The 288,358-nt window shown below is 42.2% G+C and overlaps 1 protein-coding gene and 1 long non-coding RNA gene across 2 annotated transcripts; one reads left to right on the forward strand and one right to left on the reverse strand.

Moving 5' to 3' along the window:
- Nucleotides 1–85,048: 85,048 nt before the first annotated feature.
- Nucleotides 85,049–203,533, reverse strand: ATP10A (ATPase phospholipid transporting 10A (putative)). The gene is made up of 21 exons (XM_056328434.1): nucleotides 202,918–203,533; nucleotides 159,805–160,009; nucleotides 137,972–138,057; nucleotides 131,386–131,492; nucleotides 131,149–131,280; nucleotides 128,611–128,744; nucleotides 126,768–127,020; nucleotides 114,274–114,491; nucleotides 112,618–112,812; nucleotides 110,642–111,200; nucleotides 106,050–106,153; nucleotides 105,755–105,881; nucleotides 103,284–103,468; nucleotides 101,615–101,936; nucleotides 99,609–99,685; nucleotides 95,415–95,540; nucleotides 90,061–90,261; nucleotides 87,788–87,868; nucleotides 87,593–87,697; nucleotides 87,047–87,234; nucleotides 85,049–86,367 (listed from the first exon to the last, which is right to left on the reverse strand). The coding sequence occupies exons 1-21, from the start codon at nucleotides 203,355–203,357 to the stop codon at nucleotides 85,662–85,664; spliced, it is 4,551 nt and encodes a 1,516-aa protein (XP_056184409.1). The 5' UTR covers nucleotides 203,358–203,533; the 3' UTR covers nucleotides 85,049–85,661.
- On the forward strand, nucleotides 203,091–221,979 carry LOC130144554 (uncharacterized). The gene is made up of 3 exons (XR_008820160.1): nucleotides 203,091–203,227; nucleotides 212,357–212,466; nucleotides 219,332–221,979. It is a non-coding gene; the product is annotated as an uncharacterized LOC130144554 (long non-coding RNA).
- The last annotated feature ends 66,379 nt before the right edge of the window (nucleotides 221,980–288,358 follow it).

Raw genomic sequence — 288,358 nt, forward strand, 5'->3', positions numbered from 1 at the left:
AAATAGTAACAGATTAAAAAAATGTAATTACTGTTTTTAAAACATTTGGAAAAAAACCCACAGCCTCAGTTTCTTTTCTCTGAATTGCCAGTTTCTGACTTGGGGACTCTGTTTCCAGGGCAACAGTTGATAACATAACAAACACTGAAGGAAGTACACGAGAGAATTCCCTCTTCTATTTTAGGTGAGAGTTATGTCCCTCCGTTATGGCTGAGGAAATGAGGAGTATTTTGCACTGAAAAGCATTTATCGTGCGTCCTTGCAAGTACGAAGAGCCTGGGTAGCGTGTTTGTTACCTGATGTTTGCCAAGAGATGGAGCTGCAGAGTCAGACACCTATAGCGAGTGTGACCCTCGTACATCAGGATGATTGAATAAAACCCTTGGCAGCAAAAGCCTGTAGCCTCTCATACTGATGCATGCTACTCTTCCCCCAGTGACGACAGGCTTGTGTTGGGCACTTAGCCAACTCTGTCCAATCTATTTCAATTTATTTCATTAAGCCACGGTTCAGAAAAGCCAAGAAACAACCTATATTAATCTTGGTAGACCCTGGCCTCTGCTCAGTTAATGTTATAGAAAATGCTCAGCAGTCCCACAGCTGAGCAGTAGCAGGATGGCCTCTTGGACTTGCCTTAAAATCTCCGTTCCCTACATACATCTCTGTAAAATGCCACTTGTGCCGCACAGCTATTACTCGGTAATTTTCTGGGGCTACCTTCACAATTAAGGCGTTGCTCAAAACCTTGTCTCAGTTTCTAGGCACCTGCAGTGTGAGTCAGAAGACAGCAAAGAGATTCCCAAACTGCCAGGGACCTGAGTTTGTCAGTCCGTGAAGGGTCCTGCCCCACACGGATTTACGGGTTTAGCTCTGGAAGCTGTAAACCTGTGTCAGCACAGAGCAAAGCCAAGTATTTTTGGAGCAGACCTCGGGTTCAGCTCTGGGTTAATGCAGTGATCCAGCATCTCTGAGCCAGCTCCCATCCACACCATGCTCCTGTCCTTCCTGTCCCAGCACGTCGCGGGGCGGAACAGGTCCAGGTTTGTCTGTACCTGCCGGCAACATCCTGGGATTGCCCGGAGCTACTTTGAGATTAGGTACAAGCCTGGGGAGCCCGCTGAGCTAATTGGGCTCCCACTGCCATCCAAGCCCCAGGGGAATCTCAGAATTGACGCTCCTGCAAAGCAAGTCACTCCACCTCTGAGTCTTTCCACAACGTGTCTGTCTGTCACATCAGTTATTATGCAAAAAAACAAGCCAGGAAAGGGCAGAAATGGATTTGCCTAAGTACCCTCTTGCACCCGTGAGCAGTTGGGGCATTTCTCTGTTTTAAAATCTGTGTTCTGCTTCATTTGCTTTGTTCAAAATCCTCATGCTTACTGATTCTTTTGGTGAGAACCAGCGGATTTTCATGGGATACATTCTCCTTCAGTTGCGCTCCCAGGTGAGGGAGGAAGGGAGAGAGGGAGGTGAGCAAAGGGAGGTCAGGCTGCCTCTGCCTTTGGCTGCGGTACGAACCTTGGGTCTGTGCAAAGCAGTGTTGAACCTTGCTTCCAATAAAGATTTCATTCCTTGTGTTAAGATGTATGTCAATAAAAGAGACTCAAAACTAAATAGATTAGAAGAAAGGCCACTTGTCTATTTGCTAAACAGGATTGAGAAAAGTCCTTTTTCATCCCCGTTTTTTCATGGGAAAAGGCTGACCTGGGTTACATGCATAAATCCAGCAGAAATATCTTGGCTGGGAATACTGATCAGAGTGAGGGGTTCAAATACTTTTGGGATAAGGATCAGGCAGAGTGTGTCTAGTTGGTATTTCCTTTTGGGTGTCAGAGGCAACTCTTTGCTTGGTAATTTCTGAAACTGGTGTTCTTCTCCCTAACTGAGCTATGATTCACCTTGGTTGACAGATAACCTGAAAATTTGGCACAGCAACCCCAAGTGCTCTTAGAAGTTTTAGACTACACAGAGCTTGGTGAAATATTTTTTCATCTGACTTCCCAGTGAAAAGTCTGTTTGTCAGTCACTGTCATTTGGTGGTTGGGTAGGGAAGGAAATAAAAAAAATAGTACAGGAGTGAAACAGACTATTATCCTTTTAGATGGCAGGTGGCTGATCAAAATATATGTTCCTTTCGTCCATGTGTAGATCCAAAAGAGCATAACAGACATCATCCCTTGCTGTGGTGTCAAAAGAAAGAAGAATTTCAGTTAAGAGAAAAAAAAAATCTATCTGCTGGAAACCTGACTTCAGGTAATAACTTCTTGAAATACCTATGGTGGTTTTAGTGAAGTAAATAAATTATGATTTTTTTAAATCAAAATAACCCCCTTGGACTTAAGGTCTTCTGACACATGGACCTGCAGGTCCATACACTCCACTGGAGAAGTGACTCCCAGTTTTCATAGCCATGTCCCCAAGTCCAGCAAGTCACTGGAGCCTGCACTGGACCAGTGGGTCTGCTAGCTTGAGCATGGGGCTGTAGATCAGGTATAATATGCTTGGTCCTCACCTCTGAGTCCCACATCACTTGTTAGAAACTGTAGCTCTAGGTAAGCCCTGGTAGCTCACTGAGCCTCTGTGCCTCAGCCTCCCTGTGCTGGTAAATAGAAGGATCAGTGATCAATGAACATAACGTGTTTTGTCATAGCTTAAAGAAGTTCTGCTTCATACAGGTAAGCAATGCTTTCTTACTATCCCTGCTTTAGAGATGTGGTTACTGATAGGGGAGTGGGTAAGTGGCTCAGCATGGAGCTCACCAAAGACTTAGAGACTTCAGCTAGAACTGGAAAGATGCCAGTATATTTATGTACATATATCAGCTGATGAAAATACAGCTTGTTTGGCATTTTTGCTCTGTTTAAGACCTAGGGAAATTTGGTCCTATCTCCTGTACATGTTTGTCTGAGTTTTCAGGCAGCGGGTTTGTGCACTGGAGAGCAGACAAACCACATATGTGTGAGCTGAGCTGTATTTTAATTAAGCAATCACGAGTAATATTTTTGCATTGCACAGGTAGTCGGTATTCTAAATTATGTAATTACGTGCACATACTTTGTTTATTAAAGATAAAGTGGCTCTATTAACGTACTGTAATTAAGTAACCACCTTTTGTTGGAGCAACTCTATTTTCTACATTACAAAACTGCTTTCCCCCAGTAAAAAACTTGTCCCAGTGCTCAGTTGCCCCTGAGGCCATGTTCAAAATTGCAAATGCTCTGCTCCACCTTACCCAGGAGCTGGATGGGTCTGGTGGTCAAAACATGCCAACTTCCAACAGAAGCAGTAAGCTTTGGTGGTTACTTCTGGAGTTAATTCTTGAGACCAGACAAAACCTTTAATCACTGTTTAAATAACAGCTTTTCTCACACTCTGGCTGAAGTGCTATGTTAAACTGATGTTGAATACTTAAAGAGTGTATCAGGTCAAGCAGACATCTCATGGATATTCTAGTTTTGCTCCTCTGGTAAGCCATGGGGTAATGTGACTCAGACTTTAGGAATTTTTAAAGTCATGGGATGCCAGGACTATTTGAACCCCTGCTTCTTCCTGTCCTTACCTGTTTGTGGAACAATGATTCAGTGTCAGTTATAATGCGACAACAATGGGGTGAGTATCCACCACGTATTACTTGAAAAACAATTTCTATGTGTATTGTTAACTGATGTCATACATAAGATTGTTGAGTGGGAAAAGAAAACCAGCACAATTGGGTTTTTAACATAGAAGTACTAATGGAACAGCTTAGAGAGACTGGACAACAGATGACAATGGTCCATGTGCTTTCCTTCAGCTTGCCAGACATTTTCCAGAGAAGCATGCTTCTGATAAAAAACGGTTATTTGAACACAGACTATTTCATAGACACATCTCAGCATCAATGATCATTCAGTATCCACAAGCAGGGGTCTCCTAGCCATAACAAGGCTTGGAAGCAGGCCCCCTGCAAGGCTCTCCAGCTGTGGCTAAGGGGGAAAAAACCTCAATACTAGCTGGATTGATGGATACCCAGCAATGAGTAGTAGAGGTGAAATAACCAATGCTAGGAGAATGTTGTTTACAGGACACAACAGCTGCTGATGGCCCAGCTTATGACAGTTTTGCCATGGAGAAGGGTTATGGGAAATACCTAAATACCTGGGATTGATAGTAGTAGGGCACATGGCCAAAGATCCCTCCTACCTCACAGCTGTCAGATTATTTATATTAAATTTTTTTGTTGTTTTTCTTTAAAAACACTTTTTTACTTCTTTTTCATTCCAAAGTATGTGATTACAGTGGAGATTGTAGTCTACATTACAAAAAGTCACTTATCGTCAGCTCATATCTAAAGACATCAGAAAATCCTGCTGAGTAAAAGAGTGACTAAGACCTGTGTAGACATGGAGACCTAATTCCTGCCTTGGCTTTTTGGGCGTTCCTTCAGGACTATGTGAATAACATTTTCTAGGGTAATGTGTGTAAGAGCAGTTTGCTCTTTGAGAGGCTTGGGATGAACAAACAGCTTGTGGAAAATTCAGGTTCACTCTTTCCATGTGTTGGGGTAAGCAGCTTGAAAGACCTTCAGGGATTGCCTTTCTTCTCAAATCTTTTTCTCCGATGTTTGTTAACCTCGCTGCTGTTAGGTTTAAGACTTATCACAGTATATATAAGCTTCAGTTCAGGGGTCTTTTGATTCACCGGTGTGGGTGGATGGGGTAACACATGTCCCACTGCTGCTAATGCCAGGTACTGGAAAGAAGATGTAAACTCCTTCAGCTTCTGGAGCTGGCATTCATGGCACCTTTCACAAGCAGCACATGCAGCCTTTCTGCTGTGCTGGTGGTTCAAGCTGTTCCCACCGAGCCTCCTGCACTGTGTTGATATGGCAACAGGCTGCCAGATTGTACATCAAGAACAGTGCTGCAGCACTTCATTCTAACAATTTATGGTTGTTGATTCAAGTTATCTGGAGAACTTTCTTCACTGCTTCCCTTACCTCTCTGGACCTTCAAGGTCTATTTTTCTTCCTACAAAGCTGTCAGGTTATTTCCTTTCCTATTGCATTCCCCTCTGGAGCACTCCATCCATACACATACACCTGTATGGAGAAGTATAGGCAACGCCTGGGTATTTTAGATGTGTGTTTTAACAATGCCAAGTGCTTGTAACTTCTGGACCATTAAGCTGCTGGAAAGCCTAGCTCCAGTGGAAATCTGCCTAGTTTCCCATCAACTCATAAGCTCAAGCTTCTGGTCAGGGGTCCTGAGGCAGCCCTGCCTTTCTGGTAGCTTTTGAGTTTTATGTTCTTATAAAGTGAGACAACAGGTCTGAGGCTCCCTGGCACAGACTGGGCAAGGGGACACTGCAGGAGGTGCCCATTAGCTGGGCTTCTGAGCTCCATCTGTGCTCATAAGAGTCAGGACACAGGTCTGAGCACTGTCCTGTGGTTTCCTACACCACTTGGCTGGGCTAGCCCAGCTGCTGGTGGGTTTGGCCAGTACCAACTACCAGCTGCAGACACCGGGTGCTGTGAGGAGAGTGGCATATGACAAGGACCCTTCCTGCCAAGCAGTCTCGGTACAACCACGCTGTTTTGGGGAGGAGAAGAGTCTGCTGTGCAGGGGAGCTGGGCTCTGCTGTTTGTCCTCAGTGTCAGAGCACAGCCCTTGGCCTGTCCTATTTTACTGGTGCAGACAAAGTGGTAGGTGACTGCTAAGTGATTAAATGTGCCCTGGCTGCTCCAGGGCAGGGTGCTCTCACAGCAGGTCAGGCTGTGCAAAGCAGTCCTGTTCAGATGGCTCAAAGCTGGCTGCCTCTAGGGCAAGCTGGAGGCAGCCCCGTGGCACCGCTGGGCATCCTGTGCTGCCCTTTGGCTCTGTGACTGCTGCTGTTGCTGCTATTACTGTTATTGCTGTTGTGGTGATGATGATGGTGATGTGTGACTTTTTGACCTTCCAACCTCCAAAGCGATCTGAAGGCTCTGCTCTAACCTACCGCAGCAATGCTTTAATGTCAGGAAACCGAGGATGCAAGCTTCATGCCCCGGGCTGTGGCATCAAAGCCTGCAGGAGCGCATGAAGGTCAAGAACAGGCAGGGGTCATGCTGGAAGGTGGCAGTGGGTGGACTGATGCAAAGCTGGTGCCCCCACTTCCAAACTGCCCAGCAGGAGCTGCTCCTGGAGCCTGCTGTCACCCACAGCTGAGACCAAACAAACATCCAGTGTGGAAGATCATCAGAGGCCAGGGCTAAACCGGAGAACTGAGTTGTTTGAGAGCAGAAGTACCCTCAGGGTTTAAACTAGCAGTCATGAAACCCCAGCTCTGCAACCTCTTACGTCCTCGGGGCCTTCAGGGATTCGGCACTGGGCTGTCTGTCCCCAGGATTTCTTCCAGGTGGGCTGGATGCTTCCTTGAAGACTGGCAGCTGCCCTGCCCAGCCTTTCAAGTGGCTCCTCAGGATTCACAGTGCTGTGAATATCAGTAAACAGAGACAGCAGCAAGCAGGCATTTTGTCAGTTTCCTCCCTGAGACTGATGGGCACATCTGAGTATTGTCTTTTCTTGTGGGATGTCCAAAATGGCACAGCTGCACTCCAGCAGTGTTTGTGAGAGCTCTTGGTGGGCCTTTCCCACTTGGATGCAACCCTTTTAGCATTCCAGTCAGCTCAATTCCGTGTGCAAGAAATATGTGAGATTATTTCTTGTACTTTAAGAGATGAGGAAACAAAGTTTGGGAATCTAACAGAGTGAACCAAAACTTCAGGGATGTGGTTTTTCAGGATGACTAGTTTTACAGTCCTGGTGGAATTTCTCCTTTTAATTAAAAACCAACCAATTTTCAGAGCGTGTTATGTGTGTCTGGAATAAGAACTGTTCTAGGAGCTTGAAAAACTATATCTGAAATAGTTATCCTTAAGCTTAAGTAAGCGATCCACTGCTACAAGAAGTCAAGAGAGGGGGTAAAACCTTTCCGCTATGAATCGTAAGTGCAATATCCTTGTTCATCGTCGTTTAATTGGTGGCAAAGACAGTTTTTGTGTTGCACACATCACCACTTCCCAGTTGGTGCAACGCTGAATGGCTAGACCTTAAAGTGGAAAAAGGAATTCAGGTCTGAAAAAGCTGTACGGCTTCCTGAGGTATTGTTGTCACTCTGACATCATTATCATTTAGAATAACAAAGCATGAGTAGAACAGTTGCTGTTTCCTTCCCATTGTGATCCCATATATATTCTCTATTTATACCTGTGCTAACACATTATCTTATCATGGAAGGAGATAGCAATTTGTACAGTTATTAGTCATGCTCCTCAGCCTCATATTTTACTGGAGCTAAACCCATGAACCATTTCATGGTTAGCTTCAACCCCACATTTGAAGATCTGAAGCTCATGGGAGCATGAATCCAGAACCAATCATGAATGATAACATTGCTGAATTTCCTAGTACTAGTTGTTGCTTTAGTGGTACACTTTTTCTTCAGGGTTGTCTAAAAAAGGATAAAAATGTATTTCTAAAAACATGCTGAATATGTTAACTAAGAAGTTTTAGTATTTAGACCAGGCAAGGATAGCTGAACCTTGTGTCATTAGTTGGTTGACATGGAGTCTGGTGTTAAAAAAACATCTTCAAGGAAACACCAGACTCTAAGTATTGCAATGCTAAGATATTATTAAAAGACATTAAATGTTTTTTTTTAGATTTTTGAAGAGACATTATCTTCTTTTCTAATTCATAAAAGCAATATTTTTTGAAAGACACAGTAAAAGCATCCATTCAGTCCTTAAAAGAGACATACTAGTTGCACTAGTTGCAAAACCAGTAAGAAGTCGTGGAGCTTGCAGTCAGTTATATATCCAAATAGGAATAAACATATCAAGCTAACTCCTTTTACTGGACTCCAAGGTAAAAAAGGGGAAATAGAGATGACATATTTTGATTATATGCTACTCAAAGCCGATCTTTATTCCTGTCATAGGAAGTAAGATCTATAGGACTCTCTTTTTAGTCTATGATCAATAGATGGCATTACACAAGTGTGCCATCTCACACTCCCTTTGAACTTAATGAGATTTCCTGAGGAAAACTTACCCTAATTTGTACCAAGTTGTTCCACTTTTTAAAAACATTTTGTTCTGCGTTTATTTTATGGCATTGCACTGAGCAAATATAATTCAATTGCTTCTCAGTGTTTTGCTGATGTGACATCATTATTGAAATACAAACCATCTTTCTATTGTCAGTAAATGGTTAAACAGTTTTAAAAAAGACTTATCCTGGAAATAGCTATAGTCAAAGACTACAGGAATTGCTTTACTTAAGATTAAGTAGTTACCTTACCCACCAGAAGAATGATATAATTAAATATAATTAATAGACTGAATTTTTCATCTCTATGACATTGGCAGTGAACTCAAAATGTAATCTTTCTGCATTTTGATTTTTTTCTATTTCCTTGTAGAAGTGATCACGCTGTACTAATAAGAGGCAAACTCTTCCTGTGTATATTTCCAGTTATTGTGGGTTTATATTTCATTACTTGAGTGTGAAAGCACTTCTAAAAGATCTTATTTTCTAAGAATATCTGCCAGTTGTTTCTCATTCCTGTCCCAACTGTGTTAAGGACATGTATTAATCATATCTAAGTTTGATTTTGGAGATACCTCCAGAACTGGAAAGGCATGAGAACATCCAGAGATATCATATACGGCTGCACTTGGACACCTGAATGGGAGTGGAAGAAGAGAAAGGATAACACCCCCGTGTTGTTTCATTACATACAGATAGCCACAACTAACACTTATACATATGCTTTTGCCTGTAGCTTGGTAGTCTTTTTTTCCCCATGCAGCTCTGTGTCACTCTGCATCACATATTATGAAAGGTGTTGAAAAGCATATAGGCTGTTACAACAGGAATATTTCCCCACCTAGGTACCATCTGCTCATGAGTGCTGGAAGTTGAATCCACCAGTTGAACTGCTTGGAGGCAGCAGAAGCAAGATATGGAAACACGATCAGAGGGCACTGCTTGATGCTTCTGCTTCTTTCTGATCCTTTGGTGTAACCATTCTGGCCTAAGGAAAACCAGACCCTGCCTGCTCTTGGTTGTTTAAAATTAAAATAAAATAAAAAATATATATATATGCCTATCTTAGAAGTTTCTAGAATCAAAGAAAATGCTTGAGTATCTGTTATTTCATTTTAAGAAAGAGTCTACCCTGCCTGTTTACTGGGGAGAGTTTGAAGACATAAAATGGGTTTTGATAGTGGCAGAGAGATCAATGAGGCTTTCCTGTACCTGTCAAATTTGAACAGAATGACCCTTAATGGGGTTTTCTCTTCCCTTCCCTTCCCTTGCCTTTCCTCTCCTTTCCTTGCCTTGCCTTGCCCTGCCTTCCCTTCCCTTCAAGAAGGTTATTAGGTCTTAGTTGCTGATATCAATGCAGCTCCTTGTGCCTGCTGTTTCTTCTGAAGTTAGGTCAAGAAGAAAATGGAAAGTGTTTGCCACTCCTTTAGTATGTTCTGTGCGCATTTGCCCCATAGTTTAAAAGAAAAAAAGCAGCTTGGATGTCATCAACAAAAGAACTTCACTTTGAAGAAGAGAAGAAAGCTGGCCCAGCTGGGCCATTCCCTTGTGAAAGGAGGTTGCAGAAGAGAGGAGAGGGAGAAAATGAACTTTTTATTGTAAAAGCCAGGCTTGACTCCCCGACTCTGTGCCTTGCCATTAGTTGCCTCATTTCCCTTTATCCAGTCTTCCCAGACAAGGTTAACATTTCTAACAGCAGTTGTTGCAGTGGGAGTAAGTCACTGTAAGACTGCAGCTCATTATCAAACCTCTCCTTGTGAGAAGGATAAAATCCCTGCATTTCAGAAGGCCATAGTGCCGAATTGTAGTACACCGAGAGGCAATGCCTAGGTGCTCGTAGCTGTAAAGATCACAGAAGCACTATGCCTGTGCTGTGTCTGTGCTAGCTGGGCGTGCTGGGAAGCTTTTCTTTTGGTACTTTCAAGGCTTGTTTTGCATTATTTATCATGGTCATCTGGGAGAATGCAACCACTTGGGAGCGATGAAGGTGTCACGGGCAGGACTCACATCAAGCTGCTATTAGGGGCAATACTCAAGGGACAAGGTATTATTAGTATGGTGAACTATGGATAAGGAGACTCTGTGTGAGTACAGATAGTGCTCACAAATTTTTAAAAAAAAGCTTTGAGCTTTCACTTCAACCAGGCAGTCTCCTGAGTGCTTATCAGCAGTAGAGGAGCTCTGAAATTTAGAGTAGAGAGCAAGCCTGCATATATACTTCTGTTCCTTGTTTCTGGACTTCAAACGTACTGAGGCAGAACATCAAATAGAACATGACCAAGCTGTATTGAAAGTTAGACATAGTTGGGATTCTGCAGATAGCACAACGGCCTCGTAAAATCCTTAGAGGTTGCTCCTTTCACAGCATAGCCTGGAGAGGCTGGCCAGAGGCTATCCTTCAGGAGCTGATAACGATGACAGAGGAGTGGAGAAACATTTAGTCCCTATTTCACACCGTGTTTCAGAAGTGCAGCATTTTACCGTTCCACTTCACTTTCCTTATGAAGTTGCTTTGGGTTTTCTTCTTGTCCATTATCAAAGGAGGCTGTTTATTGCTTCTGTTTCTCTCTGGTCCTTTGGTGAAGTTACTCCTGCCCTTAGGAGGAGTAAAGCCTGCTACTTCTTACTCTCTGGCCACCAGCTTACAGTGCTCAGTCTTTATAAAGCTGCTAGAATCAAAGGAAACACCTGAATATCTCTTGTTTCAGTGTAAAAGAGTCGTCCCTGCCTAGTTGCTGGGAAAAGCTTGAAAACGCCAAGAAAGTATATATGGTAATGGCACAAAGAGCAGAAAGACTCCCCAGGCTGGTTTTTGAACCTAATTTTTTTGGTACTAACTTCAAGATGTTGACTGCTTCGCAGAAATGCTGTTGCCAATACGCTAGGTTTGAATGCACACCCATACACATGCATATATACACAGTTCTTTGGGGCTCAGTTGCTCAGCCTCCTCGATGCAGGGCTGTTTAGCAATCGTGTACTTCAAACTCCAGCTTCTGCCTAGCAGATGCATCGTGATTGCTTCATGGCGAGAGAAGTTAGTCCTGCCTGTGCAAAAACATGTATTTACTGGTCCTTTCTTAACTGCTTCAGTCAGTTGCCTTTTCCTTGTGGGTCCCCAACAGATTTTCCCCTGTACTGGTGCAGGAGTGCAAAAGGGCTTGCTGCCACCCCCTGTGGCCGCTCCATCTCTGCGGTCTGAAACAAGCAAGGCTGTGGCTCTGGCTGTCCCAGCTTTCCCTCTCAGTGCTGTGGGCTGGGTGTTTACTCTTCTGAGTAAACTGGTGATTCATATGAATGTGCTCAGCTATGTGGGAAGAGTCGCAGAAGAGTAATATGAAAATGAAGGATTTTTTGAAAGAATCTTTTGCGAGGTTTTACTTTGATTTCTTTGGAAATCGTTGATTTCTTTCTCCGAACCACAATCTGAAAGCCAGATAGGTTTATTTTTTTTTTTTTTTCCCCAGCTAAAAGGTATAGTTTTGTGTGTAATTTCAGGTGACACACCCCCCCACCCACCCCGGCCCTTGCCAAGTTAAGAAAATAAAAAGTGAGCTTTTAGACTGGCTCCTATTTCAGTATTTCTTTCCTTCACAGTCTCTTTCTTCTCCAGTGTCTCCAAGATCTTCCTCTCCCTTCCATCTTTCTGCTTCTCCCAAATTCCCTCACTTGCTTTCCATCTGCTGCTTCCCAGCTTTGAACATGTCACCCCACCTTGTGGTGCTTGCCTCATTGCAGACCTTTCTCTGTAGCTTCTCTGAGGTTGCTTCTCAGCTTTCTTGGGACATCTCTGGTTCTTTCTCTAGCTTGGGTTTTGATAAACAGAGCAAGAGAGTTGGTTGCCTTATGTGATCCTATCTTCAAGTCTCAAGGCTTGGGGACTACAGTGGGCAGAGTCATTCAGAACTACCTTCCCCAGAAACATTTTATTTAAAATTTATTCTTAGCCTGTGTGCTCCACAAGACCAGAGCTTCATAAGCAACATCCTACACAGTGAGTCCAATCAGCATGGGAAGGAGGTGGACAGCAGAACGGGAATAGAGCATCATTCTGGATATGTTACCTATATACATATCTGGATGAAGCATGTGCATGCTGGGAAAGGCTGTATTCCTCCAGGAAAGGCAGCGGCACTTCACTGGGGAGTCCATGGGGGATGGTCTGTTGCTTCCTACTTGGCATCAAGGAGCATCTCCCATTCGCTTCAGGCCTCTGGGGCCAGGAGATGCCATCCATCTTTGGCCAGGGGTGCCAAGCGTGAGCGTGCTCAGGTGGGGAAGGGAGCTGCAGGGTGGCAATAGCCCATGTGGCACATGTACAGGATCTGCCATTGCTTCCGTTTCTGCTCCCATGATCTCTGGCTCAGTGAACAGCTCCAGCTTCCTGCCCTGATTTTTGTAAGGCATTATGTGATTTTGCAGAGGGAAGTGTATAAATTACTTGCTGAGTTATGCACTTCATAAAGCCTTCTCTTGTTTTTAAACAGCGCATTTATTTTAGACCATGCTTCCTTGGGCAGCAGGCACATGCAGAAGAGGGAAAGAAACATGTTTCCTGGAAATATTTTAATGGAGTGATGTTAGCAGAGCTCTCAGGAAGGAGAAGCTGAGGCATGCGAGCTCCAGATTGGAAATCCCTGCTGGGGTTGTGATGGGAGTAGCTGAGCCTTGGGGTGGGAAAACAGGGAGTGTGGGGACCTCCAGAGAGGAAGGGCTGGACTATGGGCGCTCTGCAATGGGGGCAAGACAGCTTGAACTAAGGGCAAGTTTGGGCTTAGGTGCTGGTACTGTGTGTGTTCCTGCAGTCAAGCAAGTTCAGTGGACTGCATTTTCCTCTTCCTCCGGCTAGAAGGTGAGCACTTCTTGCACCACCGTATTTCTATGCCAGAAGGAGCAGCACAGTTTGGTGAGCAGCCCTGTTTTCCCACAGCAGGATGTGCTTACGCTCAAGCCATAAATTATTTTCTTTTTTTAAAATTGCGTAACGATCAGCATGAGCTGACACTCCTAAATTGCAGTAGCTCTTCTGCTACCAATAATATGGGAAAACCGTGTCAGAAGAGTTAAGTGATATGTACAAGGCAGATCTCTGGTTCCTAGTGCTGGGCTTGCACCCACATGCCTCTCTCCTCTGGCACTTTGGAAATATACAGGGGAAACTGGGAGACAGAGTTCTTGCAAAATCACCTAACCGCCGCCATACAGTCAGAGGGCTGCTGACCATAGTAAGGGTCCTATATGGTGTCTCCTGCATTTATGCATTTTAACTTCTTAATAGCATTTTGGAGAGGTGTATCGCTAACGCCTCAAAGAAGTCAAGAAAGCACACAACTTGCCACATTGCAGGCCCAGTGCTTCGCTCGAAGTAGCAGATTGTATTTTTCCTAAGATAAAGCTCTTTTATTTTTTGGAGGAAATTTTAAAGAGTGTGATATTGTGCTATTTATATGGGACAATAGACATGCGCTGCACACTGGCTGAAGAAGCACCCCGGTGCCTGGAGTAATGCAACCCTTGCCACCCGTTAATGCCAGCAATTCTGCTGGGGCATTTCACTTTCAAATAAGCCCTATTGTAAATATAATATAATAAACAGGGAGGCAGTGGGGAAATCAGAGGTGTGCTGGATGGGAGAGAGGTGAAGGACCAAAACGCTTAGTGAGACACATGGACAGAAGCTCTGATTGCTCAGCTGCTGCGTGCCACCATCCCATACGCCCCTATCCCACAACCTTTAACACTTAAAAAAGCAATAAAAACCCAGATACAAACCTAGTGATTTTTTTCAATTGCTCATTGATACAGTCAGACAGGTAATTATTATATAGGCTTAATTGTGGCCATCTGGAGTGAATGGCAGGCAGGTAAGGAGCCCTGTGGGTGGTGGGAGAGCCTTGTCTGCCCTGCTTGCAGGGGAGGGAGGCTGCAGGGCTGCTGGGCACCCCGGGAGCCCAGCTCTCCTCGTGGGGACTTTCCCAGCAGATGTCACTGTTCACCCATCAAATAAAACCACTCCCAGGCAGTAAAGGGCCCTTGGAAAAAGTCACCGCAGGCTATTACTTCAAAATGAAATACACTGCCTCAGAAGAATATTTCCACTTGGGAGTAAGAGTGAGAGCAGTTTATTTTTATAAAGGTGGCAGGGGACGGAAATTTGCTGTAAACTTGGAGGAGGAGAGTGTTACTGCAGGAGCTGTGCCTGCAGCATCCCCCCGGCCCTGCACTGCCGTGCCTGGCACACAGCTTTAGGGTGGGCGAGAGGTGCAGACGGGCACCTTCGAGGGTGGAGGAGGCAGGATTTAGCTGGTCTCAGTAATGTTCCTGCACTGCAAGGTTCAGTAGGATTTAACCATGACTAACAATTTAGTGATTTAATCATGACATCGTTTTGTGGGATTAAATCATGACTAGCCCTGCCCACGCTTTATTTATTCAGTATATAGGTCCTTATGATGTTATATAGGTACAAAATTCATATTAAATGCCAGAGGAGATGAAATTTTTTTGCCTTCAGTACATAAATCAGCTATGAGCAATTTGAAACTCGGTAATTTCTACTAGAAGCAAGTTACATTCTTGTTCTCTTTTAGAGATTTTCAGGGATATTCTTCAGATTGGAGAAAGGCTATAGGAGGGCTTTGTTTTCCATGCAGTATGCCAGAGCTGTGCCTGGCACACAACCGAAGTATCACTGCAGAGATATGCAGATACTACGATAAAGAAGCTCAGACACCAAAGTGACAGGTGAGCAGAAATGCTGCACTGCACACTGCAGACAATAGGTCGCTGGGGATCTTGCTGGCCTAATGATGGGGATGTAAACAGGATAATAGGCGCATTCAACATGGGACATCAGGAATGTCCCCAATTGTATAGTTGCAGATTTCATCCTTGGTGATTTTGCATTTTAAACCAGGTGAGAAAGTGTGCATGAAGAGAAAAGCAATCATCCTACTGCTGGGATATCATTAGCCTGCAACATGCTGACACTGGTAGGGGCACGCAGTGCAGACCGGGAAAGGGCAAAGCTGTGTGCTACCCTGCTTATCTCAGCCCCCCAGTGTGCAGAGCACTCCTGATGTTACAAAATACGTTGAAGATGGACTTCTCTGCCTGAAAATGTGTTCATTTTTTGCCATTCCAAAATCCTGGCTTTTCCTGCCAGCCTAACCTTGCTTGTCTACTCACCCCACTGGCACACTTGTGCTTTCATAACCACTGCAGGCTCCAGCTGAGAAGTTTAGACCGTTTCCCCCCTTGTCCTATGGGAAATTTGATGCTGAATTCCCCCTTTTGATCTGATTGAATTTCCAGACGGATTATTCATAGGCATTTAGCCTTGTGCCAGCATTGTCTTTTGGGGTGAGGAGCTCCTCTGCCCTCTGGCAGGCGTTTCCAGGAAAGCGATCACATCCTCCTCTGCCTCTCCTCCATGAGATAAACTACCCGCACTCTCTGGGTCTCTGCTTGTCAGACTGGCTCCCCATCACAGGCCCTCCTGGCAGCCCCACATGGGGTCTGGGTGTTTCACGTTCCTCCTTGTGAAGGGGGAGTGAGCAGAAGCAGGGTGCTATGCTGGATGAGGCTTACTGGCACCCTGTACATTAGTTTTACCAGGCATTTTTTGAATCCTCTAAGGAGCTCATAGTGGGAAATTCTGAGGTATAGCTGATGTCAGAAAACAAGTGTCTGTATTCAGACTGGAGACCATTGCTAAGATACTCCCCTGGATTGCCCCAGACCTGATTTCCTTATGGAGCCAGTTCAGTCGCCCCTCCAAACTGCGCTTCATCTACTCAGGATGTCCCGACAGCAAACTCAATTTCCGACATTACAGAACAAGGAGGGTGACACTGTGTGGAAGATAAGATGTGCAAAACATATCATGAGTGGGCCGAGCCCACTGCTATTTTTCCCATTGTTTATGAAGGCTCAGTATAAAATCAATGGGTTTAAGCAAAAGAGTCATCAGGTACCCAAACCCTGCAGACCCCGTGTTCACCCGCAGGGCTGGGTTCCCACCATGGGCACTGACCTTCCCTCTAATTCATGCGGCGTTTCCATTAACTTTGGCATGAGCAGGAAGAGTTTGTTAGAGAAAACGTTTGAGGAAGATCATTTTGGGGCCAGGGAGGAGATGCCTGTGAGATACTACCAAAGGAGAAGGAGCCAAAGGAGGAGGATGGGAGGCCAGGGTCCTTGCAACGTGGTAGAAGGAGGAGCAGGGTGATGTGCCGGGTGGGCTCAGGGACCAGGGTGACTCCCCTCCTGCACGTGCCTCTCTGGATAGTGGGACTGCTGCTGATGCCAGCTGCCTGTGGGAGTGAAAAGCCCAGGTCAGGGTACTTGTCAACAGCCCAGGTGAGCCACTTCAAAGGTCCTCTCAGAAAGTGGCCAGGTATTTTCCTAAGGCTCTGGAATGATAAGGCACTCTCTCATTGCCTGAGTTTTTCCCTGCCTGAAATCAGGTTGGCACACTTGCCAGCTCTCAACTCAGCCAAAAGCCGTTATAAATTGCCCCTCATCAAATGCAAAATGCTTGCCTGGCAGAGTTAGAGAAGACGTATTCTGTTCCTTGGGTTTTGCTGCAACTAAAATACAGTGCAGTTAATAGATCAGTCCCTGGAGAGCACCTTGTTTGGGAGAGGAATTTATCAGTGTCGGGGGTGTAAATTAGGTGTGGTGCAGACCTGGTGTAAGAGGAGAGGGGAAGCTCAGTGCCTGCACATCGCACTGGTGCAGTGTGTGTGCTCCTCTGGCAACACAGGGAAGAGCTTGGTTCTCCAGAGAGGCCAGACTGTGATCTGCTGTCAGGCCTCAGTGTCACCCAAAATGGAGCATCATGAATGTGGGCATTAGCAATATCATCAGATTGGGTCTAAACAGCATTGGACTAAAGGCATAGTATGGGCTTCAGCTCCAGAGTTTAGAGATTTGTAGTTCGATATGTACATGTGGAGAGCTGGCTGTGAACCAGGTGTCCAAGCCCTCTTGTGCTCAGTGGAGTTCAAGGGCTTCATTCAGGTCCCTCAGTACAGGTATCTGAGATACCTTCGCTGGCAGATACGGCATGAAACCAGTGGGAGACCTGGGTGGGTCCTTCTGGAGCACCAGCTGAAGGCACCTCAAGTGGCCCTGCCTGGCACCGGCACTAAGCCCACCCTAAATCACCTTTAGGCACCTGCATGGAGGAATCTCACCCATGATGTAAGCAAAATACTGTGAAATGAGGCTACCACTGCATCTTAAAAAAGCCCTTTCTGGATACCTACTCAATTAAAGCAAGTGGTGGTGGGTTGAACCATTCTGAAGTGTTGCAGGTGCTGTTAGTGTGTCAGGTTGGAAGCAGTCTGTCAGCACACACCCAGGACTCCTGTGCACAGAATCACAGAATCGTTCAGGTTGAAAGCATCTTCATGCCTTTCCCTCAAAATGACACAAGGGAAAGGTGTTGGGACTAGGAAATTGGTGTTAAAAAAAGTATCTGAGCTGTTATTGATGGAAAGCTTGTGCTTTGCTAAACTATACTATTTCATGGAAAATGTCACCTCCTTACAGCAAAATGCAGGTATTTGTTGTCAAAAGGCAGGTTCTAGAAAATGGCCACACAGTGCAAGGACTTCTTCACACGGGGTGCTGGGTTGTCTTGTGAGATGGATCCTTTTAGCTGGCTGCTCACACCGTAGCAGAAGCAGAAACAAGAGGCTCCTGGATCAATGCTGTTGTGAAACACAGCAACACTCACAGCCCAACTTTCAGAGAAAATCTCATGTTTTATCTGTAAGTCGAACATTTCCATGGAAATATCCATAAAACCTTTTCATTTCTTTACATTTCGATTGAGAAAAGAGGTTTTTTTCTGGCCAGACTCAGGGAGGACCATCCTGGGAGAAGCAAGGACTCCAGCTCAGGGGTTCAGCAAAGGGCAAGCGATGGTGTGTTTCAGATGGCAGCGGTCATTAGCACCTGGCCTGGAGTTACGTGGGGACAGGGGGGGAGCTTAAATGAACGAATGGAGGCAGAAATGGCCTTGGAGAATCTTGGAAAACTGAATAACAAGGTTCACAAAGCAAGTTTCTGTGAGAATATGCACAGTGTTTTTTTAAAGCTGTAGATGTGAGTCAGAAAATCAAGGCAAAGCTACCTTTAAAATGAAACAAGAAATGCCTGAACTCTTCCTGCCATTCCTCTGTGGAATCATTAATAGGATTTCTTTCCTTTTTACCACCTGTCTTGATGAAATGTCTATGAAGTACAGCTGAGACTACTAGTGCCTCAGTCCAGTGGAAATTGCCCAAGGTGTTGGGAAGAAAAAATGGAGGTACAGGCAGACGGTCTGATCACGTTAGGCTTGTTTCCTTCAGTGCACAGGCGAACAGCAAACCTGTAAGGTTCACATGCATAGATGAGCCCCGCTGAGCCTTCCGCTGGTCTACACTGTGCTTTGTGGATGCTAAGAAGTCAAACCAGGTCACAGTCTCTTGAGTTGACAGTTTAAAAGTCTTTTTTTCAAAGGGTGTGGCGAGTCAGAGAAAGGTTGTGCATTGTTCAGGGGCAGACTAAGGGAATGAATGTTCCTTGCTCTCCTTCTGTGTCACAGTACAAGAAGTATTTTGGTTGTGTGATACTCAGTTTTGCAAACATGCTAACCCATAAGTAGACCAAAATAATAAGAAATGGAAGCTTACCTATAATACTTAAAAGTGCACAGTGTTGCTATGAAAAGTAAATGTTCATAGTAGTGACACAAATATCTTGCCCAGCACTTAACAGCTGCAGATAGTAACAGCAGCATAATCTCAGTAATTATGCAAACATTCTAACGAAGCAAACTCAGTTTAACTTTCTCCCATCCTTTCCTCCAGCTAGAAATTCAGTGCTAATAAAAAAGCTTATCTGTGTTTATTTTAAAAAGGTGACATGTTGGCAACACCATTTAAACCAAATTAAGAAAATAGAACTGAAGATACATCTCCACTGACTTAATGGCCTTATATTCTTCCTTGACACTGTTAAAGGACTGTGCAGTAAAAATCTGGGCTGACTTACTAAAAATGTGGGTTTTGTCAGGTTTTTCCACCCAGTGAAATCCACACTCACACAGTTCTTTATCACTCCACATGAAGAGTTCGGTTTTGACCCACAAAAGCTGGTTAATTCAATGCATAGTGGTAGAAAAAGCAAGGATTTGACCCTTTCAAAACTGCAGTAATATGGAATATACCTGGAATCTACCTTTTTCCACAGACAAGAGCAAACTTTATTTTTCACTGTAGGGTCTGGAACATAATATATGTATCAGGATACACATTTGTCTCTGATAAGAAGTTTCCTGACAGGAAGCGTAGGCTTAGTCTAATGCTTATGGGACTATTGAATCAAAAAGCTAAGCTGTTCTAGGTAACTCATCTTCCAGAAAATGCTTTCTGATATTCCTGCTTAGTGAGGCACATCTTCCTTAACTTAGGAAGTACCAGACCTGAAAACAAACTTTAAGATAGAAAAGCTTAATATTTCAAATAAGTTTCTAAACTCCTTAAATAGCCCACATGGCAAAGGTGTTAATGAAATTACTTCTGTCCTTGGATACACTCCAGCAGAACTCAGTGAAGTTGAGGAAACTGGAAATTCAGTTGTGCATGGTCCAAACCAGAGAAAGCTGACCTTCATCTCTTTAAAGAGTAAAAATCACTGTCTTCCTTGGTAGGTTTTGGCTGAACATTGGCTGTAACCACACCTGCTGTGGCCACGTGTGCAGACTGAGCGATGGTAGGAGGATATTGTCCTGTGTCTTCCTCCCCCAGAAGTCCTGTGCCCTGGCAAGAACTGTGTCAGAGAGTGGCTGCCGAGCAGTGTCACTCCAGCATTTAACACTGGTAACAGAAAAGAAAGGAAGGTTCGAGATGGTTGCCTTGGACACCTTGACCTTCTGGTGTTGCATCCCAGTTTGCAACACATGCAAAAACCACACTGCCCATTCTGAGGGTTGTGCATGTTGAGTCAAATCTGCATTTTACTGGTAGGAGAGGAAATTCTAGATTAGATAATTCTCACCCTGCACATCCAAAAATAATATGGGCTCTACTCACCAATAGCGGCAAATTGCAGCAGCTTATTATTTGTGTTTACAGCTTGAGCTTGGTGCTTTCCAGCCAACACGTCCCTGGATTTATTTTCATTTGGTTTCTTTTCTTTTGTTCACATATGTGTAAGATTTCTCGTTTGCTTAGGACAGACTCTAAGCTCTCTGAATTGGTCAATATGATCCCATCACTCCAAACCACTTTGTGCATTGTCCTCCAGATTCTTTTACAATTGAACAGACTCAATGCTGATACATGCTGTGGGCCAGATTCTGTAATTTTTCTCAGTTGATAGTCATAATTCAAGTTTTGGTGAAAGGGTGGTGCCTTAGAAATGCAGGGTTGCAATATAGACTTCCAGTATTGTTATTTCCCATTTAGAGCTCTTTCAAGTAAAAAAAAAAATCACTCGTAGGCCTTTGTTTTCAAACACCTTCTAACTATATGTGATGGTATTTTCATTTACTTTTTATTTACTAGTTAAAAATGCCATCTTCTGTGATTTACGTCTTGCAGTGTTCACCAGCAGCCGTTAAATACATCATAACAAAGATTTATCAACATTTTCAACCATTCCTTATCGGAAGCAAGGTTTTGTGTGAAAAATTAGGAATTAGCAATCTCTGTCACATCAGGCAATAGCTTGTCACTAATAAATTTTACACCCAGACATATTTACCACTTCTTTAGTTTGTAAATGATTATCATGCTTCTTAATGGAGCAGTGTTAATAATAATAATAATACAAAGAAAAATAGACATAAATAGCTTTCCAGAATGTGACTAAATAGGACCAAACACTTTGTTCCAGTATCCAGGGCTTTGTCAGATATTACCAGGCAGTGAATGATCATTTATTCAGCTTTGAGAGGGCACAAAAGAAAAATCATTAAGAAGACTTTTAATGATTAGCTTCCAGTGTGCAAATGTTGTAGCAACATGGTGTGCCCTCAGTGCAGTGCTCTCAATTTGAGCTACTGCTTTTCCTCTGTCCATCCACATGCAGAGCCTAGTATTAGCCAAGTTCAAAGGAGAGCAGCTATAATTTAAGACTCTTATGCTTTCATTTGTTACTCATCAAGACAAAATTAAGCACAAGAAAAAAGTTGCTCAGAGGACTGGCTCCGACTCTGCACACCTTAAAATTAGGAACTAGAGTAGACAGACTCCATGGGCAGTGCTGCTGCCCATCTCCATCGTCGATGGAGAGTGACAGACAAACCCAAAAGGAAAATCAGCCTGAATGGCTTTCAGCAGTGCCTCTCTGGTGGCTACAGTGAGACCTGGGCATGCTGTGTTTTCAGCATGGCTGTGCTAATTGAGGTGAAACCATACCTTGCTCAACATGGTTTCCAGGCCTCTTCCCTGTTCAGGCTCTTTTTCTTGTTGTTGGGACTCCACCTGCCTTCAGTGAGGCTTTGCCCATCAGAAAATAGAGCCAGTCTTTGCTAAGTTTTTACCAAGACCAAAATCCTCTGAGCGTACTGCATGTGAAAGGAGATTTTTCCCCTGCCCCTTTCCAGGGAAAGGTGCTGGATTTTGTCCCATCTGTGGCTTCCCAGTGCAAAATCCCATCTAAGCACGCAGAGCAGAGGTAGTGTTTCCGAAGTCTTGTTTGGCAAGCTGGCTACAGCCAGTGCACAGCATCCGATCGCCTTTACAACTCATCCAGCTCTGTAGGTACTCGTGCTTCCAGAATGAGAAAGGAATCAGTGCAAATCTGTAGAGATTAAGCTTTTCCGTATAATTTCTCCAATTGAACAACCTTTTCAAAATGAAAGTATCGTCAGCTCGTAATTGTTGTTACATAAAGAGATGACAATGCACCTATATTTTTGAGTTTACTATGTGAGCCAGGAAGAACCATTATCCCACAGACTAATAAAAGATCTTTTCCAACTTCCATGTGTCCATGGCAGAGGATGTGTAAATCTCAGCTAGGGAGCTTATTCTTCTTTATTGCCTAAATTGCAAGTGAATTAATTGATGCTGGAAGAGTAGCCACCAATGACATTGGATTAGTTGTAAGATTACTCAGACAAGGATTTTTTTATTTGTTGGGTTTTTTTTTTTTTCTTTTCTTATGTAATATAGACAATTAGATTCTTTTAATTCTTACTGGGTCTGGCTGGGATGAAGTTAGTTTTCTTCACACCAGTATGTATGGTGCTGGGCTTTGCATTTCTGGCTAACACAGTACTGATAAGGCATCAATGTTATGGCTACTGGTGAACAGTGACTGCACAGCATCAAGGCCATCTCTCCAATCCTCTCATCCACAAAAGACCATTAGACTGGGAGCGAGCAAAAGCCTGGGAGAGACAGCTGACCAAGGGGGTATTTCATATCATATAATATTGTAATCAGCAATAAAGGCTGAGGGAAAGGGGGAGAATGAGGAGGCATCGTGGTTATGATGTTTGTCTTCCCAAGCAATTGCCACACATACCAAAGCCCTGCTTCCTAGGGAGTAGCTGGACACCTGCCTGCTGATGGGAAGTAGCAAATAAATTTCTCTTTTTGTTTTGCTTCCACACACAGCTTTTGCTTTTTTTTTAATTAAACTGTCTTTATCTCAACCCATAGCTTTTCCATCTTATTTTCTTCCCTTCTCCTGCTGAGGAGGGGGAGTGAGAGAGCAGCTGGGTGGGCGTCTGGCAGCCAGCCAACACGAACCCACCACATCTTATCAGCAGAGAATTTGCCAACAACTTCAAAAGCTTTCAGCCTTTGGGTGACTTTCTAATTGGGTGTTTGAGATTTTAACCACTGTATTGCTGGTGATACATTGAAAAGTTAAGTTTTACTGTAAACTATGCCAGGGCTCGGTAGGGGCCATGACAGTGAGAGTAGGATAGGCTTTAAAAAGAATAGGGAAGAGAAAGTAAAACCAAAGGCAAATTCTGCTTGTGATTAAAAGCAACAGGGAATCAATACAGAAGAACTTTTTCTCCTTTAAAATGATGTTAGTTACTCTGCATCTCTATCCGTGCCAGACCTCAGCTGAAGCTGCACAGCTCGAGGGCTGTTGGCTTGCCCAGCTGCCCATGCCACCATTTGGACAGCTGGTGGGTACCACTGTGTCAGCACTATCCTCGACCAAAATATATACTCCTTACACAGGAATCAGAAAGCAGAGGAAAGCCTTCAAGAGACAGCTGGGAGAACAGATACTTAAGCTGGGTTTTTTATTGACATGGTCTATGAATAACCTGAGAAACAAGATCATTAAACCTATTCTTGCAGGAATTTGCTGTTACATTTTTTTCCTTTCTTAGTTTTCACAGAACCTCGGTGAATCGCCTGGAAATTTTCCTCCTCCATCAGCACTCATGTTTGACATCAGAAAGCTGATCTTTTCCTTGTCCCTTTCCAGGACAAGGCCAGAGGTAACCTGAATTGGATGAGTGAACCTGTGCCCATCAGGTTTTCCTGTTGGTCATTTCAGGTGTTAGAACATGCAACACTCAATAATGCTTAATGTGCTAATAGACATCATTCTTTTATGTCACTTGTACAGACAGCAGGCCGTCCTCATTCATTGATCAGATTAATTAGATGATTTAGGCATTGAAAGATACCACCAGGTGCTTTTTGGGATTTATCGAAATTCTGGAACAGGGTGAGATCATAGGTGCCCTGCACCCAGACCACCGCTGCAAGGGGCTGTCCTGCAGGAGGGTCTTGCTCTGGGGGAGCCGGAGGTGCTGGCAACCCTTGCTGCTCAGCCAGGAGCAGTGCCTGGGCTGGAGGTGACTTTGTTCAGCACTGCAGGCAGAAGCCACACATCCAGGTGCCTGGCTGAGCTGAGGGCAGTGCTGGCCGGTGGCTGTGCTCTCACAGCCAGGACCTGTACTTCACTCTGTCCTTATCTGAGTGCTGTAAGGCGGGGGGTCCTGCCAGCCTCACCCTCCACCCCCCTATAAACCTGATCTGACTCCACAGCCTATGGCAAGGGATTCAGTGTAAGGCAAGGGACTTCTGCTCCCTTTATTTTAATTAATTTTATGCATTTTGAGCTTTTAAGCAATGACTGTATAAAAATTACATATAGTCTGGAGCAGGGATCTGTCTGTCTATCTATCTGGCTCTGGAACAGACTTAGGACTTTTATGCCCAAGATAAGCATCTAGCTGCTAGGGTGCAAAGTCAAACCCTCTCCTGTCATTTCTCTTCCTGATGTATCTTTGCTAGGCAAGGCAGAGGGTGTGCAGAGGAGACCCTTCCTCAGCACCATTGTGCTAGAGGGACCCTCCCAGGGGGATTAGGAGGTGAGAAGTGGGCTGGTTTCCCAAAGGAGGTAAAATAACCCATGACTCCATCCCTTAGGGAGCTACTAATGTGGTTACAATAAGTCAGTACTATTTGTACAACTTTTGAAGCTAAGTTTTGCATTCACTCAGTTAGCTACTAAAGGTACCTCAAGTGTAAAAACTGTGGAGATAAAAAAAGAAAGAAAATTGGAACAAATTCTCAGACTTATGAAGTATAATTTTAATTTTAATAAAATTCAACCAGTGAGAAAAAGTCATATAAAATTATAAAGCTACAGAAATTATAGGTCTGATTAGCTATTCATATACTCTCACCTTCATTAAGTTGACCTCAGATGTTATGTTCTAGCTGCTATCTCAGAAATACTAGCCTTGGGGGAGTATTTTTCCTTCATAAAAGTACCAGTTTTCAGTGGGTTTTATATTTTTCCTCTTCCATTCTACTGACAGAAGTTTGTGTTGTCAGCACATTCCTTTATCTTCTTTTGTGTGTTTTACTTCCTCAATATATTGCCCTGGTAATTGTCCTGATACTTCAATGCTTCATTAATTTAATATTCACAAGCTTCTGTGATTTTTCAGGCTTTTAAAACTAATAAAAAAAATCTGTGTTTTGTTCCTGGGGTTTATTAATGACATAGTCCTGTGATTTCTACACAACACTTCCTATCACGTAAGTAGGTGTGATTTACAGTAACTCAGTTACTCCCATAGTCATAATGTTGTACTATTAGACTTAGTGGTAAACCTGGTTTCTACAGCTTCTAAAGCCTAAATGCTCAGGTTCATATCTTGCTTACTTAAGCTGAGCAAAAAGAACTCCTACATTAACTGCAATTTCTTATTTTGACTGAGATTTTCATTATTTCCTTTGGACTCTGCAGTTTTACCCATGGTGGTATCTGATAAATCTGACTCTGCTAAACTGCAGAGGTTATAATCCTGTAAAACAGTGTGGCCTCAGCAAAAGCACAGTGGTGAAAGCTGGGAGAACTGGATGTTTCAGAAACAAAATGGAATTTTACTGTGTATGCTAAAAATAATGTAAGTGCATTGCCTGGGACAAGGACTCCCAGATAAGCTGAAGCAGCAAAGCAGAAATCTCCATTTGGCGATCAAAGATGTGGAAGTGTTCACAAGGAAAACTCTGGCGCAACTTCTCTGGCTCCAGAGCACCCTGATGCTTTTCTGAAGTTTCATGGCCTTTCACTGAGCTTCCCATAGGCAAAGCATCCCAGAGGATGGCCTTGAACCTTCATGTATAATTCCTCTCCTTGCATGGGCCTTCTGTCTGTTTCTCAGCACCCCCTTCTCATCACACACTCTTTTATTTTGTGTCCTTGGATCTCCCCAGGTATCAACTCAGAGACCTCAGCATCACTTTGCCAGTGGGGCAAAGCCAACTCAGTGCTGGTCCCCTCTAGCAGAGCAAGCTGCTTCTGTTCACATTATATACTGTTTGGATCCTTGAGCCACGTGGGGAACTCCTGTGGCTGTGCTTTGTGTGGGTGTTCCCCCCACCCATGACTTACAGTGTTTGGGGAAGCAGAGGCCATGCAGAAGCCCACGAGAGTGATGCTTTTACAGTGTGAAGCTGGTGCCTGTGCCACAGGCTCTGGGGAACAGCACAAGAGTTTGCAGGCACAAAGGCAGCTGTGGTAGTGCAAGAGAGCTGTGTGGGCTGGAGAGAGCCAAACTTTTGGCCAAGGACAAGATTTGCCTTGTCCTTTCTGTCTTTTTGCAGCAAAATTTGGGGTGCAGTAACTGTATAAAGTTACTGTGGCTTTGCTTCAGGAGAAAATAATCGATTGACTCCATAGGAAACCCCAGGAACAAAGTAATATTGGTGCTTTTGCCTCCTTCTCTGACGCTGGTAAAGCAAAGTTATTTATAATGATTTGATAGGCTGATAGTCACTGAATTTCGTGTAGCTGAACATCAGGAAACTGAATCTCTAACTCATGGACACCAAATTACCAGTATGGAAACATAGTTGTAAATGCATTAGGGTGAGAGTTACCATAACAGGTTAGACCTAGTGCCCTGTGCACACTTTTGCCAGGGGCCAGCAGCCGATGCCAAGGGCAGATATAGAGGATATATGTGGTATTAGCTGGGATGCTTTTTCAGCTCCACTCTCTGTGGTTGAGGGATTTTCTTCAGTAAGTAGTTGCAGAAAGATGTCGTGTTTAATAGCCTTTGGTAGCTTTTCATGAACTGATCTAATCCCCTTTTGAAACGACTGCTATTCCTGCACTTCACATTATCCTGTGTCACAGAGTTCAGTGATACAATTATGTGCTGGGTGAAAAAGTTCTTCCTATTCATTGTTTTAAGCCAGCTACCAGACCATGTCACTCTTCCCAGATAAATAGCAAGCAGGGAACAGACTTTCCCAATTTGTTTTAGCGACAGCATGTTGGTTGTGGAGCCCTACGTTATATACCCCTTCAATCATACCATTTCCGAAGTGCACTCCTAGTCTGCGTAGTCATTTCCTCATATGGAAGTCATATCATCCTGCTGTCCCACCAGCACTGCTCCCAATTGTATTATGTTCCTTTTAAGATGGCATGGCCAGAGTGGTACTCAATATTCAGTGAATATATGCTCTGGGGATTGACACCATGGCATAATAGTATTTTCTGGCTTTTTCCTCTATTCTTCTGCTAATAATTCCCCAAACATCTTTTTAACCACTATTGAACACTGAGATGCTTCCAGAGAAGTAACACATAGTTTCAAGATTTCTTTTCTGACTGACTATACCTTCTTTACACTCCATCAGATACAGTTTAAAGTTACGTTTTTTCCTCCCATGTGCATTACTTTGCAGTTACTGGCACTGAAATCTGCCTGCCATTGTCTCCATGTTGCGTAATCCCTCTGCAGTTCTGCACCATCAGCTTGACTTCAGCTTATCCTCAGTCAGGTCTGGCTGCCCTGAATCACTCTGCACCCCCTGTGAGTTTTATTGCTTCAGTTGCCCCCTTTCCCCTTTCCAGGCCATACACAAATATGCAATTTAATACAGGTCTTTCAAATCCTTGCTGGATCCTGCTGAGAAATTCACTTCACTGTGAACCTGGACCATACCTGTGTCCTTTGTGTCGTATTTTCCCACCAGTTACTAATTCAGAAGAGTGTATTCCCGCATATATCCTGACAACTCAGATGCTTAACAGTCTTTTGTGAGGAGCTTGTTCAACGCCTTTTGAAAATCCAAACATGTACACCTCCAAGATACTATCCCTTTGCTTGCATACTGATGTCTCATTTCTCTGGTTTGAACTGAATATTTCTCATCTTAACGCAGGGTCTAGAAGGATTCCTGCGTGCCTGTGTCACGTTTGAGGGCCATTACTTGTGTATAAATGCCAGAGAAAATCATTGGCAAAAAGTAGCTACAGCTATGTCTATTTACTGAACAAGTTTAAGTTAACCCACATCAGCTGACTTTGAATTTAGTTAATTACATCAGTGCAGTTTATTTGGCAAAGGGAGGAGAGATTCCACTTCCTCTTCATTGTCTGATGTGTATTTTTATCAGGGAGGTACCTTCTTAAAGAAGAGATCAAATCAAAGGATATTTCCGAGCCCTCAAGTTTTGTATTACCAAACAAATGACTTAGTGACAAAGGATGCACCCAAAGAAGCGGTACCTGGACCTTAAACTCTCTGCTTGTCAAAGCAGAGAAATAAGCACCTCCAGCCCATGCCAAAGATGCCATTACGAGCAGACAGGACACAGTCCTTTCACTTAATAAAAAGGCAAATTGCAGGCTTTGGCAACCCTTCTAACAAAAGACGATCACATAAATATTTCAGTTTCATCTTTGTCGTGCATGCATGAAGTAATTTAGAGTCCATATTAGGGACTACTATTTTTATGTGTCAGAATGATGTTTGCTTTGGAAATACCTCTGCGCCACACCTTTGGAACTCAAATGTCCCTCAGTTTGCTGAGATCCAGACAGGAAGGCAACTGAAGATGACTGCAATTACAAAGATTTCTCACTTGTTCATTGCTTCACTGTTTGTTCTATTATGCAAAAAAATCATTCACTAAGAAGTAAATTCTATAATTTCATTTAAGGATGACATGCACAAATTTTAGATGGGTGTGTGTTGAAGTGATGTAAAAGTTATGTAATACTTGTATAATACATTTAGCTGTGAATATAGGACGAAGACTGGATGTTAATACTTATCATAATATCATGCATCATATTTATCAATGTTTCCTCAGGATATTGTAACAGAAAAGCAACCTGAAGCCAGGAACATGATGTTTAAGTTTGGCTGTTGAAAAGTTTGTAGAACCACCTATGTAGAAGAAAAGGAAGGGAAAAAAGGGACTTCTGCATCTCCTTACTGGACATGGAGCACCAAGTGATGTCTAATGCCCAGGAGTGGACACCAAGAGGGAGGTTTTACAGGTGAGAAGCAAGCAAGCTTTGAACATCCCAGCTGGAGCTGGTGTGGAGGAACGGTCTGAGCACTGCTCTGTGCCGCTCTGTTCTCTGCCTCCCATGGAGAGGGCAGGTGGGAGGATTGAGGAAAAGATGCAAGAGGAGGCAGAAACAATCTCAAAAGAGAAAAGAACTCAGTTATTTGGGAGATAATAATGCTTAAAAAACGTAGACGCTAGCTGCTATGGAGGATCGTTGTTAAATATGCCCTTGTTAAGGCAGTTCATTTTATCTTTTTACAACGTTGTTCCATGGTTACATATCAATGTTTTAAAGTAAATATTTTATTCTTAAAGCCTGACTTGTGTTAAACCTGCCTCAGAGTGATTTGGCAGGCAGCAGGGTGCTCCTCTGGAGGGCTGGTGCAGGTAAACCCAGGGACTGGGAGCCCTGGCTCAGTGTCCAGGTCCCTACGGCTTTGCTCCAAAACAAGGGTTGTTCCTACTGCTATTGAAGCAGCATGGCTCTGGGTTAAAAGTTGGAATCACAGTGGGCTGGAAAAGAAGAAATGTGTTTTACAAGGGAAAATTAGGAAGTTTGTAGAGGGATGAAGGCAGTGGGTTGATTAGCATTGATAACATGCCGCTGTGGCCTTGCCTTAGAGGCAGTGGGTTGATTGACATGGATGATGTGCAGCTGTAGCTCGTTCCTGCTAAGGAGTTAAATAGCCCTGAGGATGGTGGGAGAGGAGGTTGGGTGGAGGAGGAGTAGTGTGGTGTGGCCTGGCCTCTGGAGGAAGGAGATACAGCACAGACAGTAGAATCTGACCAGTGGTAAAGTATTGTTGCAGCCTACTAGTTTGTGCTGCAACAGAAGCTCTTTGGTAAGGAGGAAGGTCCTTGAGCCCTGAAAGTCTGCAGGGAGTTAATGTACCAGCCAACTCTGGTGGCCTTCAAAAACTGCCTCAAGATTGTAATCTGGTCAAAAATCTTTCAGGGGCCTCTCTCCACTGATTCCTCAGGCTATTTAGAAACAGGATCTCCTGTGCCAGACCTCTGAGTCACAGGAACCAGAAACTGAAACCTTCCATGTCTGTAGTAAGCATGTCCGAAATAATGCAAGATACCAGGAAAGCCTCTCCTTCTCTCAAGAATTTTAGAAATAGGTGATGTGGAGAAACTTGCCCTTTGTATTAGTTCATTATTACATGTTGTTTGGGCTGCAGGAATTACTTATGTGAAGTCATTAATTGCCACTTGAGTCTTTACTTTTACTTATTTATATATATGTAATGTATTTATGTTGGTCTGGGACATATTCAGCTCATGGTGGGATTTTGAACTCATTGCCAGCTGCAAAATGCACTGCCCCTGTTAATATAGCCAAACTCTACCTGTACTCGCTCCTATGTTTTTTTTTACTGCTCTTCATGTTTAAAGATGATTTTTATCACTAGGATATGTTTATGTTTCAAAGCATTTGAAGGCATTGGTTTCACGGAGATTACCATTATTATTATTAGAATGAGACTTACTTTACTAATCTCTTTTATGCAACTGTTCATTCTTGATTATTAATAATCATTTCCTTTTGGTAGAAACCCTTCCACAGCAACCAATTATAGTGCTTTGTGCAAACACAGGATTATGAATTCCAGTGGGGAATAAACAACAAGAGCAGTGGAATTTTAAAAACAAAGAGCTTGTTTTCATGCAAATGCGTCAGTACTAAAAAGTGGGGAAAATTATATGCTGGAGAAGCAGAAGTTGCTTCCAATTAGAATGTTTTTCAACAATTTCCATAAAGTGCCTAAATTAAGAACTTAGCAGTTGCTGGAGCAGTACATCTGATCTAGTGCTCTCCCTCCAGCAGCAGCCAGTGTCAGAAACATGTAATCACAATTCCTACTCAGATCCAGTGTCCCTGAAAAGACTCATGGGCTGCCAGGTCTGGTCCAGCCTGCCTAAGTAGGTGGTACTCCCTTCATTTCCGTGCAGAGTTTTTTATTGAGCAAGTATAGTTGAAAGAGGATGCCCTGACTTTGCGGTTTGTTTCCTGTCTCTAACACTGCCTATCTTCAGCAGTGTAGTGGGACCAAATGGTGGCTCTGTTCTGCAAATACATATACAATTGACACTATACACTTGAATAGTGGTTTTGTGTCTAGTGATAAGCAGAGGACAAGGAATTTGCAGAACCTGCTCCATGGCTGCTCGTTGCTCTACAGAGGGTGGTCTATTTTCGAGAGGAGAACTTTGCAGTTTCTTTTAGACAGCTGATAAGACTTAGACTTAAACAGGAATTCCACATATATTAGACATGTCAAAGTCTTCAGATTAGAATAAGACATACTTCAAAAATATATTAAAACTGCTTATTCAATTTTTGTTTTATCAGTCTAGAAATTTCCTCTGACTCACATTTAGCATTTATAACTTAGTGGGATTTTTTTCCTGAACAAATCCAGCCTTGTAACCCTCATCTACAATATGATCGCTTCAAATAAAATTTACTTTCTGCCTGCAAAAACAATTCCAAGGGTAAATAACGATCTGCTAGCATATGCTGCAAGTAAGTTTTATTTCGTTGGTGTTTTGTTTATGCGATTATTGGGAAAAGACATTTTATTCCTTAAGAATCAGCTTGTGCTGTGAGGGACCTTGACCATCTGACAACAGCCGACGTAGCATTACCTCATGGCAGAAAAAAGAGAGTGTATCTGTCTCATGGGCCCATTTGAAAGACGCAGACCGCAAAATCAGAGAGCTCCCATCCTCCAAAGGTCAGCTGTGCTCCTGACGTCTATAGAGCAAACAGGCGCTCCTCTCCTGAGATGAATTTCCCTTAATTTCCAAAACCAATTCTGGGTGGTGAGACAAAGCAAGGATGGCACAGCATATAGATGATTTCATCTTTGGGCTGGTTCTGTGTATTGCTCGTGTGGTCTAAAGCAAATGGCTTTAAAAAAAGACCAAAGCCCCCGCTCTGGCAGGAGTTGTGTGTTATGAACTGTGTGGCCTGCAAGCACAAGGTCTCTGGAGGGACAAGCCATGAACGACTCAGCCAGCCCCACCAGGACTATGTTACAGGAGAAGGTGGCTGTGAAGCGTGACAGAGGCTGGCGAGGATGTGCCTGGGACCTGGCCAGCACTGCTGGAGTGCCAGCCCTTTGCCGGGGTACAGCACAGCTCAGCGTGCCCCTGGATGAGCCCAGAGAGACGACCCTGAAGGCAATGCCTGGGTGCTGCTGCACCTCAAAGCACAGGTTTTGGGCTGGAAGAAGCAGCAGGAGCGTGCTCAGCTGGGCAATGTACCAGGGCTGAGAAACCTTTGGCTTTTCAACACAATGCTGTTGCACAGATGTGAACTGAGAAAAAATCTTATGGGTCCCATTTATCCCAAGTGTAACATGGCTGAAGTCAGCATGCTTGACCTCTTGGTTTGATGCCCTACGAATAGCAGTGTCACAGCTGCCTCTTAGCTGCCTGGATTTTATTAACCTTGCCAGTTTTGCTCAGCTATCAAAAGAGATTCAGGGAGCTTAAAAACCAGAACAACCACCCTGGCTCTAAAATAACTGTGTCTTAACCTGCCAACCCTGTCCCTACAGGGGCAGGCTTGGGAGTTTCACAGCCACCTTAATCTCACCAAGGGACCCAGTAGCAATAATGGAAATACAGGGGTGCTTTCCCCCCCACATCCCCCTGAAGGATTCCTTCACAATTGCTGTATTTTATCCTATTTGATAGGCTCTGGTTTTCTCTGCCTTTCCCATGAGAGAGCACCTGATCCTACTCTAGTTGAAGTCAAGGGCATTTTTGGCACTCGTTGTGATGCGAGCAGATGCAGACTCACAGAGAGTTTTGTTTGGGGACCTCACGCTTCAGCGGGGCTTGCCTTGGGTGCCATGGTGCTTTCGCCTCAATGGAGCTGCTTTAGTGACGCAAATGTTCCCTTCTATTTCTTCTAGGGCAGCAGTGTCAGTAAGGTCAACTCTTGTCATTCTGAGATGTCAGGGGAGAAAACGCTTACTGAGGAGCAGGACTGGTCCCCAGGCGCAGATGCTTTAGTATGATTTGCAAGCCCAGCACACATCTGCAGATTGTGCCTTAGCAACAAGCACACAGTGTGGCTGAAGTATAAAGCCAAGTAAGTAGTTGGGGTTTTTTTTTTTCTTCCTTTCTTTTTCCCCCCCCTCTTCTTTGTACGAGTCTTTTAAAATAGGCTTTTGCTTTTAAGCAGGAATTGGTTTGGATCCCTTCACTGGGCATTGCACTGGGAACATTTGTAGCTGCTGAGCTGGCTCATGATTAAGTTTTTTCCATCTCTGCTTGCTGTTCTGCAGTGGCCCTAGCAGTCCTGCGTCAGGCATGAAACTCTTGCTTCTCCTCAAAGCAATTACAGATTTCAACTTCTGTCTTTTTTCACTCATTGGAAAAACTCTTGACTGCCCTAAAGCTCTGCCACCTCTTGGTATTTCTGGAAGTTTCTGGCAGCTTGGTTGTGGTGATGGCTTGAAGAATGTGCTTACCGGACTAAAAGCCACCACATTTTCTTCTACACACAAGGCTTCTGTGGGATCAAGGAAATCTCTTATGTGCCAAGCATGAACTGGGCTCTCAGAAAACTGAGGGGAAGAGGATACTATGAGCACGGTTTGGCCATCCCATCTTCACCTACACAGAGAGTCTAGTGGACGCTGTTGTCTAGTGATGAGTAAATTAGTCACTGTCAGCAATAATTACACTAGATCTGTGTCTTTACTCAGGGATGTGGGGTGAGGGAATCTTCTACCATGAAATGTTTTTTATTAGTAGCTGTTTGTGTTGGTATTCAATGCATTTTTATTATAATAATCATTCTGCACTTTGGACAGTGATCATTTGAACTTGAAGTTTCAGCAGCAGGAAAGAGATCACATACTGGAGCTGGTCAGGAAAGCTGAAACTACAAACAAAGAGCTTGTTATTTTCTCACTGTATTTTCTCACTGCTGTAGCCTTTTTTTTCCTTTTTTTTTTCTTACTGCATTATTATTTAGTTCCTGCCCTTCTGACTCTCAATGGGGATAAACCTACTGACCTCATCAGCAGATGTATTTTTAGATGTATTGTTTTAGCTAGAAGGTTGCTTTGGAGGGGGCTGTTAGCACGTGTTACTTTGAATTTGTGCTTTTTATGATTCAGAATACAGTTAACAGCAGCCTTCAGTGCCTTTGAAGGGGATGGCCTTGCTGCTTTTCTGTTGCTCTTTTACGGACTTCCTTGACAGGTCAAGGTTCTCTCTGTCAATTAAATAGTTTGGTCACTTTTGATCTGTAACATATTTGATACTGTTAATAACACTACTAAATAAACAAATTGTTTACCCTAGATTTGACTCCCTAAGAAACAGAAGGGAGGACTGTTTTAACATGGAAATACACATTTAATAGTCAGAATCGATTAGCCAGCATCACAGAGCTATTTGTTGTCAGAAGACGCACTGACGCTGCTCACCTGTCTCGTGGTTTATCTGTACACTTCATTACTTGAGTGATAATGTTACAAAATGCCTGGAAGACTGTGATGCCAGTTAGTTCCTGGACTTCATTCTTCAAATCAAAATTAATTTTGATATATGTATGTATAGGGAAAAAAAAGGTGGGAAAATTTGAGAGACTATTATAGAAGGCTTGTTTTTTTTAATACTCTTCTGCAAGACGGTGTGACAGACAAGCTGATAGCTATTCGTACACAGTACTCTCCCCTTTTCTGCTGGGATTGCCGACCCTAAAAGTTTGCCCTTAATTTCCCACACAAATGCCACCAGGTGGCTGTATCTGTCAGCTGTAGGTTAGGAAGTGTTTGGGGTGGAGGAGAGCTCTCGGCGGCCAAGGCTGCCACTCTGAAAGGAATGATGTCTGCACGCCAGGCTCCCCTCTGGTAATGTAGTCGTAGCTGCAAAGTTAATGGGAACTAGGAGTAATTTGTTTTAAACTGCCAGGAACAACAACAGGACAAAAATCGTGACAAAACCCGAAGAGAAGGACACAAAAATCAGTACCCATGATTTAGAAATTTAGGATGCTCTGGGATTTGGTCCTTCTTTGTAATTAACATTTTTCTGACCTCTGTCTCAGTGTTATTTACTTCTGATATTTTCAACAGTAAAATAAAGCATTTGTGTGGAGCAGGGGCCACTTCAAAATAATAAGGAACAGCCCCCAAATAATTAAATTCAATGACAAACTACAAAGTACACTGGCTGATGGCTATGCAGATACATGTGGCTAAACAACTCCCCCTCTTCCTCTTCAGGGCACAGTCACTGAGGTTTCAGGTGTGTAACGTAATGAAAACACAGGTGCTTTTTGGCTATTCTGTCAGACACCCCTCTCCTCCAGCTTTCCCAAGGTGTGCAAAGTTTAAAGGCAAGGTGATGGAGAATGTCTCAGTGGCTGCAGTTCCACCTCATGCTGGCCCAGAGCTCAGCTCTGGGAGTATCCCAATCCCATCCCCGATGCAAAAAGCTGCTCCTGGGGCACACTGGGGGGAAATTGGGTCTATCTCAAACAAGGAGGCATGCCCTACATGCCTGGCCCAAGTACAAGCCCCCAGCAGCCTTGAAAGGCAGGGAGGAATCTCCCTGGGCTACCTCTGTCACTTCTACTTTGTAGGAACTGACCTGTGCTCTGGCCAGGACACTTACTGGGCAGCTGGGAAAAGCAGCATCATTTTCCATTTCACTGCCTTCTCATTGACCCTGTCTGCTGCAAAGAGAAATTCCCTTCACTGCTTTGTATACGGTGCTATATCTAGCCCATATCCTTTTTGCCTGTACCTATATGGATACCTATTGTGTAGCAAAAATAAACATCAGAAGATGATTAATCCTGGAGCCCCAGTTCCCTCACAAAAAATCAATAAAGACTTTTCCTTGCTATGTTTCCAGGTAAAAGAAGAGAGGACAATCTTCATTACGACTGACAGGCCCCTTCCCCGGAGCAGAAAGGTTTTCCTTTACATCTGGTGGAGAAAACACCGCATTTTGCACCTGCCTGATGCTGTTGCTATGGCAATTCAACCTCATACTTGTATCAGAGGCAGCAAAGCCCTGAGAGTATGTGCAGAGCAAACAGAGCAGGGAGAGGGCTCTGCTGAGGGCTGCTGGGTGGCTCGGGACTTTGCCTCACTGTTCCCCTGTCTGAAAGATGTGTAATTTAGGTTTTTTAAACAATTTTGGAATGAACCCCAACTGAGCACATGATGCTGCCTGGGAATCTTCTTGCCAGTGGGTTGTGTTTGGGCTGCTTCCCATGCTTCTGTGTGTGCTGGGCTGCAGGATCTGAGCGTGCCTTTGGGGCCCCACCAGCCCAGGCTGCCCTGATGCCTTCTGCTGCAGCAGGGCTGCCCCTGTTTGCAGCCTGTCTCCTCTCATGGACAGATGTATGGGTCGTTGTTAGGCAGCTATAGGCAGCCCTAGGCTTTTTAAAGTGCTCACCATTTCCGCGAATTCCTTTTCTGGTGCCTAAATCTTCCTGAGGTAGCCTTGTAAGTGGTCTGAATTCACCCGAAAGTGCACGGGGGCCATGTGACCTTCAGTGAAGTAAGATGCAGACAATCTATCCCCACTACCTTGCTTCCCAAATGTCCCAAGCAAATGCACATTTTGGCTGAGAACTTCCATACCAGATTTAATTCCAGAATGACTTTTCATTGTTCAAACACAATTAACAAACTAGGGAGTGTGTGTGGTGTAATGAGCAGCCAGAGCTCTTTCTTGGCTCAGCTACTGCTTTGTTACCAGAACATCGCATACGAGGACATGAGAGATTGACCTTAATCGTTGATCGGTGCCCATCTTGCCAGACATTGCAAGAGGGAAAGACTTGCCCTGGAGAGAAATCCCTGTTTATCAGTGCATTTCTGGCAACAAGAGAGAAATAATGTGATGAGAGATGCAGCTAACAACTGCAGAGTACTGTGCACTCGCTGGAAGAAAGGAACTTTAGTTGTACAAAGTGTTATTCCCATTAAAAGATAATTTTCTATGGAAAATAAACCCCCAAAGCTCAGAGAAGTGTTATAGGTGAGACATTTCATTAGGAGAGCATGACTGACTGAAATTAAATACTAATCAAGCAAGCTCTGAAGCAGCATGCTACAATCTTTAGCCGCTAGGACCTTGAAGAACTGGTTTTCCTACCATTTCTACTTCAGGAAATAAAAAATAAACGATGGAAATAGTCTTCTGCTTTAAGCTACTTAACCCTAACTCTGCTAGCCTCTAATTACCTTGGATGCGAGTCACCCCATTTAATGTCAGTGCTACATCTCATTTAGCATGTTCATTTCATCTGCTTTTCCCAGGTTCCCTTCGTAGTTATTGAAGAGACACAATCATTCCTCTCATCCCCAGGCAGACATCTAACCTGGATCTGACAAATCTGACAGGTTTGTGTTCCCCTCCCTGTTTCCCAGATGAATCTGGTGCCACTAGTGGGGATGTGGATGGTCTGAACTGGGCAATTCTAAGCTTAGGTGTGACAAGTCTCGCTCTCCAGGCCAGCAGAGCAGCAGCGTGGCAGACAGGCAGTCAGGGCTGAAACCCAGCCATGACCACCGTGTTTCCCTGAAGGGAGGCTGGGCTTGAATGCTTGGGGTAACACAGCATGAGATAAAGCAGTAAGTGGGGGCAGAGGGTGCTGAGCTCTGGTTACCTGAGCAAGCTACTCCAGATCCCCCATAACAAAGGGGAAAATGTTCCTTTGGCTCTTTTCCTGCTGTATTGGTCCTGTCTAGTAGTACAGTCCTTTGTCGCACACCGTCTCTTTCTGTGGGTGTCCACAAAAAAAATTCTTCTAGTCTCTGATGGAGAATGTCACAGGCCAAATAATAAACTGGTGTGTCTGGGTAGTTATAACAAAATGAATCCCTCAAATGGCAGGAAGAAGGTAACACGCACCATGGGTGAAGGAAGAGTCTTCCCTACTCACCTTTAGCTTTTCACCTTTAGCTTTGTAGTTCAATCAAGCAGGCCACACAGAAAATTTGAATTAGCTCCCACAAAATGCCACGGGAGCAGGGCTGAACCAGAGGTTAGTTTTAATAAAGGATCAGTCAAAAGTCTGGCTCCTACGGGACCTCAGAGGGACTGCCACTTGTGAACCTTTGTTGCCCTGGCATCAGTGCACACAGCAGGTGAGAATGGACTTTATCACCAGAGCGTATTGAAGGGGGCAGCAGGCCAGTGTGGTATATGCAAGTGCATTGAAGGAGAGACATGAATTTTTTAAAAACCATTGAACCCCCACTCCTCCCCCCGAGGTAAGCGTGGCTTACGTTTCACCTTCGATCCGTACACTGGTTTCTCTTCAAAATGAACATATTGTACTCTGCAGAGGCGGACAATTTGCTGAATTTCATTTCACTCTTTCGATCTGCTTAGTGAATAACAATGAGTTTGAAGGTTTCACTGGATTCCAGCACTGAACTGAAATTTACATTAACAAGTTTTCAGACCTCACTTGATTTTGGTTTTGCCTGGATTGCCTGCCTCTTGCTTGTCCTTGCCTGGCTAACTTCTGTGCTGCCAAACTGAACCAGCCCCTTTGTTTTCTTCTGAAAGGCAGGAACAAATAGTCCAATAGAATATTTTCCAAAGAGATTTATAATGCTGAAAGTTACTGCATGGACAGATTTCACTCTTCTGGTAGTTAATATGACTCATTTCTGAATTGGATAATTGCTATATGATGGTGAATTCATCACTTCAAAACAAAAAGAGATGTGGGTGTGTTTATGTGTGTGTGCAGGGCATTAACGTGTACCAGCCATCTAAAAGATGTGTCTTCAGTCTACTATTGACTTTGACCATTTTCCAAATTGGAGACCCTCTGTTCTACGAATAGTTGAGGAGGCACTTAAAGCCCAGTTAAATGTTGGTGTTTTTTTGGAGCCTGTCCACCATGCATCCTGGGCAGCTGAGCTCTGTTAGTACTGGACAGGAAAAGGTAAAGGTCTCTGCAGAAAGGACCCCAATACAGCTAGGTGCATGGCTGGAGTGAAAACATGACATCTGCAATGGAAAAGCCCACACTCTGGCACGGCCAGTTGTCATCCAGGCTGAGTCTCCAGTGAAGACATATGATCATGATAAAGGTGGAAATGGAATCTAAAATAATCCTTCTGCACTTAAGTGATTCTTATGATATCTGGTTATCCTTTCATTTTAATATGCTTAGGTAAATAAAAATACAGGCATTCATAACCCTTTTTCATTTATAGATTCTAGCAAATAAGTGTTTAGAACTAAATTCTTGAGCAAGTCAGGTCCAGGATGCTTCAGACCTTTCCAATGGCACGGACTGGCTACAAGGCCAACTTAACCACTCATAAGGTGGAGATGGAAGGGAAGATTTCCGTCCAGGTATTTTCCATGGGGTGCAGGAAATGGGAATGTCTGAATACTATGGGGATGCTAGCCCACCTTCACTGAACACCCAGGCATCTCCCAAGAGTTAATATAAATCCTACAAATCACAAATGAATCTCACTGAACTTAAGCCCTTCAGAGATAAAATCCAATTTCTTGAGTTTTTCTCATATCCCAGAGACTGTAGAATTGGAAATTTTCAAAACTGATCTGGACAATGATAAAGACCTTGAACAATGTTTTGAAGTTAACCTTGTTTGGAGCAGCGGTTTGGACTAGATGACCTCTAGAAGTGTCCTTCAAGCTATATTTCCCAGTTAATCCATCTTTCTCCACTGGGGATTCTCTCCAAACAGTTTCCATCTTTCCTGAAAACAGTGTGCAAACTCAGACATTGAACTAGAGCTGGGCTTTGAACAAAAGTTATTTTGGATGCTTTATAATCCTGTTATATGCCTCAGTATTATCTTCGTATAACAGTTCTGCCTCACGTTCAGCCTATGATGGACACATCACAACCCCTACATCCTTTCCTGCACAACTCCTACTGAGTTTTTCCCCACTCAGTAGGTCTTTAGTTGATTATTTTTTGTATACCCAAACTAACTTGCGTTTATCTCACTGAGTTTTGTGCTATTTTTTCAGCCTAAATCTCCTGTTTGTTGAGATAATTTTGAATTCTAACCCTGTCTTTTGATGTACTTTTACATCAAAGTCCCCTCAAAGCTTGGTATTTACAGATTAAATAACCAGGAGGTTATTAAACACTTCCTGATCTCTCTCTCTGTTGCACCCACTTCTCGCAAATATGCCACAGAGGAAACATGAAAGACCAAAGGAAGACATTCTTGTGCTATTGGTTACTACATCCGAGCTACATTTTCACTGAGATAAACAAAATCCTGAGTTACGGCCACCCCTAAACAAAGGCAGTGTTGTGCTCCAGAGCACGAGGCAGTTGAAATTCCTACCAGGTTGAAGGGCCATATCCTGAACCAAGCCAGCTAACACACTTGAGATGCACGTTCCCCTGCTGAAGAGCATGGTGCGGCAGGTGTGGCATGCCCGCAGGGGGACCAGCCTGGCACTTGCAGCACGGTGCCAAGAGGCGCCCTTTATTTCTCCTGTCAAGCTGCCACCTTCCTTCAGAATGCCACACTGCCCTCCTCCTCACTCTGCAGGGTGTCTTGACCATCTCTGTGTCCCAGGCCTGTGCTTAGTGGCCTAATAGCTTTTATTTCATCTGCATAGCCGTTTCATTTCAACTAACGTGTGGTTCACAGTCATAGGGGCCATCTGTGCTAAAGCCCACTTTGACTGCTTTTCTGATCCACCTAAGCGTAGCCTTGCTCTCCCTGTTTTTCAAATATTATAGAGCCCTCAAGACATTTATTAAGTGAACAGAATTTGTGGCACGCTGATAGCACTCTCTGGGAAGGTAGCTCTGAAGGCAAATGTCACCAATCTGTTAAATTGGGGGTGGGAGGAAGCTTACATGATTATTTCTAATTAGCTGGAAATGTGAGAAGAATTTCTTCATAAAGAACTTGCAACATTTTAATCACCTTTCTTTGTTGGCTCCAGGTCTTCCCATCTGAATGGCTGGGCATAATGAGGCACAAAGTCCTGAAAGCAGATCTGTAACCTCAGCTTTGCCCAAGGGCTGGACCACCTCTGCGCAAAGCACTCCTGTGCAGAGCACACGTAAGTCTGCTGCAGACTTGCACGGTGTCAGTGACTACAGACAGTTTTCCGTCCATGCAGTCAGGTCATCACCATGGCTTGTGATGGGCCAGGAAGCAGCAGTTTACTTCCAGGATGATACTACTGGCCCTGAGCTGATTCCCTCAGTGCTGATTGGGGGTTTCTGCACCAAACCCCCAGTTTCAAGAAAATTCCTTATTGCAGGCCTATATAAGGTCATGGAAATACCTTTGCACAGGTGCAGCATAAAAATGAGTATGTGTTGCTGGACACAGGATGGACAGTTGAGGCGAGAGGAATGGGTATTTCTGCCCCATGGTGTTGCCTGTCTGTAAGCCAGATAAGCTAGCTACTGGTGGATAAGGGAAAGATAGTTGTATAAATAATGTTTTGTAAATAAACAATTAAATTAAATGGAAAATTTTGCTGACAGTGCATTGGTCCCACTGGCAGGGTGCCTATTCTCTTGCCATTTCTTCCTTCTTCCAGAGCTGGACTGGAGGAAAGGCTAGGGAAGCAGTTTTTCCCGACACGCTCTTATCTGCAGAGGTCTGAAAGGGCGGCTCACATCAGTGGAGGTCCTGGTGTAGACTCAGCTTTTCCTCTGGAGTGATGGACCTACTGCTTGCCCCCGTGTCCTGTCTTCCCTCTGATCCTCTGCCAGGGTGCAGCTCTTCCAGCTTCCACCAAGCTCATTCCACTAGAGAATAAGTCAGATCATTCCTGTTCTCACAGCTCTTCCAGCTTCCACCAAGCTCATTCCACTAGAGAATAAGTCAGATCATTCCTGTTCTCACAGCTCTTCCAGCTTCCACCAAGCTCATTCCACTAGAGAATAAGTCAGATCATTCCTGTTCTCACAGACTCTGTTGTATCAGTAGCAATAGGCTGAATTTCAAGTATCTGTGTAATAGAAAGACATGTAACTCCTACTTCTGCCTTAGCTCAGTTCGCCATAGAAATCAGTTTGTGTATGTAAGTACAGACTTAGATGTTCAAACAGCAGACCCCACAAAGCCTTTATGTGGAAACTGTGATCCATAAACCTACATGACTAATGCCAGGTGTATTTTTTACTGAGAAATCACATGTTTTCTCTCAGAGATAAGAGCTAGCTCTCTGAATAACTGATAGGGTAGATTTAAGGCTCAGTGTTTAAATGAGGAGGTGATGTGGACAAGTACAAATTCTGCTTTTCATGGCTGAGGCAGCTGCAAGGCTTTTCCTAGCTGGCTTTTCAGGGTAAAGCCTCCAGAAAGTATCTTCACTGCTGAACTGGTGTGTACCAAAGCCTGTGTCCATACTTGCACCCTTACTGAGAACTTTTCTGGGGAGATTCAGCTCATCTAACATTCATAATTGTAGGTGTATTCATCTGAACTAATCACTCTGGGCTCCCTTTCATAATTGATGGCATGAAATAGGCAATTTTAGGCTGTGACTCATCTGACATATCTTAACATCTACTTTAGGATGAAGTGAATCATACTCTAGAGCTTTTTCTTTTTTTTTCTTTTTTTTTTCTTTTTTCCTCTTTTTTCTTCTTTTTCTCTTGTTTTCTTTTCCTTTTCTTTTTCTTTTCTTTTCTTTTTTTTTTTTTTTTTTCTTTTGAGGCAGCTAGGAATACTAAATTGGACAGACATATCTACACAACTGTCTCTCCTTTTGCCCTAGAATACATGAAGATAACAAGAGTTCCTCTGAATACATAAGCTTTGCTTCAGCTTTGCCATGACTTACAATATGTTCACTGGTGAAGTCCTTCAGGACTGATCCCTCAATGCTCTCTCTTCCTGCATCTCCCCATCATTCTGCAGATGTTTCCTCCCTGTACTGCCAGAGAGCTGAGCAGGACATCATAATATCTCCTGTGCCTTGGCAATGTCTGCAGCTTGTGAGAACCATTTGTATCTGCCTAGGGCTTCCTTCTACTCCTACTTTGCTTCTGCTTCCATGTTTTCATGATGTCCATCTGACTTCTGGTTAGGTGGCAGTAAAGCACAGTCCCATCCTCAAGTCAAACAGGAAGAATACAGCAAACGCTGTAGTTTTGGGAGAAGGAGCCATATTTCAAAGTCCCATTCTGCGTGACACTGATGGCAAGTGAGACCTGCAAACTCAGGAGGAAAATTCTTGTGGAGAATTCATTTATTGACACCTGCAAGAGAGTGTGAGAGGCCTGTGTGTGCCATTAGTGTTCCCAGAACAAGCTAAGAATCCCATTTTCTTGAACCTTGCTAGAATTTCAAGTATATCTGCAGTGCTGATTACCCATAGATATATTACTCCATAATACCATTGCCAAATTGCCCTAACATGGCCTCAACTGGCAGCTTGCATCTCTACATCATTTACCCAGGTACCGGAGGCTAACTGGGTCCCAGATTGGAGTAATCACTTGTTTTTGCATTGATATGGCATTGGGGTGATAGCTGCCTGGGGCAAGCTCATGATACAGATCCACAGGAATTTGTTCTCTCCCACAGAAATTCTGGAACCAGACTGAGACCCCACCGTGGTGTGTGAATGTGTTTGCTCCTCAAGAGTTGCTTTGCAGGTGGGGTAAAAAGGCAATCACAGCATGCTCCATGCTGTGTAAGTATGTGATACCCTCTGCTTTTGGAAATCCCTGAGGATCCCTGCAAGTCCTAAAGTGTTTCTTTCCCTATCAGCCTCTCTACATGAAAGCTTCAGCTGCAGCTGGGAAGCTGGGTTGTTTCGCCCTGCTATGAGGTGCCTATCTGAGCTGTTGGGGCTCAGCAGAAGGCTGTTGAACCATCACTCCTTACATGAGGCAGTTATTTCCATCTTTCAGAGCTGCAGAAAGCAGAAGGCAGTATCCATTGTTGCTGTGCCATCTGCTGAGCAAAGAGATCATCCCTCATGCCTAGAAAGGCTCTGCTTTTATATCCACTGCACAAGTGTGCCTGTGGTAGCTGCCCAGACTGCACACTGGTCCCACAAACTGGAATGTGGAGGGGTCTATCCTGAGCAATAAATTGACTCAGTCTGGGTGGAAAAGGGACAATCACACAGGCTAAGCCAGAGGAATGCTGTGCTGACAGACACCTTCTTTTCCCCAAATGGAAACATTGGAAGATGCAGAAAAGCATGGAGTAGGATGGACCTTCCAAGAGGTGTCTGAGGGACTCAGGAACACAAGGTTCATTTACCTGACTGGGCTTTTCACTGTAATATCATGTAGGAGCTTTTGACATCTGACATCTTTTTCTAATCCTCCACTCACTTTCCAAATTTCTTACTACTCGTTTTGTTGTTTTTTAAAAAGATGGAAGTAGCTATGCTCTAAAACGCTTCTGGAGAAGAGGGAAGAAATAAAAGCAGGGAGATGGATTGCAATCTATTGCTAGTTTCAGAGAAAACCAGCAGTCCTGTCACTGAAAAGGAATCTGTAGTGCAATACTGAAAGATAAATTTCTTTGAGAAAGAAATTACTCTAAGAGGGATGAATATTCTATTGCATATGTGAGATTGGTGTTCATCCAGGAGAAAAAAGGACATTTTATAAGGTCATATGGAACATTTTCAGCAGTAGAAAATGTTACCCATTTACATTCCACGTTTTTTTTCTTCTTTTAAATATTTGCTAGTGCAGAGAATGGTTTCAGGCTAGGAGAACTCATTCACTAGAATTACTTTTCTCTTTGGTTTGCACACTGCGTATAGGCAAAGGTGTAGTTCTGCTGTCTGTTAAATCTGAGCAGTATTTAACAACAAAAGCAGTCCACTTGAAACAAATAGTCTCCTTTGTGGAGGAAGAGATAATTCAGTGAAAAAGTAGCTGAGCTTTAACAAAAGGGTCAGTCCTGAGAGATGTTTAGCAGTCTGACACTGATCCACCATGGCCCCTAGTCTGAAAACTGTGGACCTAACTGCGTACAGTCAAACATTTACTTAGACACAATGCAAGAGAAAAACACCCCAAATCCTGCAGGATACAGGCCCAAACAACAAGAAGAAATAACCTGAGCACACCTTCTGAGGGTGACAGAGGTTTGTGAAATGCTAAGGCAGCTGGTGAGGTAAAAAAGTTGACCTCAAGGAGCACCCATTTATGTGCAATTGGGGTGTGAGCCAGACAGTTTTTTAATAGATAATGACTGGTGTGGTAGCTCTGTTCCAACCAGCTGGTATCCTGTTCTTCATCTTTAGATATAGGCTGAAAGCAATTAAAGTTAATCCTATTATACATGCTACATGAAAGATTTGGGAGCCAAAAAGATTGCTTGGCACTTGCTGTAATTTTTTTTTTTCCTCAGAAGAGAGGTGGGTGGGGGTGGCGGTCAGGATATTCCTTATCTTCTTTTAAACATTTACACCAAGAAGTTTTCATATTCTTGCAGATTCTGAAATTTTTCTTTCTGACTTCAATGTATTAGACACTATGTCTTGAATTCCCTGCCAGATTTGAAAATTATGACAACAACAACAACAATATTTGAAATCCAATAATTTATTTTTTCAAGGATACTTCTCACTGTCTATTTCTGGAACTTTAAAATTCTCTGATTTTTTAAATTAATTCCTATCTTGTTAAAAGTGGAACGATAACCACAAAGAATTCTAAGACTACCCCATATCCACGGAAGTCTATCTGAACTTTTCAGTATCATTGGCCATTTAAGTAAGCTGCTTTCAGTGACCATTGACTACTTACTGCTTTATGAACATTAAAAAATGAATATTTTAGATCAGACCTTTGTGGACAACAATTATTCCCCAAGAGTGGCTAACCCTGGATGCCTTGGGAGGACAAGGACATATTGGACATTTTATCCGATCTCCCGTCACTCAGAGCTTAGGGGCTTCCCATGGAGATGTTTCCCGGCATGGTTTCTTGGCCATCAGCCCTCTGAGGAGGACATGGCTGAGGGCTGCCCTAAACCTCACAATCCTCCAAAACACTTGTACCAGAAGTTTTCTGGGACTCTTGCATCTAATTTATCTTTGAAAGATAGTATCTCTTCCAAAATGAAAGCTGGGAATACATTGCATAATGTGGATCAGAACAGATGCACATTTCTTGGTTGCTCTGGCGCAGTCACAATGGAGAAAAATGGACAGGATTAAACTGGGGTTTTGTTTCTTGCTGCACATCTGCCTGTCAGCCAAGGAGTTACGAGCTGGTCAAAAGCTGAGGAGATGTGGTAACTGGAGCTGCTTTTGAGACACCCTTTTCCCATGCTCAGGGTCTACAAAAGCAGCTAATGATTGTCTCTGTGCTGATCCATAATCACGCATATGGGTGTCCTGCACCCCTTTTCCCCCAGGAGCCAGGGCAATAGCTCCTAGACAGCTCCGTGGCTGGTGCTGCATGTGCAGGAGGATGTGTTGGCTGCTGAAGCATTGTTTTCCTCCTGCACATTGTCAGGCTTTTCAGGGGAAGGCAGGGGGCACATGGGAATATCCCATGGTCTGTGGGCTGCCAGCTGGACCACTGTGAATAGAGGCTGGCATTGCCCCATGGGCACAGACAGAAAGAGGCCATCCTTCCTTCTGTGGAAAACAGCAGAATGATAATTCTTTTGTTTCCTAATAAGGAGATTTTACAGAGTTTAGCCAATTTTTGTCACACATCGCTGTTTAATTGTTTTTGTCTCTTAATTGAGTTCATCTGCCAGGATTTACCCAGAGAACTGTATCTAAGAGCTCTTTTGCTGACTGCAAACACTTGTCTTTGAGAACACTTTTCCCTACATTTTTGGGTTTGCTCTGTTTGGATTTGTCAATCAGAGTTGTCAAGGGTTTAGGACAGGACTTCTGGTTCATTTAAGGAAGGCTTTGAAATATGTAACTGGCAAAGTTTAAGTCTGAATAATGATATTAGAAGTTCCCACACACCCCTCCCCCTCCAAAATCCAAAAAGCACACCACCACCACATCAGAGGTGGATATAGATTTGCTGAGCTTCACAATAGCTAGCTTACTGAACCTGAACCCGAATTCCATGATTTGAGATGATTCATCGTCTCGCAACAGTCATCCAAAACTTGGCTTTGTGTGGTTGCAAGGGAAGTTTCCACAGCTTTGACATCTCTCTGATTTTGTTGTGCTTACACGGTTAATTTTTAAATGGCAAAACAGATGCTACTTTGGGAAAATCTATGTAAAGAAATTAAAGGAAAAAAAGATGATTGCTGACTGAACTAGCACAAAAGGAACAGTATACAGAAACAATTTTTTGGACTTTTTATACACTGCAAGTATGTAGCAGCTAACATAGTGCTCATCAGAAGAAATATAGAAATAAGAATGATCCCTTACACCAGTAAATCTTTCTTTTTCTTTTCAGAAAAGTTTTGAGAAACCATGTCAGTAACTTTAATTTCAAGTGGTTGCTCTTTCTTACATTTCGGAAAAGAGAGTCTTCTGTGTAAATAGCACCCACTCTGCCCGCAACTTGGCCCCAGATTATATTTAGTGTTTAAATATATACTGTTGTAAGACACAGCATGTGCTCCTGCCCTTGTATTTCAGTATTTGTACTGATCACCTCTCATTTTCTTTTTCCTGGGTCATGAAGAGTTATCTGCAACTTTCTGGCTTCAGCAGAACTGCTGTCATTATTGATAAAATGTCTGCATCTTCCCTATATTTACCTCTATAAATTATAAGTAATGGAAACCCAAGATGATGGACAATAAGGCAATTGCTACAATGCAATTTCTCAGTCTGTGTCTATCAGGAGCAGACTGCTTCTGGAGCACTGGGTCTAAATTTCTGTTAAACACTTCCAACAAATAAGTAAATGGTTCCATACATTAGTAGTGATATATCTCTAATAGGGAACAGCTGGGAGGTAACTCCCCAGCAATCCTAAGTAAACCTTCCCCAAATCACAAGAAAGTCAGTTTCCCACCGTGGTCAGGTCTTGAAACAGCTAACCAGGAGACAGAAGCTCTCCAAGACTCACTGTGTCTGTAGAGCAAGAAGCAGCAGCACAGCCAGGGAGGTGGATTGCTGCATGAATTTTCCAGCCACGTTGTGCTGGAGAAGCCTTTTCACCTCCCTGTGTATCTGCTTAGCCTTATAAAACCTGTGGGAATTATGAACACAAGGACTGTCTATGTATTTGTATAGCGCTTGGTGAAATGGGTGGCCCTTTTGGATGTTAAATGTAGTGGGCAACAGCGTTAGGAGAGGATAAAGAAAAGAAGATGCCAGTAGGTGGTGGCTAAGGAGGAGTTCAATTCCCATCTGGACATTCGCGGCTAAGCCATATAAAGTGAAATGGCTTTTTTAACGTGTATGTGAATCGGTCAAGCAAGCAGTCTCACAAAGACAAAGAGCCAAGTGCAACCCTGCAGTAAGCAGGTGTGTTGAGAGCAAGAAAAAATAAGAAAAGGGAGATGTATCCATTTACATGGACTGAATTTGCTCTACAGAATAAAAGGGGTTGCTTTATTGTGCTCATACAGAATAAAAGGCAAATGATACTGTCCTTGTACCTTAAGCAACCACAGTCCCGGTAAGTCTCTGAAGAGAACTCCAGAAAATGAAAAAAATGAGAGTCAGACACGGTCTTTTAAGGAAATTATTTTTTCAATCGATCTCTTATGTAGGGAGAAACTGATTCTGTTCCATCTCAATCTTAAATTTTTTTTTCAAGATTTGCCATTTTTCTAGTCTTCAGTGAATAGAATAATAGTTTGCTTTTTGCTTCACCTTGGAACGAAATACTGAAACCTAGAATTATTGCCACCAAACAGATGGGGATATTTCTCATGAAGATGAAAAAGCAAAGACCTAATAAATGAAGAACATTTGAGCAGAGAAGGTTAAAGCAGGCTCTGCTGCACTGTGTTTGGCATTACTATTTTAGCAATGTAGATGGCTTTACAAATTATTTTTTTTAATGTTTCAACTGCTGCAAAGACTCTGAAGGGAAGGGAGATTGGTGTTCCTTGTTCACCACAAATGACCTACCCAACGTGGATGCAGTCTGGTCACAAACCTGGCCATACTCCAGCATTTCAGATCTCCTGCAGCTCTGTCTTGGCCAAAGGGTCGCCGAACTGCCAGGCTTTCTTTGTGGCTTCAGCATCCCCCTTCCCTGGGGGTCTGTTCCTGCTGGGACCGGCCGCTCCATCCCAGTAACAGTCCTGAGACTGGAAGGCAACCAGCTAAGGGGTCTGGTCTCTGGCTTGGCTTTCCCTCTTCTTTCTGTACACTGAGAGATGCTGGTGGATAACATCACCAGTGACCTTGTGTTTGTGGTCAAGGGCTGCAGCTGGTGCAAGTGTGTGAAAATCAGGATGAGCAGTAAAGAGGTGGGGTCAGCCGGTGTAGTATAGCTGCACCAGGGTACTCTGGACATATCCCAGGTGCCTGCTTAGCTGTTCCCGCCTAACTTCCTTGTTTCATGTATCTTCTGTCATGGAAATGAATAATCTGATTCTCTGTGGTGACACAGTCTCTGCTACAAAAATTACCCATTTTTTGTTCAGTGCCTTTTTGGCTGAGCAAAGAGTCTCAACAGAGAAAACTGAATTATTGTTCTGTGTGTGTGGTGGTAAGTTTTTTTGGTTTGTTTTTTTTTTAAGCTGAAAGTTTATTTTATTTCTTCAGTTCCTAGTCAGCTGAAAGTTTTCTTTCAAAATAAATATATGGACAATATTGTCCCCTAAGACCAAACATGAAGCATTTGAGACCCAGCAGAGAGTTTATCATAAAGTCAGCAGCCTGTGAAAGCCAATGCTCCTAATAGAAATTTATAGATTTTAAATCCAGAAAGGACATTGTGAATGTGTAATATGACCTCTTGTATAACATAATCCATAGACTTCTACTTAAAAATTCTCACCCACCTTTACTAAACCCAATCATTTTGAAAAGATAGCTGGTCTCACTTCAACAATTCAAGATTTAAATACATACTCTGATATTTGGGTTTTTTTTCCCAATGAGTAATTATTTTTACTGTTACAATATTTTGCCCCACTGCTATTGCGAGTTTGCCATAACTGCAATACACATCTGTCTGCTCTGGAAACAGTCTTCTTACATCCAAGTTCTTCTCGCAACTCATCAGCTCACACCCATAAACAAATAATTTCCTGCTCTTACGTTGCAGACTAACCAGAATGATCTCCCTCCTGTTTGATGGAAGAGCTAGATTTTACAGACCTTGAATGATTCTTGTTGCTGTGTAGTGGTTTATTTGGTTTTGTTTGTTTTTTTTTTTTTTTTTATTGTTTAGCTGGTGTGTCAGCATCTTGTTCACTTGCAGAGAAAATGTTCTTTCCTCTTTTGACTGCCATGGTCAAAAAGTATATAAAGCATATTTTGTGGGCCCATCTGTCCTTGAGAATAATGATGATGGCTAGCAGATCTGCTTCTTTTCAACAAGGCCTTTCCTGTTTTTGCCTGCACAGGAGTAAGTCCCTCAGTTAGTGAAAATTTGGGCAGGGTAAATAATAAAGAAAAGACAGGCAGGGCTACACGCAAGGGAGGGCCTTTCCTTTCTGGTCACTGGAGCTACCTTTAACCCATATGAGCTATTCGGGTTTGCATGGTGCGTTTTTGTTTTAGACATCTTCGTGTCCTGGTCTGACTAGCAGGTAAAAGTTGTCATGGATTTGGAGGGAACAATTCTTGATTGTTTCACTGTATTTTGGAGCTTGTATGCCAGATTTAGGTGGGAGGACTTGAAGAGACTCCACAGTATCTGCCTCTGTAATCAACTTGAAAGCAACAGAAGACACAGACTGGTTTCTTCATGGATGCACATTACTTTTGGTAAATGACTTGCCATGGAATGGATGGGCACAGATGAAAACACCATTCTCCAGCTAGGAAAAATCATATCACCTAGATGATCTGAAGTTTGCTATATAAAACTGTTTTGAACAAAACAACAGATTTAAGCAGCTTCAGATTTTTGGATATTTAGATCAAATTTGAAATTTGCAGTCGAGGCCTCTTGCTGATGACAAAAAAGGTTGCAGAAGTGTTCAATCCTCAACACAGGCTTACATGTTACAGTCATGAGAATAAACATGTTTCAGAAGATGCCTGCAGCAACGGTGCTGGGACTGGATTTCTGTGTAAACTGTAACTAACCCTTGCTAGAAAGGAAGCAGCGGCAGCGTTTGTTTGTGTCCATCTATTGAAACATATCCTGAAAAAAAAATTCAGCAAGATGCAAGCACTTGTCATTATGTGTTATACCCCATCCCACGTTTCCAGGTGGTTACACTAGAAAAGTGAATTAAGGAAGTCAGTCCACTGCCAGTCCAATGACCTTGGAGTGAAGAGGAGCAGAAAGCACAGTCCTGTCAGCACTTTGCGGAAACCAGCAGAAACTTTGAGCAGTCCATAGTTTTCCCTTTAGTGGTTGATCAAGAGGAATTCTTCACATTTTTGCTCTCTCTTCACATTTTCTGCTCTCTCACCCTTTCTCCATCTCCTTGCTAACCTTTGAAACTACTTACTGTGGTGTAGGCAAAGGATAGTGCCCCGTCACCGGCAGATTAATCTGCATTGTCTCTGAGTGTACTTCACCCATCTGAGGGAACAAGCTTGGTCCCACTTTCCTTTTTAGACTTTGGTGATAATTTTTCTTATGATTGTATGTATCATTTCATAATGTTAATAATGAGTGACAACCAAACACCACTTATCTTTACAGCAGCTTTAAAGAATGCCATGTTTTTATACTAGATTGTCATATCCTTATTGGGGATGAACAGACTATTACTTCACTAGAAATCTCAGTGACTTCATTTGGACTGCTGGTACAGTGACCCCACTGACAGCTCAGCCTCTTCCTTGCTCCCAGTAAGGCAGTTTTTAGAATTAATGAAGACCTTTGATCTCCAATATCTCACCCTTGGTAAAACAGCAATGTCACCAAACCTAGCAGGATGAGGTTTGAGCTTTTGTTGGAGTGTTAAGCAGGCCATTGTTTCACATTTCCTACTTGGTTCCTTTAAAAATTCCAATTGATCTTACTCTACTGCTAGTAATGCAGAAATAAAGCAATTCCTTGGGGCATGAATGCTATTCAGACAAAATAATACCAATATCTGTCTGCTTTCCCTCCCTGGTATCCAACATCTTTGCCAGCTCATTTTTCCTAAAAGAGGAAATAACCCATTTCTGGAATTCAGATTTTCCTGACTTCTTGGAAACAGAGAGTATCAAGTGTTTGGAGTAGTGTTTCCTTTTCAAACCTTCTTAAAATAGTCTTTAAAATATCTCTACTTTTGAAAAGTTTCAATTCTCTGGGGATGTAATTCTGCTGACATTGATGGCATCTGCCGGCAGAAACTCTGGTTCTGCAATTTCTTCTGTGAGCTGCATTGCCCTCTGCTTGATAAGGAAAACTGCATGAAGCAGGTCCAAACGCAGCCAAGAGTGTCTTTTGCTGTGCTTTTGCCAGACTGTGCCCAGCATTCAGGCAGACCTGATGCTCATCTGACAGGGGTTGGACTGCTCTGGTTAGTGGGGTCATCACTCAGAAAGGAGGGAGAGGGTAGTCCTGAAAAATATCTGGTATGGAAAAAGACAAGTATTTGATCGTTTTCCTACGGAACTGGTCCTCCCAAGAAAATGACTATAAATCAAAAAGCAAAGCTCTCTCACATTACCAGAAGAGAGGTAAAAGGCTCATAATTCTTACTGAACAAATCACATGCAAGTGAGTCATTCATAATTGCTTTATAAAAATAGTGAATAAACGCTGTCTTGTTCTGTACTTGATTAAGCACGTGTATAACTTTAGTCAAAAGAACCTGTCTTGTGAGGATAAAGTTGCGGGAATAAAGCTCCGTAGGAGCAGCACCTTGTGGAAAAGATGAATCCCACAGCCAAAAATGTCTTTGGGAGATGCAGTTCTCTCTTAAAGCACGTCTGCTGCAGGAAGATTTGCTTCTGTGCAGAGAAAGAGCTCGTGCTTGCCTATCTTTCTGTAAATGGAACTGGCTCTCAAGTAACCATGGCAGAGTCAGGGATTTAATCTATTTCAAATTAATTTCTTCATCCATTGATTGTTTATCTACCTGGATACTAGATACGAAAGATGGCTCAGTTGTGTCTTCTTTTTGACTAGTTACATCTTTGCTCATAATACTTTTTTCTCCCTGCAGTGAAGATACTAGCTAAACTCTGAATGGAAAATAAAAACAAGCTCAGCACTTGAATACAATACATTAGAAGGGGAAAACCTGTCCCATGCTGAAGTTTCATAATCTCTTTTTTTTTTAAGGTAAATGCTATCAATTTTCTGCGAGGGCAGTTCACTATCTCTAAAGCCAAATCCAGGGAAAAATTTTCCTTTACACACACACACACACATGTAAGTCAACACAAATGTGCCATTTTGGCTTGAAAAATAGTTTCTTTGACAGAAATTGCCTGAGAGCCCCAAGCAGTCTTCAGTCCACCCACCTACAGCTCTCCTAATGACAGGTGAGCAAATTCAGCACTCCCCCAATCAATATTTCAAGAGGTTGTACGTGAAAAGAAAGCCTCAGAAAACTTTTGCAAAATGAAGCACAAGGCCTTAACACGGAGGCTTAACAGGTCCGTAGAGGCAGTCCTGATGTGGGCTGCCTCTCAGCCCTGCGCTGGAAAGGCTGAGTAGCCCTGCATTGCCTATATCTCATTCACTTGATGGTTTCCCCGTTCCAGACCCTGGCAGATGGAGGCCTGCCTGATGTATTTAGGCACTCCAGCCCTGCTGGCTGTTGAGATCCCTATCAGGATCCAGACTTGGACATGTAAATTTATATGCCCACATGCAAGTGCCTTCTGCAAGGGTGGCAGCTCATCTTCTCTTGTTGGCAATAGAGATCTCGTCAAGGCAGTCTGAGGAGTGTTCAGCGCACCCTAAAAGAGATGTCTACACCAGGTCAGTCCAACTGCACTTCACACCTATATGAAAACACCTAAATTTAGGTGTGTTAGTCTGTGAGGCATGTCCTGGCTGTGGTGGTACTGGAAGAGGGCAGGCTGCTGCCACCACCCCTCTTGCTTCCAGCACAGGGACACCAGGACTGTCCTTTCCTACAACAGCTAGTGCAGGTCTGTGTCCTCCCAGAGGGAAGGAGATATTTGAGCAGTCTGTGCTCCTGTGCTGCTGGTGTCTTCCACCCCAAAATGCTTCTGAGTACTTTCCCAACATAATTTTGGGTAACAAGAGGATACTCAAAGCTGTTTCTTACAAGTGGGCAGGCAGAATAGTGCAGACACCTTGTTGGTGTTCTTGGGATGAGGAGCAAATGATAAGCGAATGCAATATTCAAAATGCTAAGGCTTCATACATTTAAGGGTACTAAACATATTTTTCTGTCCATCCTTTGCTCAAGCATTAGGCTAAGGACCAGGTCACCTAGCTCTTTGGGATATCCAAAATGAGTGAACGTACTAGGCCACATCTGGTAAAACAAATCACTTTTCCAGGTCTGTGAAGTGTATTTAGGACCATGAGAGTACTGGCATCAGGCAGAAATTCGAGTTCCCCTTGCCTGCCACCAACATTGTCACAGCATGGTCTCACTAGTCTTCTGCGTGTCCCTTGGCTGCTGTGCTGTGCCCTGAGGAGGTGTGGGCAATCCCCTTCTGCTCCGAGGCTCAAAGAAAGCTCCGGCTGCTCGGCAGCCCCTCTTGGGGTGGCAGACGCAGGGATTAATTGGAGGAGTAATTAATCGTGATTGCTTCCAAAGCAAGTGTTGTGCATGGCAGCCCCCCCAGAAAGGGGGGATATTGACCTTCTCCTGGTTTGCTTCTGTTGACAGGACCAAGCTGGGATCTGGGCCTTCTCCTGGCGCTGGGCACCATGGCAGCTCTGATTAATTCTGTTGTCACCTTCTGCATTGATTCTTTCAGTTCTCCTTGTTCCCGTCTTCTGCTTGGTGTATTTCAGGAGATGGCTGCTCAGCAAAGCCTCCATCTCTCTCACATGAAAAATGTGACCTACCCAGCTGTGTTCTGTTGCACAGAGTGACACGTTTTACACCTGATCTGCGGTGGGGTGGAGTCCCATTCAGTGTTTTGCCGTGTGTTTCACCCTAGGACTTGGCAGGGCTGTTTTATGGCTCTGCTGAGCCACCCCACCCCACATGGCTCATGGGTGGTTTACCCACCGTGGCACCATGGCTGGGTAATGCTCACCTCCAGAAATGCCGCTCATTACTTTCAAAAATTGGCTATTTCCTTACGTGTTGCAGACTGAACAGTAAAGCCAGCATGCCCTTTCTGCACAGGGCACAACAGGGATCCATGTTCCTGGTGCAGTGCCGCGCAACTCCGAGAACTTGCACAGAAGCAGGTGAAGGGTGTGAACAGGCTGAGAGTCTGTCATGTGTCACCATGTGTCCACCCTTTCAGCACCCAAAGCAGCAAAGGTCCAACTCTGCCTTTGGTTATGCACGTTATTAAATGGGGATGCAGTGGTAAATTGTTGGGAAACTGTGATAGGCATTTGCATATTGCTAAGTGTCTTTTCTATAAATGGTCCAAGACCGACTCTTGGCATTGCCTGCTGCGGTAGGAAAAGGACGAGCATGAGCTGAGCCAGGCTCAGCATGCTGCTCCATTCTTCCCTGCCTGGGCAGAAGATGTTTCCACATGTGATCTCCCCTCCATCCTGGGGCCTGTGGCATAGGCTGGTGGCAGGACTACACCAGCCCTGGACTCATCCAAACACACACTGGTGGCACATGGTAAACATGGCACATGTGTCCTAAGCTGTCTGGGTAACAACACCAAATGCACTAACGAGAGAACAAAGCCAGGTACTGACAGCGTGCAACGTCTGCGTACAAATTGCATCCCCACGAGTTTTACCAGTGGATGTGTACTGCCCTGTAAAATGGTTGTCTTTGTTGGTCCAGGAACAAAAGAAAGGCAAGTTCTTACAGTCACCCAGACATGCCCATTTGATTAAAAGTATAGCATGGTTTTAGTATAAGCTGTGGCCTTAAAGTAAAAGAGCAATTTTTCACCACTGGATGGCAGAATCTTCCTCTGGTCTAACAATATAATAGCAGAACAATTTGCTAAGATTAAAGTGAAATTGGAACTGTCATAATCAATCCGGTGTCTGATCAAAGTGGAAGGATCTACTGGAAATGTAATTGCAGAGGCAAAAGTTATGTTTTTTAGAAACTCCTTTCTGACTATGACATCTGACCTTTTAATACCTGTCCTGTTCTTTTGCACTTGTTCTTTTGCAGATTTGTCAGTGTCCCCCAACATTGCCCACCTTGTCAATGTGACGCTTATCCCTACACTGTTTTTCCTCTCAAATACCATATTGTGCCATGACTAAATGTCTGCATTACAGAAATCACCACACACTTGGGAGTTGTGTTTAGAAAGATGCTGTAGTTGGAAATATTATAACATCTTAAAAATAAAAACACAGTAGTAGATACAGGAACTAAAGCTCAAGTGATATAGTGATTTGGACCATCAATGGCAATATTTTAAAATAAAAAAATATATACTGAATTTCTGTTGAGAGGATGTGGTATCTTTAGGTAATTGTTAGAACTTTTCAGAAGTTATATTTAAATAGGGAGAAATAAATGTTTAAATTCACCATTTCTTCTTTTACTTACAGTATACACTAAGCAGCTTCACTGGACTGTGCCTGAGCAAAAGGAGAATAAAGAAATGAGCTAAGTCTTCACCATTGCCAAGTGGGAAGACAAACTTTGTCCTTAACCTCAGACTGTCTGGTATTACTTTCTGTGAAGCAAAGACTATTAATTTCTATCACCAGAGACCATTAAGTAATTCTGAGTATTGCTAAGAATCTAAAACTCCGATTCTTTTCTAAGACCTACTTCCATGGCATTGTATATCCATGTGAAGATTCTCACAGAGGCTTGAGTAACATTCCAGACAAAGCAAATCTCATAATATGTGCCATTTGTTATTTTAAAAGGACATCTTTTAAATGTTCAAATGAAAATTTTCCCCAAATGGTTAGCCTTTATATAGAAAAAAAAAGTTCAAGGATAGATGAGAAAGGACAAAACCCAAGGTATGACATAACCTAAGTTGTTTCAGTGCATGAAACATCCACTTCTTCATATCTTTGACTTACGCTGCATCCTGTCTGTGGCAATGAGTTCAGTGACTTCATTATATACTTTGTATAGATTATGTCTTTAGCAGTCTTCGTTCATGTTATTTTTGCCCCCTTCTTTCCGGGTCGTTTATGAATGTCTAAACTACACCTTTTTGTTGAAGGGATTTTAGCTTAAAAGAGTCAAAATAGCATTTAGACTGATAGAAACTGAAATGTGCTTTTGAGTCACTTGCTCAGTAGTAAAATATATAGGCTATTCCAGAAAACGTACAAGGGAAAGTAAGCAGGGCAGTATGAGTATGAACAAAAGAAAAGCCATGTCCACATCTCTGGAGGGCTGGGGAACGCCACTTGCATTGCAAAGAACCAGAGATCTTCCCACGTCTCGGCAGGTGTTGTGCTGGAGCAGCGTCTCAGCAGACAGTGGCAGCTCATGTGGGCTAACCACTAACCCCAGTAAGGGACCAGGAAGCTGCCTATTCTTCCCCCTCTGGTATTTACCTCTTGGCTCAGGATTACAGCTTGCCTTGATTAAAATGACCCTTGTGGATCACCTAGGATCTGGCCCCGCTGCCCCTCTGTGAGGAGCAGCTGTCCTGGTGAATTCTCCAGAGAGCTCCTTAACCCTGAAAACTGCAGAGCTGCGTTTCCTCTGCACAATGCTTGTCGAGGTGTGCCGGCGGGTGAGCAGGCCTGGAGAACATGTGGATTATAATTAAACAGGAATTTACAGTAACTAGACCTAAGTGGCTTGAACAACAAATTTACTGCTGATAAAGCCAGATGAGTTTACCAAGATAATCCTCTGTGTTTTCTTCTGTCTTGAATAAAATTGAGCTCTGTAATTTATACTGGGGGAGCACTGGGAAAGCTGCTTTTTCACTTGAGAGCTAACCGCAAGTCCAGTAAAGGACTTGGTCTGTGACATTAGCCAGCAGTGTTGCCATTCACCTGCGCACCAGGCTTGTTGGGGAGATGTAGGATTCTAGATGCTGATAAAGAAATGCAAAACCAGATTCAGGGCAAATAAACCATCAGTCATGAAGTTTTAAAATGTCTTATTAAAGATACAGTGAAAGTAAACACAGAGTTCGCAGCATGGCCTGTAGTTTATTTTTCTAATGGACTCCTCATTCAGCAGACGCATGTCAGGGCAAATTTCCAACTCACCTGGACTCAACACTTGCACACCACTGATATTCAGAATTTGCCAACAGGGTAGGACATTGATGTTATACCTGAATCAAACATACCTGGGACTGCTCTCTTGCATCAGACCAGCGGGTCTGGGACCATGCTCACCATATTTTTCAGTCTTTCTTCCCTTTGGGAACAGGAAGGCAGCCAGTCTGTGCACTCAGAGCAGCTGCTGCAAGTAGGTTTCCCTGATCATGACCTGACGGACACGTAAGGGTCTCTGCTGCTCTTCTAGTGAGACCCTGCAAAGGGCAGGCCATGCCTCTTTTGTTCCCTGTTTTCTCACAGAAACCACTGTCTGCTCAGTCCTTGGCCTTTTATTTTTCCTTCTTTGGGTACACGTCCCCCAGGGATGGTACAAAGCATCATCTACACAAGTGGGAACTCCTTGAGATCTCTCTCTTCCAACTCACATCTACAGTAGTCTTATTAATGCTGATGTCTTACACTTGCCACATTTCTGTTGTGCTGCAGTTAGATGTCATTTTTGATCAATGTCAGGCAACGTTTTTCCTCCTTTAATGCATGAGGCAGTGCTAATGGAGGGGGTCCCAATGCACCTGCTAACAGAATATGAAAATTCGGGTGGTCCATTTTGAGGGCAGGGCTTGTGTTGATGCCACACAGCCCTCAGCTGCCATGTCCTCATCCACTGCATGGTGGATTTGCTTTGGAAGGAGCCGATGGACTAATTTGGCATGTCAGAACTAATGTTGCAAAATCCTTGGGTATATCAACATTTCAAAGCACAGTCGTAAATGTCAGCAACTTCAGTGGTGGAATGAGTTACCGCAAAATTATGGCTTAACCTGTCAAGAAGAGTAGCCTCTGAAAAATTAGTAATCCTGCCTGTGTTTTGCAATGTATGTCTTTGGCTGAGGTCACATTGACAAGCCATTTTAACAAGCATGTTTAACAGAAAAAATGGTATACAACCTGGTGCTTACAAACTAATCCTTAATTTTCACTTTTGCTTTGAACATTCATTTATTTCTCCCATTTGCTGTCTTTCCTTCTGCAAGGTTATCCCTGCTGAATGAATGTCCCTATGACATGCTGCTGTCTTTCAGCGTTTATGTCACAGATAAGGGGCTTTGTCTCGCTGCGACTCTGTTCCTCTCTTTAAAATAATCCAGCTAACCTTGGAAGACCATGTGAAAAGCTCTTGGTCTCCCCTTTACTGCGTCACCTAATCCATTAATGACATACTATTTGAAAAATCTTCACTTATGGCCTAAACCTTCTCAGTAAGGTCAGGATTAAATGTAAGGGTTTCCCTAACCAAGCTCCTCAGGGCTAATTCCTCTCCTCTGGCAAAAGGATTTGTGAGATGGGATTCAGGCTTGATGTCTCAGATGTGGGGAAAAAGTCCCAGCACTTATCTCCAACAGCTTTTTCCTCCAACAGTTCAAGTCCTTCTCAAATCCCTTCTGAAGACTTAAAGGGGCCCTTTGTTCTTGTGCTGGCTCTGCATGGATGCTAACTATCACCTCAGGATGCTAAATTGTCTGGTTTGCCAAGGTGGATATCTGCTTCTGCTTCAGAAAATGGGGTGTGATCTGTGGGGGAATTCGGGAATGAATGGGACATGCCATCTTTGTGAATTACTCAGGCAAAAGGCAAGTAGAGTAAAGACTGTATAGCAGCAACAGGGTATGTTTTGCATAGCTGTTATCCAGGGACACAGGGCAAGAGCAAACATATTGAGCAACAAGTCATCTTTTTTGCTTCGTTGCTGGGTGTAAAAATCACTGCTGTAAGCTCAAGCAGGCAGGATTTGGCAGACAGCAAGACATCTGCTGGTGGTTTGGCCAGAAATGAGGAGATATATACATGGACCAATGTGGGTTTGTGCTGAGAGGAGCACCTGCAGTTCTTGTGGAAGAGAACTACAGGGAGGTCTTTGCAATTCCAGCTTTTTTTCTTGTAAGAAAATAGAAAACTCATGTGGCGATGAAGTGAAGCTTTCCAAGTCTCCCCAGAAATAGTGGCCCACGCTCTTCCAAAGGTTCTTATTCCCTGGACGGTCTTTGGAGGGTAATGAGGTGATCTGTGGAGGACTTCTTTAGCTATCAGTCTTCCCAGGACTGAGTGGTACTGCAGAGAATTAAAGCTCCCAGAAGACAACGGCCATTCCCACAGCCTCAATATATTTTATTGAAGTGGAAGAAAGGCTACAACACAATTACTCACCCTCCCCCCACCCCCCATAACTTCCTTCATCACTGCTTTATAAATTAAAGCTCACAAGGATTTTTCTTCTGAACAGCCTCTCAGGGCAAGTGCAAAAGTTATTAAATGAAAACAAATGTTCAACTGCTCACCTGTTAAAAATAATAATCATAAAACTGGAATACAAAAAGGTAGGAGTTTCCTGTTTTGCTAATGAAAGAGAAAGGGCAAGCTGAGCCCTGGTGCAATCAGTGGGACCATCCATCCTTTGATTGGGACTGACCAAGAAGGGAGAAGAAATCTCAGAAGTGCATTGGGTGGTGCTGAGCCCTAGGAATAACTGGTGGGCAATGGGGAATGAGGCATGTGTCTCCTCTTTGGAGCACAGCCCCAGGCCACCTCTGGGTGCAGGCCTGCATGCAGGCAGCATGTCCACCAGCAGTCTGAGGCTGAGTTCAGGTTGGCCACTTAATGACAGTAGATGCACTCAGGTTGGGTCCAGTTGTGGTGCAATGAAGAGAAATGCCACAGAGATATGTCACCTTCACGGAACATGGAGTGAGCTTGCCTCTGTGGCAATTAGATGGAGGTGTGAGCAGTGAAACTGCATCAGGGCTTTGGAGGGGGTCAAATGGCCAAATAGAGCTCTCCTCTTCAGCTCTGCCGCTCAAGTTGTGACAACACAATGCCATTGGAAAACACCGTAGAAAATGCAGTTTTCTAGAAACTTTAGGGGGACTTTACTGGGATCCATGGGTGCCTGAAACAGCAGTATTTCTGAACAGTAACTTGCCAGCAATGTGCTGAACAGGTTTGGTAGGAACACCAGAGTCCACACGGCAGTTTTCCTTTGCCCTGGTGTGAACTTACGTCTTCATAACTCTCTGTCAGTGAATTGTATTAGCTGCAGTTCAGAGTAATCAGTCTCTCTTGGGAAGTTACCATTTGACTTTCGCACTTGCCCTTACTAAGTAATGCTATAAATCTTTGAATCATCTGGCTGCCTTTGATCTAGTTGTAAGTGTTGAATACTTGGTGACTGGAGTGGAGGAATAAGGGAGAAAAGTACCTCTTTGCTGTGCTCTAAAGTCATTCAGAGTGTTGAAATGAGAGGGATGGATATGGCCTATCTTCCTAATGAAATGAGTTCATTACAATTTGAATTATCACACTTCAGAGCTGGGGAGAAATGATTATTTTCTTAAGTGTATGTTGGTTGGGAAAGGGAAAAGATATGTTTAGTTGTATTTTAAAATAACTCTTTAGAATAAGATCCTGTCACTAGCAGAACTCACAGGTTGTTTGTAAATGTCACTTTGATGCACTATAAAACCAAAATATTTGAACTAGAAAATCAGGAGGAATATACTGTTTGCAGGTGGACCACCCAGGGCAGAACGTGGGGAACTAGGTGCTAGAGAAGAGTGCGCTACACTTGCAGCACAAACCACCTTGAGTCATAAGCCCAAGTGATGGCAATCCAGAAAAATCTTTGGACTTCCCAGGGGTGGGATTTATCTCATTAAGTTCAGATCTTGCACAGTCATCTAGAGTCCCTTTAAAGGCTAATGAACATACTCCGCTCATTGCGTGTCTACCAAAATGTGAAGCTGACCTTGCTTTTTGTTCCTAGTTACCCAGGTGCTGCTGTTTGCATTGCCTCTTCACAGGCCAAGGGCGCTTTCCCATCCCCTCCACATTTGTTTCCTATGTTCTTGTGACATTGTGAAGTGGGAGGACAGACCCAAATCCTATACCAGGCTTTGCATGGGCTATAAACAGCATTTAGAACAGGTATCTTCTGGTGGGCAGCTCTTGTGGTGGATCAGGCTAAGGGGTATTAGGTGCAGAATAGCAAGACGTGCTGTGGGAGGTGCTTTACTGAGAGGCAGATTGATCTGTTGAAGCTATGTTGGCCTTATTACATCAAGGCAACATCACAGAGACCACTTTGCTCTGAAATCTGTTCAGAAAAATTAGAATAATAGCTGTGCCAAGCAATGCATAAAAAAAAAAAAAAGGAAGAGGGGATTGTACTCAACAAACATTTGCAAAGCTATCAGCCATCTCCATCAGCAATCATATCTATTAACATGATTACTATTGATAATGTACCCTTGAGTTCTGAGCTTCCTTAATTTCATGGCACTCAGGTACCAGCTGAAAGGCTTCTGATTTTTTTTCCCCTGAATATTACTAGACAAAATTATTGTCAATGATGAGAAATCTTTGAAAAATGCTTTCTCTGGGAATTTAATTTGGCATCCTTTTTTGTAGTATTTGATACTCCATGAATCTCTGCAACAAGAGCAGGAATGGGAGAAAAATGCGTCCTTGCACGTTTGGTGCTCAAATTCAGCTGCAGCACCAGATTTGAATGAGACAGCAAAGTAGGACAATCACCTTTTACTCCTGAATGCTCTTGAGGTCAAAAGGAAGAAAATGCACCATTCAGCTATAGAGGTTTCCAGCTTCTGAGGCAATCACTTATTTTTTGCTGTTATCAGCTACTTGTACTACTGTATGTTATAAGAAACGACTCCCCCACCCTTTATATCCTTGTATTGTGCTTGTTTATGCAATTCTGCTGAGGCACTTATGAAACAACCAGAGGAAGCCTGAAACTAAGCTTCCTATAATATTACACATAACCAACATTTGTGAGTGTATGTGGTTATGTGTGAATACATATATATTTCTCTGGTGGTTGGTATAGTTAGGTATCCCTGGATACATTTATATAAGTAGAAAAGTGTATCTTACTATAAAAATGGTAATCATATGAGTTTATATCTATCTATCTATCTATTTCCACCACACAGAAAAATAGAAATATACTTGTGTGAAAGGGACAAAAAGCCACTTTTTATTCCTGGATTTGAAATTAAATCGTGTACCAAGGTCTCTGCTTCACCCATGCAAAGCAATGGTGGGATCCTTACCTCACTTACACTCTTACATGGACTCAAGCCTTCTGCAACTTTGCGATGCTCACAGAGAAAATGTGTGCCCAGTCTGTCCCCCTTGTCACAGCACATCCACAAAGATGAGTTACACAGGGTAGCCTGATAGTTACCTGCACCTAAAATGTACGTTATACATAGGCCTATAAATACCCTAGAAAGAAGGCGGCATATATAGCTTGGGACTAGCTTTCCAGTCCTTATGGGGAACATTATTTCCAGCTTAAAATATATTAGGGTTTAGTGGCCTTGAATTTCTTTTGGGTAGATGAAAGCTTTTGATCTTCAGAAAGGAGGGCTGACTGGAAAACAAGTTTGGTTTGCACTTTTTGAGGAAAAAAAATGACATTTTTACTATGTGCCAGGAGAACACTAACCCCTTCTCATTTTTTTGTGAGCAGTAGGGAAAGCATATTTTGTGAAGCACACTTTAACAGTCTTTGTGCTTCGATGTGCATGAGACTCAGCACACTGAAAAAATGTGTTTGGTGAAAACAATGGTCAGCAAAGCCAAGTGTCAGACAGCAGAGTAGAGCAAAGAAAACATTATTCTCTCCTGTAACAAAGTCAGAGGTGTACTGCCTGCTTTCTTCCAGTATGTGGGACTCAGCTCTGTGGCTGTTCACCTGGATGCAAGATGGGATGTTCGGGGAGGGAAAATATTGCAACAGGGTTTACGAAAAACTGAAAGAAAGTCAAAGAGCAGACATTGGTCAGAGGTGCACTGCCTGCTTTCTTCCAATATGTGGGACTCAGCTCTGTGGCTGCTCACCTGGATGCAAGATGGGATGTTCGGGGAGGGAAAATATTGCAACAAGGGTTACGAAAAACTGAAAGAAAGTCAAAGAGCAGACATTGGTTGTGCACTTTCTATCTGCCTGCTTTGGCTAGCTCACTGCCATTAGGAAGCGGTCCCCGCTTCCCACATTTGCAGCAGAGCACTCCCCTGGTGTAAGACAAGCTGGGGATGCAACCTCCAGCCCAGCTAGCAGCATCAGCTCACCAGCCAGTGCCAGTGTATGAAGATAAAATGCCAGGAGGAGGCTGCACAAGAATACTAATCCCTGCTAATGGTTGAGAGCAGAGACATGAGCATAAGTTTGATTTGATGCATTTTCTTCAGTAGTAAAGCAGGTCATCTTGGATCTGCTCCAGGCAGCTTCTTCTTGGCTTGTAATAGAGTGAATAAATATCACTCCTTGCTTGTAAGGCCAGGTCCAAGTAGGTGACTTTCCCCTGGGGAAGCTCTGTCAACCCCTCTTCAGCTCTACTGTGTTCCTATGATTAGGCTGAGTGCATTATATAGTAATAACCCTCTTCAGTACTTTGAAAATCTGTATTACAGCCAGCAAACAGGGGCTATTGTGGCAGTACGGATGGATGGACAGCCTGGGTCTGGTGACAGCAGCAGCATCAACAACAGCGGCAGGGTATCATCTCTTGGCAAAGGCTGCAGCAGGCTGAAAACAAGAATGAGTTCAAGGAAGCTTAAAAAAACGTGTCCCTGGAGATTGCTGTTGCAGCTCAAGTCCTTACATCTGTAGCCGTGGGCCATGCAACTGAGCTGTGGGAATGATCACCCCCTAAGAGAGCTGCTGCTCACCTGCTCACCCGGGGTGGCTGCTCCTGTACACCTGCACTGGGGCTGCCTCTGCCTCCAAACATCCCTCCTGTGTAAATGAACACAGAGACCGTATTGATACCTGTGTAGTTCTCCGCTGAACTCTGCATGGGTAAAGCAGGAGAGCTCCTTCCATGGTGATGTAGTGATGCTAGTAGAAAACAGTCCTTGTGGTGGAGGTTATTTTTCATTGTTTGAAAGTCCCTAAGGTGCCGTTGGATAGAGGGATGTACAGCAGCAACACTGCTATATTTCTGCTCTGGCTTAAATGTGTTTGCCACAGGAACAGCAACCATTAGCTGCGCCGGTGAAGCTTTTTGTGTGCCAGGCACTGGGGAAAAACTGTGAAGGCCCCTAACTGCAGAGCTATCAGACCCCCTGCATGACCACCATGTGCTTCCATTGCCTGGGCTGGGGCCAACAAAAGCTGTGTGGAAAGAGGTGCCGCCACTGCTCATGGCTGTGTGAACTGCACCGCCTGCTACCTGTTGCCACAAGCAGGGCAGCTGCAGCCATCACATTCTCACTTTAATTAGAGCCTCTTGTGCACATACTCCTGGGAGAGTAGTTGCAAAGCTGATTACATGCTGAAATTAGCCCTGCGGAGGAGGGGGCACTTTCTCCTTTCATCATTTCTTCCCCGCTTCATGTTAACAGTTAACCAAAAAGAAAACGAAAAAAATAAGGTAGAAGCAATAAGCAAAGCCAAACGTAAAATCCATCCTTTGTTCTCAAAACAGTTCTGCACCACGAGTGCAAAAAAGCCACCAAAATGCCCAAGGCTGCAGGTGAAGGTCCTCGCTCTGAGGGTGCTGCAGCCAAGCGCATGCCCTGTGAGAAGGAGGAACTGCTTGTGTGGCTTGTGCGGTGACAGCGAGCGCAGCACTGCAGCACATTTGTGCAAGTGTCACCCTCTCGCTGTTGTGTTACATTAGCAATGAAGTGCTTCCCAAGAGGGTAAGCCGTGGGGTCAAAGCCCGCGTTGTGGCTTCTGGCAGAGAGCTGTGTTCTTGCTGGTATTAAGTACGATCAAGCAGGACCAGGGTAAGATACGGCAGCCATTACACTGGGGCACATATGGCTACCTCAAAAAAAAAGGCATTTCTGACTGCCTTTCTTCCAAGCCTATAGCAGGCATGTGATATACACAGGAGTTCAGATGCCTTAGGATAGACATGCTGACCTCTGCAATTCCCAAGCTCAGCCAAATTGCTCTGGGCTGTTGAGCCTCACACTAGCAACTTCTCAAATGAAGGGAAAAATCTTTAGAAAATAGTTTTCCTCAAAGACTCACTTTATCCTTCAACAAGCCCAGTGGAGATTTCCTCTGTAACGAAGGGAGAAGTGTATACTTCTTTTTAGCATCTACACTGCCTGACAACAGCCAAAGAGACCTCTGTTGGAAATAGTTGTGTGGAGCAATTTGCACATCCAAGAGCAGGTGGGAGCCAAATGGCTGCTGTGGTGGTCTCCAAAGGGTGCAGCATTTTCCTTGAGACTCCTTCAACGACTCTTGATAGCCCTGTGGAGAGAAGAGCCTGAAAGCACCTCCCAGCCAGCCCAAGGGATGTCCTCCAGCCTCAGAGCGAAGCCTGTGACCATCTCATTTCCCTAAGGAAACTCTCTCCAGGAAAACCTCTGATCTCACTGTAGGGAGTGGTACTCACCATGTAGGCCTTGCTGCAAAGGATGAAGAGCTCTGCATGTGGTGGGCATGGGTGCACTTGTAATAAGAAACCCTTGTCCTATTGAGTGAGTCCCTTGGGTCTGCTCATTTGCTCAGCCAGGAGGTCCAGCCAGCAAAGTGCTGGAGGATGGACATTTGCAGCCCTTTGGGAAACTCCCAGGGCTGAGAACCAATGTGTTGGCCACCCATGCTTGCCTCTTTACAGCCAGCTGTTTTTTCATGTCTCTTCTTGCCGGCTTTAAAGATTATGGCACAATGAAAGCTGCAGTGAATTAAAATCTAACAGAGCTTTGTTTTCAAAACAGGGCAGGCTAGGGAGGTCTGGCTGGTCCCCAGAGCATCACATGGTATTCAGGTCCCAATGTTAATTATTTTTCATCTGCAAGAGCAAGTGTCTCTAATTTGACTATGTAAAAAGCCTCTGAATTACGTATACAAACCAAATAGGTAGCAAAAGGAATTCCTGCTGGGCTCTTACATGAAAGCTTTCTGCTGCTCAGTGCTGAAGGCAATCATCTCTGCATCTTTGCAGGACTTGCAACCTCAAAGCCCAAACACCCCCCCCCAAAAAAAAAAAAAAAGGCACCTTATTTATATTTTTGTCCCTGAAAGAGTTCGTTACTGAAATCCAGCATCCTGATTTTTACATTTTACCAGCAAAAGTCTGTGATTTCAGACTGCATCTGGTAGCCCCTGTACTTCTCTGGTCTCAGGTCCTTTCTTTTTCTTTCTTTTGTGTATGTGTTTCTTCCAGCTTACCAGCTCCATCAAATAAATAGATGGCTGTTATGATTATGCTCCATGCTGAGTTAAATGTTACTAACAGTGTTGAAGGATTGCTATAGAACAAAATGCCCCCTGAGTGAAAATACAGTAGTTAAATGCGGAAAACATGGGTGTCTCCACGCAGTCAAAACACAATTTAAAGCAGCCGGGTTTCAAAAGTGCTTTAGTTGGGCAAACATAATGCATACTTTTGTTATCAAAATATATCTAGATCAATATTGCTCTTTGAAATCACACGGGGTCTCTGCTGGAAGACAGCTGTGATGAAAATTACTCTGTCTAGGATTTCACATTGGACTTTGTTTGCTCTTTAACTGAGGGAGAGGTTAGAGAAATGCTGATGCTGAGGGTACTGGGCTACCTCTGAAAGTCCTTCAGCTTTTCTTTGGTGTTTGCTGGCCCACAGGTATAAGGTAATGGAAGTCAGGCATAGCATTTTCTTCAGGTCCTGCTAAATCTCAAGACACAGGATTATAAACTCAAGCTGTTAATGAGCCCTAAAAGCAGATTGTTTTTTTAAAAAATTACACTTATTAATTACGATTTTCTTCTCTCCTTAGTATACTTGCACTTGGATCATGGTACCATGATATCAGCTTTTCGGTAAGGAAAACAACATGGAAGGAAGTGTTTAAGAGTGCTTTAACATTGTAAACTTTTAATGTCTTTTATTTTTTGGGAGGGAAAGGTTCTTCTGACAGATGTGCATGGTTTGCAAAATTCTGCTAGGAACATGTGGACACTGGAAAAAAAACTATGCCATTTCCAACTGTTAATGTCCCATCTGCTTCCCTAAGGCTCCAGGCCCTCTGCAGTTTCTTATCTCATCTCAGTCTTGATGTGGCTTTTTATATTATTGCCCCCGCATGGATGAAAACAAGCCCCACCAATAAATAACTGTATGTATCACAAAAGTGAAGCTTCTGGACCAACCTCCCCATCTGTACCTTGGGCCAAGGGCCAGGTGCTGGGAGATGGATCAGTTCCCTGAAGGACTCTGGTTTACTGGTTTTCTATACACCTGTGTGCAAGCAGTTGCAAAATTTCCTTGCCATGGTGATGCAAGTGCACTGGTTGTCAAATAATTTGAAGGATGGATAATAACTTCCTAACTGCGTTTTTAAGCAACAAGCTTAAAGCTGTAACAAGCTGTAGAGGAGTAGCATAGAAATCAGCATCCCCTTGCCCCCGCTGAGCCTAGGAAATGCTATTCCAAGCAGTTTGTTTTAATTTTAGTGGAGAGATTGCTTTAAAAGCTTATACTCTTGATAGTATTATGAAACATATGCCCTAAAAAGCATGTTATTTAATCTGTTTTCTTGTTTGTGTACAATTTAATGCAAAAAAAAAAAAAAAAAAAAAAGGAAAAAAGAAAAGGCAGAGGTTTTCTACTGCCCTCTCCTTAGCAGCTTTTTGAAAAGGGCTGAGATGTGAAAGCAAGGGGCACGGTATTGCCACTGCAATACAGATGGCAACAGGGGGATGCACTTTGGATGAGCAGGGATGAAACGTGAAGGTGAGGAGCCAAGCTCTGCCTGGCTTCACATGAGGAAGGGGAATTTGTGCTGCCAATTAACATAAAGAACAAAGTTTTTGTGCTTATTGGTGTTTCACAAGCACCCCAGCCATTTCAGGGTATGGCAACAACCTTACAGGGAAACTGCTGTCTGGTACCACTGACAGCAGCAGTACGGCTAGGGCTGGCTTCTCCTCACACCTGGGTGATGGGCTTGGTCCAAAATCTCAAACAGAAAGTTGCAAAACATGGAAAAATTCTGTTTCTTTAGCCCAAACTAAAGCACAGGATTGCTTCTATTCCTAACCTACTTGAAGAATAGATGGCTCAATAAGCCCTTTCTGTACCACTTGAAAAGAAACCCAGGGCAATTTCTGCTAGAAAGAGGCTCATTCTGCGGCGGTGAGGTGGTGGCCTACAGAAAGCACGGCTTTCCTTGGATCAGCTGCAGGCTTTCTGCCTGGCTTCTGGCCTGATCCCGCACTTCTCCCACAGGCTGAACTGAAATGGTCGCATTTGCAGAGGGCTCTGGGAAGCACCCTCAGCCCTGCACTCGGGCACAGCTGCTGAAACATTGCTGGGGTAATGTTTTGGGGTTTAAAAACCCTTGCTCTCAGGAACAGCAGGTCCTATTTCCCACCTTTCAACAGCAAAAAGACAGCAATTCCCAGAACGGTTCTGATGGGACCGGACCCCCAGTGATTCCTGGTGCCAAGGCAGCCATGCCTGGGGGCAGCGGGGTCCCCGCTCCTGCCAGAGCAAGCAGCTGGGTGGATGCTGCAGGGAAGTCAAATCCCTTGGACAGCTTCAGAAATACCATAAGCAACAGGCAGGGTTAATTTTCCTCTTTATCCTCACCATGCTTTCCACTAGATTTTTTCCAAAGGCGGAGTGCAAAACTTCTCACAGTCCATATTGATAACAAGGATGTATCTGATTGCTGTCTCTAGATGCATCTAATCCCTCCAGTAATCTCCATATCTAGGCAAAGATGAATTGAGTCTGGACGCAAAAAGAAAGTACATTAAAGAAAGGCTGAGGGAGTTGGTGTTGTTCAACCTGGAGAAGACTCTGGGGAGACCTTACTGCAGCCTTTCAATACTTAAAGGGGGCTTATAGGAAAGGTGGGGACAGATTTTTTAGTAAGGCCTGTACTGACAGGACAAGAGGAAATAGTTTTAAACTATTAAATGAGATATAAAGAAGAAATATTTTTACAATGAGGGTGGTGAAACACTGGATAGGTTGCCCAGACAGGTGGTAGATGACCCATCTCTGGAAACATTCAAGGTCAGGCTGGATGGGGCTCTGAGCAACCTGATATAATTGAAGATGTCCCTGCTTATTGCAGGGGGGTTGGAGTAGATGACCAGTTGGAGTAGACGACCATTTAACCTCCCTTCCAACCCAAAGCATTTTGTGATTCTATGACTCAGGAAAGAAAATACATGAAAGCCCTGTCTATGGAGGCATTTTCCCAGGGTGAGATTGAGAGGGTGTGGGGGTGAAGGAAGGTGAAGAGGGAAAGGATGTATGGAGTTTCTGGACAAGTATTATATGGAAAAATTTCCCATGCCATTGTCGGTCTCCTCAGCCAGCAGCTCTCTGCCAAGGTGCAACCCAAACCTTCAGGGCAGGAGCTACCTGAGTGATGCCCAGAGAGCCAGCAGGTTTCACGCAAGCCAAGTAGTTCTCCATCTTAAAAAAGCACAGAAAAGAGACCCTTAATTAATTCTGATCCCCAGGTCTTTGTGGCAAGTTTGTGGTGGTGCAAGCAGGCATGGGTCCAGGTCCTCGGACACTGCTGGTCGGTGCAGGGCTTTCCCTTATGCAGAGCAGACACACCCAGGTTTCCTAACGCAGGCTGTACTTTTGCACTGGGATGGCCAGGTGCATCCCCTGCCCTTCCAGGCTCCCCGAAGCCCTGTTGCATCTCAGGCTGCTACTCGCATGGAAAAAAAGCAGTACAAGGGGATACTCAACTGGTGTAGATGTTTTTTTGAGACCCTTCAGATTCAAAAGGATCAGGAAAGAACCAGGAAAGAGACTTCTCAGTCTGGATGTGGGAGTCGTGGCACTCCTCGCCCCACAGCTTCCCCGGAGCAGACACAGACCCTGTCCTTTCCCCAGGAAAGAGATTATTCTGGTGCGGTTTCTCCAAGGCTGTGCAGTCCCTGTCCTCTTATGGTCCAAGGTGGCTTTGCAGGGGGCAAAGACAAGGGGCTTTGCCTCCCTCCCACAGCCCTGGAGCCCCGTCCGGCTCCTCACAGGACAGGAGCATTTCTCAGCCCATCCCGGCACCTCACCTTCCCAGCAAGGGGAATTCCTGGCTGTATTGTGTCAACGGCATAATGCAAAAAGAGTCAAAACAGAAAAAAGCAAAAAAGCAGTGTTTCCAGCAGATTTTGCCAGCTGCGTGACGTAGTTGTGATCAAAATACCCGAGGCAGCATTTTCAGAGTTTTAAGTAAGCATGTAGGCTAATTAAAGGATTTTTCTTGGCACAAAGGACTCTCCTCTGGCGGTGGCTGAAGGAAATAGGGCAAACCCAGGCATGAGAGGCAGCAGCACTCCAGCTCGAGCCTCCCAAGTCCTTTACCACTTGTCACTTGGCTGATCCACCTGCCACAAGTGACCATACTCTGAAAAGCCCTTCCTGTCAAAATCACTGATAGCAAAATACCTCTTTAATCTACTTGGCATCAGGAGATGCTGGCCTTCGTCATGCTGCCAGGGCTGCCCCAAATAGTGATGGTGCTCAGGAGGATGAGGCACATAACAATAATGGCAGCTCTGGTGGAGGAACGCAAAAAACACCCAAATTTTAGTAAATGCTTATCTGGAGATACAGAGGGCTGCCCAGAGGGATGGGAATTTCCCCATGGAGCAAGGCTTGAACTACAGTTCACTGCTGTAACAGGAGAGAATAAAACAGGGCCCTAATTTTTTGAGAGCACAAGGAAGGACCCACTCCACAGACACAGGTTTTCTTTCAATAACTGAATATGAAAACAGACCCAAAACAAAATAAAAAAGGGAAAAAGAAGGGAGTGGCCAGGCTTAAAAGCAGTATTTGTGGTAGGATGCCTTGCAGTCATGCACAGCCATGTTCTGGGTTCCTGATCTACATCACGGGTGTTTTATGGCCAGTAAATCTAGAAGTACCTCAGCTAGAAACTAATAATAATAATTTAAAAATGCACAGAAATCAGCTAGCACCTTCCTAAATCAATACAGCTGACAGCAATCAAATTATGGGAAACAGAGGGTACTGGATTTTAATTGCTTTTAGATATTTTTTAGGGAAACAAAAACTTTAAAAACTTTATGGTCTTTTACTGAGTAGATGAATAGATATGTAGTGGGTTGACCCTGGTTGGATGCTGTTCTATCACTCCCCTCCTCAGCTGGACAGGGGAGAGAAAATATAATTAAAGGATCATGAATCGAGGTAAGGACAGGGAGAGATTATTCACCAATTGTCATCATGGGCAAAACAGATTTGACTTGGGAAAATTAATTTAATTTATTACCAATCAAATCAGAACAGGATAATGAGAAACAAACCAAATCTTAAAACACCTTCCCCCACCTCTCCTTTCTTCCCGAGATCAACTTCACTCCCAATTTTCTCTCCGCTGGGGCTGGGGGGTCCCTCCGGCGGCCCCTGCCGCTCCTGCCCCCCGGGGGAGGCTCCCCACACTCTGCCCTGCTCCAGCCCGGGGTCCCTCCCCCGGGAGCGGCTCCTCCGCGACCTTCCCCCGCGGGGGCCCTTCCCCCGGGCTGCAGCTCTTCACGCACCGCCCCGGCCGGGCCCCCCCGCGGTGCCGCCCTTCAGGCCCAGCCGGCTCCAGCCCGGGCCCCCCGCGGGGTCACAGGCCCCGAACCCGCCCCGGCCCGGGCTCCCCCCCGCGGGGCCACAGGCCCTGCCAGGAGCCGCTCCGGCCGGGCTGCCCGCGGGTCGCAGCCTCCCTCGGGCACCCCCTGCCCCGGCCTGGGGTCCCCCGCGGGCTGCGGGGGGGGATCTGCTCCCCCGTTCGCCGCCATGGGCCGGGGGCACGGCCTGCCCCAGCGGGGGCTTCGCCAGGGGCTGCCGGGGCATCTCTGCTGGGCGCCTGGAGCCCCCCCTGCCCCTCCTGCCCGGCCGGGGGGCTGCAGGGTGCTGCGCTCACACCTCCTCGCCCCTCTCTCCGGCTGGGGTTGGCTTTCCCACTTTTTAAACACGCTGTCCCAGAGGCGCTGCCACCATCACTGCTGGGCTCGGCCTTGGCCGGCGGCGGGTCCATCTCGGGCCGGCTGGCATCAGCTCTGTCTGACAAAGGGGAAGCTTCTGGCAGCTTCTCACAGAAGCCACCCCTGTAGCCCCCGCACTACCCAATCCTTGTCATGCAAACGCAATACAAAATAAAAAAGAAACATGGTTGTTCTTAGACAAACAGGCTGTGCTCCTGAATTAATCAGCAGACTTGAGGACAGGCAAATTAAAGTACTTGTAGTTTAATAACAGAAGTCATACAACTTTTCATGACTTGTGGAAGAAAATTGTGGAGTGCCCCCAGGTGAAGGCAGCCTGCAGAGTAACAGAAAAACAAAGGTTTGAGCTTTTCCCAGGCAGCTTCAGCTTTAGCCACATGGTTAAACATGTCCCCGGGCTGGTGGAATGAGATCGATGGCTGTGGAAACAGGGTGAGAACAGAGGTGTAAGAAGAGGGGGTGTGGTGTCTCCACAGATGCAGAGGCTGGTTACTGAGCATTAAAACTTTAATTTTAGGGTAGTGTCACTCTGTGTGTCTACTCTACCCTTTCTTTTTCTTATTTGTGCCAAATCGCAAGGTGACAGTTGGCAGGTGAGCCCAGGATCTGCTTTGATGCCAGCCTTGTCACCCTCTCCGAGCAAGCATATGTGAAAGCAGCAAGAAGGAGCCACTGGCGGGTGATTCCCAGAGGGGAACTTCTGGCTGCAGAGGTGGTTGGGGCTTTTTGGCAGCGGGGTGGGAGGCAGCAAGGGAGCCAGGAGAGCTGCTCTGTGCCCGCTGGGTTTCATTTCACAGTTTGGATGGGAGTTGTCAGTTGGTTTTCCTCCTGGGCCAGCAGCTGAAACAAGCTGGGAGCCTCCGTCCTGGTAGTCTGATAGATGATCAATTCAGTCTATAATTCTTAAATGGGCTTCGATGCAATTTGATCTGGCCTGTGAATACAAGACACAGCCACGCTTGGTGCCAAAATGAGATGTCAAGTTCCTCTACCTTTTTAAGTGACATGAGAAATACGCCTCGGGCATTATTGCGTTGTCATGGTTTAAACCCGGCCAGCAACCAAGCACCAGCAGCCACTCGCTCACTCCCCCTCACCCAGAGGGATGGGGAGGAGAATCGGAAAGGAGTGTAAAACTCGAGGGTTGAGATAAGAAAAATTTAATAGGTAAAGCAAAAGCCATGCACACAAGCAAAGTGAAACAAAGAATTTACTCACCACTTCCCATGGGCAGGCAGGTGTTCAGCCATCTCCAGGAAAGCTGAGCTCCAGCACATGTAACGGTTACTGAGGAAGTCAAACATCATAATGGCGGATGTCTCCCCCTTCCTTCTTCTTCCCCCAGCTTATATACTCAGCATGACATCCCATGGTATGGAACATCCCTTTGGCTGGTTCAGGGCAGCTGCCCTGACTGCGTCCCCTCCCAGTTTCCCGTGCCCCTCCAGCCCCCTCACTGGCAGGGCCTGAGAAACTGAGAAGTCCTTGACTTGGTATAAACATCACCCAGCAACAACTAAAAACATCAGTGTGCTATCAACATTGCTCTCACACCAAATCCAAAACACAGCACTGCACGAGCTACTAAGATGAAAACTAACTCTATCCCAGCTGAAACCAGGACATGCATTCATCTTGGAGGCCTGCCTGCAAACCCCCTGGGTGTTCCTAGTAGAGAGTAAACCTGATGTCTGTGCGCTGAGCAGGCTTTCAAATACAGGCACGTGTGCTGGGCTTTTATCTGTGCACCAGGAATTTGCATGGGGAAGCTGGCAGCTGCCTCTGCATGGGTGACCTTCTACCCCTGCAGGCTGGTGAGACCATGGCAGCATCTACAGCACAAACATATCTTGTGCCCTGCCAGGTCCTGCTGCATCTTGCGGCATCCTGTAGCATCCTGCTGCATCCCACTGCCCTGTCACTGAAGTAGAGCTCCTTTACTCTGGAAACCAGCTGTGCTGATGCAGAAGAAAGATTCTCCCTTCTCAACCAGTCCTCCCTGGCTCATATAGAGATGGCACCTAAATGTAAGCAGTGTGGTTTATGCAGTTTATACCCTTTGACTCAATATATGTCACTGAGGTAATTTAGGCCAGGGAGATGGCTCAGTCCCCAACCAGTGTATAAATGCATCTCCTCTTTGGTTGTAAAGAACTGGAGAGAGGCACACTGAATGCCAAGACTTACAGAGCCCTATGTGTTGTCAAGGAGAGGAAAAGAAAGAAAACATCTTACTGAAACTAAGCAGCATTGTGGCTTCTTTTTATTTTTTAATGTTAGAAACAAAATTAATCCCATCCACTATTACTCTTTCTCTGCTGGTGTGTGTGCTGTTACTTTATTGGGTCTAAAGCTTGGCTGCTTACTCTGCACTGCCTGGGAAAAGCTCTAGAAAAGACCAGCCCGGCATGGGAAACTGTTAAATCACAGGAGGGAGGGAGCAGACAAGCTTGCCTTTGTGCGATGGTTTGTTTTGGAGGTTTGTTACAGCCTGACACACGGCAGCACCCACCATGCCCAGGCATCACCCAGCCCCCAACGCACTCATGCACGCAGCCAGGACCCCAGGACCCTCAGTGCCCTTGGGCTGGGGACAGCTTTCCCAGAAACCCACCCCTTTGAAAACAGGGCGGGGGGGGGGGAAGTAGTAATTAGGTATAGGGTTAGCTAGCAGTGTGCATGCTTTTTTGAGAGGCATGAAAAACAATTTTCAATACAGTAGGGGCATTCTTCCAGATTAATGGTGGTTTAAAAATATCCTGACCTTTTAGAATGTCTTCATAAACCTGTCTTAAATGGGTTTCTTAAGGATAAACCTCACACAAATCTGAAGCAAATATAATTGAAAATATTCCAGATTTTAGTTCACACTTTCTTTTTTAGTTTTGTAAGGAGCAAAATGGGATTTTTCCTACTTGGGCACCCTTGAAGCAGAGCTTTCGCATCAGTGCACCATGTTACAGGTTTAAAATCTCCACATTGTTTTCAAATAAATGATACAGTTTTCACTTTTAAGTACTTTCTTTTCTCCCTTTGTGCAGAATCAGTTTTGGTTTGTAGGCAACAAGTGGCTGAAAACAAAAGCCAGTGCCAGCAATAGAGGGATACAAGGGCTTTTTTAGACTTCAAGCAGTTGATAAAAAAACACACAACTAACTCCATACTGTGATAATACAGCCACTTATATTTCTCTTTGGTTTTTTTCTCCTGCTCCCAACAAACAATGGAAAATGTAAATTACTCCTCTCTTTAGACATCACTAAATTACCTCTAAGAAGTGTTCAAGAGCCTATTATTGAAACCTGAAGAAGTCTGCATGCTTCCTTCTTCTCGCTTTCAAAAATAAAAATGTTATCCTCTTCAAAACCCAGCCTGTGGGCTCTGATGGCTCCCGAAAGCAGAGCTGCCCCTGGGCTTGCCTGGCTGGAGGTGCTGACCTCTGGGCTGCACTGGAGCTGCCATCTGCGGACTCGTCCTTGAGGATGGACAAGGATGACGAACTGAATAGCTGTCCCTGGCCCAGGGCTGCCAGGCAGGAGAAACCCCATACTCAGAGACCAGTGGTGAAGGAATGAAGGGGGTGGACTGAATTTTAATCTTTTTCTTTTTTGTCAAACAGCATTTCCCTCCATCCTGTTACAGGATGGAAAACAGTGGTGGTGCACCTATGCCTGTAAAATTATTTCTGTGGTAAACCACTTCATGGTGCACAAAGCCTTAGGAGGACTCATGCCCCAGAGCTGTGCCCTGACAGCTGTGCCCTTTGCTTACAAAAATATTATATTTTGTATTTTATTTTTATCATGGACGTCTGGGACAAAGAATGAACCCTGGCTGCAGAACATGAGATGGAATTGTGGTAGTGCGACAGAGAAGTACAATTGGCTGGAGCAAGGTCCCAGTGAATGGTTATATAAGACTGAGAGAACAGGGGACTGGGGACAGAGAAGGTTCCATGGGTGATGGGTGCTTGTTTGGAAATGTATGTGGAAATGCGTTTCCTCTGCTTGTGCTGCTGCCCCTGGAAGGGGACATGCAGGGGCTGGAGGTGCCCTGTGCAATGGGGAAGGTGCAGGCCTGCCAAAGGCTGGGAGAGGGTTAGGAGCCCCCACCCTGCCATCACCCCTTTTCTGTGGGGGCAGGTGGGGGCAGAGGTGTCCACTGAAACCTCTCGGTATTTGATGTGTCCCCAAAACCTCAAGACAGGAGACATCACTTCTGTCTTGGGTGAGCAGGAGCCATCTGGCAAGGGGGCGGTCACTGGTGGGCTACAACAGCAGCCAGCTGAATGCAGTAAAACACCCAGGGTATTGCTTAGAAAAGCTGGCACCTCTCTCTCTCTTTAGCACCAAATAACCAAAAAGGCTGGCTTTCTTGTGCCATGGGCCTTGGGCTGCCACTTAAACCAACACTCAATAGGCAGAAAATGCCGGGATTTGATGGTTGCACACAGCACCAGTGTGTTTGGATATAAATGAATGAACTCACTTTTAAGCTTCAAAATTCAGACAACTTCAGATGAACCACAACTCTTGGCACCTTTGTTGATCTTTATAATTTCCATAGGCACCCAGGGCAGAGGAGCCTTTGCCTGCAATGCCTCCCATGGTGTCATTGTTTGCCCTCAGTTTCTGGATGATGCTAAAACAAACTTTCTATTTCCATCATTTTACATGGAGCTGAAGATTGAATCCCTTTCAGCTATAATGGTTTTATTGAGTTTTGGGGGGTTTAGCAAAACAAACCAGCTATGAAGATAATTGTGTGTGCAAAATGACAGAGATCTTACAAACTGCAAACACCCAGCCCACTCGGGATAAAATTGGTTCATGCAGCTCTAACAGTACACATGGCTGATTGAAAGACTTTGTCGGAAACTTGGGTTTTTGTAAATATAACCCCGGCATTTTCATCGGGAATTTAATTTTTAAAAAAGGATGTTTGCATTTTCAGGTTTTTACAGTGAAAATCTCAAAATCCCCGTTCTTGTTCCCAAGTTTTGGAACATTTGCACATAAATAATAGTACAAGAGCAGTGTCAGCTGTTGCTGAACTCCCTTCAGGGGGCAGTTGTGGAGGGTATGAAGGACGTATCTGCCAAGATGCTAATTAAACCAGAGGCATCTCTGTTATTTTCATTAATAAAAGGGCCCTGGAGGCCACACTCACCTTTTGTTTCCAGGCATGGAAATGCTGAGCAATATCTCTGTCATGGTTTGGGTTTCTGAAGGTCCAAGGTGCTCTTTGTGGCCTCCACATTTTGGGGAGGAAAGTGGGGAAGGGTGGAAAGGTAGGAACTGTAGCCATGCAAGCCTTGCCGCAGGGACAGTTTGATGCCTTCATGCACGTAAAACAGGCCATCTGGGAAGAAACTGGAGACTTTAAAACCTACCATTTTGGAAAACACGATGGCCTAGCACAAGCAAGATACCACTGGGAATTTCAGGCCAGGAGCTACCTACCCTAGCTACAGCAGTGCAGTGTTGGGTTTTAGCACCCAAAGGGCTGTGGGGCTGGAGTGAAAAGCCCCTTTGCTCCAGCTCTGAGCCTACACCACCTCTGGAAACCCACACCCTGCCCCAGCTTGGGGCAACTGCCCAGATAATAAGGAGGAGTTGCAAGTCCAGGGACAGCTCCTTGCAGTGGGAACCAGGCACTCCACCCACTTTGAGCAGCTTTTATTTCTCTTGTGCTAGCTCTTTATTGACACCTTTTCCAGTCTGTCAAAAGGCTCTTTCAAGCATTTTGTGTTCACTGAGAGATTATTTCCATGCATGCCCTATGCATGCTGCAGCAATACCAATGACCATGCCGAATGCTGAAGTCTTTAATCTGCTTTTAACAAGGTTCCTGTTCAGTCATACCTCTCATGAGACTCCATCACAGGCAGGCGTTACACAAGACAAGCTGATGAAACAGACTTTTGACTCAGCTGAAGTCCTTCCAGGAGCAGAGGTGGCTGCAGGACCTGGCTGTCTTTGCCCACCTTGGCTAGGATATGCTAAACCTCCTCTTGGAAGGATTTATGTGGTGCTGCACTTCATCGATCAAGGGAGATGTTACTGCATGGAGCAAACAGCCATATTTAAAACCACATGGAAGCTGCTGCTCAAAATTGAGATCGTTCCTCATGCAGCTATATAGAAAAACCTTCCTTAGAAGTTAAGTCCTTTCTTTTAACTGTTGTTTTTCCATGTAAATAAAATACAGTCCTCATGGCACTGCTACTATTTTCAACAGTGGCTTCTAAGTCTAGATTTTTGGATTTGGGGGTGGCCAGCTCCCCAGGAAACCCCAGGAAATTTTGAAGCACATAAAGCACGAGAGATGCCTCTGAATGTGTGATGTACTGCAAGGTTTCACAGCTCAGGACAGCTGGGAAACATTCATCTTGATCTGGGTGTCCAGAACTAAAGACACTTGTAAATCTTTCCCTGTCATGACCCTCTTAAGTCAGGGCAAAAACATTTTGCTGTGTTTTTGTTGGTTTTTTGTTTTTGTTTTTTAACTAAGACACATGGACTGTGACCACATAGTGTCTCCTTTGCCGTGAAGGAGCCTCAGTGAGCAGCACACATGGTGACTGATGGAGCTATTGCTAGTGGCGACAGTGCCCATCAGCTGCTGCAGCGGCCCTGGGTGCTTCAATGGGCCACTTCTGGTGGCAGCAGCAGACTCCCCATAGCATCTTCAACTGCAGGAAGCACAGCCATCCCAGGGGCTTTCTGATGGCCAGGATTCATATTGGAAAGCATGGAAAAAAACCATGGAGGCATTTATGCAATGCTGCAGGAGATTCCTGATGGAGCAGGAAGAGTTTCCCCATCATATTATCTGTTACTTCTCTTTCACGTCACTAAGAGCCCAGAGTTGTCCTGGACACTGCAAACAAATGTGCGGTCTCAGTCTAGTGAGCAGTGGAGGGTTTGCATCCTGTGTGCACGGGAGGACAGTGGAATCCTCCCTGTTCTGGCTCCTGCCCTGTTTTTTGATACAGGGAGGCTCCCTGGGACTTGAACTGGGACTTGCCCTGGTCCCTGGCTAGGGAGCACTCCTCACCAGGGCACTGCCAGCACATTCCGGTTTGCAAAGCAAGTGCCAGCCTACCTCCATGTGAGTCAGTACAGCTGTATTGCTTGACATTAGCTGGGCCTCCAACCCCACTATCCATGCTCAGCTGCAGATAACAAGCGAAATTCACTTGTGGTGTAGCTCTAGTGAGGTTTAAGGTTGGTGCAAATAAGTCCACCAGCAGCAGAGGGAGAGTGCAGAACCTTTGCAAAAGAACTTTGCAAAAGACTATTGGAAAGCTCTGAAGGTCTTCTCATCTCTCCACCAACCTTGGGACTTCAGAATAGCATCTAGCAGTGCCTTTCCTTCCCAGCTTTGCTACATCTGCATGACCCTGTCTCTAGCGGCCTCCGCAGTGTCTTTGACATGTATCTGCTACCACTCCATCACAGCACATGGCCTGTTGTATCAGCATCATTCTTCTGAACTGCCATATACACTCAAAGCACATTACTGAATTTAATGCTGGACTGAATAATGCCCATGGTGATGATCAGTCTGAATCAAGAACTAGCTGCTGCAAAAATATGAGACTTTTTTTTAAGTTCAGTTTTTGATGCAGATTTTCAGATGGCCAATTCCGAGGGCAGGATTTGTCACTCCTAGATGATTCAACCACATACAGTTCTGATGGAGTTTATTTTAAGCTGAACATTTTCCATATACTGCAGCCAGTATTCGTGCAAAACCCTTTCGTGTAGCATCTTTAATGGATAAACCTCCTCAAATCCTCTGTATCTGCTGTATGTGGATCGGGTGATCAGCCTACAACGGTTGGGATATATCAGTGTGGAGTGGAGCCAAATGTGAGCATGACACTAGAAAGCACAACGAAGTGGCACTCATTGACTAAGTGAGTAGAGCCTGCAGGAGATGTACTGGGCTCAAGCACAGACTGAGGCCCTAGGCAGCATCGGGTGTGAATAAATGACAAGTCAAGGTTCAATGCAAGGTAGTTGAGGAAGTCGTATAATGGATGCAAGGGCTGTCCCTGGCTGAATAATCTGAAAGGGTCCGAGGAAATTCTCCTGGCTAAAGGATGAGCTGTCCCCATCAAGGAAGCACTTCCATCAATACAGGGTGCCACTGGATTTGGCCGCAGGGAGAAGTTAACACTGTCGTAAGCTTTCCAGTTTATGAAAAGCATAGCTCCTCATTTAATGGCCATCAGGTGGTAGGGCCACAGTTCTACAGCCAGCGCAGGAAGGTGGCAAACAGGTGCATGACTGTCTGGGCACACAGAGCAGTGATGTATAGCTGGAAAGTCTTGGAAGAAATACCGGAGTGTTGTTTTGGTCCTGTTTTGACATTTATATGCCCAGTTCCAGTGCAGTGGCATATGTGGGAGATATAATTTCTGAGATGAGAGTGCTAACCTGATAGAAGAGTTCTGGCTGTTTCTCAAAGACATTCACACATCCAAGAGATTTATAAAATGGATAAATCACCAAGAAGTTAGTTCATGTAAATAAGAGTAAGAAACATGGAACGCTGTGATGTTTAATTCACAACTCTCTTCTTCTCAGTCTTAATTTCAGGTGGACTTCTTCAGCCAGCAACATCAGGCAGATGTAGAAGTGCTTGCAGAGTTCAGTGCAAATATTTCAAAGAGTGTACAGGGGGCTGTTGTTGGTAATAGACCAAACCTAAGTATTGTTTTACTTGCCTCACGGAATCTTTTAATACACATTTGCATGCTTTTTTGGGATTTGTCTCATGAATTTAAAGCTTTGGTTTGCCTGAAATGACAACTGCTCAACTTCACTGACAGGAATAACTTTACAAGTTTATTTCTCTTTTATTAAAATCAGTGTATACAGCTTCAAAAAGCCATTAGTATTTGTTTAGTTAAAACGTTTCAAATATTAATAGCAGCCCCAAAATGTTGATGAGCCCTAAAGCCCAGCAAGTAACATGCTTTGATGTGTTTGTCTTCTGGCAGCTGAAGAGAGAACTGATTTGAAACAAAAAGAATTAGTTTGCTTAATATTTTCTTTCCAAATGTGAAATCTGTTTGTCTTTTTTTCTCCAAACTGTGCTTTAAATTACATTTTATTTATATTATTTTACAACGTATCTCCCAAAAGAAAATGGAGACCTCTTGCTTGCTGACATCCTACTGACCTGGTTCTGTGCCCCCAGGTATCTCGCTGTGTGGTTTGGCACGTAGAGGCCTCAGTGTGGCACATCTTCCTATCGATCTGTAAGCAGGCAAGCAGTCCTGCTGAGGTCACTGCTCCATCCAGCAGGATTATTTATTTGGTTTATTTAAGACTAAAGTCATACGTGTTTGCACGACTGCCACCATAATAAAGGTATTTTCTCTCTTAGTACAAAGGGAGCATTTACACTTTAGGCATATAAAAATATATCTTTAAGGATTTTTTTCTTTTTTCTTTATTTTTTTTTTCCCCAGAAAAATACAGCAGTTATTGAGGCCTGATTCCCAGCTGGGGTAAGTCAGCTTGCAGACATCGGAGGGGCTGTGATGGTTGTAGCAGCTGAGGATCTAGATCTACAGTTTCCCTAAATATATGACACAGATGTACTACTCTCACATTCACAGAGGCAACTTAACACAACTATCTGGCAGCACATGAGCACCTCTCAGTCCCAAAGGAACATTTTTATCCCTTACCTACACAGTCTTTGAAACACTGAAAGCCCAACAACTAAACTGTATCACAAAGGCACAGTTAGCAAGGAATTTAGGTTCTTTTTGATGAGAATATCATCAAATACAGCTCTGAGCCAAAGCCAGTGATGTCCCAGCCCTTTCTGCTCCCAGCACCAGGCAAGTCCTGTGAAGGCCTGCAGGACACCAAATACACTATGGAAAGATGTGGCAGAGTCAATAAGCTCAAAGGACCCTCACCTGCCTGCTGGGGCTGCTGCAGTAACTGAGAGAGGGCACACACATGTGACATCCCTGGCAAGCTCCTGCTATGACCCCGTGACACTCTCAAACTGACAAAATTTAACCTCTTGCAAACTTGTGAACTCTGCCTACCCGAGTTCTGACACTGTGTCCTTCTATGACATCCTGTTTTACAAGCAGAGGAGTGTTTCTAACCAGATGGCAGCATCTACACGTTTCAACACGTTACTCGATTTCCTCTCTAACATTAAGACACTGCAGTTCCACACAGGTGAGTTATTTACAATGGCAATCTCTGCACAGTTTGTGTTAAATACTGCCAGCTAACCTTGCAAAGAGTTACGTGCAAAATCATCCCAACAGAGTTACTATCAACACTGAGAAGGTTGGTAGAGCAAGCAGAGATGTCCAAACTTGGAGCTGTCTCACCCAACCAGAGACACTTGCAAAGGTTTCTCCACCTGAGCTGAGTCCCGCAGGCTCCCTTTCCAGCAAGTGGAGAGGAACAAGTGCTGTGAGGGCATGGGACCCTGCCCTGCTTTAGAGGTGTGTGTCAGAATGCCCACTCCAGTGGTGCCCAGCTTGTGTTGGCACTGATGGGGCAGATGCTGATCTACCTTCATGGAAACCGAGTGCCCACCCTTGCCACCTCACTTCTATGGCAATTAATATAAAGCACAGAAACGTCAAGACATTTTCAGCCAGTAACAAATGAGTCAATAGATGTGCTTTCCTCTGCTAAAATCTACACACATAAAGCCACGTTCCCCTTTAACCAGAGGCTTAAAGGGAGAAGTTGTGCTTCAGGTACATACATTTTTTTTTAATCAATTGCATGCCTAAAGCTGTTCACAGGAGACTGAAAGAGTGAGTCCCTTAGCACCTTTTCCCTCTCCCTAGTCAATTCTAATCCCCAAATGCAGTTTGGCTACACGTGGGTGTGTCACGTTCCATGAGGGTAACATATTTTACAGGCTGACACCTCTTACTTAGAATGCTTTCATCTCCTCCTTTCATTGGCATTTTACAGTTTCATATCATCAATTCTGTCTTTGGGAAAGAGGCCAGTGTATAAATCTTTGAAAAAAAAAGGATCCCGAATGTATTAGCAAGTGACACATGGTAGGCACTGTAGCTTAATGGGCTGAAGCGATCCATTACACAGAGCGTGGCACAGAGCGTGGCATGAGCAAGTCCTGGCCTTACACAATGTGTGGCAAGCAAGGCAAAGGCCATTCAAAAACCTGCGATACAGAAACAAAGAAGTGCAGCAGCTGGTTTGTACGAGGTCATGGTGACTAGGTATGAAAGAACCAAGCAGCCTTCCAAGGCTAAACCCTTCTGAGATGTGTCAGGCCAGCACAGTGCAGCCACACACGCATGGACAAGTGGCGTTTTGTGATTTACAACCACATAAAGTTGGATCAGGCATAACCTCAGAAAGCAGTGCAGCTCCCTCTTTCAGGACTGGGCTAGCCTGTCTTAGACCAAGCTCAAGTAAGTCTGCATGGCACTGCACCCTCACAGCTGGTCATGCCCCTTCCTAATCACCAAGGACTTGATTTATCCTGGCTGAAACAACAGTGAAGGTGCCTAACAAATCTCCACCCTGCCCGTCCTCCACTCCCCGCTAGTAAGCAGGGATGACTTCTTCAGCAAAACCAGCCTACTCATGGTAGTGCTCCAGCACAGAAGATCACAGACCCTCCCAGCTCAAACTCTACAGATGACACAAGGCACCAGCTCTTTGCCAACAAATCATTCCTCACAAAAACCCAGCAGCTCTTCTTCAGAAGCTGAACAGCCTGATATGAGGCCATGGCTGGCCAAATGCTAGCTACACCAGGTGAAGGGCTGAATTACTATTAATGCCAGACTGGGATGTCACTTTGCAATATGGCTGGTCATTTATTTATTGTTTTATCATGACACATAAAATGCTATGGCTGCAATATCAAAATACAGTGCCACTTATAAAATACCAGTATTATTAATGCGGTGGTAAGATAATGTTAACATTTACAGAGAGGTGTATAATAATTCGATAGTCTTGCCTAATGGTTTGCTCCAGTGACAAAACACCCTGACAAGCAGATGATGGATGGATAACAGTGCCTATTTATTATCACAGTTTTTGCTCCTTGATTACTGAATGGCCTATAATGATACCAATAATTGTTGCTGAATCTAATCCTTTTGAATATGGTAGAGAGGTCTTTTTCTTTTACAGTATGTGTCAGAATAAAAGAGAAGCATCTGAAAAATAAAAGAGACGGCATTTCCTTACAAAATGAGATGAAAAAATAAAACAATATAAATGGAACTTTCAAGTGTTTCTTTTTATATTTAAAGCTCTTATTTCAATATACTGTATTTAAACATTTTTAAATAATCATTCTGTACCTTTGATTTTCTGTTTCATCTTTGAAAACAAATAGAGTAATCTCACTATAAATGTGTGCAAATAGAAAATATATAAATATATTTAAGGCCCATGTCATAAAAAGGTGGTCTCGGAATTGTCATTTTTACAATGCTCAGCTGGGGTCCCTTTCATTTTGTCCTGCAAGTTATTTGAGCTCTGTTCTTTTAAGCCTTTGAAGTCCACATGCGAAGAAGAGCCAAGCACACACATACTGTCCTGTGTTTCATTTTGTAAACTGCTTGATGACACCTGTAAAACAGTCCCAATGCGACTGAACAATGGAGTTGATGTGATCCACCTGAACAAACTGAAGTTTGCTTGGTCAACTGCTGAGCTCCATGGGAATGCTGCTCCCACAGGCAACGACTCCATCTCTGAAGTGCCATGTCTAACTTCATGAAATCCCATGGACCTTTCCAGACTACTTGCAGATGAGGGGAGTTTGTTTTCCCCATACAACACAGCACCCTGGGGACAGGCAGCCACAGTCTGATCTGCAGTATGTTCTGCCTTTGTGTGCTCTTGGAAAAGTGACTCCCTTGTTTGAGGAGATGTTGGCAAAGGTGTGCTTTGGTTATAGGCCTTGTAGGAATCACTGGCATTTGAGCCAAGGCTTGGTGAGAATCTGTCTGCAAAGGGTTGTGTCTGACGTACTGTTTCCTTTACATTCAACTTGGTCAGAAGCTGGGTGCGGATCTCTGGGGGTAGTTTACTCAACTGGCATCCAAGCTGAAGCTGGGTTGGGAATAGTGTTCCCTGAAGGGTTCTGTACAGAAATCTGCAAGAGGAGAATGTGCACGTGAAAAGAACTGAAAGAAGGAAGTACCCAAGATATTAAGAGAAAATATCCAAGAAAAAAAGTACAACACAAAAAAAGAGAGTTTTATGTGCCTTTCTTATGTTCGAGACAAGCTTCCAGACAAAAAGCTCTGAATGCTGTGCTAGTATTTTGCTTAATAACAAGCAGTGTAATAAATCTGTGCCTTTAGCCAGTGATCCACCTTACATGATCTTTCATCTTTCCTGATGAGGAATCAAAGGCAATGGGGGTCATTCTGCAGAGCAGACTTCCTACATCCATAGGTAGTCAAGAAAGTTCACAACATACTATCAGAATTTCTGTACTGTGCGTGTTCACGGAGGATGGGTTGAATCTGGAAGCATCATGGAAAACCTCACAGTAGCAAATCCCTGCATGGCCAGGAGGTTTGACCAACAGTCTACAATTATCCCACTCCTGTGGTCTATGGTCAGGAGCTGTGGTCTGTTCCTGTGGTCAGGAGCACAGAAGAGGTTAAACAACCTGACTTCATATAATCAGCCACTGAAAAATAATGACTTGGCTGGTAAGGCAAAAAGAAAGAGGGAGACTGGAAAAAGAAATGTTCCTTGCCCTCCCAACCATAGGCATAAAGTGCTTTCACATATGATAAAAGATATGAGAGAAGATGCAATACCTGGGCAGCAATGCAACGACTGGTGATATAATGCAAGTGAAATAGAACATAGGGTCTCCCATCAGCCTTTCCATAGTCCAGTAGGGATTGGATGGAGGATGGCATACTGGGCAGGAAGCGTTGTAAACCAGAGCCACAAAGAAAAATAAAAGGATACTGAAGATGCAAGATGACCAGTGGAGAAAAGTCTAGAACAAAAAAACCCACAAAATAATAATGATTCTTTATATTCTGAGAAATTTGCTGTTATTCTGAGTTGAAGCTTCTTAATTTCTGGCACCAAATCCATGTACAGTGAAGAATTTAAAGCACAGTGAAGATTTCAGAAAATTAAGAGAATTTTCAAAAATTCTCATTATAGATACAGCACTACAAAGCTGTTCACAGTTCACAGTTTAAAACCTTTTTTACATTTGCTTAAAATGCTCACTAAAAATAGAACGTGCTGAGGGAATGGAACAACCATCTTCTGTTTTTGAAGAATGGCACTAAGAAAAGAATTACATATATGTCAGCGAGTTTCTATATAAGCCTTGGGTTCCTTACCCAAGTTTTGGTTTCAATAGCCAAATGTAGTATGATGGTGAACAGTGCTACTGTGGTGATGGGAGTTCCCCAGGAGAAGATATCCACCTCTGAATCATAGTAAGTCTGTAAAGAAGGAGACAGAATTCAGCCCATGCTGTGTTGCCAGTTCTCCTCAGAATGCTTGAAATCAAAAGTCTTAAACCAAACACTTACAAAATAGGGGATGAAGAAGCAAACCAGGCTTTGATACATAGCATCAATCATGTTCATCCAAAACATGTGTGGTTGGTACTCCTGTGGCATAAAATAAAAAAAAAAAAAAGAAAAAGACATGAGAGCCTAATGAAAATGCTGTTAGCTGGGATAAGTATTTTGAGGGGGATATTCCAATGGACACTTTTAAGGGCTTCTGCAAGTAGCTCCGTGACTTTGCCAATCAGTTAGACACCCTCAGGGATGAAGTATGAGGAGTCTACCTGAAAGTCACCCTGCTCTGGGAGGTGGGTCCTCTGCTGCTCCCCACCCCCCCCCTCCCTTTCCCCCCTAGCAGAAGGTATAATTTGAATCTGACACTCAGATCAGTAAACATTTATGAAGGTGTCCAACTCTATGCACTACACTTAGACCACTGATTTCAGGAGGATCTCTCTGAGGTGTAACCATGTGTGTAAATGGGTTTTAGACACAAGCACAGGGTATTTATTCACAAGACAAAAAACAGAAGATGTACACATACTTGAAAGAAGATCCACAACAATGGTCTTCAGCAGTTAATTCACGCAGGAATATATGCTATGTTAGGAATATGTATATAAAACATAGATATATATAACACATATATCTCTGTGTGTGTGTACAAAACTGCTCACCAAGAAACAATATTAAACTAACATATTGGCTTAAAGAAATAAACAATTGAAGAGGTAAGGATGGTCATATAAAAGACCTAGATATAAGAAAAAGTACTTTGTAAATGGCAAAATATTTATTTGATTTTGGGATATAGGCTACATCTCCAACCACTGGGTTCATAAAGGCTCCTCCCCTCTATGGAGAATATTACTACAGCCTAAAAATGGGAATTGAAAGACACTAAAGAATGATGGTGTTCTTTGGCTTACTGAAATAACATGTGGTTAAACACTAACAGGTGGCTCAGAGGGACTGTGTTATCTCAATTGTTGGAGACATTCAAAACTGGACTAGATAAAGACCTGAGCAACCTCATCTAGCTTTGAAACTGTTTTGACCAGGGGTCTGGATCAGATGGCCTCCAGAATTATTCTATAATTCTACAGGCTTTGAGTCAGTGATATCTTTTTGAAAGGGATACTACCTGAAGCAGGACTTTTGGCAAGTTTTAAAAATACCTTTTTAGGTAACTATTCACAGAATATGCTCACTAGATTTCAAACAAATTCAGAATAGTCCCTAGGCTTGCCTATGAGAGGTAATTGTACTGTGAACCTGGGAGACTTCTCTCCTTGGTTTGCCAGCTGAAGACAGGTAGACACAACTTCCCAGCAAGCTTAAGCCATTACAAGATTTCTATCACCTTAAAAATGTGCAAGAAAGGAAGGTATTAAAGTTACAGATTAAATTTTAAAGTACAATACACTGGAACAGAAGAAGTGTAGAAAATGGAAAACAGCTGGGTGAAAAAGAATTTAGACTAAAGTACTAAAAAATAAGTTACACTAAAATTTTCCTTTCATTTTTCCAGGACACTGTCTAGCAATAGCGCTGGATGTGAGGGGTACCGAATGCAGGTGTACAGTTAACGGCAAAACCCACTCACTGTCTCTTCTCAGAGGGCACAATGGCAGATACTTTCAAGAAAGGCTTTTGCCTTGGAAGCAGCGTCTCAATATAAATAGTTTTGCCAAGCAGAAAGATTTTCCCACAGTACACTGTGGCTGTAATTACCAGAAATGGTTTGGCTTGGATCCCTCCTGCAGTTCCTTCTGATTTCATTGTACAATTCATGCAGATGGGGACAAGGTGTTTTCAACAGACGTTTCAACTGCTGTCATCTGCTGGTGACTACCTCCCTCAGAGTCTGTCTGTTGACCTCCACGCTTACTCCTTAAGCCACCTTTCTCTTCTGATGTTTATAAAGGGCTGGGGCCTGAAGTTCTGAGTAAGTACTGTGAGGTTATAGTGTGAAAGTCCGCACTATGCAGTGTAATCTGCTTTACTTTTGTTGTTATTTGTGAGCCTGGACCATAAACGGGGTGTTCAGCTTAGGCTGACTTAAAGCATCCAGCCTTCTCTCCTGTTACATATTTCAAAATACAACTGGGTGGTATTTTTTGTTGTTTTAAATGTACTTTTGGCATTTAGATAGTTTGATTCAGATGAGAAATATAATGAAATAATAATGACTTTTCAGACTGTTTTTATCAGTCATCCATCCTTTGGGAGCAGGGTTGGTTTTCAGCTGAAACTAAAGACATTTAGGAAAAAAAAAATCAAGAAGTTTTTACCTCCATATTCTGGCCACTTTTATAAAGCTGAGGTACAGCAATTAACACTTCAGCCGGCACATCCTTATCCAGCACACCAGTGATCAGTTGTGGAAGGGAAGAGAAGAGTAAATTAAAGAAGATGAGATACCACTGATCAACCATTGATGAGCCAGAGAACCCGCAATAGAACTGGTACCAGAAGAGAAGGGCCACAAACATCTGAAACAGAACAAGCAATGCTGTAAATATGACAAGGTATGCAGGATCATCAACAGCACATCATTGAGTTCAGAAACCATCCTGATGCCAGTTCTGAAACTCACTGATGCCCTGGCTACTTAGCTAAGCTGCAAACATTTGGCACTCCTGCGAGTTTGTGCTGCTGGAACCTCAGATCTCAGGTGTCAGGGATGACTTCACACAAAATTAACTTTCAGTTCAAGTGAAACTCTGAGGTGCAATTTAACTAACCGTAAAAAGCCCTCCCAACCATCACTGATCTCTAGGTACAGGAGTACCGATCTCATAGCACTTGCATTACTATCATGAATAAGCATTTCCATAATAATATTCTCTACTGGCTTGAGATGTTTTGGGAAGCTCTGCTGATCTTCAGTAGGTAAATGCAGAGCTTTTTTGCAAGACCAACACGAGACTAGCAGCAGCAAGAGAAGTGAAACTGTAAGGTCTAGTAAAGCTGTCTTAACTGTCCTATCTTTGTGCTTTGAAACTCAGCAAATAAGCAGTGCTGTAACAATTCTTGTCTCTCTTATTCTTCAGCTGTACACACAGCCGCGCTAGGACTCTTCATGTGGTAATTACCCAAAAAGGGACAAACCACACAACTCATTTCTTCTACAGTCTCAGCATGGAGAATCCAGAGGTTTTTAAGGCTCTGGAGAGGTGCTGATTTCACCTGGTGAGGGGGGATTTGAGCCTAGAAAAAGGCGGGTGGCTGCTTAGGAAAGGAAATAAATTCCCAGGCTTAGTCGTCCTAAAATTGCCGTTTTTATTATTCTTTGTAAAGCGATTAACACTAAATGGAAGGCAATCAGAAAAACCTCGGCAACTGTTCCTCGAGGGTTTTCCCCATTTTAACCATGAAGAAGGGAAATGGCATCACCTCTCCTTTTACTTCCTCTTAACTTTGTATTATGTTCTCAAACGCTTTCAGCCAGCTGGAGTATGTTAACCCTTCATCATTTTTAGATATACAGAGGAGAGTCTAGATCTGTTCTATCTGTAAGCCAAAAATGTGGTTGAAATTTAAACATGGGGGGAAAAAATGCTATGGTCTGCTTAGTCAGTGACAACTGCTATAAGGAGATTAAGCCTGTCCTGTGAGGGGGAATTGCCACAGAATAAGAGTCAGTCCTGCTGCGTGTAAATGTACATATATGTGTTTGTATATATAGAGAGAGTATATATATGTTCAGGCAAGGTTTGCATACTACATTGAAGTAGCCTGTATATCAGCAGCAACATATATATCTCACTGTTTGTGAGCCCATACTATAAAATAACATATTAGAAATTAAACAGTAGCATTTTGGATGGTCTGGATGAGAGGACTGAGTGCACCCTCAGTAAGCTGGCAGGTGACACCAAGCTGGCTGGGAGTGTTGATCTGCTGGAGGGCAGGCAGGCTCTGCAGAGGGATCTGGACAGGCTGGATCGATGGGTCGAGGCCAACTGTGTGAGGTTCAACATGGCCAAGTGCCGGGTCCTGCCCTTGGGTCACAGCAGCCCCACGCAGCGCTACAGGCTTGGGGAAGGGGGGCTGGGAAGTGCCTGGTGGGAAAGGGCCTGGGGGTGCTGGTCAGCAGCCGGCTGGACATGAGCCAGCAGTGTGCCCAGGTGGCCAACAAGGCCAACAGCGTCCTGGCATCTATCTGAAACGGTGTGGCCAGCAGGGCTAGGGCTACCCCCCTGTACTGGGCACTGCTGAGGCCACGTCTCAAACACTGGGTTCAGGTTTGGGCCCCTCACTGCAAGGGGGACGTGGAGGTGCTGGAGCGTGTCCAGGGAAGGGCAACGGAGCTGGTGAAGGGTCTGGAGCACATGTCCTGCAAGGAGCAGCTGAGGGAACTGGGGTTGTTTAGCCTGGAGCAAAGGAGGCTCAGGGGGACCTTATCACTCCCTACAGCTGCCTGAGAGGAGGCTGCAGGCAGGTGGGGGTCGGTCTCTTCTCCCAGGTAACAAGTGACAGGACAAGAGGAAACAGCCTCAGGTTGCTCCAGGGGAGGCTTAGATCGGATATTAGGAAAATTTTCTTCACTGAAAGGGTGGTCAAGCATTGGAACAGGCTGCCCAGGAAGGTGGTTGGGTCACCATCCCTGGAGGGTTTTAAAATACACATAGATGTTGTGTTTAGGGACAGGTTTAGTGATGGACTTAAGAGTGGTGGGTTAATGTTGGACCTGATCATCTCAAAGGTCTTTTCCAACTTAAATGACTCTATGATTCTATGAATTATTTTCAGGGTCATCTGTAGAAATGTTTCTGTAAATACATTACAGGAGACATTATCTTCCACTGGCTAAACCAAAACTGAGTTACCAGAGCTAACCCTCTTCAGTACAGTTTGCTGGGAGATGGCAATTTCATTTCAAAATTGAACAGATTTTGAAAATGATTTCCTTGACACACCCAACACCCAACAAAATTTCCTGAGTCTTTTCTCAAAAAAGAATTGCAATAAATATATGGATTTAGATAGTTCTCTGTCATTGGAAATAAACAAAATCCAGCTAATCCTAGACCTAAGAAATTTTCATCTCTAGAGCCTTGCTAAAATTAACCTGTCTTGTAAACAGTATGTCTCTGACAAAAATGGGTAGTCTGATGAAAATACAGTGAGCTGAAAATTTTCCTACCACCTCTGGTACGGGTTTCAGCAGTGCTGTCAAAGAAAACTGTACGAAAAAATGACATTTCAGTAACTAAGCTCAAATCAGATTTTTTCTCCCTGAAATTTTATTTTTTATTAAACAAGCATTTAATGTATCTTCAAATATAATGCTCCTCCTTGCTTCTGTGCATTACCTCCTTGAAAACGTAAAATAAAATTTACATAAAAATAGAATTAGATTTTAAATAAAAAAGGTTTTCCTTTTTTTCTCCCAGATGAGACTGTTCTAGGAATGTGGCCCCAGACATAATTTCTCAGTGAATGTCCAGTGCTGTCTTGCAGAGATAAAGTATAAAGGGGAAGAAGCAGTGCATGCTTGTGCAGGTAAGATTTTGTTTATATGAAACACTTTTTCATCCAGCTCAGATATTTCTAGTCATGCTATGTTTTAGTTTATATTTCACTTGTATTTTTATTATCTCCACCAAGCTAAACATCTTCTTGGATAAGACATCTGAGTTTCCAAATAGCTTTTGCAGCAACTTGGAATTTAAACATTGAGTTAGATAGGTTCTAGTGGGGAATGGAAAATTTCATACTATGAGCAAATGGGAAAAAAAAACACTTGAGGAAACAGAAAACTTGCAGAATGTTTGCACTGTAGCTGTATTGACCCTCTTGTGAAGAACCATCCAGAATAGTCTCCTTGCAAAAGGATCAGGTGCTCACATCTTTCATTTCTGAATATTCTTTCCTTAGGGGCAAGCACTGTATCAGACATATTCATGTCTGCATGCTGGATACCCCACTACAGTTTTAGAGTCAGTAGCAACAAGTATTGCTCAGAAAGCTCCCAAGGCTGCCAAAGCAGAGTCAACACAAAGAGATTTCTTCAGTTATATTCTAGCCTTGAGGCAGCAGCTTCTGAAAATGTCTTACTAAAAATGGCACGAGAAATACTCAAGGGGAGCTGTACCAAAGGAAATGGAAGATTTTACAAGACCTGAACAAAATGTAGATGTATAAACAACATCTCTGGCTGCTGATTGCTTCCAGCAATCTTATTGTCTTATGTGTATTACCCTTGGGTGTTATTATTTATTTTAATGTAAGATAGCTCTGTATACACTTCTTAGAAGTTCAGATTTGATACTCTCAAGGCAAAGAGTATCTTGGAAACGTACAGCACTGGGTGGGGGGAATACAGACGTTCAGCATCATTCAGGATCAAGCCTTAAAACTCAGGCATATGAACACCAGCATATATTTCACAGGTGGCTCTCCACTCAGTGCAGCATTATTTAAATCTGCTTGCTATTTCAGACTCAGGCAGCAGTTCAGATCGTCCAAGACCCTTCTTTCTTTTTTGTCTGGAAGGATGCTTGCATGCAGTTTCTCATCAGACCACAGAAGTTATTTTAACACGCTTGTGTTAATACAAAGACACTTTGTTAATTCTTTAACTCCCTCAAGTATTCCTGTGATGTTTAAAATTTTGAGCAAGTTATGGTCTTCCCCCAGTAAAATACCAACCTTCAGACTGAAATCAGATGGGAATTAGTTAGGCCACCAATTAAAAACAAGCCCTGGATTAGATTAAATTTGGAAAGCAACTTTTAAAAAATTGAGAGCCATTTTTTTTCTGATATTGAGGACAAAATCCAGTCTCCTGCTCAGAATTCGTAGATTTCCCTCTGGAGCAAACAGGTCTGAGAGCTCTGACTCTCCGCCTTTTCCATCTTCTTCATATCCCTTGCTCCCGTGGTGATTTGTAGGTGTTGCAAGTGAGCAGATCTGTGTGTCTGCCAGTGAGTCCCACCCAGCTGATGGAATTCTTGGTTGTCTTCTTAGGCAGTTTTCAATCAATCATCTTTGTACTCCAAGATCAATGCAAAGGGCCTTTGTTAGGGCCAAGGAGTCGAGCTGCTACTGGCTCAGTGCCCAGTACTGGACTAGCTCCCGTTTTATACACCAGGGAGGAAACGCAGACCCATAGTCTGTTCTTTACCACTGTGTGCTTCCTTTCTAATGAACTCTTTCGGTTAGTTGGAAGTGAGATAAAGCAAGAAACTGCCCTCCCAATCTCTGCCACCTGAGACACAGAGAGGACTCAAATTATCTCAGGTCACTAGGGAATATGCACAGTGATTCATAAGCAATGACAAGATAGGGTCAGGAAGAGAAAACACACTAAACTGCTACTTTGGACCAATGCTGAATGGCTTTGGCATTAAAGACTCCTGTGTCTAGCCAGCTAAATTCTGCAAAACTGATCTATAAAGAAACTTTTCTTCAGCAGTGCTTGTTATTTCTGTTACCTAATTTGCACATTCAGCAGGACACTGTAGCTGTTATGGAGTGGGTCCTGTATTCCTGCAAATGGCAGCCAGCTGTCTCTCAACTCTGCAAATTTCTTTGTAGCTTATTTATAAACCATTTGAAGGCTGACCTAATGCTCACGTAGCACAAAATAAACCCTGGAAACATGTGGTAGCATAAAGCTGCCAAGTCAAACACTTACGGCATTTTTGTAGAAGAAATACAGCACCATGTTGGCGAGTCGGGAATAACACCAGTGGCCATGAACAAGCAAGAGCTTCTCCAAATGCCGGAACCTTGGGATTGCAAAGTCGCTTGCCATCACCGCCTTCAATGAAAGAAAAGTTGGAATCATTATTGGAAAGCGTTGCTTTCAACACCAGCAGTGAATCTAGCCATCTTCTCAACCCATACAGCCAATGGAAATTGTACTGATGAAGAATGAAATCCATTACAGTGCATCTGAAATGCAGATATTGTTGCATCGGTTTGGAATACCTATGAGCAAACCTGGCAGCTTGGCAGAACATGCAAGGCAACGTGGTCCTTGCCTAAAGGAGATTACAGTCTACATTCCAGATGGTGACAAGCAGCAGCAAAAAGCAAGAAGTGGGAGAATGGCTGGCAATTGCAGTTGCATGAGCATGAAGGCTCAGGGCCCGTGTGTGTGAACATCTTGGTGGCTGTAATTTCTCTCTCTGTAAAAACTATGGGGTACTTACAGGGTAAGTAAGAAATGAACTTCCAGAGAATACAATAAAAAAAGCACAATTAACTGGTTGCATCATAATTACTGGACTTTAAAAGACAAAACTATAAAAGCATTAGTTTTAATTACATTTGCAATCCTGGCTCATAACGTTTACTTGCCTGTCCTGAGATATCAGTATTTTGAGGGATTTTATAAATTGCATGTTTTCTGTAACTGTCTATGAAAAAATCACACTAGATGAGATGCCTCCAGGACTGTGCAGACTGCCAAATCACACTGACAAAATGAATCACCAGTTTCTCTCTACTTCTGACTAAAATTCAGGGTACTGTACATCTAGATGAGACTTTCTTGTAAATGATGGTGATACCACAATTGTTTCATGATCTTCCTTATCCTTAGGATTGCATTAAGATCTCATTTAATATTATTTTATATTTCATCTTCTATCTTGGTATCACCTTTCTCCTCACAGTTCAGCAAAAACATGAAGAAAAGTAAAAACTTCCAAAGGAGCGATGTCTTCATCACACTCTGCAGGGTGTATTTTTAACTGAGACAGCTTTAAATTTTTCCTAATTCGCTTTCTTGGTAAATCATCAAAAGGGCTGAGTTTTCCCAAGTAACTGTTTGTACAAGCTATTAAAACAAACTCTAAAACAGTATGCAAGAGAAGGTGTAATAATTTGTAATTTAAGTAGTAGATGTGCATAAGCACTGGGACATTTTTTAATATGTTGACACAACCTGGGATTTCTCAGGTACTGAGACACACTTCTTGTAACCTCCCTGCACAGAACAGTCTCATTTGTCTTGCAGACATACAGCTATCTTGCAGTTTGAGGAGAACAGAGCTGTGCTATGTCTGCTTCCTTGAACTCCACCCCATCTCAGCCTATTCCAATGTCAAAACAAAACTGTTAGCTTCTTTTCATTTGTGCTTCTAACACAGTACTTCGCAACACGTTGTGAGAAGTGACGGGTTTTTTTTCTTTTTTATTGCATTTTGATTACTGTGAGGAACAGTGAGGAAGATAGTGTTATCCAACTACATTTGCTTGTTTATTTTGTCTCAAAATATCCCCTTGATTTTCACATTTTTATTTTTTCTTCCAGCTTTTTCACAGGAAAAAGTGATTCATGCTCCACATGCTTCCATAGAATGTGGAAAGAAAACAAGTCAAAGAGTATTGCTGTTTTATACATCTAAATAAATGCTCAACGCCTTCTGAGTACCTGTATGTGTAAGATTCTGACAGTTGTTTACAGAAGAGAGGTCTGCATGGTTCCTTAGGACCTTGGAGTAAAGGAAGGGATCTATAAACATTTTCCACTCTGTTGAACTTTCATTTAGAAAAACCCCAGTGGTTTAATGGGTTAATGAGCAAATCGTTTTCAGATTTGAATACACCGCAAAAGCCAGGGGCATTGAAGACTGGTTATTCTAAGTGTATGAACTCAAACGAAAGTGGCATAATGGGGAGAGGAGTAGAAAAATGCTATGAGCACTGTATGTCTGCATTAAGAAAAAAAGTGATCTGAATTAATACGTAGATGTTAGGAGCTGGTAAGTTCACAAGAGATAGTAAGACCCAAGAAGTTTGGGTCAAATGTTTTTGAATTGATACGCTTGGAGGGGACCCCACAATGCCAGTCTCCTCTGGGGTCTCTGGAGCCTGGACTGCCTGCAGAGTGATACCGCAGAAATTATGCAAAGCTCTCTGATCCTGGTGAAGGCTGTGGAACAACAAATACATTTGGTATCAGCTTAATTCAAGACCTCCTTTTCTTCTGCCCTCTCCGGCCATCAAAGTCAGACTTACAGGGTCCATGGCTGGGAATGCCATATGCATAATGAGTACCTGAATATTTTTGTGATAGCTTCTTTCCAGTCTAATTTTCTCCTGCTAACATGTTTGGAGAAGCATTTTTAATGGACTGCAGGCCCGAAATCTGTCTGTCTGAAGAGCGCTGATGGCCATCCATTTGTCCTGGAGATTACTTTGAACCCACTGGATGATTACAAGAACAAGTGTAATAGCTATGCTGGGTCAGACTATCTTCCCTAGTAACCAACCTCCAGCAACAGCCAAGTGAGCATGCCTTTGGAAGAGTATATGAATAAATAAAAGAAGACATGTACTGACTTTTCTCCAGAGTACTGTCCTAGTTTCTGGTGATCTGCATGTCAGAAAATGCAAAAAGTTGGCATGCAAATTCATAGCTCAGTCAAATTTTTGTTTCAAAATATTTGTGTGTTGAACCAAATAAATTAAAGCATGGAATAAAATTCTATAGCCAACCTGCACATTGTGTGAAGGAGGCCTTTTTTCCCTTTCAAGCAAAACATCCAGCCAGTGTTGCAAAAAATGCAATGTGGGTCAGAGAACCACCCACTGGTAACTAAGTTAAGGAGCATGCTCATCTTCTCAGGTCCTCAGGATGGAAACATTTCCCACCTTCTCTGAAGCACTCTTTGACATATACTCAGCTACTCTGTTTTCTGAGGCGATCAGCCTGCACAGCAGCCCAAACACAAGGTAAGTTGTAGAAATAAGGTATTCTCCTCATCCTCTGTGTCTTACTGCCACATCTGGTGCTAAGACTGCAACTGAACTGCACTAGAAGTAGAGGAGGTAGAGGTAATAGGTAATACAGTATGTAGTACATCCTATACATATACATCCTCTCTTCTGGGGATGGGGGAAGTGCCTCTTATACAGTGGTAAATACAGTAATCACAGGCTGAATACATCCAAAAGACTACAGGGGCAAGGCCCCTTATCTTGCTTTTCCCTGTGGCAGGAAATGGGGAGAAAACCAAGACTTGGAATGCTATGTAGGATCAGTGGTTCTGCAAAGGGCTTCAGTTTTCTCTTTCTTCACTGTTCTGCTGTCTGAATAGGCTGAATGAGCAAGATGTGTGGGTGGCTGGGTTAAGGGTCACCATCACACCATGCAAAGAAGCTGCAGCATCTGGATGGGCTTGTGCAGCTACTTCACAGAAACACAGAAGCAGTACAGGAGAGATTAGAATAAAAGTCAGAATAAGTGAACCTTTGTAGAAGAATGAAGCTGGGTTAATTAGCATTGATAATATACAGCTGTGGGCTGACTTCAGGGGTGGCGGGGTGGTCGATGTAGACAAGGTGCAGCTGTGGCTGGTTCTGTTAAGTGGTTGAGAGCCAATGAAGAGAGAAGAGGAGGAAGCAAGAAAAGAGAGAGCGGGCCCTGGATGAGGTGAGACGAGGAGAAGGCAGCAGAGGGACTGGCATGAAGAGTATGCTGGTATGAGATGGTAAAAAAACTTGTTGTAGCTGGCTAGTTTGGAGAGTGCTGTGACAAACATTTATCTCCTAAATAATGCATAGCTGAACTTTTTTCCTTCTTTTAACCTCTATTTAATAAATGATTTAACAATTAAAACATATTTCTTAGAGGAATTTGATAAGTTGAATTTTCTGAGAAGGCAGCATGTTTAAACTCACTATGGACCTGAGAACACAAGCTCAAACTGAAGCTGAAAGCATTGTTACAATGTGCAACTGGGACCCCCCAGCATGACTTGCTACTTCTCCTTTATTTGTGCTGGCTATCCAAAGACAGCTTGGTCAAGCTGATATATGGGAAGTGCCTGTTCCACCCTTTCATGGGAGAGCTTTTTCAGTGAACAAGCAACATTACCTGCATGCCTTCTTGACCAGAGATCCCCACGCCAACATCTGCCACTTGGATCATGCTGACATCATTAGCACCATCACCTAAAGATGACAAGATCAAGATCTGTTGTCACTAGTAGGCCAGGAACACTTAGCAGCAGCAAAGCAAAGGAAAACCGCTTGTTATTGAGTTATTGGCTGAGTATAGTAAGGGAGATGTGTACTAAGGGTTTGGTGGGTATAGTAAGGCAGATGGTGGTTAGGAAAGGGTCCATCTTCGGAATATAAGGTTTGACATTTGGCAAAGCTGCCATTCTGATCTTTGTAGACTTTTTTTTTTTTATCATGGAAAAGTAAAAATAAACCAAGTTCCTTTCTTTTTAGTAAAACCTAAAATTCAAGTATCAGGCCTGAATGGCACAAATACTTAAAAATTGGAAGGCTAAGAAAGAGCTTCCTGGTACTTCTGCTTCTTAACTAATTGTCTGCCTGCAATCAGGTATGACTAAGAATGAAAAGTGCAAGGACACCTAAAGCCAATGACATTGTCTACACAGTAAAAATACAATAAAATTAAAAAGTAGATGAATTCTTGACTTGGATCAAACAGTCCAAGATCTTTAGTACACCCATCACAGGCAGATTTAACTGCAGTGGTTGTACAGCCACCATCTCTGGTTCTGCTTCCAATCATGATACCGCAAGTGATAGGTGACATAGAAAGGATACCAGAATGGGACATGGAGAGACTCCTTAACCTCTTAAATTTACAGGGAGTGTGCTAGTGGAAAATGAGACTCTGTTAGCTGATGACAAGACACACTTGGTTTTAAACTTCAGTGGCTGAGGTGCACATTCACATCGCACTCCCAATTTCCCTGCTGTTGGCACATACAAGAGTGGTATCTGCTCAACTGACAAAGCTGACGTCTTTGTGACTGTACAACACAACCCTAAGTTAGCTCATGTTGGTTAAAAGGGAGGATATAACTGCTAGGCTTTTAAGCCAGAGCAGGAGCTCATCAACTCACAGGCTCAAGATGCTCAGAAAGAATGAAAACACAAGCTTCCCAGTCTCTACTAGTGTTTTTAAGCATTCTGGATAATTCAAGTTAACAGCCAGACGTTTTTGACAACATATGCAAATGATTATGTCCACAGTCAGTCAGCCAAAGACATAAATTCAGTATGAGGGAGGCATATTTGGGCTAGATATAATATAGTGAGCATAAGGATTATTACAATCAGCACACATTTGGTGATGTGGATGTTACAGGAGCCTTGACAATTATTATATATATCTTTAGGGTTTCTTATGGGTAGGTCCAACCCACATGTGTTCCTGCTGCGATTAACTAAGACAGGTAGATGAAAGCTAGTGTGTTTGTGACAGTACTGCAATCGTATTTTCCACTGCAACATAAGCCTAACCTTCAGCTGGCTGACTTTTCTTATGTAAAAATCATGGAAACATGGAAGATGCTGCCAGTTTTACGACAGGTTGACTGACAAAATCTCCCCTTCACCAGCTGAGTGATTAGCTGGGAAGAAGTGCAAATGCTGGCACGATGCCAGTTGTAAATCCATTCTCCATACTGACAAGGCCAAGTCATATCCTGTGCTGTATGGCTGACTTGTGATGAAAAATGCAGAATCTTGAGTTTAAACGTGACTGGATGAAACAACACTGTGCACAGTTTTGTTCTGTGCAATACAGTGACTGCAAAATGGTTATCTGCACAGCAATCAGCTAACCCAATTCTTCACAGCTGTGTTTGGACATGCCAAAACCTCACAGCATACCTGGGTCCTGATTACTTAACATCTGTAGGAAGAAAACCCAAATACCACTCCAGAGTTCTATCTTGGTTTTGAATACATATGTTAGAGGTGTCTGACACATTTTCAGACAAAACTGGAAGGCTCTTTGAATTCTGAGGCAGCTGGAAAGTTCCTATTGCAAGTCAAAAAATCAAAATTCTCAAGGCACAGTATTCATGAAGGCAGACTAGTTTAAACTGAGATATTTACCTATTGCCAAGGTCATGGCTTTGAGTTTGTCTCTGACTAGTTTCACTACCATGCTCTTTTGGAGTGGGGTTGAGCGACAACACAGTACTGAACGGCATCGCTTGGCTAGTGCAAGAAATTTATCTTCTAGTGTAGGTTCCAGGGCGTAAGCTAGAGTCCTTCCATCAATCACTAGGCCCAAGCTGGAAAGCACAGAGGAAGAGGGTGGATAGAGAGGGGTGAACCCAACAGTCATGTTTCCAGTAGCTTCGTCTATTGTGTTGTTTGAAAATTTAGACTCTACGCATTGCAGACACTGTTCCAGCAAGACAGCACATGTCTCCTGAAAAAAAATTCAAAATAAATATGCTTGAGAGAAAAGAACATGTATTCAAATATTTGTGCTTGCTGTATATTTAGGCATAAGGAATATGGGGAAAATATTAAATTTGCTGCACTGTTAAAATTTTAATTTCTAATAATCTTCTATTCACTCTAAACACACTTAATTCTTTCAGATGTGACAGCAATGAGAACTCGAAAGGCTTAAAATCTAATTTCTCTTTAACATGCAGTATTGTATGCTAAACTAATTTCTTTTAGCTCCATCTCAGAATAACAGTGCTGGGAAATGATATAATCAGTATCAGTACCAAGTTAAGTATGGTGATGAGCACCATGTACACGCCTACAACTCAGATCAAAGAGTTATGCATTGTTAAAGGCCAATTAAAGGTTGTTTAAACTGAATTCTCTCTCCTAGCCATATTCAACTAAAAGATGTTATCGAGAATATATGAACATTTTAAATGAAATGCTATTGGTCTTACAGCAAAGTATGACAAAAAGGAAAGATCATGGAAAATCAATTTACCAGTTCAGTTGATACACTCAAGAATGGAAAATGCTGTTATCTTTTCTTCCTTTTCGAAAGAACCTGGAGCTGGATACTGCTGGCCTACCTCTCCTCTGCTGATCTGAAGTTCAATTTTATCACCCCATTAAAGGACTACAGCACTATCAGTCTGGTTCCTTGTATGTTAGACCATATCAGTAAACTCTCTGTGACTGGCTGCTTGCAACAACTTGAGCACAGGAAAGATCAGTAATTCAGAAGAATTAGAAAAGGTCTGTTAGCAAGCAAGGCATTACTGTAGATGTCGTTTTCTGACTCTCAGTGTTAGCATCGAAATTTAAGTATTGCTTCTCCAGAGAAAAAGCCACCTGAGAAAACATGAATGACTGCGTTATTTAAACACTACATTTCAGTGGTGTAAAATAAAGCACAGATTTTCAATAGGTTATCAATTGTTTTCTGCCTCAACACATGTTTAATAACAGGTTGCTTTTGGAGACCTGTTAGTGCCAATAAGCTAACCTAGGGATGTTTTGAGAATGCATACCAAAGAAAGGCATTCATTTATGCTGCTATGGCATCCTTTCATTCATGGTGGAGCCCACTACACACAGTTACATGTTTTCAGTTAAGTTTGTGATACATGACACTGACTTAGAAGCATGATTCACTGAAAAGTATTCAAAGACATGTCCTACCTGAAAATTACAGATGAAGCAGGAAAAGAAGAAAAAAAAAGAGGGAAAGGAAAAAAAGCCATCAAACTTTAGTTGTACAAGCTGAAAATAAGGCAAAGCTAGTTCACAAGTAAACTTGTGTATTGGATCTGCTTACTGGTGATTCAGCATTCAAAGTGATGATTTCTTCATCGTGATCTAGTAGCTTGCAGGCATATGCAATATTAACAGCTGTTTCTTGCTTGTCTCCAGTAAGAACCCAAATCTGCAACCCAGCTTTGCGCAAGTTTGCAATGGTTTCTGGAACACCATCCTGTAAACGGTCTTCAATGCCAGTTGCACCTAAGCACAGAGAAAAAGAAAAATACTCCACATCAAATGAACAGTTAACAGTTCACCTGAAATTGCAAGCTTGGATTTTTTGAAAAGCAACAACAACAAAAAAAACCAACCCAAAATCCCAAACCCAAACAGCAGTCACTTTTATTGAGAAATAGCTAAACTACCAATGGTTGCGAGATTAGGGCACCTTTTTGGGGGTATCAGGAAAGAGGTGTGAAAAGTAGCTGGGTTAAACATCTGCATCAACAGTCATCAATAAATCCAGAATTCAAAACTTCAAAAGTTTTTGAAACTTTTGAGAAAAACTGATGCCACTTCTAGTCTCAGAGGTTCACAAGGCTGATGTATCTTTCCTTATTGTCTCTATGCTCTGTATCTTTACCATCTTTACCATTCTTCCAAATGTTGCTAGAGAAGATACTGCTGCTCCTAGAAGATAATTTCGGTTCTTAAGGCTCTCAACTGCCTTTCCTCAACTAGAAGAGGCTGGGTGACTAGAGATTTCTCCTTTTTCAAGGGGAGTGACAGCGGGACTGCAGCTTGGTGACAGCACATTAGGCTGAGGACACAAACTTTTTCCTGCCTTGTTGCTGCTCTTTGCTCTTGCAGAAAGACACTGGTTGACAAATGAGATACAGCAGAAAACAAATCATAAATCTGTTGGCCATGATATGAAAGTAAAATGTGGCTTTCAATGTATCTTTCTATCTGTTTATAAGAGACTGGGTATATTTCCTACGCTTACATAAATGAATTGTCAGAGACAAGATTTTAAAATACTGTAGCAAAAGCCACTCAGGACCAAGTTCAGTGTCACCACTGATACATCAGTGCTACACTGAGTGTCAGAGAGAATTTCAGAGAGTTTCAATATGAGGAAATGTAAGCCCTCACTGCTAGAGAATGAGAAGGTGACAGACATGCAAGTTACCTGGAACAATAGGAAAAGCAAAGCAAACTTTGCTCAGCTATTTATTATTCCTATGGTTGTTCCTTCTAAAAAACATTTTAGGAAGAGAAGTCCACCTGAAGTCTGAGCACCAGTCATGCAGGTGGAAACACATTCTTAGGGCAATGTCAGGAAAGCTATTATTATCCAAACAAAGGAAAAGATTAATTCCTTTTCTAGACTCACTTTTTTATTCCAATGACCTAATCATGACTGGTCATTGCAAGATACAAACCTCAGTATGAGGTTCTTGGGGAATGACTGAATGGGTAGTTTACTTCTGGCTAGAGCTCATTTACTTGTCTGGCCGTTCAATTTCATTTCCCACCCCACTCCACTCCCCCCCCTCCCCTCCAAGTGCAGGCAGAGCCAACAGGCACAACCATGGTGGGATCTTCCTGGCTAAGGCGGTCTCAATTACTCACCTCATGCTCCCACTTAAGTCAAAGGAGAGAAGGAGACACTTCAAGGGTCTTCATCTAATCCCAAAGTGGGTATTAAGACAGACTAAATGAACTGCACTTTCTCTTTTTTTGTCTCTCCATTGGTTATACAGAGAGACTTAGAGATGTGTAGTAGATACATCAGAAGCTGGGTGAGAAGGATCTAGTCTCCCAGACACAGGCATGTGGGCAATTAGTGAAGGTTGTTATTTCCAACAGTGTTATGGCTGTCCCAGTTTCTTTGCCAGAGGAAGCAGTTGGATGCATGGAATAATAGTGAATATACATACATTTTAGAATCTCAGTGCTTTCAGCATCTCAACTCAGCAGAGGAAGAGTATGACTTAGTTCTTGGAAGCCATTTTACATACATTGATTTTATCTGCATCATCATGAAGTACTGCAATCCCCTTCCACAGAATGCCCTGGGTGCGTGTGGTGAACCAGATAAATATGAGAGTTGATGCCTCTCGCAAATGCAGTTTATGCGCTTTTGCTTTATGAGTGTCTCTGGTGCCCCTGGAGTCATGGAAATCTCTGACATGTTGAAGTGGCACTAAGCTAACAAAATTCTGTAGACAGTTTGGGCCAAGCCCTCCTCCTGTTTACAGCAGCAGTTCCCATTTATGATATTATGTCAAATTCATCCCTGGTATTACTCCACGCATTTCACTAGTGATAAAATGATGGCAGGAGCAGGGGAAACAGGGTAGGCCTGTTATGTTAATTATATCCCATTCCTTTGTGGTGCTGCACATGACAGCCATGACAAAGTCCAAGAGAAGCCAATTTCTGTACTGTCAGAAACCATTTAAGGGAAAGAACGAATTTCATAGCCAAGCTTTCAGAATTTTTAACACATTTTCATTTCATGTTCAGCTCTCTTTTCATTACCTAGCAGATGCAGATTCTTCTCTATCCGCAGTGCTGACTGAAACAGAAGTTCTTCACGATTTTCAATAGAGGATTCTGCTTCTAAATGACTTTTTAACCAACAGGCATACTCTTCCTTGCTGAGAACCTAAAAAGAATATGTGAGGGTACAGTCAATGTGATGCAGAGGCATTCATACTTTTCTGAATAAAATGAAAAAGGAGTTATGAATCAAGAACAATAAATTAATAAATGCCTTCAGTAATCTTTGTCAAGGCTCTCCTTAAAAGCAAACTAAAAGTCTGCATTTACTTACTCTTTTTGCAATACAGAGGGTTCGCAGCCCATCTACAGCATACAGATTAAGGTAATTCTGAGTTTTGCTTTGGATTTTTTTTTGATGTTTGCCCCGAGGGTCATCTAGATAAGAATAAAAAAATAAATTAGTGATTGAAAAATAGCAGCAGCTGAATGGCCTCAGAGAATAAAAACTTGTCTACAGTACTCACTGTACTGGCACTTTATAACTGATCCATTTAAAGAGCTGCTGATGTCTCCTGGGAAACTCAATGAAAACATTCCATACAGAAAAACAATCTCGTCTTTTTGTTCTATCTTTTCTGCCTTCTCTCTTCAGAAGTCGTTGTGAATGTATGTTAGAAAGACCTTTTTTTTACTCCTTAAGTATTTGTTTGGCCAGAATACTTTGAGAAATCATGATAATCTCAGCAAACAACAATGTCAGAAAAAGTATGATTTTAAATACGCTAGTAGAAAATGCTTCTTGCCACATCTCATTCTGTGCAGAAAAATTACACTTTAAAATAGCAATTAATTTTCTGCCAAGGTTAGTATCTCAAAAGAAACAGAAACAGTACTCTTTGTGTATCTCAGCGTATGTAGGTACTTTTACTGCTGTACTGATACTACCTATTGGCCTAGGTCAATGGCAGAAGTTCTGGGTATGATTTTGATTTCATGTACAAGAGAATTTACAACCGTGCAGACCTCCCAGCTATCTTCTACCTTGAACGCAGCAGCACAACTTGCACTTACTTTTCACATAAAGCCACCTGTAAGAACTCAAAACCAGGGCTAAGCATGTGTTCCTTGTCTCTGTTTAGCTGGGATTGGTTCAACGTGATCACACTGTGATCAAAAAAGAGTAATGAATATGATGGTAACACATTTTGTTCCATCTTGTTACCTGAAATGATGTCTTCAAAAGTTAAAAACAGGTGACATACATCTTTTTTACCATCTAGGATCAAGACAGGTTCATGTACAATGTACTGTAGTAGCAATCTTAAATAATATGAGTTGCAGGGTTAGTACTACAGTAAACATACAAGCTGGTAATTTTTCAGATTGGAACCATTGAGTGAGAATGACTTGCACATTATAGCAGGTTTTCCCATCCCTTGATATAATTTTTATTTTTGAAGTCTACATGTTTTTTTGGGGTATAGCATCATTTCAGGATTATAATTTTGTAATTGGAGCTGTTCCTTAATGCAATATTTGTGTTACTGGTAATTGCACAGTAACCATCCACAGAGTCAGGTGAACACCACTCACCACCAGAAGCCTGAGCACCTAAAGAAACCTACTACCTATGGTCTCCGTTCATCATTGGATGTGCTCACCTTTCTCAACTGACCATACTGAGGACCTAAAGGCACTAACTATATCTTTATATTAAGCACTTAGTACAAGTATTTAAATTAGATGGCATAAATATCTTCATGTTCAGTGCCCATTTTCCCAGTGGGCGTTCATACTCAATTTGACCTTACTATGTGTAATAAACTTACACAGCATTCTGTCTATAAACTTACACAGCATTCAGCATTTTCACATTTATCCAGCAGCACAGTGTCTAATGGGGTGTTCAGAGGCTCTGTCACAAACACATACAAGTATTAATGTTGTAGGAAGGAAGGAACTGGGAGCTTGAAATTCCAGCATTCTGGTTTTTGTTCCTGTTATCTCAACCATCTATCAGCATATAATCAGAAGTTAGAAGAGGGGAAGGAATCTCTTGCAAACAAAAGTCAGTTGTTGAGATTCTTTTTAGCTGGGATGCAGTCTCTACGCTAAGCACTGTGACCTCAGGCACCGTGTCAATGGAAACCAGCAAACAAGTCTTCTCCAAAAGCATGACAGAAAGCTAGGGGTGTGCTGCTTGCTTCATTTCCTCCCGTAATTGCTAGCTGCGGAAAGCCAGCCCAGTCATTGTTTTCTCAATGACTTACATTCACAGTTCCTGTGTGAGCTGGGTATTGACTCAAACAGTAACTTTCTTATTTATGAACATGGTGACTGTTGAGATAAAGTAAAAACAATACATGCTTGGGAATAATTTCAAGGCTTTTGAAAATAACTTTATGCTATCAGAAAACATCAGGTGTCACAGTTTCAACCAGATATACCCACAGAGCAAATAGAGTCAATTCAGAAAGTCTTTAAGTTTTGAAGCACATGGTGATTTCTGATTTTCTGTAAGACACAACTGAAGCTACAACATAGTATTTTTACTTCTGATTTTGGGCTGTTCCTGATTTCATATTTTAAAATACTATTCCCCCCAATCAGGGACGTTTGTGTCTGATGGGACCCAGTCATGACACATATGTTTGAGCAGGGAGATCACAGACACAGTGTTGCCTTGGTCCTTCAGTCTAAGGGCGCATGTACCACAAAGTCTCAAAGATGCACACTTGATGGGTGAACAATACACCTGTCCCTGAGGCACTAAGACAGAAAAGAGCAAACACTGGGATTAGCTGTCATGTCCATTCACTTACTAGTCAATTCCTTGAAATGATAAATGCCTGAATTCTCATACATCTCCTCTCACAGTCATGTTCCACCATCAGCAGAGAACAGACTGAAACCACCAATAGATCCCACAATATAGGTAATAGCCACAGCATAATCTTCTGAGGTTTTCTCTACCTGGGGAGCACCTCCCTGTAATGTGAAAAGGATGCTGTTCCCTCGGGAATTGACAACATATCCACTAACATTAGGATACTTCAAGCAGAGACGGTTAATGTGGTTCCAGGAGTGAAGCTGCTCAAGAAAAATGTCAAACATTTTTCAGACAGATCCACTGAAATGTATAGAATTTCTGAAGCCAGAAGTGGCTTAGAGCTTAGAGGGCTAGAAAACAAGGGAAACTGCTTATGATGTTCTAGTAGCTGCACTTGATATTGCTTGCAAAAGCGTAACATGCTAAAACTCATAGTTCAATTTGGGCTAAAAAACTAAAAAAAAAAAAACTAAAAAAACCCCTAAACCCCCACCATTTCAAAGCCACCTTCAGTCTGCTGGCCTGTAAAGATGGTGGAATCCTTGTATTTGCCGAGCTGCAGAATCTGCCCACTGCCAGCACCATCTTCGGGAACTCTGCTTCCCTTTATCTGACATAGACCACCTTTGGTAATGTCACTGTTGTTTAGTTTTCTAACTGTCCTTGCTGTTTTTACCTAGGTGGGTCCTAGATCTGCCTGAAATTTGCCTGAAAATTCCTTGATCCATTTAGTGTACTGTGAATGGACACAGCAGTTTCAAACATTGTTATATGGTGACAAAATATTTAAGACTTGGCATTAAAATAATCTTTTCCTTTCTTTTTAATGGTCAGTTCTCATTCTGAGAACTCACTTTCAAACATTATTTTCTGGGTATGTTATTAGAAATTCTCAATACTACAAATTCTCTATTAGTACTTTCAAGGAAACAAGTTTCTACAGATGCTCTATATATCTTCTGTGATATCAGATCTTTACTAGAAAATTATTGATGAATACTTTGTTGTTAGTTAAGGACAAATTGCTTTTAATTTTTTTGGCTCAGATTTGATTTATAAGGCTGTAAACAGAAAACTAATACCAAAATTTTTCTGTATTTCATTAAACTAAAATTACACAGTATAAGCCTTTCACAATTGTTCACTCCAACTGATGTCAAAGTAATTTCATTGCATTAGTGAAACATGGGAAGTACCTCAGCACTTTCTATTATAGACAGGGCTCTGTCTATTCATACTGGGGTAACCTTTAAACACTGGATTAAATTCAGTGTTGAAAATGCAGTAAATTAGATGCAAACTGATGCATGCAAACTGAAACCCATGCATCTCCTCTAACTTCTGAAAGCTTACAGGGTTTTTCTTGAATCCAACTGATTACAATTAGCAGCTAATTAAAGTTGTCCCTATATCTTGTGACATCGGGGGGCTGGAGAAGTCTCCATGCTTTAGGGAAGTTCCATGTTGACAACTACATGTTCTCAGCTACATGTCTATTCCCTGCTAGTCAATTATGTATTTGAAGCCAAGATTTTTCATCTGAACAGCATGTCTCCTTTTGCCACATCCATTCTGTTTTGATGGCTGATTGATTCCCAGTGCCCTTTAGCGTCATAGTCAAACCAGCATAAATACATTGATTTATGCAAACATATTGCAGCAAAAGGATGCAAAGATTCACAAATGAAAGAAAGAGGGAAGCTGCAATAGGAAGAGCTTGGGTTTCACATAAAATACTCAAATAGCTAAGTACCACCAGGCAGGTTTTCTGAAGAAATGTAAATTGCTTTGGCAGAATTTCCAGAAATTCCTTCAAAATAAAGTTTGCTAGTAGAAGATCTTGTACAGAAATTCATTTCACTCATTCTTGTAAGGTAAGGTACCAGTTATTTATTACAGAAAATTTGCTATAATAACGAAGTATTATAGAAGAATACTTTGATGGCTGCCATTCTACCACTCCCTCTATTCACAACAAAAGCAGGCAGGTCTACTTGCTAGAGAAAGCAATAACATACGATGAGTTTTTCAGCAGTTAAGCAGAACTGCCTCCCACCACTCCCCACTCCCGCAAAGGTAAGTAAGAGGTGTACCTGAAGAGGAGGGCAGAAGAAGATCCATAATAACTGAATCTGCTCCTTTAGTGTAAACATTTATTTCATCTGTGAGAGGATGTCTGACCACTACTGACATCCTCTTCCTGATGGAATCAAAGCCCAATGTATGTAATACTTCAAAGCTTAATGTTCCCAGGTGAGGTAGCTCCACTGATACCTGGTCAGATAGCCTTCCAACCAGAGAACAGTTATACGCCCTTGCTGCATAGACGAGAGCAGCTTCATCTGGACTCTCTGCTTCGTAACGGAGTTCCCCTTCCTCAGGTCCACTCCCCACAGCCGTCCTGCCCTGCTGGGAGCTGTAGCCATTGTTATTCATCTGCGCAGAGTATGCCAGCTTTTCTTCCAGTTTTAAAAAAGTGCTATCCGTAGATGTAGATGAAAGCACACTTAACCCAAATCTGTTCACGGATTTGCTTGTAGCTAGACTAGATGAACTGCTGCTGTTAGATCCAGTCAAGCGACTCGGAGTGAATCTTCGTATGAAGTCTTCTATGGTTTTTACTGGAGATTTTAGTTCAAAGCGATCTCTAACCTTGAGAATTAAAAAACAAACCAATGAACAAAACCCAAAGAAAAGCTGTAAAAGAATTCGGACATGGATATCCAGTCTAAGCAGCCCCAACTAAAGAGAATAATTTCTCTGAGAGCAAAAAGTAATGGAATTTGTATTTTGAGAAAGGAAAGTAAATGGACAAAACTGACTCAACAGCAAAACTTACTAGAACTACAGAACTGTACCTGTGTGTGAAACGACATAAATTTGTGTTAAGAACATCTTTTATTTTTTCACATCCTCAGATATGACTAATGGATAGACCATCAATATTGCACCACCACCAGCAAGGCACCCTAAAAGCTACCATTAGTAGGAAACATTGGCATTCTTTGTGCCCATTCAGTGAAGGTAGTAAAAAAAATGTTAATGCAAAAATTTTCTGTCGAGAAGTGTGGTATCAGAAAAGTTTTATGAGAATATGCCAATGTCAACAACATTCTCAATAGGAACATGTTGAAATAAATGATTTCCACTACCTTCTCTTTCAGCATCAAAGCATTCTGCTTCAGTTTTATCACTCATCTCAGTTTACATAAATCTTTTTCACAGATACAATGTTATTAATAGTAATAGCATATTCATAGTAATATGTATTAAATTATTGTATAACAGTGTAGCATTCCTGAAACAGCAGAACCGAGCATTCTCCAAATGTTTCCCTGGCACAAAATCATGCCATTTTGCAGACTATTTCACTTTTTATTCCAATCTGGACCAGAAACAAATCACAGAATTTTCTCCAGAATGGAAATTCCAGATGTTGGTTAGCTTTAATACTACATTCCCTTATATTTTTGTCTTACAGATCATCTTGAGATTAAGTATTTGAAATTCTCATTCATCAATGACACTGGTTTAGGCCAATTTAACCGGTAATGATAATTATTTCTCATAATGACCTTAAGACACATCTTTTACATAATTTGAAAGTTTTAAGTGATTTTTTTCAACTATATTATTTTTTAAAACTTTTAATAAATGTCTCACTCTTCTCTTAATTTAGTCCATACATATAAAATATTCACAGACAGCTTATATTCTTTTTTGGGAAATCCTGAACAATTATGAATTAGTTTCCACGCATGCTTACACACATACATATATTTATTAACTGAATAAGTTACAGTACAAGAAATCGGGGAACTTTCAGAAGTATCTTGAAATTGTTGATGAAAGCATCTTACCTTGAAGGTAAGTGAAATAGCCAACATACACCTTTTAACTAATGCTTAACTAAACCCATTCAATCACATAGTGGTTCTAAAAGTTGCCTCACAACTAGTTCTAGTTGTTTCTTACTGGAACAGGAGGTTTTCATTTCCCCAATTTACAAGATAAATTAGTATCAATACAAAAGAGGCTTAAACTCTCTTTTGCTGTTTCTTTAACTCACCTTCTGTCGGGGCTGATTTGGTGCAGTAACCATGACTGTATTACATATAGTCAAAGCGATGAAGAAGTCAAAAATATCACATAGTTCTGGACTCAGATGGGATAATGGCTGTTCGTGGCTCCTCATGACCTCCAGATGTTTTGCACATTCATTCACCTTTTCTAACAAGCTTGGGTCAGGTGTGATGTCCTTTTCCTAGTAATAAACAGCAGTGATTAACATCTGTGATTCTGCAGATTTCCAAAGCAGCAACAGGCAATCAAAGCATCCAAAGCAGTGTCAATATCAAGAGTTTTATTGTGGCCCTGCACCACAGAGTGGAGGTGAGGAGGACTGTAAGACACTCATTTTAGACAATAAAGTTAACAGTGAACCTACCTACAGAAAACGAAATGCGAGTGTGTTACGAACATTTTCACTACAGATAATTATAGCAGCAATATTAATCTACTTTGAGGGTAGTGGATAGGAGAAGAGTTACATACTAATATTCCTCCTCCTCCCTGTCTAATTCAAGACAATATTATCTATTACTAAGGAATGGTACACTACAGAGATCAAAAGAGTGGAAAAATTAGACAGCAATGACATTCAAAGCTCGGCCTCACATCAGCACAATAAAATGAAACCATGCTAGAGAACAAAACCCATCCTATATTTGAAGGTAATTCATGAAACACAGAACACCTTCCACTCTATTTCGTCAGTACTTTCCACTTATTTAATCTATTTCTTGTTAGAGCAAACTCCAGTATTATGATAGGAGGATGCAAAAATACAAAAGATTGAAAGCCAAACTGATCCAAGGCTCTTCCTTCAGTATCTGCTGATGCTCAGCAGCTTATGAATCTGAGCAACCACAGAACCCTGTGTGTAAAAACTGCAGATTGAAATTGGACCAAGACAGCTTACTCTTGACTGAAATCATGAAGTTCCATCAGTGTAAACACCATCTTTTTGTGTCTATATTTGTAATTTGTTTTAAGGGTAAATTTGTGTCAACAGTGCACAATACAAAATCCCTAAATGAGCAAAACTTGGCTTCTCTGCTCTCTTATTACCATTCAGCTCATGTAAAACTTCCACGAATTACAGTAGTACAAAATAAATTAAACAAAGAAAAGTTTTAAGGACATAAATTCACTAGTAGTTTGAAAGGTAAAGGTTTTTACTTTTAAAAATACAACATATGCAATACAACATATGCAATCCACTGATAACCCTGAAGTACGCTAAAAATTATACTACAGTGTAGTCAACAGTGTCTAAGAATTGGAATACACAGTGTCCAGCCCAGCACTTTGTTAGTTTTAAAATCCTCTGACAAAAGAGAAAAGGCATACACAGAGCAATTAGAGTCGTTAACCTCACACCTTATGCTACTCTCAGCTTCTGTAGATAAAGGGAAGGCATACATTTTCTTTTAAAAATCTAAAACAAAGGTTTTAGATTGTCTTTGCCTTTAACTTGTTCCCACAGAGAAGGTATTTAGATAAGATCTATGCCAACATTTGATTGTTTTTGTACAAACAGCTCTGACGACAGAAGAAAAAATGCCAAGATGAAGTCAAGTCTGTAAAAGTCTACCTTTCCCTTTCCAGGACACTGTTCTATTAAAAGACACAGGACACTATGCATTCAGGTCTCATGACTTACCATTGGGCTACTGAATGCAGTGTGCTTCGAGAGTATGCTTGCTCTTTTTGCTTCAGCTCTGCTACCCGTGCGCCGGTGGGTTTTGGTGCTCTGGCTTCTGTGTATTACTTTGATACTCTGATGGCTGCAGATACTATCGCGCTGGGATAGAGTTCCTCCTTTTGGAGCTGACTCGTCTTCCTCAGAATCAGGTTCTTGGTACATTGCTAAGCGTTTGGCTATCGGTAAAAATACAGAAGGAGAAATGCTGTGTATGTTCAACATGTCTTGAGAAAGAGGGAGAGGGGCACAAAGACTTTGTTCAAGGGATCTGGTTTTAATATTATACTGTGCTTTCATGGTATTAAAGATTGATTCCATTATCAGGAGATGACAAAGTCTGGTCCTAATTGAATGGTAGTATCTAATGGAGGATGCAGATAACATAATTAAAAATGTAATACAATACACTGCCTCCCTCATCATCACACTCTCTGAAAGGCAGTTAGACTCTGCAGTAACTCACTACATTCCTGGAGACTATTCGGCAGCTCATTCTCATGAAATCAACCAAATAATTTGGTCTTCACTTGCAGTCTGAGAAGGATATGCAATGCTTAGCAACATGGTTTAGTGATGGACTTGGCAGTCCTGGGTTAATGGTTGGACTTGATGACCTCAAGGGTCTTTTCCAACCTAAATGATTCTATGATTCTATGAAATGAACAATCCAGCAAATTTTCTTGTCCTTTCCAACAGAACATGGAAATTTCACAGAAAGTATTTTCCAGCAAAGTGTCGCATTTTTCCAGTACCAGTTAACTGACATCTGAAACATCCTCAGAAGAGCATGTCTATAGAGCACTACTGCCCTTATTTTATATAGAGAGATGAGGTACAGACAGCGTAAAAGCCTTGCTTAAGGTCAGGGCCATCTGCTGCAAAGTGGAGACATGAACACTGATTTGTGACACATAGCCGAGTGCTAAAACCACCCTGGAGTCCATCCCCTCCTCTCTGGACAGTATGATAGCCAGGACAACGCATCATGCAGTATCAGAGCCAGGGTACCCTCACCTGCTGCAACCCTTGTTCTATCACTATTTGTTGCAGTGAGCAGCACCTAGTTTACATGGAATGAAAGAGTTTTTCCAAATGAGATATTTTAGATGAATGTTTCCCCAGCCAAGAATCCACTACAATTAATGTTAGAAACCAGTCCTGGCAGTCTGATATACAGAAGGTAAAAAGGAAACAGAAAGAAGAGGTGTGAAACAGCCGTGCAATCCAGCCCCTCTATTGACAGGCTCTGTTTAGTTCTGATATATAACAAATTTTTCCATTCCAAAATACCACGGACATTTAATAATCTGGGTTATTCATTAGGCAGGCACATGCCACTCCAACAGGTATCTATTTATTCCTTCATTAGGTATTCATTGAAAGGCTTTTCATTATACTCTCAAAATAATCCATACTCTCCAGATATACAGTACAAGTTATGTATTTGTGGCTCGGCTTTGTTTCGGTTCTCTGGTGTAACAAATTAGATTTTCCTAATGTCAAATAATAAATCACTAGCATGTAAGTTAACTATTCAGGCATTTAACACAAAAAAAAAAAAAAAAAAAAAAAAAAAAAAGAGGATTTTTCTTCCAAAATACTTTCTGAGAAAAATCTTGCATTACACGTAGTGAGTTTGGCATGGGATCACTTTAACTTGGCTAGCTTTACAACCAAAAAAGCCACCATCCTCATCATCCACTGCAATTTTCAAACGTATTTCAGCTGTTAGAAAGCAGCTGGAGGACTTGAAATCAGACCACACACAAGAATACATGGTCATAGCTCTATCAGTACAGTATTGTACCTCTGAGGTTTTTTCCGCTCCATTTGGAAAATGTATTGGCTCTGTCTAAAATATGGGAAGCTCTCCCTACTTGTCACCCTAACTGCATGCTCAGGTATGCAACATCCTGCACTGTGCTCTGGCTCCTGCTGGAAGAAAATTCAGGCCATGCAGGTAGAAAGGGTCATAGTGCATTTGGAGACATGAAAAAGAGACTGCAGGGCATGCTGCAAACCACTTGGGTCTCATAGCTTGAATATAGCCCTGCAGCACAGGCCCTGAAGCTGATGTAGACTAATTGTGAATGAGGAGGATTTCCTTCATTAGCATTATTTGGTGTGATTCACGCTCCTCTGTGTTATGTGGTGGGAAAGAGGTTGAGCGATGGCATGTTCAGCGCTGTGAGGGCAGCTGCTCCTTGAGCCACACAGCTGCAAACAGAAGAGCACAGCACCGTCACCTTCTCCTTTCAGTGCCTACCTTGTCCTTTGATTCATACGACAGAATCTAGGAGACAGCTCAAAAAATGAGGGAGGTCACTGGTTTCCTGTGGCCCATCTGTTGCATGGTAATGACTTGCAACGAAATAAAGTTCAGTTCACCTGCACAGGCTTCTTCCTGCAACCTGTTGCATGTGCCTTGGGACAGCACAGTTCTAACCCATCCCATCACTTTCGTCCACTAATTCCCACTTCTGCTCTGTAAGGCTCTATGCATTTTTCCAGTGGAAATGCAGATCCTTATACTGTGAATTTAATTCAACTGATCATAGGTTTGCCTATATCAGAAAGAGTCTACACTGAGGGCCCAAAGTGATCTGCAGCATGTCACAAACACTGATCCAGGTCCTCAATCAAGTTGAAAGCCAGGCTGCTCACTGTTCCCTCCAGCATCCTAGTTTCCTTCCAAGGGAAACCCAGGCAAGCGAAGAAGGAGCCATGTGGACATGACAGTGTGTCATCTTAAGAGGATGCCTCAAGTACCAGAATGGAGCAGCACACTCAAGGACTTCTGTCCCCTTCACTGGGGAGGTGATGGAGTGTACATGCTGGAATGAGGCCAGTGGAAGGCAGTGCCCAGCCTGACAGCGCAAGCCCTGCAATTATCTTCTGCAGGCTCCTAGTTACATGCTGCAAATCCCAGGCTGAAAAACCATTGCTCAGGACGACACGCCAGCAAGGTTTTCTGCACTTTATTAACATTTAAGATTTAAATCATTCCTAAGAAGCATTTAATTTTTGTGCCTCATCTTCACTAAGGCTCTCAGCAGCAAACCCAGTCTAAAGGAGAGTTGGTGTGACATGTGGACACTCAGCCTCTCTCATGAAAAACATAAGAAAAGCTTGTATTTGCCACAGGGATAATCATCCTCACTGTGGATGCTGGGCATTTGAAAGGTAGACTGACAGAAGCTTCTTGTAACAGGTAATATTTCTCGACAGGGAAAGGACTGGCTACAATTGCTCTTTTCAGTTTTGCAAAATGTGCTACCCAGTTGGTCCAACTCTCTTCTGACCACAACTTTTAAAAAAGGACAAGTTTTCTTTAATAATCATACCTAATTTAAGCTTCTGCTCTGAAAATAAATCTTGAAATACATGACTCCAAAGACCCTGAACTGATTATAATTTTATTCCATGTATAAAAACTCTATGGTTAAGCAGAGAATGCACTTCAGGCACAATACAGCATTATGATTGCAAACCATATTTCTGTATTCCTCATTGCTCTTTTTTCTTTCTTATACTACATCTGAAAATATTTTGGTTGTTCAACACAGCAAAAGCTGTTTTCTAATGCAGCACTGAGCTGATTTATTAGCATTACACCAATAGCACGGTCCTTTCTAGTCTATGCAATGTTAACTATCTCTTGCTCTCTATATAGGTTTTCATTGCAGCACATTCATTTAATTGTTCCTGCCACTGAGAAAACAGGAAAAAAGGGGAAGTAGATACAAGACTAGAATCTCATTTAACCAAGTCAAATTATTTTGATACAAGTGGTGCTATTTCAGTTTATACCAAGGTAAGCTTGATAATAAAATAACAGGCCTTAGCACCTTTCAGCATTTTCTCAAGTGCAATCTTACACATTATGCAGCAAGAATTAAGTATGAAGAAATAATGAAACCTGGTTCAATCATTATGTTATGGCTAAGGTTCACAATGCTTCAGCTGTGCAAAGCGTGCTTCTTTAGGAACATGCTGTTCTCTCCACCCACTCAGCCCTCTCCGATTCAGAACCTTTTCCTGTGAACATTGTAACCTGAAAGACTTTGTTGTGGGATGCTTTTCAGTTTCAGCACTGAAAACTGATGGCCTTGATCTTTTGTCTGATAGTTTTTTATTAAGGGCAAAGACACAAACAACTTTTGAGAAACACAGCAATGCAATTCATGAAAGTCAAATTTCACTATCCTCTAGTTTGTTTTATATTTACGGCACAAAGAAGAAACAATAATTAATACTTCAGCCATGAACTCTCTTCCCTCTTTCAGAAGACAACAACACACAATAAATAAACCTCCTGTAGTAGCTGCTAAGTATTTGAAGAGACATTATTTCATTTTAAAAAGGCTTTTATTTCATTATTTTTTGGGTTTGCTTGTTTTTGTTTTATCTTCCATGCTATCTATGTTCTACAATGAGACATCCATTTTGCAGGGTGCCAGAGACACTTGCCACACTGCCAGATGTTCCACTCACTAGAAAAGTGGGACCAGGAAGCTCTAAAGGATTTCCCTTCAGGCAGAATAGAACTGCAGACCCGCTAAACCAGAATAATTCAGCTGTCACTGTGTGGGCCCTGATTTCACCATGGGATGTTCCACTTCACCCCAAACCATTGAGTAAGGCTGTTATTGAGCTATCATGAAATAAATCTACATGTGCAGTACTTACACCATCACACCAACTTTTTTCCTTCTTATGAGTGCAAGCTTATTTCACTTTGAAGTGCACTCTAGTGTCTACATAAATAGTCGAGCAGCTAGCATGCTATAAATTTGTACAAGTGTGCTAACATAATCTTCATTTACTTTGCAAGAATTTCCCTGTAAGGACAAGTATTGAGATTAGAAAACACCAAGATTTTCCTTCCTCTCCTGTCTTAGCATCCCCAAGGGCTTAAAATTAATAACCTTAAGTAGTTCATTAAGAAGTCTTTACTCCAGTTAAAAATGGGTATCATTCCTACCTTTCAGGAGATTTTCCAGAGCAACTGTAAGTGTAGGTATATGCTTAGAAAAAAGTATCACCTGTCTCTAAATATGAGTTATTCTGTCTTTACAATTTAAAATGGGGCATTCCCAATGTACTGAGTTCTATGTGTGCTAGCACCAGTTTTCTCCTCGGTTACCAATAAAATTTTTCAAAAGGCAAGAGAAACTATCAACAAGCTACACAGAGTGTTTGATCCATCCTGTTCTGCTAAAGGTTTTGACCTTTCTGGGGAAGGCCTAAATGGACTCTCCTGATTTCTGAAGATTGTCAAATTGTAAAGGTGGCAGATGAGAAGTCCCATTGGAAGCAACAGACATTTATTGAAACAGTTTTATTGATTTTTATGCCTTTTTTAAAAAAAAAATAACCCAATTCTCCAATGTGGTTGGAATGTGCAGTCTTACATTCTCTTGACTACATACAAGAAGAGTAAGGAAGTTCCACTACAAAACAGCCCCCCAAATTAAGAAAGATTTATTTAATATAATAATGTAATTTTCACATGAAAAGCAGTTGCTGGCCAATCTTCAGCCAGAAAATATAGAAAGCAGAAGAAATTCCTTCTTTCTCAGACTTAGGAATGAGGAAACTTTGCTAGGCAATAGAAAAATCACTGAGGTTTCTATCATCTGCCTGTACGCCCATAAACTTCTGTTATGTTGTCTAGATCTTTTTTCAGTGTCATTGGAAGAAAGGGAGAGGAATGCAAAGAATGAAAAATTAAGTTTTTTCAGATTTGAGTGGTTACATTCATGTAGATTCAACTCATGTTTTGTCAAAAGTTCCATACAATGGGTGGCTAAATCTAGAAAAACAGAGATCACACCCTATAGGCAAGAGAGCGATTAATTAAGCATTTGGAAAAACACCCGGACAAATGCCAGGCCACCAGCATCTGGTTGTAGCTAAATCATATAACGACTTTCAGAAGCACAGTCTGCTTTTGGGCACCTACTGTCTCTGGGATTAGCAGACAGACTTGGGGCATGGCCAGTTCTCAGAATTATTAGAAGCTGGCCACTGGCCTGAAGGGAACAGCTACGGTATGGCAACATAATTTTACATATAGGGAAATAATTCCTTTTTTTTTTTTTTTTTCTTTTTTTTTTTCCCCCTAACATTCTTTTGGGTTAGGAGAAGTAATGATTGGAAGAATAATTCTGGGATTTAACCAGAGTATAGCATCACTGGGTATTCCATAAATGCCTAGGACATTTATGAATGGGACAACCATTCTTCCACTTGGAGTGGTCCATGACATACCCTGCTCCTGAATTAACACTCTGTGAATCAAGAAGAACCTTTGAAGGAGACAACAGAACAGACAGAAGAATGCAGGTCACACAGACGTGAGGTGGGAATTCTCTTCACCTGCGTTTAGAATTCTAAGCCACAGAGAAACAGGCACGTATTACGCAACAACTGTAGATGTCTAAAACAGGTCTGATGAATTACATCCCACAAATGCTTAATTTTCTCCAGTAACTGTAAAGCTACTAGATGACTGTCTTACATACAAGTATCTAAAATCAGGTAACAAGAATCCCATTCCTATCAACATAGTCCCCACTGGGCCCAAATGGGCAGTGCAAATTCCCATAGTTTGACCCCAATCAGCACACAACCATCACCAAATATTATAGGTGACCTCACCAATAATGAATATTTGATAGAGTTTGTATCATGGAACTGTGGCTCACACTTTCCCTCACAGCCTTCACAAGTGTTCCTGGATTCCTCTTTGGTGCTAAGTTCTTGCACAGCAGTACCTATGAGTAACAACACTCTGTACTACCTCCAGCTAGCCAAGAGATTCTGTTCCACACTGGTGCAATTTATTGGCCTCTATTATGCATGTTTCTGTCACCTATTGTCTAGACTAAAACAATGCAGTACTCCTGGGCGTAGCGCCATCAGCCTCATAAGAAACTTACAGCTAATAGAGAATTCTGGAGGAAAATATTTTCTCCAGCAAATTTGTGAAGACTTCCCCTTGTTCCCTATACTACCTAAAATAAGAGTATTACGTCTTGTTCAGAGTTTCAGTTTCTATTTTAGAAGCATTTAATCACTTCAACCCTGCATAAGGTCCATATAAGCCTCTGAGATGAAAACTATGATTAACATGTCCATGTCTGATGCAAAACAGAACTCTCCCTTGTAATCATAAAGCTCACCTTTCACATGGTTTTATGGGACAAATTTCCAAAAAAAATAGGGGCACTCCCACCCCTCATGAAAACAAACCCAAATATGCCAAACCTAATACAGTGTAGCACATGCCTTTTCAGTGGCCCTCAAACCCAAACAAATTGTGCACTGCACACACAGAGAGAGGAAGAAGGGGAAAGACCAAGCTACACATAAGGGAAGTCACACACATTGCTTAGTGCACTAATAGAAGGAACTCATGTATGATGATGACAAATGCAGTGTTAACAATCCTTGTAGAACAGAAAAGAGTGTGATAACTTGTCATTAACTGTGAACAAATTTTAGGAAGAAAAGCTTACAACGCAGCATAGATAAAATTTAGGAAGACTATGCAAAATCTGTTGATTGAGTAATTAACAGAAACGCGGTGGTTCCAGATTATGCAGAAAAAAATGCCTCAACAGAAAATTAAAGTTCCAAAGTGTCGTGATTTATCCCCAGCTGGCAACTAAGCCCCATCCAGCCACTCACTCACTCCCCTCCAGTGGGATGCGGAGAGAAACGGAAAAGTAAAAGTGACAAAACTCGTGGGTTGGGACAAAGGCAGCTTAACAGATAAAGCAAAACCTATGCACGCGAGCAAAGTGAAACAAGGAACTCATTCACCACTTCCCACTGGCAGGCAAGTGTTCAGCCATCTCCAGGAAAGCCGGGCTTCATCATCTGTAACAGCGACTTGGGAAGACAAAATGCCATAACTCCAAAAACTCCAAACGTCCCCCCCTTCCTTCTTCCTTCCCCAGCTTTACATGCTGAGCATGACCCCATAGGGTACGGGATACCCCTTGGGTCAGTTGGGGCCAGCTGTCCCAGCTGTGTCCCCTCCCGACTTCTTGTGCCCCCCAGCCTGCTCGCTGGTGGGGTGGGGCGAGGAGCAGAAAAGGCACTGACCCCGTGTGAGTGCTGCTCAGCAGTAACTAAAACATCCCTGTGTTACCAACACTGTTTCCAGCACAAATCCAAAACGTGGCCCATACTAGCTACTATGAAGAAAATTAACCTAAGCAGCACACAAAGCTAGGAAATTTCAGACCTCAATCTGCACCTGTAGGCATAACTCTCCTGCTTTGCATGAGCGTGGCTGAGCCCCAACATACATGGCCTCTAGATGACTTCAGAGGAAAATCTGACAGAACTCCATTAGCATGGGGGAAAAAAGTGTGTTACATCTTAGCCTTATTCTTGGATATGGCTGAATGGAGCTGTTCTGACTGAATTTTTTCCCCAAGAATTCATGCCTGAGGCAAACATATGGCATGAAAAACTTGAAAAAAACAGTTTTGTAAACCCATTCAAAACTGAAAACAGCATCTTACCATGGGAAGGGTCAAGAAACTAGAGTAACAGGCACTGCTACCCAGCCACAGCAGAATAACAAACTTAGACCAAACTGCTCAGAACAAGGACACCTCCATTCTGAGCTATCTGCTTTTACAGTAGAAAACAGACCTTCACCAGGAAGTGTGCCTGGATGACCAAGTCACTCCTGGACAAACTCAGACACAAAAAAGAAGATAAAGAGGGTGGAAGCAAGGACAGGGAGCCTGGGAGGAATACAGAGAAACTGTCTGAGCAGCCAGGGATCAGGTTAGGAAAGCTAAAGCCCTGACAGAATTACATCGCGCCAGCAACAAGAAAAGCTTCTATAGGTATGTCAGTGATAAAATGCAGACTAGGGAAAATGCGGCTCCTCTCCTGAAGGAAACAGGAGAGCTGGTTACCTTGGACATGGAGAAGGCCAAGATACTCTGTGACTTCATTGTCTCAGTCTTCACCGGGAAGTGCTCCAGCCATACTGCCCAAATCACAGAACACAAAAGGCAGAGACTGGGGAGAATGAGGAACTGCCTGCTGTAGGAGAAGATCAGGTTTCAGACCATCTGAGGAACCTGAAGGTGCACAAGTCCATGGAACCTGATGAGATGCATCCATGGGTTCTGAGAGAACTGGCCGATGAAGTGGCTGAGCCACTATCCATCACATCTGAGAAGTCAGGGCAGGCCTGTGAAGATCCCACTGACAGGGAAAGGGGACCAGTGATGAGTGGCATTCCTCAGGGGCAGGTACTGGGACCAGTGCTGTTTAACATCTTTGTTGGTGATGTGGATGGTGGGATTGAGTGCACCTTCAGCAAGTTTGCCTACGACACTTCTGGGCAGTGAATGGATTGACAGCAGTCTTGAGAAGGACTTGCGGGTGCTGGTTGACAAGAACTGCAACATGACCTGGCGATGTGTGTATCCTGGACTGCATAAAAAGAAGTATGACCAGCAGGTCGAGGGAGGTGATTCTGCCCCTCTACTCCACTCTTGTGAGAACCCACCTGGAGCACTGCATCCAGCTGTGGGGTCCTCAGCACAAGACGGACATGGACCTGTGGGAACAAGTCCAGAGGAGGGCCAGGAAGGTGATCAGAGGGCTGGAGCACTTCTCTTATGAAGACAGGCTGAGAGAGTTGGGACAGTTTATCCTGGAGAAGAGAAGTCTCTGGGAAGACCTTATAGCAGCCTTCCAGTACCTAAAGGGAGGCTACAGGAAAGCTGGAGAGGGACTTTTTACAAGGGCATGTAAGGATAGAAGGGGTAATATCTTTAAACTGAAAGAGGGTAGATTCAGATTAGTTATAAGGAAGAAATTCTTCACTGTGAGAGTAGCAAGGCACGTTGCCCAGAGAAGCTGCAGATGCCCCATGCCTAGCTTCCAGGCCAGGCTTGTTCAAAGTCAGGCTGGATGGATGGGGCTTTGAGAAAGCTGGTCTAGTGGAAGGTGTTGCTGCCCATGGCAGCGGGACTGGAACCAGATGGTCTTTAAGGTCTCTTCCAACTCAAAATATTCTATGATTCTGTGATTGAGACCTGTTGTCTTCAGCTTTTGAATCTTAACCCATGTACAAAAATTCTGAATTCATTTCTTCATCTGAAGTGCTACTCAGAGTTTGATTCCAAAAACCAAACCAGTATGACTGAAAAATTGCTTAGATAAGGGAAGACACAGATCAGAAAAGGCAGATGCATTTTACTTGGTTTTCTTGCATATATGGCAGCATCAGATTGCTTGTCAAGTGAAAGATTTTAGAATGTTCTAATTCATTAAATCTTCAGAAAAACCTGAGGTGCAGAGCAGGATGGCATCAGTTATAACATATGTCCCAGAACCTCAGAGGGGAACTCGGATAGTCTGGTGTAAGACATAGAAAAGCAGCTGTCAAATCTTTTGCATGTAGAGCACACAGCAATGAAATGTTGATGCATTCCCTAAAACCAGAAAGAGCTGACAGACATTTTACCATAGCTAATCAAGAAAGTTTCAGCAGCAGAAAAGATAAGAGATGGTTAGAAAATCAGACTGGAGAAAAGAGCTAACAAAAGACTTGAGTGAAGAATAGTTTTTACTGTGTTATTAATCCTGATTTTAGGGAAAAAACCCCAATAAAAATTATCACCATTTATATACAGAATGACAGAGAAAGACCAAAATTCTGTAGAGGAGAAAAAAAAAAAAAAAAGAGTAAAATATTGTGTATAAATTCCATGTTAATTTAAAATTGTATTTGTCAGAAATTTCATACTGACTGGAGTTGCAAGAAAGCCCAAACATAGCCATATGTGAAAAGAATGACAGAAAAAAATCAGTTTAAGTACTTATTTGACATTTCCGTTTGTAGTGAAATTCACTCTGCTTTCATTAACATTTATATTGTAACCTGAAATCCTAAGAGGAAAGCATGCACAAACTTAGATTTCTGTTAAATACATTACATTTGAAGAAAAAAGATCTGAAACTCAATACTCAAATTCAGGAGTCTGAGTTCAGTCTACATATCAGCTGATGATACCAAGCTCATAAAAACACCCTTTCTGCACTGTTTTAGGTGGCAGTATCGTCATCATTCCTGCAAGGAAAAGTGTACACTCTGAAACTAGTATAAAAAAGCAAACGATCAATGGCAATGAGAAAACAAGAATGAAGAATCAGAGTGTCACAAGCAGAATTAGGTGTCCAGAAAGATGCTCCTAATTCTCTCTTCCTTACCTACAGTACAGAGGTAGGAAGTCATAACTTCTCTCTGTTTAAGTTCTTTCTGTAACACTGGGATCATAACACTACCCAAACAGCAAGTTTCTTGAAAAAGAGTGCCTTAAATGTAAGGTCTCAGTACTATTATAAAGTAGAAGAAAAACCCCTGATCCTTGCAAAATCCAAAACTTAGTATCTTTTTTCAGTTTGGAATCTTATGAACTCTCTAAAGCATGTTTTAGATTTTCCAGTCTATTTTGATTATTCTCTTATTCTGTATCTTATTTGTAAGCTGAACTTCTGTAATGGTCTTTGAGAAAACTTACTGATCTTTATATGTTATGTAGATTAAGAAAATAATTTATTTACAAATAGGAATGCATTATTGTAGCTATCAATATTTCCCTGCATACAGAGTATGATTTGAAGAGTTAAGATATGCTAGGCCAAAAATTATAACAATAAAATGTTACAGGAAAATAACACAAATTACAAAGAAGTCACAAAACAGGAATTCACTTACTAATTTTAAAACGGTGATGACACAGGGATGACAACCCTCACATTCCCTTTTTAGTGACTTTTTAGTGTTTCAAGAACATAGTACTTGGAGACATTATTTCAACTACAATGTTCATAGAACAGTGAGCATACCTTAACACAGACCTGTCACACAGGATCACTGAAAAGAATCTGACAAAGGTAACATAAAACAAGCTATTACACCATATTATGTTTCCTGTTAATATGAAACCCAGTAACTTTGTTTATATTTATTTCTCAGCAGAAAAGGATAATCTCATTCCAGGTATTAAATCAGATACTAATCTGGCTGTATGCTTAAAATTGGTATTCCACATAGCATACTTCAAACACCCTAAACAATAGTGATACCAGCAGCACTATTCAATTTGCTTACATCAGCCACATGCTCAAGTGTTTGTGTTATCAGGAGCTAAAGCCAGAAGCTTTAACTGCCTTAATATACTGTAGATGTTACAGAAGACTTGGGTAAAATTGGCATTGCTAGCTGAACACAGCCATCAAATTATACTAATCTGAAAACAGCTATTACAGACTTTGCTGAGTGGATACATGTAAATTTTTTTTAATTTTAATTTTAATTTTTTTTAAGATGACAGTAGTTTTTATATCTAGTTCAGAATGCTCAAAGTACAACTGTTAGATAGAAAACAAGATCATGAGCTCACCGTTATCATCATGGGAATACTCTATTCCAGAAACAGTGCATCTTCGGAAAACCATCTTGTTTTCAGTAAGTGTCCCAGTCTTGTCTGAAAAGATAAACTGCACCTGACCTAAGTCTTCTGTGATATTTAAAGCTCGGCACTGCAGCTGAGAGTCTGTTTCTTCATCATATAAATCTTTATCTTGATGAATAAAGTATACTTGGCAGATTTTAACTATTTCAATGGATACATACAAAGAAATAGGAATCATAACCTAGAATACACAAAAAGGAAGAGAATTAGGACAAAACAGAAGGAAGGATACAATGAATTAGTAAAATCTAGTTAGATTGGTACTAGACTAGAACATAAAGAGGCTATGTACTTTAAACATCTACTGTAAAGTTATTATGTTTGAAAGGTATTTACTGTGTTAGATGAGGAAAACCTACGGTGAATTGCCAAGCTGAAATGCATTACTCTGTCTAGAAGGGTCATTATCAAAACTTGGACAGAAGCAAATCTTTTTCAGGCTAATGAGGTGAGCTTGAAACTAGCTGGGAAAGGTAAAGAAAAAAAGCCCCGACCAAACCCAGACAGTACACTAGAATCCTGTAAATGTGAAAGAATGGGATAAATTTATTCTGCATAAACAATAGACTGTTCACAAATTCACCTTGCAGGACGGTGGGAAACAAAATAAGGAGTGTTAACCTCTTCACAGGAACAATCTTTTTGGCCTTAACTTTTGCACTGCAGATTATCTGAACGAAGAACACATTTTATAATTGCTGAAGAAAGAGATGTGAGAAGGAGTTTCTCCAGAAAAGATTTTCAACTGTTTCTTGAGGATTGTTGAAACTCCATGAAATACCTAATTTGTACCTGAGATTTTCTCTGCAGATGTTTTTCAGGACAGAAATTCCTGACAGCACACATTATTTAGCTTGCTGAATTAGATATGAAGGATAAATTATAGCATGTATATAAGTGGCAAATGTGGTTATTTAAACAAAAACTACAGTTAAAGGTTGGCGTTTGAAGAATTTGGTGGTGAAATTTTTTAATCAATATCATAATTTAATACTTTATGGAGTAAAAAGTTATTTAACATCCTTTTTCATTTCTTTTCATAAAGGAGTTGCTGCCTCCAGTAATGCAGCCTCCTCTAGTGTCCCACTGGGCGTACTTCCACATGTCCCAGTGACATGAGTCTGTTACTTCTCTTAGCTTACTGCCACCTTTGCCATTCAGTACATTTCTCCTCAGGACCAAAAGATTTTTAATGGAGTTTGTTATCTAGCTGAGATATGGAGTTGTTAAGAGCAGTATCTTTTGAAACAGGTGAAAAGAGTATACAACTTATGTTCATACCAGGACACTGTACCCAAAGTGGCACCTGCAGTCTTTGAGGTGTTGTTCCACAGTGGACGGATATGAAACATAAAACTTGTTTTCTCCCAGCAAGGCCCATTGCATCCTATCTTTTCCTACTTGTTTGAAGTAAAATAAACTAAACTAAAATACTTGAGTCTCTTGGGGAATGTTCTCAGATGATTACCTTCCCTAACACCAAGGGAGCTCTGACAGCTTACTGTGTGCATCGGTTTATTTTTCAGAGAAGCTACCACCTTTTTACCACTGGGTAGGCCACTTCTTTTATTTAATTTAGCTTCCTGTTTATATATTATCACATTTCTTATAGTTAAAATTTGATTTTAAAGTGACTGAATGTACTTCTTTTTAGTGCATTATTAGTTTCCTACATGCTTTATTGCTGGAAGGGGTACTACACATACTGTAAATTTATAGCTTTATTACAGCAAACTGTGAACAGAGGTGACAGTATGTACAACTTGATTACCTGGAAAACTATGATCACTGTCAGAAATAAATATACTGAAGCTAAAACAGGAGATAAATATTTGCCATCAGGTCCTGGAACATCAAAAACTGGTTTCTTCTTCTCACCATATTGCCATACCCATAGGCCATGACCTGCAGAAGAGTTGAAACAGAGAAAAAAGCAAATTAACTGCAAGGAAAAATGCTTATGGTATGGATTTGTTCTTAGAGTTGAATTATGTGGGAAAGTGGTATTTGTCTTCAACTGTTCTGCACGACTTTTGAAGAAGGCCCCAAACCCATGGGGGTTTTTTCTGCCTTGAGATTTGGGGCTTAAGAAAGGGATTTGTCTGGCCTTAAGGACAGTATGCAAGAGTAATTTCACATAATAATAAAGTGATCTGGCTAGTCTAGATTAGCAGTTTAGGGTCTTTCTGTAATCAGCAGAGAAAATGAGTCTTCAGAAAGTGATTTATTTCAGCGATATTCAATGTGTTATAATGAAGCAACTCCATTGACTGCACTAGGTATATCACTAGCCAGCTATCACTAAACTAATTTCAGCTGGATAAAGTCAGAAGAGACTAATCTTACTGTGTGAATCTTACCCACCATGTTTACAGAACTAAAGAAAAAACAGTATCAGCAGAGTCAATAGCACGTAAGCCAAGGAACTAAGTACAGAAGGAACTCTAAGCCGGCCTTGCTCAAAACGTTTTTTATTGAATTTGCTGGTAGCTAAATAAAGATAAAGTTAATATTATTATTATTTTGGGAAGATGACAGTCTTGTTAAAGAGACAGAAAGATGCCTTTTTAGTTACAGTGCTAGGATTTGCAGTCCTGAAAGACCTAAAATAGTATGCCTGATGCTTTTAAGGTTATAAACAAGTAAGGATTCCTGACTCGTAAGAACCGTTCAAACTGTCTTCACCATGTCAGGAATCAGAAAAAAAGGGCACAACTATACTTTAAAAGCAATCTTTTTCAGCCACATTTGACAAGGTCATTTACATCTTGATACAGAAACCCAACACTGAACTCTCAAAAAAGCCCCAACCAGTACGTAAGCCAAATAAGCAAATTATTTTGTCCCTGTACTACCAATATGAGCATATCACCATAAAGATGTCTTTATTGATGTCTATGTTTTTATTCTTGAGAGCAAAACCTGGAAGTCCCATACTGAGTGCAACCTACACCAAGATTTGTTTCATAAACACCCTAACTCAGATTTTCAAGAGAATTAGTTGTTGTATCTCCACTTACACTTTCTTGACAGAAAGTAAAAAACATTGCCTGACTCTTACAGAACACAGCTTTGCATGTCTTGAAGCATCAGGCACTTCTGGTTTACAAGGGCTCAAGCAAATTTCTTTCCAGCTGTTTTTGGTCATTACCACCTCCAGCAGTTTGCTCTGGCCCTCCGCTGGTGGTTTCTACCCTTGTAGCATGGTCACCTACTTTCTAGCTCTGTCACCTACTGTGTGCCACCTCCTCCCATTCACATTCATACATTTCAGGAGTTTCAGCTGAACTGAAGCCACCACAGTGGGCACCCTGCTGCTGCTGCTCTGGGGACACCACCTCAGATGCATGCAGTGACTATCTGCAATTAAGCCTGCCATGGCACTTCAGCCCTGAGGACTGGGCTCCCCAACACAGATGCTATGAAAGGGTGTCACGAACTCAGTGGAAACAAATATGCTGGCTGAATCACAGCTGGAAATACTCATCTTTAAGAAGCTTTTAACAATACCTGGAAAAAGGCACACAGAGATGTATTAAAATGGCATAAGACTGTTACTAAACTACACCATGGTTGTTAGGAAACATTCTGGTGTTTATGCTGATTGACTCACACAAACATTACAGAAAACACAAACGTTAAGGATATGGAATACATATGCCATATATAAAAAATCATTTTGGGTGCCAAACATAAAACTCTTCTTTCTCACAAATGAATAGAAATAAAGGCTTTAAGAGTATTAACCTGAACCTCAGCATTTCCTTAAACACTACGTGAAGTCTCAAGTGTCTTCTACCTGGATTTATGCAGATTTAGACTTTTATTTATTTCTTCTATGTTAAAGCTGCAGCCTTGCGGACAGTGTGTCAATGTTGTGGACTGTGCCCTTGATTTAATAAATAGTACTGGGGAACAGCACTGTGCTAATTATGTTTATTTGCTGCTCATAAATTACTCTGTTGACTGTTTAATGGCACGTTACACTCTACCACCTGTAATTTTGAGGGGACTACATACTACCAAGTGGCTTCTTTTGGCCTTGACATTTTTGTATGCTATCAAGGGTAATAGAACCTAAACCTTCAGATCTTGGTACTAATAGCATGTATTTGACACATACTAAGAAGCTACTTAGATGAGTGTAGATGATTTCAAAGAAGACAACACAACAAAAATTAGGAAGTAAGGAGGCAGCTTGATGGATTTCATATTTGGACAGATACATATGTTTTTGACATAGCTAAGCAAAGCACATGAAGCCCAAGAAAGTCTGATACTTCAGTTTGTACTTTTAAAGAGCACTTACCGATGGCAGAAAACAGACACATGATTAGAAGTATGAGGACACACCAAAGGACATCAGCATTCATCTGTCTTTCAAGCTTACTGCGCTTGTAACGGGGTCCATTATTATTTAACAAAGCTTTGGTCTCATGCCCTGCAGAAACAATTACATCAAATGATGTCATATGGATTTTTGTTATTATTTTAAGGAAACTATAAAAAGGCAGTATGCCTTGTCAGGCAGAAAAGCAGCTTTTACCTGCATAGATTACTATTCCTGCAACCTCTTCTGTATTTCTAATGGTACATCCACGTAACAAAAGATTTTCTTTGAACAGTCCATCCTTTTTTCCACTTTTATGTACACTGCAGAAAATTTAAAAACAGAACAAAGCACAGCATGTCAAAACATTAAGCTTGTTAAATCATACTACTCTGTAATATAACAAGCCCAGGAAACAGCTTCAAAGTTTAAGTTTTGTCAACCTGATGGTGAAATATTTCCTTAGATCTTCCTCCTGGGAAGATTCTCTGGCAGACTTTGAAAACTGAAATTACCTACCCAAGAATCCCAGACATGCAGCAGCCCAGCTGGAGCAGTACCAGTTGCTGTTGGATATATAAATGTACTGCACAAATGCTCACTAGAGATATGCAGGCCTAATCTACAGCATGTGTGCCGCCTATCTAATTCTTTGAAAATGCATTGGACTTTCTGTGTATGGGCAAATGGACTGTGCAATCACAATTAACCCAGTCCAGCTAAGAGCAGCTGTGTAGTGCATATGATACTAAGGAAGATGTGCCAGGAATAATATGTGTCAGTGCAGTGAAAAAGAAAGGAAAAAAATTGCATGTGTTTATCAGTGAGAACAAGAGAAATTCCTTTCAGAAGTGCCTCGGTGACTCTAAGAAAGGCAAAATGACCTGCACCCTAATGATTCTTGTTGACTAGCACCAAAAGACATGAGAAAAATGAGGCAAAGTAATGTCTGCACTACAACTTGTTGTCTGCTGTGCATGGACTGACTCAAATTTCATACTGACAGAGAAATACAGAAAACAGCCTCATGAGAATTAACAGTCACCAGGGCAATGTTAAACCATGATAACAACAATTAAAAAATAGCATTAGAATGTTTTATTAGTAAAACAGTCGAACCAAATAGTAATTTCAAACCTTTTCTAAATGAATAAAATTTAATCGACTGCAGTATCATGCCTCAGAGAAGACTAAAGCAAAGTCTGAGATGTTTAAATGGTCTATCTTCAGTTTCAGAGCATCAAGACAATCACAATTCCAAAGTCTAAAAACCAGACTGCAATAAAAAACTCGTAAAAGCTGGGAGTTGAAGAGAAATCCTGGAAAAGCATGTGCTATATTAAAATTAACATTGTGCTGTTGCAACATTGAATTTTATCGCTAGCTGGATTTCAGTATTTAAAATCCTGTGTCCCTTGAAATCTGCAATCTGGCTTAAAATTGTGCCTTTTATAAAAAGATGGAGTTCTTTTTATTTGCTTCCTATTTTCTAAGCTTTCACACCTGGGTTATATCTTCATGCTTCTTTCTAATTATTAAAATCTTTTCTTTTTCTGAATGAGGATCAAAATTCTAACTTCAGTGCATGCTCCTAGGATATCAGGCCTAAAGAAAATATCCTGAGATCTGCAAGAAGAAAAGGTTCACAGTGGTGAATCCTTTGTACTTTTCCCCAGCCTAGCAGAACTACATGCAGATTATATAGTTATGCTGCTTATGCTATGCAGCCTCTAGTCAGTGCTCTTAGTGAGTATACACACAAATAAGATCTAGATATACATTCATACATACGTATATATCTACAGACACATATACACAGTCCTTCTAAGTTCAGTGTAATATGTTATACTCACTTCCTGCTCAATTTTAAAATTAAAAGCATTGGTGTTTCAACAGGTATGCTTAGCTTTTCACTGTAGGGATAGAGAAGAAGTGACGGGTTTGACAGCTGAGGCAGCAGCAGTGATAATATCTGACTAGAGACCAGAAACAAATGGAGAAGACGTAGATAACATAATTTGTAATTCTGATACAAAACTGAAGATCTGTTTTTCATCAGGTGAGAATTTCTCCTACCCAGTCCACCCTCCCTGCTGGCCTCAGATACAAGAGCAGAGGTTTTACTTCTGTCCTCTTCTGCAAACCTCCTAAACCCACTGCCTCACCTTTTGCCAAAGGAGCTTCAAAAACGGGGGCTGCCCAACAGCCCTCTTGCAGTATGTTAATAGGTATAAGCACTGATTGCCAGCTAGAGAATTACCCACATTTGGCTGCGCTTAAACTATGGGAAATAACTGCTTAATGATTTCATGCTGTAGAAATTACCCTACTACCAGGATTCTGCCATTCCTCTGCTTTTTAAGGCTGAATTCTACATTAGCATTTCTTGTAAATCATGAGAATGTTTGAATTTCCAATAAAGTCTCCAAATGATAGTTACAATTCCTGTTAATAAATGGGACTTTTTAAAGATAAACCTACTTAAGATGTAATTGCTCTGGCTTATGATTTTATAGCCTTCATCATTTTTTTACACTTCACAGTAACAGTGGACTGTGACAGGTTTATTTCACATAGCAACCTTTACACCCAATTACTTGTGTATTTGTTCTATATAATTATATATCTGTTCATACTATCTTAGCTTATACAAGTGCCCCAAAGCAACAGAGCAACACCTGAAGTTAACCTGCAGGTGCCAAGACCCCAGTCTAGGGCTCTCACCCACAGTCTGAGCCTTCTCACCTACAACTCATCTTTACATTCATTTGCTACTGCTTTTTACTTTTTCACATCCAAATTAAGTCATTCAACTCACCTGTTGCTCACCAGACCTTTAGAAAACATGGATGAAATAAAAAACTGTGAGAAAGAAGCTGGCATGGGCTGGAGGAAACTCAGTTTCCTTCTTGCCTGCACTCATTCCCAGTGACTCGCTAACAGAACATACATGTAAGACAACTGGGCACTGATGACAAAAGGAAAAAAAAATTACAGACATAAAGGTCTAGATTAAAAAATAATGAAAACTAGAGTTAGATAAAACTGCTCACTTTGATAACAAACCTCCCAAGGCTATAACCTTATGTCTGGGTGGAGGGATGGCTTAGATCCCATTTCTAGCCCTGCAGAGATATAAACCTTAAGCTTGTTACAGAGGCTGAACAGTCTGCTTTCCCCTCTCTGGATTCAGGCCAGTGTAACTTTGGAGGCAAAGAAGGAAACTTTTCTCTTGTCGGTATTTAAAACAGCGGCCTGCTGAAGCTGCTCAGACACACGGAATGTGAAGGCTAGTCCACGAGGAAATGCCACGGCAAGTGCAGGTGCAATGCTCTTTTTCTCTGCAATTTTTCACACAGATGACACTACAAATATGCAGTATCTAAACATCTAAAATACACGTGCACCACGAATTAGGAGAAATGGGCAGACCATATGCAGTTAGCTACTACTTGGCTACAGCACTGTGAAAGTGATTGTGTAAAAATTAGTCTCCTGGTTTAAAATAGCAATGCAAAAATATGTCTGATGGTAGCTCACTTCAGCCTTCTATTTATATTTTTCCTTGTTACGTGTTTACCAGCACTAAAGGACAAGGTGACGTATCAAAATTGTATTCAAAAGAGAGTATTTTCACACTCTGGTTTCTCAAGTATCTTACAAAGCAAATGGTAGAGCTGGCATTACTTTCCAAGGCTTGACACTCCCAAAGAAAATATTCAGCATCTTAAACACAGTTTCAGTGCACATCATCAGTCAGAATCTTCCTAACTCTCAATTCTGATGAAACTTAATCTGTTTTTTTTTTTTTTCCCCAGGAGAGGTGGTGTCACTATAGTACATTAAGAAAACATCACTATATAGATTTATAGATTTTTTTCCCCTCAAAAAAATTGTAACCTGATTTTATTTTAATTTGCTTTTGTTATCTTATGACAAGCTTTGAACTAGAAACACACAGATGTATTCTTATTATTATAATTCATTGCTATAGTTATTTTGTATGATCAGATAAAGTTTTCTGTTCTTGTCTAATAATAAAATTCTTACTTTCAGAGAAAAGCTGAAAAGCCAGAATGCCTACTATTACTTCTCTTCTCTTTTGCCCATATACACACACAGAGCTAGAAACAAGATTTTAAAGCCTCTTTTGTTATTATTGGAACCTCGCATGGGATTTTTGAATGTTGTCCATGCATACTGCACATAATCTGGCTAGGCCCTGACAGGCAGGAGGCATGTTAGGTTTTATTCTATTCTTTTTACACAGAAGACTTCTTCTAGGGGAAATACAATGAAGAAGTATGCTTGGGATATCTGAGGGTGCAGAAACCGCAAAACTGAAATAAAGCAAGCACCCGAGTAGAACTGGTAGTGTGCCTGTCTGTCTGCACACCCAGAGTGTGTTCAATGGAGATTGTGCCAATATAACTGAGGAAGTCACATGTAGTAACGTGCATGCTATACTTTTACAGATATAGGATAGGACCAGGCTCATCTCAACACATTTTGCAATATTGTTGTGATTTTGTATTATCATGTCTCCTTTTACACTGTCCTGCCTGTGCTACATTGGTTTTCTGTAGTGATCTTTTTTTCAGAAGAACTGCAGGTAACAGAACTTTCACATGTTTACAACACAGAGACTCAGAAAGACACACAGACTCTCTCTTCCCCTGCCCGCTCCGCCCCCCCCCCCCCCCCCCCCCCCCAGCTCCTTGAAAGATTTGTCAGCACAGACATTAGAACTAAAGGAGCTCTTTATATTTAAAACACAAAAAAATAGTCTTAATCGAAACTGGAAACCTACTAACTGGTCAAAACTTCAAGCAAACCTTGACAGTAATGTCTCAGCACAGCTTTTACATATGGATCTCTTGCAAGTCTATTATTTCATAGCATCCCTGTTTAAGTAGCTCACTAACATTTCTTTTCAGTTGAGCTTTTACCAGCTGAGAGCTATCTGGATCTTTCTTTCGAGCAGTGACTACTGGTAAGATTTTGAACAGGAGTTAAGATCTGAGTTTGACACAGCAATGACATTTCAATTCAGATGTGCTAATTACTATTCATCTTGCAAATGTTTGATTTGAAATAGACCCATGATTTCATGATACTAATGAAGGAAATTTAAAAAGAGAGGGGGAAAAAAGCCTTATCCCATGATACATTAGGACACTGAGAGTTTACTTGTTGAGGGGTTGGTCCCTGCTCTTTACTTCAAGTGCCCCATGGTCCATTAGTTATAAATTTCTTGCAGCATAGCTGATGAGACCTGGACATCACCTGATGCTTTCTGCCAGATTCAAAACTGATGTCTTGTTTTTTTGCTGTGTCAAAATATATTACAGCATTTGTGAAACATTAAAATATGAAGAAGATTAAATAGAATCAATATTGAACAACAGTCTTCCAAAAGACACTAGCATGTTTTTTGCTACGTAATTCAAATGGTTCTGTAACTTACACACTGCAGAAATTTTCCACATGGAGTACAAAATTAAATATATAATGAAACACCAATTTATGCATATCTTCTACAGTGTTCAACCGCTGCTCAATATTTTGGGGACTAAGATTCACACACATGAAGTGTGTTGGAATAGCTGCCAAACTTTCCACTTCCATATCCGGAAATGTCCTTTCTGCAGTAGAGCAGGCTCTCTATTAAATGTAGACAGTTACAGACTCTTGTGCAGTAATGTCTAATACTAAAACTTTTACCTTTAAATGTACTGTAGGGCTTTGTGCTGCTAAATAAAGGAAAACATTTTCCCACACTACAACCTGATGTAGTTTCAAAAAAACCTGTCGTGATTTACACCAATTGACAGTACATCCTACACAACCTGTGACATCTGAGAGTAGTAACTGAAGTGGTAAATAGCATTACTATAAAAAATTCCCCAAGCTCTAGCAATTTATCTTGAGCCATTTAAGCAATTCAATACTGCTTATCACTATTAATCAATATGGGTAATAAATCATTGTATTCTAAACAGAATTAGTGTCTGTTTAACTCTCTTCATTAAAATTTAGACAAAAATTTAAATATCCTGGGCTCTCACTCTCCATGTGGTTACAGGTTGTAGAAAAATGTCATGCAAGAGTGCATCTCCTAAGTTACCATTATCAGCATGCCTACACACTACAGTCCTGGCTATGTTAGAAGCAAAGTGCTTTGCACATACTAAATCATCTTTTTCTGAGGACTTTCTCCAGGACTGATTGGCCAGAGATGAGAACCCTATTAATACAGTTCAGTTTGCTTAGAATTAAGACAAGTGGACGTAGGTGATTCTGCTTGGTGATGCACAAGCACACCCACTGTGTGAGCCAATTGTTTTATTTTATCTGAATGACAGGAAAGGAATACTGCCATACTTGCAAAAGTACCAGTTTTGCCTTCAAACAGACCCACCTTCATAAAAGTAGTATACAACAGACTGTGTTTGTTTGTTGGCTCTCTTGGACCTGTCTTCTATTTCCTCCCATTTCCAGATGGGCTTTTTTGATCCATGGAAAGAAGGCAGAAGAGTATCTATAACTGCACTACTTCATGCATTCATTGCTGGAGTGTAAACCGAACAAAGCTAACAACTAAATCCACCCTAAGGAATGGAAATGTGAGGCTTCCATCTCACTCTGAAATCTCAAATGAGGATCCTCTAAAAGATCTTTAAATATGCAGCCCGACTTAAATGTGAAGATGCAACTTACAGAACAATGCCCAAAAGAAACCTGCTTTTTTTTTTCCATATTAAAGGAGTGTATACTGAAGGATATTATATGAAATACTCACATGTAACCTCGAAACCTACTTAAGTCATTGTTTGGCTTCTCACATTCAATGACACTGGTGAACTTCAAGGGGTCAAATTCTGAGTCCTGGAATAATAAAAGTGTTAATTACTTAGGGCAAAGACTTGCAAATTACAGCCAAAATAATTTTATATTCTATTTTTCATAATATGTTAAAGTCCATTTTTTTCAAAGGCAATTAAATGAATGACACTGACCACTGGCACTGAAAATCAAAGGCACCTGGGCACCAAAATTCCTTCCAAAATCTCCCTTGCAAGGATGACTTTTTTTGTTCTACCAGTGGAATTAGAGAAAAGATGCTGAGCCCAGAAGTCAAATGAATTTGGTCTGGGAAGGCTCAAAATATTCAATAGTATTTGATGTTCAGCGAAGCTACTGAAAATCTAGGACATCATAAGTCAATATACTGCTAATTATGAAAAAGCTAATATGAGCTTTTGAAATATTAGCAAGACTTCTTGATTGCTTTATGTCAACACGATAAATTAATCTACTACAGTAAATACACACATATAGCAGAATAACTTTTTCCTAATTAACACTTAAAAACTTCTTTATTCTCTAGCTCATTAGTCTGAAGCTGGTATTTTTGCTGACTATCTAAGTTTACCTGTAGCTAGCACCTTGTTGTGTCTGAAGAAAAATATCGTATCACAGCATAATTACTTGATTTTGTTAAATAAAAATCAAGGTTCTCCCTTCTTTGCCAGACCAAACAAACTATGCAGTGAAATCAGAGATACCCGGTCCTGGTGCTGCTGAGAAGGCTGTTTGTCTCCATCAGTGAGGACTGCTTTTAAGTAAACTGCTTTTCACACCATTTAAATGAAAGAACAAATTGTGAATTATTATATTATTAAGCTTTCAACAGTAATAATACTGCAACTGTTATGTTTTGTAATGTTTTTTCTGAGCAGCTGTAGACCCCAACCACTACTTTTCAGAACACGGTACGGGAATAGCTGACTAAGAATCAGTAACTGAAGGACAGACACAATCTTATTGCCAGCCTCTCTGAAACACAGCTGCCTTTTTTTTTTTTTAAAAAAAATATATTGTCTCTACTCAGAAGAGGTGATTTTAAATAAAAGATAAAAGAAACTAGAGGATATGTCAGCATCACCATCAACGCCCTCCATTTTTCCACCAGCTACACATGCAAGAAAAAAAGACTTAGAGCATACAGGAGACAATTCAAACCACCCACACCTGACACTTCGGGAAACCTTTTCTGTATTTTCAAGAAACAAGAGATGATAGAACCATGAAGATGGGCTGTCACTTAGAGACAGCTACAGCCCACTGGAGGAAAGAATCACTTTTAGATGTAGAATTCAGCTTGTAAACAAGGGGGGTGGGGAGTGGGGAGTAAAAACAAAGGACAGCTCTGAGCAAGGAAGATTGCTATGCTAAGAATCAGACTCCCTGGATTACATTAAAGTTGGCAGACAAGCACCTGAGCCTTAGGAAGAAATCCAGATGATCTCAGCACCAAATACTGTTGGTTAAGATCATTAGATATTTCTCCTGGTCAGAAGAAAATGACAGGGTTACAGTGCTGTAGAATAAGGAAAGACCAACTGACATCATCTACCAGAATTGTGCAAAGCATTTGACACTGCCCCTCGTGACATCCTTGTCTCTAAACTGGAGAGACATGGATTTGATAGATGGACCACTCAGTGGATAAGGAATTGACTGGACAATTGCATTCAAAAGGCAGACTGGGATCAGGTTAGGAAAGCTAAAGCCCTGACAGAATTACATCAGGCCAGGGACATCAAGGGCAACAAGAAAAGCTTCTATAGGTACACTAGTGATAAAAGGAAGACTAGCGAAAATGTGTCCCCTCTCCCGAAGGAAATAGGAGAGCTGGTTACCTGGGACATGGAGAAGGCCGAGATACTTAATGACTTCATTGCCTCAGTCTTCACCGGCAAGTGCTCTAGCCCCACTGCCCAAATCACAGAACACAAAAGGCAGGGACTGGGAGAATGAAGAACTGCCCACTGTAGGAGAAGATCAGGTTTCAGACCATCTGAGGAACCTGAAGGTGCACAAATCCATAGGACCTGATGAGATGCATCCACGAGTCCTGAGGGAACTGGTGCCTGCAGGTCCTGAGAGAACTGGCCGATGAAGTGGCTGAGCCACTATCCATCACATCTGAGAAGTCAGGGCAGGCCTGTGAATTTCCCACTGACAGGGAAAGGGGACCAGTGATGAGTGGCATTCCTCAGGGGCAGGTACTGGGACTGGTGCTGTTTAACATCTTTGTTGGCAACACGGACACTGGGATTGAGTGCACCCTCAGCAAGTTTGCCTACGAACACCAAGCAGTGTGGTACAGTTGACACACTGGAGGGAAGGGACACCACCCAGAGGGACCTTGACAGGCTTGAGAGGTGGGCCCGTCTGAGCCTCATGGAGTTCAACAAGGCCAAGCGCAGGGTCCTGCATGTGGGCTGGGGCAATCCCAAGCACAAATGCAGGCTGGGTGGAGGACAGATTGACAGCAGTCTTGAGGAGAAGGACTTGGGGATGCTGGTTGACAAAAACTGGAACATGACCTGGCATGTGTGTTTGTAGCCCAGAAAGTGAACCGTATCCTGTGCTGCATCAAAAGTATGACCAGCAGGTCGAGGGAGGTGATTCTGCCTCTCTACTCCACTCTCATGAAAACCCACCTGGAGCACTGCATCCAGCTGTGGGGTCCTCAGCACAAGACAGACATGGACCTGTTGGAGCAAGTCCAGAAAAGGACCACAAAGATGGTCATTAGGCTGTAGCACTTCTATGAAGACAGGCTGAGAGACCCCAGAGAAGAGAAGTCTCCGGGGAGACCTTATAGCAGCCTTCCAGTACCTAAAGAGGGTCTACAGGAAAGCTGGAGAGGGACTTTTTACAAGGGCATACAGTAACAGGTCAAGAAGTAATGGCTTTAAACTGGAAGTGGGTAGATTCATCTTCACTGTGAGGGTGATGAGGCACTGGAACAGGTCGCCCAGAGAAGCTGTGGATTCCCTATCCCTAGAAGTGTTCATGGCCAAGTTGGATGGGGCTTTGAGCAACCTGGTCTAGTGGAAGGTGCCCCTGCCCACGGCACAGGGATTGGAACTAGACGGTCTTTAAGGTCCCTTCCAACCCAAACCATTCTACGATTCTGTGATTCTCTAGGTGACTGAAGTTTGATGCTGGACATGCTTGGAAGTATCTAGTTCTACAGAGGTGCCTAAGACATCCTTGGGCTGTAAAATAAGGCAGATATTGTAAAGCAACACATTCACTTCCTTTGATGCTCACTCCTCAGCTGCTCACTTCAGACAGGCAGAGACACCAGCAGTCACAAGGAAGGAATCTCTGGCTAGAACAGAAATCACGAAGGTTTTAGGCCTTGACATCTGAAATCTGTTACTACAGCTCCTAAAATGTATATACTCTGCCTGTATCCTTGCCTCCAGCAGCCAAAAGGTTCACATTACAGAGACATACAGTAGCAGCCAGAGCTACATGGCAGCTGGCTTTACTTGAGCTTCTTGGAGAAGGTGAAGTTCTCCCAAGTCACACCAAAGCTTGTTTTTCTGGGAAAGCCTGTGCTGTCTGCGTAACACCTGCTCTGCTGCTCCAGAACATGATCTTTTCCTTCCTTGCCCTGGTATGTTCCTTGGCAGGAAAAAAGAAGCCTCAAACAAACCTACAAGAAAAATAATCCATATACACTGCTCAAGGTATTTAATAATATACTGTCTGCCTATGGACTGTGTTAAAGAAGAGTCACCACTGTAACTTAAATTGCATTTATAAAATGAAGATACTGGAAAGGGAAACATTTCTTGTCTTTTTATTATAACATACTATATATAATACAGTTAATTTAGCACAAATTTTCATTCAGTGGTCTTAAAAAAGAAACAAAAGAAATCTTAACATCTTTGATGAATGCTCCTGCGGGAATCCTAAAGACACCTAAAAATAAAACCCAATGTAATAAAATGCAGCTTTTCTATCGCTGCTGAACTCAGCAGAGAGAGCATGGTCTCAGTGCTGTAAGGATACATTAGCTTCTAAAGCAACTGGAAGTTTGCAGACTGAATTCCCTTTCTGCTAAGAAAGCCTGTCAGCAAAGCCAGTGACTTTACAAATAAGAAAAAACCTACTAAAAATCTAGAGATAAAGTCTTCACAGAGAAGAAAGATCCTGTCAAGATCAGAAAGGACTAAACCTACTCAACTTCTTCATTGCTACCATGCAACTACCATGTAGTCTTTCTCCCTCCTTTGTTGGATTCTTTTCATTTATAACTCAGTTTTGGAATAGAAGTTCTTTATTTTTAAGTTTATCGTCTGTGTATTTGTGTTCTGTTACAATTAACTTGAAATATGTGATTATGGTCTTTAACCAGATAATATCTGGGAAGTGAGAAAATCCAATTAAAATAGTAGTTTATGTAAGGAAACAAAACTGCTGAATTCTGATTTATGGCAGAAACTCTTTCATTTATTAATAAATCAAATAGTTTCATCTCTTCTCTGTGAAATGGAAGGGTAGATATACATTGTATATAACAGCTGATGACACTGTTTTGATGTGAAAATGCCTTCCAGTAGATGAATGAACAAATATATTAAACAGTGCCTGCATGTGACTGCTTTCGGTGGTTATAAAGAAGCACAAAGTTAACATAAGATTTCAAAACGATCAATATTTTTTTCCTTTTTATGCTGATATCCACACTTCAGCAGCAAATAAAACAGAAACTGTGATGCTGGTCTAATATATTAACAGCTGAGAAGCTACAGCTAAACAAAGTTAAAGTCAAAAGTGTTGATTTCACACTGCACAAATCAAGATTTGTGCTGTTTTCTGGGTAGAAGTCCATGAAAAAATTAAATTCTCTGCCACTACCTTTAATTCTTCTCTTTCTGCATCACTGTTACAACACAGAATACAAAATCAAAATATGGTTGAGAATAGCTCTTCCCCAGACTTTTGTGCATCAGTTATCTGATGTGCCTGATTTTCAGTGTCATGCTTGCCACTTACAGAACTGCTGGGCATTAAAGCGGTCCCAGCTTCAAGAGGGATGAAAAGCTCCATGCCTAGGCAGACTGCAACCTGAGTTGAGGCTTTCCAGTTCCTGATTTCCCTGAAAACATGACTGATTTGGTGTTCTTATGGTCTCCCAGTGCACACCAACAAGGCCAGGTTACTCACAAAAAGCAGCTGGAGGCATTTTTTTTCTTTTCTGAAGGTACGTATCGTATTTATTATACAGTACTTCTGCATGTGTCCCAGACTTGTGCCTTGTGCACCGCTGATTTGAACAACTGACTTTCTGGTTGATATAAACCTGGGAGAGATTCACTGACTGCAAATAAGTTCCCCAGTGAACTTCACAAAACTGTTGGATGGCAAAGGCCAGGGCCAAATTCTGTTCATGTCATTCATGTATTTCTGTTAAAAAACTGTCCTAGTTTCAGCTGGGATAGAGTTAATTTTCTTTTTAGTAGCTGGTATAATGCAGTGTTTGGGATTTTGTATGAAAATAATGTTGATACCACACTGATGTCTTTAGTCGTTGCTAAGTGATGTTTATACTAAGTGCAGGACTTTTCAGTTTCTCTGGCTCTGCCAGCCAGAGGTCTGGAGAAGCACAAGAACCTGGGAGTGGACACTGCCACGACAGCTGACCCGAACGAGCCAAAGGGATTTTCCATACCATAGAACCTCATGCTGAGTATATAAACTGGGGGGAGTTGGCTGGGGCCTGCAGATCGCTGCTGGGGGACTGGCTGGGCATCAGTCAGTGGGTGGTGAGCAGCTCTGTTGTGCATCACTTGGTTTTTTTTCCTTTTGGATTTTATTCTTCTCTCCCTATCTCTTCATTACGATTGTTGTTGTTATTATTATATTTTATTTCGGTTATTAAATTGTTCTTACCTCAACACAAGGGTTTTATTTTTTTCCAAATTCTCTCTACCCTGTTGGGTGGTGGTGGTGGTGAGTGAGCAGCTGCATGGTACTTAGTTTTGGGCTGAAGTTAAGCCACAACAACAACAACCTGTTCTCCTTTTGCTACAACATACATTTTACTTGCCATGACTAATTCTAAGGATAAGTCCCTGTAAAATAAAGTAAGGCCAGGCTTTGCATAATTTCATAGTTCTTAAATATTATTATCATATATGCAATCTTATCCCATAATTTCCACAAATAATATAGAGGTGTTCTGTGTTGATAAAGAATAATCTTTCATGTCGAGCCAACCAAGTCTATAATATAGGGAGACAGCTTGCATTATGAAGAGGCAGCATGCATGTTTCATGTGTTACAAAGAAGCAACCGAATAGTGACTGTACACGTATGATGGGTAGCTGAAAAGGTTATTCAAACATTAGTGATTTTTGATGCTTACACTTAAGACAAGTATCTCACTGCTAGGTAGTGCTTAATTTATTTGAAGCACAGACTGGTCATTGTTAAGGCATTACAGAAAAACTGTGTTTGAAAGGATACTCAGAAATAAGAAATCTAAAAGAAGGGCCAGAAAGGATTATGCTAGTTTCAGTGAGTGTTGACTTTGAAAAAAGTCACTATGAGCACCATGTATGTTAAAGTCTATGCAAAGTCAAGCACATTCAGTTACGTTAAAAGAAAAAAAGAAACAGCAACCAGAACTCAAATGTTTTTACTCCTGCATTAACACTCTAAGGCTGCAGACAATCATATTGCCACTCATGCTTCTCTCCCTCCAGGCCAATCAATTTCTAATTCTCTTTGAAATGGTGGAAGAGCAATGGTCTATGAGATGGATGATATTTAGAAGTCAAGAAATGCAGATTTGACTTCCATGAAGTTGAAAGGAAACAGAATCCTTGGTTCCCTTTGTCTTGAGCAAATGGGACTAGTGTAAATCCCTCTGCCCATGCTATACACGCTATCTTAGCACTTACAGGCTCTAAAAAACTAATACTTTCATTCTTTTTCAAATGTTAGGTATTGCCTCTGCTTTTCTAACAGAGTTAGCATGGATATAAGCATCATCCATACAGGCACCAATCTGGTTTTCTGCTGGTGTTTCAGATGGATGCCGTTCCTCCTGTTGGATTTGAATTTCACATCACCATCATGGTATCACAACAACGTCACTCTACAACAGGGCTCTCGAGCTGTGCTGCCTGCACACCGGCAATAGGATGCAAGTCACTTCAAAAGAGTAAAACCACAAGATATATCTGGATGCCTTTGCTCTGGAGAATATAGGGAATGGTTGGATGGTTGGTAAACACTGCCTGAAATACAGAATGACCATAGGCCTGCACGTAGGGGATGAGAAGATAAAACTGGTGGCATGCCTTGTCCAGTGCTGTGTGGCCCAGCAAGACACCAGGCACCTGTTGCTGTGACCACTATGGCACAACATCATTCTTTTTCTGTGGGTAGGTCATAACATGTGAAACAGAGGTTTCAGTCATTTCTTCCCATATGGTCTGAGAGTTTCAGAAATACAGAAATAAAGAAATACACCATTTGGTCAACCATTAATGCATAGAAACATTCAGGTGTATCTCCCCATTGGAGTTGTTTGTACCCTGCATTCAGAAGCCTTCGGTGACTAAACGTTATCCACTTCACTCTAGCGGTAAGAATTCTTTCTTACCAATATAATTTTAAAAATGGGTCTTGAAGGTTTCTGCATGTATGAAGTGATGCACAAGATACATCAGAGGAGTGAACACCACTTCTTGCTCCACTCTCCTGCCATAGTAATATCAAGTCAAAACGAAAAAAAAAAGAACAAGAGGAAAAAAAAGAAGGGATTTAATTACATAATAATAAACAGAATTTCCTCAAATACCTGACTTCAGATTTTGATTTTGTCAAAATGCCCTTAGTTCAATGCCTTCCTCTGAAAAAAATGCTGACCCTTTAGAAACTCAGAGGTATTTCTGAGAGCTTAAAACTTGTCAAAAGGACACACAGTGATACTTACATTAGATATGTTATGTACTCAGGGATTCCACAGAATATATTTCAATTCTTCCAGAGTCTTCTTGCTAGGAAACTGTTTAACAGCCTATCCATAAATCCTACTTCTTCCAATTTCTTAACATTTAGGGAAATTAATTCTTACTCTAAATGAAGCAATGGGAAGGCTTATTTTCCTTATGTAAGCAAACTTAGTCATATTGCAAAATCCTGTTAAATATTGATTCCTTCAAAGCTGAATTTCAAATTAAAGTTAAATTGCAGATGTAAAGGGTTTTGTGACTAGGCTTTAACAATGCTTTACCTGTTAAACCTGATAAAGAGTTCCATTTAAAACAGTAACTTAGGTCTGCAAGAATTGGGCTGTCTCTCTGGGGAAGCACAACAAACACAGGAGAAGAAAACATAATGGAAAGGTGTTTTATTCAAAATTTTCCTTAAAATAAGCCACTCTCTGTTATCTCTCAGGTGAATATTGAAAAACTTATATCCTAAAAAGGTATACTGTTGAGGAAAGGAAAATGTTACAACACCTCTACAGAGTGGGAAACCCGCAGGTAGACAGACGAAGGAACTACAGAGATCTGTCACAAAAAAAGGAGACTGAATTTAGCTTTCTCCAACATGACTTTGGAGCTTTAGCTGCAAGATAATTCTGAATCTCTACAGTGAAATGCCAACCTTTCTGACTGCTGGCAACCTCACGAAACTGTCATAGCTCAAGAAGCAAAGCATGCTGCTCTGCCAGATGACTTAGTTTGACAATTACACAGTGTTCAAACAACATATTCCCCTTCATTAAATGCGTGTGGTATGGGTGATTTAATGGCCTGTTAGTGATATTAATAATGCATAGTTATTAAAATGTTTTCCTTTACTCATCTGCCCTACTTTACTGCTGCAGAAACCTGAGTCTGATGTTCAGTCCTTCCTTTTAACAGGACAGCATGAGTACCCCAGGATGCCCTTGGGTGACACTGACAGTTACCCACTTATCACGCTGTGTTTACTGGCTATGCTGGGGAACTTATCCAGACTTCTCCCTGCAGTACAATGGCTAAATGAGGGCTCTGGGACTTGTTTTGGCATGTATTTCTGGAGGAAACAAAAAAGGAGAAATGAAGTCATGGAGACAACTCAAAAGAAATATTTAATAGACAAAAATCTGCCTAGAAAAACACCTTTCCAGTTTGAAAGCTTTTAAGTGCAATAAGAACACATCCTCCTAATGCATTGGTCCATCCTATTGTTGCTTTATATAGCAGTACCCTGCATTTACCATATAAAATTAATCTGACCTTTTATTAATGTGCAACTGGAATTACATATTGATTTTACGTATCCAAAGCATGCAGACTGTTTATAGACTAAAAGACTGAAATGTTTTAATGTCTAAACTGCATTAGTCTCTGACAGAATTTATCTGTGCCACTAATTCACAAGAAAAGGAAGAAACAGTTTGATCTATGCTGTTTAGGAACTAAACAGATCCACCCGTACATCAGAATTTAATAGCTTTGTTTTCCACACTGACAACTACTACTATAATTGGATTTTTTTCAGTACTGTTTGTTTAAATGGAACTGAGATGTTCGCTATTCAGAGTCACTGGAAGAGCTGAGCAAGCCAAATACACATTAGGGGGGATGGTCTTCCTCTGGCTGACTTAAGTAAAAGTTTTCCCCTTTGTACAAAATAGTATGAGGGAACAGCACAATACCCGGCTTGCAGGAAAAGAAATGTGTTGCTTGCAAGGCCTAGGAAGACCTCAACAATTATATGAGAGCCAGCTGAAGAAACTGCTGTTAGTCAATCACAGGACAAAACTACCAAAAAAATGTCAACAATGCTGAAAATACACACATGCAAATTCAACATCCCTTGGGATTATGGCTATCCTTAGTAATGCACTGAAAATTACAGTGGTGTGAATGACTTCGTTCATGGACTATAGCAGCACTGGAGAGTGGTAAGAGAACAGAGTATGTCAAGGCTGAAATATGGACCCAGACTTGGACAGTTAAGAAAGTGGTATCTGACTGTTCCAAAAGCCAGTCACTGAAATAAATGAATGGCTTCATAGTCTGTCTGTAAGAGCCACCCTCAGCATTAGCTCAGCGCTTCAACTAAACCACAAATCCAGCCTCTCAAGGGCTCACAAAACTGTACAACCCACACTGCTCCTCCAGAAGCTTTTCACTTCATGCTCACAGACACTCAGCAAGATGTAACCCTCCCCACCCTTCAGTGCCTTCCCCTTTCTGGAGAGATTTTAGAAGTCTTTCTGATGCATTTTTTAACTGCTGGAGAAAACTTATTAGTGGCAGAAGCATTGCACGGTCATTTTAATTTAGCAGCACAACAGCTAGCTCAGCTTCTGAATATACCTTGGCCTGCTCCTGCTCTAGTCTGGGCTGCTGGCCAGTCTGACTTCTTGTGGGATGCAGTTCTGCCAGAAGAAATGGGAATGGGAAGGACCAAGACCCTTCAACCAGAAGAGGGAAATGCCAAACACCTCTCTTACATCAATCCACAAACAAAACCCAGAACATCAGAGTCCTGACAGAAGAGACAGTGGCTGGTAATGAAGGGTTTTCCTTATGAATGGTAAAACCTAGCAGTGGTAGCTGTAATGCGAGGACGCAGTTAAACACACGAAGGCTTGATGAGTCCATCTCAACCTGGAGACAGGGAATCTGGTTAAAAGTAGCTTCACCTTGCAAGGCATCATGTTTAAGAAACATTTCTAGGATGTGGGGGAAACCTGTAACATAGGGCAACTGCCCAAGGAACTGAGAGACTCCAACACCAGCCAGTTGCAGGAGAGCACAGAGGGAAAGAAGCAGTCCTAATGAAAAGACACTTTTTTCACCAAATACTACAGGGCAACACTCATATCAGCACTATCACAAGTTTGTCAGCCTTTCCATGAGCATCTCCATCATGAGAAGGCTATATAGCCAAGTAAAAACTCCCTGAGCTGGACACTGGCATCCCATCTTCACTTGGACTTGTGTCTTGTATCAACATGCACTATCACATACCTGCTTTATTAATGCTCCTAACACAAACATGGCATTCAGAGCACACCTTCTCTGCTTAAACCCTTGCTGTTTCTGTACTTCCCTTATAGCTCTGTGGAGAGGGTGGAGGGGCAGCTGTGAAGGTTAATAGTCAGTCTGAGGGCAGCAAGGCTGTGGCTGGCATGCACGGTACCTGGGGGAAGTTGGGATGGTTGCAGAATACTTTGGCTAAGAGCTCTGCTCTCTGGTCTGTCTAGTCTCATCTACTATCTATTTCACTGAACGAGTTCCTTCGTGGTCAACATGCTAAAGACTTCAGTAGCAAAGTGAAAAACACCTTTTCAAAAAATCAAGGAATTCAAGGGTGATTTTTTTCAGACAACAGCTGATTGCATAGATCTTATGAAAAGAAATTCATGATGGCCTTGCCAGTTCCAAAACCGGACAGCAGAACCGGGAAATGAGCTAAGGGGGACAAACATGTATCACTGGGGCCGAGACTGAGGTTTGCTACCCTGTTCAGCACTCTAGCCAGGCTCATGCTTCAGGCACGCACAGTGGTTACAAAGTTCCTGTGCAGCCTTCAGTAATCTGTATGCTTTGTTAAGTGTGGAATTAAAAGCATACATGAATATGACCTGTTGAATCAGAGCACAGCAGAACAGCAGAGTCTATTACTCTTGTACAGGCTTCCCTCGCCAGCTATCTTATCCTCTGGGTAGATGTCATCTACCTGGACTTCTGAAAGGCCTTTGATCCACAACATTCTTGCCACTAAATTGGAGAGATATGGGTTTGATGGATGGACTGTTAGATGGATAAGGAATTGCCTGGATGGCTGTGTCCAGAGAGTTACAGTCAATGGTTTTATGCCAAGTGGAAACCAGTAATGAGTGGTATCCTTCAAGGGTCTGTACTGGGACCAGCATTATTTATCAATGATGTAGACAGTGGGATTGAATGCACCCTCAGCAAGTTTGTGGATGACATAAAGCTGAGTGGTGCAGCTGATAAACTTGAGAGTAGGGATGCCATTCAGAGGGACCTTGACAGGCTTAAGGGATGGACCCTGAAGTTCAACACTTTCTGAAGTTCAACAAGGCCAAGTGTAAGGTCCTGCACCTGGATCGGGGCAATCCCCAATATCAATCGAGACTGGGGGATTAATGGATTGAAAGCAACCCTGTGGAACAGGACTTGGGGATCCTGGTGGATGAAAAATTGGATATGTGCCGACAACATGTGCTTGCAGCCCAGAAAGCCAGCTGTCTCCTGGGCTGCATATGAAGCACTGTGGCCAGCAGGTCGAGGGACGCGATTCTGCCCCTCTGCTCTGGTGAGACCCCACATGGAGTACTGCATCCAGCTCTGGGGTCCCCAACATAAAGGACATGGACCTGTTGGAGTGGGTCCAGAGAAGGGCAATGAAAATTATTTGAGGGCTGGAACATCTCTCCTGTGAGACAGTTGGGGTTTAGCCTAGAGAAGATGAGGCTGCAGAGAGACCTCATTGAGGCCTTTCAATATGTAAAGGGAGCTTATAAGAAAGATGGAGAGATACTTTTTACTAAGGCCTGCAGTGACAGGGCAAGGGGCAAGTTTTAAACTCAAAGAAAGTAGATTTACATTGGATATGAGGATTATTTTTTTACTATGAGGGTGGTAAGACACTGGAACAGGTTGCCCAGAGAAGTTGTGGATGCCCTGTCACTGAAGTGTTCAAAGTCAGGTTGATGGGGCTTTGAGGAACTGATCTAATGAAAGATGTCCCTGTCTGTGGCAGGGGTGTTGGATTAGATGGTCATTAAAGGTTCCTTTCCAACCCAAACTATTCTATGACTACATGATTCTTATGTAAACATTCATTATTATAAGCATTCAATAAATGTGAGATGTGGAAGTGCAAACAATGACATCGAATGTCAGGGATAAGACCAACAGGTAGAGCATCAATTAATAAAATAACTTGTGTAATTTTTCTTCCATGTCATTATCAGCTATCTGCCTTAACCAAAGATCATTGAAACAGCTTCCTGTGAAGCACCAGGAGATGCTCCATTGCTTTTTGTTTCTCAGTGGCTGATGTTCCTACCTCCATGTAGTTAATAGCAGGACAAAGTCATTTTTATCTCTTCCTGTTACACTGCAGCAGCTTGTAAGTCAGATCCCCGTCATCTCAGCCATTCAGTCCACATTGCTATACAGGTATATGAGTATACTTAGCCATCTGGGGCATGGTTTTGAATCTGCTATTCAATCAAGTCAGGCCAAAAATATAATAAGCAGACAAGCTTATAAAAGTTAAATAGAGGCTTATAACAACTTATAAGTGCTTTCTAACCATGTTGAATGTTAAACATCAAATTCTCTTTCTCTTAGAAGCCAAAGAGCTAAGTGTTCCCTGCTTTGGTGTAAACCAGTCCATTACTGTGTCATTAGTAAGAAAGCTGAATTAGTGTATTAGCACCGCTGTCGGTTAAACTCCATGCACTACTGATGTTTTTAATTCAAAACCAAATGGAAGTATAAGCACTATAGTTCTGTGTGAACAGTATCTTCTCCAGTCACGTACCTACAGCGCAATCATAGCTTGCTCTCTCACAAGAATATACACATATGTAAAGTGTTTGACCATCACAGAGTCATAGCAGACCTTGAAAGTATGAACCTGAGTATAACCAATGAATGGAAATTTTCATAAGTTTATTGAAACAACAGCTTTGAGACATACACCAGTCACTTCCCATGCAAGTAACATTTTAATGCAAATTTTTACTGGCCTCCATGGCTTTATCAGTACTAAAATGTGTAAAAGACTTGGAGGGTAGCAGGTGGAGAAAAGAGAAGTGGGATGAGGGTTCACATCCTGGATGTTGAGATAAATACAGGAGTTCCTCATTCTGCTGCTCTGCCTTTTCTGGCAGGAAAGCAGACCCCTTTTCCATCTCAGTGCTTCCAAAGGAAAGTGAGCCCATACCATCATGGCTGGGGTTACACATGGCTTAATAAGCCAGCTCTGGAAAAGAAGGTCTTTCCATCGTTACCTAATCACTGATACTGCCAACTGGGGCTGCAGTATCAGAGACAAATGTAGAGTGATGTGTTTCCAGCTCAAAAAACTTGCCCTAAAATCATGAGTTCTCAGCGTTATAGGACAGATATTCCAGATACTTTCTGTTCCCCGCTGACAGGCCAATGTATGGCTAAGGAATAAACAGCTCCAGAAATAAACTTTTGTTCAGTAAAACTGAATTAGGCTAAGAGACCAGAAAAGTCATGACCAAAAAAATAAAAAATAAATAAATTGGAAAATCTCTCTTTAACTTGCTTTAAATGTAAATGTTTACTTCTCTATAACAGAAAAGCAGTATAGCATTTTATTTTGTCTGCAAACCTCATGTTTTCTAATGCTTTTTCAGAGAAACAGCAGAACAGACAGATGCTGGACTATCGATACAGGGAATGAAATGTCCTGCCTCTCTAAAGGTCAGATGCAGTACAAGTACTGGCATAATATATTTCCTTACATGGATTTGCCACTGTTCTACCAGTGCTGGAAGGATTACCCTAGGGATGGGAGGTCCTTCACAGCCAAGACACAAACTTTGATTCATCAAGTTAGCCCCTTTAACCTATATTTAAGCACAAACCAAACAGCATTTTAGCCAATGCTAAAAGTGAAGTACTCGGCACTCTTCAGAACTGGACTCTTCCTCTGCTCCCCACAATGCTAAGATTAAGATGCTAAAACTTTTCACTTACAGTTATTCAAATTCTTTGACCCTCTAATGAACCTCTCTTGATTGTCAAATTTGTGGCCTGGACACCTGCACAATGGAAACTAGAAAGAGACAATAACCTTGCTCACAGCTCACCAAGGAGGAAGTGAACCATCATCCTTTTTTATTTCCCCATACCTCCAGTGTGAGACTGCTGACTAAATGCCATGGTAAGCCAGCAGAGTGAAAAATTGTTCTCAGCCTTCCTTTAGGACTTTTAGCTTGCACAAGAGTTAGCCACAGCACTGACTTGGTCCTGCTCTGCACCAGGCTGCTCTGCATGCAGCTGCTCTATGTTTGTTTCTCTATTAGAGAGACAGGAGTTGCTTCCTCTTCTAACTAGATGTGTCCATGGCTTCCACAGAAGTCATCTCTGAACACCGTACTACCCAAAAAAAGAGACAACAATATAGGTGTAGAGCTCTTCATAGCAATTCAACCCTCATCACAGAAATCTACTGAACATTCAAGGCATGACCTCGGACAAAGGTCTTAATGGGATGTAACATGCTTGCATTTTGCACTGATAAACACAAGTATTCATACAAGATTTATTTCTCTAATATCTTAAGCTAAACTGTAAAACTAAAAAAAAATAAATTTAATATTCTGGTAGTACATAGGGAAAAACATTGTTTTCTTTTGGTTATTTTTTTTTAACTCTCTTCTCCCTCAGGGAAATCTAATTTTGGCAACGTGTGGGACAGAGCACTAATCTGCTGTTTTAACATGTGCATATCTGGAATTTTTGAGCCACTTTTCCTAGCCTGGTGAACCTTCTCAAAATGTTCCAAAAACAGAAAGGCAAAGGGATAACCCCCAAAAGATGCAATATAGACATTCACTATTCTTGTGGCCTGATTCTACCCTGTTAAAGTACTTTCAGTATAAACAACATTGAGTATGCTGACCAGTTCACATCTACTTGATTATAACATTGTACCATTCCCACTAATTAAAAGTGGATGATAGCATGAGGGTATTAGTGGGATAAGGCCTGACAGGAAGAGTATAGCTATGCCCATTCTTGTGTTACTTTAGACTCAATCAGACCCTTCGAGATAAGAAGCTTGTATCAGCAGCCGAGTTGTAAACTGGGTCTGGGAGTTGTCCTAGCTTAACTTCAACTGTTCTCTCCAACTGGGCTAGTTTAACCAATGCAGATGGCTACACAAGAAATCTCAGTTTAGGCTAAACCTAAATTTGAAAACTGCTTTCTTTCCTTTTTTTTTTTTTTTAAATGGAGAAAAACAATGCAAAAGGAACATCTACACTGAGATACCAAAGCTGCCCTGTGAGTTGTATGCATGCAATTAGCATGGGTTGCCCTTCCCAAAGTGAAGCCTCCAGCCACCAACTGTCAGACTTATAGTTCAGCCCTTCTAGAAAGTGGTCTTCTCTTCTGGACCAGTTTCTGCCTAGGACTCACAGGGAAAGAAAGAGATGGTATAAATGGCTTAATGCTTGGAACATGGAGCTGTGGAACTGTTCCTTAAGTCCAGCTGTTCCCAGTATGCTTCCAGGACTATGCAAGAACAGGAATAAAAGCTGGGTCTGTCAATTCAGCCCAGCTTCCAGGCTGGAAACTGATGAGCAAAAGTGCCTGCAGTAAGCACAGGCTCTGAGTTTATAGATATTCCAGAAGGGTTCACATACTGACTTGTGAGGAAATTAGACTGATGTGGTGCTAGTCTGCATGCAAATGAACCCTTCCAAACAGGCAGACACCAAATTCAGATGTGCTTTTTAAACAAAGTAAATAAGCAGCCACATAGTAATTTGCAAGGCCTATCTAAACCTGTTTAATCACGCTAATACAAGCTTGTTTTGAACAAAGGTCTACTCTTAGGAGAAAAAGAGAAGGGGAAAAAATTGCATCCCCTAGCCCCACCAGCTCTGAGAGGGATACATGCACCTTCTCACAGGGGATGGAAGCTGCAAGATTTAGCTTAGCTTTCAGCTCAAGTTTTCCACATAAACACCCAGGACGTGGCCAGTGGTTAATAAACCATAAGCTGCTCCAGAATCCACAGTGAGTCTTTGTGGATTTTGTTAAAAGGCATACTGAGTAGAAACAGTGGAGCAAGGAAATGTAAATGTTTTTCATGAGTCTAGATTCATACTATCAAAATATCCTAAATCAAGTTTATGAATCCTGAAAGGGAGTTTTGAGCTCTTGCAGCCCAAGCTGTATCTGCTTATCCACTCTGAAGAGTGGCTGACACTACGTCTCAGATGGATGGAAAACATTCCATAAGCAACTGCGGAGGGTGTGGTGGCACAGCAGCCTGCAGAGTAGCACAGAAAACACATTGATTCCTCCTGCCTACTGTGTCTCTGATTAGATCCAGTGCACCAGAAATGGCTGCTGTGACTCGGCAGCAGCAAGGGTGGGTTAGAAATTAGAAGAAAACTGGTGGAATACCAAGAAACACTCGTTTTTTCCAAGAGATGCTTACTGGTCACTGTTAGATCACTCACAGTGGGATTTAGCACAGTGCCTTCTCCAAGCTGCACTCGCCAGCGTGTCATGCTGCACACATGGATCTGATCCGTGTTTCAGTGTGAAGACAGTCCACTATCCTTTTGGCTTTAAAAACACAGCATGCAGAAGTAAATTTCTGACCATTTCAAACACTTCTAACAAATCCTGTCACTGCAGCAGCTGGATAACAAGACTAGAGTATTTAAAGTCTCAGAGGAAAAAATGTCAAGGCCTTTGAAAAATCTGGTTTTTCTTGACTGACTATTTTGAGTATAGAACAACGAGGTATACATTCAAACTGGTATCTTCAGACATACAAGCCACAGAGGGACATATCAGTGACTCTTCTTACAGCTTGTGTATTGATAGAATGCAGAATCATGTACAGAAAGTACAGGTTTATGTCAGACAGATCACATTTGTTAACAAACACACGAAGCTAACAAGCAGTGTGTTCCCAGTCTACTATAAATTACTCAGACAAATCAAAGCAGCACTAAAATTAGCAATATTTCTGGTCACTTGCACTATAAAGGAAAACAGTTTCTTGGAATTCACAAGCAGAGAGGTCCAATCCAAGCCCACAAATGCTGATCTTGGATCTTCTGAGCATATACTTAGAGTAAAATAATGCCTGCAAAGCACTGGAGGCAAGGATATAGAACAGCTTCAATAATTGCTTATTGTTGCTTCAAGAGTCAGGCTAAAAAGAGATCAGAATGGTACTTTTATGAACAAAGGTTTGGAAGGGGGAAACTATAAGATCTTTTACTCTCTGAAACTATGGACCTTATATGCTGCTAATGCTGAAGAGAGACACACAAAGATCCTTCAGAGCATGCTGGCAGAATGGCTGCCCTTCCAGAGGACAGCTGTACTGAATATAACAACGCTGGTCTTGCTGGCCTCCGAAGAGAGCATTTGGAGAGAGTGCTGTGGTTGCAAGAGGACTGCCCAGCACACACCCCGCTTCAGTGACTCCAAATTGGCAACCAGGCTCTCCATGGAAAGCAGCTCAGCACAGACCTGTGGGACTGCAATTTGCATGGGTGGGCATAGGGCAGGGAGACAGAATAAGGAAAACATAGAAGTGGCTTAAAAAAACTGTTCCCACCCCCGCTCTTTTCCCATGCCTAGCAGAGTGATGGATATAGAAATAGCTATCCTTCATCGAGCTGCTTCACAGGCACGTGCTCAGAAGTTATCAGTTAGTTCATTTAAGAAACACAGAAAGGCCAAGCTTTGTAACACAGCTTCTTTTAAATGCTTGAGATACTGCTGGAGACATTATTCAAAGACAGCTATTGACAGCTGATACTTTAAGAAGAAGCTTCCAAAAAATTCTGTTTCTTGTCCCATGATAAGCCACATGACCAGGCATGTCATTCTGTAAGGGAGGTGGGGAAAGAATTTAGCAGTGTGGGAAAGACAGGGTCAGGACTACATAATCTATTTGTTTTACTGTTTGAACAACAGGGCTGCAAAATGACACAGAACCAAACGGCTATAAACAAAACAGAGTTTTTCTGCTGAGTACAATGGTAATATAAAAATGTAAAAGCATTCCTGTCCAATGCATGAACAGGCTGGGATGGACGTCCTATAAAACACTTGGAAATTAACTTCTCTGAGGTTGAGTAAAAGGATGGTCAGTATTTGGTGCAACAAAACTCCAGTCTTGCAATGTATTTTATGAGATCCATCAGTAATCTCTCTCCAGCTGTGGAAACTTAAGACATACCTAGATAGGAACTGTGCTTCACTTCAAAAAATGGGCATTACTTTGCTATTCCATGTAGCTGGCTGTGGGCCTACTATTGATCCAACATTTCCCAAGTAGTTTTCTATCCTGCTGCTGAGTGTCTCTCAACAGGGCAACACCTTCAAGAACCAGTAAAAGTCTACCCCTACTAGTATGGGGTGAGGAAACTAATGCTGCTGCATGAATTAACAGCATGCTCAGACAGGTTTTGGCTAGGACTTTAATGAGGATGGCAAGTATTCTGCTGGATAAATTATAGGATGATGTATAAGAGAGGCTCTGTGATGCTGCAGCTGCTGAGGACTCGGTACTTGCAAGTGTGCACTTTGCCTACAACCTAGTTGACGCAGGAACCTGGGCTTGGGTATTTCCTGCTTTCTTAGCTATTTTAAGAGAGGGGAGGTAGTCACATGTGGTTTTCTTACAAACCCTCTTTCAATACTTTACTTCTTGGGGCCCAGTCTTGTTTTCATTGGAATGAATGAGCTTTCTGTCATTGACCCCAGTTTAAACCCTAAAAATTTATTATGGACCTCACTGCTATCGTAGCTAGGCATCTTGTGACCTAAAATTTATTTTAAAAAATTATTTATCCACGTATTTTGGAGCACAATTCTGAGATAGAAAAGTTCCATAATCATAATACAAAAAATTAAGATACAGAAGGAGGATGGGCCTGAAATGCAAAGTGTGTTAGGTGTCTACAAAGCTGACTGTAAGCGATTTCCTCAGTAAAGCAGGGTATGCTGAGCAAGCCAAGCCACGTATACCCTGATGTACTGAACGGTCTGGCACATAAACTTAGCTTTGCCTTTCTAGGTGGGCACTGTCTCCTCAGCCTTCTTCCCTAATGTGACCCAATTCAGTCTTTGAGAACCTTTAACCCCTTTGAGGAGGAAATGGCACTGCCACTTCATTTCCATGCAACAGTCTAAACGTTACAGGTCTTGCCAAACCATACAAAACCCAGACTTGAAGTCTTTAGCTGCCTGGTTTTGATCAGCAATTTAAACCTCAGCGAGTATGCCAAACACGAGATTGCAGGGATACTCCCTCCCAGTTTTCCTGCTGTATTAATGCATGCATGTGTTCATTGGCTAAAGACAAAAGAGTGACTCCACAACTGATGGCTCAGGCACACATCTAGGCGTCACAGCTTCCAGGAGCAGGGGATTTTGTAGGGTCAGCAGGTCCCCTCTTAGCTCAACAGCTTCCAGCAATCACACTCCTAGTGCTGAATTGTGACTCTGACACCAGGAAGCCAGGGATACAGTATAAGGAACTCCTCTGGGCAGCAAGGCTCTTGAAAGTCAGTCTTGTGGTGATCTGTACTTGGACGCATCAATTCCTTTCACTGTGTTTACCAACACCTCTTGCTGTGTCAGATGGTCTTGGATCACAGAAATCCAACCATCTGCTGTGGATGAGTGGAGGAACTGGTACCTTCCCAGCTTCCTTTGAGACAGACCTGTGACATGCCCTTAGCTTATAACAAACATGAAAAAGCATCTCTGTTCAGTAGCCTATGCAATCTATAATTTCTGCCCTATATAACGTGCCTGAGGTCATGAAGGAAGTCTACGCTGGCAGACAACTGGGATACATCATCTGAGTACCTCCCTGGAGCTCTACCCACTGGGTGAAATTTCCTCTCAGTGGGAACAGGATGGGATGTTTGAAAGCAATTCCAAAAGCTTCTTTGAAACAAACGGAGTTTTTTAAACTTTTGGCCTGTAGCTGATTAAGCTTCTTGCCGTGGCAGGAGCTGCTGTGTCATGTCTAAACTCTATGTGGAAATCACTGATGGTTAAACAAGTTTTTATCTCATGTTTTTACATGCTACTCAAAGGCTCTATCTATCATAAAGAATTATCTGGAAGACACATTGATTTTTATCCTATAGGTTGGATTGCAACTTCAGTAATGCTGATCTACCTCAGTACAAATACAGGCTTTTATAGTTACTTTTGATGACAGTGGCAAGGACAGCAGCTCCCATTGTTTGCAAAATTTCTCAAATGAGGAGAGCTCATAGGAAAAAAAGATGTAGCTGTGCTCTAGAGAATGATGTTTTTTTCCTGACAAAATACAGGAAACCGGAGTTAGCTGGCAAGAGGGATGGGAGAGGAGGGCATAAAAACAAATACTGTTTCAGGAGGATTATTAAAGTGTGTAAAACTTCAGGTAATTTCCTCTAATGCTGCTGACAGTAACTGATCTGGATTTTGTTTATTTAAAAATAGTGCTGTTTGGGGGAGATAAACACAGTGAGAGAGCAATAAAACAGTTTTTCAGCACAGACACCTCCAGAATACATGCATGCTGTCCCTTTAAATCTTACAAGCTTTAATGCTCCAAGTGCTGGAGGGATATTCTGCAATAGAGTTTCAGGCAAAATTCCTAATTGAAACTGATCTGGTTTACAGGCAGGAAAAGCAGTTGTTTATATTTAAATATCTTCTCACTGGGCAGTTAAAATGTGTTTTCAAAACTCAAGCTACAATAGAAGCCATTAGAAATCCCCGTTTTCCAACCGCACACAATTGCCCCAAATAATTCCTATTCAAATTCAGGGGAAAATTATGGTCAAAATTCTGATACTATGATGAGGTCAGCTGTTGGCAAGTGCTAGTATTTTAATGACAACCATAACAGTAATTCATTAACACTACTAGAACAAGCAGATTTAGCTGGTGTAGAGTGGGTTGGTAAACAATTTACTTACCTGAAACAAATTCTTACCTTAAATGAGAGTTAGGAATGGTGACTTACCAGCTCTAAGAACCTCCTCACCACCTGTCTTTGTTTTAAGTTAGTTTCACCATCCAGGTTAGCTGTTTCTATATGGCACAGCCCATCGGGATCACTTGAGGAGAGCAGCAGTATGTCAGCAGGTATAATTTCATTACAGCGAAGCTGCACAAAGTCTCCAACTTTCACTTCTTTCCAGTATCTGCTTATATATTTCTTCTCATTCCTGAAAAAAAAAAAAAAAAAAAAGACATTTACAGGACATATATATAAAAAATTAATACATAGACTGGCATGCTTCTGTTAAGATCTGGTTTGATTTGTAACAGGAGTATAGCGCCTTTGGAAGGTCCTCAGGTACTCTCACGTTACGCTGGGAAAAGGCAATGCAGAGTGCCAGGAGGCCACTTCCCACTGACGCAGAACCACGTCCGAACTCCCAAGAAAGTCTTTTAAGGCCCAGAGGAAAATATGTTGTTAGACCTGGCTAAGCGGGGTAAGCGGGAGCTTCAGGCATTCTCCTTTCCCTCCCTCCATGCTTTGAGCCATCTGTCTGACCCCACGAACGGGAGGGGGCTGCTGTCTGTACTGGCTGAAAAGGAGTCACCTTCAGGGCAAGGGGGGAACTGAGAACAGTCTTGGGTGCAGGACACCTGCTTGGCACAGCTCCTGAATGTCCACCATCCAATGCTCCCTCAGATAGCTTCCCCTTGTTCCCTCTTTCTAACAGGGACAAACTTTGTGATATTGGGATGAAGAAGCCAAAAATCCCTAAGTACAAGGAATTTCCACTATTCATCACTAAACCTAGAATTACAAGGGCATGTCATGTGGAAAAATGCAGTTCCAATAACTCTACGGGGAAAGGACACTGTCATTTGTTTTAAATATTTCGGCAGTATTTCCATTCTAGCCACAGCACCATCTGTTACATAGCTAATTGCTGCTTAGTTACACTTAACCTTTTACTTTGGAGTGCAATTTCTTTGTCAGCTCGAAGACTTACCCGACTGAAACAGCAACGTGTATGTTGTTCATTTAGATACAACCATTAAACCTCATTTGATTTTTTTTAAACTTCTTGAGAGCAAGAGCAAAACGGAACAGGTGACTGCTTAATTAATTTTAGCTAAAATTCAAGGTTTTATTTTCATGAGACGCACAGACTCATGTGCTTTCTTGGCATTTGTGTAAATTGCTTTCTGTTGTGTTTCTGAAAGAAATTAATTTCAAAACAGTCACAAAATTAACTTAGTAAAATACTTACTGAAAATGGGAATCTGCTATTCTGACACTTTTCTAAGCTGTCAGAAGACCTTTTGCTGTGTGAGCACCTAGATGGCTGTCAGCGCTGGCACTGTCACCGTCACCAGAGACAGTCTCCTGTGACAGCACTTAAACTGGCAGAATGGGATTCTGATAGGGGTGGAGAGTGGTAGCAGCTATTTAATGTTCTTTAAAGTATATTATTTTAAAATACAGAAATTTCAGAAGTAACATGAATAGATTTGTAACCAAACAGAAACACGCAAGTCCTGTCAATGTTGCTACTTTGGAGTTACTGATAGTTACGCCATGCCTAGTTTATCCTTGTCATGCCTTCACTGCTGTCACAGGAACTGGTAACTTAATTGGCTTTTATGCATGTATTTAGCCCAAATCCTGAACAATAACGTGTCAGGTAGCACAACAAGGATGTATCAGATCAGGTTTTACCTCCCAAAATTTCCTCACATCCAGTTTATAAAGGGAGGAATGAAAATGATGGCTGTGATTTCTAATTTGATAAAGCCTGGAATGTATTAAGAGCCAAGTATAAAAACTTGGTAGTCGAACAAAGGCAGGTAATACACACACTAGGTGCTGAAATTACCCAGTTCCTTCACACTCAGGCCACAACCAACATTTAACTTTTCCTGCTAATGAGTATGAATTGCTTTGAAACCCAGTGTGCCATAACGTAGTACAGATCATCACACCGCTGATCTGAATGGTGTGTTAGCCATGCAATATGTAACTCCAAATCCCTTTAGGTGTGGCCATTGCTCTTAAGCCTTTTAAATTTAACTGTGAAACTGGGTGATGTTCAAATGCATGTACAATGAGTAGTAGTATAGAAGTATGATCAGGATAAAAATAGCAAGTAGGCCCATATTACGTTATAAGAACTACAATTTTTTATTTAACTTCTATTGTTTAAAAAGCCAAGGCTATTTTAGCATTTCCTTGTCTTTCACATGCTTAGCAACTGCCACAACTATACACACTGTGGCAGGAAGGGTGGATATCAAGCAACACAAGGCCAAATGGCTCTGCTGGGATAAATGTAGTCGTTCAGCCTGGAGAAAAGAAAGCTGCAGGGAGACCTTATTGCAGTCTTTCAATATATAAAGAGGGTTTGTAAGACAGACTTTTTACCAGGGCTTATAGTGACAGGACAAGGGGTAACGGTTTTAAACTGAAAGAAGGTACATTTAGATGAGATGTAAGGAAGATTTTTTTTATGATGAGAATGGTGGGACATTGGAACAAGCTGCCCAAGAGACACTGTGGAAGCCCCATTATTGGAAGTGTTCCAGGTCAGGATGGATGGGGTTTTGAGCAACCTGATGTAGTGAAGAATGTCCCTGCCTGTGGCAGGGGATTTGGACTAGGTGAGCTTTAAAGGTCACTTCCAACCCAAAGCATTCTGTGATTCAGTGAATCTATGAATGCAAGACCTCCTGCACACACACCAAAGCCCCAGAGAAAAGCCCCCTTCATCAGACACACAGGAACAATTTGGCCCAGCATTTCACTTGATCAGTTCTCTGCTAACAAGGGCCAGCAGTGGATGAAAATTACTGTCTGCATGGAAGATTAGTTCCTAATCCTCTTCAGCCAGGGTTGCTCTATGTCCTCTAGCACAGCTCTGAAGTCAGACTTGTCTCGCTGCAGCCAGTGACTGATCACTGCAAGTATTCTCAGTAGAGTGGCATGATACCACCTTTAGATGGAGCAGTTCAGATACTAGATGCACTATAAATATATCAGTCCTTTAGAAGCTTTCCATTAACATCCCTAGCCTACTCTTCTGAAGAAACAGGTCCGTTTGCATCGAGACAACTGTCATACCTCTAGCCAGTAAAAACACACAAAGTGACCCCGTTAATACAGTTACAATTTTGCCATTGACTTCTGCAGGGACACTACTTTGTCATCCAAGTTTTATATCAGCTACTAAATGTTTATTTTTGCTGTTATGTTGTGCCAGTAAATCGCAGAAGTTATATGATCTAGAGAGTTAGGAATACCAGACTTCTTATAAAAGAAAGGTTGTCTTTAAAATTTAAGCTCTCCTTTGTGTTTGTAAGGTGCGGCATACAAGTGTGCTTGATTTAAATTTTATTTGAAGTTCAGGGATTTGAGCAGTTTTGCCTCAGTGTGTCCTCACAGACATTATTCTTCCAACCCCTCTTCAGAAGGGGCCCCTTCTACATCTTTAACGATGTACATTGCATTGGCCTGCTGTGATAGAAAACCTGAATTAAACACAATATATCCATGGGTGGGCATTATGTGCATGATCGTGTTTGGTGGTGTTTTCAAATGGTTCTGTACACTTTTCAAGTTCAGAGCAAACACAACATTTAAACAGATGCTTCAGCTGAGCTCTCCACAGTAAGGGCCATGGAGGATACCAGCAGTTTTACACACAGGACTGGAATGCATACCAGATCCCAGGCACCACCTCCTTGCACCTGTAGATATTTAGGTACTGGAGACCACAACCTATGCACTTTTACAGAACATCAACAAAATGCCGCAATGTGGGTACTTGTTACTCACATCGTGTATGAAAAGCCAGACATAAGCGCACAACGTGCACTTGCAGCCCAGAGAGCCAACAGTATCCTGGGCTGCATCAAAAGCAGTGTGAGGGAGGTGATTCTGCCCCTCTGCTCTGGTTTGACCCCACCTGCAGTGCTGTGTCCAGCTCTGGGGCCCTCAGCACAGGAGAGACATGGACCTGTTGGAGTGGGTCCAGAGAGGGGCCACGAAAATGATCAAAGGGATGGAGCACCTCTCCTATGATGACAGGCTGAGACAGTTGGGGTTATTCAGCCTTGACCAGGAAGACCTCATTGCAGCCTTTCAATACTTAAAAGGGGGCTTATAAAGAAAGATGGGGACAGATTTTTCAGTAGGGCCTGTAATGATAGGACAAGGGGTAATGGTTTTAAACTAAAAGAGGGTGAATTCAGACTAGACAGAAGGAAGAAATATTTTACAATGAGGTTTCTGAAACACTGGAGCAGGTTGCCCAGAGAGGTGGTAGATGCCCCATGCCTGGAAACATTCAAGGTCAGGCTGGATGGGGCTTTGAGCAACTTGATCTCATTGAAGACGTCTCTGCTCACTGCAGGAGAGTTGACCCAGATGACCTTTAAAGGTCCCTTCCAACCTAAACCATTATGTGATTCTATGATTCCATGACACTCATCCAACAGTCAGCACAATTTTTCTTGGCAGGGTCCTGTCAGTCCATTTACCATTTTTGAAAGGTGTTTTTGGAAAGGCTTTCCTGTCTCTGGTCCTTAATGTACTAAAATAATCTGCAAATTTTGGTGTCTTTCCTCTCCTAATTACCCAGATGAGAAATTAAGGTTTCAAACACAGACGCCTTGGTCTGTGTCTCTGAGACCTTGACATTTATTCTTGCTTTGTCCTGACTCCATAGCTATTGTGTGGTCAATGACAGTCCTCTGCAGTCTCGGCACAGGGCTTCAGGCAATTCATGCAAAGGACTCTTCCACAAAAGCTTTCCGAAAGTTTAAGTACACATCATCAAACCTCCTGGAACATTTTGCTGAAGGGCTCAAAGAATTCTAGCCAGAACATAGGGCTGTAGGCAGAATCTCAGTTAGTGGGTCCAGCCCCCTCCCACTATTGCAGGAAACCCTGACACGGATATTTAGCCCAGAAACTAACACCCCACAACTCAATTTCCACCTGTTCTCACTTATCACAAGGCTGGAGACAGATTTTAGTACTGATAATAAACTTAAGGTTGATGCTGCAAGAATCCAAAGCTGCAAACCATGATGAATCACAGGAAGAGGTCAGAGATACTAATTCTTATCTTTCAAACCTGAAGAGTTAGACAAAAGTCTTCCAAATCAATATGCTGTCATGAACTACTGCCATTCTGCAAAAGGAACAGATAGATAGTGTTATTACTCTCCAGTTAAATCACCATGATGAACTATTAATTTCAGACAGCTATGCCCACCTAAATGTAGTATGTTGTGTTGAGCTTACATATTAAAAATGTCCATCCTCCTGCACACAACCTAATCTTTATCAACACACTTGCATGCAACGAACTTGTCAGCTGTGGTTTAAACCCACAGTCACATAAATCTTCAAACTCCTCTCTGCCACTATAGGGAGCAGAACTTGCCACTGCGCTCACTTTTCTGAGCATATCTTTACAGGTAGACATTGACTGAAATCTAAAGATGGATGGCTAAAAAGTCAGCTGGTGCAGGTGCATCAACATCATCACTGTTGCTACCCAATAGCAAACGTGGCCCTGGCAGAAGTCAAACTCCTCTAGAAGTTAATGTTCTTTTGCAGCAACGAAGTGCAATTATCCCTGCTTTTGAACATACAAGGGAAAGTCGGCAACAACCTTTCAAGTGTATGAACATAGAGAAAATTATTGTAATTGGTATTAAAATTTTGTATTAGCTTACCCACTGCATATATTTGGCCTGTGCTCTGTTTTGAAGCAGAATAGCCTGCAGGTTTGTGCCAAACGTCACTTTGTATCTATAAAATGCCAAAGATTTCAAACTGTCTCTATTTAAACATTACAAAAATAATTGCTTCCTTCTTTTGAATAGCTTTTAACTGTTTTGGTAAAATAAGGAATTAGTCAAATTTATTTAAAGGGAGATAACAAAACTATACACACACAACATTTAAGAGGAATCTTCCTTTGCTCTTCTCTGTCTTTCTGTTTCCTTAAAGTTTGGGGAAAATATCACAAGCAACTGGGTAAAGAAATGTGGAGGCCATGCAGCTGTGACCTGTTCCACCTGTGCAAGGTCTGCATACTAGGAATTTTATGTTAAATCCAGAAGATGGGACTACTAGGTAATAATTTCTTATTTCATATACTTCTCCACTGACAAAAATTACAGTTAATGAGTGAGAATGGCTGATGCAGATTTGCTACACTAATTCCAGCGAGTGGCTGGGGCACCTGTGCTTCTATGTAACACTACCCTAGCTCAGTCCCAGCACAGACTCCTATATTAATTTCAGCGAGGGTTTTACAATACATTTAGCAAACGATAGAGGATGTTCTCTTGTACCTTTTGGGTTGTTCAGTCTGTTCTGTCTGGCTTACACAGCATACCACTTCCTACACAGGTTGCAGCTGCAACCCAGAGGTTTTTAAGCCTCTCAAAACATCCAAATGAAATGTTGTTTCCCAGTCCAAGCCCATCCGCTGACCTGCTTTTGAAGTAACAATCGTCTTCACTTCAAAAGAAATCAGACTCCTTTTGGCCTTCCCTGCCAGCTGAGGTTGGTCATTGAACCAGTGGGCTTTAAAAGGAGCACAGCAATAAATTAAGTCTGTGGAAGAGGAAAAGCCCTCCACAAAAGGCAGGTCAAACAGTTGTGTATGTACAAGGCATATTTTGGAGCTGTTCTTGATGTCAGCCAGGTCCTTCCTTTCCTTCTCAGGAGGCAAAAATAGTGGGTTAGTGCAAAAGAACGTATCAGGTAATCCGTGGTCCCGGTGACTTAAACCATGTACAAATCAGTTGGCTACAAGAGCCGTGACAAGTCTCCTGCTTAGGACCAAGCTAACCAAAAGAACTTGGGGCTAATTTGCAGGCTGCAAGTAGAGCAACTCCTGAAGGAGAAATTCAAACTATAACACAGGTAAGTGTCACATCGGCCAAACTATCTTTAAAAAGGCTCCAGCATCTAGCCGTTTCTCAACAGGTCCTTCATGCTCATACGGTTTTCCCAAATTTTCTGTTCTTTCCCTTGTCTGGGCTGGAGCCCTTGCTTTCAATCCTCCACCTCTTCTGACATCCCTGCAGATGTGGAGAGAGTTCATGATAACTGAGCCCATAGCACTCTATGAACACTTTGGTGGCTGGCAGAGATTTTGCATAATTCATCACTGGCTACAAAAGCAGAGCTTGTGGACAGCACTGAAATATATGCAAAAACTGCTGTGTTACAACCAGTACCAATTATGATTTGAAAACTACAGGTGTAGTAGATCTCAGAGTTTAAAAACAAGAGCCATCTGTGAGACCAAGGCATATATTACACAATGTCTGAACGCATTATGTATCTATGGAAACGCATTGAGAACAATTTGGGTACAATTACAATGTTGTGGCAGAATGAAGGAAAAACATGTAGCATAAGTTAATGCCAAAGGAGGTTACATAATGCCCAGAATATGTCTCCATTCCACACAAACGATAACATCTGTTTCTATTAAAATAAATCATGAAGGGGCTCTGAATCTGATATTAATCAGAAAAAACAGATTAACAGAGTGTGTTCTTGAGAAATGTTGAACATTGAAATGAAGAAAAAAATCTCCTCATGAATGAAGTTTCTATATAGACCCTTTAATCTTCACATTATTTTAACAGCACTTCAAAGTTTTCTTGTTTTCATGGACTTCAAATACTCTTTTTCTTTTTCGGAGGATTAGCAAGTACAAACCTATGTTACAGTTACATGAAGCAAATGTGTGTGTATAGCAATGATGAGGCATAAAGGTGCCTTTTATTAAATTCACACTTTCTAAAAACTGCTCATTTTTCTGTTACAAGTCAAACTTCCTATGAAAAAAAATTACCCAGGAAACCTCAGTGATTCAGGTTTATAATGTGGAAGTAATAATTCAGCTTCTCTTGGCACTGTGATCTCCATTATACATCATGTTGAAAGAAACCTCACTATTGTTCATTATAATGAAACATTTGCTATTCAGAATAAATTATTTTTCAGCCAAGAAACTTGTTATTGTGATAACAACATGAAACATAAAAGTGGAACATGTAATGAAACTTTACACTAACTGCAGAAAGAAAACACTGTCTTCAAGAACTTGATTTTAAAACCCAAAAAGTGTTTCAGAGACACAACTAGTATTATTTTTTTTAGTGGTATGATTCTCGACACTGTCAGAATCTTAATTAATTGTTAACAGGAGTTGCTCTGCTTGCAGCCTGCAAATTAGCCCCAAGTTCTTTTGGTTAGCTTGGTCCTGAGCAGGAGACTTGTCACGGCTCTTGTAGCCAACTGATTTGTACATGGTTTAAGTCACTGGGACCACAGATTACCTGATACGTTCTTTTGCACTACCCCACTCTATTTTTGCCCCCTGAGAAGGAAAGGAAGGACCTGGCTGACATCAAGAACAGCTCCAAATTAAAGATTAAATTAAAAATCCAAATTTGTCAGTTTACTGTCAAAAATGTTAATGAACTCCTATCACTCTTCCAGTAAACATATATTGGGAGAAAAGACTGACAGTTGTTTATACTTAGCAGGATGGATAAGTGATGGTTAGTATTGAGGCCTTCTAAATGGATATCACACAAGGAGGCGGAAGAAGTGGAAGAACAGCCTGGATGTAGTTTGCATCTAGTCCTACAGACATTAAAACCCGAGAGTTAGTCACCTCCATACGAAAGCCTCAAAGCTTTTGATAGTTTGAGACATGAGAACTTCTGGTCTGAAGAAAGTAATGCAAGAAGTGCTCATCTTTAGATGTCGTCTTCCAAGTATCATGAAATACAACCCTTGCAGTTCACAACACTGCTTACTGGTACCTAGAACAAAATAACACAGACACAAAGGAGGCAGCTACCTCACCAGAGGGTCCACAGCCAGGTAAGGTTCTCATCCAGAATTTCAGAGCCATCACAGATAGTAGGATTGAATATTCATATTACAGTGCTGCTCCAAGCCACTGCAAAAAGATTCAGCTGAGCTTGGCACTCTGCAAGTATGGGAGGAGAAGTGATCCCCCGCCTGACGGAAACCCACTCAAGTAACAGATACCTAATGACACAAATCCCCTGTATCTGTGCCTGCTGCATAAACAATTAAATAAAAAGAAGTAATTCATCCCAGGGAGATCATAGGTGCCAAAATTTGGTAAGATGTGAGTTCTGTGTAGAAGCCTTCCAGGGCCCCTGTCTTCTAAACTAATAATTAATGGCATGAAGACACTTAGGAAAACTGAGTGCCTAAAATTCAGGTGCGAGCCACATGCATAAATCCAGTGGACTAAATCCTCCATTCAGTGGTATCCCACTGCATTTAAACCAGTGCTTAATTTAAGCCAGGTGACCATTCCAACAGAGCTCTTCATACCTTAACGATATATAACATGGCTCTGCAGAGTTAATGACGAAAATCCCATTCTGTAACAGAATCTGACACCTCAATGGGAATTTTTTTTTCCTTCCTATTGCTCTGGTTCTATGCACCTGCCTCATTTGATCTACCTGACCTAGGCCATAAAAATGCATTAATATATTCACTACATATACACAAAAAGCCATTTGTAAAGAACTATTAAAAGAAAAGTGCTTCCTAAGTGCAACAGTTTTTATTTGAAAAATAATTAGGTCTTTTAGTTGAACATGTAACAGTTGAAAGAATTTTTATTAGGAAAGGCATTTACTGCTAATTATGTGCACAGCTGTGATGGAGTTCTTCATTGATACTGATACTCAGTTTGGGAGGCTAGTCTTCTCCACATAACTGGGCCATACAAACACATCTCCTTTAAAGATCTGAAGATAACATATTATCTAATCACTGCACAAAAGCACTCTAGAAGTTAATATAGTTCAGCTATTTTATGTTAACAAGACAATTAGTGAAAAGAATATTAATAATTCACTTTCACATTTAACAGGTAAAATCAGCATCTCAGACTGAAGTGTTCGATCTTCTCCAGTTCTTCCTGAAAATTATAAAGTTTTACATTTTCCTGCCATTTCTGCTCCTCTCTAGGTAACATCCATCCATGACATTCATCTCATCTGGAAGCTCTCGTTTGTTCTCATCTGGACGTCTAAAGTTCAGGTTGAGGACAGGAAAAATACTTACCTATCTGAATACCAGCTGAGATCTCAGTGGGTTCCAGAGTGCAATGCTCACTCGGAACAACTAAGATTAGCCTTTGCATGTTGTTCCCTCTAAATTTCTTCTGGCTGCAATTCCAGAAATTAGCTTTAGCCCATACACCAGACTTTGCTACTTCCAGTGCCACACAAAAACTGCTTAAAGAACTGGTAATGATTTTTTAAAAAGTAGAAAAAAAAACCCTTTTGCCTGTAATATTATTGGAAGAATCTTGCAGAAGAAAACAAAGTTGGATGCTACTATATATTTAGAGAACATGTTAACATTTTTTTCTACTCTGAAACTGAGGTGCAAAGCTGTGTAATATGTGGGTTACTGATTTGCTAGGATATTGGAAGTATGTATTCATTTGTAAATTATGAATTTTCTTTAACTCTACAGTTACTAGAGATCTACTTCCCTCCATGTGAGGACATGCATTCAATGGAGATTGTATAAACAGGGAAACCTCAAACTCAGGCATACCCAGGCACATCTCTGTTGACACTGAGAGGTACAAAGGGAGATTTAAGGTGCTATCCTGAATAACACTGTGGTCTATCTCCACATCTATTCAGTTAGATGCCTGCACCAAACACCCCCAGCCAGGTACAGAAAAGAGGGAAGTTTTACCTGGCAGTCCTGGATGCCTACTGGCTAACAGGCAAAGCAAACTGGACACATCTGTCTGCTTTTGTGATAGTGATGGAAGAAAGGTTTGGCAGGATTTGTATGCAAACATTGACCTTACCTGGAATGCCAACCTGTGAATAAAAGAGGCCCCAGTATATTCAAAAGTCCAAAATGTGTATCACGGTAGCACCTGACAAACCTTTGTTGATCAGATGCTGTATGCTGCTTTTAGAACCCTGTCACTGGTATGATGACTGGCTGCCCTATGCCCCAATACAAATTCCCAGTGGGGTGAGGCAATGCTTCAATTGTGAGCTACTGCCCACGCACCATCACAGTTATGTCTTCCTAAGTGGCTACAGCTCTGCGGAAAGGAGGTCAGCAGTTTTGGGGTAACTGGGTTCTCAGAAGTTTCTTCCCTGTTTGGAGGAAGAGAAGGGTCAGCTAAGAAGCTGAGACATGAACATAAAGATCTTTTCACTTAAAGCCTTTGTTTTTAGTATTTACTATCGTTACCTCTTCTTTGTTGCTATTTGTCCATGCAGTTTCTTAAACACAAGAGCTATGAGACTTCTCAGAAAAGACATCTCTATCACAGTAGCTGAACCAAACCTGGAAGAGCTGGAGGTTATTGCAGTGCTCTCACTAGTGCTTGTACTGGTAGCCAGAGCCGAAGAACTGCCTGACATTTTTAATTTATACCTACAAAGTCACTTTATGAGAAGCAGTATCAGTATAAATCCCTGGAGAGCCCCTATCTAAAGCATAAACATCTATCTCCAGCATCAGTACATCCCCAAGAGTGAAGGAGCAGTAAAAGGCATTACAACTCTGAAGAATCCTAATTCTTCCATGTAGCTGGCAGGAGAATAGGCTTTAACTTGTACTTCGGGCTGATCTAAAAACCACAGTTGAAGTTTTAAACATAGTGCCTTATCTTAGGCTGTATGTAGCCAATTTCTCTATCTTTAGCTGCCCTCACAGGTTATGTAGCCTTGTTTACGTTTCTGGATCACTGCTTGCCCCAGCAAGACAATACCACTAATGCAAGGAAAATCAAACAGCCTCAAGCTCTATCTTAGTACTAAGATGTTTAAATTACCATATCCTCAAATGAAAAAAATAATCTGAAAATCTCTAAAATTCTGGTATAAAATAATAACAAGGTGTTTCCCAAGAATGCTTTCTTAGTGAAGACTGGTAAGACCACATCTAAACTGGGACCTAGAAGCACTTTCCAATATTCATGACTGAGTACACACACTGGGTTGGATCCTGCCTTAGTCTGAAACCAAGGTGTGCATAAGTCTGAATTTGCTATGTTCTAGGTCCTGATGCAGTCTGAATTCAACCTCACTGAAAACTCAAGACTGTTTTACAAAAATTCACAGAATATGAAAATGTTCCTCACTTCCATCAGAGAAGAATTAGAAGACCAAACTCCATGCAAATCATATGCAGTGATATGAATCTTTGAAGGTTTGAGCCAAAACAAGTATGTCTACGGATGCAAATTCTATATTTAAAATTCTTGGTGAAAGTAAATAACAGAGATCTATATTGAAGAAGTGAGAACCACAAAATGCAAAATTCAACTATTTAAAGGAAATGTAGGATGCCTTTAGAAACATTTGAGTAGTTCAGATTCAACAACTTGATTACTGTTGGTATGCACATATAAAAAATTCAGGGTAAGAATTCATTTAATGTTTTCAATGTCAATTTGATTATACTGAAAGCCCCCGTTTTCACACTATCTGTTGCTTCCCCTGAATTCAAGATGTTGGTCTTCTCATTAATATTCTAAACTTGCTGGAGCCAGTCAATGAGTGTAGTTGAATATGAAATACTAAGCTAGAATACTACTTTTGTTTTCACAGAGATAAATGCACTCCTTTCCTGTCACACTGATTTACAATCAAAATGACTGAATTATAGTCAGACCAATGGAATTATGAGACACAGTCAGCTAACGAAGCCAGTACACCTCAACCTGTTAACACAGTTATTCAAAGACCTTGTAATCAAAGAGCTCTGCAGGGAAGCAAGTAATCTTTGCCACTTGTCCACTACTACTGAACTATCATCAATAAAATGGGCAATTTATAATGACTACAGCATCAATATAAATTTTGATAGCCTGTTTCCATCAGTTTACTACACAATACTTTTTCACAATGAAGTGTATCTTTCCATAATAATTTCCATAGTAATTATCCATACATTTTAAAATCACTGAGGCAGTTATAACCTGAATATTTTCAAGACCTTCCTTGTTGATTGTCAGATGTGTACATATTTCATGGAATCACAGAATCATTTAGGTTGGAAAAGACCTTTAAGATGATCAAGTCCAACTGTTAACCCAGAACTGCCAAGTCCATCACTAAACCATGTCCCTAAGCACCACATTTGTACACATTTAAACAAAAACATTTACACATTTGAACATTTACAGACACTTAAAAATATAAAATATTCTTCACTATTGCCCTATTATGAAGAAATAATGTCATTTCTGAACACTGTTTCATGGAAACTCCCTTTTTAATTCATTTTCAAGAATTCAAAATCTAAGTGGGCCAACTAATAGAAATGGATATTGTGCTTTGATTCCTTTTACATGAAAGGGTTACCTCATCAAGCTCAATCTTTCTAGGTAATTGCTAAATAAATTATTTGCAAATATTATTCTTACAATTAGAAAAGAAATGCTCATGCATGGTTTTAACTTATTGTTCACTGAACTTCAAAACCAGGCTACAAATCTTGGCCCAGATTTAGCAAGGTACCTGAGTATGTGTCTAACTCAGGCAGAAAAATACTCTTTCTGGCCAAACTCCAGAAATAAACCTTATCTGTAGCTTGCATTCATACCTTCCTTGGGGTGAAAATGATAAAACATTGAAATTCAATAGCCTACAGAAAAATAAATTTTAAGGTCTTTACAGCAGCCAAAAGAAGAAAGTGACTGGCTGTGAACAACTCTGCTTTTGAAACACCCTGAAACTCAGCTTAGAGCAAGCGATTACAAAGAGACTACTTACTGAAAGGGTTTGAATCATGGAGGGGGAACAGCCTAAAAAAGCTTCTGAGATCTGAAACACCTTAGCAGGTGGCAGGCCACCCTGGTTGCGGGCAGAAAAAGCAGCACTCAGCAGCCTGGCATATACTGAAACCAAAACATTTGTGTCACAACTGCTAAGCAGAAGCTAGCTTAGAAAGGCAGGAACATCAGTTTTAAAACTGAACTTCAACCTGATCTCTCAATGTGCTATTCCAAATTAAACCAATCTAATCTTGCAGATAAAAGTTGCAGACCTAACATAAGAAATTTTTACCCTGAACCCTTCCTCTACAAGTCTGTAAGAAATTCAAAAAGACATTAAAAATCTGAATCACAGCTTTTTAGAGATAGTTGAATTTTAACACATTCAAAGTCCAGTTCTTAAACTTCCTTTGTAGTGATATTTTTCATTCCTTCTCCCCCCATCATAAAAAATCCCACCACATCTTAAATGTCTGCCTTTCTTTCTCTCCTTAATGACAAACTCTTATTAAGACACTCATTTGAAGTCTTGCCTCCATCCTTTTTCCATACTTGTTCTGCTTCAGTCAGTTTCCTTCTCTGTCCTCAGCAATTAATGACTTTGAACTCAACGGCTCCTCTTTGCTACATCCAGTTGGAAGCTAAATCCTCTCCAGAGCACCCATCTCATCTAGCTTTTGCTACACCTCTGTAGATGGTGACCTTTTTTGTTAACGCCTCATGACTGATCATGTATCTTTTTTTAGGACTCATCTAATGGACAAAACGTTTCCAAACATTAAATGGATTGCATTCAGTTCTGTAACTGTAAGGTTAACTAAGAAGAATTTTTGCAAGGAAGACACCTTAGCTTGTAAAGCTTCTAAAACTAAAAGTCATGACTGCAATCCCCCTGTGATGTGGGTCTCACTCATCAAAGGAAAATAATCTTTTATCTGCAGGCACTAATTTAGACCAGGCTGCTTTGTAAATGCATAGTACAAATTCTGAAAATGCTTTCCTGATTATCCTCAAAACAACCCATTTCTTCTGTAAACATATGGCAAGAGTTACTTGTGTCATCAGGACAGAAATTCAGTCTAGACAGCTTCTAATATACAGCAGGTCACTCCATCAGCATGCTGCCAGCTTGCGTGCTGCCTACAGCTTGGTCTGTCTATGGAGACAAAAGCCATACAACATTGGCACTTTCAGAAACCCCTGACCTACTCTGGCAGTTGAGCTGTGGTATTGCAGCAAGAAAGCGGTGTAAAAAGATGTATAAATTCTTCAGGGTCAAACTAAATTTTGTCATTTTAAAATTTTTTTAGTGTAATCCAAACAAACACATTTCCTTGACACTTTTAGACTTATATTCATTTATTCTGCATAAAAATAAGCAGAATGTTTTATGGAGGACAGGAAGGCATATTCATTCATTTTTTGTGCAACGTGAGAAAAAAAAAATTGCTATTAGCCCAAAATCTTGTTTGAGAGCTCTACATACAGAGTGTCATTTTCCTTCATCTTTTCAAACAGGACACAGTAGAAGCACTGACATGATCTTAACCTGAGAGGCAACGCTGTAAGCAGCTTCAAGTTCTTCCTGTGACTACAGAGCATGCCTTCAAAAAATCCAAGCTGATAAATTCTAAAAATAAATGGAAACCACTGTGTTCTCCAAGGGTAAAAGTGTCTGTCACATACATATTACTTTCTAACACACAGGTTACTATGACATATTATGACATGAATAGACTCTGGAGACTGTCAAATGAACCATGAGAAAGGGTGGCATCGTCTAGCAAACAGGTTTCTACAGCCTAAGCTACTGCCATGTGCTACTCCATCACAGCTGGCAACCCACTGGAGAAGACCAGGCCACTGTAACACACTGTTCACCTGACTTAGGCTGAGTGAGCCCCAAAGGAGACTTCTGCAGGAAACTATTTGGCACTTTTGTGCAATGGAGCTACATTTGGGAAAGGCACCTGTGGAATCAAACCAGCTGAGTTACAATGCAACTAATTTTCAATTCAGGTTAAAAGAGGGCTTCTAGCCCTACACATTTGCCAGTCTATAGATTTATTTTTGACAAGGAATATGAAAATGTTCTCTCCTTTCTTACCATCTTTATATCAGTAAGCAGATCCCTTTCAGGCTGGGTTTACATCCTTTTAGGAGAACCCTGATTTTACACGTCTCAGACACTTATGAGGAGACAGCAGAATAGTCTGCTGGATGGGTCAGAGAGATGAGAAGTACATGAGATGCAAGAAGAGGTACATGAGAGACGTACATACAGAAGAGGAAAGTGTGAGGTATACATGGAGGAAAGCCTGTAAAGAAGATTAAAAGCAAAGAAAGGCAACTAATGGCCATTTGAAAACACAGAGCAAGGGCTGCTAAGGAAAACTTAGCAGAAGTTCTGGTTTTGGAAAAAAACAGTCAGCAATTTGAAAATGGGGAGAAACTAAGGCTGGCTGGTAATAAAAGGTTGTTGATTCTGTGACTCTGCTTTTGCTGGGGACTGGAAGTTTTATTGCTAAGGCTGCAAAACTGGGTAGTTACTGGACAGCTCTGTCTTCTGGGTCTGCCATATTAGCTTTGGGATTCTACCAGTTTGTGGGCCACAGTGGTCTTTGGAGGTGCAGACTGAAATAAAATCACATGCTGAATCCATGTTGAGGGCTGCACTCTTGAAGTGACTTTCAGCAAAGCAGACAGGAGACGTTGAAGAGAATCTCAATGGACTATTCACATTCAGTTTCATACATGGGGTATATAAGTTTTTAGAGAGAGACTACAGCAAGATGTTGTATTTTATTGTTGCAAAGATCCACCTCAGAGCAGTGAGACTTACACAGTTTCTCCTGAGAAATCTAGGGAGGGAAAACAGATTTCCTTATTTGTGCCTTTCACAGCCAGCCTTAGTTCACTTGGTACAGCATCTTGAGTTCTGTACATTTATCGACATATAAAACTAAAGGACCCAGTAATATTTTTGTATGTATGATATGTACAATACATCCTATTACACTTTGTTATCAATCACTTCCACATCAGTTCATTTGGGAAACATTACAGAAACTGTGTAGATCCATTTTTCCTGCTTTGATTTAGAATTCATTTGAATTACATTTTTTTTAATCAACCTGAAAACTTAGGATGATGACACTGAAAAGTCTTCCTGAAGGATGAAGGTAAAATGATATAATCCATAGTCTGGGATTTTATAATCAGTATGGTTTATCACTAGACTCTTTCTATTTCTTATTAGAGTGAATTTCATGTAAAGAAGTCTATCAATTGAAAACTAAAGAGCAGACTGTATCATTCTAGCTGGTCAACCCAGATAAAGTACTCTTTTTGTCTCCTTCAGCCCTTAACAGAGAGGTAAGTGAAGCATGGCAGCAGATGGGAAAGCAGGAATCCAGCAGAATCCCAACTTTTATCTTTCCACATGCACATAGTTATCTTTGAGTCAGAAAGCCTCAAATGATTTAATCTTGGAGTGGACTTAATATTCTGCACTCAGTTTAATGACCTTAAACTTCAACACTGAGCTCAGCAGAGCTCTATCTTCTGACAGGTATCACTAAAGTTATCCAGTATTTAGCTGGACTCAGGTGCTCAGGCTGGACTCAGTATTTCCCCAGCAAAACATCCATGACATTTCAAGCCTCAGAAGCCCAGATTGGACTTCAAAACCTGTTTATATCAAGTGATTAGTTATTTGAGATAGCATGCACAGTACAGCTTCAAAATGAAAGGTTTTTAATACTGGTGTGGGAGTCATGCAATCCTAGGTTTACTGCAGATTCTGAATCTGTCCAGCATGGCAATGAAACTGAGAGATCCTTAGCCAAATTCCAGCACCTATCAGCTACAAAGTTCTATGTTTTTATACATAAACTTTTTTATACATATGAAAGTTTTATCAGTTTCAAAGTTCTTAGCAAAAAAATGCTAGTGTCAAACTAGTGACAGACTGCTGGTTAGAACTGACCAGTCAGCCGAAACCAAAGCAAGTTGTGTTTGGCATGAGGTCAACACCATCATCATCTGAAATCCAGTGAAAATGAACAAAGATGTCTCCTTGTTTTATAAAACGAAAAAAGTATGAAATAGAAAACAATCAAAGTTGCTGTACCATAAAACACTGAAATACAGTCTTTTAAAATCATGTAATCTCACTTTCAAGAAATCTGCAGAAGTAGGTATTTGGTTTGCATACGCTCCTCAAATATCAGACCTCCCCATCTCAAAAAACCTTGGACATTTTAATGATGCTGCTGTCATTTTGCTTTCAATGGAAACTTATCTTAATGCCTTAGGATAGACAGAATGTCTGCATTTCAATAGAGAATGAAATACTATATAAAAGTATCACTAAATCTATTATTTCTGGTCTAATATAAACTATTACATATAAATCAGAAAATACAAAAGGTGTTTCCCTAAGATTGATCAATTACTCTGAGTAAATCCAAGAAATGAGCCAAAGTTGAAGTCCAATAATAAAGTCTACAATCTATGAAGGTAAACTCTGATTCCTTCACGGTAAAAACCTATGACTCCCTTTTACGCAAATACACACACTCCTTTCTTCAAGCAGAATCATACACTTTTCTATTTTTTTAAAATAGCTTGGTGGAAAAATGAGAAAAGAAATAACTGTCTGGGGACTATTTTAACTGCTAACATGCCTCATTCCACTCTATGCCTAAAGTAGATAACTTAGCAGGGTCACTGTATATAACTTTGTATGAAGGAATAACTCTCTGTAAATAAAACCACTGACTGTATTGTACTGATTACTATTTTATTTTTTACTAATTATTATTTGAGTTTTGACTAAAAAAACATTCTATTGCATTCTATGAGAAACTGGAGTTTATGGAAAGATGTGGATTATTATAGTGGCTTCTTAATTGAAGTGACATGATGAGAGACATGAGTCTGCATTTGAGTCGCCAGTGTAACAGGGGATTATACAGATATACTCAAAATCCTCACTTTTTTTTTTTTTTTACTTTAAAAAAGAATTGGGTACTACAAGTTTCAACACTTGCAATCATATTTTTAGGGTGATGGTGTAACATTTGAAGAAATACATTAACTGCCAGAATGAGTAATAATGACGAATCACAAACCTCTCAAAGAGTTACATGTCAAAATTCTCACCGATGACAACTGCAGATTTCTGGCTGGCCTCTCTGGCAAAAAACAAGTACAGAAGAACACCTACAAGGATGTAATTCTAAATGTGATTGCATTTCCAAAAGCTTAAAAGTACAAGAAGAAAAGAGAGTGCGTAAATGCCTGACTGTTAGTGCTGTCATCAATGTAGTGTTTCACGAAAGCTTTCTGGAAATGTTACTTTTAATAGTATCAGGTGTAAAGAGCAGTGTAATATGGCTTATAAATTACTCAAAGGCTGTTGACATAGAATAAACGACAGCATATGGAGTAGTGAGGGAGAGTCACAGAGGAGCGCTTGATTAACTCCAGTTTTAGTCACCATCAAAGCTAACGATCTGCAGGCAGTGGTATGCACCATGGTAAACTAGACATATCAAACACACAGAGTACGGGACCTACTGAGCTAAGTTATCTCCTATCTGCAGAGAGAGATTCCTAATTCAGTGCTTCTGGAAAGATGCACAATACCCAGATTAGGTGTAAGATTTCTTATTACTGTAAGTAGCACTGAAGAACCCTTCTCCTGAAAACCCTTTGGAAATTATGTGCATGAAGAAGAAACAGGGAGCTATTAAATATAACACAGAAGCATGGACTTGTAAAGTGTGGGAGGAAGGAGGCTGTACTATCCTCTGGTCAAGTCACAGGTCCAGATGACATAAAAGATTAGGATGTGAAAACACACTGAAGCTCATGTGTCCCACTCATGCTAGATGAGGGTGTGGATAGCAATACTATCTTGAAACACACCAGCTGAAGGTCAGCACAATTTGTAGCTAAACACAGAGATAATCCCATCATCTAGCAGGGATTTCTACTCCTTTTACCGCTCTGCTATTTGAAATATTGCCAGAGATCTCAACAGTGGAATGAAAGGGATGAGAATCTGGGCAGAGTTCAAAGAACACAAACATGGAAAGGTCTTTATAAGGAAATATAAAAATAACTATGTTGTACAAGTGCATTCAAATCATTGCAGAGATGTGATAAACTTACAAACTGGGATCTGTTATGTGAAAGAGGGAAAGCACACTTAGTGTGGTACAAAGGGGCACAGACAGAACAAAATAATGAAAATCCATCAGGTGTTTTACATCTGGCCAGCAAACACATTAACATAGAGTACTGGACTGGGACTACTAGACCAAAACTGCTGTTGTGCCCAAGCAGCACAACATCCACACATGTTCAAAGAAACTTGTATTTTATTCACACTTGAGGAAGGGAAAGGCTGGATATCCCCATGGCTCATCCTGAGCACTAGCATAGCAGAGGCAGTGGTACTTCATGTTTTCCCTGCACTGCTCTAGGAGGATACTGCAATGGCTTTGCCTGTTCTGAGTACGGCTGGGCCCTCTTGCTCACCACGGAGTGCTCACCATTGCCTTCCTGTAACAGGTGACTGACGCCTCCAATTGCTCACACAGCTGCTGGTGTGGCTGCTTAAGTCAGGTCAGTTAAAAAACAAACAAACAAACAAAAAGAGTATCACTATTAGAAGCGCTGGAGCTCATCTGGATCATTTTGACTGAAATGACCTACAAAGAGACCTTAAAAGCAGTTAAGCTGAGCAGCTGAAGGGGTGGAAGAGGGTCCTGGTGGTAACCACCTCTGCAGGGCTCTGCTGCAGCTAGAACAGGCTGTGTAACCACACTGCTGTCCCTGCTCAATGTTGAGGGGACGTTTCTGCTGGAGAAAGCAGTTCTTTCTCCAAGCCTGTTCAAGCCCTCTCAGATGAGAAAGCATCACAGTTGCCAATAATTGTGGTGGCCTGTCCACTGCCCACTAAGCTAGGACTGCAAACTACCTGACACTTCAATTGCTATCAGCAAATATGAAATGTTCCTTCTTGTTACTAGTCTGGACAGGATTAAAAGAAAAAAATAAACCAATCAACCTTGAATATGAAACTCTACCATGTTTATGGTCCCTTGCCTCACCCAGTAAACCAAGTATGAAATGAGGAAAACAGAAACAACCTCCCTGACCCCTTCACACACTCCCAGACTTACTTTTCTGGGGGTTTACTTGGCATGTAGCTTAAAAATAAGGTACTAAACAGAACTGCTGAGTGAAGATGCCTGTCATGGACAAGCACCCTGTGAAACTGCTAGTACAAATCCAAACCTGACCAGAGCGACTCCCACTACAGCTACTGTCTGAGAGCCATGACCTTTCAGCGATCCAGCTTTGTCCCTAATGTGCTGCAACACCTTTAGAATGGTCTGCTAGGAGGATAAATGAGTTTAATGAGTAGTTCCATTCTGGGAGACTGCCCCTGCCAGTATATTTCTGGGCTGTGTGGTTCATTTCTTAAACTGTAATAATCCTTACGAAAAAGAAGGACAATTCTTGGCTGCAGGGTGGATACTGAAAGGTGGTTTTCCTAAATAATAAATTAAGTCAGTTTTTAAATAAGTCATCGTCTTCTCCCTGGATAAATATTTACTCCTCCCAAACTAATATTAGGTTTATGTGTCTCCCAACAACTTTATTCTGTTCTGGTTTTCATTAGTTCTGAAGATGGCCATGATACAAATCTGATAGATAGCTTCAGGGGATGAAAAAAAACCACCGAAACAACAACAACAAAAACCCCTTGGGCTTCTATTTTCCAATAGAATTAACACGTGTTAACTCAGCAGCCAGGCACAGCCCACATTTTAAGGTAAGCAATTTGAAAATGTGTCATATGGTCAGCTGAAAGAGCCCATCGGAGCTTACCATCAGGCATTGCTGCAATTCACAGCTCCCCTCTCTAAAGAAGGGAGGTTAATAACAACCAGAGGAATGGAAATTTGATCATTTAGCCTTGAATTTTAGGACAAATGAGAATTTTTCAATTGTTATCTCTTCTTTCCTAATACTGGGAACTGTAAGAGCAGATAGGCCTGGTTTCAGCAAGCTTTACATGCAACAAAAGCCAAGCAACAGCAATGTAAGTCAAGTTAAGTTCTCAGAGGCTTTTATGATGAGAGTTTTGAAAATAGGGTCTCTTGTTGTGGACCAAGTACAAAGCTCTACTTGTTTATTCTTTCTTCCATAGAGTGTGTGCTTAGTTGAAATAGAACAATGAGCCTGAGGAAACATTCCTAAAAAAAAAATAAATGGTTTCATTTTTTTATTATTCAAAAAAGGGGAGAAAAACAAACATGAAATTTCAGTATACGCCCGAGAGTTTTTTTCCAAGAACACTTGTATTTGTTATTAGATCAGTAAGTATGCTTTGCTGGCCACATCAAAGCTCTTGAATTTATCTGTGATCAATCTGGGGTAAGCTTGTAAGAAAATACTTCTTTTCCCCCATCAGCTAAAAAGAATAAGCAGGAAAAAAAATATCCTAGACATCAAACTAATCAAATTATACATGTTTTTAGTCTCTAGCAGCTCTTTAAAAGTGATTTTGGACAACAAAGCTGTCTGCTTTAAGATTACTTACAATTAGAAATATTTGCCATTTTCTTTTCCTTTCAGGAAAGTCCCAGTGCTTTATCCCAAACTCACTGAAGTCGCGGAGGTTTTTTTGCAGTGATTTCTGTGTGCTTTGGAACAGGTCTCTGTTGTGTTCAGATTTCTGCCAAGCAAAAGGCTCTGAACTAACCCCATCCTCCCATGCTAGAATGGATGGGAGTGAGTCTCATTCTCACTGTGCTCAGAATATCTTGCACGATGTTTGATACTGCAAATTTTCCATATATTAATAGCTGATTTGCATGAAAACTAAAGGCAAGATATAGTCCTTAGCAAGTAGTGAAAAAAGAGTATCGTGCTAAAGTAATAAAGCAGTGTGTAATCCATGGTCTGGAAATACAACAAATAGATAAATTTTATTTACTCTACTTGTCCACATTACTTCTGATTCTTACACTTTTACCATGCAAAAAGAAGGAACTAATTTTGCATCCATTAGAAATAATGGGACTTGTGCTATTTGGTCCAACCAAAAGACCCTAGATTCTTTTGATGCTATTCATAATTTGGATTATCAAGGATAGATTAACATTTAAATTAAAAACTTGTCTTTGTAAACTGAATAGATAACATACAACTATGCAGGAGGAAAATCCAACCAAATACTGAGCTTGTGATATACTGTGAATAACAGGGGTAATACTGGGTTTCTATACCATGGGTCCATTTAATTAAGAAAGTGGAGGATGAGAAGTGACCTGATCAAAATTTGTTGACAGCTACTTGGGGCAAAGCTTTCTGAGAGAGGTGGGCAGGCAAGGGAAGAACAAGATTCACTGGTGAAGAACTACATCTAAACAAAGTTCAGATAGAAAACGATGTGCAAGTTTTTCATTGTACCATCAGGGCAATTTCAAAAAGGATGTGGTGGATTTGCATTCAGATGAAATCTTTATGACAAGATTTTGTGCATCGAATAGCAACATGAAAACATGCAGAAATCTTTTAAAGAAGTTGCATCTTGTGCCGTGAAGACGACATAATTATCAGACACCAGTTATCTTGGTATCACTACCTGTAATCTATTTTCCATGATGCAATGCCTTTAAACTTTTTTAGGCTTTGATCACAGCATAAGATTTTGTACCTGGAGTGCCCAGCTCCAGCATGGAGGTTCTGAAACTCCATTTAAATGACCTTATTTCTAGTGGTAGATCAGAAATAGGAACCTGCTAATTTGTAGGAGAATGCCTTTCAAAATTCAGCTTCCCCACACCCTTTCCCCCCTTCTTAATTAGGTAAGCAATAGTGAAATTAGGCTTTTGTAGATTGTGATTCTTAGAATTACTGGGATGCCTCTGCAATCTGAAAGGTTAGAACAGCTTTCTTCAAAACACCTGCTGTGTTATTACTGGAAATAGTGCTTTTCTACAGCAATTCACATCCTAATCACTTCCCATCTGAGGAATGTCTGACTATCACTGTTATTCCTCAAAAGCTGTAATGAAATTGAAGCACAGTGTGAAAATAAAACTTTTACAGATAGTTGGTACACTTCCATTTTCTGTTTGTTTATTTGTCATTTTTTTCCCCCCAAGAGAAAGCAATTAAGAACTCTTTGGAGGAAAGAGGCTTTGCTCATCATCCTTACCTGTTGAGTAAGGATCCCTCCATTTGAGACATGCTGCACAGCTCTCTTTAAAGAAAACATGTACCTCATTCCTTCCTACAAGTCTGCTCAGGTTGTATTTACAGAATAAACTTACAGCTTCTCACCCTGAAGAAACATCAAAAACCTTTTTTGCAATGGGGTGACAGCAGTAACTGTGATAACAGAAAGACTGAGTACATTTTAATATTTTTTTTCAGTAGAATGCACTAAATTAGATTTTGTCTACTTGTTATTATTTGCAATATTCCAAAATGGCACCAAAAGGTGCTGGGACAACAACTTGGCTCAGATGGATCAAAGTGGATGAACTGGATAGGTTCAAACAAGCAGATCTTCTCGTAGTCTTTGCAGTTTGGAGCAGGCTTCAGTCCCAAACAGTAGACATCAGGAAATTTACCATTTCGCTTTTCCGAAGTGATAGCAGAGGTTTTTGAGGTTTGTCTTATTTTTTTAAGTGCAAGCATTTTTCTAGTGAAGAACAGATCCAGCATGTTAAGCCTATTGACAATAAGCTTGTTTTTACCTTTCACAGAATATGCGTAATGCCTCCCACATCTCCTGGGATTTGTAGATGCAGGTGGAAAACTACTGCGGGGAGCAATTCAGGAGAAAATGTCCAAGACCACATAGGCAGACTCAGAGCTGGGGAAGGGAACAGACTCCAACACTACTGAGTCCCAGCATTCATTCCTATACCTGAGTCTGCTATAGTCCAAACCTCTTTATAGGCCTGGTAGGAAAGATGTCTTCAGTTTTTTTAAGGTTAAATCTTGTACATGTGGCTCTTCTTTCTGGGTCAGTGAATAACATGCATATTCTGTTCTGACAAAACAACTTCTTTTCCCATCTTATTTATAAGCATGCCCTCCTTTCCCTGCCTCCCCTCCACCCCACGAAGAGCAAAACAGGAGAGAACTAAAGGCTTGGAAAGAGAGTTTTTCTTCACAAAACAATATATCTCTATCAGCTCTTTAGCAATGTCTCTTTCCCTTCTACATGAAGCAGAACACTTGTATTGCTCAAAATAGCCTAATGTTTACAAAACTATTACAGAGGTACAGAAGACAGCAGGGGCAATGGACAGACTCTCAGAAGTACGTGTCCTTTTCAAACATCTCCCTATTTTATGGAAGATACCATTCTGCAGAGACGTTCAGTGCTATTGAAAATGGAAAAGCATTTAAAGTGCCTATATATCTGACAGAGGAATTCTTCCTGTAGCATCATCGAAGTCTTTGCCAGAAAGACTTTAGCACTGACTATTTAGAAATTTCAACTTCTTAGTTACGGATAACCATAAACAGCATTTGAGTACTATTCAGGAAATGTAAGGTCTCCCAAGTAATTTTTTAAAAGGATACCATAAAGGGTTAACTTCTTTTGGCAGTAGATCTGAGTGGATTCAGATATGCCCACAGCTTTTGGAAGCCTGTATTTTCTTGGGCGAGAGTGGTGGCAAAGGACATGGCCAGAAAGGCTCCGTCTGCTGGCAATACGACTTTGACATTAGAGGGCTCCCTTGGCACCATGCTGGCACAGGGCTGGGGGTGGCCTGGGTCTGGACTTCTGCCTTGCTGCTGGGTTTGCTAGCTTCAATCACACTTGATGGGAAAAGCAAAGTCTCTCCAGTGAGAAATGAAGCATGACAATTGTTAGAAAAACAGCAGGTGCACTAACAAAATTACAGGACTTCTGACAAAACTGGGTCTATAATACAGCACAGGATTTGGTGTTGATGAGCAGCTCAGTGATACATGTACGACAACAAGATCTGCCCCTGAGAAAGCACATCCCTGGCTTGTATAAAGCAACGGAACAGCAGTAATTGGGCTTAAAACTTAGTAACATTTCGGCTAAAATTCTTAACAAAGTTTGATATTTACAACAAAGTCAAACAAGCAGGTGACAGGTTTGTTAGTAAGACCACCTTTACGCACATCCACATCCACACTTCTGAGGAGACAAGGTTTTTATCTCACCTTATTTCAGCTGTCCAGATGCGAGGGACCTCATCTGCTTTACTTGCCTAGCTGTCTCCACTGCAGATGGCAAGGTGGCCAAGGGCACTTCTGATGGGTGATTCTTCCCAGCAGAAGATGAATAAGAACAACAGCTCTCTGGAGATGCCTGTCTTTCTGCCCAGGCTAGTAAGGAGGCAAAGAGTTTGTGGGACTGAATGCCTAATATCCAAACAGCTGAAGCCAAGCAAGACAAATCTCATCTTGCTCTAGACGGTTTCAGAGAAAACCAAGCAACTTCAGCAGTTTAAAGGTAGTTTGGCTGGTAGATACAGAAGGTACTTAATGCCTTAATCTCAACCTTTCTGGGAATCCCAGTTTTCCCTCTGATCAGATTGTCATGTGTAAGTCCTTTCTTTTGCTCACAGAGACACAGAATAACATAATCACATAATGGTTTAGGTAGTCCAACCCCTCAGCCATGGGTAGGGACACCTTTCATTAGACCAGGTTACTCAAAGCCCCATCCAACCTGACCTTGATTACTTCCAGGGATGGGGCATCCACAGCTTCTCTGGGCAACTTGTTGCAGTGCCTAATCACCCTCATCGTAAAAAAATTTCTTCTCAATGTGCAATCTAAATCTCTGAGTTTAAAACCATTGCATAGTCCAGTTCTAGGGAAGGTAAGTGAACACAGAATTTGGCTTAATGTTTCACTTGTTTATCACCACTTCCTCTGTGCAAGTTTTCCAAAAAAACACACCCCATTTTCAGTCTGATGACATTAAGTGATCCTTGTGTCCAGGTATTTGCAGAACTCCTCATCACCTACAGTAAAAATCTGTGAGACTGTTACACAAGAAAAGTTTCTCACCTGAAATATTTTCAGAATATCTGCTAGAGATAGTTTCAGTATTACCCTTCCTTGCTACAAAGTCTTTTTTTATTTGATCTTTCGAACAAATATTTCACAGGATTATTTCTAGCTAAGGAACATGATGGAGGACTTGTAATATTATCTCTTTCTGCACATAATTTGTCACTGTACATGTTCTAATTCTGCATTGTTCCTTTCCTTTAAGTTCTTCCACCTCTACCAGCTGGCAACTGTTCCTGTGCAGTAACTTTTTTCAGTAAAGAGGTATTTCTGAAAGTGGTTATTTCTACACATGGCACCTCCAAATGTTTTGCTTTGTCTTAACTAAATGCCCATCTTTTTTCTTGACAATGCCCCCTTAAAATATTTTTTATTTCACAGTTTCCCTGAGAATCATGGGAGAAGTAGAGTGATTATAATCCATTTACCACATTAGTGTTGGGACTAATCAGATCCTTTTAGATGGTAGATACAGATTTCTTTATGACCGGGCCTGTAGTTTTTCCATAACCTATTTGTTACTCCATTTTAAGAGATCTTGAAATCAAATCACTAATAATGCAGAAATCCAAGGGGAAAAAGAACAAATAATCAAGCTTTTCTACATAAGATAGCTGCTTTGAAAACCCCTGAAATGAGACAATCAAGACACTGAACTTCCATTCAGTTTTAAGGGGAATCAAATCACAACAAAGACCTCTTTTAAAAGTCCCAGGTCAAACCACAAAAATCCTGTGAGATAGATCATGCTGTTCCCCTTTTGCAGACTATGACTTTGACGCACAGAAAGGGTTATGTAACTTGCCCAAGATCCCATCGAAGACTCTAGTGGAGATCTGCTGACTTCCCATGTTTAAGATTCAACACCATCCTCTTTCCTAAAATGCTTGAAGGCCTTTTAGTAATTCAAAAAGACACTAGTCCAAACAAGAAAAGAAAAAAAGAGGGCAGAAGGGCACATGACTCTGGTGTAGATGGGATATTTAACAGTGCTCTGGATAAACAGGAAGGATATGGTAAGCACATCTTCATCCACTGATGCCCTTAAAGACCTGAGTTGGGGAGGATACAGCTTGCCTTGGGACTGCTGACTTTCTCTCACAGGTGATGTTCCCATCTTGCTGCGGGGAGAGTTCATGTGCTTGTGAAGCAAAATTAGTCTGTCATGATACAGAAAACTGTCCATCAAAAAAAGAAATCAAGGGCGGGATGTAAATCAAAACCATCACACAGAGCCCTAGTCTACTTCCAGGGCTCATTTCAAGGCCCAGTTACAAGCACTAACAGTTCATTTTTCTGACATTAGAGGTCAGAACCACATTTGTCTTTTGCCTTATTTTTTAATTTATCTTAGCATTGGTCTTATCTTAAGCGGCCTTCTAATAATCAAATTTTTCCTATTTTTTCCCCAACTGTCTCTCCCATAGCTGACCTCTACAGTATTAACTGAAAAGCCGTCAGTTTGTCGATCTTGCAGCCACAATGTTTTGTCCACAGCAGCTGGTAAGAAGCACTGTTTTTCTGAAAACATGCAAGCAGAAAATAAAATCAAGAATGCTGATGCAAAAAATAACTTGTTTTGGCAAGCTCAAGTATCTTGTGTATGTGTATCTGCAAGGTATTGGTAGCAAAGTTAATTTCTACTTCATCCTAAATATTGCAGAAGAATAACCAAAACAAAACACAAACCCCCCAGATACCAGTGCTTGCCAAGTGGGAAAAAAACCCAAAACACACTGGTGGAAGAAAAATATTTACTTCCCAGCATCTAAAATTGTTATGGGCATTAGAGAGCATTCAGTAAAATGCCTTTTAAAAAACACACTGAGTGTTATTTTAATAACTTGAAACAGGATACAGAGCCAGTGCTACTTATGCATGAAGTCTGGCTCTATTCTTCCCTCTCCTAGCAGGATGAATTAAGGACTGCTTGTACCACCCTTGCAGCCTGATCTTCTTGTCAGCCATCAGCCCTCTCTGTGCCAGGAGAGTTCAAAGCACAACTTCAGAAGTAAAGTGCCTCTCCTAGAAACGTAAAACCACGACCAAAAGTTCGAGCTGGCCAAAGCATAATCCCAGGTCATGGTGAAAAGACTGAATTTCCACTTTCTTGGCTATTTGCATTGCCTGCTTTCAGTACCATGAAAACACTGTGGTTATTTTGGCCATCAGTTTCTCAACTCTTCAGAGGCCTGGGGAAAAAGACCCACCTCTGCTTTTGTAATGGCCACCCATTCAGTGGCTGTTTGTTGTCTACTATTCAGAGGTTTGTTGATAAATAGCACAGTTATGCAAAATAAGACAGCTGTCCCAGCATACAAACTGCTAACTTGCTAGTTACGAAGTCACACTTTCTCTTGGCAAGACAGCACAACTGTCACCCTGGCCGTTTTCTCCTTGTACCCACTCTGTCGTAAAGCAAACCAACTGAGGTGTACAAAACGCTGTTGGCTGCCTTTACAGAGGAACAGCTGTGACTCCATTCGTACACATTTTAAGATTTATTAAGCTCCCAATCATCTTTTTAATATTTTCCCAGTCCAAGGACTGAACATTTGATGGTGCTATCTATAGCTGCAAACACTTTAACCTCAATTTTTCCTCTTGATTAGAACACTTATGTAAACAAGTTCACAGAGTCCTCTGAGGTGCAAAATAATCTTGAAACTCAAGTTAGAGACATCTGAACCAACTGCTGTACAGCCAGCTTCCCTCTCAAAGCAGTATGACCGTACCAGAGCATTACGTGCCTTACACAGACTAGTTCACAAGCCTTGCTGAGCAGCTCAGAGACACTAATCCCAGTAATGCCACAAAGGGCTCTGCCCACACTGCCACACTGCCAATACAGACCTCCTTGCCTCATGGCATAAATGTGCCTTTGAGTTCCCTACAGAAATCACCAGGGATTGCCCTTACAACAGGGATAGATGCAGAGAGATGTCAAGTATGAAAGCTGGCAAAGTTGGTCATGCAAGGTGATCCTGTAGATCACATGGTGGATGTCAGATTGACCAAATTATTTTAGAAAGCGAGGGGAAAACTCATGGCACAAAGAGAGTTCTGCTGACTTCAAGCAGGGTGAACATGATTCTGGAGCACAAACCACCTACACAGCTGTGGCACGACAGGTTGCTTTTTTGAAGCTTTGGAAAACTAAGAATGTTATGCTTCCTTCCTAAGTATTCAAAAGCAGCTTTTTCACTTCATTTACGTTCTCAGTAAAAATGGGTTCAGATGCAGAAATATGGTAGGATAACAACTCACAGTAGCACTTGTTTACATCTGTTTCACTTGCGTATCTTAAGCCTGTATCCAGCTTGTTTAATTTGCTTTCCAACCCCAAATTGTGAGTCTTCTAGTAACCTGATCTATGCTGATGTGGTAAATCACACCTATTACATTAATGTCTCTAAAAAAAATTATTTCCTCATCCAAAGTTACTCAAGAAATACTGCTGTCATTAACTGCTAGTAATGAGAATCACGGTTTACCGTCCATTTGGTCAGAGTTAAAATGAAACAACTCCCCAAAACTAAGTGGTCATGTAATTTGCATCTGTATTTACTGAACATTCTTACTGGCTTTTTTCAGTCTAAGGACAATAATTAGGACAGGGTGCAGGGTCCCACACACAAGCACCAGATGTGCCCCATCCACAGACAGAAAATGGTTAGCCATGTGAACTTGGCCATGTTCAAGCTGACAAGCCTTGCTAAGAGACAGCACAGCAGTAATGGCCCATATTGCTTCCAAAGCAGCAAGCACCTCTGCATGGTGCTGTGAAGCTGTTCAGATTTACCAGCTGGGACAGCCCCACTTCAAGCTGAACGTATACCATATAAACACACTTTTTATGGCTGAATTTTAAGGACTGGCATTCATGCAACCAACTGCATAGACAGAAAAAAAATTGCTTCTTATTTGAGTTACACTTGGGCAAAAGGATGAACAGAGTAAGCTTTCTAAATACACAGTGCATAGTTTCTCACTCTATACTGCATATCACCTTAGAGCTCCCACTAAATATGTACAGGTGTGTAGCACAGAAATAAAATTTACAGGGAACACTGACTGGTGTTATGATATTTTTATATTCTGTATGACCTCTGTGGAATGAACTGCTGTGGAATCTAACTGGAACTAATGAGTTACAAAAGCAGGTCAGAACAGAGTTAGACATGGATGAGGAGACATCCCATGGAAGTGCTGGACATCCGGATATATATTCAGAAAGTGGAAAAGTAAGAACTCTGCTCCTAAATGATCAGCAATCAGGTCTGCATCTAGTTTAAATACTGCTTGACTAGCTGGGGCAATGCACCATTGGTCTTAATCACTTCTGTAGATGTGGTTGTGTTTCTAAAGTTTCTTCCAGTGGTAAAGAGTAAAGAACACGTATCCTATTTTTCTTGCTTAAAACTTTTTGGTAGGGTGCAGCACTAGGCATGCTTTCTGTAAATGTGGATAGTGGTTAAAAAAAAACCAAACCAAACCAAAAAACCAAAAACCTTTCTGCAACTTGACAGATAGGACAGCTGAAGGGAATGTTATTATGACAAAGAGGCTGGATTCACTGCATAAACCAGCTATTTCTAGTGATAAAGCATAAAGGTTAAACAACAGAGGATGAGATTGCCAGATGTAAAATAATAAACTGGAAAGTTTCCAATTTAGAAGCAGCAGCAGAAGAATATGAATTAATATGCAAGGACCAATCAGCATTATAAAAATTCTCCAAGCCAAACCAAATGCCATTGAAAATAAACTCAGGAACTCTCCTCCTCCTCTTCTGCTCCCTGCATTCCAAGAAGGATTGAATTTAGAATAACCATGGGGAATTTTAGAGAAATCTTACACTAAAATGCTGAACAAAGTCTTTAAAAGGTAGAGACACTGTATGTGCTTCAAAGACACTATTTCTGTCTTTATAACACTAGATTCTTCTTCAGTACTTCTGTTTGAAAAAAGAATAAATCTTTTGGGCTTAATTTTTCTCATGAGTTTTATCTTTAGTGCGATTGGTAATGATCAGTGTCATCCTTTAACAGTTTTGAAACTGGGGTAATAACTGATAATTTCTACCTGGCTTATTAACTGGAAGAAAAATGAAACACAAAAAGAAACCCAACAAAAAAAAAAATCAACCCAAAATAAAAAACATATCAACAACCAAACACTTGGGAAATACAAAAAATTAACTGGTTGTTGATTTTTCATCCTTTCAGTGCTAGCTTTGCTAATATACTGTCAGGCTGGAGATCCTATGCTTCAGTATTCTTTGGCAGATGGATCTTACTGGTGTTCTACACATTCTTCTGGCATGAGCTGGCAGATGCTCCACTCCAGGAAGAAAAGCTATTTCACTGCTAATAAGTCAAGTTATTTTATAACATGGTAGAACTTAAAAAAGCATTCCACTGGGGTATTCCTGAAATTGAAGAGATATCATGGATTGTTTGGTCCATGACAAGGGCTATTACAGACTTATTGGACTCCTGGGAAATGGGTGTGGCAGATTAAACATCAGCACTACTGGACTGATGGTTGGCTCAGCTGTGGTACAGCTTTTCTGTTGAACTTGCATTTTGGAAAGCTCCCACAGGATCATGGTGCTTAGGGCCATGGTTTAGTGGTGGTCTTGGCAGTGCTAGGTTAATGGTTGGACTTGATGGTCTTAAAGGTCTTTTCCAACCTAAATGAATTTATGATCCTGACAGAAACAGGAGCTCCCACACACACCTACGATCCCACGATAAAAAGCAGACAGACACAGGGAACTGTACTGAAAATAAATAAGGGACATAATGTAAGATAAAACCAATAGGAGACTATACATTTAAGCCTGAACAATCAGGAAGAGCAGAGTGTAAATGTTGCAAACAAGCAGATGAACAGGACTTCGGAATTTCAAGACAGCAAACAGTGGCACCACATCTTAGGGTGCTGCCCCTCTTCTACAGCTACATAGTGTCTGCATGTGCCTGTGCTCCCTATGGGTGGGCACTAAAATTCCAGCATCGAAACTGGCAACCAAGGGTAAACCAGCAATACTTAAAAAAGCAAAATAATTTGATCATATATCCCTCTGATTCAATCCCTGATCGCCTAGTAATGTCACTTGCAGGTTTTAACACCTGATCCAACTGGACGTGAAATGTAAGCCCAATGTGGTATTTGTGAGGCACCTGGCAGTGAAGCCCCACTTTCACTCTTGTAACAGCCATGATTTATGTGAAACACACAACTGCCCTCTGCATTTTAAGAGACAGAGCTTGGAAAGTGGTTTTAGCTGACCTAACATTTAGGTACATCCAGACAAACAGAAGAATTAGGAACATCTTACCTTACGTTTCAACAGTCCTCCCCAAAAGCTGCCATCTGAGATTAAAGAGCAAACAACAACCAGAAATACCAAGATTCCTCACATTATGTAGGCAGCCTGAAAAACTTCAAGGGAATGCAAATGCCATCAGTTATTCAAAGAGGAAAATTATTTATTGATAACAACTCATCTCTTACATTGTTCCTCAGCACTGAGATAAATGATATATATACTTTTCACAAGTATGAACAATATGTTCATGGCTAATGCTGAAGGCAGAATGTGGCAAGAGTTGAAACAGTGGATACTGGGTTATGACCTTCACCTTACAGGTGAACATACTTGCATCTGTTATTCTCAAAGTGTAGTTCTTAAATCATTAAATGTATTGAGAAGGACAGGCTCCCTTTCTACAGTCCAAAAATCATACGGAGCATTAAGAGGAATTAATATCTATTCCCACTGAGCTTACTAATGGGATTCATCTTATCTGAAATCAGCTGTATAAGCTAGTTCAGCTTCACCTATGTCATCACTGGAGAGAGGTAAAGACCTCCTGATTCAAACTAACCTAAGGTAAGTGTCTCAAACTGGAAGGATTTCCCCCTCCTCCTCAAACTGTTCAGTGCTCTCCACAGATCGTGGCACAAGTGTAGATGACTTAGACTGTTGCTAAAAGCAACATGAAATAAATCTCACCTCTTGTCCCAGAAAGAACCTGAATAGGCTCCTTCAGGAAATATTCTCCTCAGGTCACAGACAACCTAATCAGCACTTTGGAGGGTTTCCTGCCAGCCAGCTACAATCAGCAGCTCACTACTGTTTACAGGGAAGACAACTAATGGCATATGCAGAAGAGTTAAGACACAAATCAACTCAGGAGACAGGCACTGCCACCCAAACATCTCTGATAAAATACGAACATAAGATAGCCAAGAAGGAAGATCAGAATGCTTTCAAGTGTGCAGATAAAATCAATATATGTATTCTAGTAAACTGTGTAAGATCAAGTTTTCACAGCTTTGCAGGTGTACAGCAGAGGGAAGTATAGCAAGGGGATGCTGACAATGAGAACATGGGAACTGTGAAAAGTGAGAAAAAGAAAATATGGAACCCTCAAACGTTAAGTGTGGGCCCACATAAAAAAAATGTACTACAACTGCAATATCAGGCTCAGGTGGATTAGATTTCATTTCTTATTATCTACTTTTGCAAAAAACATATTATGTTGTTCTAACGTGCTTAATGAACTTCCTGCATCTTTAAGGGTTTGGCTGCTAAATCTGCCTGCTAAAATTTATCCACTGGCATCTCTTCTAAGATGTCTTGCTCCATGTCTGGATTTTGAGAGAATCTGAACACTGCTCTCAGTTGTATTTAGGTGACTGCTATTCAGCACTTTATGTGTTGCCTTAGTATTTTGCGAGATTCCACAACAATGCCCAATGACTTGTTAGTGAACAAACAGGATCAGCTAAACAGCCAAAACAGCCATATTCAGGTTGTTACCAGAAGGTAGGAAGGTGAACAGTCAAGGGGCAAGCATATAGGTATGTGGCTGTTCAACCTAGAAAAAGTCTAGCGATAGCGAGCGTAAGATAACGTGCAAAGGTAAAACAGCTATGGTTACAAATGCTGTCACTTCAGAATGGACTTTCTCTTCCTCTCCAAAAGGTCAAAACTACAGAAATACCAAATATTCTGCAACAGCGTTCACACCCACAGTGTCAATATAGTAGCAGCACAGATATATAAGAACTGCAGTGCAGTTGTCAGTCAAGCATTTAAACTCTTCCTTGAAGTAGGTCAGTATTTCCAGGCAACCAGAACATAAAAACAAAACAAGTGACCTCCATGCCTATTATAACAAATCTCCAGCAGAGTCTGGGTTTATGAAATGACTGAGCATGATGCAAATGTTGGCCGCTGCACTGAAGAGACTGGCCTATTTGTCACTCTAGAGAAACTGTGATCAGACAAGAACAAAATTGTAATAAAACAGCAGAGGAGATGGACAGATGTTTCCCATCCCTGAAATGCATGCCTTGCCCCTGAAAACACATGCCTTGCCAGTTCAAGACTGTCCTTTGACCAACGTGTCCTTAAGGATGTATGCTGACCATGGCAGAGATCTTCACCTGCAACAATTTCAAAACAGAATAAAACATTGCTGCCATTGGAGCAATGAACTAGATGGTAGTTTCCCCGCTGGTAAGGGTTAGGCATCCTCAGAAGTCCACAGCACAGAACACCCTATTAGCTGGGTGGCTAGCAGCTTTCTATGGACAGGCTGTGTAACGATATCCTAAAAATGGCGAAAGAGAGAAAGTTGTTCCTTGCAGCTCACATCCTGCAGGCACTATAAACTCTCGGTTTGGGCCCCCCTCATTCCCACTTCCTGGACACACAGCAAAGATTAAACCAACTCATTCAGAAACATGCAGGTCACCTTCCTCAAACTAAATCTGAAGCTTGCTTTATCAAATCTTTCAGAATCAAAGATATATTTGTGTATGCACCTTTCCTCAGTTGAGCTCAGTACTTAGAGCTACTCAAGCTCCTAACACCGCATGTCACTGTCATGCCCTTTGCACCTCCTCTCCCCTGCACACCACCACAATCCCTACCCAGGAAAAGCTATAAGCTAGCACCTTTCACACATCTGCGTTGTGGCTGCATTTTGGGTCAACTTTTGTGCTTGACATACATCAGAGGAAGATGCTGCCCATACACCTACGCAAACTTATCACTAAGAGGTCAGTGTCCTGGCTTTTAGCATCAAGTTGGCTCCTCACTTTATGATTATGCCATTCATTGAAATGCACTCTCCCTGGCCCCACGTATGGAGACTCCCACTGTCTGGCTTCCACATCCTGGTGAGACAAGATGAAGCAGAGTGTATTGCTGCAGGGTAGCAGCAGGCTTTGGATTGTGTTTCTGCTGTGGATCTCTTCTGGGTACAAAAATGACTGGCCACTAACATACTTGCGTTAGTGCCAGCTCCCAAGTGAAAAACACTGAGGCTGAAGGTCGGCTGTGGAAACTGGTTCGCCTCCCCAACTATGTGAAGTGAAACAAATTGTTCTGCTTTTCATGAACTTAATTGCTCTCAATATATGTGGTTGCTAAAACCAAGCCTGCACAGCGTAAATCCTGCAAATTGGGCATAACCCTGAAGCCATGTGTTTGGCTTGCCAGCTGCATTGTCCTTACTGTGTACATACACAAAACGCCCACACGTACCCAAAAGGTCTAGTATTGCAGGGAGAGAGGAGAGGCACCTCTTACACTGTTCTTGGGCAGAGTGACTGCCCTGCAAATGCAGAGCATGCTGGATTACATGGCAAAGGGAGATCAGGCACTCGGACTTCTCCTGCTGCTGTTGTCAAGGTAGGCTGCCTATCCACACACGAGTTGTGTAAGCCTGGATGAGGCGTCTGAATTAAATCCTGCCCAGCGACAGGGACACTCCTTCCTTCTCTATTTTCACCTTCCTTATCAGCTAACATTAGTCAGGAGGAGGAGGGAAAATTGCAAGAAGCTGCTTAAGTTTTTTTCATTCCTGGGAGTCCTCCAACACTCCCATAGTAAAATTAAGAACTCCCAGGCAGAGCTTGAGAGCACTACTCTAATAAGTACTTCTGGAGGACTGGTCTGCTAGCAGAAGGAATGCCCTGGCTGAGTTATGCCATGCTAACTAACAAGCAGTTCCACAAAACACTGATCTATAGCATGATTGTCATGGTTTTCAATTCTCGTTTTCAGTTCTGACTAGATGACATGTGGAAGGTGGAATCTGGAATCACAGTACCAGGCAGAGCTGAACAATACACACAATTACTTCCTCTTGTATAGTTTCTTTGGAAATGTACTCTGACAGAACCAAGTGGATCTGCTATTCTTTTGGCCACCTCTAGTTATAATTATGGTCTCAAGGTAATACTGACACATGACAGCAAGTAGATCTGCGTATAAGGTGGCCACCTATATTTCTGGGCTGTGGTCTGCTTAGCACAAGTTATGGTGTCTCTCCAGAGTGCAGCATGCACCTGCAAAAATTAGTTTGGGGACATCACTAAGTCTTTCAGTGGAGACTAACATCATCTTCTTTGGCATTTAGCCAGAGGCATATTAAACAGCCTATAACTGCTCTCATGACAGCCTATACCAATGAAAGAGCTCAATAATGAGGCATTTTTCTTTTCCAGTAGTGAAACTCAGGCACTTGGAAAATCTGCCCTACACTAAATAGCAAATAAACAGCATACTTGTAGATGGCCAGACAGATGGGTTCTCCTGTGCATTGCAGCTGGCTACGTCTCAGCTTAGCACAGACGTCCCTTGCTACTAGGATAAACTACTACAGAATGAAATTGCTCCCTATCAGTCTAATAGAAGAGCCTCTACTACATCTCCCAATGAGTTTACTTACCGCCAGCCCAACCCAAACTGAAGCGAAGGACAAAGACACAGTAAGACAAACAGAGCTGCACCTCTCGGAAACTCAAGGAGGGAACACTGATGTCACCAACAGATTCAGACTGCTACTTTCTGCTTTCAGCTTTCTGTGCACCAAGCTCGCTCACTCACAGAGGAAATTGAGTAATCCCAGGTAGTTTCCTTTTTAATCACATTTAGTGACATTTGTGTTCTGGAAGGAATGAGACAAACTTACTCTGTTGAGAAATGTCTTACCCTGCCAGCACGTTTTGGGACAAGAAGCTACTCTGGTCTATTCGGGTAGTAGTGGGAGATAATCACAACCCATCTCCCCAGAGACTGGTGTTGCCAGCAAAATAAGGCACCTAAGAAGTGAAGTGGTTGCAGGGCAAGTCATCATGTGACTATTTTAGAGGCCATGAGTGGGATCTGCTCTGCCCTTGTGAGGGTTTGGTAACACTGTTGTATCTTCTGCCTCCATGGCTGGAATTGCTTTCAGTGGCGGGTTGACAGAGGGTGACAGAGGGGAAGAAGAAGGGAGTGTATTTTGGAAATTTTATGAAACATGTTGCCCACATCAAACTCTCTTCTCTCCTCCTCTTGAGTTTTGCAGAAAGAAACTAACATTTAATGTAAAACAGCCTGCTTTGATAGCTGCCTGAGTGCCCCATTAAACATTTTCCACACCTGAGGGGAGACAAATATCCAGTCGTAAATTCCAATTTGTCTTGAATTTTCTAAGTCACAGGTTGACAGAGGAAGCAGTTATCACTCCCTGATCAGCATGCAGAGACCATTACACTCTTTAGCAATACTGTTCAATGGCCACAACAAGAGTTAGAGAGTAGATTTAAAAAGCAAAGCCCTTTGCTTTTTAACGTAAGGCTCCTAGAAAAATGGTAGCAGAGATTATTTCAACAACACAGCACTGAATCAGTAACAAAATGTAATTCCCTGCTGGATGAGTGCCATTATTTGTTGTGATTGTAGTTATCACTATTCATCTTCTATTTACATACCATGTAAATGTATACCACACTTTGTAAAAGCACACTGAAAACAAAGCCCCTACTTAGAAGAGTTTTAACACTTCTGCTCCAGTGACAAATTTAGTTGTATCAAATACTTAGGAGCGGCAGCAGTGTGTGCATCCTGGAATTACCTGGAGCAAACATTTACATGTATGATGCACAACTCCAGCCACAGCTGGTGAGCACTGGAGGACAGTAATCGCAGAGAAAAAAATCACCCTTCCATCCTCCAAGTCCAAGATAATAATGCAGAATAGCCAAATAAGTTTTCACCATTAAGAGTGCAAATTTTTAACCTCCACTCTTCAACCTCCATCCCTGTGTGATGGAAATGAGGAAGAAAAATAAAGAGACACCAAGATGATCACAGGTTCGCAAGTATTATGTACACAGAACAATTTTCTGCAGGTGTGGCTCTAATGCCTTTGGAACTTAAAACAACTAAGAAAGAGTTTTGGCTGTGATCCAGCATTCCTAATTTAAGCACCTGCACGGAACCTAAATTCTAGGTGTCCTGTGAAACTGTCCCCCTAAAATAAGTGCCCAATTTCCTCTGTATTGCTAAATGGGAGAGCTGCCCTTAAAGGCCTCCAGAGAGAGGCCCCATTAATTTCTCTTGGCTAAGAAACCTTCCCTCTTTGCCTGTAATGGCCCTGACTGCACTTACAAGCAGACTTGCAAACTCCATCACAGAGCAACACAAGCCTGCAATTCTCTAGCATGTTTCATTCTTCAGCATACACTGCCAATTCAAACTCAACAGCTTCTTCTCATTTTATTCAAAGAATCAGGTCTTTTCACTTGACACCATCTGACTCTAGAAAGAGGTATCTTTTGAGGGACTCTCCCAAACATCCAGAACTTCTAAACAAAAGCTGTCTTCCTTCTGTGAAAACAAGCTGCGTCTTTCTTCAAGCTTTTTACTTTAGGTTGCATCATCCTTTACTGTTCTGTTGTCCACTAAGTGTTGCCAACTATGAGCCACTGAGTCATTGATTCAGCAGTGGCTGTATGAGAACAGGTCATCTGAGTCCACTGGGCAGGCAGGAGGAAGGCAGCCTGGTCTGCACACCAGCGCACCAGTGTCAAGCAGTCAGCCTAGCAAGAGCACAGTATTTTCCCCCAGACTGGATTACTGACATGATTGCCTGAGTAGGCTGTTCCCGAGGAGCTCGAAGTGGATACTGCTCGCACGCTCTTGAACCTCCTCCTGATAAGCTGGCCTGAGTAGCAGTAGGCTCTGCCTACCCCTGCATTCTCTCTGTCCTGTAGATCTTGCATCATTAATTGCTACTTGAATCAAACAGGGGACGGGTACTTCAGCAGCCAGGAAAGAAGCACATGGAGGATATATGACAGAATATACAGGATCTGATTTGAGTATTTACTGGGTCACTAAACAGTGTATAACATAAGATTGAGGTCTTTTCTCTGCTACTGCGAAGCAAAAGTCCCCGTCTTAAGCTGCTGATTTATAATTCGCTGTCATTTGCTGTAGTCTGCATTTGAACGCTGTAGTCCATGTTTGAGGTGGCTCTCTTGCAGCTTGTGTGAGGCCATCATGGCTCAGAGGACCACCCTGGCACCCAGATACATCCTGTCTCACAGAAGGCCTCTTTCAGAGCTACAAAGTACTGACCAGGAAGAGAGGAGTTGCTGCTCTCTGACAATCCTAGGGGAGCACATCACTGAAGCTATGTTCATTAACCTGCCACACCTACACAAGCATCTCTATCGAGGACAGCATTTGCATCAAAGTCTGCCTCCACAGCACCACAAGGAAGTGGCAGAGTGGGGAGGAGAGAGAGTGTCTGGGTTGGTCAAAAGGAGGTAAAACTGATCAGCACAACTGATCAAAAAGGTCATCACCATAAAACGGCGGATGTGGGGAGAAAAGCTGTTATTTACTACTTCCTTATGTGACATTTATACTTCAACATTTTTCCAGAACAAGAGACTAAGGAAACAAGGTAAAAGTCATGTCCAGTCACTTCTGTTTCTCCTGGCATGACACCCTTCTGAGAAAACAGCTTTTCTGAACTCAACGCCCAGCACCTTTCATAACCTTGATACAAATCTCTCAATCTTGGTTCCCTGTCACTCAAGTTAGTGAGAATCTTAGTTTTTATCTCCAAAACAGCAAGTTTCTAGTCCCATCTCACTCACTGGGGGTGGAGCATGTTCAAAAGATGACTCGGTGAAGTTTAAAAAAGGCTAAAAAAGAAGAAAAATTGGGCAGATTAAAAACATTTAAGCAAATTATTTTCACCTCCTGTTTTGTTTTTATTGTTTTAATTGTGGGAGGGAAGCTTTTCCTAGGGACTGCTGGAAAGTGGAAATAGGTGACCTGCTACTGGGGACCAGGCTTCTGCAGTGAGCTGTAAGGACACATTGTCCAGTTCTGCTCACAACCAGAAAGCTGTCCCTGAACAGGTGATGGAGCTCTTAAGATTCCGTGTTTGCTGCCCCACAGGGCCTAGGCTGACACACGCCTGTGATGCAAATGTAAAGTCAAACTACTCCCAAATTTATCTGTCTAAGTATCACCCAATAGCAATCTAACCTCTGCAATAAAAGGAACAATTCTGATTTTTTACTCTGGAACAGCACAAGCATTATAAAGGGCAATGCACTTAGCTGGGAGTCCCTTTAAAAGAGCACAAGTGGTATTAACACCAAAGGTACACCTTTTCTCATAGTCATGTCGACTTTTTTGGCAGCAGAGAGGGGTATGGAAAATTGCAGGGAGTAGAAACATTCCAGAATATCCCAGTACTGGTATCTGTTAATATTTTGAACAGCTTCTGCAACAGGTATTTCTTCTTTCTTTTCAATCTAGGAGATAAGAGAGCTTATTTCTAAATGGATTTTAGTTGGTAAAGGCTAGATTAACCATCTTTATTATCACTATTTTATTTTACTACAAGAATAGCCTCTTACTAGCCCTCCTACCACCCACCTCCCTAAACACCAAAGCGTTCAGAGTTAACGACAACTATAGGCAAACAAGGCACTAGGCACAGCCTTAGGTTAGAAATGCCTACGTGTGTGATTCGGCTAGGTTATTTTCGATTTAGTTTACAGAAATAAAGCCATTTTACTTGTGTTCCCATGCATGTGTACCTACTGGTGGGGGAATATCCCTGGGTGAGATTTCTTGTCCGATATGATTTTGTGAAAAAACAAGCCGAGTCACTGATGTTGAAAATGCAGCCTTTTCAGAGTTCTTTTTATCATTTTATGTTATTTTTTTCCACATGCTTTTCTTGCAGTAGGAGAGTTACTCTCTGCCTCAATGCTTACGTCAGCCCAGAGGACCCCTCCCAGCCAGCCCGTGGAATCACAGTGTAAGCTTCTTGGCACGTGTTTCATTTCTGTTAAAACTTAGAAGCACCAGAAACAGAACTAAAGCCTGCTCTCTCAGAAAACGTATTTTTCTCTCAGTCCCCAGAAAATCTTAGCCTTAACTACTATGTGATTACTATCTAGCAATGAGAGAAAAGCAAAACAAAATTACTGTAAAGCTGGATTCTGAGCACATAAATGATGGTGCAAAAGTAATTTCAGTCTGATTTATGGATACCAAGTGTTCCAAATGCATAGCCCAGATCATTAAAAAAAAATATATTCTGAAGGAGACAAACGACCTAACACTCCATCCATTGGAACACTGAGAAACAGCAAAGTCACAGGGAATGATGACAATTGAGACAATAAATAAAAAGCAGTCACTTAAAAGTAAGCGTTCAATGGAAAGACTGCCTCATTCTTTGGAAAAGCAAACAGCTTAGGCTCGCTAATCCACATGTCATGAAACCCCACAGACCTAACTCAAATGCAGATGCTTCTGACCTCCATGCTTCCTTCACTGAGTGAAGATTTCATAGATTACTTGACTGAGGCCTCACATTACTATAAACCAAATTAATGCCTGAAACTACACACCAGTGTAACTGACCGCTCAACACTGGCAAGTGTTTGCATAAAATCTTGCAAATCAAACACATTCACTTTGCCATGCACTGTCCTTCCTTTAAAGCACAGAACACTAACAAGCCCAGAGCACATGTGTAGACCTATAAAAAATGCTGCTTACTCATAAATCAGTGATTTACTGGGGGAGCCCAGCAACCGCAGGGGACTCACTTCCACCTCAAGGTACAGGACCGTAGGAGCTCCCGCAGTTCTGAGTAAAGAGATGGAAGGCACCAGCTCCAGGAGCAACTGGAAGTTTCTTCATGCTTGGAGCGGAAAGGAAAGCCCTCTGCAAGGGACCTGCTCGCTGCCCTGCTTTCACACTTCTGCTCGCCCACATCCTCGTGCCTGGTGCCAGCTGCCGCCGCCACAGTGCCCCCCATCCCCGTCCCCCACCTGCACCGCCTCACCTGCTGTACACCAGGCACTCCATGTGGTTGATCTCCTTGTCGGAGAGGTAGCGGCTGTAATCCTCCCACAGGTCCTTGATGGCAGTGACCGCCAAGATGAAGAGGACGGGGGCCAAGGCCAGCTCTGGCTGGAAGGCGTTGACAGCCGGCACGAAGTTGAGGAGCGCAATGAACACAAAGTAGACATTGGCCAGGCGGTGGAACTGCTCGAAGAGGTTCTTGGGCAGGAAGGAGAGCGCCGTGTACTTGGTGGTCTTGAGGCGGTTGCAGGCCAGGGCCGTCCTCTTGGACTTCTCCACCTCGGCCTCAGGTAACAAGTTGGAGCGCACCACCCGTGTCTTGCTCTCCTTCTTCTTCCTCCGCCTCCTCTTCCTCTGCCTCTCCTTCCCCTCCGGCAGCACCTGGGGTGCCCCCTCTGCTGCTGCCGTGCCCTGGGACATCGCTGCCGCCCCCCCAGCCGCCCCGGCCCGGGCAGCGCGGGCAGCTCCCACGCCGGGCACGGCCCTATGTTATCATCCTCCGCCGCCCGCCACGGCGCTCCTTTCCTCTTCCCCTCGGGGGGGAGGAGGGCCCTCACACCCGCTCCTAACCGCTCTGCCGGGACCTCTCTCGCTTTCTCCTCCTCCTCGGCCGGGGAGGGGACGTGGGCAGGCGGCGGCCCGAGCCCTCCTCCCGCGGGCCTCGCCCCGTCCCGCTGGCGGGCTGGGCCCCGGGCCGGCCCCGGGCGCGGGGGATGCGGCGGCCGCCGTCCCGTACGCCATGGCGCGGCCGCCGGCGGGGCGCGGGGGCGGCGGGGCGGCCCGCGGGGAGCGGAACGGGAGCGGGGAGCGGCGGTGCCGCACACAGCCCGCCCGGCCCGGGGCGCCGAGCCGCCAGGGACGCTTCGGCGGCTGCTTCTGACTTTCAGCCAGGCGCGGGGAGGAGGACCAGGAGGGTCTGGGCGTAGGATGAAAAAATTCCCGCGGGAGCGCTCCTGGCGCCGCACCGGCCCGCGCCCACGCTCCAGCGGGAGTTTGTACCCGCTGGCTCGTGCCACAGCACCGCGCGCCGCGGGCGCCGCCGTCCCTGTGCGCAGCGCGGGCGGCACAGCGCGACGGCCGGTCCCCGCTCCCGCTCCTCGCTCCCCGCTCCTCGCTCCCCGCTCCTCGCTCCCCGCTCCCCGCTCCTCGCTCCCCGCACACGCTCCCCGCTCTCCGCACACGCTCCCCGCACACGCTCCCCGCTCTCCGCACACGCTCCCCGCACACGCTCCCCGCTCTCCGCTCCCGCCCGGTACGGGCGCGGTGCCCGGGGCCGCCCCGGGCCGGCCGCCGGCGCGGAGGTTTCTGCGGAAAGCGGTGTGTGCCGCCCGCCCCGGGCCGCAGCCTTTGCGTGGATGCCCGTGCGGGTCCCTCGGGGCAGGGGTCTCCAGCCAGGGGTGGCAGTGCCTGCACCGCGCGAGCGGCGGCTCGCGCTCCCTGCCCGCGCGGGGGTTGGGGGTGGGGAGCGCGATAGACGGCCTTGAAATACGGAAGAGAGAATAAACCAGGTTGAAAGACTTGGTCTAAAGTCACAAGCACATGAATGTATGCAGATGTTTCAAGATCAAGTAATACCAGAATAACGGAGGTTATTGCTACCAGGCGGGACGCGAGTCTTTGCAGCATCGCTTGAGGTTGGGGTTTAAGAGCAGTTCTTTTAAATATGAGATTCCTCAGGCAGCATAAAAGGTTGCTACAGGTCGCTCCAGGCTGTGCGTTTTGTGGTGTGACCCTTGGTCCTGATCCTGTGATATCCCAAGGTGGGATCTTGCTGCATTCAGTAGCGAGCCCCCGATACTTCTCAGTGAGTTTCTTGTTATCATGGAAAACGGGCACAAAGTGTGGACCTCTCATCTCAAAAGGAGGTCAGGACAGGACAGGGGCATCTCCTGGGGAGAGGACCTGGGTCCCACATTTAAGATGCTGCCATGACAAAATGCCTGAAAACTGCGTGAAAGCCGTTACCTGAGTCTCACAGCCTGTAGTTATAACACAGTGCTGCGCCTTCATCCTTTCTTTCCCCATTTGCAATATGTTTGTAGTTGCTCGGAAACGTGTAGATAATTATGACCCCCTTTCAGGCCCTGAGGCACTAGGTGAGTGCTAGTTCAGTGCACGGCCTGATATTAGTACTGTGTGAAGCCACAAACCCTTTACCAATCCTGCTGTCAGCTATGCTGATGCTACTGCAAGGTTAGCAGGGATTTCCTGGGTTTCCCAGCTCATTATACGGAAGCAACAAGGTTTTACTTTGTGCAAGGGGAAAAGGGAGAATTGGCCTGGGTTCTTTGGTAAATCTGCTCCTTACTTGATAAGGGAAAAAATACAAAAATGTTATCCCTTACAGACAAAGGAGACAAATTAAAAAAAAAAACCACAAACACTACCTCCCAATTTTAATTTTCTGTGTTTGTTTTTTGCCTTGATTAAACCAGTTCCTGACTTGCTTACACTTGGGGTTAACTTGGGGTATGCGGGAATGAACAAAAATCCTTTTCCTGTGCTTTAGAAATGCCAGAATGGGATAAGGAGGATACAGTATGACTCTGCAATGTTCCCAGAAACCAAGCTTACCCACCTGAAGGCTCCTTGCAGGCAGCTGCAGATACGCCAAAAAGCAGGTTGCTGGACTCCACGACTTGCCTCTGCGACCCACTGTTTTGTGGGGCTCTGGTTCACTCCTGGCTCTCAGGAGCTTGAGCAGCGTTGAGGCTTCGTCTTTTCTCTGGAGAGCCCTCTAGCTTGTTTACACAATGGTTGGTGGTTGAGAGGAGAAGCAACAGTAATCTTTGCTCTTTTCTGATGTCAAAGCACATCACCCCTCAGAGCAAACTGTTCACATCTGTATCAGTGCCACGTGACTCACAAGTATGGCATGTCTGAGCCCAAGGAAGGTGCAGACACCAGTGCTGCGGGGTGGTAGGAACCTGTGCTGGGAGGGGACACGAGCCGGTCGCTGAGTCACTGAGAAACAGGTGAGTCCACCGCACCCTGATGCCATGCAAGAAATGGTGTGTAGATTAGGTTTTGCACTGTATGTTCAGCAAACAGTAACTGAAAGGGAATGAAGGATTGGAGATGTAATAGCATTAAATTTTAAATCACAATGCTCAAGGCAAGGTAAGAAAAGACACATGCTCACATGACCCTTAAGCTACTTGTTTAAGGAAAACACCTGTGTACTGGCAAGTATGCAGAGCCTAACCTGGGATGAACTGTGCTTATGCTTTGTGATACTGACTGAACCTGTGACACCAGATATCCCAAAATTGTCAGTTACAACCACATAGCTATGCGAAACGGTCTATAAGTCAGTGGGCTATATTTTAAAACCTGTTTTATTTGCATTCTGTTTTGGAGTGCTCAGGGTTCGCATTAACAAACTTTGTTCCACAAAGGAGTAACAGGAGAGAAAACTTAGTTTAAAGATATTAAACAGAGCGAAAGTTCTTCTGTAATCCCCAGCTCGCATAGCTGAGTTTTACAAATAGATACAGCAGCAGAAAGATAACAGCTGGGTGAGAACCTCTGTGTTTGCTAAATCCTTAATTTCAAAACAGTTTAAAGCCCTTGTATTTGAGCACACCAGAGCCAAGGGCCACCCTTGCAAAGCTGCAGTATAAATAAAACAGTAGAAAGAATGTAACACCCCACTGGTCGAGAGCTGAAAAATTATTGTTCTCCTATCATTGGCTTGGACTTTCTCTGTTGCTAGTAAACTGCTTTCTTATTAATATAGGCAAGCTAAACTATCACAAGGCAGTATCACAAGAAAATTTTCCCATTGACTGTAACAACCTCTCAGTCTCATGAAGAATCCTGTCCTGGATGTTTATATTAAAATCAGAGGACCCTTAATGTGTGATACATAAAAACAAGAATTAGCTTTATTATAAAAAGCCTATAAAATCTGGTGATTGCCAGGCTTTTCTAGCCAAAGATTTTGGCAATGTAGACACTCCCAAGAATTTAATCTTTCCCTTTCTAAGTAAAACTGTGCACATGAGATTTGAGAAAGCATAACCATTTCTATCTGAATTCATAGTTGATCTCTCTCTGCCTACACAGTCCAAGTATGTGAGGTTGCAAATAAGAGGCAGGCAGCAAATTCAGCTTTCAACTGGTACAAAATACACATGCACAAGTCTGGCTCTACCTTTCAGATTGCAAAATGACAGGTATGTTGCTTTTGTTGTTAACTGCAATACACCAGCATCTCTTTTTTATGGGGTCTTCTGGAGCAAAAGGGGGTGGAGGGAGTCTGGCTTTAAATCAGTCCAGATGATGCATGGTCCCTGCAAGGTATCACCCTCTAGGAACATGAGCTAACTGGAAAAGCCTGAGGACCCAAGAGCCAAGGGCTAATTTTACTGGATAACCTGAACTAAAATGTGGGCCCTTTACTGTCTTTCAGGGTCACTGGAGCAAAGCACTAAAACTGGGGTATGCCTGAGGATTACTCTGTGTTCTGACTGAGCAATCCCTGCCATCCATTGATGACCCCTTCCCTTGCAGAGCCCTTCCTTTGATGTCACATAGATGCTTCTGATTGTCCTCCACCTCACGGGCCAAACCATTCTGTGTTTTGCTGGCTATCTGTTCTCTGATTTCTCCTGCCGTTAACCTGAATTCAGCCTCTGATGCCCAATATCTCTTGCATGTCAAGCTTTCCCTAGAACCTTTCCCAATGTCTGACTTTTTTCTTCAACAGCACAAATTTTCTTCAGATCAAGGACTAAAGCTGAAAAAGACAGAGGCTCTAAGCATTGGTTATGCTGATAATATGACTAATGAGCTCATCTTTGATAGCCTAGACCATTAAAAGCTGAGCCTTTAGGTATGACCTAGCTCTTAAGGCTAGAAGGAACTATAGAATTGTCCAGCCCAAGACATTGTATTAACCTGGCCTTTTAGATCCCACATGGCCTACAGCTTGAAATCATTATCAAGTTGTTATTATGTGAGCAGGCGGGTTCCTTAGAGATTAGATAGCCATTTCTTTTATCTTCTCAGAGTCATCAACTCTGATTATATTTGAAGTATTTCTATGGTTTTGGGGTTTGTGGGTATGTGAGAATCGCAATGTCAACCAAAAAATGTGTTTGGCCTGGTAGTTGTGTGGAACAGTTTGAGAATGTACCTACCTGAACCCTAAGGATGAAAACCCCATAGGCAAGGAGGAAGGATCCCAAATATATTACTGATGTAATAACTCATTATCTGACTTGTCATGGCCTTTGAATGCTTGGAGTTGCCATTATTCCATTTCAACAATTAACTTCTTCCTATCATCAGAAGATGAAACAAATCTAATTTTAACATATTGTCCAATTTACTAGGACACTTTTGTAATATTTATATGATCCTAAAATAAAGATTTCTCATGTTGGATATGGTCAGAAACATCTATCAATTTACCCCGATCCTCATAAAGGGTCACCTCTCTGTTCCAAAGGACTTATTTTAATATTAATATGCTTAATATTATGGAACCACCCAGAGGCCTCAGTCAGAATCTGGGACTTTAAGAACTATAAAAATAGCTGTAAAGACATGGTACCACACATCAGACAAAATCTGTTCTGCCCTTTGCAGATGAGACATATCCCATCTGGCTCTCCGTAAAGCGGACAGGTGTACATGTTTCAAACTAACAGAAAGAAGGCAAGAGGTTTTCAGTGTGAACAGCATGTTAAAAGTGCCAGAATGGGATAAGGAGAGACAACACAGCCAAAATGCCATAATTCTTCATTTCCTTCCATGCTACAGGAGATACATAGATACACACAGACAAGCACATGCATGCACAGAGGCATATATGACCTTAAAGGCCTTTTCAAACCTAAATGACTCTATGATTCTGTGGTTCTATACATATGTACCACAAGCAGCTTCCAAATCCTGTTTGTTTCTCAACAGCCAGAGTGTGGAGATTTGGGTCCCAAGGTGAGCAGGAGCCATGTGTGAAAGACAAAGAGGGATATTCAGTGTTGCAGCATTAAGGGAAGCGGATCTTGTGCAGGGCCTGAGCAGTCCAGCTAGACTTTTTCAGTGCATTGGTAAGACATTATTGAGAAATGGTTTCTGCCCTTTGGAAGTGAGAGCAACATTACCAGGACCTAACAAGTCTCTCACATTCTGCATGCCTTTCACTGAAATGTTTTTCCCATCTACTGTGCCCTCAGGGCACCTGCATCTTGCATCCTGCCAGCTACATGTTGCAGGATCTCCTGCTCTAGCACACCATCAGCCTGAACCAGCTGTTCAGCCCCATCTGCCCCTGGCAAATGAGTCAACTGGTCCCTGTGACGCTGCAGGGACTGGCGACAAAGGATATGGAAATCTGTACTACAAAGGATATGGAAATCTGTACTACATTGTAATAAACTATATAAGAAACTAATCAAGGTGTAGCAGAGTCTGGAAAGTAAAGAAATAAAGCAATCAGGTAGCTGTAGTTAGCTTATAGGGATAATTCTTGTGGAAAATACTAGTCTGCAGATACTTAATGACAGTAATATTTGAGCTGTAAGAACTAACCATATAGAGCCATTGATCAGCATTTAGAGATTTCAAATCTGGAACTTTCCTCTAATGATCTCACATGACTGAGTTATTAACGGTGGAGAGAAATCATCACTTTTAGGGCACCAAGAACATCCTGAAGTGGGTTAGTAGGTAAACAGGTCAGGTGAAGCTCATGCTCAAAAGCACTTACTGCTTTCCACTGACTGTAGAAGCCATAAGTCACTAGTGCAGAGGAAGGTGTTTCTCTGGTGGTATCCAAAGCTGGGGGAGGTAAATTTCCCCTTAAAGTCTTGCCCAAGCCAGTCCAGAGCACAGAACAACAAGCTCTCCACCATGAAAGACAAAGTTAAACTGGATGGGGCACACACAATAGGAGATGCATGCAGGAGAAACCCCAGCCTGTCATGATCCTGCGGTGATTCATCTGTGCCTGGCACACTTGCCAAAAAATATAACACACCGCAGCAAGCTGCCCCCTTCTGCAGTGGGAAAGCAGAGACAGCTCCTTACCCACCTAACCTCCCCACTTGCAGAAATACGTTCTTTTCTATCAATGCTTTAATGTTGAAGGCATTTACTGGGGAATAACCATAAACATTGCTTTAGTCCATGAGCCAACATACTGATTCACAGGGACACTGCAGAAGAGGAAATGCAGGAAAATCTATGTAATTAACTGCAGGAGTAAAAGCAGACAGACGCTATTTATAGAAAACGCAGTTTGGGAGGACACAAAAGTTAATATCCTTACTGCGACACTGCCAACTTGCTATTTTATGGTGAGCCTCACAATATTTGTTGCTGTTCTAGAAACTGCATATCCTTGTATAATTGCGACAATCTTAGCTTGCTAAGGCAAGCAACTGTGGTTGGAAAAAGCTCGAAAGTGGGAACCTTAAAGCAGAAAATAAATGGGAGAATATAAAAAAGATGCAAGTTTATGTTTTTGAAGACACTGTGATTCTTAAAGCAATTCTGTGAGTTTTTTAATCCTGGCAATTTTTAACACCATGTGCTTGGCAATGATTCTACTCGTATAAAAGCTGTTGTACGATTTCCTGTACACACGGAGTCAAAAACTCAGTTTCACATCTCTCTAAAAAGAAACTACTGTCTAAGGATACTGTTCCTGAATACCAAATTGGATGTCTCTTCAAATTAAGGGGTATTTAATGACCCATTATGCTTACATTTTGCTATATCTAGGTTTCTTAAAAAACTTCTCCCCAAAAGGCTAATTAGAGCTGCTTGAACGAGTTTTTACAAGGATTCGTCTGAGGGGAGCTATGCCATCACTGGAGAATTAACAAAGGGAAGTTGGGGCTCTCCTGCTATTTGGTTGTTAGTCAGAATTGCTTGAAGAGAAAGTTCTGCAAACCAGTATTACCACATGGTTTGTTTGCTGGCCAGTCATTGCGGTCAGATTTGTCTTTGGATTTTGTGACTCTGCAGGGTGAAAATAAGACTCCCGTTCAGCTGGGATGCTGGGTACGCAGGGGAAAGAGGTGGCTGCAGGCTTTTTCTCCTTCTGGGAAGGTGATGGCCACTTTCAGTCTGCTGCAGGTCTAGGGCAGTGCTGATTGATTGTCTGCTGCCTAGCACTGACTCAGAATGCCCAGGCTTAGTACAAAATGGTGTAAATGGGCTGTAAACAACAAGATTTGAAAAGGAAAGGAAGAAAAAAACCTCAACAGCAGGAGAGTGAAAGGGTGACTTTGCCGCCTTTGGGGAACTCATCTGTAAGTAGAACTGAGCAGAAGAAATTCTGGTTCATTGAGCCTGACTGCTGTGTTTGAAACCTAATAGCCTGAAGAGCTTTTGCTGAAATTAAGGCAGCATTCTCTGTGGTACCTGCTGGGTTTGTCAGGAGACTCGTGATACTGCTTATGGGGAGGTTTGCCCAGTCTGCATTTCCACTTGCCACAGCAGCAAGGGATGCACTAGGGTCTGGGTCAGGGAACCGCAGCACTCATCCCTGGTAGCTGGGGCCCTTCTAGCTGCTTGGGCAGCTTGCAAGCTTCTTAAAGTGTCTGTTCATATTAGCAGAGAAACTGTCAAATTCAGTATTTTAGTAACTTGCATCCTGAAAAATCCTTCAAGTAAAGGAATGGTTTGGGATCAATTCAGACTATCTACAAAATAATATATATATAAAAGTAGAAATATCCCTGTAATAGGGCAACACAAGTTCCTGACTACTTTTGCTTTTAATACCTATGACCAAATTTAGTGGTGAATACCAAGATCCAACTATACAGTTGTTTGCTACTCCCTTAAAAATTCTAAGCACAGACTGCTAAAAGACCACATACTTTAAGAACACTGTGATATATGTCAAACTTATTGTCTCTGTTTATATTATAGGCCACTGACCATAAGAAATAAGTCATCCTTTTGGTCTACTAAAGCTAGTGAAATTCAGTGGAGACCTGCTTTTAATAACCGTATCTAGTTATTGTGTTTCTGCAATGCTAAATAGACCTGACCTGGCTTCTACTGAAGTTGGTTCAAGAGATCTCATGAATTCCCTAGAATTTCCCAACAGTTTAAAAACCGATAAAGATTCACAGACACTTGTTATTTGGTTTTTTTTCCTAGTGTAATAGTGAAATTGTATTCTCTAGGTATAGTGATTCATCTTACTGTTCTGTAGACCTCTCTATTGTGTAGCAAGCAATAGTTTGTCAAGGTTGTATGGCAGTTGAGTCTATATAAGCATCATATACAGCTAGGTACCAGTGGGGAATGTATGTCACAAAAACAGCTGAAAGGTGATTTCTAATTCAGCATTCACTAACGCAATAAACAGACGTTTGTATGTCAAAGACAGTATATTAAAATAGGAGGGTAGGCTTTTAACTGACTAGCTTTTCCTGTGTTTGGAAAAACAGAAAATGAGCACTGGCATTCTTCTGGAAGTAACTCTCAGTTATGGAAAAAAATGATTATTTCTTCTTCTGTTGTCCAGAAGCTGAAACTTCCAACCAGTTCCCCATGAACAGTAAGTACTTCCATGATGCTGCGCTGGCTTTACTGGCTTGGGAAATTGCTACTTCTTTTTTGTCAGCAGTGTCAGTGATCCATTCCTTACTCCAGTCTTCCTTGCTGACCTTAATTTAAATGGGTTTGTATTGTCTGTGGTTTTATATTATCAGGTAACACTACTAAGCCACGCATGACTGAGACTGACCATAAATAAGCTATATATACACTATACAGCACCCACCATATGAACACAATACACATACATGTGTGTATACAATACCCATTGTATGTATACACGTAGTCTGTGCATACATACACTGGATCTATCTTTGCGTAGTATATAGAGATGTAGTACAGTGTGTAGTAACAGTATCATAATCTGAGAGATTTCATTAGGGCATTTCTTGTCTCTCTTAAATCAATTGTGTTCATTAAGCCACAGCAATAATCTCACACTGCAACTCAAGCTCCTGTATGGCTTGCAAGAAAAGCGCTGGACCTGAGATAACTAATGTTTTAAATAAATAATACATGGGAAACCAGAAGGACTGCCAGTGAAAGGGTGGTGCATCAAAAATAGTTAGAAGAAATCTGAAGAGCAGCCAGCATAATAAATTTAAAGGGTGGAGGAGATCTGCAATGGCAACACCATGTTTTGATGAAAATAAAGCAATTTTTACCTGTAATGAAGCACTAGCCCATGATTTTTGAAGGCTCATGTATTCAACAGTCACAGGCTGCCTTTCAAGTTTACAAGCTAATATATCTTTATATTAAAAAAGGATATCTCTTATAATGCTCTTTCAACAAAACACCAGACAGCTAACACAGCAATGAAAAACAGAGGCTTCTCTTTTAAACAAAAAAAAATCCAAGTTTATATGGCTAGAATTAGAAGTTCATCCAGCAAACCATGGTGAGCACTGTTTATCCGTAATATGTTGATCTTTTTTCCACTATTATTCACCCTCTGCTTGGTTGCAACATGAAAACTTCTCTACTCTCTTGCACTTTCATCCTCCTTGTCTGGTCTGTTGACTCCCTCTCTCTTGGCACAGTCCTTGGCCAGATCAGCATGACAAACTGTTGCAAGGTATGTACATCAATCAGGGGAGTGCTGAAGTCTGATTTGCAGCCAGTATAGCTGTGCCAGCAGAAACCCCTAGTACGGATTAAGGCGTATCAGCAAAAGTGCTCTTTTACAGGATGGCTTTTTTTTGTTTACCCCCTTCCTCAAGAGGGCTGCAACAATGCTACCAGCAGAAGCAGAGTTTTCCCGATCTAACCTGCAACTGGAGTATGAACACTTGGCTGGAGTATAGCCTGGCAGTACCAAGCTACCTCATACAGCACTCATAGCATAAATTTGGCTTTCTGCACTCCGAAGGTCAGTGTTAATAAGAATATCTCCTGAAGTCACACCATGGCCTGGGCTCTCTCTCCTCATTTCCTCACTCATCGTTGTCCTGCTTTGCCTCTCAAACACATCCAAGACTGTATTTCACCTCACCACCATTTGTTCTGTGTAGTCTGATCTTTACTGTCACATTCTCCACACACGTTCTACTATCTCATGCCAGCCCTCAGAAAATTACCTTCCTATTAGCTAGATATGAGCATTTTTGTACCAGACTGCTAAAGCAAGGCATATAAAAATGAATCTTTTTGTTCCCTAAGCCCCTCTAATGTACAGAAGAAAAATAGTACGTTTGGGTCTTTTTTATTTGCCATCTGGTATTTGGAGTGTTGGGACTTATTTTCAGGCAATCAGGAATATATTCCTGCTTTAGTTTTTATATGAAAACTGAGATTCTCAAGTAATAACACAATCTGAGTATCTAGGGGTTTAAGGATTATTATTTTTTATCACCTACTTTTTGCTGAACAAACTGGTTCAAATCCTGCAGTACTTCTTTGTTCTCTGCCTAAAACTAGTGAAAACCACCTAACCTCTCCCCAGCTCCCAATGTTCAGGCTGTGCCAATGAGGGGAGAGGGTGGCAAGTGGAAGTACCCAGACCTCAGCTGCAGTTCCATTGCCGGTGGCAGTTTATTCCAAAGTGATCAACGTCTCAGGCAATGCCATCAGACGTGAATAGTCACCCTTCAGCTTCAGTGCTAAGGCTCCATTCACCACAGGGCAGCTCATTTGGGAAGGAAAAGATGTCTCATCCTGTCAGAAGGACAGAGGAGCTTCTAGTTCTGCTATGCATCCAAAGTCACCCTGGGAGGTTACACTTGTGCTGGTGTACTGAGGAACTGACATCAGTCATGACTAAATATCTAAGAACCCAGAAAGTAATGAATGCTTTGTGAGGAGCGTTCAGCTATTGCCATGACAGAGCGGTCACTGATTGCAGGGGCTGAGACCCTACCTTTTGGCAAGTGTGTATGAAGCCTTGAGGTTCTTCTGGGAGACTGGGAACTTGTGTGAGAATGTGTTATTTCAATATCAAGCGACTCAATTTGCCTAATAAAACAGATGGAGCAACTATGTAGATAGTACAAAGTTCGGTCAAATTGTTCCCCCCCACCTTTAGCTCCTCTGTGGATCAGGGCCCCATATGCCATCCTGGGAGAAGAACTGTCTTCTTTGACTCCTCCACGCTTAAGAGCAAAGCAGAAACAAACTTTGGGCACAAGCATCAGTGTATAGTCACCTGGAATGCTTACTTTTTAGCTAAGGATTTGGTCTCCAATAGTGCTTTGTTTTGTGCCACCTACCAGTCTTTCAGGCAACGTCTGGCCAATAGTTTGGAGCATAATATGTACCAGGTATTTGAGAGGGGAGTATGAAGAAGACAGCTTAGCTCTTCAAATGTGAACAGGACCATCCTAATAGCCTGCAGAGATTGGGCCCTGTCCCATTTGATTTATTATTATACAAGCAGCCTCTGAGGCTGAAATTTTTCCTTTCACACTTCCATTTAACCCATGTTTTTTATCTCTTCCCTTTATATCCTCTTCTCCACCTGACTAGCTTGCTTTGTTCCCAGAATGAGCCAAGAAAGTAATTTTTCCTACCTGCAGACAACATTCACCCTAATTCCCATGGCCATGCATCGCACAGCAAAATTAGGCAGTACACTAGCCCCTGGCAGGTACCTGCTCCTCAAAGGATAAATAAAGCTCAGGAAGCACCAGCTGATGTCTGGCTGGACAGACCAGTTCATGAATCTCTTTACGGGTGGAATATTCTCTGCAGTTCATTGACCATCACATGAAAAAGCCACTGCTGTGCTCCATTTTTACATCACTGACAATTGATGGCACAGCTAGGAACTCTCATAATCTCTCTGCTCCAGATGTTTCTCTCCCCTTTCTTCCTACTATATGAAATCCTCTTTTTTCCCTCTAATGGTGGTTTTGATCACCTTACAGAAAAAATTATGTGGGACTTGTTGATTGCCCTGCAAATTAAGGCATCCAAAAGACCCCAAGAGAGGGTCAAAATAAAGCTTTGAGTTGGTATTTAATTAGCATTTATCAACAAAGGGATTTTAAAGCAAATATTAGTATAAGCTTACTAAGAAAGGGAAGTGTTTGTGTAATGTCATTCCCACTCATTTTCACCTTGAGATATTTTAAGGGTTGATGACCTGGAAAAGTAAACAAGTGGTAAGTGCTGTACAGACTGTGGGCAGTGGGAAAAAGTTTGTCTAAATTCAGTGTTGTGACAACACTGTGATAGAGACATCAGGCGCTGGTGTTCCTGGAGTGTAGGTGGGCGGTGAGTCACTTATTGCTGTCCTGACATGCCATAAGTAGGTGGCTGTACTACGTTGTCAGAGCATGGCCCTTCAGTTTTTATTCCATGAGAGACATCACCATTTAAAAATGGATTTATTTTGGCTCACACTTGAATACCCGGTGTCATTTTTCACTCTGGGCAGTGAACCGCTTAAAAACAATACACTTTAGACCTGTCTACTGCCATTTACCAGTCCCATAGTCTCAAACCACTTTGTCTGCTTCAACGCAGTGCAAGTTGTCCGAATGTGGACACTGTAGCTGGAAGCAAAACTGCAGCCAAAACCTACCTTTGAGAAGCAATGTGCTATAAATGTCTTTTATTACTGGTCGTGCTACCTATGACAGAAACCATACATGGGAAAAGGTGTAGGAAAAACTTGTAAGCAGCACGATGGGTAACACACTTATCTTATTCCAGACATTATTTTCTCAGAAGACTGGAAAAATGTGCAGAGGCAAGAAATGTGGTATTGCTGCTATCTAAATGGGAGTTTAACATTGGCTTCCCTGGAACTGGTTTTTGTTAAAGTGCGAAAATCTGTCAGAATTATTGACACAAAATATTGAAAAGAAACTTCGGAGTTTATAGTTCCCTCCAGTGCACTGCTGCAGTAGTCTTTTGCTAAGGAGCAAATACTGCCCACTAACAACCATGGTTTAGCTTTAGGTAGTCTTGTGAGGAGCAGGTAGTTGGACTTGATGATCCTTATTCCAGCTTATGGGTTCCTTCCAACTCAAGTTATTCCATGATTCTGTGTGGCTGAAGGGGCTGTTACAGAGCTATTCCATGAGGGCTCATTAACTGAAGGTCTTCTATTACCATTATTAAAAATGAAACATTCATCCATACTAACGTACATTTTTGCTTTTATTAATTACGAATCTGGGTAATTTTGTCACAGGCCGGACAAAGCCTCCCAAACCTTAGGAGAAAGCCCTGGAAATGTCTGAATTGTTAAGGTCCAAACCAGCCAGCCACAATATGGCAATCTGAAGGACTTTGTAGTCACGCTGAAAGATACCTGTTCAAAACTGTCATTCCTATTTGAGAGTCCTCCCTCCTCACTCTCCTGCACTCTTAGGAAACTGGGCATGGACCCCAAAAGCAGCACCAATTCTGCAGCCTCAGCAACTTTCAGATTCAGAAACTGGTTATCTGGCTTTGGGTTGATTTTTTTTTTCCTCTTCTTGCGGAAGGAAGAGCTTGTATTAAAATTTCTTTTTCCTTCCTATTCTGTTCACTAGAGAACTTTCCTTGGATATGCCCAGACACAGGCCTGTTTTTTGTATTTCAGCCAACACAGTCTGGTCAAAGAGCTGCTGGCCTTGATCCAAAACGGAAGGGCCTTTCCCTGTTCCCTAGATATCCAGCTCTGCTGCACTGGTATCCTGGCTCCCAAGGGCTTCAGGCATGGCCACTAACTCTGAACATATTCAGCCTTCCCCAAGCAATCTCTTTTTCTCTTCTATTTCTTCCTCCCAGTTTCTATGTTTTAGCATATACCACAATCACTTTGCTACTCCTCATCAATCCAGCCCAAGCCATGAGGCAGTTTGCTTCTTCCTGAAAGCCACAAGGATCTGGCCTCCTTCTGTCTCTCATGGTCCTTGTTTCTCTTGAACTCAATGAGTTCACTTTGTTCCCTCTCTCCTGAAGAAAAAGCCCTCAACAGCTTGTACCTACACACCTCTTCTTCCTAAAGCTTCCTAGTTCAGCTAACAGCCTGAGAAACCCACAGTTAAATGGCTCTGTCTTTAAGAAATAGAGGCAAATTTTAGTTTGGTACAAGTAGTCACAACACCATTAATGCTAATAGATTTATACCAGGGACAAAATTAGTCTAAATTGTCTGTTTTCCATTTAAAATAACTATCCAGAATAGACGACGTGCACTCTGCCCAGCCACATAGTTCATTCATCCTCATTGCCTGTTGTGGCAGAGTGTTCTTCTTAAAGAATTCAGTAATAAAAAATGTTTCCATTTCTACTAATATGTAATTTTTTGCAAGTTTAAATAATTCAGCATACTTTTGATAGGTTTTCGAGGATTAGCTCTTGCATACTGCATTCTTACTTTAGTAAAAGAAAGACTGCTTATGCATATTTGTTGTTATAGTTGAATTTGCTGCTAGAAATAAATCCGTACAGATACATGTTATTTTGAAAATCAATAATGTAGAGATTAATATAGAGTGAATATTTAAAGTTTTGCTCCAGTTTTCTGTCCAAGGCTACAAGTGAACATAAATGGTGTTTGGAATAAAATTAGAAAATTACATTAGACTAAGAGTGAAAGTGCACCTTCCTTACCTTTCTAGCATTCAGTGTGACAGATGTCATAACAAAAATACCTCATTTTCTGAGATTTCTTTTCCAACTTTTCCGTCACCTGGAAAAATGCAGGTGATTTTTGAAAATCAGTTTAGTGACCAGGTAAGTTATATGCATGCAGAATTAAAAAAATTAAATCCTGGCTCAATTTATAGGCTGCCTCACTTTCAAGAACAAGCTTTGCAAGCTACCCGCCTGTCTCAAGGACAGCAGAATACAGCATGGCCTCTGCCAAGAAAGGGAGTCTTCTGGGTCATGGTTGAATAATTCCAGTCAAGGAAGTTTCCACTAAGTCTGCTTTTAACCTGCATCTGCTCTGTAGGTCAAATGGGGACTCTGTCTTTCAGGCTCTGAACCTAACCGCACCCACACACCACGGTGGAAGAGGTTTTGTAGAACAATTTTTTAGAGTTTTGTTCTTTGTTGTCACCATGGATGACTGACAATGTATGTCCTTGCTCTATCACTAGTGACAGGGTCTACCCAGGGCTGGGTCACCTCCCTACTCTACCCAGTTTTCTGCTTCATCTCGTTTCCCAGTTAGCTCCTTAGGTGTTGCCTGGTGTGGGGACCACCTCTTGCTGTGGGTAAGTGCAGCATGTTGCGCAACGGGTACTTAAACTTCTTTGGTACTTAGAGTTTGTATTTCAGTACCACATTACACTGATTTGAGAGGTTAATATAAAAACATAGTTACTGTTGGAGCAGGTAGGCGCTCACGCTCATACATAGCACTCGTGTGACATTTGTACTGCTCCTTCCCTCCCCAGCCTCTTGTCCCTGTTCCTTTGCTGCAGGTCACCTGAGCAGTGCATGTGAACAACTGCCTTTGTCCTGATACAGCGGGGGATCCCTTGGTACTTTCTTCTGCTAACCAGCCTCAGCAGAAGAGTGGTGACAAGCACTGGGGCAAGGTGGGTTGGGAACACCCCAGGCAGCTATGTCTGGCTGCTATGTGAGCTGGTACCTAAGCCCTGTGAAATAGTTTTCAGCTGTGTTTGTACCACATCGTCTGGAAGCAGCCTGTGGAGCAGCAGAGCTTCAGAGCCTCAGGAAGCTACAACAGCAAATGAGTTTCTGGTGCGCGCAAGCTGATGGTTTGTTACCTGTAAACGTAAGAGGAAAACAGACAGGAGAGCGTGGAAGCCAGCTGAGCACCCAGCAGAAGTCTGGAGAGAATCACAACTCACACAGTGGTCCAGAGAAACCACCACAAGTACTTCAAGCAAAAGGGTTCCCCTTTTTCCCCTCTTTTGCACCTTTTGCAAGCACATGGACCACTGACTTCAGAGTAGTCCTAGTAATAATTTAGTGGACATGGTGATTTAGTGAACAACAGTGAGAACAGAGGAATGTACAGCAGTGGTCATCCAAACAGAGATGGCGGGGGGCGGGGGACCCCAAACATTCAGAAGACTACTTTTGTAGAGAAATGCCACCATGAGACATGCATGTATGAATCTAACCCACTGACAAGAGTGGACAGACCTAACAATTCGTCCAACAGATCACCCAGGATCTGCTTTGATAATGCAAGAATTTAGCCATTTTTGTGCAAGATGTTGGCTGTGGTGTGGGGGCATACAAAGGATAATGAAACATTTAAAATTCAAGGCTGTCTATGTAAGAGGCAGTATAGCATGAATGGCCTCATTTGAAGCAGATTCCCGTAATGAGGTTTGAGAGGAAAAGCTGTCAGACAGCTAATAACTACTTATAACCTTGTGTTGATTTTGAATTCCTTCAGATTGGTATACACAGCAGAATGTTGACCACATTGGGTTTAAAATACATCTGACAGGACATTATTAGAATTCCCTCTTCCTTCAAGTATTTTATGTCCTCACCTGAAAAACTAGAGGGGGAAAGTGCCATTCAAGGAACAAACTGTTGCACTCAGGAAACCCTCAAACTCTCATATTCTCGCAGGACATGGCTAGGGCAAAGAAATCAGTGTTTGCATTTTCTTCTACCATGCCTGTAATTCCTCTTGCCCAGGGTAAAAATGCAACACACCTCTGCTTCTGTCAGACACCTCTACCAAAGTCAGTGGGTGCTGACACAAGCTATTTTGTTATCATTAAAGTCCATATAGCTTTGCCAGCTTGGCAATAGTCTGCGATTTAGAACGATAAGTAGGCTGGAGTGCCTTGATATTTACAGCACAGTAGCTATTTTCCTTTAATTACAAAATCACTATGGCTACATTAAATCCCAGATGCTTCTTGTTACCTTCCTGTTCCAGTTCACTTCAGTTAACACCCTGAGTAGTACATCTTGACTGAAGTACCATTTCCCTTGTGCCCTTTTTTTTCCCACCTGAAGTATTTCCTCATAGTGATCGTCTGCTCATAATCCAGACCAATGCAAAATCAATAAACTGGAAGAGGGGTACAGTGGGCTTCGACGTAAGGGGGTGTTAGTTATATCCAAGGGGCTTTCCAAACAGAAAAGGTCACTCCCCTTCTCTTGGTGGCCATCATCTGCTGGGAGGCAGGCTCTTGCTTCAGTGCATTCACAGTCTTAACAAAGCGAGTTGGATTTTTTAAACTTTGGAGCATGGTGGTAGTGAGCATGACACCTGCATACAGGAGTGGAAAGTGGGAGGGGAGGGCAGCTGCTATGTTCTTCTTGTCCTTCTTTGTTCCTTGGCTGGTGGATATTAAGGCTTATAAACACAGACTACATGGATGGTTTCTGAAAAAAAAAAACAACAAGCAACCAACAACCAAACCACCCCCAAAGCAACCAAACAGAAAAAAAGCTGCAACAGAAAGTAGCTTCTCAAGTCAGTGCAAGCTAATTATAGCAACTGTGTGCCAACCTGTCATAAGGCCCACAGCGAGCAGACATGGCTTCAGGGTGAAGGACCTGTGGTGAGTGTTTCTGTCTCACAGCTATTTCCCTGGCTCACAGACTGTAACTGTACGCTGTTGTGATTGAAGCCAGGAAAAAAAAAATCTCTTTCCTGTCTGGTTTCTACATTATGTGAATCTCAGAGGCAAACCAGAACTAACATCATGGGTCCCTGGGGAGGTCAGGCTAACGAGGTCAGAGAATGATAAGCATTCACATTTTGCTATAATTATGATTTATTTCCCACATAAAATTCACTCATCTCAATAAAGATGCATGGACTATTGTTAGGCCTACATAAACTGTTTCATACTCATCAATAAAATGGTTTTGGGGGCATGTTGGGGATGTAGCTTCTCTGGAACTAGTTCAGTATTTAATTCCTGCTAATGTACACTATGAGATTGTGTCTAATTCAATTTGCAAAAACATAAAGTGCCATTTGAGGGGAGCTCATATATAGTTAGATGAATGTGTAACCCAGATGCCTCTGTAATTCCTTTTGATGTCATTAATTTGATTTGCTGAATTGTTATTTACAGACTCTAGTTCCATCTAAAACAGAATAAACCTCAGAGAAGGAACCACAGTGAGTGCTTTTAGGAGTTTGTTGTTTTTCTGTGCCATAGCACTGAAGAATACTAATGTCTCTTCATATCTTGTCTTCAGCCTTGTAACTTCATTAATATCATTACACAGAACTATAACAGCACTGGCAAATGAAAACCAAAACAAAACCAAGAATACCCAGAGAGATTACTGAGACTGGTTTTGTTCACTTAGGTATCGCTGTAATCCAACATGTGTCAGAATCAGTAATAGCAAAGTCAAGAGAATTTAGGTCTCAATGTATCACAAGTGTAACTGAAAAGTAGTGTACCAATACATAGCTTGGGGCCTTCTGACAGTCCATTTTTAATTATTTTGTGTAACTTGCCACCTGTGTCATTGCCCAAGCTGCCGCAAGATCAAGCACACAACAGAAGCCAGCCCAGCCTTTTATGCAGCCAGACAGTTTGGTATATACAAGGGTTCCATTTTTACATTCCCAAACTGCAGAGCTAACCTAAATTTTGGAAATGTTCTCTGGTATTTTGCTTTCTTTATTCTATTTCCCTGGAGGCAACATTTAACCCTCCCACCCTGACTGGATCCCATTCAGCTGGATTAATCTCAAATCTAACTGTTATTAATGAACTTGAACTTGGAAAGCAGTTTAGTCACAAAATGGGCTCAGGCAGCAGCAAACTCACCCTCATGTACAGCAAACAAGTCAAATGAGCAGAGAAAAAATGCTGAGGGTGCACTTGGGTGAGTTATAAACACTGATGAGTTGAAAGTATAGAAACACTCCTTGGAGATTCTGGGGCAATTTCTCCTCTCGCGTTCAGTGATGTCACTGGAAAAAGTGGTGTTAAAATGCATTTGTAGAGCAGAACAATTGGTCCTGAGGAATGGCACCCACACAGGGCACACTGCAGGGAATTTTTACTTTGGACTAGTTGTAGCTTTGTCCAGTGGTCTGAATGCCCATTGGAGGCCATCGCAGTATGACAAGAAAAGCATGGTTGGTGGCAAACAGGAGATTAGCTCCAAAAGCACACTTTGGAGCTGAAGTGCTAATGTAGGTGCACCCCTGAGGCCTGGTGAACAAGGTGCCCCCCAGAAATTAAATCTTTACGTGGGAAGCTCAGCTGTAGCACTGCAGTTTCCCAGGAATTAAGAGTGGGACAGATGCACTGGTTTAATAAAGTCAAGATGTAAATAACAGGCATGAAAAGCAGCCAAAGAATGTGCAAGAAACAGAAGATGGTAACAAAACAAGTCTTAGCTGAAAAGGGGGTAAGTTACTCAGAAATAATTAAAAATGTGTGGGGAAAAGCAAAATACAAAGGAAATATTTTCCTGAACATTTAATATCTTCTTTCCTCAAAAAGGAGCGCTGTTTAAGAAAAATCCTGCTAAAAGAAATTGAATGGGAAAGGCTCCACCTACCCTTTATAAACATATAGCATCTTTTCTTTACATAGGATATGTGAGTGCAGAATTTGTGAACATAGATAATGTTGCATATTTTTCGTCTGCTTTGCCCCTCATTAAATGGTAAGCACTGGAGAAAGAAATGAGCCTTATCTGGTTTGCTACCCGCCTAACCATTATCAGCTGGCATCAGGTAAAGAAATGAGCCTGAAAGAGTGAAGGATAGATGCAGATGCTGGAATCCAGCGAGGTCAAAGGAGTCACATGGATGAAAGGGATGGGACGTTTTCTTAATGCTTGTTTTTAAATGAGCAGCTCTAGTGTCAGAACAAGCAGCAAAGCATGCTTCACCTAGGGACCTGTGTCTCGTGGCTGGATTCTCAGGTGTCTAATAAAAAGTAGATGCGGTGATGTGAGTTTCTTTCTCTTGGGTAGGCTATTCATGATGTCTCTCTATCACGTGCGATTTCTTGTGATTGATGAGTTGAGCTCATTCTAGGGGCCTCCCCTCAATGGGTGTGTTTTTTAATGATGTCTCCCTTTACTTGGTAGCTTATTTCCATAAAACTGGTTGGGTCTTAGTATAACTGTGGTTTTGATCTTCATGTCAAATTTGATTGAAATTAACTAAGTGGTTTAAGGATTAGTCGGGTGGTGCTGGTAAGGAACAAGGGGATACACGGGACCAAACACTCAGATACAAGATCGCAGAAGTCTTGTGTCCTTTAGAAACCAGGTTGAAATAGATAGGAAAAAGCTCTGAAAGAACATTATTTCTAGATTCTTGGCATTTTTCTCTTTCATTTTAATTCTGTTAATAGATGTTGAATGAAAAATTAACAGTACTGCCCGAAAAAAGTGCAGCTGCTGCGTGTCATCAAATTTGAATGCTTTGCAGTAAGTTGTTTGTTCTGGAGTTTGATAAAGAAGCTGAATTTAACTGTCTCCACCTTTGGGATCCTCACAGAAATTTGAAAGTGCATTATTTAAGGATGTTCTGAACAAAAGGAGGAGGAGGCTGCTGTCATGGTACTGGGAATTGGAGAAGAAAGTACCTGCTTGACTGAGCTGCCCTTTTCATCCAGAGTAGTGTGAGACAAAAGCAGTGAGTCAAAGCCTGAGCTCCAGATGCCATGTGCAGTTGGAGGTGGCTTCCTGCCGAGTTTCCAAAGCAAACAAGGAAGAGCAAATCTGCGTGGCATGAAGTGCAGCCACACAGAGAGGCAGCAAACAGGGTGGTTCCCTTCAGCGTGGAAGGGAATGTTAAGTGCTTTAATGTAGTGTTGGTTTAGCCAGAACAGGGCCTGAAAGGAAGAATGTAATTTGCTACTCTGATCTTTGAGACTAACCAAGTCAGTAGTTCAATAGTATTTTGGCTGGCTGACACAATACTGTGTTTGTACCTTCCTTTAAGACACATCTCCATGACTAAGAGCAGTTTCTGATATTGATAACAAAGCTAGCACTGAAGTAGACCAGAAGTAAACTCTAGCTCAGCCTGGCTGGGGCCAAACAGGCGCAAATGCATTTGGCAATAAACTTTCAACGGCAAAATCTGCAGATCCATGCAGTTGGCCATAGTGGGTGATAAAAGATGATGACTTTTAATCTCCAGGAAAGTGTATCGAGATTGCATGTAGAAAACCTCTGGAAATAGGGTGAAATACCCATTGGTGTAAAATGCCATCCACACCTAGTATAGTGAAGGAATAACAGTCTTGAAAATAAACACCATCTAAAAGATTTTCTGTCATTCAGCCTCCTTGTCCTGTGTGCTTAGGAACTACAGGAGCTGTCTTTTATGAACGCTAAAAACGGTTCCTGCCTTTCACCTTCTTTGGTGATAGGAGAGCCAACTGCCCTCTTACTCTGGCTGCCACAGAAACACCCAGCTCTGGTTCACAGCTTGGAAACCTCGGTCCTCATTGTGAATTTACTGCTGAGGAGTCTGGTTACAAAGAAAAATAAATGAATATATCGGTATCGGATCCATCCGGGAAATTTCTAAATAGGACTGCACCTTCACAGGCATGACTCCGGGGGATCGCAGACTGAAAACGATGACTTCAGTTTGTTACAGCAGAGGTCTGGGTAGCAGGGAAGCAGTACAGGATAACAATTTGATATCTGAGACTGTGATTCATTCAGAGGCCATAGCTCTGTTCTCTACCCTCCTCCGCCTTTTATCCATTGAGCTAAAAAAAAAAAAAACAACCACAAACTTAATGAGAAACAAATGTTGCTGCTGAGTTGGTCTGCAGTCAGAAGCCAAACTGCAGAAAATACTTTGTTAGTGTTTCAGTCCCTTTTTTTAAAATTATAAATAATTCCAAGTTCTGTGCTTGTCCAGAAGTTCCAGAACATCATCACAGGACCGAGCTGTGTCCCACATGCAGACTCGAGCAAGAAAAGATGCAACTGAAGGCAACAGCATATCCTCTGGGATCAGTGTGAGAACCTCCAATGGCAGACTCGAGCATCTTTGAATACGTAGTGGAACATATGTTACTTATCACGCATAGCAGCACTGGTCCTGCAAACCAGGTACCTACGGCTCCCTGGTGATTGCTTACTGTGACTGCACGGGAGAAGGGGGAATCCAGCAATGTGCCAAAGCAATGTGGTCTGGTTTCCCGTGTTGGATACCTGTGCTCTCTACAGAAGTGTGCAGGATGAATCTTGGGGTTTGAAACAACTACCACATGAAATGAGGTGCCTCTTAAAGCCAAGCAATAATGGGCACCTTCTCTGAGGTTTGGACAGCTCTCTTGAATCCCCACAACGATTCAGGTGGCAGCCGCTGAGTATAGCCAGTGCCATTTCTTAGGGGCCTGGAGGGGGATTACTGACCTGCCCAACATGGCTATGGAGAAAAGAGTCAGAGGATTTAAAATTGTGCTGAGCCCCAGCTTTCAGTTCATGCTCTTTTCCTTACCTTAAAAAGTACCAAAACAGCAAACGTGCTCCAAAGTAATGTTTTATTTTTTTTCTTGTTTTGGCTAGACTCACCATATAGATTCTAACCATGCATATGGTAAAAACAATGCCCACTAATTCTTCCCGGCGCATATATGTATATACATTTTATATATATATATGTGTGTGTATATGTAAAATACATATTGCCAGTACTTATATATCTAAGTCTTCAGTACTGTTTGAGAAAATAATTATTGCGGAACCCAAAAGTTATTGCATCAATCTGCCATTCTGTCTGTGTGGGCATTGGCTCTTTACTTTGTTAAGAATCAAAGAATAACACACCATTATCTTTAAACTACAGATGTCGCTCATGTTTTTATTCCCGCTCTTCTCCTAATACTGCATAGCACATAAAGTTTTAACTTGTGCACATTGGTGCCACCTGATCTCCAAAGTGTCTGTATGTTTTATTTCTATAGCTCTGTCTGCTCAGAGATTGCTTTTTTATGGTGCAGCATTTTAGAGTGGGTCCTGTTACAAGGCAGCATGAACTCATTTTAGACAGGGTGTATATATATATTCTAAAAATACACATTATGCATACGCGTGTGTGTGTGAGTGCACGCATGTGTGTATTTGAAACAGAGCTGTCAGTTTCTGAGAGTGGAAATATAACTGCAAGTGTGGATTCAGTATATTTCTTCCAACACAATTATATGAAGATGCAGAGACCTGTTATAATAAAAAAGCAGCCACATAACATTTTAGGAGCCTCGTAGGTTAAAGTATATTTCTGATTAATTTGTTACTTAAACAGCCCTGACTCTTCAGTGTGAATTGGGGATTTAATAGCAGCTCCCAGCTGAAATTAGTGGTGTTTGCTTGACTGAGCATCTTGTTCAGCTTTGAAAATTTTAAACCTGGTTGTATCCCTGATGGCCTTTTGGGATCTCCAAGGAACAAACCCAACTGTCCTTGCTAACATCCCTGCTCAGGGGAAGGCAGACAGGTGATGGCACCTGGTGATCAAAGATGCCAAAGTCATCAGGGAACTCTACAGATACCACTTTGGGAGCTCATTCACAGATACAGCCTGGAGCAGATTGCAAGTCAGTGCCATCTGTGTAATCTCAGAGATGTAAGCAAAGCTGAAGCCAGCTAGATGAGAACATCTAGCTTTTCTAATACATCACAGCCTTAACCACAATATGGAAGTTTGTGCAAGTCTGTCCTTGCCAGATTGTCAACCTCAAGTGACAGCTGTCCAAGCAAAGGCTTGCAGAACTGTCTAATGTGCTGCAAAGAATCCCATGCTCTTTCATCCACCTTCATCAGCCAACGAAAGGGCAGAAGTCCAAAACCCAGATTTCTTTTTTAAAAAACAAAAAAAAAGAAATCCTGGCAGATCTAGAACATCAACATCCAGGCATAGACTAATGGCATAACCGAGGGAGAGGAGGGTGAAAAAGGAAACTGATACCACTGTTCTCCCCACCTCCATTTTCCAGCTGCTCCAGGTAGCAGTCCTCGCTTGGCTGTCACTCGTCATCCAGCAGCAGCAGACTGCATTGGACCAAAGCCTTCCCTACCATCTCTGTTCAGTACTGCAGTGGCATTGCCCCTAGGGGGAAGTGGTCATGGGTGGGTTATCTCAGAAGAAGCCCTTGCCTTGCTCTTCTCTGTGTATTGCCTCAGATAGGCCACACAAAACCTAAACTGAGCAGTCTTTCCCCAAAACCAGTAAGACACTTTCTGGAGGGATCACCAGAATGATGTCTCTCCCAGAGCAGAGCTAGCACATTAACAGCTTGGTCTTGTGTAAGGCTGTTCACAAATACATATGAAAGAGTTTTGCTAAAAAAGTGATCACACACATTTCCCTGACAGAAGGTACTGAGTCAGAGAGAAGACAGGCCTTGACCGATGTGTTGCATGCTGATAAAGCCGAAGGCAGAACCCAGATCCCTCCCTTCAAGACCCAAACTTGTGCTTAACCTGTTGAAGACCCCACTGTCTCCATGAAGCAGTAGCTCACTCTGAGCACTGAAGAGCAGATTATACTGGGAAACACCTGCATTTTTCAGATTTTTCTCTTCCCTGAAAAAAGTAACATTATACTGTCTCTGCAGTGGCCTGCTAAAACAGCTCTGTAGGGTAAGCTCTGTAGCTGATACTACCTGCATTTTGACCCCATAACACTCTGTGCTTCTTCAACCTCTTTTTTAGCTTCTGGGTGGCGAAGGAGCTGAGAAAAGGAACTTTATTACAGCCCAGAACTGTATAAAAATATCTGTTCAAGCCTGTAGTGAGAGCAGCTGGGCTAGGCAGAAATATGAAGCCATGCCTGACAGCAAGTGTACCCTGTATAGTGTCACACAGAGAAGAGCAGCCAAGATTCCCCCAAATTATGTCTGTGACATAGCACAGCACCACACAAACCCTTACCGACTTCATGCTGGCTGTGTTGTGCCTAAGGATCTCTGTACTGAACTTCACCATGCAACGCAAATGTGCACAGAGCTTCCAGTGGTTTCTGTTACACCTGCAGCACCCGTCCACGCATGCATGCTTACCTGCAGGTAGGTATCATCATTCATTGTGGCCAGACTATATGGCTTGTTCTGGGAGTGCAGGCAGAAGTCCAAGCCCTGCTTATGCTTGGGTGGTTTGCTCTGTAGTGAAGACAAAGGCAGCTCTTGGAGCCCATCTAGTCTTTCTCAGGAGGAGAGGAAATTCACTGGGGAAAAGCATTGCAGCTGATGCAGGAAAGTGGGATGCAACTCCTTAAGTCTTAGTAATTCCCTGGGAAAGGAAGCACCAGTGATGATGCCATAGACAGTGCAGGAAGGCTGTAGTTTGCTCAGTCAACTTGTATTATTTCTGCACTCACCCTCACTTTCAAATCATTGGTGTCCATGGGGCTCTGAGGTCCCCTAACATTGAGAGCAATTTGGTTGCAAAGCACCACATCCTTTCTTCCCTCAATTTTTTATGAGCTGCAACCTTTCATGAACAAATATCTCTTTCACAGAAGGTTTTCAATGGAGAAGCATGTTTTACACTCTTATTTTGATCAGCATATGCCTGTCAGGACTACTGAATAAAAGCCTCGATGTTTTCTCAGGTTGTTCTCTGAGAAAATTTGATGCTGAGAAAAATCAGATCGTATTTCTTCTTTGTTTACACTGATGGCTCTGACTTTTCATGAAGGGGCAGTGAGTTAATTTGAGGAGAACTTTGCTTTTAATGGACAACAGGTCAGGATGTCACACAACACTCTTCCTCTGCAGCTCCACAACAACTGGATAGGAGGAGATAGCTCTGCCCACCAGCCCTCTAGCTCCCACGTGGTCAGATGGAAAAGCGTGACTTGTTTCAACCTTTAAATAGTTTGGAAGAGAAATTTCAGGCCTTTCATTCTGCCCATACTAAATGTAAAGATTTGCACAACAAGCAGTGTCCTTCTGGAGAAGGAGCTACAGAAGCAAACAGACACTATGGTTAGGATGACTCAGGGTGGCTTTAAATGTCCTTCACCCTGGGTTGTGTTGTCTGTGCACAATTCTGGCTGTTAGCAGTACACTGAGACAAGGGTTTCCCACTCCACTGGAGAAGAGCCTGAGATATTCACTGGGCATGTGCAGCCATGGGTTGCTGCCAGGGTTGCTGGCATGTTCAAAGTGCTTCAGCTTGTGCTGAAATGCTGGCAGCAGCCGCAGTGGCAGCAGCCACTGTCTTCCCTCCTGGGAGCTTGGCCTGTTCCCCGTTTGTTTACGCCTTTGGACCCCGGCTTGGCTGATAGTATTTCTCAAGACAAAAGTCCTTGCTGTTGCACTACTCCACTACTTAGGCTGTCAGGCGTCTAACTGGTGGGTTTGGTAGGGGTGGCTTTGGCAGGAGTCTTGCAGCTGGTTGCTGAAGAGGCAGAGGAAACTTGTTACTTACTAAGTGAATGTTTTGGGCCTGAGCTGCAGCTGGACAGTCCTCCAACACATGGGCAGAAAATGTAGAGTTGACAGAATGATGCTCAGCCCGTGCTCCAGTGAGCAGAGTAGAGATGGCCACCTCTGACAGGTGCCTTCCACCTGTCTCACCAGGGACTGCTAAAGTTCACCCTGAGCTCTGCAGCCCAGTGACCACAGCACAAGGCAGGTAATAAATTGCTCTGGCAGCTGGGGGTTTAGCAGGCAGCACTTTGCACAAGAAATACAAGCATTGCTTTCCAGACACTTGCTCTGTTTCCTTTAGCTGCAGGAATGCCATCCTGACCAAGGGAAATGCAAACTATGTGCAGAAACAAAGGGCAATTTTCTTTCCCTTTGGCCTTTACAGCAACAACTGTAAGCTACTTCACACCCTGTGCTGAACTCATGGGTGCATGAGAAGACTACAGCACCATGGTTGCATACCCATTGGCTTCCTTAGCTTTTGAAGTAGACTACAGGCAAAATGACTTTTTGCATGGGTATGAAGCACAGTGCTGTTGCATACTGTTTCAATGTCCAACCTTCCTGCTCCCTCCATTCTTTCACTACCCTCTAAGGAGGGTGGCTGGACCTGTCCCACAATCTCATACATCAGAGTCGCTGGAAGGGAACCTTACCCAGCGTGATGACAGGGATGTTCCCAGCTTCCTGTCCACAGTCATATCCCAGACCACCTAAAACAAGGCTTCTTCTACATCGGTGGGGAGAGATAAACATCTTTGTGAGCAGGGAATCTTCCCAGCAGTCCCACACCTCGATTGCAGAGTGATCCTTCTCCAGCTGTGCCTTGTCTCTCTCCGATGGCTGCAGAGGGATGCCAGCTGACCGCTTTAGAGAAGGCAGCAACTTCTAGAAGGATAAATTTAGATTAAGCCAATCCTCTAGTGAGAGCATAAGCTCACATAGCTGCCTGGTCCTTATGTTTTAGTAATGTCCGTTTCCCCTCTTTGGCTGAAAAGCACATAGCTCTCCTACTCTTTCTGAGTGATTGCTCAAAGACTTTCCTCACTCTGGGTGGCTGCGTGAAAAACCATCCAGCTGAGGGCAAGAAGGGGAGGTACAAGGCTGGCTGAAAGGAGAGGGAAAGAGCTGGCACCTGGGACAGTGGCACAGGAAAGTAGAACAAGAGTCATTCTCCACAGAAACATATATTTATCCTAAGCTGGTATGCAAACACAAGGCACAGCTGTTGGCTTTAATTATGGAGACTGTGATTTGGTAGAAGTCTCCATTCATAACCCTGGAATGGAGTATTTTCCAACTTTTTTTATTGCATTACTGTCTCATTAAGGATCTTTGAACTTTAGTCCAGAGGAACTGGTTCAGAAGGCAGGCTGTTTAATCACAAACCTTTTTTTTTTTTCATTTTAAGCTGAACAATATCAATGCAAATATCCTAGTAAGAAAAATTTCAAGTGAGTCCCCAAGGTATTAGTATACAAGTACAAATTAAACCAGTAATAAACATCAGGCGAACCTTATCTGGGTCTAGAGACGGCACTTGCAGTAAATAACAGATTGGATAAAACTACCTACAGTTCAAAGACCAGTTTCACTAGAAATGAAACAACCCAGCAATAAAATAAGACCATAGAGTGACACAGTGTGAGCTGCTTAATTGTCAAGCATTTTAGTTTAGTTAGGATTTTAGGGTCTGAGCATTTGTGATAATCATCTCCTTTAGAGCTGCTGCTTTTATTAATTTTTTTTTTAATGTAATGAAGGAGTTGCTCTCGTCTACCGAGCACCAGATGTGGGTTGCTTATATGCAACCATGGATGTTTTATTTAAAAGGAGGTGTGAAAAGCTTTCATGTATTAATATAGATGCTGAAGGGGAAGTACAAGGTGTCTGCATACGAGGGCTTGGCTAAAGGGGAGGGTTGTGTTTTGGGGAAGCCAATTGCTTGGGGATGCTCTTATTCCTTTTACAGCCTCTATGCTAACTGGTGCCTTCAGCTTTTTTGGCAGACTCCAGCTTGTATGCACCCTGTGCTTTGCCATGGTACACCTTGGTGCAAGGAAACCGTCTAAGACCTCCATTTATCATGAGCAAGGGGCAGAAAGTGCTCAGGAATGAATGTGGTGGCTGAGCAGTTTCCCACATGAATTGAGCGACAGGGCTTTTAAGTAGCATCCCCTGTCATCCCTGCCCCTCACTGCACAGGGAACCACCCTGCCTTCCCGCCCCATTGCTTCCCTCACTTCATATGCCCTGCTCAAAGGGCACCAATTTATTGATTTCCAGACAAAACTTCTTTTTCCTTCTGAAACATCTTTGCCTAAATGAAGGATGGTGCTCCATGTAAAAGGCAAGAGAAAAGGAATCTTACAGAGAAACTGGGACCCAATGCAGAGTGCAGAAGACAAGAGCAAATCTGCTGCCAAACGTTTCTTGGTACTGGCCAAGTTCTTGCAAACCCTGACAAAACAAGCATATGCCAGCCTGTGTATGATTCGGTTTGTGAGAAGGAGGAGGGCTCCAATTCTGCACACATTCATATATGTGGGCAACTTCTTGCATCTGTGGAGTGCTGGTGAAACTACTTACAGTTGTAAAATACCTTTAATGTGTAGGAACTGGGCCTTTTTATAACCACATTGCCTTTGTTATCTGCTGGGAAATCTTCATGCATTAGTTTCTCCCTGCTCTCTCAGAAAGGCTACACAGCCGCTCAAGCAATCTCTACTGGTTTTCCCTCCACTCTTCCTTGGTCTAGTTTCATGTGTTAATGTACTATGGGGGATTGTGACAGGGGCCAAGGGGTAAAGTTGCTCTTCATCAAATTCCACATCTGAGTTACAAACAGCCTGCAGACCTGGCACAGCACAGATACGAGACCTCTGTGGCAAGGCAAGTCAGGAGCACTCTCCCCTCTCTCCTGACAGGCAGCCATGCACTTCATTCTCGGCTGCACTCCCTCCGGACCAAAGCCTGTCTCTGACCCTTGCTGAACCTCTCCAACCCTGCTGTCCTCAGCTGACCCTGCAGTATGGATTTGCTTGCCTTTCCAAGAGGTCTGTTGATGCACAAAAGCAGCTTGGTGACAGACTGAGGTAGCATCCACAGCATGGAAAGGGAGACGGGGATGGGGAGAAGCACTTGGTGCACAATTAGCAAGATTTTATTGGCAAGACTAGTGTCATTTATGTGCAAAACAGAAAGTCCACAATAGGTCTCCACTGTTGTTTTTGTGTGAGCAAACACACATTGCAAGAACCCTGTAAGGCCCACAGTGACAGAAAATGCCTTTGAGGTGTGATTCAGCAGCCTGTGGAGTCTGATAACCCGTAACCTCCAATGCCCCTTGTCTGTAAATTGAGCCTGTGGTGACTGGGCACAAGGGGCACTGCTCAGACCTGGGTCCCAGCCCTGGGCTGGGATGGCTCCTGCCTGGCCCTGTGAGATGGGACCCAGCCCAGCCTGGGGACAGGGACTGTGGGGGAACTTGCTCCCAGCCTTCCTGGAGGAGCGCCAGCCTGCTGCAGGGAGGGACTTGCTGCTCTCTCCTGGTTCGCATCTCTGGCTATTAGCTTTGTAACTGGATGTTTTGATTTTACTTTCCAAAATGACTCTTTCATTCACCAACACCCCCACCCCCCCCAACCCCATTGCGAACAACTGGGAGCCATGCATTTTGCTGCTGTGGGCAGAGCTAGATACTCCTGCGTGGTGCTAACTCAAGCTATTCAAGTCTGAATGCAAGTCAGGTCCTATAGCTGGATCCACCCCAGATGTTCAGAACGTGTCCTAGCATTCTCTCCAGGTGGTTGGATTAAATTAGTGGATAATTTAACAGGAGTGCTAAATCTTTATGGCAACTAACAAGTCATGTGCATCTTTATCTTGTAATATTTTTATGGCAAGTTTGGAGCTCCTAAAAGCAGCTATGTTATTTCCACACCACTGTAATAAAATTTCTGTTCCCTGTGGCAATTACAGGGCAGAATATTCAGGATTTCTTCCAGGGTGATATCTGGGTTTGTATATTTCTGCAAGTTGTTATAAAGGGTAGATTTTCCAGGAAACCTGTTGGCTGGGTGATAGTGTGACCTGAGCATCTGGGATGAACAAGCAAGGATAGAGTCCTGGGACTGGTAGGAACATAGCCCTACCTGTGGTGAAGGATAAAGGGACCTTCATTTTTCTCTGAGGTGAAAGACAAACACCCGCCTACTTCGAAACGCCCTTCCAGTAGTAGGATTTCAGATAAAAAATTGTCAGATAGAATTTCTGATAAAAGCCTCCGTTTTCTTCTCTGCCAGCAGCTTCATCTAGATGGCTGGCCCTGCGATATCTGTCTGTTCTAATGATCAGGCACTTACAGGCTAAGTGGTGCAAATTTTTACATTTCAGACTTCTAATGCATCCAGGAATGTAATAGAAAAGTGTTCCTTTTAATGTCCTGTCACAGGTAGAAGTGGAGAAAACCTGAAATTAATTCTTAAACTCTAATTTTATGTCTTAGCATAGCCCAGATGAACCATCCATCTCTGACCATATTATGTTAAATACTTAGGTCTTCCAGGACAATGTAAGTCCCCACACCCTGTCAGTTCTCATGTGCTTAAGAAATATGTTAAACTGAGTATTTCACTGATATTTGTGGAGAAACACTTCTACATGTTGAACTCTGTGTGAGTGATGACACTCATTGATTCATAAATATCAGCTAAGGTAACTGTTCCCCACTTACCAGTCTTACCCCTGGTAATCTTCAGCTGTTCCTTTCTTGTTATGTAGAATTAGTGAAGCTCATTCCTTTTTCTTTTCATGGCTGTAACTGTGGAAACTTACTTTTTTATAAGGGTTTGCTTCTTACATCCATAGAAGAGCATAGTGAGACTGGGTGAGATCAACTACGTATTTACTTGTTCGTAAACCTTAATTTGAAGAGAACCATGTAGTCCTACATATTTACCTTTGCACTAGGTTGCATTCTAATACTTTACTCAAGTAATGTCCTTAAGCAAGCATTGCCCTTAAGGCAGGGATATAAGCAACTTGAGCCATTTGATCTACAAATCAAAGATATTTTGTGCAAGATGTTATGTACAAAACAGCTTTTGCGTTTTTTTTAGAGATGATGTATATTCTCTCATTGTCTGCTGATACAGTAACAATATAGTCAGAACTGAAACAATATGGGTAGATGCTTTCCCTGAAAATACAGAGGAGCTGTTAGCAGTCATGTGTGTGTTTTATAATGCTCTCTTATTTATTTCCAGCATTAGACATGAACAGTGCTCTGAAATCTGTATATCTTTGTGCCCTACAAAGACATGATGCCAAAGCATCAACATTTCTAGAATTTAAGAAAACAACAAAGTCTTGGGAAGAGGCTTGCTTCCTGTGTGCTTGCCTTGCTTAAAGAATTAGATGGGTTACTCGCCTCATGCAGTGAGGGTCAATTCTTCCCTCTGCAACTGTCTGCTTGAGTGGGAGTCTTGCCTGGGGAAGGGCTTCTGAGTTTTTCTGTTCAGAAGGAAGTTATTCCTTTTATTGGATCAGAAAAGCATGCAGTTCTGTGTGCAGCAATTAAATATCCCTCTCACTGTGCAAGAGACAAACCATCACTTTAGATTAGTTCTCTTTTAGATGTTTTTCCCTTTGCCATTAGAGTAATTTAACCATATCCCTGCCTAAGAATCCTGATCTGCTCTACATCAGGGGAGCGGGTATGTGTGTACTTACTGAATATGTGTCATATGCTGTCCTGCCACAGAGCATTAGTGAGCGGTGCTTTTACATAGACTGCAGGCCCCATTTTGTTATCAAAAGGCAAAACATGTGCATGTAGAAGGAGGGAAAAGATATATGAATCATGAAAATTTTGTATCTCTGAAATGTGGTTTTACAGCTGTCGGAGTACATGGAATGTTTGCAACCTATTATTGCCGTATACAAAGTGGTTCCATAGCCTGAGGAAGAACAGGCTTGAGCTGCAAAAAAGGCACCCATGATTGTAGTCATGCCCTTTCTGCACCAGCGCTGCACTTAAGAAAGCAGAGCAATTTCACAGAATCACAGAATGGTCAGGGTTGGATGGGACCTCCGGAGATCATGTAGTCCAAACCCCTGCTAAAGCAAGGTCACCTGGAGCAGGTTGCACAGTCATGTCCAGGCAAGTTTGAATGTCTCCAGAGAAGAAGACCGCACAACTGCTCTGGGCAGCCTGTCCCAGTGCTCTCTCACCCTCAAAGACAAGACGTTTTTCCTCCCATTCAGACGGAACTTCCTCTGTTGCAGTTTGTGCCTGTTGCCCCTTGTCCTGTCGCTGGGCACCACTGGAAAGAGCCTGGCCCCATCCTCTTGACACTCACATTTAAAATATCTGTAGATGTTTAAAAGACCCCTCTCAGTCTTCTCTTCCCCAGGCTAAACGGCCCCAGCTCTCTCAGCTTTTCCTCATAAGGGAGATGCTCCAGCCCCCTCATCATCCCTGTAGCCCTCTGCTAGACCCTCTCCAGCAGTTCCCTGTCCCTCTGGCACTGGGGAGCCCAGCACTGGACCCAGCACTCCAGATGTGGCCCCACCAGGGCAGAGGAGAGGGGAAGGATCACCTCCCTTGATGTGCTAGCTGTGGTCCTCCTAATGCACCCTCATTTCAGAGAGCGGATAGAAGAGGACGAACACAGCTTTCCAGCAAGTTGTGGAAACAAGTTGAACAGTGCCAGTCAGATTAACCAGGCCCAGACTAACTCAGGCTTTGGAAAAATGTTTGGATGTATCACTCAATTTTGAAGGCCTTCTAAAGGAGACTGGACAGTGGTCCACTGGTCTTCTTGTGGATCCTGACAATTGCAGTCAGGTTTTCCCTGTTCTGACATGCACATGAGGGTGAGATTAGAAAGCAGAAGATGTATCAGTTTCAAAACAAAGGAATTTTTTGTCCAGCAGCTCTCCCTTCTAAATAAGGTGGTCATTACCAAATGCCTTGAAAAATTTTGGGATAACTTCATCAGCTGTTCACCTGCTGACACTTTTACAGTGAGGCCTTCGTGAACTCATGTTTCTTGCTTTCTATTTTAAGTCACCATATATGAATCCCAAATTTTAGATTTCAGACTCACAGTTCCTGTTGTGGTGGTTTGTTATGATCTAAAGGTCATTTCATCAGTGACTTAGACTTGAAAATAATCTTTCTGTTTTGGGAACACTCCTGGTTCCATTGGATTTCCCATTGTGAGGCAGATTGATCTTATTACAGCTGGAGTTGATGGTAAGCCGTAGGAAGTGGCTCTCAAACCAGTGGACACCTTCTGCTCAGGAGAAAGAAGAAACTCTCTGGAAGCATAAATACTGTAATTTGGTAAGTGCCAACCTCACATTGCATATGTTGACAGTTCCTGACCACTTGAGGGTCAAGGAATCAATTACTACAGAAAATAGTTGACAATTTAAGCTAATGAATAAATTTAGGGTCAAGATCCCGTCAACTGGACTACTTGATGAATGAATTTAACTGAATGCATAATTTTCTCAGCTTCATTGAAGAAGTGACATAGAAATTGGATTGCCGTCCATCACCAGAAAAGAAAAGAAACACAGGCTGCATGAAACCACAATCACTGGTGTCAAAGACATATGGAAAAATTTCACTCCAACCTTTCAGTATGTTTCTGGTAAAAGAAAACGTGAAGCAGAAGAGTAGGTAATGACAGTACCAGCCTTAAAAAATAGTTCTTGCCCTGTGCAAATGTTCCATTTTAGTAGTGAATCTGACCCAAACTCCATCCTATCTACACACAAAAGATCTTCCCTTGAGTTAAGTTGTGCTTCAACCTATGCAGCATGCAAGGCTGTTGGGGGAGCCAGTGACACTCAACTTTCAATCCTGCAGCTAGCCCAGATGCCGTGCAGTTGGGCATGTGGCAGTTTGAGCTGGACTTAGTAGTGTGCATGTTCCCATCTGTCCTAGGTTGTCCCACTGAGACATAATGAAGCTGTATTGTAAAGCAGAAGGTTTCCATCTGCAGCCAAGGTTTGTCTATGAACCTGCAAACTGCTCCTCAGAAGATCTGTCAAAGCAGACTAAGCCAGCCTACTGTCAGTATGCTTATATTCAATTTACAAGACTCTGAAACTTCCCACCTGAAAACATTTAAGTGTCCAGCAATCAAACTTGAAAACTTTCATTATTAAGAAATTACAGTCTTTATGCCCTTGTACTCCCTCAGTCATCCTTAGTAGCCCCCTCAGCAAGTCCACCTGCTCCTTATTTTCTTTAACTAGAATGGCATGAACTCAAACTCAGAGTGTTGTGCAGACATTACACATCAGGACCACAGCAAGAAGCAGAAATGGACAAAAAAAAATCTGTTTGTCAGTGCAAAAATAAATGACATCTACATGGAGGCAGAGAGTCTAGGTAGATCAAATCAATCTCTTCACCACTCTAGAAATCTGTCAAAATAGGATGCATACAATAAAGATAAAATCAAATTCTTTCTTACTTCCTGGGGTGGCTGCATGTGTTTCTGCAATTCAAAGTCAACATCCAAACTACAGGAGTTGCTTTTGGTTCTCCAGAAGTGTAATTGCTGGCCGTCTCCATGTTCCCTTACAGCAACTAGTTGAAAACCGTGTAGCTGGAGCCTTTTAACAAAGCCTCTAGGTATTTTATTGCAACCTACAATGCTTTTATGAAAAAACATCCTTTCAAACTGATTTCCACAGATGGATTTTTTCCTTGCAGAGTGTAGATTTGCTTGTTTTACTGGGAGAGGATATTTCCATCTACTGATGATAATTGCCAGCCTGGACTAGGCAGCTGCAGTGTCTGGCTTCAGAGGGCACTGATCCCTGGGGTGGAGATGCCTCCTGTTTTATATATGTGTACATACACATGTATGCATATGTGCATAGCTCAACAGTGTGAGGATGTGGTTTGATGATGTGTTAAAACTCAAACACCTCTAGTACTTGCTGAAAAATGCCCTTAACCTACAATATGAAATGCCAGTTGTGTACAAACTTCTGCCAGTTTCAGATGTGTTCAAAGCATTTTGATGGATTAACTTTCTGTCAGTAGACTTTATATTGGATCAGTATTGCCTGTTCACAGTTATTTCAAAGCTTTTGCTGTTCTTTCTTGTTCCTGCTCATTGCCACCCAGCATCATGCCCTCCAGTTGCTGCAGGTTTTGAGCCCTGTGCTTCCACTTTCTTTTTGCTGTTTTCCTCCACCAGGCTTCCGTTAGATACATCTGTCTGCACTGAAACTTGCTCTGCAGCTGTCATCTGCAATGCACTTTGCCTTGGTGGCCTTTATTTGAATGAGACTTCATGTCTTGTGTTGGACCACTGAAAGACTTTGGATTATCCAAAGTACCTAGTGCAATAGCACCTTAATGACAGTGCAAGCCATCCTGTGCTATATATATAACATTCTTATCTTCCTGATCCAGTCTTGCCCAGTGGAGTCCAGAATGGTTAGAGATAGAGGTATTAGTATTAGTCCTGCCAGGGCTCTGGGTAGGAAGGCTGTTTTGCAGCAAGATGCCACTTTCTGAACCCTTGTTTCAGAAATGCTTCAACAGGGACAGTGAGGGAATGGCACAGAGGCAAGGCCAGCTGTCCTTAGAGCACCTACAAGAGGGCTGAGGTTATCAGTGGCCAAGTCTGGCATCGGGGCAGGGAGAGCTTGCCTGTACTGCAGCAAGCCTGACTGCAGCATGAAAGGTGAGGAGGGACCATTTCCTGAGCACACTGGTGGTTCAGGAACACAGCCAGTCCACCTGATCCCCCAAAAAGGTGAAATCCAAGGATAAGGACCACAGGGAAAGAAGGCCCTTGAGGAGAATGGTCGGGTGTCTCAGTTCCCAGGTGTCCACAGGAAGGTCCTAAAACTGAGGATGGAGCTACCAGCCCAGGTAACAGGCTCATTTCCCATGTTTTCTCCATGCTCTTTTAATAATTTTGTTTCAAGGACAGCAAAGCACTGATACCTCTGCTACTTCTTCACCTGCTCCTGTCCACACAGCTTCTGATCTCTGACCACAGCCAAGTTCACAACAATGTCTTCTGCTCCAAAGCATATATAACTGTGCCTCCTTACCTGTCTGGAGAGTTTCCCTGGGCCCATTCCAGCTGCTGATCTCAACTTCTTGTGGGAAAGTCTGCCTGGCTCTCTAGTCTCAGGTTCTGGGGAAATCTAGCTTCTCACTGGTCCCAGAGGTGTTCCTTTGGCTGGTGTTGCGAAAGTCACATATCAGCAATTAAAACACCTGAAAGTAGGGGGTGGGGGGAGTGGGGTGTGTGTGTGTGTGTGTGTGTGTGTGCATGCGTGTGTACACACATACAGGCACAGAAGCAGCGATGGTTTGACCAGAAGAAGGCTTTGATGAAGTGAAACTAACCTGGGCTTCTACTTAACACTTCCTGATCCTCACCAATCCACCTCAGTTCTTGTATCACAGGTCACACAGCTGCACTGCAGCCCAGCATGGTGCTGTGTTGCTCTCATACCAGCTCTGAGATAGACAGGCTTCCCTGCGAAGGTCTCCTCATGCCCAGCTGTCCAGAATCTTGTTCCCAGGAGAGGCAGTCTGGAGACAGGTCTGCCTGTGCTGGGAAAGACTGCCCCAAAGCATCCAGAGGCAGCTGGTGTGCGCCATCCCTGTCTGCCTCTCACACATGCTCAGGTGGTGAATCACAGGCATAGTTTGGTGATACCTTTGCAAAAAGACAGCTGCCCACAGAGCTAGCCCAGGCAGCCGAGAAATGCTAGTGGCAATTGCCCTAAAATAGCCCAGGCGAGGAACACAGATAGGGAGAGGGTGGTGACTGGTTTCATTTTCTTGTTTGAGGAGAATAGAAACCTGTGGCTGAAACCAGACAGAAAGGTCCAGGTGTGCACCTCACCCTGGAGGCTGGCTGCTCTGTGGTGGCCCAGCCGTATGTCTGCTGGGGAAAGCAAAAGCTGCCTGGGTGGCCACGGGGAGTGTGTTCTGGGTGAATGCTATTCACAGCCTGAAGCAGAGGTTTCTGCCCTTGCTGTTGTATGCTATATTTGTGAAGTGGGATGGGTGCTGGGAGATGCTTCAGGTGGTGGAGGCATAACACTCTGTACAGGAAAGTCAGCCTGTCTCTTCAGCACCTGATATCCTTTACACCTCTAATCATCCTCTTCAGCCACATTTTCTAGAGCAAGTCTGTAATACAGCACCAAGTCTGCTGCAGACTCTATCTAGGAGTAGCAGAGCTGAGGTGATTCGAGAAGCACTGTAAGGTAACCAGAAGGATTTCTAGTCCTAGCTGCTAAGCTGTCTCCCTCCCTTCTCCCCCACTGCTCTCTCCCATGTTTTCCAGGTGCAAAGTTCTTTCTTTTTTTCCCCACGGTTTGCACTTTCTTTTAATTAAATCCTTGTAATCTCTGCTTGTACTTAAACAGTGTTGATTATTTCTAAGGATGGGATATCAAGGATTGCAGAAAGCCTGGAACAAAAGAAGGTGCATCTGAACATAGCAAGAAATGCAGGATACGCAGAAAGACTGTTACTGCTTCCTTCTCATTTCTGCACAGTTCAGTTATAACCAGCAGCCCCAATGAGTGTCCCATTAAGTAATTAGCCAGGATATTCCTAAACCTCAGTGGTGCACAGTGGTACAAAGACAGCTGGTCCCATCTGTCCAAGTCTCACCAGCTGTCTTTTTTCCTGGTGTCACAGATATTGTTTAGGACTACTGTTCAGGTTAAGGGGATCCAAGTAAGACAGTAAGGATTAAATTCCTCTCTGACTCTCCATTTTGTCTGATGATCAAGTACGCACTCAGAACCACATAGATGCTGCAAAAGTCATTGTAACGGATGAGCTGTGGCAGTGTATGAGGTTGCAGGGGAGCCAGATAGATGCAGTGTGGGACAGCAAGTGGCACAGCTCTGCCTTATGCTGGTGTAAAATGACAAGGTTCTGTGATCTCACTGCTTTGGCAGTGACCTTTTGCAAACCAGCCACACTGCTGCAGCTTGAGCCAGGTCTGCTGAAGGATCCAGTAACACACAGCTCTGGCACTAGGGCTGCTGTGGCCTGAGTCACAGAACCTGCAGAATTAGATCTACAGTTTACTGTAGTTTTGTGTGTGTGAAATGCCTGAATTATAATATGAACATTGCTTTTTTTCCTTTCAACTATAGAAGATTTTTCCCCCAATTTCATTCCTTACCATTCTGCTGTCTCATTAGTGTTAAATGTGCTTCTAATTCATTATTGAATGGGATTATGCTGCTGTAATTTATCCCTAATCCACACAAGTTTTCCGGAGTAGAAATACACCCTTCCTACCTATTTATTACCTAATTGCACAGAGAATTGAGAACAATTGCATACCTGAACATGACACAGTTCACCTGTTTCCTCAGAGGGGCTCATTATCATCCCTAACTCTTCCCTGATCCTGAGTTTTAACTTTCAGGCAAGCTCAAAGAAAATATCATGCAAAATCCTAGTTTTGCAGGATTGCTTGCGCCAGCATCAGGTACTACACCAGGAATGTCTGTTGGTTCTTTGTTTCTTGAGGATCACCACCGAGACAGGTCTGTCACCTAAAGGGGCAGCAGGACCCTGTTTGTGCTCTTCCAAAGAGGGAACTGCCGTTACAGGCACAGTAACCACCTGTGGCTGTTACAGTCCTGCAGAAAGGTTAGGCAAGTAGTTTCTTCCTGGTCATCTCCATGTTCCCTTCCCATGCTTGTTGCCAGCTGATTCATCTACTTCTTTGTTGTTGTTGGTTTTGCCACTGTTATCTAAATTTAAAGTAAATTTTTCTCCTTTCCCTGCTGGGTGTAGATTAGGTAGCATTTGGAGAAGATTTCTTTGGAGTTGTACAGGTGATCTATCATTTATTCCACATCATTCAACACTCCATTGATCAGGGCATAAGGGTTTGTCTTTCCTGTGAGTATTGAAGTTACAAATATTGGAATAAATAGACAAATGGACTGGGATATGTTAGAGTCAGTGTCCTCTTCTTTCTGCATTAATGCCCCCCTCCGTCTTCCTCAGGTCCTGAATAAACTCCCATTTCTACAATTATAGGAATAAAAGGGGGGAAAGTTTCTAAGACCCATTTTTTCCTTATTGCAAACTATTTTCATCTTGTCTGCATCACTAAACGATACAAATAAAACTGGAGCTTTGCTCTCCATCACTTGCCTTCCTTTCTCTGGATGGCACTTTTCATTTCTTGAGATCTGCTTGTCCTCTGTAGCAGTTTTTCCTTCAAATGAGGTTCTAATACTAAATGGATGGTTGGGGCAATGGCTTACAGCTCGATCATAAGTCAAGGATGTTTAATGGATCATGCCCAGTATCTGAGGTAGAAGGAAATAGAAGGCACAACTAAAAATGAGATCACCTAGTAACAAAGTATGGCCATATACGGTGTAGCCTGTTTACAGTGTACATAATCCTGTCGGTGTACAAATCCTGCTCTGTAATTCACTGAACAGTCCTAAGAAGTTTCATGAAGACAAAAGTAATAGAATTATAGAAGTCTTCAAAACACACAAAATGTGATCAAGGGGATTTTCCTGCACAGAAGTTAAGCTAATGAGTTTGAATTTGGACAATTTGTAACACCCTGTCCTTTCTACTCATTTTTATCCTGGCTACGACTAATAGTCATCTGTCTAGAGATCTCTTGTGATGTAGTCACATTATTATTTTGCTATAAAATATTGATTGGGTATTCAAGAACTGCTTAGGTTGTGGGAAGATTTCTTCAAACAGTTCTTTGTGAATTGAGGAACATCCCATCTAACTGTAGCTATGAAAGACTTTTAACCATGATAGCAAAGTTGTAACTACTCACGTAAGAAATCAACTAGTTTAAGGAAACTTCAAGGAACACAAGGAATTGGTATTGGTCATAAGAATTTTTGAAGCTCTCTACTCTCTGTCACTCAATGCAGAGGGAATCCGGAGGCTAGCTGATCATATTTCCATTCCTAAAATTATCTGGAGAAAGATCTCTTTGGACACTGTGTGGCTGATCCAATGCTAAATCAGTTTTTCTGGACTTTATTTGTTTTCCTCCTCCAGGACCAAGCCCACTGTTACTACCTTTGCCCTTTCCCCCTCTGTGTACCGTGCAGGGGGATAGGTGCGTATGTTGTATTTATATCCTGGTGTTATCTTTCTGCCCGTACCATTCCTCTCTTTTGTTTTTTCTTCCTACCCTCAAGTCAGTGTACAATATCAAGTACGTCTGTTGTTTATTGATTTATGCAGTGCTCTGAGTCTACCCTACAGAAGCCTTTTACAAGCAGGGAACGCTTCATTTGTAACTAAATACTGGGACTTCTCAGCTGGAACACAACAGCCATGTAACAGCGCCGGTAACGCAACTCAACAGCTCTCAGAGAGAAACCAAAGAATACCATATCTAATTGAAGCAACAAGGGATTGTTAACTACTGTGGGAAGAATGTAATTGCTTATGCTGGAAACCAGCCAAGACACTAGGGTTAACGTTTCTACTCTTACAAAATGCACGCTGGGACCTTTAAATGGCTACTGCTAATTATAATCGCACCAAATGATGCTGCTTAAACCACCTTTTACTATCACATCACACCATCAACTTTATTATTATTAATGAATCCTTCAGACTGCTCTTCTTGCAGTCTGCGACACAACAAAATAATTCACAGAATGGTAATAAAACTGTACCCAAAGTGCTTTAAATCAGTGGATTGTGCATGAAAAAAGTTCAAAATAAATACAACTCCCAGTTTCAGGTGAGGTTTATTTGTAGCAAAATTTAAAACTGTCAGAAAATATAACCGGAAAAGCAAAATAGTGCAAATGAGTAGGTGGATTTGGCTTGTGAATTTAGCTCTACTGTCCTGAGTCTGTAAAGAAAGAAAGCAGAAATCTCTCCTCTATTACGTTGTACAGTGACTGAAAAATTCCTGTAAACTTTGGGGAATAAGGCAGCACAGCTTGTGTCCATCTGAATTTTATCCATCAATTCCTTCCCACTCACATATGAAGAAATGTGTCTCTGTGTGCCCCAGGGAAGCTTATAGCCAGAGAAGGCTTTGCACCTTAACATTTTATCTTCATGAATGCATTTAGACCTACATGACCAAAATGGTTGCATTTTCATTAACTACTGGTCAGGTTCAGTGAGAAAAATGTGACTTATAATGCCTATGTTTGAAAGATAATCACTGGTGGTACACAGCAGATGCCTTTAAATGTGTTTTCCTTTCCTACTTCTCCATTAACCACCATTTAATGGTGTATTGCATAGTTTTAGATTTAAGTAAAAAAATACAGCTCTTTTGAACTCTATCAGTTATTTTAAATAACAGCTTGTGCAGGAAATAGTTGCCTAGAAGCACAAGGAATGCAGACAGAGATGTGTTCAAGCATATACTGTCACCATACTCAAATCCACAGCTCCCACAACTTTCACTCAAAACTTCAGTGGCCAATACCTTTGGCAGCAAGCTCCAGAGCTGGCAAGGTGGGGCTTCTGCCAGACCCAGGGATGGAAGGGCAAATCCCACCATCCTGTTGTTCTGTGGAGCCCTCGCTGCCCCTTGCATAATAGCAATTCCAGGTTTTAAAGCTTTTCAAAGAGCCAGGAGGGGGGCACCCTCGGGAAACGTTATTTTGGCTAAAGGCAGTGCTTCTGAGCCTGTCAGCGGATCACGTGGCAGCTGGCACAGGGCAGAGGGACAGCAATAGATGTCCACAGTTCGTGACACTGCTCTGGGTATAGTCTCTTAAACTTGGATTTGATGTCTGGGCTGGTTTGGGGCTTCTGCAAAAAAGTTGTTCAACATGATGCATGCAAGTATGTGTATTGGCTCTAATGGGACCGCTGCCGTGCCTGAAGTTTAGTGTGTCTGTAACTGCTTGAAGGAATGGGGCTGTAAGGTTTAATTTCACAAGGATGTCACTAAAGGCTTCTGCTAAAGCAGCAGGCAGGAGGGAGATCTGGGTGCTGACAGCCCTTCCAGTGACTCACTGCAGCATCTTTAACAAGTCACTTCCCCCACAGCCCAGTCCCTGTCTGTAGAAGGAGCATAACAGAGATTCACACTCTCACACTTCGAAAGCAACACCCAGAGTTACTGGCTTGCTTTCCTGAGGACACTGTCACAGCAAATCGGGTGATCTAATAGCAAGCGTTCTAACAGATCAGATTATCTCTCCCTACAAGTGTTGCCTCTCTTGTATCTTTAACTGATCACGTCTACGACAATACTAGTAATACTAAAAAGAGATTATCCTGAGATCTGGGGAAAATTTGGTCTCCATCCCACTCTCTTGCTCTGTTATTTTCAAGGTACCAGCCAGAAACATTAGTGTGTGCAAGTAGCATCTTCCCCTTCAGTGGGTCTAAGTCTATGATATTATCTCATGTACTCACAGACTTTCTGAAGCATGGGTTTGTTTTATATGTGTGTTTTTATAAATTATTTTCTTTTTTCCTGCAGAGCTAAGAGAGCTCTGTGATGAACAATAGTTCTGTATTTGCAGAATTTATATTACTAGTAGTTAGAAGGATGAATGTTCCAGTCTGCTGAAGATTTTGAAATCTGATTTGTTTCTGAAGAGGAATAAACGTGAATGTTTTAAGGCTTCACAAAGAAGGACTTTGGAAAAAATGCTTTAAATAAATACAGAGAGTTCAACAGAGTGCAATATTTTATGTCAGTGGTGACTTGTTTTTCTATATTAAAATCTATAATAAAAGATAAACATAATTGGAGAGGAAATTCATTTGTGTAGTTAATGAGGCATTTTTATTTATGAGTACAATATACAAATAAAATAAAATGTTGCATAGTCCAAGAACGTATGGCCCCATCAAAGTTTCTTTATCCAGTTCTCCTGGGAAGGATGCTTAAGCCGATAAATATTGTCAGCCTCAAACACACAGATATTCACAAGCCTGCCTCAGCTTGCAGAGACGAGAGGTTGTTAAACCCCTGTTCTTAATAGCTGTTAAGCTGAGCTCGACTTGGAATTCCCTGAGGTGCCATAAACATGCAACCCCCATCTTTTCAGGCTCAGTTTCAGGCTGTGTAGATAGGCAGTAGCTTTCCCAGCACTGGCACACTGCTGGGGGATGCTGCAGGCTGGTGGGGACACTGGGGCAGCAGCAGTGCCTGGCTGAGTGTGACAGCAGGAGGGTGTCCTTGGTGTCTGTGGACTTATTGTCATGCCTGCTGCAAAACATCCAACTTTTGTGATACATGGCTGTGGGAAAGATGTGTCGGAGAAGCCACGTGGCTGACACCTGGAAATGAATATGACATATCCTGGAAAAAGATGAGGTTTTGGGAGGAGTACAGATGTTTGGCCACAAATTTGTGCTACTGCATGTAGATAAAATACTTTTGGAGGGAGCCGTGAAGTTTGGTGTTCTGCACCAATGTGGAGCTCCCCAAGGAAGAGCTAAAGTTCCTCCGGTGCTGACTCATGCTGCCCAGGCTGATGGAGCTTGTTGCTCGACTGACACGCTAGTAACTTAATATTGTTTTTCAGTTGGATTTGTCGGTTATTAGGAACTTAGGCTAAAAATATGCTACAAAACTTCTATTATTTTTACTGCATGACTTTGCATTAGGGTGCTTTAATGGCTGCTTATGGACAAAAGTAGATTAGGAAACCTCATCTGAGTGCATAAAGTCCCTAGAACCAGGTTCTGGTTTTGGTAAATATCAGCCATTTCACACTAAGTTAATGCTGAGGCGTTAATTCCTTATTGTTCAGTATATGTTTTATTTTATCTAAATAACTATCTAGAAAATATCAGAGAACATTTGCCTCATAATGCAACATCCTGAGACACCTACTGCAACAAGAAAAAGGAATAAGAAACAAAACTGACAACCTATACAGTATAAGTCACACAATACAAAGTGTACAATGTCCCTGTGCATAAACTGAGATATTTAATTACCAACTGAGTAGATTACACTGAACTACAAAAAGCATAAATACTTGTGGAGATAAATCCTGGACTAGTTCCATGCAATAACAGCTACAGAGATAAGAAGATGAAAATTTGTCACCTGAGGTGGCTTTTTGTTATTCCAAATGAATCATTAACCTGACAACTTCTACCAATAGAAGATGCAAATGTTCAGAGGAATCTCATTTTTAAAATGCTATTTACAGCATTAAAGCCCTTTCAGTCTCCAGGGAGGGAGGTGTGGTGTTATCATTATGAAGTGCCAGACAAAGGGTACATGCTCAAGAAGCACACAGAGCCAGGAGGCGGTATCACAGGTACCTTTCCTCCCAGAGGGATGTTGCTTCAAGCTGAGGAACCCCAATAACCAAATTAATATTATCCAACCATTCCAAACCCACCAGATTTGCAGGGATTTCTCCACTCTTCACCACCCCATTTTTATGTTTGAAGTTTTGCAGGCAGGATCTTTACGTATCCAGCTAATTCCTAGTGTGGAGGTAATCTAGGAAGCAGGGTAAATGATTAGTCTGTGTAAAGAGACGTGTGTCTTGCGATGAGCTAACTATCTTCTCAGTAAAGTCTCACACAGAGGCAATTTCTTTTCTGTGAGGAAAAGTACCTTTTGACTAGATAGCTTTATTGCTGCATAACTGAAAGGGGGACAAGGCACCGCAGGTGTATTTAACATGTGTAGTGGAAATCAGCCCCACGGGTGAGGGCAGAAGGAACGACACTTTGACTGACTGCATCTGGGTACATACTCCCTGTGCCTCAATGTCACTGTGATTTCCCTGCAGGAGTTCGGCCAGTTCTCCCTGTATATGCGGTCACCTTTTCTTGCAATGGAACCCAGCTGAAGTTGTGCTCCTTTAAGCAACTGACTGCAGTATAGTGTAAATCTCTCACCCATATCTTGTCCGGAGGCTTTCTTCTCTTGGTTTTCCTTGGTGGAAGAGTGATCTCCATGCTTGTGCTGCTGCCTCCTGCACTCCATACCTGAGCTTAGATCTTAAGGGTTTTGGATATGAATTGTATTTCTTCCAGGTTTTCATCTGGAAATCCCTCAGCAAACTTTTTGCTAACCTCTTTTCAGCTGTTTTTCATCCATGTTTCCATTTTGCTGCTCCAGATAACTTTGGCCATTGAAACCTGGTTTGTAACATTACATCAGTGTCTGCTATTAAAGAATTGAAAAGCAAGATTACAGACCTCTTTAAAATGATAGGTCCCTGGAGCACTCAGCCAATGTCCCAGCATGGCAAAATTGGCTGCAAATGCCTCTTCCTTGCAACTCCACTGTTTGCAAATTGTGCTGGCAGCTCAGTGACCCAAGAGAGCCTGGAGATCTCCCGCCCCACAAAGCCAAGGCTCAAGACACTGTGTGGGGAACTAGTAAGAAAAATTATGCTTTGCAAAGAGTCTGGATGGGACCCTGTTGTGCCTCTGACAGATACTTCTGCTTGGTGATGTCCCTGAAGGGGAGCAGAAGTTACCTGGGCAGTGCAGCATATACCCACATCTCACTGCCTGACATGAGACATGGGAGAGGTGAGGGTGTGGGCTTTTCCCTTTGCCATCACCATGGATTGTCTTGTGAGTCAGGCGTGAAGATCTGGGAAAGGACAACACTGGGTACCTGTAGCTTTATTCCCACAACTATTCAAAAAAATGGGAGGTGGTCATTGGGCCCAAAGGCTCTCCAGTTGTTTCCCTTCATTTTGGGGCATGTAAAGCACTGGATAGGAGCTCTGCTCCTCTGATTCCCTCCAGTCAATTGTCCTCTGTACCTTTGCCTCATGAATAAGTTGATGTTGTAAGGAAACCCATCTGTCTGTGTCATCAGTTTCTTATTCAAGCAGAAAACTTATTCCAAATTCAGCTATTGTTGTGTTTATACAGCAATCATATGGATCATGGTTATATTTCTATATCTGAGTGTAAGGTAGAGCACGTCAATTAGCTTATGCTATGTTTGGGTTGGGTTGGGATGTGCGATCAAGTCTTGGGCAAAAGATCTGCAGAGTTCTTTGGCACAGAAATTCCAGTGCTCTCAGTGAAACGTAGGTGCCGGTAGAGTGGATCTTGCTTTTTTCAGACAGTTAGAAAGGGCAGATGCAACACGCTCATATTGATACAACCAGGCAGTTTCTGCACAGTTATATCAAGAATGACTTCTATTTTTCACAGCAGTTTTATTCCAGATAGTGGCTGGCACTGATAAGCCACAGTAATTTTTGCCTAAATTGCTCCTGTTTAATTACATAGCTTGGATTACAACTACACATGTATTTATTTTTTTTTTAACAGATTTAGCAGGAGGTCTTCCCACTTATACTTTAGAGGTATTGACAGTGTGTTTTTCATCAAATCCTAGATTCCAGATCAGAAGGTACCAGTACAATAATCTAGACTTTTTTTTTATAACAAGTCAAAGAAACTCAGATACTTTTTCCTTATGAGCCCCCAAGCATCTGTTGTATTCTCAAGATATTTCTTAGAAACAAATTAAATTAAGGATCACATATGATGAAGAATCTATCACAGCACTTGTTAATTTGTTCCATAGTTAATTCTCCTAATGCTTAAAAACGTGCCTTATTTACAGCTTGAGAGCTGTAAAGCTGTATCTGGCTTCTGGATATCAGCACGTTTTTTAACTCCTGGAGTATAGGGTAGCTGTCTACAGGAAATCTTTTTTCTATATGGGTTCTTGGAGATCATGATCAACGCCTTTTGGTCCCTTAAATAAAGTTAATAAATAGGGCTCTTTAAGCATTGCACTAACTTTTACAGACAACAAATTGCTTTTGTGGCCCTCTTCTGAGCCTTTTCCCATTTTTCAACATCATCCTCCCAATGCATCTATCAAGCCTAGACACACTGGCTACATCTAGAATAGCAAATTAATCGGGAAACATTTCTGGGCACTTGAACTTGATTGCCCCTGGTGTTAAATTGTTAGCACAGGCTCTGGTGTGGTTTTGGCCTGGATCAATGGGACAGATCGGCTCAGGCCAGACAATGTCTGAGCACTGTTTGGGGTTAGCACAAGCCAGTAGCCATTCCCAACGGGCAGCTCATCTGCAGCCATTGTGGTTTAGAAATTAAGATAGTTTACGGGCATGGGTACGGACCATTTCATACCAACCAGCCTCAGTGCTAGTGGGTAGCACAGGCCACTTGTAATTTACTGGCAGAGACGTAGGTGGTTGGTAGTCTGGGGTGGCTTTTCCATGCTGTATTTTGAGAGGGGAACACCATCTTTTTCCTTTTTGTCATGCTTCACACCTCCAGATCTACACCCCTTGCTGCTCTGCTGCCCTTGAGGCTTGTAGTGATGTTATTATCTACCATGTTCCCCCAAATATTACCATTGTCAAGGATCCCAGGATATTGGATTCTTCTTCTTCTTCTTCTTTTTTTTTTTTTTTTTTTTTTACAATAGGAGGGTAACAGGGATAAAATTTGTATTTCTAAAGGCATATTTTTGAATTTGACTGTGTATGATATTTGTCAGAGCACCTGTTAAAAGTTTAGGTGAGCTTTCCCAGATAAGCATTCTGATTTCATCACAGTGTATCACTTCACCATTTTTACTAGAAATTATTTTAGAATTTCTTCCAGAAAATAGTGCTAATAAAAAAGGCAAATGAATAGCATTGTGCCAAAAAAAGATCTTTCTGGGAACTCCTAAAAATCCTAAAAATTCAGTTGGGGAATGTTTTGCCCTGTGTCATTAATTTTTGTGCTGTTTCAGATACCTTACTGGTAAACCTTCCTTTGGCTACACTGATTTCACACATCTGTGTTGTTTTAAAATGGAGTGCTGTACACTTACTCAATAAAAACCTCAAGAAAGTCTTTTTGGTCAGTCTGGCAGTGGGAAGGAGAAAATAAAACCTTTCACAGAGGACAGTAAGTAAGGGTGATGGAGATAAACAGAATTCAGCCAGCTCTGGATCTCAGCCCTCTGGAGACTTTCTCTGTCACTGGGAGAAAAGTATGTGAATTGAAAACCCTCCTACATTTGTAGAGAGGCCTTTTTAGTGATAATGCAAATATGTTGGGTCCTCCCTCAGTTGCAGAAAAATTGAATTCCCAGCCTGAAGTACTACTATTTTTTTCTCTGGCAGTTTCAAGATCCCAGCTACATTTTCATCATTCGTCATCACGCGGAAGGTGCTTGTGTGTCAGCTTCAACACTATCACATAACTGGTTAAGTCAATGCCTATTTCACATCATCTCCTGATAGTTTTAAGTGAGGAGTTAGGATCTTCTGAGGATCTTAATGGCTGAACAAATGAAAAACTGTTCACCTCAACAATAAATTAACTCAGCAATGGGTTTCTGTGTCTCTGCTAATGCTGGACCACAGAACGATCTGTGGGACCAAGATCAAGAGGAGTATGTTTGGAGACAAAGTTCATAGCTTAAATTAAACTATTTTTACTTTACAGTTGACTTACAATAAGCTAATGATTTTGGTCACACGACAGGTGGCAAGTTTTAAAGACACGCTAATTTATTGATTACAAACTTATCACCATACCATAAGGTATCTTGGCGCAATGTCTCAGTCCATATCTAATCTGGATTGTTGTCTGCTTCAAAGAATAGTCATGTGTTAATCTCAGTGAGGTTTTTAAAATATATATATATATGTCTGCATTAATAGCATTAATGCTATGGTTGTGGTACTCGGTTGTTTCTCAGGTGTTGGATCATGACCACTTGGGGTGCATATAGAGGGGAAGGTTCAAAGTGTTAAAGAGAGGATGGTTAAAGTGACAGAGGTGCAGCACCTCCAGTACAGGGGATCAGAGAACCCTGAATTAATTTTGCTGCCAGAAAAAGCCCCGTTCCTCCAGGGTGGGGAGGGATTACACCTGCGACCAGTGAGGAGGAATGGTCTGCTGAGCAGCAGCAGATACAGGGACATTGTAGGAAATGTCAAGACCTCCAAAGCAGGGCGACTGTGGTGCTAGTCTGAGAGATCCTGAGCTCACCTGGATTTGAGAAGCCTTGTCATAGATACCAAATATGTCTTTCTGCTTAACAAATTATTTCTTCCACAATCCTGAAAAGCAAGAATGAAACCATATCTGCAAATAAGTTTACAAATGCCAGAAAGCCCCTGAAATTCTGACACAGCTTCATCAGAGCTCACCTCCTGGTCTCCTTATCTCAGCCTGCAAGACTTCTCTGTCCTCTTCCTCATTCCACTTCTTTCTTTTCTCCCCACCTCAGCTTGGCAGGCTTTTGATACCAAAGGTTGCAGGGGTTTTTGCTTTCCTTTTCCTTCCCCACCTATCCTGCCTGCTCTCTCCTCCTTTTCCCCTCTCCCTAAAGACTGCAGAAAAGCACTGCAGCGGAGGTGGTGTGGCTTAAAGGTACAGAGCCCCAGTGAAAGAAAGTGGAAATTCACGCTCTGAAATTTGTGAGAATCCTTTGCATGTCCTGCCCTTTGCACCTTCGGTAAGCGAAGTGTGTTTTATATTGGCTGCACGGCTTGGCTGTGTCCCAAGGACAGAACAAAGAGCCAAGTTAGAGTTCTTCAAGAGATCATTTTCAGGCTGGTGGAATGTTCCCACAGAAGGGATCGAACTAGAACAGGTTTTAAAGTTACTTTTGGGTGATGAGGAGTCAGGCAGACTCTTGGAAATTTGCAGAAGAAATGGGCATTGCTAGTTGTGCTGAGTTTTTATAGCTCTGGAAGTTTTACCTAAACTAATTTATCTCTTCTGCTTTTGTAGCCAACTCTGTCTATGGTCTACTGGTACTTCTTGCCAAGAGGAATACTTAAGGATTTAGTGTGCATATTACAGCCAGGATGGCACACAAAACCCCATCTGAGAGCTTCTGAAATATGACTGTCTCTCACAGTCTGCAAAGGTGCAACCCCCTCCAGCTGAATCAGGGGAAGCTGTGCTCCCACCATGTCAGCAGGTGTTGGCCTTTTGTTGATACTACTGTTTGTTTTCCTATTCGGGGAGCCAGAAGAGGAAACTGCATTGTTACAGCAAAGGGTGATTTACCACTCCTGCTGTCCAAAAAGTGATCCACCCCGTGGATCGCTCGGATTGCACCCCTGAGCGGCTGCAGCTTGGCAGTGACCACGCTGCTCCTGCAAAAAACAAGCGATGCAAAGCGGGCGGTTGTGATGGGGAGGTGGAGACATTTTAACAATTAAATAGCACCATCTGCAGGCCCTGCATGTCTCACGCCCCCACACCAGCATGGCAAGTGTGCAAACACCTCAGTCCTCCATGCCAGTGGACCCTGCCTTTGGCTGCTGCCCATGATGGCACCTGCAGCATGTCCATGGATCCGCTGGCTCTCCTGATGGCAGTCCGGGTGGCTGTGCTGCTATGTGTGGCTGCAGGCACAGGCATGGTGCCTTTTGGACAGGACTGGTGGAGACTGGTCTGTGCAGGCAGTGAACGTGGCCTTGGAGCGGTCACCTTGAGGTAGGCTGAGCTAGGAGGGTGTTTGGCTAGGACCTGACAGGCAAAGCACAGTTCGAGGTGTTGTTTTCACAGGAGAAATCTTCATCTTTGGTTATAGCTGCTCACTGGCAAACATCAGCAAGGGCTTTTTCAGCTTCCTTTGCCCACTGGTCCAGGGCCAGCAGGAGCACCCACTTGTGCTGTCGCAACATGGAGGCTGTCTGACCTGCCCTTTCCAGGAAAACCACCACCAGGAAACATGTGTCTAGTGGGAAGAAGGATTCACCCCGTGACTGTGAACATGCTTGCTTTTAGGCTTACTTTTCCACTAAAAGGAAAAAAAATACCAAACCAAAAAAACTAAAAACCCCCACGCTCCTCCTGCAGTTCACGGGTGAGAGACAAACCCATCAGGAGAGAGAAAGTGAATGAGACACAAACTGATGTTGTAACATTGATAACTTTCCCTTTAAATCACAAACTTTTTTTATTTTTAAGCCTTCTGCTGCTGGCACATTAAAATGTCTGCTGAATCCCTGACTACTCTTAAATCATCAGCACTAGGTTGTGAACATTTTTCTGCTGATACTTTTCTTTTACTAATAGTATCTCTGCTGTCTTATAGGAATCCTGCTAAAAGAACCATGACTGATTTTTTTCCCCCTCCTTTTTTTAATGCTGAAGGTCTACCTCTTTATTTTCAATAAAGCGTTTGCCTGAAATCCACCTGGGGAATTTTATCTGCTGCCCAGCTGCATCTTTCCAACAAACACGCAGAATGAAGGCGAGTTTAGTATATCCTCCGGGTATAATACCAATAGCTCCCTAAAAAAAAACCCCACAAAACCAAACCCGACAAAACCAAACACTTTAAAGAAGTTGAGTACTTTAGTAAAAACTGCATAAAATGAGCCTCTGTGGAAGAAGAGAAACACCTGCGGCTCAAGGTGAAAGATGCTTTGCACTTGGCCACCACTGTGCTGTGCCCCCTCCCACCAGCTTGGCTTGCACCCAAAGCAGCGCCCACCTTCCCCCATGTCTGGGGGAGTGGGTGTGTGTTTTGACCTGATCTGTGCTGGAGCTCACCACTGATGCTAGCAGCCTTCTCACCTTCACAGCAGTCCTGCAGCAGAGCTGGCAGTGGGATCTTTGTCCCTTGAAGGCTGGCCCAGTGGCCACCATCACCCAGCCTGCCCTCCTGCCGGCTCTGGCCACCCAGGAGTCCCACAAGGGACACAGGCACACAATAGTGCGGCTGCCTGCAGTGAGGGCAGCTCTGATGCTCTCTGCACCCAGCTCTCTACACCATCATTGTCCCAGTGACACCACCTTGTGATCAAGGTTACAACAGTCTGGGTCTTCCCTGCGACGACCTTTAACAGTACCTGCTTCAAGGGGTGTATAGGTGGTGCATTGCATAGTGGGTATCTTGCTGCCGGGAGAGACAACAGAACATTAGCTGCTGTCTTGGGAGTGCCCTATGGCTTCAGGCACTCCCAGGATTTCTCAGCTCAGCTATGTGCGACTGCAGTCCTTTTGTTCAGATCAATACCTAAGCCACAAAATCATCCTTCTCTAGTATGCTGGGAGTCGTATGCTCTGAGGATGCACTACCATCCAAGCCTGTGACTTTGTACACTCAGGCAAATCAGAATTATTAATGTAAGTAATGAAACTATCTCAGAGCAAGCTCTGTCCCTGATGACCTTCTTGCATGAAAACTAAATGAAGGATTTGTAACAAAAGCAGAAAAATACTTTGAACACAATATTGGCTTCCCAGTTTGGCTGAAGAGCAAAGGAAGTATTAATGTATTGTAAAGGGCTCTGGTGTGACATCATGGGGTACAGGATGCAGCCGTGGCCACCAAGGTTGAAGTAAGAGGAACTCCAAGAGAAAGAGGCATGCCACGTTGGTGCTGGAAATGCTGCCATGCTGGCAAGTAGAGGCTTCAAAGAGCAGAGCAGCCTGTGTGCCTTCGCCATACAAAAAGGAAGCGAGAGGAACAAACCCCCTAATCACTCCTAAGACAGGCTGTGGGAGAAGCTGCATGACAGGTACCTGAGAGAGCAGGGGTGACACTTGGTGCTTGGTCTTTTCCAGCAGTGTTCAGCCACTGCACTGGTCAATGTGTAATGCAGCCAAATGCTTTTCAGTAAGGGTTGGACTAACTGCTCTGTAAGTAAGGAGCTGGTGCCCTTATGTGCATGCCACTGCCTCCTTCTTGCCAGGTGAAAGCGGGCCAACAAGAGTACAAATGATGAAGAGTGGTGAAGCTTGCCCGTGACACAGAAGCCTTGCCCTCATCCAGCGATGGCTGTTTGCTTGACTGCCTGGTGGGAGTGCAACTCTGGTTCTGAGCCCGGCAGAGCTGCGGGCAGCCCACACCTCCAGCTGCCTGCCATTTCTGATCGTGAGTGTGACAGCAGCTGTAGAACAGCATGCTGTGTGCAGTCACCTGGCAGCAATCTCTTCCACAGGTTTTTACAGCCTAAATGAGCTAGGCAAGAGGGAATAACCTGGATTTTACTCTGCTGGATGTGGTGCAATTACACCAGGGATTCAAACACTTCTTAGTTACTACCCAGCAGTTCCTGCAGAAACTGCCGTTCCTCCCTGGGCAGCTGTCTGCCCTTACTGGCAGGCAGGGATTCCTCCAGCCTCATATTCCCCAACACATCGAGCTCTCCAGCCTTTATTGTTTGAAGCCTGGATGGATTAATCGGGGACTATCCTGGAGACCATCACCAGCTTTGCAGAGCTGGAGGGGGAGCACTGCAGCAAGCTCTGAGCTGGCAAGGCTGTTTCCCTGGGGAAATAGCTGTGGCTCCTGCTGCCCTCCTGCTGGGTGCTGCTGCTCAGGGAAAGCATGGTTTACCTGCCAGCACCCTGTCCGTGCATTCGTATTGTTAACGGGAAGCCTGCAAGCAGTGGCTCAACATAGCCAGAGCATGGTGACCTATTCCCTCCTTATCCTGCCAGGAATACCTGGCCTTCTCTTGCTGGGCTGAAAACTTCCAAGTCATTTTCCAGGGCAGTGCACACCTGCAAAGGTTGCACTGGGAGTTAAGAGATGTGTTTCCGCTGCGCAGTCTGGGTACAAACCCAAGCCATTTGTGTTTCCTTATTTGCTCATCAGTGATGAGGATTTTCCCTCTACACACAGCACCAATCATCGCTTGAACTCAGCAGCAGATTCTTTTGGCCCATAATGGATTATTTTTTTTCTGGAGGGATAGAGACATCCAAGACTTGGACACTTCTGCTCATGCATCAAGCTAGGCAGACACAAGAGAACTCAGGTCCAGAAGGTGGTGGCAGTGGCAGAATACAGCTCCCGTCAGGTCTTACTAGCTTGGACATAGCTCCACTTTAACCTGGCTTTCCATCTTCTGAGCAGAGCTGGCTCAGGCTCAGACAGTTTGCAGACCACACAGACAGCCTCGGTCCCTCTGCATCCATACACAGAATACAAACCTACGTGAATGGAGAGTCTAGTGCTTGGGTCACCACCCTCCCTGTAATGACATGTGTTGTGGAAAGGTGTCACACTGGAAACAAACCTTGCTAGTGAATCTGATCTACATTTCTAATCCAAGTCAACAAAGTATGCTTTGTTTACCAAAAATGTGCATAACGCTTGATCTGTTTTTCAGTTTGGATCCTCCACTGTGTTCCCTAAATAGCTGAAGAAGAAAACATTTACTACTCAAAAAGGAATGTTTCGTTGCTTGCAACTTCATTAATCGTTGCTGGAAAACATTCTTGCCCATTTTGAAGTAAAAATATCATTACCAGAATGTGATAGATATTGAAACAGCACTGGGTTGCAGGAGGGTTAAACTGAGATGAGAGGATTGTGCAATATGCTGTTGTGGAAAAGCAGCAAACTTCACTTTTAGTTCCAGCTCGCCAAATGATTAGAAGTGCAATAGAGCAGAGATTTTTTCTAAGATGGACCTCATTTTATGCTGAATATTCAAAAGGCAGAGCTGTGAAATTCAGGCATTTCCAAAATGTATGGTTGGGTTCTGCCTTCAGAAATGCCTAATAGCAGATTCCTTTTCCTTTGTAGTTTATGGGCTGTGATAGTGCTTTAGACCTTGCCAAATACAATATCACGGGAGGGTAGAATTACATGTTCTATGACTTGAAAGACAGAGAATGCTGAAAATATTAGCATTTCTTTCCTATTGCACCTGAAGGAATACAAACTTCTTCATTCATGGAGCTGGAACAGGAACAAGGAGGGACTCAATCCCCTAAACCCAATATGAGTTTTGGAAAAAGAAAAAAAGAAAAATTAAGAGGAGGCACCATTTCAGTGCTCTGTTTGTTTTTGCTACTCTTCAGAATTTCTTATTAACTGTGAGTTAGATAGAAAAGAGAGGATTGAGGTACTTAAACTAGGGTCAGTTTGCTCTAGGTCAGTCTCCCCTCCCTTAGCAGCTGCCCAGCTGTGGAAAGGTCTAAAGCTGATTCTAACTCTGGGTCTGCACACACAGTGGGCTTTTTGAGTTGCTGGTTTGAAGTGCTTGCCAGCCCAGAAATGAGGTACCGAGAAGTCAGAAATAACAGCCCTTGCTTAGTGGATGCAGGAGTCTTAACTGGGTCTGGCCTTCAGCTCCTCTTCTGAGCTGTGAAAGGCCAGGACAACTAAAATGACAACAAATGATACTTAAAGAGGAATTCAGCAGATGTAGGAGGCAGGTACTGGAAAATTCAGGCATGTGAGCTGAATGGTCTGAGTAAATGTCATCCATATTCTTCACTATATTTGGCATATTTAGATGGTGTCAGAATATCAGGTGTTTTTTTCTTGCAGAATTAGGACAAATAGACCTGAATATCCACTGGGAATTAGCTGAAGTTAGTCATGTTGCCCACTGCACAACAGGAAAGCTCGGTAGGATATTAATGACAGGGTAACAGAAAAACCCATTTAGAAGAAAGAAAGAGACTTAAGTTACAGACAGATAGCAAAGAAGCCAGACAGCAGCAGCAGCAGAAGGCAGGGCACCAGGGCAAACTGCAGTGGCAGATATTAAGGTTACAAAAGGCAATAGTGATAAATCCGTTGTTGTAAGACATGTATGTATTGGAGAAGGGACCACGTAAGTTGCTGTCCTGCCACCTGTAAGTCACAAAAAGGATGCAATACTTAAGGTCTAGATTCACTAAGGTATTTAAATTTGTAAGTGCTATTTGGGCAATGTTAATTTTAACAGGTTTAGGGCCCTTTTTGCAGAAGGCTGAAACCTGTCTACTTCTGAGGACACAGCCACGGACTACATAATCCACATCCATTGAGCAATACAAAGGCTGGGCACCATGTGTAAGTGTGAAGAAAGAATAGACACTTCGCACATGAGAGTGTATGAGTTTGAAACCCCACTGAAAGCATGCAGTTTAAAGCACTCTGAGAGAGATGAAGTCCAGGTATCACAATCTGAGGTGCAGTTTGCAAAGAGGTCATGGAGCCACCATTCCCTGTATGATAGCTTTGCTCAGACACCTCACTGGTGCCCACGTTGCTGTATGCTACCCCCTTTGACTGCAGAGCAAGACCAAAGCAATGGAAAGGGAGATGCATTTTTGCTGCCAACATGGACAAAACAGTGGCTCTGATGTGATTAAGGACAGCTTTTCCTTGCCTGCAAAAACTCAGGTATAAATATTCACATCTTCATTAGAAGAGCAAAATGGAGGTATTGGACTTGAAAGGTTCTTGCATGAAAAGGCTTGAGATATGAGCACGGCCTGTACAGAGAGATACACCATTTTGGAAAAGGACAGATGCTGCTGTGTGTTTCTAGCTGCTCCCTGAAGAAACACTGGAGATGAGGATGATGGACAGCAAGTGGGTAAGGGTACCAGTGTCTGAGAGACACTGTCTGGAAGCCAGCAAAACAGCAAAACAGCGGCTGCTTCTGAAAGGCGACTCCAAATTAGGCAAGACTGCCTGTATGACAAACAAACAAAAAAAGACATTAAAAAAAAAAGATATGGCTATCAGGATGGACGGTTTGAGTCCTGCCGAGGGAAGGCTGCTTTTCATTAGCTGCTACTGGTGACACAAGTAGCAGCCTCATGGGAAGAATAAGACTCGAGGAGAGGGCTGCAGCAGACTTTCTTATGAGTCCTGTGAATAATAAATGCGAAGAAAGAACAATCTGGATTTTGAAAACAAACTTTTGGCAGAAGAAATGTTAGATTCATGTGATGCGAGGCTTCTCTGAAAGAGGAGCTGGTATGGGCTGGATACACTCCAATTTATCCAGAGGGGAAATAACCTTCTGCTAGCAGGATTAGAGGGGAAGGCTTTAAAGTGAAGAAAGGGGAGGAGGATACATCCTCCAAAGACAAATGAGAAGTCCATAATAAAACACCAGAGCCAGTGTCACATACAGAAGGAAAGGAAATTTGGTCTTGAAAGCAGAGTCTGTTTTGGATCTCAGCTGTCCTCCTTCCGAGATGCTGAATGGGATGCAGAGAGACAGATAAGCGGAGTATTGCACAAAGCCAAGCCTTTTAGGTCCAAGCAAATGATATCAGGTTGGTACTGATAAAAAGCTTTTCCATCAGGTCAGTGTGGTTTAGAAATCATTCCTATAAACATCTTCTAACATTATAACACAGATTCGTTAGCTTACTTGCTTCTTCTTCTCAGCAAGGGATTCAGGGACTGGGAGTTACAGATGGATGTTTTATGCCAACAGTAAGACACTTGCCGGTCAGACCTCTGGCACACTCTTAGTTTCACCTTCAGAGCTTGGATTTCTGCAACACATACCTTAGACAGGAGATTTCAGTATCTTGGAAAAATTTGGTTTCAGGAGATTTACTGAAAATCTGCATTTCTCAAACACAACGTTCTTTTCTACCAACATTTTCTTAAGGTGCAGACATCTGCCTTAAACAAGGCAGACTGCAAAACGTCTCACAGAACAGCTGAATGACAGAAATTCAAACCGGATTGAAACAAATTCCAGCTAGATCTCAAGCTCCCCTTCATTTCTTGGAGGGTTCCACCTGCATTGCTGCACCTACTGCTTGTAGATGGTCCTGGGAAAACAAGCACCTACCCACTTAGTGTGAGGCATTTCCTGGCCCCGTTTCATGAGTCAGGAGACAATCCTGATACCCTCCAAGACCTCAAGTATGCTTGAGATGTTATTTAAAGCACAGATCGTTCTCATTTACCCTGCCAGATGAGGTCCATTTATTTGGTGTGGGGTCTTTCATGGTTAGGTATGTTTCACTGAGGTAGCCGTATGGGATGACAGATGCTAGGGCAGGTATACGAAGCTGGGCTTGTTCTGGCAGTGCTGTTGACATTGGCAAGCAGAGGAGGAACCATTAAAATATTTGGGCAGTGTAGGCATGCTGCTCTGAGGCTGTTTCTGTAACGCTCTTGGTACATTTAGCACAATTTGGGAAGCAGTACACTAAAGGAATGTGAAACAAAATTCTGTGTGCAGTGAAGTTATGAATAGTTAATGCAGCTGGATGGAGAATGGTAATTCTTTTTCATGGAGGAGTTTGATATTCGCTTTCTTTCACATTCGGAATCAAAACTAAACATCCTGCAATTCTCCATGCAGTGCCAGAAGGAGATCAGGGTCCTGGCTGGGCCATGCGGTGAACCGTTTGGGAAACATCGACCCTGATGATGCTGCTGTCAGGAGATGCAAGAGTGCATGTTCTGAGGACTGTCAACTCTTTTTGCTTGGCTGCTTAAACATTAAAAACACCTACAAGAATAGTCCATCTAGCCCAATATCCTGCCTTTTTTGTGGTCCACAGCAGATGCCTAGGAAGATAAGAACCAAGCAAATGTCTCCTCAGTACTCTCCCAGGCCCCAATAATCTAAGAATTAGGAACATTGTGAGCCAGAACTGGCATTTTTATTCCAGGTAGTCCTCAGTGCATTTGTCCTGATGCATTTAGCATCTGCAGCATCCTGTGGCAAGGATTTCTGTAGCCGAACCGCAGCTGGTGTGACCAGCTATTTGCCTCTGCTTGTCTTGAACCTGGTTTTGCCTGCAGTGCTGGGATAACAGCTGTGCTGATAGGACAGGAGATCTTCTGGTGTCTGGCATGCATACTGCAGAAGCCACCTCAGAGCTGGGTGTGTGTCTTCTCCTGTTTACATAGTTCAGACAGACTATGGTTTGTTTCTGAATACAGGAAGGAGAATATTGTAATTCTGCAAGGCATCATTCAGGGAAAATTCTGAACATGTATTGTTTCTACTGCTTTTACATTCTTGAGGTTCAGACAACAAAAGTACAACCATAATAAGGTGAAAGAGAGGAAAGGAAGAGAGAAGGAAAGGAGAGTAAAGGAAGGAAAAGAAAAGAGGAGAGAAAAGGAAGGGAAAGGGAAAAACCAGCCTACAGCAATCTACGTTGAAAGTATTGCAACAACGATTTACATAAACATATCCTGTTGACAGTCTACATGGAGTATTGAAGAGTTATCTGAATCTTTCAACTGATTTTTCATTATTTTTTTATCACATCACTAATCAGTTCCTGTGCCACTAGTAGCTACACTGAAGATTTCCCGCAATATACACTGGTGCCCTTGGCACAGACAAGACTGCGCAGGGAAACGCTGGTAGAGACTGGGTGAAATCCTGGCTCTGCTGGAAGCATGGGGAATGGTCCAGGCTGGGCTGGTGCAGAGGGGGGAGGAAGGTCAAGAGACAATCTCTTCCCTGTCATGGTTAACAAGAGGTCACTGTCGTTCCCTTGAGGCATTCCAAAATCATGATCTGCCTCTTCCAAAGTAATAGGACTGACTCAATACATTTTTAAAAATGGGTTTTGGTCTTTTGGTTTTTTTTTCATGAGCCAAGTGCTTTCTGGACTTTGGGGGTTTGCTTGCTTCACGTTTTTGAGCTTTAGTCTGCGGTTCCAAGGCATAGAAAAGGACACCCTGTCCAAATATCACCCAAAAGCCTCGACCTCTCTCAGGCAGATCAGACCTTAAGATAAGCAGAGAACATTATAATGTTTATGATAAAGCTGAGTTTTATCTCCACTGTGTGCTCTGCATGGACTCAGAAGGAGTAGATATGCATTCCCTGGAGCACATGGTCCAGGAGTGATGCTGGTTATCCTCTGGTTCACTGAGCCCAGTGTCCTGCAGCCAGGACACCACTGAGCCGTAGGCAAGTGGGAGGGGGAGGCTGCACTTGTGCATGGACGTCAGACATATGGATGCTTCTTCAATGCAACATGCAAAATCTGGCTCTTGGGCAGAGGCGTGCCTGACTCCAGAACAATGACACTTAACCAGCAGATCTCCAGAAATGAGATGTTCTAATCCCTATTGAGCTCTTTTGAGAAATATCAGGAAGCAATTTTAACCACATGGAAAATGAACCAGTATCTTACTGCAAAGTCCCATTATGAATCAGTAATCTACATCAGAAACAGCAGGGCCGTGCCAAAACCTTTCCCGAGAATGCAAACAGAAAATTAGAACCGATGCTTTACCACGTTTTGTCTTACCTCTGCACAGCTGGTCCCTTTTTCTACAATGGCTGGGTATACAAAAATAAAAAGGTTGATTGCAGGAACAGCTTGGTGGAGTGGGGAGAGAGATTTTTGAACTGCTTGTTAGTTTTTATTTTTTTGGCTGAAGTGGATGTAAAAGTTAATCTGCGGCAAAAGGTCTCACAGCAGGAGCATGTTTGCGAAAATCACTCATACCAATTAATTACTGAAATTCTTGTAGCAGCATAATTTTTCTGCTCTAAATGAAAGAAGAAAACCAATTCCTACATTCACCACAGACTCGTACGTATTTGGGAATGTGCTGGCTTTTGTTGTTGTTTTTTAATAAAACTATAACTAGCTTACTGCTGCAAAATAAAACAAATGTAATAAAAAAAGAGAGTAGTACAAGGAAGTGCATTGTGGACAATGAAATGGAGGGCTTGATAATAACTATTACAAGGAAAAACATGTCAATAAAGTAGTTCATTACCTCTGAGCTGACAGGGAAATCTTGATTAAATGATATTTTCCTATTTAAGCAAGGAAAGGAATAAATCAATACCATTGACTAAAATACACTTTATTTATCAGAAAAGAAAAAATGTGTCAGATATTATCTTTAAATACATTGCACACAATGCCCATGCAGCCAGAGCGATAACCACAGCTGTAAAAAGAGACATCTCTTGCAATGAGTTATTTTTCTGGCTGCCGATTGCTGTCTTCTTGAAGAGGCTAGATGGTTACACACTCTGATTTAGGAGAGTTCATTAATGTACTGCCCTCATCCTTTTCTCTTGCCAGCTTCTCCCTCATCATCATTCTCTTTAAATTGAATGATACTCCATGAACATACCCTGTGCGTGCTATAGTATGCATCTGTAATTTGAGCACGTAGACAGGGGGAATATCCTGGTGGGCTGAAAAGGCCTGCCTTACTTGGCTTTTGGTGAATGTTTCAGTAGTGTTGGCTTAGGATATAGATGTGAAAGCATAACTCTTTATTACTTGTGAAGCTGGAGAAACTGTATTTTCAAGGACAGTTTCAGAGCTCCAAAACATGGGGCTTTCCTTCTGCTTTGTCTTGGTTTTAGCTGATGATGCTACTGCTTTTGTGTGAAACAGAAAGAGATACAAAATACAGCTGATCTACAATAGCTCTGCCACATAGGCTGAAGGGGAGCTGGAAACTGGGGAGGTCCTCATGGGCAAGCACCCGGGCAGGTGACCCAACTGGGGACCTCCAGTTCCTTGTCTTGGCAAGGTGGACAGGAGACAGAGGGACAAACAAATAAAGCTGGCAGGACTCAGCACTGTGCCTTTCTGCCTGGCAAGGAATGTGTCAGCAGAGTCCTTGCTGGACTGTCTTGGACTTCAGCCATCTTGAAATGCCTTTGGGTGTTTTAGGAGCCTCAGTTATGCCCTGCTCACTGGAAGGAGTCTAGGTTTCCTTCAGCTAAGTGAGGTCAGCCCTGAGCTGCTCTTCAGACGAAGGTGGAATAATGCAGCTGAGGAGGCATATATTAGAGACACATTAATGACATCATATAAAATAAATCTGTGGTGGAAAGGATAGTTTGCTGTATGTATTAGAAAAATTATACAGAGTGCATGTAAGATTTCAAAGAAAAATAATCTGAAAAGAAAGCATTCAGTATATGATTTAGCGGTGTCCTCTTACCTAAAAAACTATAAATAGAAATATTGAAAAGGGAATGGCAACAGGAGCTGGTGGAACTAGCAGAAACTCAAGGATCAGCAGTGTTGTGGAAGGACAAAACCTCTTCAGCAAAACCCTCAGGTAATACCTGTGGGTTCCATGGGAGACAACAGGGTTTAGAAAAAGTCGGTAAGATTAAAAGGAAATGCTCAGCTGCTTTCCTGAAGGGAAGAGGGTGCTGAAAGTTAAGCATATACCTGCAAGGTTTTGTCTAAGGCTTTAAATCTCTCCCCTGTGCTGTTCCCTCTCCAAAGCCTGTAAACATTACTGATCAAGAGAGTATTCACCAGTTCCTTTAGATAGATTAACTCAGACTAAACTTCAAGGCTGATCCTTCATGATGACACAGGGATCTCTAGAGACCCTTGAATGCTTACACTGTAGGAAACCAGCAATGATTACACTTGGTTTTTTGTCATCCCCTTATAATTTATTAAAACAAAGCCCTGCTTCTTCTCCCCAAGTCTTATTCTCAACACTCTGGCCTTTCTAAAGAGGGCAGGTAATTATCAGTGGTCATTTAACCTCCCGCTGAGTTCTTAGATTAGCTTTTGTGTCTGTGTGTTGTCTTCTGTACCTCAGTACTTTCACAAAATAATCAAAATAAATCATTACTAACATCAGCAACAGCAAAATCACTGCATTGTAATCTTCATTAGTACTATATCTCTAGTAACCTCCAAGCTGAGGTACTTTAGGCGGAGAACGATCCTGCTTTCATGGAAATCAGAGGCAAGCCCACAGACAGTTGCTGGTCTTGTTTATGGAAACGGGACCCTATTTCTTTTAGGAATGAGTGGAGCACTGTTACCAGGTTATTTCCTGAAGCCAGGAAAGCCCGTTTCAAAGCACATATCTGCTGGCAGATCTCCATCAAGAAAGCAGGTAAATTTCCATGTTTAGTGGTATTCTTTTTAAATGTTTGTTGGGAGAAGGACTGAATGGGGAAAATATTTGTCCCACCTCCTTGTGTTATGCATCCTTGGTGGTTTCACTGCTCAGCTACAATGTGGACAAAACCAGCTTGCTGCACCTCATCCGTCTGTTGAGGTGAGGCTGCAGAAAGTTCCTGTTTCTGATAGGAAAGGCTGCCCAAAGCAGGAACAAGACCCAGAGATTCATACACAGCACAGCACTGCAAATCTACCCTTGTTGGGAAGCCCATGTTACTTCATGCTCCTTCCTCCTCTTCTGCTGTGTGTGGCAATTCTGCTGAAAGTCCTTGCAGGGAGGATCAGCGGAGTGGCCAGGATTAAGTGGCATTTCAATTGAATTTATGCAAACTGAATGAGCAAAGGCGAGGAGAATCAAGATCACACGCTCTCTGGCTCTAAAATCTGCACTCCTTGTGGTGGCTTCATTTGGAAATGCATTTTTCATATGTCTAATTGAAAGAACTGTTCTATTAATTTGTTATTAGATGGAGAGGTTTGCATTATGCCATGATTACTAGGGAAAAAGACAGCTATAGTAGCTCAGAAAGGTATGCATCGTATTCATCAGAAATGTGGATTACAGAAATAATTAATCTCTTGTTTTTCCTTGCATTGTGATTTCTATTTTTAATTTCTTGTCAGTACATATATTTTTTAGACTGGAAATTATGTCTTGGTGGAAGAATACATCTACACTTTTAGCAAAATCAACCTCTGTTGCTGGGGAAAAGACCAGCAATTTTCCCTTCTTCATAATAACATTAAGAAAAAAAACCCAACTCTGAAAGCAGCACACTGTGTCAACTTACGAGTTTACTTAAAGCTTATTTTTCTTTAAAAAGCAAATAAGTTGTAAAGCAACTTTGACAGAGCCCCTTTTCCCAAAAATCTTGTTTTTCCAGAAGAGTTATCAGTCCAAGTCCTCTGTATGAGCCTTTTTAGGCTTTTGAGATTCGTTAGACACAGTTACCTAATAGCAGTACTGACTTGTTACGAGCCAGTGCTGAAGCAGATAAGGTATGCTACTTGATAAGGGAAAAGTGAAAAGTTCTGCACCTCCATAGGCAGAATCAACTGAGTGCCAAAACAGGAGACAAAGCACAGCTGGCTACAGGAAAGGAAATGAGATTTCAATGAAATGCTGCTACCTGGGTGTGCTTCTCACCAGCATCACACTGCTGTGGAAAATGCAAATCTGGGCATATAAGCAGATGATGCTGTATGTAAAACGAGTGAGGTGATTTTTCCTTTTTTCCCCATCAAAAGAGCTGTTTCAGAAAGACTTTCTGTATGGCTTTTCAAGAAAAATGAGGGTAAAAATTAAAAATAATTTAAAGGAAGACAAGAGTGATCAGGTCAAAGAAATGATGTATGCGGTATGTGAAGAAAGACTGAAGAAAGCTGAGTGTTTGTCAAAGGAAGCCTGAATGGGGATGTTGAAACAGCCTCCAATCATCTGAATGTCACTGAAAAAAAACCCCAAAAAACCCAAAAAGCAAACAAACAAACAAAAACCAAAACCCCCCAAAACCACCTGTAGACTGGGCAAACGATAATTAGGTTAAACATCAGCAGAGGAGATTGATCTAAAAAAAAAAAAGTATTGTAATAGTCATGCTAAAGAGTATGCTTTTTAGGGACATACAGATTGTCCATCAAAGGATGCCTTAAACACCAGATTATATAAAAGTCTGTCAGGAATGATATGGGGTCTCAGCATGAGATTAGGACAATGTTAATGTTAACACATTAGATGTGAGCAACTAGGTCATCAAATTCCATTTGTATGGTCTGCAGGAAGATACAGGTTAGTCAGGACATCTAATTTGTACCTATAGCCCTGTATCAACTATATAATGAACTAGGTGAGACTGGTCTCCTTTCTCAGTCACTTCTATTATGTGCTTAAATTTAGGTACCGGAGTGCCCCCAACAATAGCATAAAAGCAAGTGAAGTCTTCAGGCACTTTTTGTATGCTCCAGACTCAGAACTGTTTGTGCCTTGGCTGGAGTGACTGCATCAGGAAAGCCTGCAGCATTAGCCTGTTTCTTTAATCTGGTGTAATAAGCAGAAGAAATGTGAAAGAGTAATGTGCGGGAAAGGGAATGCAAATCAGAGTTCCCAAGCTGGAAAGGGCTCTGGGGCTGGGAAGCGACCTGCACATGGAGCCAGGCTGACCTGCCACTTCCTCCGAAAGAGGGAATCCAAGATAATCCCAAGGAATTTAGTAGATGAATCAGATCAAACTTAACTGAACCCACCAAGAAATATTTCCCCTGCAGCATGTCTGCTGCCTCTGAGAACCCAGTCACCTGTAAACCCTGATGCTCAATCCTTTTCTCGCAGATTAAATTAAATTCAGTTTAACTGAATTTTCTGCCAAATGGAGACATGATTTTTGGTTCTAGACAAGCCTTTTACTGATATTTAGTCATCAAAGCATTTTCTTCCAAAGCGATCCCCCTCAACTCCGGCAGCTTTGGGCTGCTAGTGGAGCCTCATCAACAGAAACCTGGTGGTAGATGAGTAAATCAGCATTTTGCCTTGATGGGGCTCCTTCCTCCTTGCCTGGCAGGAAGAAAATGCAGCAGTGTAGATCAGGTTTTCCCAAACTCTTCTCTGATAAAACCCTTGTGAGGACAGAGCATGATCCCCTGGTTCAAAGACCACATTTGTTTTTATGAACTTGTCTTATGACCAAGTCAGGACACGGCCAAAGTAGGTTGTGGTGGGAACGCATTTCAAATATAATGCGGGATGGACTGTGGATGGAGCTCCAGGTGTGTTCAGCTCAGCTTGTCCCTGTGCATGGCTGTCTCTCGTCTGCCTCAGCAGTTTCTCTCCACTCTATAGGATGTAGCTGCTAACTTCAGCGATGCCCACCTCAGCCCTGTCAGCACTCACCATAAGAACAAGCATTTTAATTTAAAAGTTTCCTTCCTGGAAAGTGTTTCTTCAGGTGCTTTCACTATTGATCCAGTCAAACAGAAGAGATAAAACAGAGTGAAAGGACATGCAGTGCTTCTGTTTTTAAGATGCTTTAAGTCTATTTTTGTAACTTTCAAAATTAATTTTATGAATCACCTGCTGAATTTGGTGTATAAACTTGTTCTCCTTTCTTTGACCTATGCTTGCCTGAAAACTCAGTTTAACATGAGAAGAGAAGAGAAAATGTACTGATTTTTCTTGGGGCATTTTATAAGACCCTTTGAAAAAAGTTCCTGTCACAGGGGACCGGCCGCGATGGCACCATGAAGTGTGCACAGCAGCATGGTTTACGTGGGCGATTCGGGGTGGCTGGCTGGTTTACCTTTGGTCTGTGATGATCCTGACTTGGGACCTGGCACACCCAAACCAGCGCACCAGGATTATGGGGTGTCATGGGCACTGTGGTGAGCCACAAGGCAACATGCATGGGATGGCAGCTGCCTGCCTTCCTCACCTCCACTTAAACATAGTGGAGTGCTTGTCTCCTGGTTTGGCCAAGGGGGCTTGGGGCTTAACTCATGTTACGGAGCCAGCCCTTCCCTTGTGACATTATTTCTGTTGCAAAATACTATCAGACCATTTACAGCCTAGATGATGTATTACCAAGAGCCACTTGCTCTTGACAAAGGTTTGATATGACCAGTGTTTCCTTAAAAACCTGGCATGATGGCACCAACAGATGACCACAGGATAGATAACCAAGGAAAACAGGATCCCAGAGGTGGTCACTAACTTAAGACGTGCTACAGATTATGTCAGCGTTAACATTCATCATAGTATATTTTATTCCCTGCTTTTTGTGGGGGCAAAGGCAAGGTTGGGTGACAAATATTTATCAAATGGTCATCAGTTCCTACAGAAGACATCTTACAGTGTAGGCTGTTCCTGTTAATTGTTGGTTTTAAGTGATCAGAAAATGTTCAGTAATCTTAGATTTGTTATAAGAACTTCTATTTCTTCCATTTTAATCTACTATTCTCTTTTATTTAATTCTGCTCCTACTAGTCAGATTGGTCTAACAATGTGTAGTGCATCAGTAGCTCACTAATTTGCAGTAATGATTACAAACTCTTTTGAAAATAATTACATTTGCAAATTAACAAGTAGATAAGCAAATGGAAATGTGCAATCAGTCAAAAGGTGTGATCAGCTTATTTATGTTGTCATCCCTGATTTGCTATTTATGACAATGCTATCTTTCTATCTGTTGTACTAAGACAATTCTTCATGGTATGCTAGCTAGCCCATGCGCTGTAGCTAGGAGAAATGATGCTATTAATAGAAGACTGCAGTACCTTCCATTAAATCTTAGCTGAGAGGTGGGGAGAGCCTGCCAGCTTCTGTTGCAGATTATAAAGTGTGCAGTCTAGCAAGTGCATATAAGCTAGATGCAAGTGCAAATATCTTGCTATCTATGCCAAGCCCATTAAAATGTACAGACATTCCCTTTTTTTGCCATTGCTGCTGCCATAACAGAGAAATAAACATGAACCATTTGGTAGAAGCCATAGCAATGGTAAGGACTTCTATCCACACTGTCACCATGATCTATGGTAATAATTGTTATTAAACAAACTTAATTGCCGATTTCCATCTTTGAGCAACCATGGCATCTTAAACACGTTCCAGCTAACATTATAAATGGTGGCAGAGCATGACCAAAATGGACTGCCCATACAGAGGGACATCTCCTTTCACGCAGCAAGATGGGCAGCACTGACAAGTCCCTCTGTGGCAGCAAGGCCTGCCAGACACAGCTGCCCAGGGGGCTACAAGGTGGTGGTGCTGGACCACTGCAGCAGTGGTCTCCACCACCTCTCTGCCACCAGCCATGAGTGCCCTCCCACCACAGCAACTGCACAAGCTGCCTTCAGCCAGTGGCATTGGCGTTCCTGGAGTCGGTTTCTCCAGCACTGGATTTGTACACCTCTGGGGGCATTGCACCAAGCAGGACCTGAACAGCAGGAGCCACAGGGCTGGTCTCATTTATTGCAGCTGCTTTCTGGAAGTGCTCAGGGACTCAGCAGTGCCCTGGCAACTCAACGCACCATCTCCCTAAGGGTCTGAGCTGGCTTCAAAGGCAGTTAAATGGTTCCAAAGCAGCCTACGGTAGCTATTTTTTACTGAAACACAAAGGTGAGAGAATACATGGGGCAAAAGATCTGCAAAACCTCCAGTTTCTTTATTTCTAGCTTTTGATTTTGGGAGTAGCTCTGTTGTGCTAGGTGCTGCACAAACTCATCGAAGTCATAAGGCCTCTTTTGCAAACAGCCTCTATTTTCATACTATAAAAGTTGATTCAGGTAATCTGTAAAACACAGGTACATATTTTCTAATATTTTTTTCTTTCCTGGCTAAAATATTAGATCCATTATTCAGAAAAAAACTCGTGGTATTGGTTTACAGGTTAATCCATTAACAGGGTTGAAATTATTAGTAATTTTTAAATTCATCCTTTAGCAGCTGTTGTCACTGGTTTTACCTGGGATGCTCTGCTCCTGAAATAAAGAAGATGACCTCCTAGGGCAACATGCCAAAAAGGTTTGTTTGTATTTAAGAAAACACAAAGAGGTTAGTGCTAGCTTCTTTCTAGGGTTTGAAGATGGAGACAGACTGCCAGACCATGTAGGGTATAGAAATGTAGGACTATCCTTCATAGCCATCATCCACTATAATTCTCAGTGTCACAACTCTGCTGTCACACTGCTCACCCCTATGTACTATTCCCTGCCATGGAAAGCTATCACAGAAGCATCAGGTACTGGGCAACCTGCTCTGACTTTGAACTTCTCCCTGATTCAAGCAGGGGTTGGATCAGATGACCTCTAGAAGCCCCTTCTAACCTAAATTATTCTATGGTCTTGTGTTTAATGGCCTCCCCTCTGTCGGGAGACAGTAAGTCTGCAATTGCACGTGCTGACATCTAAGCTGCTGCACTCAGCCCTGAAGTTGGGTTTTGCAGCTGCACCCGTTGACTGCATTTATTTTTCACTGAGATCTTGCAGAGTTAAAAAGCTTGCAACAATGCAACTATCCAGGGTCCATCCACTGGAAAGCAGATAGGTCTCGGTAACAAGAAGACATGAGTATTAGAAACTTCCAGCTATTAACATAGTAAAACCTGGCATGACAGGAACAGGCTTAGGAACAGCAAGGGGTGGATCTTTCTCATGACTGCACTGCTTGGAGGTTCAGTTATTGACTGTGAGATGAGTCCCACAGAAGTTCTTGGTGAAAGGGTGTGCTGAAGAGCCCACTGAGAGGAACCTCCAACCTCTTCACTCTTGCAGTTAGGATAGGATTCAAACCAAGTCAACAGAGATGAAAGCTTTCCTTTTTTATTATTATTTTATTTTATTAAGTTTACTTCATAGAACTGCTGATTGTAACATTGTTTTAATACATTAATAGACCTGTGAGACTTTGGGCTTGATCACTTTGCAGAGGAAGTGGAGGAAGCCTTTAAACCTCTGCCCCTACATGGAAGACTAAAAAAAATGTTGGGTACTTGCAGCTCTGCTATTTTAAATAAGGTTAGTATTTTTCTAGCTGCTTATTCCTAATCTTTGCATATGAAAAAGGTTAATGGGATCATTGCAAGATCAAATGTTTATACTGCAATGGATTAACCTTTACTACTAACTCTGTTTCTTGCAAATGTAAACTGTATTCGGTATGGATACCTGCTAACTACACCATGGCAATATAGACAACAGTTCAAGCCTTCATTAACTGAGTACTAAATTACAGTGATAATTTAGTAATTTTCAATCATTTCAATCCTTCTATATTGCTCATTATGACACAAGCATAAATGACACATTCAAACTTCAAAAAACTTGAGTGAGAAGTAGGAATTACCATTTAAACCCACTCTGTGAAGTTGACCTTGATATAATTTTATTCTGCTTTCTGGTAAGAGTATTATAACTATCTGGGGAGGAAGAGATTTTCAGCTTAAAAACATTATTTAGTTGTGGCATCTTTATTTCTTATCTAGACCAACCTCTTTCTTCAGTCTCCAAAATGTATGCTACAAGGACAATGAGTGGTGGAGACTTTTCTCCCTTTTTCGTGCTTCTGCCTGATTCTGAAGGATAAAGTGGTGGCTTTGTGCTTTTTTACCACTAAAATGTAGCTCTAGAATAGGATCAGCCACCAAGAGAAGGATCATCTAACATCAACGTGGATGGGAAGCCTCCCATGATGGTCTGGCCTTTGCAGGGACACACAACCAGAGAACTCAGATGCAGTCAGCCTCCCTCCATGCTTCAATAAATTCCAACTGCTGCACTTGTTCCCTGCAGTTACTGGGAACCAAGAAGCCTGCATGTTCTGATCAAGGCTGGAGGCTGCTCTTAGCTATGCCAAGTTTGTGACATTACGATCTTTTAATTCTTTGTGTATTATGGATTGCTCTTTCGGGCTCTCAGAGTCAATGGTTTTCTGTAGAGGAGTTATAGGGGACTGTATGAAAAAATTATTTGTAAAAAGGTTGTAATGATTGTTAAAAACAAAACAAAAAACAAAAACCAAAAAAACAACCAAAAAAAAAAGAGGGAAGTGTAGTGGAATGAAGCTGGGTTAAATATCATTGATAATATACAGCTGTGAGCTGGCTTCAGGGACGGTGGGCTGGCTGATGTAGAAAAGGTGCAGCTGTGGCTGGTTCTGTTAAGAGGTTGAGAGCCAATGAAGAGAGAGGAGGAGGAAGCAGAGAGAAGAGAGAGTGTGCTCTAGATGAGGTGAGGAGAAGGCAGTAGAGGGACTAGCATACAAGAGTATGCTGGTATGAGATAGTAAAAGACCTTGTTGCAGCTTGATAGTTTGGAGAGTGCTGTGACAGTTTTCTATAGGTTTGTCTTCTGGAACTTCAGCCTGTTGCTTTTCTTTATATTTTCATTAAAAAGTATACTTGCTGTAAAGTTGGGGAGGAGAAAAAGAACAGGGCAGGTTTACATACATGAGAAATTCTTAAAGAATGACCATTCCAAGGGCTTTGTTCCACAGTGTCTCCACCCAGGCTCCATTTCAGGCAGCCCTGTGCAAAGTATGGCCCCAACAGATAATCCTGGAGACCAGATGTTGCTGAAGATGTGATAGAACTAGACAGGAAGAATCTGTTTCCTTGTCTGTTTGAGATGAATTTCTGGTGAGGCTAAACTGAAATGTAGAAGCCACAAATCAGCTCACAAACAACATTACACTTCATTGCTAAACAGCATTATCCTGGGGTGAAGGTGGACTTATTGGTTAGTGTCAGTTTATGGATTCTCAGTTATCAGTGTGACTTTAATTATTTTATATTGCAGGGGAAAAATATTCCTTCCTTTACATATATAACATGAAAGAGAAAATAAAACCAAAATCAAAAACTAGAATAGGGGTTGGTTCACTTCTGGAAAAAAATGACACAAGAAAGAAGACAATGAGGTAACAGTATTGAAAGAAGATGCTTATGAACATCAGAAGTGCCATGTGGATTAACTCTATCAAGCTTTTTGGCTAAAGAATAGAGACAGAAAAGGAAGTACAACACATGAAATTTTAAAGCTTTTGTGCATCTTCAGTCAGGTACTATATTCTACAGCTTCCAAAGTTATTCAAGAAGTCATATTTCAGCTATATTTGTTCATTTGCAAGTGTTAGGACATATCTTTAATAGATTAAAGATGCCACAGCATGAAGCACCTAAGGAACATATCCAGGAGGGTAAAGCAAAAAACCTTAATGTGTATTTATATTGTTCATCATTCTTAGCTCTGCATCTGATGCCAGGGCAAACATTTAGCTTTGGGTTGCACTAACTTACAATATTAAAATTTCTCCAGAGGAAAGGTATTTCTTAATGAAGATATTAAAACCAGCTCCTGAGTGAGCTTAAAGAAAACCTTGCCCTTATGCTTCCTTAATGTGCTCAGAAGACCTTGCCTTTGCAAGAGACTTATGACTTAGACTCATTTTTGGCTGTAGACTAGTGGCAATGTTGAAAAGGATGAGTTTCCGTAGCAGAAAGCCCACTGAGGATTTTTTGTGCTGTTTAGGGGTAACACATGCCTCATTATTCCTTAATAATCAAAGAGATGCTACAAGCAATCTGGAGAACATATTTTCAATCTTTCAGACAGAAGCTGGTAAGAAAGGCCATATTCCCTAGCTCCCCAGACTGTTTGTTTCCACTGTTTTGAGCCCTGCTAAAGTATTATCTTCTGTATGGCCTTCATTGTTATTGTGGAGTTCCACCATAGCACAAAAATAGCTAAGGATGTCATTCTTAGGCTTTAACCAGCCTTAAACATAACTTAGGCCTAAGCCAAGGGTTATGTCAAAGGCAGTGCTAGTCATTTTAAATATGATTCCATGCCCTTGGAGAAGTTCTGAGGTACTTAAGGTGGCTGAGGAGACATGTTTGTTGTACGTCAAACTTCCTAATGAATAAGGTTGTAGACCTAAACATGTTGCGTTGCTAGGAAAGGGCAGAGCACCACTGCGCATCTGTCAGTTAACATCTGATGATAGGTAAGGTCACATCATCATGGAGCAGGAATTAGAGGAGCGCTGTAGGCCTTGGCAAGTGACTGAGTGGGCGCTGCTGTGTGAGCATACAGCAATGGGGGACCACACAGGACACTGAATGAGTACAACCTGACCTGCCTACGTGTGGTGTGCACTTAGGAAGGGGCGTCTACACTGGGCTTGGAAATTCTTAAAAATATGTTCTTCCACTCACCTGACTTACTCAGGTTTGGCTCAGGCAGCTACCCTTTATCCATCCTTCACATTGTTCAGCTAATAATTAACATAGGACAGTTGTATTTGTACCCTTTGGTAAAGATAAACCACTGAGTCATGATCATATTAGAGGGAGACAAGTCCATAGTATTACTATGGTTGCTTTTAAGTGTTCAAGAATGACCAGAGAGATACCTGGCCAGCCAACAAATATGGCTATTTCTTATCATCTACTGAGACAGGTTTATAATCCTTCATTTACTATGGGTCTGTACTGGGAGGCGACACAGAAGTTTCTTGAATGGTCTCCAAAGGATAGTCATGGGCAGTTAACTTATAACATAGACTTGGTCAGCAAGATATTCCCTCAGCTTGATTTTAAAAACATATCAAATTCTACTTCAGATTGCTTTAACTTCTGTAGATAGTAAATTACTCTGTATATAAGAAGATTTGCAGTGGGAAAGCAATCTATTTTGGCTGACTTGCTGATGTTGGAACATCTGATTCTGGAGCTCTTTCTTTCCGAACCTGACCACAAAAGTAAGCTGGAAAGCACAGAAGAACCCAATACTGTAGGAAGAAATAGCCCTAGCATATCCCTCTGTTCCTCTCTCCTTACTTACCAGTCCCTCTCACCACTTCTGATGGTGTCCAAAACAGAGATGCACTGGAATTTTCTTGGTCCAGGATGAGTGAAACCTGTTTAAATCTGTCCTCTTTTGTAATTCTTCTCACCCTTCTGATTTGGAAGAAGCAGTTTGCAACAGTTGTTATCATCTTGCAAGAGAAATAAGAGGATTTATAACTATTAAGATACCTGCTGAGAATTCCTTCAGAGAGTTCCTTTCTCTTTTTACTATCTAGATCTTGAGCTTGACCATTTTGCAGGAAAATAGCTGAAGAAGATCTTTGTCTAGAACTTCTTTCAGAAAATTATCTTTTTTATTTTTAACGATTGTTTTATTTTTGCAAAAATTTTTCTTCTCTCCCCAAGATCTGCTACAAACATTTTAAATGGACTTAGGGCCAGATCTAGAAAGCATGTGTATTTAAGGAGGATATAAAACCCCAGAATCCTTATAAGTAAGAATAGCTTGCTCCATGGCCACCTCAGAGCTGCTGAAACTCATTGGACCTCTCCCTCTTTGACTTAAAAGCCAAAGTTCCCCAGGTCTGAGCATTTCAGGTTTGAATATGCTTTCCTAGCTAGAGTGCATATGTTCATCTTTCCTGCCTAAACCCTACTAGGAGCCAGGCACTAGGCAGAGCACAAGTCCTCTGAGGGACTTCTCATGGTGCCACACATGCACACACAAAATGTGGCCCTCCACACAAAGCCTCAGTGGCTACTATACTTTTAAAAAGTCATCAGAGGAAGAGGAGTCATTGCTTATCTTGTATATAAGATAAACCCGTTTCTCATAAAACCCCTTTCCCAGCTTAAAGGAGTCCAATTCCTGACATGGTGCCCCAACCAGGCTGGCTGTAAGGTTTCAAAACCTTGTTTCTAGTTAGACCCTTGCAGAGATGCTCATGCCTGCAGACAGTTCGGATATCTAAGGGACTCTAAGGTGGGATTTTCTTAGAATTATAATGGAACTCTGTGTTTAGCCCACAGGAACGAGACTGATACATAAATTCCTTAGATAACTGAAAATAGCCTGTGTTTGGGCAGCCTGTGTAAGGGGGACCATACAAAATGCAAAGAAAAGGGATTCCTGAATCATATATCCCGATCTCCTTCACTCTCTACAAATGTGCTGGTGCATTTTCTGGCCAAATTAGTCATCAATACAGAAGTATTATATTAGAGGTCACACACATAGAGCTTCACATGGTGATGTGTATAATCCTTTCATCACGGTATTTTACTGGGAAAATTACAAAAGTGAGATGGCTGATGAAGCGTAATCGATTCTTAGACTGAATAATATGTTGATTTAGTTTATGTTGTTCCGCAGTTGATGCGATATGCCAGGATAGCAGCATCCTTGACTTAAAAAGTAATAGCAGTAACTCATGGTAAGTGCTTATTGTTATGGAAGATCAAGGCAAGGCTGTCTGGTAGTCAGTACATTTGGGGAACTTCATTAGGAGGATAGAACATAACAATTTATGGTGAAAGATAGGAAAAAAGGAACCATTTATTCACTAGTAACAGCCAAGCATAAAAAATGAGGGAATTCTACATCACATGATTTCAGTAGCAGTAGGTAATTTGTGGGATTGTAGGTTGAAAATGAGCTAGGGGAGGTGACCTGGTCCAACCTCCTGCTCAAAGCAGGGTATGCTATGGGATCAGACCAGGCTGCTCAGGGATTTGTCCAGCTGGATCTTGAAAACCCCCTGGGAGGGAGACTGCACAACCTCTTTGGGCAACCTGCTCCACTGTATGACTGTCGTCATGGGGGAAAAGCTTTTCCTTACACCCAGTCTGAAACTTTCTCATTTCACTTGTGCACATTTGTATCTCATTCTCCCACCTTGCACCACTGTGAGTACTCCATCTCCTCAATGACCCCTTGTAGGCACAGGGGGGACTGCTAGGTACCCCTGAAACCACCTCTTCTCCAGGATGAACCAACCCAGCTGCCCTTACCTCTTCTCAGTCTCCAAGAATTCCAAGCCCACACTGCCTTGGGGGCTTCTGAAAGCTCCCTCCAGTTTGTCCATGTATTTCCTGCACGGCAAGGCCCAAAACTCAATGCAGTATCTAGATATGGCTTGGTGAGTGCCATATCCTTTCCCTTAGTCTGTGTGCCATGCCTCTGTTCATAAACACAGGTGCTGTCAGCCACCTTTGCTGCCAGGGCACACCATGGGCTCATGTTTGGCTTGCTGCCTGCCACCATCCCAGGGCCTTTCCCAACAGACCTGATCCCCAGACCCTCCACCTTTTTCTGGAGAAAAAGCCTAATGATGGCCTGATATCAGGCTCCTGCCTTGCAGATGTTTGTCTTTTCCACTGTCTTGGGTGGAATAGAAACTGTCATCCTAACATGTGTTCCTCACAAAAGGTTAATTTAGTACCCTTGACTGTACTGGGATGACTCATGTGTCACGAGTTAGTCATGTGCATAAATGTTTTAAAGATCACGCCTGGAGCATGTACTTGGGTTTGGAGGGCTTTTGATTGACAAATTTATTCTGTTCTCTTTCTTTAAATATTCATTTGTTAACTTAAAAATCTACTTATTCATACATTACTCATTAAAATATGAATAAAGTTAGTTATAAAAGGTCTAACCTAAAAAAAAAAACACCCGCTTTTTTTTTCAATTCTTTTGCAAGCTCTTAGGAAAAGCGTTATTCCCATTTTATCTGAGGGATGCTAATGATTAACAAGGTTCATTATTAGTGGTGTATGCTGATATTTTAGTGCTTTGAAAATGAAAAATCTTGGCTTTTCATCAAAATGATTAAACTGTTATCTTTGTCCACTTCAAAATCCTTTATAAAAGATCATTTATTAGTAATAAAGGATTAAGACACTTAGGAATGATGCAAGGACATCTTAATTTTCATTGCCTAATAAAGCAAAGTGTTAATTCTCAGTTTCTATTTTTCACCTTGTTTTTTATTCTTGAATTTCTATCAAGGTCTCTCTATAATTCACTTCAGCTGGTAGCTAATTCACCTCGTTATTGCATCTTCACAAGTGCATCCTCCCACCAAACACTGCAAAAACTTAATATGCTGGGTCATCTTTGCAAAAACCTTTCTGAGTTTGATGATTTCTTGATTTATTGAAGCAAAATTTGCTGACAGAAAACGATTCCAGCTTTGAGATTAATTTACCCAGGGAATCTTTTGCATTAGTAAAGAAATTGATAGGACCTGTTTGGGTTTTTTTTTTGCCAGATAGCTGCCGTTGACTGGAGATATATTTTACCTCTGAGAATGAAGTCCAGGTACAAGATGAGCTTCATTCTTTTTGATGGCAGAAAAAGGTCCATTTCCTTCCTTTTCTCCCCTCTTCCACTTCTCAAGGAGTTTAACTGAAAATGGTCAGACTGAGGAAGGAAAGGGACTTCTACTGAGTCACTGAGTTCCTTCCTCCCTTCCTCCCTTCCTCCCTTCCTCCCTTCCTTCCTCTTTTTGTCTTTCTATTCCATTTTCTGAGCAATGCAAGTTGCTCCTCAGTTGTGCACTGAAGTGCAACCATTTCCAGAGCTGGAACGGATAGTTATTATGGTGCAGCTTGTTTCAGAGAGCATAAGGGGAAGGAAAATATTTGGAAGAGAAAGAGGAAAAGTAAAGAATGTTCAAGGCTACAGAAAAGCTTCTGAAAGCAGAGAGAACTTAAATAAATTCTAAGATTTTTCTGGCTTATGGAAGAGGTAAAGAAAGTGACTTGTATGATTCTATGACAATTAAATATAGGCATATCTTAGCCAGGATTGGACAGTGAATGATAACTAATAATCTATATTAGAATTAAAATCTAAATATTTAGGCCTTTTCTTATAGAAAAAGTGAAGTGCATTGTAAAGAATAGTAGTGGTATGACTGTGAAGCCTATTTGCAGACCATGACTGCCCACTTGGCTCTATAAGCACCTGCCTGGCAGTGACACTTTGACAGTGAGAACATAAATTAATAGTTACAATTTCCTACACTGGGTACAATGTAGTTCACCAACACACTTTGGAGCACCATGTCTGACATTTCTGTATGTGGCAAAAAAAAAAAAAATCAATTGTGGCAAAAAAAAAATAAATTAATTGTTGCCCTTCTTAATGCACCTTTTTTTTTTTTTTTTTTTTTTTTTTTTGAGAAGGAGGAGGAGGGTTAGCATGTTGTCAGGGCATGAGCAGAGATCTTCCCACTTGTAATCTTGACTATGAGTCTGAGACATAAATCTCATTATACAGGCATGTTTCTTTTCCAGCTTTGCTTGAGCTGGAGGCAGTACGATGGGGCATCCATGGCAATGGCAGCACCAGAAAATAGGCTTTGTCTCCCTGTATGGAAAATAAAGCCTTGGAATTTATGACTAGAGGAGAATAACAGTGCATCGTATAACTTTGGGGCTCCCACCTTCTACTTAGTTCTGTGGAAGGAAAGCTGAAACTCAGGTGGAATTTCACATGGGCTTTGCTGTTATTTGAAGCTTTTCGGTTGGAATTAAAAGCATGGTCATTAAAATTTCATGATGCTCTTCCAAGAAAAATGTTCTCTGTTTAGTAAAATAATTAAAAGCCTGCATGATCTCTGCAGTAAGTAGCTATGGAGGAAAGAATGGGAGTGCTGTAGAGGAAATGTGCTTGCTTTAATCAGCATTACATCAACCAAGTGGGATCCATGCAGGACAACTGCTAAAAAACTATCATTTAATAGAGCCGCACCGTTTCCAGACCCTTGGGGAGAGCTCAGTGCTACTTTACATTTCAGACACACTGTGTTTGGGTCAGACCAGAGTAAATCTAAACCATATCCCTCCCCAGGGTGCTTATATCATTCTAAATAAATAAAAAACTTCCCACAACAGAGTATAATATATCAGAAAACCGCTCCTCTGTCAGCCTTCAAGGTATTTCTGTCAGCCTCTGTGCTATTTTAAGCTCCTATATAGGTGGCAAATGCTCAGCTTGGCACTGAATCTCAGTGACATAAATGCAGCATTTCAGCAGCAAACGCTGGTGAAAGGGAGGGCAAGGGAGCTACGGCACTCACTCCTCTGTATAGAGAAAGGGTTTATTTTTAGATTCTTTATCCATCAACCGCTACAGCCCTCTCTACTCCTTTGAATGCAGGCAGGCTACTCTGGGTATGAGATTGTATGTGGTGGGCACTAAAATTATACTGGTGGCTTCTAGAAAAACTCAAAAGAGAGCAACAGGTTCCACCATAAGGAACAACTTAGAAATGTCTAAAAATGCAAGAAAGTGGAAGAAGAGGTTTGTCATCCAACCCAAAGGCTCCCAGTAGCTCCTGGATATAGTGCTGAGGCTATCTAGATTATACCCTGGCGAACTGCAATATTCAGCAGCCTGATTTCTAGCTTTGCCTATTGCTATACTCAAATTAATGACAGACAGTATGTTCCAGAGCTTATGCATCTAACTGCAGTGGTTCGCAACAAAAGCTGCTTCCCCACAAAAGCTGCTTCTAAGTGTTCTATGGACAGCATACGGCACAAGTAATTTCTTGTGCAAAAGCTTCAAATCATGGGTGTGTAGAAGAGAAATAAAGAAGGAGCCAAGTTCCAAACACACCTTGTTGGAAAAAACAATTGCTTCTGAAAGCTGATCATAAGCTGTTGTAAGAGGCATTTAACTTGCTTAACTTACAGAAAATCCATACTTCCTTTCTGCAGGATGGAAAACATTCTGCTCTTTTTGTAAGCATGCCCTGCTTGGTCCACAAATTTGAGATGAACCTGCAGAGGTCTTTGATCCAGCAATTTCTCTTAAGCAATATAATGCTTTAATTTTGGTTCCACATATGAGCAGTCCCATTAAAGTCTCCATAAAGTAAAATGAAATCTTAAGTGCAGCAGTACTCAACATTGTCATAACTAGGGAATGCGGTGTTTCAGATTGCAGGTAACAGGCTGGGAAATGTTTCGGTGTATGTTTTCTTGTGTGGTGGCACCTTTCTATTTATTATTTTGGGTACCAAGGCATGCATGCCCTCTTCTGCACTTTCCTCAGTACACTTCACAAAGTTTACATTTCCTGAGGGTTTTTTTCCTAGCCATGTTCTCCTGTCACAGCCTACAATTTTTGTTTTGAACTTAGTAGCAAAATGCACAGTAATTGGACTGCAGTGGCATATGATGAAGATTTTAGGTCTGCTTTACCTCTCTGTCACCAAGACCTCTGCATGACCCAGCTTCCACAATCTCTGCCTTCCACACTGCTACCGACTCTTGTGGGATGTTAATCACATATTGTTTCCCTGGCTCTAATCAGGAGGGTCTAAAAAGAATTACCTATTCCTGTCATTGCTGGAAACTCTGGGTATCATATGGCCTATACAATGACACAAGTCTCACTCCTGAAGAAAGCTCCATGGACAGACTCAGGGAGGGGATTTTCCTTAGAGCCCATGATATTTGTTGCATGGGTCTTTGTGTGCAGTTTGACTGAAATGGGTGGACACTTTCCAGAAAGTGTATTGGTATAATATGTGGTGCACTTATTTATTATTAGCTATTGGGAACTTTAAATTAGGCAACTGTTTTTCATGCTGCCCCTGGCTATGTTCCCACTACTGGCACAAGATGCTATAGCAAAATGCCACCTCTCTTAGCTAGAGAGGAGAGTTAGTTGCTTGCATGCAGAGGAGAGGAATTCAGCAGCTTTGGATAGAAAGTTCCTTTTTTTTCTAATAATGCCACTTCTAATGTCTTTGCAAGTCTTCAAATAAATGAAGTTGTAAGGCTCATTTCTAATCTCAAGGACATATATGCATTTCACAGATCTTAGTTCTTACGCAGGAATTTTATGATTTTGCAGAAATACCACATTCATCTTGATAGTCTAGTGTGACTACTGACCCAGGGAAACTGCTTTTCTGCCTCCTCGGAGGCATCTCAAGACCAGGAAGTATGCCTTTATTGTACCTGGGATATTCACATGACGTTACTCTGAGCTGCAAAGCTGTATGTACATTACCATGCTTGCCCAGAAGGCAAGCAACAAGAAAGAGAAGGATTTTAGATGGTTACTAGGTATATGATTTTGTGTATATGATTCTAGGGAACTGATAAATATCCAGAGATTTTACAAATATCAACTTATTTTCTGAAGCACAAGCAGGTATCTTTTTTCACCTAGTTTCTCTGAACAAGTTCCTTTACTGTTTATAGTGATTAAAGTGTGTATATATATATATATATATATATATATATATATATATATATTCCCCTTGCAGTGAATTCACAAAATTTGGTCTTTCTAGACAAATTGTTAGTGTAGGCTGCATGTTGAGGAAGTAAAAATTTTTTACAAGCCCACAAACATTTGCTGGAGTTATGCCTTACTTCTAGCCATTCTCTGTATCTCACTGCCTGATTCTCCTGACAACCTTGTGTACTCTTGCACTGAAGGCTCTCTTATGTAGATCAAAATGTAGTATTCATAAATTACTCCAGAAAAGCTCCATTTCTGTATGTGGGGTTTTTTTCCTGCCTGATGCAGCCAAAGATGTAAGAAATACTCAAGACTCTGTTGTTCATGGCAGGAGCCTGGCTTATTATTCAGCCAGCACATTCTAGCCACAAGGTATTATTTCAGTCAGTGTTCCTAATCAGTGCAAAGTCTGAAATAAATTAACCAATCTAAACTCATTAAAGACACCAGTACAAACATTAAGAATATTTATGAAATCTTAAAACCTTCTTTCCTCCAGGTTAAATATTTGTTATTCGCACATGCGTTCTAAAATCATCTTTGGCACAGGTATTTGGTTTGTTTTCAGTATGAAACTCATTTTCACTTGCCATCATGGATAATCATAGAATTATAGGATCATTTAGGTTGGAAAAGACCTTTAAGATCATCATGTCCAACTGTTAACCAAGGACTGCCCCTAATCATAATTTTTTACTCCCTTTTATTGCTAGTCATACTTTTTTAGCTTTTTAAGAAGCATCCCAAAGTAGAGTCAAAGAGGTGTTTATATCATGTAGTGCCCATCTCAAGGTATGAGTAACGAATAAAGTGAACAGTGAAAAAATGCCATGGGTTGATTGTTTTTACAAAAATATTCAGTGAATATTTGTGGAGGTGGAGTTGATTAACAAAACTCAGCCTAATTTGCTAGGTTCTATCACTGCAAAATAGGGCTACATTTACTAGGGGAAATTTTTCTCAAAATTTCTTATTGCCTAAGTTCTATTTTTCACACTCTAAGTGAAAATAGGTTTACATTTGAAAATGACAGTGCTGGAAACCAAGTTGCCTCAGGTTCTTTGCAGAAAACACAAAAGGCTCATGTAATATATGTGTCAAATTCATCACCTTTTGGCTTTCCTGTCCAACCAGTATGACATATCAAAAATGCTTATCACTGAGGGGTTTTAGCAGCAAAACATCTCATAACTCCTAGTGACTCCAAAACAAAAAGTGATTGGAAGCTGCTAATTCTTTCTTGCTCTGACCTTTCAGATTTCCATATTTATCTTAATTTCTTATCAGAAAACCGGTAAACATCCGGACTGTTCTCAAAACATGATTTGTGCTGAAATGTCTTTTGGTTTAGATCAAAGAAGTCAGATTCATAGATTTGAAACAATGTTGTCTTTTCTTTCTTTCTTTTCCCAGTTTGACCTCAGAATCTTCCCACTGAAAACTTTTCAATTTAAGATCTCTCTACAGAAGTTTTAGTTTACCTGAAACAGCAAAAAGTTCTTTGTCAGAAACGTCCTAGGTGTTCACTGAAACACCGGTGTACAAGGGGTAATATCCTATAGTTTGTAGATGAGATAGACACAATGATGTATCTATGTTTAGGAGATGAAAATGAAAATTCAGAAGTCTGTGATTTTTTTTTTCTATAACCTACCATGGGATATGCATTAATGGCATTTTTAAAATACAATAAATTTCTTCACAGGAAGGATTACAGGAAGCTAAGAAAATCTCTCTTCTGTCTTTGTGTTAGCCATATCTCCCTCTTCTTTGTGTCCATCGTTAATATGCATTATTTATCAATTACAACCTTCTCTTTCCCCCACCTCCACCCCATAAAAATTCCCCCGATTTCAGAAATCCATTCTCACTTCAAAAGGAAGAGTAGTTTAAAGCACAGAAGAAAACCAATTAGGTGATCTGAAACTTTCAGAGTATAAAGGTATTTCCAGAATATATATATTTTTTAAAAAGTTTGCTAAGGCATTATGGAGAATAATAAAAATTTTCATTCATTTTCCTTTGGAATATAGATCATATTGAATGTTGCCATTCTCGAAAGACACAAACAAAAAGCAATTATGTGAAAGTAAAGTAAGTGTATGGTCAGAGTCAAGTAGCTCACTGATCTGGACATTAAAAATATCTATGTGCACATAAGCTTGACAACTGATCGGGCGATATTGGCACACAACTCCCTGCATTTCAAGTACTATATAACAATAGCTTCATCTCACTGACTCCAACAGCATGAATATATCACTACCAGTCAAGTGACGGAACATTACTGATCCACATAATTTCTGTCCTTCATTACTCATTCTTAACCTAGGTCATTGAGGTGGCATGATTACAGAATATTATGGTTCTAGACTGATCTGTGGTAGCTCTTATAAATAACTGGTCTGATTTTCTTAAGTTGCTAGTTTGGCTTTTTTTTTTTTTTTTTTTTTTTTGTGAATTCTCTTTCCAACCTTATTTTATTTCAAATGATTGGTTTTATCTAATTTTGTCATCATGGCAAACATTGTAGATGATTACAGAGACATACCGTATCTAAAAGACCAAGAAAAAAACACCATTAAAAAAGAACCACTTTCCCTTTGATCAGCAACCCATAGAAACCTGCTGACTTCTTTCAGACATTATAGCTCTTTTAATTAACTTAGCACTGGCTTTGCTATTATACAGAACTAAACCACTGCAAGAATGTTAAGGCGATAATAAACATCTCATTTAAATCCACTAAAGAGAGAAAAAAGTAATTTACAGCAAGATCTCTGTCCTTAGTTTACCCTTTTGTGTCAAACATTTGGAGAACATTTGGGAACTGACACAGTTTTTCTTAGGACAGAAAGAGGTCCCTCTGGAGGAAGCAGACTTGCTTATTGAGTGAGATGAAAAATATCAGTTCTTTGCTGCCTAAAATCTGTTGCAGAAGCTGGAATCAGCATTAGCTTGCAAGATTTCCTGCTTTTTCATTTTCTTCTTTTAGTAAATATAAACCCCAGTTTTAGAATTACAGCAACCTTCTATTTTTTATTATTATTATTTATTAATTTCTCACATTTTTCAGCATTTAAACCTTGATACACTGCTGACTTTTAATCTATGGAATTTCAAAAAGAAGGAAAACTTGACTCAACTGGATTTCTTCTCACTGAAAAGATGGTGTTGTCTCTATAGTACTGAGGAAAAATGGTCTCATGTAAACAAGTTTGGTGTTTATCTTTTAGCAAAGAAGAAAGGAGGAGTTTAGAGAGGGTTTAGGAAAAAGCACTAAAAATAATCCAGAAATCTAGAAAGCCTGCTTTCCACAGCAAGGGAATTAAGAAGTTCAGTTTGTTTATTTGTTAAAGAGTAGTTTGAGAGATTATTTGATCGAGTGTGCTAAGTACTTCCATGAGGAAGCGATTGCTGGTGCTGTATAGATCATTCATCCTCTGAACTAACAGCAAGAGGCTGAAACTAAACAAGTTCCAAATGGAAAGAAACGGGAATTTCTGGCCATGGTTGTGCCAAAACACAAATGGACGTGATAGAATCCAGGTTGTCTAATAACTGTGAAATGCAAATAGATATAGTTCTCAACATTATGCTCTAACTTTGTCAGATTTTGTGGCCATGATGAAGGCAAGTAGACAACTAAATGAGCCACTCATGCTCAGACAATACCTCCTACCATAGGACTGTAACTCCATTTCATTTTTTCATCTCACATGATAATAATTACATTTAAACTGCACACTCAGAAGGAACTTGATAATCAAACATGAGCTTTAAAATGTATTAGATGCTTTTCCCTTTCCTAACTTTCTTTTTTTTATTATTTTTCAGTGGAATTTCTATGCCTTGACAGGCTACATTAAGCTTAATATTCTATCCTTAAATACTGATTTGTAATGAAGAAGCTCTACAGATTGCACCTAGACTTAGCTGTAGGT

Source organism: Falco biarmicus, chromosome 2 (assembly GCF_023638135.1).
Source record: "Falco biarmicus isolate bFalBia1 chromosome 2, bFalBia1.pri, whole genome shotgun sequence".
Lineage (NCBI taxonomy): Eukaryota > Metazoa > Chordata > Aves > Falconiformes > Falconidae > Falco > Falco biarmicus.

What these genes read in the sequence shown, in the direction of transcription:
- ATP10A (XM_056328434.1), bottom strand. Translation starts at nt 203,357, where the DNA reads ATGTCCCAGGGCACGGCAGCAGCAGAGGGGGCACCCCAGGTGCTGCCG. An exon ending in TGAGGAGGTTCTTAGAGCTG is followed by an intron (nt 138,058 to 159,804) that starts GTAAGTCACCAT and finishes TTATTATTCCAG; the next exon opens with GACTCAGAATTTGACCCCTT. An exon ending in GAAGAATCTGCATCTGCTAG is followed by an intron (nt 103,469 to 105,754) that starts GTAATGAAAAGA and finishes CTCTGTGCTTAG; the next exon opens with GTGCAACTGGCATTGAAGAC.